This window comes from Heterodontus francisci, chromosome 12 (genome assembly GCF_036365525.1).
Source record: "Heterodontus francisci isolate sHetFra1 chromosome 12, sHetFra1.hap1, whole genome shotgun sequence".
Classification (NCBI taxonomy): domain Eukaryota; kingdom Metazoa; phylum Chordata; class Chondrichthyes; order Heterodontiformes; family Heterodontidae; genus Heterodontus; species Heterodontus francisci.
In genome coordinates, this window is record NC_090382.1 from 84,891,025 (window position 1) to 85,179,382 (window position 288,358).

Here is a 288,358-nt window from a genome sequence, read left to right on the forward strand (position 1 = left end):
CTATGCAATAGATTCTTTGTAACTTCTCTATTGTCCATGGGATTGTAATGCAGGGTAGGAAAACTACAATCCTGACTCAGTGTGAATGTTAATTCCATTGAATTATGAATTTCTGTTGTGTCCATTACCCCTGTGTGTCTGGTGTTGTATACTAGTTGTTGGGTACCACAAACAATGTGAATTGATGATGAATGAACGTCTAACTGTTCTTTTGTGAGTGAGGCAGTAAAAATGAATCTATCTGTCAGTGCTACAGGACTGACAGTGAAACAGGATCGGTTTCTCCAAGTCTTTGTTACTGTAGGATTCAAAACGTATCTCTGAAACTTCAGATGACTGTTAGGGGTGAAAGATTCTTAAGGAGACCAACACAATATGGTGTGTAACAAGTATATTTTCTTAATGGATTTTTAAAAAACACACAGTAGTCATGGAATTATCAAGCAGACTCAGAAGAAAAACATAATTGTTATACTCAAGAACAGCCCAATGCTTCAACAAGTTGAAGCGATTCATAAAACAGACACAATGCCACCCAGCTCTGCTTTGAGAAGTATTGACATCAGCAGCCTTCCTTCTCTGTCTGAAAATGTGGAATATCTTCTCCTGTTCTTGCCTGACCTTGTTGTTTGTATTCTTTTGTCTGTTTGTCTGTTGTGGCCATCCACAGAAAACCAGCCTCATAATTTCAATGCAGCAGCCTCTTTATTAAATAAAAACAGAAAATGGTGAGAATATTTCAGTGGGAGGGTGGGTACAGGATTGGGCAGTCACTTAAACCTGCCCCTCGGATCAGTGTTCCAGTTTCCCGATGCGAAATCGACATGCTCAAATTTGAAAAGACTCTGCTGAGAGCCAGAAGAGCTAACCCACCCAAAATCGCTAAATGGCCAGTTAAGCCACTTAGCGAGCTTGTTGTCAGCTTGTTCAGGGCCAGTTTTGAATTTTCTTTCAGAGGCAGAGGATCCATGCAGGGTCTGAACCATGACAGAGAGGAGGAGGCGCAAAATGGGGAGCCAGTCGGAACGCGGGCCAGCAGCAAGAGGCTCCATCAAAGAGGGGTTGTGGGGGGGTGGGGGGGAGGCTCAGAAAAGGCCCTCAATCACAGGCAACCAGAGTCAGGAGAATTATCTGTCATATCTCAAAGAACAAAGAACAAAGAACAAAGAGAACAAAGAACAAAGAACAAAGACTTGACAATAGCATTTTGGCAGGGGTGATTTTTGGGAGTAGCGGATAGGTCCCTCTGCTTATGGGCCTCATGGATTCATGAGAGCAAGGTTCAGGAAGTCATTCTAATAGAAAGAAAGTAAGGATATAACAGGAAATGGGATTAACCTACTCTGAGATAGGATCAAACAGCAATGAGGAACAGCATCTCCTGGAGCAAAGGCAGACCCCTGGGCAACAGGTTCGCAGGGGTTAGGAACAAGGGACAGGAAGGCAACGAAGGTGATCCCCTCAGCAAGGGAGAAGAGGCCTGTATATTTCAACGTGTCAGCACTGCAGATGGCTGCGCCTGTCCAGGTTGATGGTTGTTGATTCGTGTTCCCCCATTGAGGGACAGCCGAGCATTCGCAGGAACTGTCATCATGGCCTTCCCATGCCTATAAAAGTCACAGTGACCTTGCACTTTTTTACAGCCGGGTCCTTCCAAGTAGCAGCAGCAGACATTGCAGGCAGCAGCACATCATTGCATCATGGAGGTGATGGATGCTCTATTCGAGAGGGCAGGAGTTACATTGTGTTGAAGATGGATATCGGGAATCAAGCTCAAGCTAGGATTTGCTTCAGTTGCTGGATTCTCTCAGGTAGAGGAGATCATCGATTGCACACATGTGGCCATCAAGGCACTCACTGACCAGCCAGGGAGATTGCTCAACAGGAAGGGATTATACTCCCTAAACTGGCTTTGCATATGATCACAGCAAGAGCGTCATGCAGGTCTGTGCACACTATCCTGGAAGATGCCATGGCACCTGCATCCTTCGGCAAGCACAGGTGCTGCAGCTCTTCATGGAGCCATTTTAAATCCATGGATGGCTGATAATGGATAAGGCTTATCCTGTGAAGAGATGGCTAATGACTCCAGTGCATTACCCTACTAAGGAGGCTGTGAAGCTCTATAACTGATGCCATCTGAGCACAAGGGTAATTACTGAGCAGGCCATTGGCCTGCTGAAGATTCGGTTCAGGTGCTTTGACAGTCAGGTGGCACCCACCAGTACACTGCCTCAAAGGTCTTGTACATTGTGGTGTTCTGCTGCGCACTTCATAACATGGCCCTCCAGAGAGGTGTGGACCTTGAAGAGGGAGAGCACTGAAATAGCACAGCTCCTCGGAGGAGGAGGAGGAAGAGGAGGAAGAAGATGTGAACAAGGAAGGGGCTGAAGGAGAACTGGAAAACGGTCCCCATGCTTTGTAGGGATATCTCCGTGGCAGGCTTAGGAGGTGGAGCGCTTATCAGGACAGCAGGGACACCAGAGCACATTTCACCTGAGTGAGACTCTGGCTACAGGACCTGTGATTGCTGAAGGATGAAGGCATCATAGAGAGGAGGTTCTCCTTCATCTGAGTGAAAGCAAGCATCCATCAACAAGAAAAGTCAGCAACATGCACTGAAAGGCACCAGATTCTCCACATGACACACTCTTCCCAAACACACTCCTTTGCTTTTCTAACACTTGTTTCCCTTTCCCCTGCCTTTCCTTAGTGCAATGACAGGCCCAGTGCTTTATCAAATTACAGTGTGACATTATTTACAACAGGTCCACCCAAATGATCCACAAAGTGACATTACTGACTCGGTAGGCTCCGCTCACAGCCACACTTATGAGGTGTTCCCTACCTGGCTGAGGATGAGGTGGAGGCAGACTGCTTGCTAGTGCCTGTCTGGGACTGTGATGCCCGTGGCAGTTGGCCTTGGTGTGGAGGTGCAACCTCCAAAGGCTGCTATGCCGGCATCACTGTCGGAGCAGCCTCTGTCACGGGGGGTGGGGGTAGTGGGGGGGGGGGGAACTCTACAGATGCTTTGTCCATCAGAGGGGCGATGGAAGCAGATGATGATGACAGAACCCAAGAGGGGTGCCCCCTCATCATGGTCTGTTGCCACCTTAGCCCATTCATGATGCCCTTGATCGCTAGAGGGAACCACTAGCTGAGGCACAAGTGGCATCCACTTCAAGCTTCTTTGTGTCATTTGTACCAATGTGGCATGCATTCGGTGCATGCCCCAGTGTGCTATTTTTGCATTCACTCTGAGTGATGCCTCATATGGCTCTTCATGAGGTTGGTCACTGTCTGAATGGAGGAGGCCATGTGCTTCAAACACTGAGGGATTGTGAAGCACAAGAGATGAATGGACTCCTTCATTCTCATCCCATGACTCCGCAGTGCCTCAAGTAACTCTGCCATGTGGGTGCACGTCTGACACTGGTTCTCCTGGTAGAGCCGCCTGTTTCGTGACTTCCCAGGCTCTGCATCTTTCCTCTGCTGAGCAGGGCTGCATCTGTCGTCCATCCTCCGAGGAGGACTGGCCACAGCTGACTCTGCCTCCCCCATTTCCTCCTGCTGTGATGTGATGTGCACTTCGCCCTATGACACCATCTGCTCAGTTACAGATGCTGCTGCCGAAAGACACCTCTGTCCCAACACAGGCGTCCAATGGCCTTCATGTATCTGTCACCTGTTTTCAGAACCTTGACTCAGGACTTCCAGGTTGAAAGCCCTGTCCCTGTCGCTAATTCTCCATCGTCACAGGACCTGAAAAATGGACCCTGATAGAAGCCTGCGAGTGACTTTGTTCAACATGGGACCTTAGGACGTCGTCATTGTCCACACGATCTTGATGGATTGCTGGTGAGATTGCAGTGATGTGTCAAACCGCGGACCACCTTGCCTCTGCAGCCTTCTCAGCCAGTAAGACACACAAATATCCTTCACCTGTTCTGCCATTGAGGACTTTTCCAATCTGGAAAATCTTCACACATCCAACTCAATATCAGAACAGTGGAAACAAATAAAGTCGGCTGTACTAGAATCCTGTGTCCAGACCAATGAGTTCGAGCATCGGCATCACAAGGACTGGTTCAACAAAAGCGATGCTGAAATATGTGAATTCCTGCAACAGAAACAAGCAACCTTCATGGCCTGGCAAAACAACCCAAGACAGAATTCCAACAGCTCAACGCTGACACCCAAAGACAAATCAACAAGATAAAGGACAAGTGGTGGGAGGAGAAAGCCTGAGAGATCCAACAATAAGCCGAACATCATAACATGTGAAGCTTTTTTGAAGCCACCAGGGCCATCTATAGACTAAGGTCAAATGAACAAAATTCCCTTTGCTCACTGGATGATATCTCACTTCTTAAGGATGACAATGCCAACCATCAATGCTGGGAAGAACATTTTCAACAACTCCTCAATTGTGAATCCACAGTGGCAGCTGATACTCTCCTGTCTATCCTCCAGTGCCCTGTGGTAGAATCCATGGGTGAATCACTATCGATGAGAGAGCTGCAACAAGCAATCAAATGGATGAAAAACAACAAAGCCTGCAGCCTCAATGATATTCCAGCTGAGGTCTTCAAAGTTGGTGGGCTTTTGCTCCCGTCAAGACTCCTATGCATTTGGGAGGAAAAAGAACTTCCCTGGACTTGAAGAAAGCAACAATTGTAACTATCTTCAAGAAGGGAGATAAATCATGCTGTGGAAACTATCGAGATATTTCCCTCTTCTGACATGCATTCTCCTGAATTGCCTACTTCCTGTGGCTGAGAAAATCCTCCCAGAGACACAGTGTAGCTTTAGGCCTTCCAGAGGAACCTCTGACATGGTCTTTGTTGCCAGACAAATCCAAGAAAAATGTCAAGAACAGCACCAGGAATTCTTCATTGCATTCATTGATCTGACCAAAGCATTTGATTCAGTAAATCGTGAGGCTCTGTGGATTGTGCTCCAAAGATTTGGATGTCCAAGAAACGTCATCACAATCCTGCAATTGCTCCATGATGATATGACTGAAACTGTCTTGAGTGGGAGATCTGAAAGAGATGCCTTCAAAATCTGGAGCAGGATCAAGCAAGGCTGTGTGACAGCCCCCCATACTATTTACAATCTACCTGACAGTGGTTATTCATCTCATCAAAGATCAACTGTCTTCTGGTGTGAGTATTAAATACCAGCTAGATGGAAAACTCTAACTTCAGTTGTCTCCATGCCAAAACTAAACTGACCACCATAGACATGCATGATCTACAATTTGTGGATGACTGCAGTTTCATTGCCCACTCTGCATCAGATTTGCAAGCCACCCTTGATCTCTTCAATTCTGCATACAAGAGACTTGCCTGTCCTTGAATTTTGCCAAAACAAAACTCATATGTCAACCTACACCTGGTCAGCCAAATATTCCATCTGCCATATATGTTGAAGGAGAGACTCTGGAATGTGTTGAGCACTTCCCATACCTTGGCAGCCACCTCTCCCAAAAGGCCACCATTGACGAGGAGATCCAACAACACATCAGTTGCACCAGCTCAGCCTTCTATAAACTACAGCAGTGAGTGCTTGACAACAAAGACCTCCACAAGTCAACAAAAGTCCCAGTGTACAGAGCAGTTGTTGTCACCATATACCTGTACTGCAGTGAGATATTGACTGTGTATCAGTGACACCAAAGTGCACTAGAGAAATTCCATCAGGAATGCCTCCGCTGCATCCTCCGGATCCAATGACAGGACCATCGAACAAACGCTGAAGCCAGCTCCACAAGCATTCAGGCAAAACTCCTGAAAAATCAACTTCGATGGACTGGACACTGTGTCCGGATGGCTGAAAATGTTCTCCCATGACATCCTGTTTTCTCATAGAAACATAAAAAATAGGAGCAGGGGTAGGCCATTTGGCCCTTCGAGACTGCTCCACCATTCATTATGATCATGGCTGATCATCCAACTCAGTAGCCTGTTCTGGCTTTCGCCCCATACCCTTTGATCCCTTTAGACCCAAGAGCTATATCTAACTCCTTTTTGAAAACATACAATGTTTTGGCCTCAACTGCTTTCTGTGGTAGTGAATTCCACAGGCTCACCACTCTCTGGGTGAAGAAATTTCTCTTCATCTCAGTCCTGAAAGGTTTAGCCTGTATCCGTAGACTATGACCCCTGGTTCTGGACTCCCCGACCACTGGGAACATCCTTCCTGCATCTACCCTGTCAAGTCCTGTTAGAATTTTATAGGTTTCTATGAGATCCCCCCGTCACTCTTCTGAACTCCAGCGAATATAATCCTAACCGACTCAATCTCTCCTCATACGTCAGTTCCACCATCGCAGGAATCAGTCTGGTAAACCTTCGCTGCACTCCCTCTATAGCAAGAACATCCTTCCTCAGATAAGGAGACCAAAACTGCACACAATATTCCAGGTGTGGCCTCACCGAGGCCCTGTATAATTGCAGCAAGACATCCCTGCTTCTGTACTCGAATCCTCTCGCTATGAAGGCCAACTTACCATTTGCCTTTTTTACCGCCTGTTGCACCTGCATGCTTAACTTCAGCGACTGGTGTACGAGAACATCCAGGTCTCGCTGCATATTCCCCTCTCTCAGTTTATAGTCATTCAGATAATAATCTGCCTTCTTGTTTTTGCTACCAAAGTGGATAACCTCACATTTATCCACATTATACTGCATCTGCCATGCATTAGCCCACTCACTCAACTTGTCCAAATCACCCTGAAGCCTCTCTGCACCCTCCTCACAACTCACCCTCCCACCCAGTTTTGTGTCATCTGCAAATTTGGAGATATTACATTTAGTTCCCTCATCTAAATCATTAATGTATATTGTGAATAGCTGGGGTTCTGGCACCGATTCCTGCAATACCCCACTAGTCACTGCCTGCCATTTGGAAAAAGACCCATTTATCCCACTCTTTGTTTCCTGTCCGCCAACCAATTTTCTATCCATCGCAGTACACTACCCCCAATCCCATACGCTTTAATTTTACACGCTAATCTCTTGTGTGGAACTTTGTCGAAAGCTTTCTGAAAGTCCAAATAAACCACATCCACTGGCTCCCCCTCATCAACTCTACTAGTTACATCCTCAAAGAATTCTAGTAGATTTGTCAAGCATTTCCCTTTCGTAAATCCATGCTGACTCTGCCCGATTCTACTACTGTTCTCTAAGTGCTCTGCTATAAAATCTTTGATAATGGACTCTAGAATTTTCCCCACTACCGACGTCAGGCTGACTGGTCTCTAATTCTCTGCTTTCTCTCTACCTCCCCTTTTAAATAGTGGGGTTACATTAGCTACCCTCCGATCTGTAGGAACTGTTCCAGAATCTATAGAATCTTGGAAGATGACCACCAATGCATCCACTATTTCTCGGGCCACTTCCTTAAGTACTCAGGGATGCATACCATCAGGCCCTGGGGATTTATCAGCCTTCAATCCCATCAATTTCCCCAACACCATTTCTCTATTAATACTGATTTCTTTCAGTTCCTCTCTCTCACTAAGCCCTGTGTTCCCCAACATTTCTGGTATGATATTTGTGTCCTCCTTTGTGAAGACAGAACCAAAGTATGCATTTAGTTGGTCAGTCATTTCTTTATTCCCCATAATAAATTCCCCTGTTTCTGACTGTCTTAACCAATCTTTTTCTCTTCACATACCTATCGAAACTTTTACAGTCAGTTTTTATGTTCCCACAAGCTTGCTCTCGTACTCTATTTTCCCCTTCTTAATCAATCCCTTGGTCCTCCTTTGCTGAATTCTAAACTGCTCCCAATCCTGAGGTCTGTTGTTTTTCCTGGCAAATTTATATGCCACTTCCTTGGATCTAATGCTATCTCTAATTTCCCTTGTAAGTCATGGTTTGGCTACCTTTCCCGTTTTACTTTTGCGCCAGACAGGGATAAACAATTGTTGCAGTTCATCCCTGCGTTGTTTAAATGTTTGCCATTGCCTATCCACCGTCATCTCAACTCTAAAATGGCCTGTGTTCCAGGGGAGAACCAAGCAAAGGCTTCAAAGATACTCTGATGTTCTCTTTGAAGCATGGCAACATTGACATTGATGACTGGGAGCAGCTTGCTAGCAATCATTCAAAATGGCGACAATTTGTCCATCAAGCTGCATCATGCCTTGGGTCCAAACACCTGAATGATGAGGCACAGCGGCGGCAGAGAAGGAAAGGAAAGGAAGATAATCCTGCACTCAGGATCCCACTACCTCATAAGACAGACTGCCCCATGGGCCCAAAGATTTGCAGGTTGAGAATCAGGCTGTTCAGTAACATGAAGACTCATGGCAGAAACCCATAACCCTGAGTAGACATCATCCTTGAATCGAGGGTCAGCGATGATGACACCATCTCTAATAAAGTGCAAGGACCAACTGAGGTAAGAGTATCTGTGCTGGTAGACAGTGCGCAAGAGAGATGTGACAGTGCAGACTCTGAGTTGTCTTCCTCCTCTAACTCCTTGTGAACTTGCTGACGCTGTGTGGACTCCTGCCCCTCTGCAGCTTGCCCTGTGGGTGGTATAAGAAAACATGGTGAAAAGCGATTGGGATTGTTTACAGATGCTTTCACTATTTAAAGTAATGAGATGACATGGGGAGCCTTGCCATGCAATCCCTGAACCTGGAGATGTTGAAATCTTTTCACTCTGTCTACGGTAGACTCCAATTTTTCTGATCCAGTGTCCCTGTGACTTGTGACTCTGGCCTGATCCTCAAAATGTGTCAATGACGTGAGCTGGGACACCCTATCTGTCCAGACATGCCCTCTTGCCCTCCATGTTGTTCTTCGTCCATTTAGCCTGCAAGGTAAAAAAGATGCCATTAAGATTATGTGTGTCTCCCTCACCACTTGCAGCTTTCAATTCGCAAAATATATTGCAGTCTGCACTCCAGCCTCCTGTCCCATGACTAGGGTTCTGGCCTATGCTTATGGGTCATCAAGGCTGCTGAACACACATCTCTTCCACACTGTCAGGTGAACTCTACGTGCCCTCAGCATGCCCCACCCTTTTGCACTCTGGTGACTGCTGACCAAGAGGCATGCCATCTGGGTCTATCTTTGGACTCACCTTGTGAGACCTAAACAGGTCATTGAAATACTTCCTGCACTAGACCCAGTTCCTCCTCACCACTCCTCTACTGCTGACCTCATGAGTGTTCTTGGTGAACCTTGCAGGCTTTCTGTTGCCACTGACACGAAACAGGATGTTCCTCTGTTCAATCATTACCCCCAGCAACATCTCCAGTGAGGTATCAGAAAAACAGAGGGCTGCCCTGGCATGGGGCCCTCCATGTCCACTGCTCTCTTTTTTGCTCCACCTTGCATTGTGGGGATGAACCTTTGAAATCGAGCCCACTGTGGACTATGTCCTGCCTCTTTCCAGTGTCCGTTACTGCTAACTTGGTGGTGAAGGCAACTCTAGGTCAATTAACTGCTTACCATATTAAATCGGCAACACATGCACATTGGCAACACAATGTGGGGTCAGGACCTGGAAGTGAACGCAACCTCCAGATCCTGACCCCAGAATTGAAATCCCGCCTACTTATCCTATTTCTTTCCCACAACAATTTTAATTTTTTACTGAGGGCTTTTAACTTCCTTTTCTTTCTCCTAGCCCTTTTGTTGCACCTCAAGTGTCCAACTCTTTTACAACATTTGCACGCTGTGAAAGGCCTGATATTAACTCCACTGATATTTCCAGACTATGTCCAAACTGGCCAAGAGAATGTGGGAAAATGGCACACTGACAAGAAACACAAAAGTCCGAGTGTTTCAAGCCTGTGTCCTCAGTATCTTGCTCTATGGCAGCGAGGTCTGGACAATGTATGTCGGCCAAGAGCGATGTCTCAACTCATTCCATCTTCGCTGCCTCCAGAGATCAGCATCAGGTGGCAGAACCGTATCTCCAACACAGAAGTCCTCGAGGCGGCCAACATCCCCAGCATATACACCCTACTGAGCCAGCGGTGCTTGAGATGGCTTGGCCATGTGAGCCGCATGGAAGATGGCAGGATCCCCAAGGACGCATTGTACAGCGTGCTCGTCACTGGTATCAGACCCACCGGCCGTCCATGTCTCCGCTTTAAAGACGTCTGCAAACGCGACATTAAGTCCTGTGACATTGACCACAAGTCGTGGGAGTCAGTTGCCAGTGATTGCCAGAGCTGGCGGACAGCCATAAAGGTGGGGCTAAAGTTTGGCGAGTCAAAGAGACTTAGCAGTTGGCAGGATAAAAGACAGAAGCGCAAGGAGAGAGCCAACTGTGTAACAGCCCTGACAACCAATTTTATCTGCAGCGCCTGTGGAAGAGTCTGTCACTCTAGAATTGGCCTTTATAGCCACTCCAGGCACTGCTCCACAAACCACTGACCACCTCTAGGTGCTTACCCATTGTCTCTCGAGACAAGGAGGCCAAAGAAGAAGAAGATATTAACTCCACTGATATTAACTCCACTGATATTACCTCTGTGACCTCCTGCACAATCTCTTTTTAAAAATTCTCAGAGGGCAGTAGCAGTCATTGCCTTTATTTGACTAATCTCATTCCCACAGGATTTTACTCAGTTCCAGACTATTGCATTCTCCAATCTGAATTTTGTATATAACTCTACCTTGACCGCACCCTTTGCAGTTCTCTCCACACAGAAGTGAACAGTATAGCACAACATCTTCTCTCCTTTCTCTGTGAAGAACTCTTTATTCTCTGGTTGACCATTCACATGGACTTACATTATTTTAAACTGCTCTTTTCCCTCCATCAGAAGCAATTTCCTCAAATTCCCTTAATCACAGACAGAAATTTCTGTATTTCCTCTTTTCCTGCTATCCATGATTTCTTCTTTTAGAAGGCTTTTGGCGCCTCTGTGATCAGCTTATTCGCAGGAATGGAACTCTCACTCCTGTGGCCATATCACACATTTCTTCTATCCCAGGCTGAGCGATGATACTGACAGATCATCTGGAATCCTTGTTGATTGATAGCTTGTTCGATCTAATTATTGACATCCCACTCATTTTGTTATTTGCAGCCTATTCTTCTGGCTAGTGTGGAAGATTGATAGTTACTACATCTGATCATAGGTTTCTTGGCCTGTTGGAAAAGCATGCTGGGATACTTAGCCTTTTCAATACATAAAATATCTAAGTAAGCATGTATAGATGATATAGGTTATATCTTACATGGGACTTACTGCCTGTGACTGAAAAGCTGATGTCACACTGTGTGCACTCGGTGAGTGATGATATGCTTACTGCTCATGAGAAGGAGTTGGCTGCACTGATTCATGTGACCAGTATAGAGGAAAAAAAATCACATTTGTTCTTACTTCCTTGAAGTATGTCACTTATTCAATTGCTAGCAACAGGGGGAGGCGGTGGCATAGTGGTGTTGTCACTGGACTAATAACTTAGAAACTAAGGGTATTACTTTGGGGACACAGGTTTGAATCCCAACACAGCAATAGATGAAATTTGAATTCAATTAATAAATCTGGAATTAAACCCTAATAATGGCCATGAAACCATTGTCAATTGTTGTAAAAACCCATCTGGATCACGATGCCTTTTAGAAAAGGAAATCTGCTGTCCTTACCTGGTCTAGCATACATATGATTCCAGACCAACAGCAACGTGTTGGACTCTTAAATACCCTCTGAAATGGTTAGCAAGCCACTCAGTTCTACAAATTCAATAAGGAATGAAACCGGACAGATTGACCGAGGCACCGGAAACGACAACGGCAAACCCAGCCCTGTCGACCCTTCAAAGTGCTCTTTACTAACATTTGTGGCAAAGTTGGGAGAGCTGTCCTACAGACTAGTCAAGCAACAGCCTGACATAGTCATACTCAAGGAATCATAGCTTATAGACAATGTCCCAGACACCGCCATCGCAATGGGGTGGGGGAAGAGCAGAAGCGAAGTTGGAATAAAATTGTTCGGCATGTTGCAGTGAAGCGGAATCTTTAAACATTGAAATGAGAATGAAGGGCCTGAAGCCCTTTAAAAATGGCGCCAGCGCCTGTGTGGTGGTGCCAGATGGCATTGCTGGGGATGGAGCAGCCGCCCGCGATGATGTCATGGGGGGGGTGGGGGGTGGCCATCCACCTCCTCCATTTAAATGAGGCCCCGTGCGAAATATCGCAGGGGCTGAGCGGCACACAAGTCGTGCATGCACCGTGCCTTCTATAAAGCTCACTGCTAAGAATGCCGGCGAGCTTATAAAATTCAGTCCTCTGTGTGTGGTCATGTGATCGGCTCAAGATGGTTTTGCTTTCACTTTGGACCCTTTAAAAAAACAGTTGGACAAAGAGCAGTCATTTGAAATCTGGCTTTTGACCTGCCTAGAGCAGAGGGAAAGACCTGTATGTCTAAGGGTGGCAGATTCCTATTGCCTCCTGTATCTGAAGAATCCCTGCATCTAGTGTGGTTGCTGTTGCCTCCTGTGTTTTAAGAAATCCTTCAATCTGAAGAAGTCTTCGACTGTTAGACTGTTTTAAGACCTAAGCAGACCTGTTGCTTCACCCCTGCTGAGAGACCCGTGTGAAGCCTGCTGCAATTGAATTGCCTTGAACACCTACCCATCAAAGACTGTTCATCAACCTCGCCTGGAGAGACTTCGAGTGGCATCCGACTATTCAACTCTGGGATACCTCACCAAACAGACAAATTTCCTACCAGAAAGTGATAAACTGAATTTTATAATATTTCTTTTATTCTTATAAAACAGCGGTAAACCAAAATCCTTTTTCCTTGGTTAACCTGTTTTTTTTTTAATGTATGTGTGTCAGCATGAGGGCTAGGGAAATAAGGAGCATTTCGTATATAGATTTATCTCATTATTAGTTAAGACTTAGTTTATTAATAAATCGTTAATTTTGTTGTTGATTACAGAAACCTGGTTGCTGTGCTTTGTTCTAGGGGACAAATAGAGTATGGAATTGGCTGTTCTTCGGTGAGTGGGAAAATTTATTGATATGCTGTGACCCGTGGAGAAGTGGGACTGAATTGACAGTGCATTCCTCCCACCACGATCGTAACATATTAATTGGGGGCTCTTGTTGGGATCAAATCCAACACCAATAACATTAATTGTAAGACAAAGAATAAAGAACCAGGTTTCTTGTGTAATAAGGTAGTCTACACCAGTGGAATGACATTGGCAGTTGCAGCAGCTTTTCTAGGAAAGGAAGATGTGTCCGTCAGTGACTTGGAAACTTTAACCAATGCTAAACTAAAAGATTTTGCAGCACAATTGGGGTTACATTTGAAATCAGGTGCCAAAAAAGCAGAGATAATTGAAGTAATAGCCCTACATTTGAAATTAAAAGAAGAAGAAAATAGTAAGTCAGAGGGTGATGCAGTTGAATTAGCTAAAATTCAGTTGCAACTGAAAAAAGCTTGAGCAGGAACAAGAAATGGAAAAACTTAGGCTCCAATAGGAAGCAGAAAAAGAAATAGCAATAAGGAAACTTGATTTGGAAAAAGAAATTGACGAACTTATATTTGAGTTTGAAAAGAAGTGACAATGAAAAAACTTGAATTTGAGGATAAGAAGAAGGAAAGAATGCCATCTCCTGTGGCCTTTCTATTCCTATCCTCTAATCACAGACAAGGCCATCTCTGATCATTTCTTTGTAAACCTCACCACTCACATTCCCCTTTCAAATCAACTTCCTTCCGCATGTTGCTTCCTGGAAAATATTCTCCCAGAAGTTACTTATAATCGCAGTTTCAAACTTTCAATTCGACAGCCTTTCACCCTCCATTCAGTGTGATACTTCTGTAGCTACATGGACTTAGTTGTCACTATGATTGAAACTATCTGTTCAGCTGCCTCTGCCACCGAGTCAAGATTCCACAAAGGTTCTCCCCTGCCCTAGCCCTGAACTCACATCTCGGGCTGGATTTTAAGCAGCCTTTGACGCCAGGATCCGTGGCAGCGGAGGGGAGCCTGAAGATGGCTCCGGATGAGACCCGCCACGGACTTCAACGCTGGCAGGTCCCAGCCCGATATTATCGGCAGCGGCGAGGCCTTCTGGCGGCCCCCCTGCCCCTGCCGCTCGGCGACTAGACCACAAGTTAAATATATAAATAAATTAAAATAAGTGAATTACTTAACTGCGCTGTAATGTTCTAATTCTAAAAATTCTAATTCTAATTAATCTCATATCACCTCCTGATGTCCCGCCGCGATCTTTGCCCTGGCGGCCGGCACTGCTGCACCTTCGGATCCCCGTCCGGGGAAACGAGGCGGAAAACTTGTGGGGAGTGGGGGCACGTAGGTTTATCAGTGCGGTGAAGGGGGAGCGGGGTCAAATTAGAGTCATATGTGTAGGGGATGGTGAGAAGGGTTATAGTTGAAAGTTTGTGCAGTTTGGGGGGAAGGTCAGATGGCAAAGGTAAGTGTTTTGGGGGGGGGAAAGGCCAAATAATTAATTTAATTCTTATTGGTGGGTGGGAGAGGGGCAAAAGAGATGCATTTATTTATTTTAATACCATTGCCTTTTAACTATTTAAATTTCCTGGTAGGGCTGACAGCCCATTAAAAATGGCGTCAGAACCTGTGCACAGGCAGCTGACAACATTTCCAGGGACGGACAGCCTGCCCCCCCTCCAGGTGATCGGTCGGGGGAGGAGGGGCAGCCTGCGCCGGCTATTTAAATGAGCCGCCATGCTAGGAATCGCAATGGCTCTTTGGCGTGCAGCCCACCATAAAATTCAGTCCATGTGCAATCATCAGCGAATATCCCCACTTCTGATCTAATGATGGAGGGAAGGTCATTGATGAAGCAGATGAAGATGGTTGGACCTAGGACACTACCCTAAGGAAGTTCTGCAGTGATGTCTTAAGACTGAGATGGTTGACCTCCAGCAACCACAACTATCTTCCTTTGTGCTAGGTACACTCCAACCAGCAGAAATGTTCCCTCGAGGTGGTATTAGGACCACTGCTTTTCTTGATCTATATTAATGACCTAGACTTGGGTGGACAGGGCACAATTTCAAAATTTGCAAATGGCACAAAACTTGGAACTATTGTGACCTGCGAGGCAGATAGTGATAGACTTCAAAAGGACATATATAGGCTGGTGGAATGGATGGATATCTGGCAGATTAAATTTAATGCAGAGAAGTGTGTGATGATATATTTTGGTAGGAAGAATGAAGAGTGGCAATATAAAATAAAGGAGACAATTCTAAAGTGGGTGCAGGAGCAGAGGGACCTGGGGGTCCATGTGCACAAATCATTGAAGGTGTCAGGGCAGGTTGAGAAAGGGGTTCATAAGACATGCTGGACCCTGGGCTTTATAAATAGAGGCATAAAGTCCAAAAATAAGAAAGTTATTTTGATTTTTTATAAAGCACTGGTACAGCCTCAACTGGAAGTATTGATTCCACTTCTGGACAATTTGGGAAGGATATGAAGGTATTGGACAGTGTGCAGAAATGATTCACGAGAATGGTACCAGGATGAGGGACTTCAGTTATGTGGATAGACTGGAGAAGCTGAGGGTGTTCTCCTTGAAAATGAGACGGTTGAGAGGAGATTTGATAGAGAATTACAACATCCTGAGGCATCTGAATAGAGTGGATAGAGAGAAACATTTACCATTGGTGGAAGAATTGAGAACCAGAGGACACAGATTTAAGGTGAATAGCAAAAAAACCAAAGGAGACGTGAGGAAAAACCTTTTTTACACAGCGAGTGATTAGGATCTAGAATGCATTGCTTGTAAGTGTGGTGGGTGCAGATTGAATTGTGATATTCAAAAGGGAATTGGGTAATTACCTGAAGAGAAAACATTTGCAAGGCTGGGTGAAAAGGCAGGGGAGTGGGATTAGCTGAGTTGCTCTTGCAGAGAGCTGGCAGGAATACGATGGGCTGAATGGCCTCGCTCTGGACTGTAACCATTCTATGATTTTATGAATCTATGATTCAGTATGGTACCATTTATTGCGTATGTCTTTGCCTTGTTTGCCGTCCCAAATGCATTACCTCACATTTCTCTGGATTGAATTCCATTTGCCACTTTTCTGCCGATTTGACTAGTACATTGGTATCTTCCTGTAGTCTACAGCATTCTTCCTTACTATTGACCACAAGGCCAATTTTTATATCATCTTCAACTTCTTAATCATGCCCTCACCACCACCTTTTATTATTCTTTCATGGGATGTGGGCATCACTGGCAAGGACAGCATTTATTGCCCATCCCTATTTGCCCTTGAGAAGGTGGTGGTGAGCTGCCTTCCTGAGCTGCCGCAGTCCATCTGGTGCAGATACAACCATACTGCTGTTAGGGAGGGAGTTCCAGGATTTCGATCCAGTGACAATGAAGGAACGGCAATATATTTCCAAGTCAGGATGTTGTGTGACTTGGAAGGGAACATGCAGGTGGTGGTGTTCCCATGTGTCTGCTGTCATTGTCCTTCTAGGTGGAACAGGTCACGAGTTTGGAAGGTTCTGTTGAAGGAGGCTTGGTGAGTTGCTGCAATACATCTTGTAGATGGTATACACTGCTGCCACAGTGCACCAATGGTAGAACGACTGAATGTTTAAGATGGTGGATGAGGTGCCGATCAAGTGGGCTGCTTCATCCTGGATGGTGTCGAGCTTCTTGAGTGTTGCTGGAGCTGTACTCAACCAGACAAGTGGAGAGTATTCCATCACACTCCTGACTTTTGCATTTTAGATGGTGGACAGGCTTTGCAGAGTCAGGAGGTGAGTTACTTGCCACAAAATTCCCAGCCTCAGACCTGCTGTTGTAGTAGAGTATTTATATGGCTGGACCAGTTAAGTTTCTGGTCAATGGTAACCCCCAGGATGTTAACACAGCCTGTCTCAATTCGTGACTCAGCTTACCTGTTGCTGAAAACCTCACCCATGCTCTTGTTATCTCTAGACTCAACTATTCCGAGGCTTTCCTGGCCGCCTCCTGTTTCCATAAACTTAAGCTCCTCCAAAATATAGCTGCCCATGTTTTAACTCACACCAATTCCCACTCACCCATCACCCCCATGCTCGCTCATCTACATTGGCACCTGATCCACTAACAGCTCAAGTATAAAATTCTTATTCTTGTATTCAAATCTCTCCATAGTTTCACTCCTCACTATGCCTGTAACCTCTTCTGGTCCTACAACCCTCCAAGAACACTGCATTCTTCCAAGTCTAGACCCTTGTGCATCCCCAGCTCTCTTTACCACATCATCTGTGTTCATGTCTTCAGCCAACTATGCCCTAACCTCTACAATTCCCTCACTTAACTTCTTCATCTCGCCACCGCTCCTTCTACATTACTTTCACTTCTTGCTTAAAGGGGATGTCTCCTGTTCTGAATCCCAAACTGCTGATTCCTCCTGGATTACATCTCCGCCACAAAAGAAAACCATGTCACAGCCATTGTTGCAGATCTAAAGCATGTGTTTTCCGCCAATATTCCAAGATTATTGCAGTGGGGAAATTCAGTGTGACCCAATTACAACTGTAAGATCTTTTGTTGTGAAAAAATATTTTGCATTTCAGCTGCCATAAATATTCCTGGAAATGTAAATGACAATAGCAAAAAGCAAGAAAGCTGTTTTGAGAAATGGACTTAAAACCACGCAACAAATCTTCTTATAGGTGCAAGGAAAGAAAGAACTCGCATTTATGTAGCAGCTGATCACATCCCCAGGATATCCAAAATCAGCTCACAATCAATTAAATTTGAAATGTAGTAACATTTGGCAGGCAAACAACAACAACTGATTTTCACTGAGCAAGGTCCTCACAACAGCAAACAAATGAACAACCAGACAACCCTGGCTTATATGTTTAAGTTTCACATGTAGGATTTGAACACACCATCTTCTAACTCAGTAGCAAGAGCACTAACACTGAACCAAAGGCTGACACTGAACACTGTACTTATTGTAGTACTCCATCACTAACATGACTGAGAATAGAAAACTCAAGATAAACCAAGAATCAAATCTAAAATGTTCTTGAGCTGTTTGGCTCTGTATCACATGGTATATTTACCTTCTGAGCCCTTGAAATGTTTTGAACTTATTGCTGTCTTCCATCATTTACTCTAAATTTTAAGAGAGTAGCGGTTTTAAAGGGGTGAATGTTGGAAATGTATAACTCCCCCAGGTTTTGCTAGTACTGCAGATGATTCCCAAGAATGATTTGCTGCATATTGTGCAGAAATTACAGTGTTTTAAATTAGATCAAACATGCAACGAGTCTAAGTTGGTTTGATTTAAATCAGTACATCTAAAGTCTAATTAAGGTACATTTATTAATTTCAGGATTTGTGTCATTTAAATTGTATAAGTAATTTGTTTAAGGTTCATTCTTTAAACAAAGAGGCTGGAAGACGCTTTTGGTCCAACGTATAAAGGTTTCACTAAGGAGCTACAATACAAGAAATAAAGGTAGTACAATTGTGACATTCCAAACACGATGTTGAGATGCAACCTTACACTGACAAAGTTCTGAGTTGATCAGAGTCGAAAGACCTTGCTACCACTTCAACAGACAAGTATTTACTCCAGTGTCAATTTATATGTTATCAGCTGTCATAGGACCTTGGGCATGCTTTGTGTCTGTTTGGCAGTCAGTTTCACTTTTGTAGTGGATTGCTCATTTTATTGTTCATTTGAGGCCACTGGACATGCTTGGTGTAGTATATGCAGTGTGCCACTAGAGGGAGTTGATAATAAAGTTTCAGTTTACAGCAGCAATCCAAAAGGCAGTGCTGTGTGTTTCTTCCAGAGATTTACAATACCAGAACTACAATGTGAGATCTTAGAATGGAACCTGCATTTAATTTATAGCCAGCTACAATTCGCTGTCCTTTCAGTTGTGAATTCCAGGTAATGCAGATTGTCAAATAAGGGCAGTGTTAAGTTTGTGAGCTTTCTATAGTATAGTTATAAGTACCCAAATAAAACAAACCTATCTTTTGTTCATACCAATTGTCTGGTATCTTCGTGTACAGCAAACAAAGTAATACGACAAAACAACAACATTACAGCAATGAGTTCAGTAAATTCTTGAATTACCTCGGCTTCACTCACTGAAAGATGGGTAAGATGGCTCCTGGGCTGTAAGCTCCCTAGGATGCTTCCTTGCTGTTCAACTCTATCCATGGTCATCTGCTCCCATTCTTAGTGTTTTCTCCCCCAATTCTACCCTCTTAAACTGTTTGAACTCCCCTGGCTCTTTAATCAGTTCATTTTAGCCCTAACTACAAGCTAACAGCTAGTTTTTGTTACCTGGGCCCACTGCCCTCCCCCAGCCATACCTGCTCTTTGTTTTCTCAACGAAATTGAATGTAATCCAGACGAAACTGAAAAGTACAGCTGGTGATACTTTGATCTCCGATCCTGCTGTCTTCACCGTCCAGAGTGTCCGTGGCCACGGTGTGCGGTAAGTCCATTGAAGAGAAGAAGGAGCAGCAGGACTCTAGGGAAGCCTTGCGAAAAGGTGCCCCGAACACCCAAAAATCCACGAATGGCTCCTCGGCCGCAACTTCAAAGCGCCCGCGGGAGATGGCTCGGAGAGCATCTGCAGCGCACTGTCGGCAATGCTGGTACCGGCGCCCGAGGATGTCACTCACCTCCCAAAGGAAGCGGATGAGATTTCCAGGCGTCGATGGTGGGAACTGAGGAAATGACTTATTACATGCACCCCCTCTCCCCCCCTTCCTCCTTCCCCCCCTTCCCCTTCCCCCCCTTGCAACCCCCCCTTCCCCTTCCCCCTTCCCCTTCCCAGCTCCACTCTCTCAGCTCACCCCCCCCGCAGCCCCCTCCCCCCTCACAACCCCTTCCCAGCACCCCCCTCGCACCATCTTCCCTCTGCACCCCCTTCCCCTGCACCCCCCCCCTACCCCTTACAGCCTCCTTCCCAGCTCCCCCTCGCACCCCCTCCTCCCACTGGCATCATCCTACACCTGTGTAGGGGCCCTAACAATCCCACTGCCTTGTGGGTGTCTCGGGAGAGTCCAAGGCTGAGGGAGTAAACCCGAACAGATAATCCGGAGCGGAACCCCGTAGGCGGTCATGTGTCACCTTTGGCATGTTTCCGGCAGTTCCTGCAGCCATACTGGTGCCAAACGTCGTGCTCTGCACGCCTTTGGACCCCACCAGAAAGGCCGAGAGGGGGCTTTGACGATTGGGCAACTCTCAACCTCCATACATTCGCCCAGGCATGCGCCATGGAGAGGTCACTCCATAGTTGCCTCACAGCGACTGACACAACACGGAAGGCAGCAGTTACGGGTTATAAGTCCAGCTAAATTGGCGTAGAGATTGGGCGCCACAGGTTGTCTTTGTCGGTGGGAGAGGTCATCGCACCTCACTGGACAGCTACCGCCCGCCTCAAACCGGGCAGCCCCCGTTCAATAAGGTTCTGTCCCGCCACAGTCCACCTGCTTCAATGGGTGCTTGGAGCTCAGGGTCATTGCCCAAAAGGTGGACTGCAACACCGTACCAAACAACATGAAAAAAGGAAAGAAGGTACCAGCCCTTCGCTTTGCAAGCTGGAACGTCAGAACTATGTGTCCTGGCCTGTCGGAAGAACTTACACAAATCAACGATTCTCGGAAGACCGCCATCATTAACAACGAGCTCAGTAGACTCAATGTAGACATTGCAGCACTTCAGGAGACACGCCTCCCCACGAGTGGATCTCTCGCAGAGCAAGACTACACCTTCTTCTGGCAGGGCAGGGATCCTGAAGAACCAAGACAGCATGGAGTGGGCTTCGCCATCAGAAACTCCTTGCTCAGCATGATAGAGCCTCCCTCAAATGGCTCGGAACGCATACTGTCCATCCGACTGCTCACCACCTCTGGTCCAGTACACCTACTCAGCATCTATGCTCCAACACTCTGCTCCCCACCTGAAGCTAAAGACCGGTTCTATGAGGAACTCCATAACATCATTAGCAGCATCCCCAACACCGAACACCTGTTCCTGCTGGGGGACTTTAATGCCAGGGTTGGGGCCGACCATGACTCATGGCCCTCCTGCCTTGGGCGCTATGGCATTGGAAGGATGAATGAGAACGGGCAGAGACTGATTGGGTTGTGTACCTATCATAACCTCTGCATCACCAACTCGTTCTTTCACACTAAACCCTGTCACCAGGTTTCATGGAGGCACCCAAGATCGCGTTGTTGGCACCAGCTAGACCTCATCGTCACAAGGCGAGCCTCCTTAAACAGTGTTCAAATCACACGCAGCTTCCACAGTGCGGACTGCGACACCGACCACTCCCTGGTGTGCAGCAAGGTTAGACTCAGACCAAAGAAGTTGCATCATTCCAAGCAGAAGGGCCATCCGTGCATCAACACGAGCAGAATTTCTCATCCACAGCTGTTACAAAAATTTCTAAATTCACTAGTAATAGCCCTTCAAAACACTCCCACAGGGGATGCTGAGACCAAGTGGGCCCACATCAGAGACTGCACAAAGAACAGCCAGGTGCTGCGCAAATGACTACTGGCAAAACCTATGCAGTCATATTCAGCTGGCCTCAGACACCGGAAACATCAGAGGAATGTATGATGGCATTAAGAGAGCTTTTGGGCCAACCATCAAGAAGATCGCCCCCCCGCTCAAATCTAAATCAGGGGACATAATCACTGACCAACGCAAACAAATGGACCACTGGGTGGGGCACTACCTAGAACTGTACTCCAGGGAGAATGTTGTCACTGAGACTGCCCTCAATGCAGCCCAGCCTCTACCAGTCATGGATGAGCTGGACATACAGCCAACAAAATCGGAACTCAGTTATGCCATTGATTCTCTAGCCAGCGGAAAAGCCCCTGGGAAGGACAGCATTACCCCTGAAATAATCAAGAGTGCCAAGCCTGCTCTACTCTCAGCACTACATGAACTGCTATGCCTGTGCTGGGACGAGGGAGCAGTACCTCAGGACATGCGCGATGCCAATATCATCACCCTCTATAAAAACAAAGGTGACCGCGGTGACTGCAACAACTAGCGTGGAATCTCCCTGCTCAGCATAGTGGGGAAAGTCTTTGCTCGAGTCTCTCTAAACAGACTCCAGAAGCTGGCCGAGTGCATATACCCTGAGGCACAGTGTGGCCTTCGTGCAGAGAGATCGACCGTTGACATGCTGTTCTCCCTTCGTCAGATACAGGAGAAATGCCGCGAACAACAGATGCCCCTCTACATTGCTTTCATTGATCACACCAAAGCCTTTGACCTCGTCAGCAGACGTGGTCTCTTCAGAGTACTAGAAAAGATTGGATGTCCACCAAAGCTACTAAGTATCATCACCTCATTCCATGACAATATGAAAGGCACAATTCAACATGGCGGCACCTCATCAGACCCCTTTCCTATCCTGAGTGGCGTGAAACAGGGCTGTGTTCTCGCACCCACACTCTTTGGGATTTTCTCCTCCCTGCTGCTTTCACATGCGTTCAAGTCTTCTGAAGAAGGAATTTTCCTCCACACAAGATCAGGGGGCAGGTTGTTCAACCTTGCCCGTCTAAGAGCGAAGTCCAAAGTACGGAAAGTCCTCATCAGGGAACTCCTCTTTGCTGACGATGCTGCTTTAACATCTCACACTGAAGAGTGCCTGCAGAGTCTCATCGACAGGTTTGCGGCTGCCTGCAATGAATTTGGCCCAACCATCAGCCTCAAGAAAACGAACATCATGGGGCAGGATGTCAGAAATGCTCCATCCATCAATATTGGCGACCACGCTCTGGAAGTGGTTCAAGAGTTCACCTAGCTAGGCTCAACTATCACCAGTAACCTGTCTCTAGATGCAGAAATCAACAAGCGCATGGGAAAGGCTTCCACTACTATGTCCAGACTGGCCAAAAGAGTGTGGGAAAATGGCGCACTGACACGGAACACAAAAGTCCGAGTGTATCAAGCCTGTGTCCTCAGTACCTTGCTCTATGGCAGCTAGGCCTGGACAACGTATGTCAGCCAAGAGCGACGTCTCAATTCATTCCATCTTCGCTGCCTCCGGACAATACTTGGCATCAGGTGTCAGGACCGTATCTCCAACACAGAAGTACTCGAGGTGGCCAACATCCCCAGCTTGTACACACTACTGAGTCAGCGCCGCTTGAGATGCCTTGGCCATGTGAGCTGCATGGAAGATGGCAGGATCCCCAAAGACACATTGTACAGCGAGCTCGCCACTGGTATCAGACCCACCGGCCGTCCATGTCTCCGCTTCAAAGATGTCTGCAAACACGACATGAAGTCCTGTGACATTGATCACAAGTCATGGGAGTCAGTTGCCAGCATTCGCCAGAGCTGGCGGGCAGCCATAAAGGCGGGGCTAAAATGTGGCGAGTCGAAGAGACTTAGTAGTTGGCAGGAAAAAAGACAAAAGCACAAGGGGAGAGCCAACTGTGTAACAGCCCCGACAAACAAATTTTTCTGCAGCACCTGTGGAAGAGCCTGTCACTCTAGAATTGGCCTTTATAGCCACTCCATGCGCTGCTCCACACACCACTGACCACCTCCAGGCGCTTACCCATTGTCTCTCGAGATAAGGAGGCCAAAGAAGAAGACTCACTGAAAAATCACACCCTGCTAGCAAACAGCTAATGGAGATGTTGAGAGATTCATGCTTACCTGAAAAAAGTGATCCTTACAACCACTGCTGAAACCAAGTCGTGGAAGCAGGAGTTGTATCGTTTTCTTCGCAATTACAGAGCGACTCTTCACTCAAGCACTGGAAAAATTCCAGCTACACTCATCTTCACACATCCTATCTGCATATATAGATCTTCTTGAGCTACTCCGCAAAGCTAATGATCAACGAACGCATATGTGAGTGTGATTGAAAACGGAAAGATCGCATGAAAGCAAATGCAGAGCAAAACATGAATATCAGAACTACACCACAAAAGCCAGGAGACGAAGTACTTGTAAAATGTGATGGTTATGTTGGAAAGCAAACAATCCCCCGATGACATCCAGCCATATGTTGTGACCAACACAATAGAATCATTGATCACTGCTAAGCATGATTTAAAAAAATTTGTTCTTGGGATGTGGGTGTCGCTGGCAATGTCAACATTTATAGCCCATCCCTATTTGCTCTTGAGAAGGTGGTGGTGAGCTGCCTTCTTGAACCGCTGCAGTCTATGTGTGGTAGGTACACCCACAGTGCTGTTAGGAACGCAGTTCCAGGATTTTGACCCAGCAACAGTGAACAACGGCGAGTCAGTTCCAAGGCAGGATGGTGTGTGACTTGGACGGGAACTTGCAGGTGATGGTGTTCCCGTGCATCTGCTGCTCTTGTCCTTCTGGGTGGTAGAGGTTGCGGTTTTGGAAGGTGCAGTCTAAGGAGCCTTGGTGCATTGTTGCAGTGCATTTTGTAGATGTTACTGCTGCCACTGTGCGTCAGTGGTGGAGGGTGTGTATATTTATGGATGGGGTGCCAATCAAGTGGGCTGCTTTGTCCTGGATGGTGTTGAGCTGCTGAGTGTTGTTGGAGTTGCACCCATCCAGGGAAGTGGAGAGTATTCTATCACACTCCTGACTTGTGCCTTGTAGATGGTGCACAGGCTTTGGGGAGTCAAAAGGTGAGTTACTCGCCACAGCATTGCTAGCTTCTGACCTGCTCTTGTAGCCACAGTAATTATATGGCTACTCCAGTTCAGTTTCTGGTCAATGTTACACCCAGGATGTTGATAGTGGGGGATTCAGCGATTGTAACACCATTGAAGGACAAGGGGAGATGGTTAGATTCACAAATCATCACACAAAACATGGCATACTTCAAAGTGTTACAAACAGCATCTGCAAGCAATGCGTCCGATCCAGACATCAACACTTCAGATGAAGCACTTTATGGACATGTGTTAACTGAAACAACACCTGATGTCACACATCGATATCCTACTTGTGAGCGGAAACGTCCACCATACTTAAGTGATTATGTTCCAAACTGAAGTAATGTCCAAACATAACAATGTAAGCAAACAATTGAAACTATCATTTACCGAGAAGGGGAAGGTTTGTAGTGTGTTCTGTGTTGTTTGAACCTCTGGGTTAGTAGAGACTTCACACAAAGACTGACCATTCTAGATGGGATTAGGAATGCCATGTTGTGGGTTCTTTATTGAGTACTGAGAGAGCAGCTAGTACATTGAAATGTTCACTTTACAGGTGTTTCTTCAAGACTGCCTAACACTCAGAATCATGTGGTGTGTTACATCATAGCTCTTACATGACTAACATGATCTCATAGCCACACCTCTTAAAGGTGTACACACACAACATAGTGTATTCTTCATTTATTGTTTATTTCATGTGTCGTGCATTGTTCATTTGAGGCCACTGTACATTCCTGGTATAGCATGCACCGTGTGCCACTAGAGGAAATTGATAATAAAGGTTCAGCTTAACAGCAGCAATCCAGAAGGTGGCACCATGTCTTTCTTCCAGAGATTTACAATAGTAGATCTACAATGTGATATCTGACAACTGTCTCAAGCCAGGCACCCATAGGAATTCTCCTACACATTCTACAACAAGGTTAGAAACAGACAGTAACACTTCATGTGCCACCAACCTGTACAAATGAGACAGGGTCATCCGAGGCCAGAGCTGGTGTGCTGCTCTCCAAGGCCACTTGAAGCCTCGCCCATGAAGTGTCAGCAGCCTTTTGACAGCCTTGCTGCTGCCACTGGGGTAGCATTACATAGGATCTCTAGGACAGGCAGAGACACACAGAAAACAGGTACTAAGGTAATGCACAAGGGTGATAGGTTTACTTTTGCATGGAAAATGGGATGGTTTGATTTATAAAGTTAGTTTGGAATGTTTGTTTTGTGGTGCATTTCATTTCAGCATGGTAGCAAAGAGGATGCTGTGATGGTCAGTAACAGAGGGAAGGTAAAGTGTATGACTGTTGGTAGATGGGGATTTGGGGTGGTGTTCACTCAATTCTATTATCTCAATCGTCATTAGCATGTTAGTGAGATCAGATTAATAAAAGAAGTTAGATACCGAATAAAATTAAGGGGTTTCTATGTATTCTGTAACTCATGCAAGTTTAATTGTATAAAGACATAGCCCTGCATTACAGCCTTATTACTGACACTCATCAACCCATAATTGTAGATTTAATAAACATGCTCCCTTACAAGAAGGATAATTGTAATACTGAGATCAACAAGCAAAACAACCATTTCAGGAAAAGGATATTGCAGTATAACTGAACATCATCCATGACTGCACTGACAATTTACAATCGATGAATGAATGCTGACGTATTTCCAAATGTTCTAGAGTAAGATTTATATCAAAAAAGGCACTGTAAGTATTTTTTTACAACTTGTACCATGTGTAACATAATCCTCAAACTTCCACCCAAAATAATGGATAAAACAATTCCCTACCATAATTCTCACAGAAATGTGATGCAAGATTTTCTTTTCTTTATCAATTCAATCAGAATATTTTAATCCTCTATTACTCCATTTCTCCAATATTGTGCAATTTAAAGGATAACTATCTCTCTCAATTTCAGTCCTGGCTCCCCACTGATGATTTAAAATCTCTTCTCCCTTTATCTAACCTGATGATCTAATTCCCCATTTTATATCATCGGGGTGAGTTTGGACTCGGGATGGAGGATTTGAGCAAGAGTAACGGTTCACAGGAATAGCTAACAGTATCAGTTCAAAGGAAGACACTGGTTTGCTGTTGCTGTTTGTTTCATGGTATTTGGCAAAATTGCTCTCTGGGAGACAAAGCAGAGGGAGAGTATGATCCATATGGAGTCAATTTTCACTCCATTGCCTGGTGCTAACATGGTAGTGATGGCCTTAAAATGGGTTTGATAGCCTTATTGCCCCATTAACACTAATTAACAGGTTGGCGGTTTCTTGAAATGGCCTGTCTATTGAGAACCCATTCCCTTGCCTGTTTTTGGTGATAGGCTCCTTTTAATATGCAAATTGAGAATCCTAGGACCATGATTGCCATTTTAGATTGGAACTGATCGCAGCCTGTGCTGTACACAATCCCACCAGTTCCACAGTAGAAAGGAGCCGATGAATTCCAGACAAGATAAGTCTGCTATTAATTTTATTGCGTGCAAAAGAACAGGTCCCATCTGAACTACTAATGGCCTGGGAACCCACCCTCTGTGATTGTGACCCAAATCCCAGCACCTTGCTGGCAGCTGGGGCATCCCAATATTGGGAGGCCTCAACCCAGCGAGCTGCATTGGAACGTCCCTTGGTGCCTCACGAAACGGTGACTGGATGTTAATTAGGCTGGCATCTCAGAATTGCAGCCACTTCTTCGCTGTAGGTATGGGCGACCGGCTGGTCAGCATATTCTGTTGGTCTGTTGACCAAAAGTCAAAATCGATCCCATTAATACACTTTTCACACAATCTGTGACACAACGTTTTGTGTTACATTGTTGATTCCAAATGAAAGTGTGAAAATGAAGGAAACATAAAATGATGTAATGTCTTGTTGATCTGAGTATTTGACAGTGCTCCCTGAGTATATAAGTTCCATTGTTAAACATATTTCAATAAGATATAATGTTAGTCTGTGACATAAACTGGAAAGAAATGGTTGATTGTCCATTTCCCCATTGCTGAAGATCTGTGGTCAGAGCTGGGTTAAATATCCTCCTTTTTACTGACCACCATATTGTTTTCTTCAAATGTTCCAGTTTGATAAAAACAGTCATTATTTCTAGGAGTATTTCTACACTTGAACCTGCAATGGAATGACAAACAGCACTGTGATAAAGAACGAACATTTACAGAAACTTTCCTTTAATGTTTCACTGGGTAGATGCAGTTGCTTATTTCATACCAGTTTTGTTTTATTACAATAATACAAACACAAACTACAAGAAATAAACATTAAACTCCAGGCGACTGCTATGAGTAACATGGGAGAAAAGTAACAGGGACATTAAAAAGTACTTCTTTTCATTTTCTTTGCACACTTTCCTTTATTAATTCAAAAAGGAAGACTTTATATTTATATCGCACCTTTCATTACCACAGGATCTCCCAAAGTGCTGTACAACCAATGCAGTACTTTTGAAGTGTAGTCACTGTTTTTTGCTTAATGCAGAAAATGCAGCAGTCAATTTGCACACAGCAAGCTCACACAAAAAGCAATGCGATAACAACCAGATAACCCATAAGACCTCCAGGATGGGTTTTGAACCTATATCCTTCTGACTCAGAGATGACAGTGCTGCAAACTGAGCCACAGCTGATACATCTTTCTTTTTGTGATTAATTATACAAATATTTGGAGATGGGGAGAAAAGTCTGTTTGACTGGATGGGGCAGTTGGAAGCAGGAGGTCACATGATTAAACTTCCAGGAATATACGCAACCAGAATTGGCACCCTAGTGGCCCCTAGAAGGTGTGGGTCTGAGGGTATGTACGAAGCCAGGGTTCTCCAGGGATCTCTGCTGGAATGTCCAAGTGTGGAATTGAACTTAGTCCCAACAGCCAAATATTCCATCATCAATCATTGTCTTGGCCACTAAGCTGTAAAACTAGAGATGGCATGTTGTGAAATAATAGGCCGACAGGCGTAATAATGATGTGATTCTCATGGAGGTCCAGCTTTTCCATGAGAACCATCTTCTTCCCACTTCACCCTGCTCCTGACCACCAGCACTCCTGATGCCAGTGTTCATTAACATTGGAATAGCTTGCTCTGTTCACACACTGTCCTTTCAACAATATTATCACAAAAAAATCAGCCTTGACCTCTCTATCCCCTTCAAACACTACTCAATTTCTGAGCTAGAAAGCTCCTTTCAATATGTCATCCTCTTCCATTCACACAGGTTATCTTCCCCATAATTCCCTATCTGATTCCTTCCACTATGCTTTTGTGCTACCCACAACAATGAAATCACCCTGGTCAATGGCACGGCCTCTGTGACTGCAATCATGGAGCATTATCTTTCTTTGACCTCCTTGACCTCACAGCAGTAACTGACATGCTAAATCATGTCATTCCTACATTTTCATCCTTCCATGGCCCACCTGAGGTTCGTTCTCCAGCATTTGCATCCTATCTGTCCTGACACAATTAATTCATTTTCAGCAATGGCTTCTCTTGCAGCTGCCACTTTGGAAATTCCCTAAGGATGTGGACTTGGCGCTCTCTCCTCTTCCTCATCTACAACCTGCCCTTCAGTGATATCACCCAGGACATGGAATCAGCATCTATATGTATGTTGATGATGTCCAGTTTTATTTCTCAACACTATGATCGCTGCAATGTGGTCTCATCATAGGATTGTCTTATGAGAGGCTGAGTAAATTGGGCCTATATTCTCTGGAGTTTAGAAGAATGAGAGGCAATCTCATTGAAATATACACTATTCTGAAGGGTAGACACTGGGAGGTTGTTTCCCTGTCTGAAGAATCTAGAACACGGAGGCACAGTCTCAGGATAAGGGGCTGAGATGAGAAGAAATTTCTTCACTCAAAGGGTTGTAAACCTTTAGAATTCTATACCCCCGAGGATTGTGGATTCGCCATCGTTGAAAATATTTAAGACTGAGATAGACAGATTTTTGGGCGGGAATTTAATGGGCTAGGAGGCGGGGTGGAGGGAAGGCATAAATCAGGTGGGAGGCAGGGGGTACTGTACCCTTCGCCTATCCAGCCCTGTTGCCATTTTAGAATCATAGAAAGTTTACAGCACAGAAAGAGGCCACTTGGCCCATCGTGTCTGTGCCAGCCGATAAATGAGTTGAGGTTTTCTGCCTCAACTACCCTTTCAGGCAGTGAGTTCCAGACCCCCACCACCCTCTGGGTGAAAACATTTTTCCTCATATCCCCTATAATATTTCTATCAATCACTTTAAATCTATGCTCCCTCGCCACTGATCTCCCTGCTAAAGTAAATAGGCCCTACACCTCCACTCTATCCAGGCCCCTCAAAAGTTTGTACATTTCAATCAGATCTCCCCTCAGCCTTCTCTGTTTCAAGCAGAACAACCTCAGCCTATCCAATCTTTCCTCATATCTACATTTTTACAGTCCCGGCAACATACTTATAAATCTCCTCTGTACCCTCTTAAATCCTTTCTGTAATGAGCTGACCAGAACTGCACACAGTACTCAAGTTAAGGCCTAACCAATGATTTACACAGGTCCAGCATATCTTCCATGCTCTTATATTCTATACCTCGGCTAATAAAGAAAAGGATTCCATATGCCTTCTTAACCATCTTATTGACCTATCCTGCTACCTTCAGGAATCCGTGGACATTCACTCCAAGGTCCCACACTTCCTCTACATTTCTCAGTATTTTCCCATTAATCGTGTATTCCTTTGCCTTGTTTGACTTCCCCAAATGCATCACCTCACGCTTCTCCAGGTTGAATTCCATTTGCCATGTTTCTGCCCATCTGACCAGACCATCAACATCTTCCTGCAGCCGACAGCTATCCTCCTCGCTATCTACCACACAGCCAATCTTTGTAATCTCAATTTACTAGCAGAGGGGGAGGTGGCAGGAGCCTGCCCTTAGGCCAATTAAGGCCCTTAAGTGGCCAATTAATTGCCACTTAAGGGGCTCTTCCCGCCACTGCTTTTATGTTACCAGTGGCGGATGGGCACCTTGGCACAGACCACCCTTGCTAAAACAACCACTCCACCCTACACTCCGACCACCCCCTTCACCTCACTGTGGTCTAGCCAATTGGCCCTGGTGAGGCCCACCCCACTTACCTTTTTGTCCTCTCCTTGCTGGGTGCAGTCCCAGCAATGGCCACTGCGCCCAGTGACGCTGCTGGGACTGAGAAGTTGCTGGCCCACTGATTGGCCAGCAGTTCTTGGACGTGGGACTTACTGCCTCAGAGGGCCGAAGCCCCAAATCCAGCCTATTAAGGGCCTAACCACACAAAATATCAGCGTGGCTTCCAGGCCTGGTGGAAATGGTTCACCACCGGCTTTCCAGCTGATGCATGGAGTCACCACCTCATCCTTAAATTCCAGCCATGGTCTCTCAGGGAATCAAGGGATATGGGGAGTGGGGGAAGAAAATGGAGTTCAGACTGAGGATTAGCCATAATCATATTGAATGTGGAGCAGTCTTGACCGGCCTTATGGTCTACTGCTGCTCATATTTTTCTGTGTTTATGTTCTGTTTAACTGCCTGTCCGATATTATGTCATGGATGAATCAGCATTTTGTCCATATAAATATTAGGAAGAGTGGAAGTCATTGTTTCCATCTAAAACTAAAAATGTTGTACCCTTGTCATTGAATTCATCCTTCCCTGGCTGCTTGCTCAGGTTAAACCAGAATACACACAACCATGGCATTTTGTTAGCAGAACCAAGTTTCAATTATTATATTTGACCATTACAAATTCAGTCTTTACCTACAGAGTGGTAAGAATGCGGAACTCACTATCAAATGGAATAGCTGAGATGAGCAGTATAGATGCATTTTAGAGGAAGTTAGATAAGTACATGAAGGAGTCAGAAACAGATGGAAATGGAAATGAAGAGGTGTTAGAGGAGGATCATGTGGGGCATCAACACCAGCAGAGAGCAGTTGGGCTGAATGGCTATTTGTGTGCTATAAACCCTATGTAATGTTTTGTATCTTTATCTCCAGTTCTTCAGCATTGTCTGCTTTCACCCATATTTTACCAATATAATTTATTTTTCTCTACACTTGACTTTTTCAATGCCCTCCTTGCCAGCCTCCCATCCTCCATAAATTCCAAATCATTTACAGCTCTGCCATTCACATCTTGTTCTACACTAAGTTCAGCTCACCCAGTGCCTCCCATCCTTGCCGAGCTCCTGGTCCCCCAAAGAATTGAATGTAAAATTCTGCTTTACAAATCTCTCCATAGCCTCATTTCACCTTACCTCCACAGCCTTTTCTATCTAATATTCTTTCCCCATTCTTTGATCTTCTGAACCTGCCACCTCTCCATTCCCCACACTCCCTGCTCCATCTTCCATGGCACAGCCTTCAGCTACCACAGCAGTGTTCTTTGGAATTCCATCTCCAAATTTCTACTTCTCTTGTTCTATTTGAAAGACGCATCTTCAACCAGACTTTTGATCATCTTTTTTAACTCTCTCATGCTCCTTTTCTCCTATTTGAATCATCTTGGGACATTTTCTACCTTAAAAGCGTTAAGCAGAAAATTGAGAACAAAGACTGAATCATAGGGCTGTATGTTGCTGGGTTCATTGGCACCCCAAAGTCAGGCTCAATCCTGGATCAGGAAATCAGAAGAGATATGGCAGGACGTTGCCCGCGATTTTCCGGAGGAGTCCAATTAAGAAGTCTCTTCCGGGTGCCCTGTCCAATTGAGGACGCAGATGGACCATTGAAGTGAGAGGCCCAGGGGCATGCTTTGATGATCAGGCAGCAGCTCCACCAGAAGAAGTGGTTGCTGCTGAGACAGGTCGGGAACCGTGAGGGCACCACAACATGGAGGTGCCCTGGATGGCCAACACAGAAGATCTGCAATGAAGACTCCCAAAGTTAGTAGGGACATCAGGGTGGAGGGGAAACCCTTCTGCAAGATCAAATGTGTAAGCCAACGTGGTTTTGCCTTTTAATGTACAATCACCTTTTAATGATGTAACTGTTCCTTTATTTTCTTTTGCATTAATGAATGTAGGCTGGATGTGGTGGAATTCTGTGTGTGTGGACTCTGTCTCATTGTAGCAACATGAAGCATCGAAGTACCCAAAACAAAGACATCTAATGACTTGTATTGTGAGCCTGAAGGCACAAGGCTGGATGGTCACTTTGGTCATGACAGAGCCTTGCCAGAATTAACAAGGTCTGCAAAACCAATTAAACTGCAAGCATCCAGGAAGAGATATGGGCCGTGCTCAATAAGAGCTAAAAACTAGGTCTGTCTGTAACAGCCTGGAGCTGGATAGTGATGCGAGAGATAACAAAGTGGAGCTCAACTGTCTTTGTTATTTGAAGCAATGGACCTTGAAATTCCTGCATGAAACTCAAGTTGGAAACCACCTGGAGAAGTAATTGTCTTGTTTTGAAAAGGACAGTGAGGTAATTGCAGACCAATTGAAGGAGTTAGACAGGTACCTACCTTATTTGGAACAGGGCCATCGCAAAACAAGGTACAAAGAAAGAGCCCACAGGAATAGCTTTGCTGCAGTGGTTAGGGTGGCATGGTCAGCCATCCAAAAGTCGTGCACTAGAGGACTCGCAGGCGGATTGACCACCAAGACAGACTCCGGTTCACAGGGCTGCTGAGCAACTGGTAGTATCATGAGTTTATGCCATTGCTTAGTGATATAATAAATGTGTACCACATTTAGTGAAACAATTTTCAAGTTGTTGTGTGCCATTTATATCCAGAGTAAAGGCTAGAAGCTTTAGACCAGAGAGAAGGTCTTACAGATGTGGCCACAATTGCAGCCTTTCATTTCCACAGCCCTGTCATTGAGGCAAGAAGCCTTCGGCTCTGATCGCCGCTCAGCCTACCACAGAGACCACCTCTAATGAGCTGGCAATCTCCGCACATGGCGGATGGCCAATTTGAGGGTGGGAAATTTCTGGCAAAGCCGCAAAATCACCCCTAATTGGGGCCTTAACCACCATAATTGGCTGCCTGCCTCCATGGAGCGGGCAGCTGATCCTGTTATCAGCCCAACCTGAGAAAGTTCTCCAGAGGCAGCAATGTCTTGGGGAACTGTCCCATGCAGCTCCCTCCTATTTTCCCAGTCCACCCGCCTCCAATAAGAACTCCATGGGCCCTAAATTCCAGCCCATAAAGACTATATATACTTACCACTTTATTTTCTGCATCTGACCAAGGGTGTCTGGAAGAGGAGCATTGAGTGTTTCAGGCAGAAACAAGACCAGAATTGCTGACAATATTGTGAAAATCCCCATCAAATTATAAGGCAGAAACTCATGATGGACACCTGTGAAAATAAAGAGCATGTCCTGTCTGCAAGGTGAAACCAGCGTATCAACATAAAGCCATAACATGTTGTGGTATACCTTTCGGGGACGTGTCAAAAACTGCTATCTATCACTAGTCAGAATATGATGTACATACTCATGTAATCATCGAGCAGAGGTTAGGAGCGGTTAGAGTGACCAGATATGTTAGTGGACCTCCCAGTTATTGTTGTACATAGTTTCATGTCTTCAAATAAAGAGTCCACTTATTTTAGTTACTAATCCTCCTTGTGTGGTTGGCATGTTTATATTAAAGAAAGAGAAACATTAACAATAGGCAGTATTTGTATCACATTTCCTGTTGCATTTCTACTGAACAGGTATTTAGGGCACAGACATCAGTGAAATGAAGCGACGAACCATAGCTTTGGTTTTGACTTGTAGTCTCCTCAAATTGAGCATTGAGATATCTAATGTGACTGACACTTTTGCAACCACAAGATGCTTCAGAAAGCATGGCACACAACATCATGCTGAACAGGATAGGAGCCAACACAGGCCTGCTTCATTCCAGTTATGACTGGGAAGGCATCAGAAGACGACATCATGCAGGACATGAGCAAGCATGCTGTTGTGGAATTATCATATCATAATGAATAATTTTCCTAGACAGCCAAATTTTGCCACAATCTTCCATAGGTGCTCATAATGTGTCAAAGGCTTTCATCATATCAACAAATATTGAGTACAAGTTGCAGTTCTGCTATTGGCATTTCCCTGGAACTGACATACAGCAAACCCCATGTCAACTGTACCAAAACCTTTTTCTGAAGCCACATTGACTCTCTGGTGGATGGTCCTCTTCGAGATGCAGTGTCAAGTGGTTTGGCAGAACTCTTGCAAGTATTTTCCCAGCAATGTACAGTAGGGAGATTCCTCGATGGTTGTCGCAAGCTTGACAATTTCCCTTCCTTATGCAAAGGCGGATAATTGATGCACCTTTGAATTACCGAGGAATGACATCCTGGTTTAACATTATCTGGAATAGTTTGGTGAGTTTTTCAGTGGGGATTGTGCCTCCTGTCTTGTAATTTTCACCTGCTGTTGCATCTGGCCCTGATGCCTTGCTGCTCAACAGGAGACAGGTTGCTTTCATGACCGTAGCTTTGTTAGGAGTGTCAGCAAGTGACATATTGACTTCAATTTGGGACAAGCAGCCAATTGCTTCATCATTGTTTGCTGACAGCTGATTCAGAACATTGTTAAAATATCCTGCCTGCAGGATTTTGGTCTCATCTGTATTCAGTGTGGTTCCATCAGTGCCGAGGACAGGAGAATTTCCAGAAGCCTGAAGACTGTAGACTTCCTTCAGAGCTTCATAGAAGCATTTAGTATTGTTTCGATCTGCGTATGATTATATTCCTTCTCCCTTTTTGCTTATCCAGTGAACCTGCATCTCTCTAAGCTTTGACTAGATGATTTTACAGATGTTGTTGAAGGCAGATTCACAATCATTTTGGTAGGATCTAGGGAAATCATGTTCCTCATCCAACAGAGGCTGAATCTCTTCAATGCTTGAGGAACAATGAAGGTAGGTAGATAAAGTGGTTAAGAAGGTATACAGGATACTCGATTAGCCAAGGTATAGAATACAAGAGTCGGGAGAATATCCTAGAATTGTATAAACCCCTAGTAAGGCCTCAGCTAGAGTACTGTGTACAATTCTGGTCACTGCATTACAGGAAAGAGAGGAACCTAGGAGCAGGAGTAGGCCATTCAGCCCATTGAGCCTGCTCCACCATTCAATTAGACCATAGCTGATCATCTACCTCAATGTCACTTTCCCCCACTATCCACATATCCCTTGATGTCATTAGTATCTAGATATCTATCAATTTCTGTCTTAACATGCTCAATGATTGAGCTCCCACAGCCTTCTGGGGTAGAGAATTCCAAAGATTCACCGACAGGACATTTAGAAAGTCAAAATGCAATCTATCAGAGTCAGCATGGTTTTATGAAGGGTAAATCGTGTTTGACTGATTTGTTAGAGTTCTTCTTGTAACAAGCAAAGTGAATAATGGGGATCCTGTAGATGTAGTATATCTGGACTTCCAGAAGGCGCCACACAAAAGGTTAATACACCAGATAAGATCACGTGGGGTTAGGGGCAATTTATTAGCTAACCAACAGAAAACAGAGAGTCGGAATAAATAGGTCTTTTTCTGGTTGGCAAGATGTAACTAGTGGGATGCCACAGGGTTCGGTCCTCGGGCCCCAACTATTTACAATCTATATTAATGACTTGGATGCGGGGATAGTAGGTACTATAGCCAAATTTGCAGATGACACTAAAATAGGTGGAATAGTAAGTTACAATAAAGAAATAAGAAATTTACAAATGGATATGGATAGGTTAGGTGAATGGGCCAAAATTTGGCAGATGGAGTTTAACGTTGATAAGTGTAAGGATATCCATTTTGGTCAGAAGAATAGAAAGGCAAATTATTATCTAAATGGAGAGAAACTTCAGAGTACTTCGGTGCAGAGGGATCTGGGTGTCTTCGTGCATGAATTGCCAAAAAACAGTATGTAGGTACAGCAGGTAATAAGGAAGGCAAATGGAATTTTGACATTTATTGCTAAAGCAACAGAGTATAAAAGTAGGGAAGTGTTGCTGCAACTGTACAAGGCATTGGTGAGACCGCACCTGGAGTATTGCGTACAGTTTTGGTCCCCTTACTTGAGGAGGGATGTAGTTGCATTGGAGGCAGTTCAGAGGAGGTTCACCAGATTGATTCCAGAGATGAGGGGTTTGTCTTATGAAGAGAGATTGAGCAGTTTCGGCCTTTACTGTCTAGAGTTTAGAAGAATGAGAGGAGATCTAATTGAAGAAGATAAGATGATTAAGGGGATTGACAAAGTAGATGTAGAGAGGATATTTTCTCTTGTGGGACAATCTAGAATGAGAGGTCATAGTTTTAGGATAAGGGGTAGCAGATTTAAAACAGAGATGAGGAGAAATTACTTCTCTCAAAGGGTCGTGAGTCTGTGGAATTCACTACCTCATAGTGCGGTGAATGCTGGGACATTGAGTAAATTTAAGGAGGAGATGGACAGATTTTTAATTAGTAATGGGTTGAAAGGTTATGGAGAATGAGCAGGAAGGTGAGTTGAAGCTGAGATGAGATCAGCCATGATCGTATTGAATGGCAGAGCAGGCTCGAGGGGCTGAATTGCCTACTCCTGCTCCTAGTTCTTATGTTCTTATGTTCTGAGTGAAGAAATACTTCCTCATCTCAATCTTAAATGGCTAACCCATTAGTCTGAGATTATGTCCCCTGGTTCTGGACTCACCAGCCAGGGGAAACATCCTGTCACGCCCTGTGAGAATTTTGCAAGTTTCAATGAGATCACCTCTCATTCTTCGAAACTCTAGAGAATACAGCCCCCAGTTTCCTCAATCTCTCTTCATAAGACAATCCTGCCATTCCAGGGATTAATCTGGTGAATTTCTGTTGCACTCCTTCTACGGCAAGTTTATCCTTCCTTAGATGAGACCAAACTGTACACAATACTCCAGGTGCGGTCTCACCAAGGCTCTATACAATTGCAGCAAGACTTTTTTACTCCTGTACACAAAACACCTTATGATGAAGGCCAACATACCATTTGCCTTCCTATTTGCTTGCTGCACCTGCATGCTTGCTTTTAATGACTCATGAATATGGACACCCAGGTAAGTCCCTTTGGACACCAACACTTCCCAATCTCTCACCATTTAAGAAATACTAACTTGCTGTTTTTTCTATCAAAGTGGATAACTTCACACTTATTCACACTATATTCCATTCTGCCATGTTGTTGCCTATTCACTTAGCCTTTCCAAGTCCCCTTAAAACCTTCTTGCATCCTCCCCACAACTTAGATTCCTACCTAGTTTTGTGTCATCAGTAAATCTGGAAATATTACATTTGGTCCCCACATTCAAATCATTTATATCGATTGTGAACAGCTGTGGCTCTAGCACTGACCCTTGCGATATCCCACTAGTAACAGTCTGCCATTCTGAGCAAGACCCATTTATTCCTACTCTCTGCTTTCTGTCTGTTAACCAATTCTCAATCCATAACTATGTGCTCTAATTTTGTTTTCTAACCTCCTCTGTGCGACCTTATCAAAAGCTTTCTGAAAATCCAAATACACCATATTCATTGGTTCTCCTTTATCTGTGCTACAAGCAACATCCTTAAAAAACTCCAACAGGTTTGTCAAACATGATTTGCCTTTCATAAATCCATGTTGACCCTGCCCACTTACATCATTATTTTCTAAGTGTCTAGTTATCACATCCTTTGTAATACATTCTAACATTTTCCCTACTAATGAAGTCTAACTAACAGGTCTATAGTTCCCTGTTTTCTCTTTCCCTCCTTTCTTAAAATTACATTTGCTACATTTGCTACTTTCCAGTCTGCAGGAACCTTTCCAGAACCTACAGAATTTTGAAAGATAACACCAATGCATCCATTATCTCCACAGCCACCTGCTTCAACACTCTAGGAAGTAGCTCATCTGGTCCAGGGAATTTATCAACCTTCAATCTAGTTAACTTTTTGAGTATTACCTCTTTATTAATATTAATTTCTTTTAGTTCCTCATTTTCACATGTCCCTTGGTTCCCTAGTGTTTCTGGGAGATTTTCTGTATCTTCATCCGTGGAGACAGGCACAAAGTAATTGTTTAGTTTCTCTGCCATTTCCGTATTCTCCATTATAAATTCTCCTGTTTCCACCTGTAATGAACCCACATTTGTTCTTGCTAATCTTTTCCTTTTCACATACTTAAAGAAGCTTTTACAGTTCATGCTTATGCTTTTCACTCGCATTCATATCGTCTTTTCCCTTTATCAGTTTCTTGGTCATCCTTTGCTGGATTCTAAATTGCTCCCAATCCTCAGGCTTAGCACTTTTTCTGACAACCTTATAAACCACTTCCTTTGATCTAATGCAATTTTAACTTCTTTTGTTAGTCACAGTTGATTCATCTTTCCTGACCGGTTTATGTGTCTTCGAGGAATGTATATTTTTTGTACACCATGTAATACTTCTTTAAATACTAGCCATTGCCTGTCTACTGTCAAATCTTTTTGTGTATTTTCCCAAACCACCATTGCTAACTTGCCCCTCATACCTTCATAGCTTCCTTTGTTCAGATTTAAGACCTTACTTTCAGAATGAACTATATCACTTTAAACTTCACATAAAATTCTATCATATTATGGTTGCTATTTCCCAAGCTCCTTTCCAGCAAGTTTATTAATTAGCCCCATCTCATTACATAATACTAAGTCTAAAATAACCTGATTCCTAATTAGTTTTTCAGCGTACTGCTCCAGAAACCCATCTCGCACACACCCCAGGAATTCATCCTCCACAGCATTACTGCTGATTAAATTTACCCAGTCTCTATGTAAATGGAAGTTACCCATTATTACTGTATTACCCATGTTACATGCATCTCTAATTTCCTGATTTACACCATGCTGAACATTACCACTACTGTTTGGTAGCCTGTAAACAAATCCCACCAATATTTTTTGCCCTTGCTTTTTCTTAACGACACCCAAATTGATTCTACACCTTGATCCTTTGAACTAAGATCCTCTCTCACTAATGTACTGATCTCATCCCTTATTAAGAGCCCTGACCTACCTCTTTTTCCTTTTTGCTTATCCTTCCTAAAAGACGAATATCCTTGAATATTCAGTTCCCAGTTTTGGTCACCTGCGACCATATCTCTGTAATGGCAATGAAATCATATCCATTTACCTCTATTTGTGCCTTCAGATAGAGTGCCCTTAACTTTGCCTTTTTAACATGATTCTGTCTTCTAATCCTATTTAATGCATGCCTTTCACTTTGTCTGTCTTCTAATTTCGCTTACTACTTTTCTACTTCTGTTACCAGTTTTGCTTTCCTCCTATCATCCCTTCCTACCACACTCAGATTATTTATTCCCTGATTGCTACCTTTTCTCTTGCCTTTTTCCCTCTCCCTAAATTATCAGATCTTCCCTCACTTAATACCTTGCTCCCATTATTTATCTTAAAGTCCTCTCTACTGCCCTAGTTATATGACTCACCAGAATACTGGTCCCAGCACGGTTCAGGTGAAAACAATCCCAACAGTACAGCTCACACTTTCCCCAGTACAGGTGCCAGTGCCCCATGAATCAAAACCCATTTCTCCCACACCAGTCTTTGAGCCACACAGTTAACTGTCTAATTTTATTTATCCTAATCCAGTTTGCTTGTGGCTCAGGTAATAATCCAGAGATTATTACCTTTGAGGTTCAACTTTTTAATTTAGTCCCTAGCTGCTCATACTGTTTGTGCAGAGCCTCTTTCCCAGTCCTAGCTACGTTGCTGTACCCACATAGAGCACAGCAACTGGATCCTCCCCCTCCTACTGCAAGTTAGATTAGAGATACAGCACTGAAACAGGCCCTTCGGCCCACCGAGTCTGTGCCGAACATCAACCACCCATTTATACTAATCCTACACTAATCCCATATTCCTACCAAACATCCCCACCTGTCCCTATATTTCCCTACCACCTACCTATACTAGTGACAATTTATAATGGCCAATTTACCTATCAACCTGCAAGTCTTTTGGCTTGTGGGAGGAAACCGGAGCACCCGGAGAAAACCCACGCAGACACAGGGAGAACTTGCAAACTCCACACAGGCAGTACCCGGAATCGAACCCGGGTCCCTGGAGCTGTGAGGCTGCGGTGCTAACCACTGCGCCACTGTGCCGCCCTAACCCTGTGCAGATGTCCCGAACCCTGGCACCACAGGCAGGCAACACAGCCTTCTGAACTCTCGCTCTTGGCTGCAGAGAACAGTGTCTATCCCCCAAACTATACATAGACAAAGAAAATAGGAGCACGAGTAGGCCATCCGGAACTTCGAGCCTGCTCCACCATTCATTATGATCATGGCTGATCATCCAACTCAGTGACCTGTTCCTGCTTTCGCCCCATACCCTTTGATCCCTTTAGACCCAAGAACTATATCTAACTCCCTCATGAAAACATACAATTTTTTGACCTCAACTTCTTTCTGTGGTTGCAAGTTCCACAGGCTCACCACTCTCTGGGTGAAGAAATTTCTCCTCATCTCAGTCCTGAAAGGTTTACCCCGTATCCTTAGACTAAGACCCCTGGTTCTGGACTCCCCCACCATCGGGAATATCCTTCCTGCATCTACCCTGTCAAGTCCTGTTAGAATTTTATAGGTTTCTATGAGATCCCCCCTCACTCTTCTGAACTCCAGCGAATATAATCCTAACCGACTCAATCTCTCCTCATATGTCAGTCCCGCCATCCCAGGAATCAGTCCGGTAAACCATCGCTGCACTCCCTCTTCAGCAAGAACATCCTGCACACAATATTCCAGGTGTGGCCTCACCTTGGCCCTGTATAATTGCAGCAAGACATCCCTGCTCCAGTACTCGAATCCTCTCACTATGAAGGCCAACATTCCATTTGCCTTTTTTGCCGCTTGTTGGATTTACATGCTTACATTCAGTGACTGGTGTATGAGAACGCCCAGGTCTCACTGCATATTCCCCTCTCTCAGTTTTTAGCTATTCAGATAATTATCTGCCTTCCTGTTTTTACTACCAAAGTGGATAACCTCACATTTATCCACATTATATTGCATCTGCCATGCGTTTGCCCACTCACTCAACTTGTCCAAATTACCCTGAAGCCTCTCTGCACCCTCCTCACAACTCACCCTCCCACCCAGTTTTGTGTCATCTGCAAATTTGGAGATATTACATTTAGTTCCCACATCTAAATCATTAATATATATTGTGAATAGCTGGGGTCCTAGCACCGATCCCTGTGGTACCCCACTTGTCACTGCCTACCATTCGGAAAAAGACACATTTATCCCTACTCTTTGTTTCCTGTCTGCCAACCAATTTTCTATCCATCGCAATACACTACCCCCAATCCCATGCGCTTTAATTTTACATGCTAATCTCTTATGTGGGACTTTGTCGAAAGCCTTCTGAAAGTCCAAATAAACCACATCCACTGGCTCCCCCTCATCAACTCTACTAGTTACATCCTCAAAGAATTCTGGTAGATTTGTCAAGCATGATTTCCCTTTCGTAAATCCAATTTGACTCTGCCCAATTCTACCACTGTTCTCTAAGTGCTCTGCTATGAAATCTTTGATAATGGACTCTAGAATTTTCCCCACTAGCGACATCAAGCTGACTGGTCTCTAATTCTCTGCTTTCTTTCTTTCCCTTTTTAAATAGTGGGGTTACATTAGCTACCCTCCAATCTGTAGAAACTGTTCCAGAGTCTATAGAATCTTGGAAGATGACCACCAATGCATCCACTATTTCTAGGGCCACTTCCTTAAGTACTCTGGGATGCATACCATCGGGCCCTGGGGATTTATTGGTCTTCAATCCCATCAATTTCCCCAACACCATTTCTCTACCAATACTGATTTCCTTCTGTTCCTCTCTCTCACTAAGCCCCGTGTTCCCCAACATTTCTGGTATGATATTTTTGTCCTCCTTTGTGAAGACAGAACCAAAGTATGCATTTAGTTGGTCAGCCATTTCTTTGTTCCCCATAATAAATTCCCCTGTTTCTGACTGTGAGGGACCCACATTTGTCTTAACCAATCTTTTTCTCTTCACATACCTAGAGAAACATTTACAGTCAGTTTTTATGTTCTCCGCAAGCTTGCTCTCGTACTCTATTTTCCCCTTCTTAATCAATCCCTTGGTCCTCCTTTGCTGAATTCTAAACTGCTCCCAATCCTCAGGTCTGTTGTTTTTTTCTGGAGAATTTATATGCCTCTTCCTTGGATCTAATGCTATCTCTAATTTCCCTTGTAAGCCATGGTTTGGCTACCTTTCCCGTGTTACTTTTGCGCCAGACGGGGATATACAGTCCCTTACTACTACTACATTCTGATTTACTCCCCCCGCTTGAATGGCTTCCTGTACCATGGTGCCATGGTCAGTTTGCTCATCCACCCTGCAGCCCTTGCTCACATCCAGACAAGGTGGAAGAATCTCAAAGCTATTGGACAATTGCAAGGGATGAGGCTCCTCTGCTTCTTTCTTTTGGATCCCCTTACCTGCCTCACACGCAGTCACACCATCCTGTCCCTGACCATTGACCAAATCAGAAGACCCTATGCTTAGGGATGAGACTGCCTTTTTTTTCATTCTTGGATATGCACTGGAAATGCCATAACTTACAGGGCTACATACCAAGAGGTGGAAAGTGGGATTTGGCCAAAAAGATCATTTTCGGCCAGCAGAAACATAATGGGCCAAATGAACACCTTCTGTGCCATAAATTTTAATATTTAAGTCTCAACAGCAGATGTATAAACCAAATTTTTCATTGTGTAGCAGCAGTCATGGTATGCATGGCCACTTCTCCATCGTCCACTCATCGCTACACATGGCCTCTGTGATGACTTTGCTGGGTGTCTTCTGGCTGCCTGAGGCCTGGAGGGCTGCGGCTGCCTGAAGGTGTGCTGCATTGGTGCAGGACTCTCCTCAGGCATTGCAACTGCTTGAGCTGGGATCACTGGTGGAGGGTCTGAGAAGCCCGTACTCATACTTGGAATGCCTTGAGGGGAGCCCAAGATGTGGAGCGCAGTCTCTTCATCTCCCTTTCAAGGCTCGATTGAACCTTCCTGCTCACCAGAGAAGGACGAGAGAAGAAGTCTCCAGCCTCCTGTTCCTTCTCTTGTCTTGCCACTGCTGCATTGAGCTCATGGTCAAGGCAATGGTGTGCACATCTGCACACATCTGAGGGAGCTGGCTCTCCATGAAGGTCACCAACCTCTCGATGGAAGAAGCCATGTACTCATATGCCTGAGACATGGCAACTGTCTTAGCATGGACCGACTCCTCCGTCGTCCACTCATGGTTGTGCATGACCTCTGGCAGCTTCACCAGATGTTGCTTTACCTCTCTCTGCAACTCCAGCATGCCCTGTGCTGTCGACTGCAGAGGTTTGTCATCAGCTTGGGGCTCAGCATGGGCCTGGCCATTAACAGTCCTCCAATTGTTAGAGGCTTCGGCTATCTCTGCCTCAGCCAGCTGCTCGAGCTTGTGTGTTGTGCCCTTATCAGCTTGTGACCCTGATTCTACAGCCGTGGAAACTGACCGAGGTGAAAGTATCTGCACTGGTGGAAGGTGCAGGAGAGTCATGGGATGGTGCATCCTCTGAGCAGTCCTCCTCCTCAGAAGTTGTTGGCTGTCCCACTGTGGCTGCAGTCTTCTGCATACGCCGACTTGCATGACAGAACACAAACATGTGTGGTTTAGCCTGTGCAGATTTTATCATGCCAACCATGCGTGATGTGAGTTTCCAACAGTAATGAATACGTCAATGGAAGCCAATATTCACTCTCTTGCGCTGGGACTCTAGTTTCCCCATCTAAAATTGTGTGGCCGCCATGGGTCCCCGCCAGTTCCAATGCCTCTTCCTCAGTGGTGGTGAGAGGATGCAGATCAGGGACTCTTCCTCCTGTTGTGGGTACTCTTGTCCCACAAGAGGAAGGATGGAGTTAGGAGAAATTGGCAACCGGGTGCTCTGGTTTCCTCCCACAAGCCAAAGACTTGCAGGTTGATAGGTAAATTGGCCATTAGCAATTGCCCCTAGTATAGGTAGGTGGTAGGGAAATATAGGGACAGGTGGGGATGTGGTAGGAACATGGAATTAGTGTAGGATTAGTATAAAATGGGTGGTTGACGGTCGGCACAGACCCGGTGGGCCGAAGGGCCTGTTTCAGTGCTGTATCTCTAAACTAAACTAAACTAATATGCCAGTTCTGCTACTGTCAGTCCCTCATTCCTTATTGGGGGATCTGATATCTCTCAAGCTGACACACTCTGTTAGGGGAGTTCATGGGGCACGTGCAGAAGGAAGGTGGCATGTGGCTGAGATGCTGCCGTACATCTGTCAGGATGAGATAATATCTTCGTCCCTCTGCCATCGCCCTGGTACTGCCACCTGCACACCCTCTCACATGGTCAGATGCAATCCCCTAAAAGGACAGTGGTATGGAACATTCACCATGGCCAAGTGCAGAAGGTCATTGACCCTCTTCCTGCTCTACACCCTGTTCTGGTGAGTAACCCTACAGCTGCTGACCTCCTCTGCAATCTCTGCTTGGCTTGCTTGGTGAGGTGGGGGGACCTCTTCCTGCCATTGCTAGGGAAGAGATCCTCCCACCTTTTCCTTGAAGCCTGCAGGAAAATTTAGCAGGAAGACATCACTGAGCTGTGGGGCCACCCTTTGTCTTGCCTCGGCCATCCTGTGCTGCACTCCTCGGGGGTTGGGGGAGTCCAGGAACCAGCCACGCAAAGTTTAAAGCTGCACAAAGCTGTAAATGACGATAAGGCAGGAGTTAATACAGGGCTGACAGGCTTTTAAATATGGTAACCAGCACCTGCTCCGGAGTCCTCTGATGCCATAATTGCTGACTTGCATCCCTCCCTGCCTCATCATTGTGGGCGACCCATGTCTCCACTATGCAAACTGTATGCCCGCCGCGTGTTCGCAGTAGGGAGGCTACCCACGTGATGGACGGGAACAGCACCCATTTTCAAGCCCGCTGCTGTAATTTTCTAATAGCTATGAAAGCTTGGTACAGAATATCTAAAAGTCTGACAGTTAAAGTAACAGGAGTTTATTTACACACGTCTTCTATCTGTGGCTTCCACTTACACTCTCATGAGGTTTTGCACAGGTGCTTTTACATCACTTCCTGTGATGATGCTTATAGTCTATTTATATTTTGCCCAGTAACAACTCTATATTACATTCTACTACATCTCAAGACTCTTACTTCTCTTTTCAGATTGTTAACTGTTTTTACAAGTCTGCCATCATGAGTTCTTCTTTCTTTCGAAGGGGTTTGAGGTTTTGAGTCTTCTCGTTCCGTCTTCTGACTCTGCTGTGCTTGAATAGAACGATTGGATGACTCAAGTTCTTCATTCGGGTTGTCCTCTGGGTTGATGGCAAATTGCAGCATCACTGGCTGATCAAACCTTTGAGTTGATTGGTCCTTTTGTATTTGCTGTTTATTTGGGATCATCACCAAGGAGACTGCTCTTACTTTCCAGGAGAGGAGCACTTTCAGCGCGCCAGAGTTTTGAAAAAAAAACAGTGACATCAGAGGAGAGCTGCAAGCTGATTGGTTGGTGAGCCACTGCTGTTATTGCATTTAAATATCTTTAAAAAAACAAGGGAAAAGTTTTTTTTTGTTTGAAAAAAAGCCTCTGGTGATAAGGCGAGTACTACTAAAGTGTTTTTTTAAAATTCAGTGTAGCTTATTAAGGACTTTAGATTGGAGTGGGTAGAACGGGGCGGCACAGTGGCGCAGTGGTTAGCACCGCAGCCTCATAGCTCCAGGGACCCGGGTTCGATTCTGGGTACTGCCTGTGTGGAGTTTGCAAGTTCTCCCTGTGTCTGCGTGGGTTTTCTCCGGGTGCTCCGGTTTCCTCCCACAAGCCAAAAGACTTGCAGGTTGACAGGTAAATTGGCCATTATAAATTGTCATCAGTATAGGTAGGTGGTAGGGAAATATAGGGACAGGTGGGGATGTTTGTTGGGAATATGGGATTAGTGTAGGATTAGTATAAATGGGTGTTCGGCACAGACTCGGTGGGCCGAAGGGCCTGTTTCAGTGCTGTATCTCTAATCTAATCTAACAAGGCCCCTAGTGTAATTAGTATTTTTTAATTAAGGGAGTGACGAATTAATCTAAGGGTAAGTCATGGCAGGAGAGCTCCTCCTGCGCTATGTGGGAAATCAGGGATGCTTCAAGTGTCCCTGACAACCATGTGTGTAGGAAGTGTATCCATCTGCAGCTACTGGCTACCTGCATTACGGAGCTGGAACTGTGGGTGGATTCACTGTGGAGCATCCGCGATGCTGAGGATGTCATGGATAGCACGTATAGTGAGGTGGTCACACCGCAGGTAATGGCTGCACAGGCAGAAAAGGGATGGGCGACCACCAGACGGAGTAGTAGGCGCAGGCAGGTAGTGCAGGAGTCCCCTGTGGCCATCCCCCTCTCAAACAGATATACTGCTTTGGATACTGTTGTGGGGGGAATGACCTCCCAGGGGAAAGCAGCAACAGCCAAGTTCGTGGCACAACTTACACTGCATGAGAACAGAGTGCTGATTGGTTGGCAAGTGAACTCTGATTGGTAGAGGCGTTGCCATGGTGAATGCACCAGTTTACGGTGACTGACAGTTAACTGCCAAGCTTTGTTTAAAATTTAAACCAGGCAGCTTGACTCTGATTGGTCAAGGCACAGGTCCCTGTTCTTTGCAGACAGAAAGAATATGTACAAACATAGCACCTGTTTCAGCTGAACAAAATAGGTGACAGCCATTTGCTGGTTCATTCCTCAGGGCGATGCCTTGACTAATCAGAGTGAAGCTGCCTGGTTTAAATTTTTAACAAATCAGCACTCTCTTCTCATGCAGTGTAAGTTGTTGTTTTCCCTTACATTGGTTATTCTTGCGATTGTCCTGATGAGTGCAAGATGAAAAACTTCGACAACATGTCTCTATTTTCAGCAATGCTCAAGTTCTGTACTACTAAACAACTAGAATGTATATTGAGAATTATTATTCAAATGTTTGCCATTGCTGGTCTACCTTTATATCGTTTAATCTAATTTCCCAACTTACCTCAGCCAACTCACCCTTCATACCTCTGTATTTGTTTAAATTTAAGATCCTAGTTTCTGATTTAACCACATCATTTTCAAACTTAATATGATATGCTATCATATTATAATCAATCTTCCCTAGAGGATGCTTTACTATATGGTTGTCAATTACTCTGTCTTATTACAGAATACTAGATCTAAACTAGCCTGTTCCCTACTTGGTTCTTCAAAATATTGTTCTCGAAAAATCTGTCTCAAATATGTTCCCTGAATATGTTCTCCAAGCCAGTTTTGCCAATTTGGATTGTCCAATCCATATGAAAGTTAATGCCCCCTAGGATTAGTGCTTTACCCTTCCTCCTCTAATTTCCTGATCTATACTCTGTCTAAAACTATGATTACTGTCTTTGGGCCCATAAACTACTCCTACCAATGTTTTCTTATTTCTTTCCTCCACCCATACTGATTCTAAGGGTGAGAAATTTGATCGCGTAGCTTGATTCTTCAGGGCAGGAAGCACCGTGGACAGCTACCTATGCAGCCCACGTGACATCCATCATTGATATTCTATCAAACATGTGGAAATGGTGCGATCCTGACATCACACAGCTCAATCAGCTGATGTGACACTGAGATATCAAAATTGGACACCACAGGTCCTGGCAATGCTTGCATTGTCCACTCTTTTAAAAAAAGAAGCATCAAGCAGCATGGTGGGCCCTTCAGTATTATTACTTAAAGGGAAATGTACCCAGATTGCAGCAAAGTCAAAGTTATATAACGTTTATGATTGGAAAGTGTCTGAAAGTACTCAGGAGTATTTGTGGAGGTGATTTGGTGTATTTGCCAGTAAGGGCTCCCACATCCTCACAGGAATGAAAGAGGAGTAGATGATCTGTCCATACAAAGGTTGCAACAGCTATGGGCAGCAATAACAGGAAGATGGAACAAAATCGATCGCATTCCCTTCATCAACCTTCTCTGTTAATTTATCAAAAAATTCAATTAGATTAGTCAAGCATGATCTGCCTTTTACAAATCCATGCTGGCTCTCCTTAATTATCTTAAACCTCTCCAGATGCCTGTTAGCTTTTTCCATGGTTATTGTTTCGAAAAGCTTTCCCACCACTGATGTTAAACTGACCAGTCTGCAGTTACTAGGATGTCCTTACACACTTACTTGAATTAGGAAGTCACATTTACCACTCTCCAATGTTTTGGCACCTCCCCGGTGTCTGCAGAAGATTGGAAGATTATGGCAAGCCCTTCCGCAATCTCCACTCCTACGTCTTTCACAACCTAGGATGCAAGCCATCCAGACCAGGCGACTTATCCACTCTAAGCATAGTGAGCCTTTCTAGTACATCCTGCCTATTAACTTTCACCTCCTCCAATAGCTCTACCATCTTCGCTTCTACTTATTATTTTGTCAGCATTCTCTTCCTTAGCAAACACAGATACAAAGTACTTCTTAAGTATTCTAGCCTTGCCCTTTGTCTCTACATCACCCTCATGTTTCTAATAGGCTCCATCCCGCCTCTTACTACCCACTTACTATTTGCATGCCCGTTGAAGATTTTTGGATTCCCTAATATGTTAACTGCCATTCTATTCTCATAGTCTCTCTTTGCCAGTCTTATTTTCCTCTTCACTTACCCTCTTAACTTATTGCTTTTGGCCTGGTTCTCACTTGAAGAATTCACCTGACCTACATCATACATCCTCTTTTTTGTTTGTTCCATCATATTCTCGATCTCCCTCATCATATCAGGAGCCCTGTCATGGTTCCTCTATCATTCACCCTTGTTGGAATGTACCCTGTGTCCTGGCCATTTTTTATCCCTCATTCAACATCACAAAAAACAGACTATCTGGTCATTATCACATTGTGAACAACAAACCCTCACAAAGAACATTTTTGCTGCTGTGGTTCCTGCATTACAACAATGACTATAAACCGCTTTGAGATGTTCTGTGGTCATGAAAGGCACTATATAAATGCAAGTCTTTCTTTAGCTAGCCTGAACCTGAAATGTCTCCTCCTTAAAGACCACCCATTGTTTCGTTCCCATTTTTGCTGTCAGTCTTTGGTTCCATTTCACCCTGGTTAGAACCCCTTCATCCCACTGAAGTTAACCCTCTTCCAATTTAGAAGTTCTACTTTTGATTGTTCCTTGATCTTTGCCGTTACTAATCTAAAACTTATGATACAATGATCACTATTACCCAAGTGTTTCCCCACAGACACTTGGTTCATTTGGTCCACCTCATTCTCCAGCATCAGATCCAGAAATGCCTCCTTCCTAGTTGGACTGAGTACATACTCGTCAAGGAAGTTCTCCTGAACACATTTCAGAAATTTCTCCTCATCCTTACCCTTTACTCTAACATTATCCCAATTGATATTTGGGGAATTAAAGTCCCCCAGTATCACCACTCTATAGTTCTTGCATATCTCTATGACTTATCTGCAGATTTTCTCCTCTATCTCTCTCCCTCAAAATATTTGGAGGCCTATAGAATACCCCAACAGCGTGATCATACCCTTTTTGCTTCTCAACTCCAACCAAATGGATTCTGTTCTCGCCCCACTCAAGGACATCCTCTCTTTCCAGCACTATAATGTCTTCTCTAATCAGTACTTCCACCCCACCTCCCTTTTTCCTTCCCTATTTTTTCTGAATAATTTGTACCCTTGAATATTAAGCACCAATTCCTCACCGTTTCTAAGCCATATTGTTGAGCTTCCTCTAACACAGGGTTGTCCAACATAAGGCCTATAGGCCTGTAACCGGCCCCTCCGCGGACGTATTTCAGAGATGAGAAATTTACATTGTCTTCTTTTTCCATACCAGCTTTTAAAGAAAATCAGAAGACAGTTTCACAGCTGACAGGTGCTGCATAAGAGCGGAAACAGTAGGTTCTGAACTTTGGGCAGATTTGGGGTTTTCCGGCAGGCTTTTAAAAACAAAAGTTCAGAAGCTGTTGCTCCCGCTCTCATGGAGCACCAATCAGCTGTGAAACTGACTTGCAATTTTTTTTTTAGAAACTGACCAACCACAAAGCTCCATGCAACTGTCAGAGGGAGAGAGAGTGGAACAGAGAGAGATGGAAACAAAGAGAGAGAGGTGGGAACAGAGATTGAGGGGGGAACAGAGAAAGGGGGGAACAGAGAGATGGTCGGAACACAGAAAGAGAAGGGGGGAACAGAGAAAGGGGGAACAGAATGAGAAAGAGGGTAACAGAGGGAGGGGGAACAGAAGAGAGAGAGAAGGGGGAAACAGAAAAAGTGAAGGCGGAGCCGAGGGGGGGGGGGCAGAGAGTGTGATGGGCAACAGAGAGAGATAGAGGAGGAGAGAAAGGGAGGGGAGAGAAAGGGAGGGGAAGGGAGAGGGGGAAAAGAGAGAGGGGGAGAGAGCAGTAAAGAGAGAGAGGGGGAGAGAGTGGGGAGAGAGTGAGAGGCAGGAGAGAGAGAAAGAGAGGGAGAGAGAGGGGGAGAAAGCGAGGGGGGAGGGAAAGAGAGAGCAGTAAAGAGAGAGAGGGGGAGAGAGTGGGAAGAGAGAGAGGTGGGAGAGAGAGAAAGAGAGGGAGAGAGAGGGGGAGCAGAGAGAAGGTGGGACCACAGAAAGAGATGGGGCAACAGAGCAAGGGGGAACAGAGAAAGGGGGAACAGAGTGAGAAAGAGGGTAACAGAGGGGGAACAGAGAGAGAGAGAAGGAGGAAACAGAGAGAGTGAAGGAGGAGCCGAGAAGGGTGGGGGGGAACAGAGAGAGAGATGGGAAACAGAGAGAGAGAGAGAGAGGGAGGAGGAGAGAAAATGAGGGGAAGGGAGAGGGGGGGAAAGAGAGAGGGGGAGATAGAGGGGGAGAGAGCAGTAAAGAGAGAGAGGGGGAGAGAGTGGGGAGAGAGAGAGAGGCGGAAGAGAGAGAAAGAGAGGGGGAGAAAGAGAGGGGGGAGAGAGAAAGAGAAGGAGAGAGAGGGGGGGTAGAGAGAGAGAGAGCAGTAAAGAGAGAGAGGCGGAGAGAGTGGGGCGAGAGAGAAGCGGGAGAGAGAGAAAGAGAGGGGGAGAGAGAGAGGGGGTAGAGAGAGAGAGGGTAGAGAGAGAGAGGGGGTAGAGAGAGAGAGAGGGGGGTAGAGAGAGTGAGGTGGTAGAGAGAGAGAGGGGGGTAGAGACAGAGAGAGAGATGGGATAGAGAGAGTTAGAGAGATGGGGTTAAGAGAGGGGGAGAGGGTGTAGAGAGGGAGAGGGGGTAGAGAGAGGGGGTAGAGAGAGAGAGGGGGTAGTGAGAGAGAAAGGGGTAGAAAGTAAGAGAGAGAGGGGGTAGAGAGAGAGGGTAAAGAGAGAGGGGGTAGAGAGAGAGCGAGAAAGGGGGGTAGAGAGAGAGATAGAGGGGGTAGAGAGAGAGGGGGGTACAGAGAGGGGGCAGAGAGAGAGAGGAGGTAGAGAGAGAAGGTAGAGACAGAGAAAGAGAGGGAGAGGGCGTAGAGACAGCGAGAGGGGGTAGAGAGAGAGAGGGTATAGAGAGCAAGAGAGAGGGTAGAGAGAAACGAGAGGGGCAGTAGAGAGTGAAGGGGTCGGCAGAGAGAGAGGGTAGAGGGGGGGTGTAGAGAGAGAGGCATAGAGAGAACGGGGTATTGACGGGGGGGGGGGTAGAGACAGAGAGAGGGGTTAGACAGAGGGGGTAGAGAGAGGGGGTTAGAGATAGAGAGAGGGGGTAGAGAGAGAGCGTGGGATAGAGAGAGAGGGGGTATAGAGAGAGAGGGATAGAAAGAGAGAGAAGGTAGAGAGGGAGAGAGAGGGACAGTAGAGAGAGGGGGGTTGCAGAGACAGAGAGAGGGGATAGAGAGAGAGCATGGGGTAGAGAGAGAGGGGGGTGTAGAGAGAGAGAGGGTAGAGAGAGAGGTAGAGAGAAAGGTGTAGAGAGAGAGAGAGAGGGTAGAGAGAGAGAGAGAGGGGGTAGCGAGAGAGGGTAGAGCGAGAAAGAGAGAGTGGGTAGAGAGTGTGGTGGTAGAGAGAGAGGGAGAGAGAGGGGTTAGAGACAGAGAGGGGAGAGAGAGGGGGGTAGTGCAAGAGAGAGATAGGGGTTTGAGAGAGAGAGGGGTAAAGAGAGACAGAAAGAGAGAGAGGGAGGGCTGAGAGGGAGAGAGAGAGAGGGTAGAGTGAGAGAGAGGGATGGGGTAGAAAGAGAGAGGGGGTAGAGAGATAGAGGGTAGAGAGAGAGAGGGGTTTTGTGAGAGAGGGTAGAGAGAGAGGGGGGGGTAGAGTGAGAGAGAGAGAAGGTAGAGAGAGAGAGGGCTAGAGAGAGAGAGAGATGCGGTAAATAGATAGTGAGAGAGGGTAAAGAGTGAGAGAGGGAGGTGGTAGAGAGAGACAGGGGGCTAGTGACAGAGAGAGGGGGTAAAGAGAGAGGGGGTAGAGAGAGAGAGAAGGGGTTAGAGAGAGATAGAGGGTGGAGAGTGAGAGTGAGAGAGACAGGGTTTAGAGAGAGAGAGAAGAGAGGGGCATGAGAGAGAGAGGGTAGAGAGGGACAAAGAGTGGGTAGAGAGAGAGGGGGTAGAGAGAGGGGCTAGAAAGTGAGAGACAGAGAGGAGGTAGAGAGAGAGAGAGTAGAAAGAGAGAGGGGGGTAGAGAGCGAGAATGAAAGAGGGGGTGGAGACAGAGAGAGAGTGGTGGTAGAGAGAGGGGATTAGAGGGAGAGAGGGGGATGGTGAGAGAGAGAGAAGGGGGTAGAGAGAGAGAGAGGGGGGGTAGAGAGAGAGAGGTGGTCGAGAGAGAGGGGTAGAGAGAGAGAGAGGGGGTACAGAGAGAGAGAGGGGTTAGTGAGTGAGGGGTAGAGAGTGAGGGGGCGTAGAGAGAGAGAGAGAGAGGGGGGTAGAGAGACAGAGAGAGAGATGGGGTAGAGAGAGTTAGAGAGATGGGGTTGAGAGAGTGGGAGAGGGGGTAGAGAGGGAGAGGGGGTAGAGAGAGGGGGGCAGAGAGAGAGAGAGAGGGTAAAGAGAGAGATGGGGTAGAGACAGCGTGAGAAAGGGGGGGCAGACAGAGAGAGGAGGTAGAGAGCTAGTGGGGGGATAGAGAGAGAGAGATAGCCGGGGTAGAGAGAGAAGGGATAGAGAGAGGAGGTAGAGAGAGATGGTAGAGACAGAGAGAGAGAGGGAGAGGGGGTAGAGACAGCGAGAGGGGGTAGAGAGAGAGAGAGGGTTGAGAGAGATGGAGAGGTTAGAGAGAGAGAGAGGGAAGAGAGAAAAGAGAGGGGCAGTAGAGAGTGAGGGGGTCAGCAGAGAGAGAGAGAGAGGGTAGAAAGAAGGGGGTAGAGAGAGAGAGTGGCATAGAGAGCGGGGTAGAGACGGGGGGTGGTGGTAGGGACAGAGAGGGGTTAGAGAGAGGGGGTAGAGAGAGGGGGGTAGAGACAGAGAGAGGGGTAGAGAGAGAGCGTGGGGTAGAGAGAGAGAGGGGTTGTAGAGAGAGAGAGGGGGTAGAGAGAGAAAGGGTAGAGAGTGAGAGAGAGGGACAGTAGAGAGTGAGGGAGGTGGCAGAGAGAGAGGGGGTAGAGACAGAGAGAGGGGTTAGAGAGAGAGACAGAGAGAGGGAGAGAAAGAGAGAGGGGGAGCGAGAGAGAGAGAGGTGGTAGAGAGAGAGGGTAGAGAGGAGGGGTGGTGAGAGAGAGAGAGGGGGCAGTTTGAGAGAAAGAGAGGTTAGAGAGAGAGCGACAGACAAAGAGTGGGAGGAGTGAGAGAGGGGGTAGAGAGAGAGAGAAGAGAGAGAGAGAGAGGAGTAGAGAGAGAGAGGGGGTAGAGAGAGAGAGAGAGTAGACAGAGAGAGGGGGTAGAGAGAGAGAGAGATGGTAGAGAGAAAGAGAGTAGAGAGAGAGAGATGGGGTTGAGAGAGAGGGTAGAGAGCGAGGGGGTAGAGTGAGAGAGAGAGAGGGTAGAGAGAGAGAGGGGGCTAGCGACAGAGAGAGGGGGTAAAGAGAAAGAGGGGATAAAGAGAGAGAGAAGGGGTAGAGGTAGAGAGAGGGGTTAGAGAGAGAGGGGTGAGAGAGAGATAGAGGGTGTAGAGTGAGAGTGAGAGAGACGGGGTTTAGAGAGAGAAGAGAGGGGCATGAGAGAGAGATGGTAGAGAGAGGGACAAAGAGTGGGTAGAGTGAGTGAGGGGGTAGAGAGAGGGGCTAGAAAGTGAGAGACAGAGAGGAGGTAGAGAGAGAGGGAGGGGGGTAGAAAGCGAGAAAGAGAGAGGGGGTGGAGACAGAGAGAGAGAGTGGTGGTAGAGAGAGGGGGGGTAGAGAGAGGGGTTAGAGAGAGAGGGGTAGAGAGAGAAGGGGGTAGAGAGAGAAGAGAGAGAGGAGGGTAGAAAGTGAGAGAGAGAGAGGGGTTAGATTGAGATAGAGAGAGAGGGTAGACAAAGAGAAGGGTTAGAGAGAGTCAGAGGGAGAGAAAGAGAGATGGGGGAGCAAGAGAGAGAGGTGGTAAAGAGAGAGGGTAGAGAGAGGGGGGGTGGTGAGAGACAGAGAGAGGGCTGAGAGAGTGAGGGGGTAGTTTGAGAGAAAGAGGGGTTAGAGAGAGAGTGGTTAGAGAGAGAGCGAGAGACAAAGAGTGGGTGGAGTGAGAGAGGGGGTAGAAAGTGAGAGACAGAGAGGGGGTATAGAGAGAGAGAGAGGGTAGACAGAGAGAGGAGGTAGATAGAGAGAGGGGGTAGAGAGAGAGAGAAAGAGAGAGGGGGAAAGAGAGAGAGAGAGAGAGAGATGGTAGAGAGAAAGAGAGTAGAGAGAGAGAGGGGGGGGGTTGCGAGAGAGGGTAGAGAGAGAGAGAGGGCTAGAGAGAGAGAGAGATGCAGTAAATAGATAGTGAGAGAGGGTAAAGAGTGAGAGAGGGAGGTGGTAGGGAGAGACGGGGGCTAGTGACAGAGAGAGGGGGTAAAGAGAGAGGGGGTAAAGAGAGAGAGAAGGGGTTACAGAGAGATAGAGGGTGTAGAGTGAGAGTGAGAGAGACAGGGTTTAGAGAGAGAGAGAGAAGAGAGGAGCATGAGAGAGAGAGGGTAGAGAGGGACAAAGAGTGGGTAGAGAGAGAGGGGGTAGAGAGAGGGGCTAGAAAGTGAGAGACAGAGAGGAGGTAGAGAGAGAGAGAGTAGAAAGAGAGAGGAGGGGTAGAGAGCGAGAATGAGAGAGGGGGTGGAGACAGAGAGAGAGTGGTGGTAGAGAGAGGGGGGTAGAGGGAGAGAGAAGGGGGTAGAGAGAGAGAGGGGATAGAGAGGGAGAGAGAGGTGGTACAGAGAGAGGGGGTAGAGAGGGAGAGATGGGGTAGAGAGAGTTAGAGAGATGGGGTTCAGAGAGTGGGAGAGAGGGTAGAGAGGGAGAGGGGGTAGAGAGAGGGGGGTAGAGAGAGAGAGAGGGTAATGAGAGAGAAAGGGGTAGAAAGAAAGAGGGAGAGGGGGGTAGAGAGAGAGAGAGAGGGTAAAGAGAGAGTTGGGGTAGAGAGAGCGTGAGAAAGGGGGGGGCAGACAGAGAGAGGAGGCTGAGAGCTAGAGGGGGGATAGAGAGAGAGAGATAGCGGGGGTAGAGAGAGAGGGGGGTAGAGAGAGAGGGGATAGAGAGAGGAGGTAGAGAGAGATGGTAGAGACAGAGAGAGAGAGGGAGAGGGGGTAGAGACAGCGAGAGGGGGTAGAGAGAGAGAGAGGGTTGAGAGAGATGGAGAGGTTAGAGAGAGAGAGAGAGAGGGAAGAGAGAAAAGAGAGGGGCAGTAGAGAGTGAGGGGGTCAGCAGAGAGAGAGAGGGTAGAGAGAGGGGGGTAGAGAGAGAGAGCGGCATAGAGAGCGGGGTAGAGACGGGGGGGGTGGTGGTCGAGACAGAGAGGGGTTAGAGAGAGGGGGTACAGAGAGGGGGGTAGAGACAGAGAGAGGGGGTAGAGAGAGAGTGTGGGGTAGAGAGAGAAAGGGTAGAGAGGGAGAGAGAGGGACAGTAGAGAGTGAGGGAGGTGGCAGAGAGAGAGGGGGTAGAGACAGAGAGAGGGGTTAGAGAGAAAGCATGGGGTAGAGAGAGGGAGGGTGTAGAGAGAGAGAGGGTAGAAGAGAGATAGAGAGAAAGGTGTAGAGAGAGAGAGGGTAGAGAGAGAGAGAGGGGGTAGCGAGAGAGATTGAGAGTGAGGGGTGGAGAGAGACAGAAGAGGGGGTAGAGAGGGAAGGAGAGAGCGTAGAGAGAGAGGGGGTAGAGAGAGAGAGAGGGTAGAGCGAGAAAGCGGGTAGAGACAGAGAGAGTGGGTAGAGAGAGTAGTGGTAGAGAGAGAGGGAGAGAGAGAGGTGTTAGAGACAGAGAGGGGAGAGAGGGGTGTAGAGAGAGAAGAGAGATAGGGGTTTGAGAGAGAGAGGTGTCGAGAGAGAGGGGGTAGAGAGAGAAGAGAGAGAGAGAGGGGTAGAGAGTGAGATACAGAGAGGGGTTAGATTGAGATAGAGAGAGAGAGAGGGTAGACAGAGAGAGGAGTTAGAGAGAGAGACAGAGAGAGGGAGAGAAAGAGAGTGCGGGGAGTGAGAGAGAGAGGTGGTAGAGAGAGGGGAATGATGAGAGAGAGAGACGGGGCTGAGAGAGAGGGGGTAGTTTGAGAGAAAGAGGGGTTAGAGAGAGAGCGAGAGACAAAGAGTGGGTGGAGTGAGAGGGGGGTAGAGAGAGAGAGGAGAGAGAGAGAGGGGCAGAGAGAGAGGGGGTAGAAAGTGAGAGAGAGGGGGTGTAGAGAGAAAGAGAGAGAGAGAGAGAAGGTAGACAGAGAGAGGGGGTATAGAGAGAGAGAGGGGGTAGAGAGAGAGAGCGAAAGAGAGAGGGGGTGAAGAGAGAGAGAGAGATGGTAAAGAGAAAGAGAGTAGAGAGAGAGGGGTTGAGAGAGGGTAGAGAGAGAGAGGGGGTTAGAGTGAGAGAGAGAGAGGGTAGAGGGAGAGATAGAGGGGGTAGAGAGAGAGAGAGATGGGGGTAAATAGATAGTGAGAGAGGGTAAAGATTGAGAGAGGGAGGTGGTAGAGAGGGAGAGGGGGCTAGACAGAGAGAGGGGGTATAGAGAAAGAGGGGGTAGAGAGAGAGAGAAGGGGTAGAGGTAGAGAGAGAGGAGTTAGAGAGAGAGAGTTAGAGAGAAATAGAGGGTGTAGAGTGAGAGTGAGAGAGACGGGGTTTAGAGAGAGAGAGAGAAGAGAGGGCAATGAGAGAGAGGGAGAGGGTAGAGAGAGGGACAAAGAGTGGGTAGAGTGAGTGAGGGGGTAGAGAGAGAGAGGGGGGTTAGAAAGTGAGAGACATAGAGGAGGTAGAGAGATAAAGAGAGGGTAGAGTCAGAGAGGGGATAGACAGCGAGAAAGAGAGAGGGCGTGGAGACAGTGTGAGGTGGTGGTAGAGAGAGGGGGGGGTAGAGGGAGAGAGGGGGATGGTGAGAGAGAGGTAGAGGGGTTGAGAGAGGGAGAGAGTGTAGAGAGTGAGAGAGAGAGAGTTGTAGAGAGAGCGAGAGAGGGGGGTAGAGTGAGAGAGAGAGGGGAGAGTGAGCGAGAGAGGGGGGTGGAGTGAGAGAGAGAGGATAGAGAGAGAGAGGTTAGACAGAGAGGGTAGAGAGAGAGGGGGGTCTATAGAAGGAGAGAGAGAGAGGGGGGATAGAGAGAGAGGGGTAGCGAGAGAGGGGGCGTAGAGCAAGAGAGAGAGAGGGGGTGGAGAGAGAGAGAGGGGTAGAGATAGAGGAGTTAGAGAGAAGGGTAGGGAGAGGGAGAGGGGGTAGAGAGAGAGAGAAGGTAGGGAGAGCGAGAGAGAGGGTGGAGAGGGTGAGAGAGAGGGGAGAGCGAGAGTGGTGGTTGAGATGAAAAAGGGGTGAGAGAGAGGGGGAAGGGATAGAGAGGAGGGGGAGGAGAGAGAGGGGTCAGTGACATAGGGGAGATAAAGAGAGGCTGTGAGAGAGAAACAGAGAGGGCGAGACAGAGAGAGTGAGGAGAGCGAGAGTGCAGGGGTGAGGGAGAGAGAGAGGGGGGAGAGAGTGAGTGGGGAGAGGGAGAGTGAGGGGAGAGCGAGAGAGTGTGGGGGGAGAGAGAGTGTTGGGGAGAGAGAGAGTGGGGGGAGGGTGGCGAGAGAGTGGGTAGAGAGGGTGAATGGGGAGACGGAGAGAGGGGGGAGGGATAGAGAGGGGAGAAAGAGAAAGGGAGGGGAGAGTGTGTTGTGAGAGCGAGAGAGAGATTCGAGAGATAGAGAGGAGGAGAATGAGAGGGGCACAGAGAGAGGGGGCAAAAAGAGAGAGAAAGCGGGGGACAGAGAGAGAGGGGATCGAGAGAGATAGAGAATGGATGGGGGATAGAGAGGAAGATTGAGGGCGGACAGAGAGAGTGAGAGAGGGGACCGGGGGAGAGAGAGATTAGGGGAGAGAGAGAGAGTGTGAGGAAGAGAGAGAGAGGGTGAAGAGAGGGGGAGAGACGGGGCAGAGAGAGTGGGGAACAAGGGGGAGTGAGAAGGGAGACAGAGGAGTGTGAGAGAGAGAGGGCAGAGACAGAGCAGGGGAGAAAGTGAGGGGGTAAGAGAGAGAGGAGGGGAGAGAGTGAGGAGGGGAAAGAGAGAGGGCGAGAAGGTCGGGGGGACTGAGGGGGGACAGAGATGGCGAATAGAGAGAGGGGGGAGAGAGAGAGAGAGAGAGAGAGTGGGTGGAGAGAGAGAGGAGGAGAGAGAGTGGGCAGCAAGAGAGAGGGGGAGAAAGAGAAAGGTGAGAGAGGGGGCGAGAGAGAGGGGCAAGAGAGAGATGGGGAAAGAGAGATGGGGTGTAGAGAGAGAGGGGGGGTGAGAGAGAGAGAGAGAGGGGGGCGAGAGAGACAGAGGGGTGAGAGAGACAGGGTGGGAAGAAAGAGAGAAATTGGGGAAGAGAGAGAGAATGGGGGTGAGAGAAAGGTCGGAGAGATAGAGTGGGTGAGAGAGAGAGAAGGGAGTATGAGTGGGGAGTGAGAGAGAGTGAGAATGGGGAGAATCAGAGATGGGAGAAAGAGAGAGCAAGGGGTGAGAGAGCGAAGCGGCAAGAGAGAGGGGGAGAATGGGGGAGAGAGATTGGGGGAGAGAGAGAGAGGGATGGGGAGTGAGAGAGGGGGAAGAGTGAGTTGGGAAAGAGATAAAGAGGTGGGAGAGAGGGGGTGAGAGAGAGGGGGAGACAGAGGAGGGGTGAGATAGAGAGAGAGGGGGAAAGGAGGGGAGAGCGAGTAGGGGAGAGCGAGGGGAGACAGAGGGGTGTGAGAGAGGGCTGCAACAGAGCAGGGAAGAGCAGCGGGAGAGAGAGAGAGGGGGAGAGTAAGAGAGGGTGAGAGAGAGCTGGGATGGAGAGACAATGGGGCAGGGAGAGACAGGGGAGTGAGAGAGGGGGAGAGAGAGGGGGAAAGACAAAAAGGGAGCGAGAGGAGAGATAGGGGAGAGAGATGTTGTTGAGGGAGAGGGGGGAGAGAGAGAGATAGTGGGGTGTGAAAGAGAGACGGGTGAGAGAGAGGACAGTGAGAGTGAGTGAAAGAAGAGAGAGTGGGGGGAGAAGGAGAGAGAGGAGAGGGAAAGGGGGGGGAGAGAGAGAGGGGGAGAGACAGTGAGGGCAGGAGAGAGGTGGGAGAAAGAGATGGTTAAGGGGGAAGAGAGAGAGGATGGAGAGAGAGGGGTGAGTGAGGGACTGGTGGAGAGAGTGACGGAGGTGTGGAGAGGGTGAGGAAGGGATGGAGAGAGTGAGGGGAGAGAGGGGGAAGAGAGAGAGGGGTGGAGAGAGAGCCAGAGGGGGTGGGGAGGGAGTGAGGGGCGAGAGAGAGGGGCGAGAGAGTGAGAGAGATGGAGGAATGTGAGGGGGGGGAGAGAGAGAGAAAGAGGAAAGAAGGTGAGAAAGGGGAGAAAGAAGTGGGAGAGAGAGAGGGTAGAGCAAAGGAGGGGTGGAGAGAGTAATGGAGGGGTGGTGAGCGAGGGAGGGTTGGTGGGAGGGAGAGAAAGGGGGCGAGAGGAGCGAGAGAGGGGCGAGAGAGATACAGTGGTGGAGAGAGAAAGCAAGAGGGGGACAGGGAGAGGAAGGAGAGGGTGGGAGATGGAGAAAGAGGCAGGAGAGGGAGATGTGAGAGAGGGGAATGAGGGGGGAGCGAGTGAGAGAGGGGGGAGAGAGTGAGAGAGGAGGAGAAGGAGAGCGAGCGGGAGCGGACTGAGAGAGAGAGGTGGGAGAGAGTGGGGGAGGGGTGGATGTGAGAGAGAGAGGGGTAGGGGGAGAGAGAGGGGGCAGAGAGAGGGGAGAGAGAGTGGGAGTGGGAGACAGAGAGGGAGGGGAAGACAGAGAGGGAGGGGAAGAGAGGTGGGCGAGAGAGAGGTAGGAGAGAGAGGGGCAGAGAGAGAGGGGTATAGAGAGAGAGAGGGAGAGAGAGGGGGGACCTTGAGAGAACAGAGAGAGAGAGATGGGGGGGACAGAGAGAGGAACAGAGAGAAGGAGGAGGAGGGGAACAGAGAGGGGGGGGGAACAGAGAGAGGGGTGGCATATAGCGAAAGGTGGACATATAGACAAAGGAGGAAGGACAGAGAGTGAGGAGGGGGAACACAGGGAGGGGACAGAGAGAGAGGAGGGGGGACACAGAGAGCAAGGACAACACAGAGAAAGAGGACAGCACAGAGAGGAGGAACAACACACAGAGGGGGGAGCAGAGAGAGCGACACAGAAAGAGACACCAAGATCACTCCTGACAGATGACCATCGCTACAGAATACTTCAGATCAACACAAGAATTTCGTGGGCAAACATTAACTACTTGTGTAAGCAAAGAAATGCCAGGTATCTCACCATATCTGTGTCCGACATAATGGTGAGAAAGTCAATAAATTAATCTTCCCATTTAAAGCTTCTTCACAATAATGTACATTTGCTGTCATTTTGATTAATTGAAAGATAAATTTTAATGCCTTTATCTTTCCAAAATTGTGTTACTGCCTCCCACCACCCCCCCCCCCCCCCCCCACCCCATGTAAGACAATAATTGTAATGTGGCACTCCATGCGAAAAGATTGGACAACCCTGCTCTAACATTTCTCGCATGCTGCTTTCTGGAAGCAGTTGAGTCACTCCTTGAACTGGGGGAAGATTTCTCTGTGTGCTTTGGGTTGTAAATTCATTTATAAAGAATGTGTTTATGACTTTGCTACAGATTATTATTTTAACAGAATAAAATCAGTCAATGTTTGATTAATGCCAAAAGATAAATATTATACATTAATGCACACTTAGTACCTGTGTTGGGTCAACCGCATCCAGGAAGTACCAAGAATATCCTACTGGTTAGATTTAGAAGCGACACCCTGTACTGCATCAGTGTGACATTTCTATGGAGTGAGGTAGTGTAGGCAGTCGATGCCACATCACCACAAGATACCTCATCACATCATCCCCACCCCCACAACAGCCAGACATTCCTCTCCCACTATTTTACTCTTTCTAACCCAGCTGCTGAGATCTAGGCTTGCGGTATTTGGTTAAAATGTGAAGGGATTGCTGCATTGCTTCACGTGATGAGATTTTCACAATGGAATGCTTGCAGACACCTGGGTGAAATTAAATTCTGAATTTATTGTTAATCTTTCTATATCTTTGCAAAGGAAAACGTCAACCATAATCAGTGCACCAAAGTGACAGGTATGGATGAATCGCAACCAACAAGCCCTTCAAGAGATCTGAGGAGGAAGCTCTACAACTGGACAAACACACCAGGTGGTAGGAAATGGAGAAGCTGAAAAAAGCTGTCAGGTTTGTGTTGGTAATGAGATGGCTGACCTGCGGTACAGTGTGTGGCTACGGTCTTCAAACATCCTGATTAATTGAAATGACTCCTATTATTACTTAGTTGAGCCAACTGTGTAACAGCCCCGACAACCAATTTTATCTGCAGCACCTGTGGAAGAGTCTGTCACTCTAGAATTGGCTTTTATAGCCGCTCCAGGCGCTGCTTCACAAATCACTGACCACCTCCAGGCCCTTACCCATTGTCTCTCAAGACAAGGAGGCCCAAGAAGACTTCATAATCACAACATGAAGAAATCACTTTAAAAATTTCACTCAGGTTTCTCAGACATTCATTGTGATAATGCTTTCACTCAAACACCACCACCTTTGGTCTCAGACAGTGGGATAAGGAACGTTGGTTGGTGGGTGTGAGATATATGGCTCTGAGGAGGGAGGGTCTGGTTAGGTATCTTATGCATATTTATTGCATCATTCATCTGTTCATTTACACCATGTGCACATGGATGGTGTGGATGTGGGAAAAGCAGGTGGATGTGAAGATAATGCAAAAAGTTTCCTTATATTCTACCTGCATACAGAAGTCAAAGTGTTCCTTACCAAGATAAAAAATGTAAGGCGAGGTGATGCTTCCCAACCTCGAGGCCATTGAGCTCACTCCGACACCCATGTTTCTTATTGGAGTTGCGTACAATTCAGCAGTGTAAACATAAACTATGGAGAAGGCACATGTGGTTCCAAATTTTCCAATCATCACCAGCACTGTGCCAAGTACTGAAAGATCTAGAATAAACACAGAACCGTAAACTTATTGGAAGATGCACTGACCTACAGGCCCCTGTCTGTATAATCATGTAACATACTCGACTTATGGGCTAATCTTTCCAAATATGTGCTTCTGACAAACATAGCGGCAACTAGGGGTACATATTGAAAATTCATGATGGTGCTCCTCATCCAGTATAATTGATGGATGCAAAAGCAATTTCCCAAAATGTGTTCCTAATGGACGTGATTCAGCACTAAAAGTACGCATTCATTGAATGGGCTCCAAAATATTGGTGTTATAAATATTTGGCTGGTGGGAGTGAGGTGCGTTGAATAAAGGCACCTCACCCATTCTGGGCAGAATCCAGCAGCCACTATAACTACAACAACATAAATTTATATAGCACCTTAAGAGGAAAACAAAGTCTCAAGCTGCTTCAAAGAGAAATAAGAAAAAAAGTAGGCACTGAGCTGCAGAAGAGTTTCAGAAGGGTGACCAAAGAATTGGATCAAGGACATGGGTTTTAAAGAGGGTTAGAGGGGTTCATAGAGAAAATTCTACAATATGAAGCCCAGGTGGCGAAATGCATAGCTGCATAAGTGAAGAAGTTGGGGTTGCACACGAGGTTGTGGCAAAGTGAATGGAGAGTTTGTGCAGTTCTAGAGCTGGAAAAGGTTACAGAGTTAGGGAAGGATGAGACAGGGAAAGATTTTATGTCAGTATGAGAGTTTTAAATTTGAGGCCTTAGGGACTGGAAGGCAATGTAGGTCAGTGATGACAGCGGTGACAAACAAATGAGCATTGGTGTGAGATAGGATATGAGCAGCAAAGTTTTAGATGAGCTGAAGTTTACAGGGGGTAGAGGATTGGAGGTTGGCTCGGGTAACTGTGGAGTAATCGCACCTGGATGAGGGTTTCAATGATAAGAGGACTTCAATAGGGCAGAGGCGGATGAAGATAAAGAGGTGAAAAGAACTATATCTTTGTGATAGAGAGAATATGTGTTAAAAATTCAGTTCATAGTCAAATAAGATACCAAGAGTATGAACTGTCTGGTTCAACTTGAGGCAGTGACTGAGGAGGACAATAGAGTTGGTGGCGCGAGCATGGAGTTTGCAGCAGAGTTTGAAACTGGGGCTCATCCAAGACTGTTGGTAGTTGCATAAACAGGCCAATGATTAAGAGAGACAGGAGAGGTTGAGAATGGTTGAGCTAGGTGTTACCAGTCTACATCTGGAAGTTGACCCCTCCATGTCGGTGGATGATGTCGACAAGGGGCAGCATGTAAATGAAGAGGATGTGGGGCCAAGGATATGTCCTTGGGATTCTCAAAATAATGGTTTGGCGGGGGGACTGGAAACCATTGCAGAGTTTCTCTGGCTATGATCAGGTAGGTAAGATTGAAACATGTGTTACATAACAAATTGGTGAATGTAAAAATCAAGAAAGGAAAGGGTTAATTAGGCTAACAGAACCATCTGATGGAGTTTTCTTTGTGCCTTAGATTGTTATTAAGCTGTAGCTGTGTGAAAGTTAAACATTGGTCCAAACACTGCTGTCAAAATGACAGTGAGGATGTTTTCCAGTGCAAATGCCACAGCACCTTCCAGCGACGGCAGATATATGATTAAGCATGGAAATGAGAAGTTGCTGTTGGAGATTTGCCACTCTGCTATTAACTTCACAAAATGGTATCTGTCTGGCTCCATGTTCAAATGCGTTGAGTGTCATCAAGCTTTTTCCTTTTACTTTGTCTTTTTAAAAACAATTTCTTTCAATATTTCTCTTTATGTGCCTAATTTGAAGTTAAAATTAAGAAGACTAGAAAGCTAGGTAAAGGTAGAACTGTTAATCAAGGATGGCATTGATGCAATAGTTAAAGATGACCTTGGTTCAGGGGATCAGGATGTAGTATCAGTTGAGGTGGAGATGAGGAATACCAGGGGAAAGAAATCACTAATGGGAGTGGTCCACAGCCCCCCTAACAGTAATCACAATGTAGGACAAAGTATACAAGAATAAATATTGGGTGCTTGTAATAAAGGTACAGCAATAATCATGGATGATTTTAATCCACATTTAAACTGGAAATATCAGATTGACAATAGTAGCTTGGATGATGAGTTCATAGAATGCTTTCAAGATAGTTTCTTAGAGGAACATATTCTGGAACCAACCAGGTTGGTTACATTAGACTTGGTATTGTATAATGTGACAGGATTAATTAATGACCTCAGAGTAAAGGCACCTCTAGGTAGCAGTGACCACAATATAATTGAATTTTACATCCAATTTGAAAGAGAAAAGAGTGGGTTTAAGGCTAGTATTTTAAAGTTAAATAAGGGTAACTATGTGGGCATGAAAGCTGAGCTAGTTGAAGTGAACTGGGTCACTAGGTTAGCAGATAGGTCAATAGAGAAGCAGTGGCAGACATTTAAGGGGATATTTCAAAATACTCAGAATAAGTATTATCCTACTGTAAGGAAAAATTCTAAGGGGAAGACTCACCATCCATGGTTAACTAAAGAAGTTAAAGAAAGCATCAAACGTAAGGAAAAAGCATATAATTGTGCAAAGATGAATGGCAGGTCAGGTGATTAGTCAGAATATAAAGAACAGCAGAGAACGACTAAAAGGCTAATCAGGAGAAATAAATTAGAGTATGAGAGGAAGCTAGCTAGAAATGTAAAAACAGATAGCAAGACTTTCTACAGGCATTTAAAAAGGAAAAGACTAAATAAAGTGAGTGTTTGTCCTCTAGCGAGTGAGAATGGGGAGTTAGTAGTAGATAATAAGGAAATGGTGGATGAAATTAACAAATATTTTGCTTCTGTCTTCACTACAGAGAATGCAAAAAACATTCCAGTAATAGATCTAAATCAGGAGGTGGAAGGAAGAGAGGAACTTGCTGAAATTACAATTACCAGGGAAACGGCATTGAGCAAACTGATGAAGCTGCGAGCTGACAACTCCCTGGTTTTTGTTGGACTTCATCCTAGGGTCTTAAAAGAGATGGCTAATGAGGTAGTAGATGCATTGGTGTTAATTTTGCAAAATTCGCTAGATTCTGGAAAGGTTCCATCAGACTGGAAAGTAGCAAATATAACCCCTCTATTCAAGAAGGGGCGGGGGAAGGCAGAAAACAGGTAACTATAGGCCAGATAGCTTGATGTCTGTTGTGGGGAAGGTATTGGAATAAATCATTAACGGGGCTATAGCTGGGCACTTAGAAAAACTCAAGGTAATCAGGAATCATCAGCATAGTTTTGTGAAAGGAAAATCATGTTTCACCAATACGTACTGTACTTGGATTTCCAGAAGGCATTTGACAAGGTGCCACATAATAGGTTATTGCACAAAGTAGAAGCTCATGGTGTAGGGGGTAACATATTAGCATGGATAGAAGATTGGCTGGCTGGCAGAAAACAGAGTATGCATAAATGGGTCCTTTTCTGATTGGCAGGATGTGATGATGAGTGGTGTCCCGCAGGAGTCTTTGCTGGGGCCTCAACTTTTTACCATTTATATCAATGACTTAGATGAGGGGAGTGATGGCTTGGTAGCTAAATTTGCAAATAACACAAAGTTAGGTAGGAAAGTTTGTTGTGAAGAGGACTAAGGAGGTTGCAGACCGACAGATAGGTTGAGTGAATGGGCAAAAATCTGGCTGATGGAGTATAATGTTGGAAAATGTGAAGTTGTTCACTTTAGCAGGAAGAATAAAAAAGCAGAGTGTTACTTAAATGGAGAATTACTGCAGAATTCCGAGGTGCAGAGGGATCTAGGTGTTCTAGTGCATGAGTCACAAAAAGTTAGTATGCAGGTCCAACAAGTAATAAAGAAGGCTAATGAAATGCTATCCTTTATTACAGGAGGAATTGTAAATAAAAGTAAGGATGTTATGCTTCAGTTATACAGAGCATTGGTGAGACCACATCTCAAATTCTATGTGCCGTTTTGGTCTCCTTATTTAAGGAAGGATGTAAAGCATTGGAGGTGGTTCAGAGGAGGTTTAGTAGATTGATGCCTGGAATGAGCGTGCTGTCTTATGAGGAAAGGTTGGACAGACTGAGCTTGTTTTCATTGGAGTTTAGAAGAGTGAGGGGAGACTTGATTGAAGTTTTTAAGAACCTGACGGTCTTGACAGGGTGGATGTGGAAAGGATGTTTCCTCTTGTGGGAGAGTCCGGAACTAAGGGGCACTATTTTAAAATTAGGGGTCGCCCTTTAGGACAGAGACGAGGAAAACATTTTTCTCTCCAAGGGTTGTGCGACTTTGCAACTCTCTGCCTCAGAAGGTGGTGGAGGCGGGGTCATTGAATAATTTTAGGGCGGGGATAGATAGATTCTTGTTAGGCAAGGGAATCAAAGGTTATCAGGAGTAGATGACAGTGGAATTCAGATCAGCCATGATCTTATTGAATGGCGGAGCAGGCTCAAGTGGCTGATTGGCCTACTTCTGCTCCTAATTGGTATGTTCGTACGTAAATTCATCATTCTAACTTGCACGTCCTTGTTCAGACCTTGCACTGTTCATTTCACAATCCTTCAATCTGATTGGTTAAAGAGATACACAGATTTTCACTCAGGTTCCAGATACCCGATAGAGGTAGCTGCACCAGTTCAATCTCCCATTTACAGCAACTTGTACACAAAATATCATGGAGATTAAACGGACAATGGCAAGTTTTAAAAAATCTATTCTTTCATGGAATGTGGACATTGCTGGCAAGGCCAGCTTTTATTATTGCTTTTGAGAAGGTGGTAGTGAGCCGCCTTCTTGAACCGCTGCAGTCCATGTGGTATAGGTACACCCACAGTGCTGTTGGGAAGGGAGTTCCAGGATTTTGACCCAGCGACTGTGAAGGAACAAGGAACAAAGAACAAAGAACAGTACAGCACAGGAACAGGCCATTCGGCCCTCCAAGCCTGCGCCGATCTTGATGCCTGTCGAAACTAACACCTTCTGCACTTCCGGGGTCCGTATCTCTCTATTCCCATCCTATTCATGTATTTGTCAAGATGCCTCTTAAACATCCCTATGGTACCTGCTTCCACCACCTCCCCCAACAACAAGTTCCAGGCACCCACCACCCTCTGTGTAAAGAACTTGCCTCGCACATCCCCTCTAAACTTTGCCCCTCTCACCTTAAACCTGTGTCCCCTAGAAACTGACTCTTCCACCCTGGGAAAAAGCTTCTGACTATCCACTCTGTCCATGCGACTCATAACTTTGTAAACCTCTATCATGTCGCCCCTCCACCTCCGTCGGTCGAGTGAAAACAATCCGAGTTTATCCAACCTCTCCTCATAGCTAATGCCCTGCAGACCAGGCAACATCCTGGTAAACCTCTTCTGTACCCTCTCCAAAGCCTCCATGTCCTTCTGGTAGTGTGGCGACCAGAATTGCACGTAATATTCCAAGTGTGGCCTAACTAAAGTTCTGTACAACTGCAGCATAACTTGCCTATTTTTATACTCTGTGCCCTGACCGATGAAGGCAAGCATGCCGTATGCCTTCTTGACTACCTTATCCACCTGCGTTGCCACTTTCAGTGACCTGTGGACCTGTACGCCCAGATCTGTCTGCCGGTCAATACTCCTAAGGGTTCTGCCATTTACTGTATACTTCCCACCTGCATTAGATCTTCCAAAATGCATTACCTCACATTTGTCCAGATTAAACTCCATCTGCCCAAGTCTCCAACCGATCTATATCCTGCTGTATCCTCTGACAATCCTCATCACTATCCGCAACTCCACCAACCTTTGTGTCGTCCGCAAACTTACGAATCAGACCAGCTACATTTTCCTCCAAATCATTTATATAGTACAAGCAGCAAAGGTCCCAGCACTGATCCCTGCGGAACACCACTAGTCACATCCCTCCATTAAGAAAAGCACCCTTCCTCTGCTACACTCTGTCCTCTATGACCGAGCCAGTTCTGTATCTATCCTGCCAGCCCCCCTCTGATCCCATGTGACTTCACCTTTTGTATCAGTCAAACTGGTGATATAGTTCCAAGTCAGGATGGTGTGTGACTTGGAGCAGAACTTCAGGTAGTGGTGCTCCCATGCCTATGCTACCCTTGTCCTTCTGGGTGCTGGAGTTCACAGGTTTGGAAGGTGCTGTCGAAGGAGCTTTGATGAGATGCTGCAGTGCATCTTATAGATGATACACACTGCTGCCACTGTTGACAAGTTACAGCAATTTTTGGGCCAATAATGTAGCTTTAAGTCATAATATTTTGAAATTGCTGATGAATGTATTTGAATATCTAAACAGATGTTTTGCTTATAAAGCAGCCTGTCAAAATTCACAAGGTAGTGCAGAAATATCTTGCAAAATGCTGTGGTATTTTTTTTCATTCGTTCATGGGATATGGACATCATTGGTAAGGCCAGCATTTATTAACCATCCTTAATTTCCCTTGAGAAGGTAATGGTGAGCTACCATTTCAACTGTTTCAGTCTATGTGGTGTATGTACACCGTTAGTGCTATTTGCTAGTGAGTTCCAAGATTTTGAGAAGCAGCAGTGAAGGAATGCTAATAATCTTGTCCTGGCCAATCGACATCGCAAAAACTGACTGCTGTTTGTAGGAGCTTGTTGTGTGCAAATTAGCTGTTGTTTTTCCTACATTACAACAGTGACTACACTTCAAAAGTACTTTGGCTGTAAAGCTTTTTGAGATGTTTGGTAGCCATGAAAGGTATATAAATGCAAGTGTTTCTTTTTTTATAATGTATTTCCAAGCCAGGATGGTGTGTGACTTTGAGAGGAACTCGCTGGTTGTGATGTTCCCATGCGTCTGCTACCCTTGTTCTTCTAGGTGGCAGAAGTCGTGGGTTTGGAAGGTGCTGTCAAAGGAGCCTAGGTGAGTTTCAGCAGTGCATCTTGTCTATGGTACATCCTGCTGCCACTGTGCACTGGTGGTGAAGGGAGTGAATGCTGAAGGTGGTGGATGGGGTTGTTGATCAAGTGGATTGCTTTGTCCTGCATGGTATCAAGCTTCATGTGTGTTGTTGGAGCTGCACCCATTCAGGCAAGTGGGCAGTATTCCATTACACTCCTGACTTGTGCCTTGCAGATGGTGGACAGGCTTTGTGGAGTCAGGAGTTGAGAATTCCTAGCCTCTGACCTGCTCATGTAGCTATAGTATTTATGTGACTGGTCCAGTTGGGTTTCTGGTCTTTGGAAATCTGTTTGCAAATGTTACGGTATGGAAGTGGGATGGCTCCTAGAGTTCAACAGGGAAAGAATATGCTGTGACAAATGTACCTGATGTATTTCAGTGCTGTTGGGAAGGACAGCAACAGCTATTTGTTCAGACAAATGTAATAAAGCTCATGGGAAAGCTGAGAAATAAACCAAAGTTACAGCAGAGTTGTCACAGAACAGTGATTAAAAAAAGTGTAAAGGGAACCAGTCTACAGCTTGATGGTAGCTTAAGCAAATCCTTCACAGAAAAAGATGACCATGGCTGGCATAGCTCTTGGAATAAAGATAATCCCTATCAGGGTGGCACAGTGGCGCAGTGGTTAGCACCGCAGCCTCACAGCTCCAGCGACCCGGGTTCGATTCTGGGTACTGCCTGTGTGGAGTTTGCAAGTTCTCCCTGTGTCTGCGTGGGTTTCTTCCTGGTGCTCCGGTTTCCTCCCACATGCCAAAAGACTTGCAGGTTGATAGGTAAATTGGCCATTATAAATTGCCTCTAGTATAGGTAGGTGGTAGGGAAATATAGGGACAGGTGGGGATGTGGTAGGAATTTGGAATTAGTGTAGGATTAGTATAAATGGGTGGTTGATGGTTGGCACAGACTCGGTGGGCCGAAGGGCCTGTTTCAGTGCTGTATCTCTAACTAACTATATTCTGTTGGTAAATTTTTCCCAAAGCACAAAATGTAGCATACTGTTCTCTGACTACTATGATCATGACTTTGCTGACACCTGATGTGGGTTATAACCAATGAAGAAATTAATTTAAAAAAAAACATTTTTGGCTATTCCTTAATGCAACAGGACAAATCAGTTTTAGAACCATGGGATGGTGAAAACCTGATTGAAGGGATTTAAACACAGAATTGCAGGAGAGATGGGCCTAGATGAGGGAGTCCACAACAGATTCAAGGAATTGGAGGAGAAAAGAGTTAATAACTGGGTGGAAATTTGATTGTGGCAACTTTTGAGGAACTGGATAATGATGGTGGCTTTGAAGGGAAGAGGAACAGTACTTAGTGAATAGGATCTGCTTACAGTGACAATTATCATGGGGGCCTGGAAGAAAAGCTGGTTGGTCAGGATCTTACTTGCTGCGGGTGTCTTTCTAATAGGTTAGGTTTCCAACCAGTAGAAATATGTCTGATGCACAACACATGTAATGTCAGTGCCTTAACTTATGAACCGTCATTCTGAAACTCAATGGAAACAAGAGCATATTGTTTATGGCGCTTCATTCTCCCAAGATAACAAATGATGTGTCTACTTACCAGCAAGGGTGGGTGCCAGAAGGGTAGGGTTGTGGATGCACCTCTAAATATATACTGGACAGATTTAATGCACAATATATTGTATGTCATATTCTAAGAGTGAAATAAAAACAAGAAATACTGGAAATACTCAGCAGGTCTGACAGCATCTGTGGAGCGAGAAGCAGAGTTAAGGTTTCAGGTCAGTGATTCTTCATCAGAACTGGCAATATTAGAAATGTAATAGGTTGTAAGCAATCAAAGTGGGGGTGGAGCAAGAGATAACAAGAGATAAAATAGCAGGTTTTGTATAGTTTGGGATAACTAGTATTGAAAAGGTGGTTAGATAATTCAGTTCTTCTGCCAATGCTGATTTTGAGTAAAGTATGAGGTGTACAGGAGTGGCCTGGAGTGAGTCACCCACTAATTTTTCCTTCCTTGCTGATCCTCCCAACACCTCATCCTTACAACACAGCTAAGATCGGTGAAATTGTGATGGGTCTTCATAGTTTGTGGAACAGTGTGACAGAATGCTAAAATCTGTTAACAATTACACCACATGCGTATTCCAATTTACCATGAAATCCTGCTTAAAAATGTTTAACAAAAGACAGGTTATGATAATTTTAGCTGTACTGTAAAAATTTACTTGAAGGTATGAGCTGGATGAAGAAAAGGGCAAGTCCACCGAGAAACAGTGAGCCTGAAAGGCTTAATCTGCGGGGAAACTTCCAGAGAAAAAGCCAAGCTGCGACATAGGCCGGAACTTCAACGGCACCAGCGAAGAAACAGTTCAAATAATCATCACCATGGAGATTGGCCGTGTTCAAAGACAAGCCAAAGTATTCAGTTGTTAGAATCATCCTGCAACAAAATAGTAAAATCTTCTCATAAAATTATTTTTTATTCTTTCTTCTCCTACACCTCTTTTTCTATTTTGGTTTGATTAGGATTTCCTTTCTCTCTCATTCCACCAATCATTTTCTACCAAGGGGACAGGCAGCAGATTTGCTCCTGATACGCTGTTTTAATGCCAAATATTAGAAAGTGAATTCCCTGTAGACAACTAACTTCTAAATTTGCCCTTCTCTCCACTGAGAAACAGTAGTATCTCTATCGGAACGGCACAGTGGCGCAGTGGTTAGCACCGCAGCCTCACAGCTCCAGCGACCTGGGTTCAATTCTGGGTACTGCCTGTGTGGAGTTTGCAAGTTCTCCCTGTGTCTGCGTGGGTTTCCTCCGGGTGCTCCGGTTTCCTCCCACATGCCAAAGACTTGCAGGTTGATAGGTTAATTGGCCATTATAAATTGCCCCTAGTATAGGTAGGTGGTAGGGAAATATAGGGACAGGTGGGGATGTGGTAGGAATATGGGATTAGTGTGGGATTAGTATAAATGGGTGGTTGATGGTCGGCACAGACTCGGTGGGCCGAAGGGCCTGTTTCAGTGCTGTATCTCTAAACTAAAAAACTAAACAAATGCTGTACACAATATCGGTACGTATGATTCTATTCCAGTTTTGATCCTTCCACTGGCTCAAGGAGGAGCATGGCATACTGGCTGCCAATTCAGCTGATTAGCGACTCGGCAAGCAAGTTCCTTCTCTCCTTCGGTGCTACAGATATCTCATTTTTTACTTTTAATTGAGTTTGTTGAAGTATTTCCATTGGTTCACACTCCCATAAATTGGATTTTGATGTTATACTTTCATTTAGATTTGGTTTCATTATGGTTTGATATACTGAATCATTTTCTTCACTCTTCAGTTTTAATATCCTTATGTATTCCTATTTCTGTAGCATTGTTTTACATTAGACCGCCTCTCTTTCTGTTACTTTGCATATATCTTGTATTTAATATAAACTTCTAAATATTTATAAAATGAAATAAGAATTTAAAAATGGCACCTGATGTTTTTTGTAAAGGGGACACAGGGCGAAAACCCATTGGGAAAACCTCTGGCACTGACCCCTGCAGTTTTTGTAGGATCAGTGGGAAGTTCCTTCCTTTGTATGAAAATCCCACCAGGGGCACATCTAAGGTACCATCTATGTAGGAGGTTGAAAACTATGGGGCTGATTGCTGGACTTTGAGAGTCACCCACTTTCAATCGGAGATTTTCTGAATGGCAAGAGTCGAGGAGCTATGGAGGAGCAAAGGGATTTGTATGTTCATGTACACAAACAAGTAAAATCTAGTGCAGAGGCACAAAAAAATCCCAAAATAATGTGGAATGTTAGCCTTTAGCTCAAAAGGTTTGCAATACAGAAGTGCAGAAGCAATACTTTAGTTGGGCAGAGCATTGTTTTTTTTTATTCATTCATGGGATGTAGGCGTCACTGGCCAGGCCAGCATTTATTGCCCATCCCTAATTGCCCTTGAGAAGGTGGTGGTGAGCTGCCTTCTTGAACCGCTGCAGTCCATTTGGGATAGATATACCCACAGTGCTGTTAGGAAGGGAGTTCCAGGATTTTGACCCAGCGACAGTAAAGGAACAGAGATATAGTTCCAAGTCAGGATGGTGTGTGACTTGGAGGGGAACTTGCAGGTGATGTTGTTCCCATGTATCTGTTGCCCTAGTCCTTCTTGGTGGTACAGGTTGCATGTTTGGAAGGTGCTGCCTAAGGAACCTTTGTGTGTTGCTGCAGTGCATCTTGTAGATGGTACACACTGCTGCCACTGTGCGTCGGTGGTGGAGGGAGTGAATGTTTGTAGATAGGGTGCCAATCAAGCGGGCTGTTTTGTCCTGGATGGTGTCGAGCTTCTTGAGTGTTGTTGGAGCTACACCCATCCAGGCAAGTGGAGAGTATTCCATCACACTCCTGACTTGTGCCTTGTAGATGGTGGACAAGCTTTGGGGAGTCAGGAGGTGAGTTACTCGCCTCAGGATTCCTAGCTTCTGACCTGCTCCTGTAGCCACGGTATTTATATGGCTACTCCAGTTCAGTTTCTGGTCAATGGTAGCCCCTAGGATGTTGATAGAGGGGGATTCAGCGATGGTAATGCTGTTGAATGTCAAGGGGAGATGGTTAGATTCGCTCTTGTTGGAGATGGTCATTACCTGGCACTTGTGTGGTGCGAATGTTACTTGCCACTTATCAGCCCAAGCCTGGATATTGTCCAGGTCTTGCTGCATTTCTACATGGACTGCTTCAGTATCTGAGGAGTCACGAATGGTGCTGAACATTGTGCAATCATCAGCGAACATCCCCACTTCTGACCTTATGATTGAAGGAAGGTCATTGATGAAACAGCTGAAGATGGTTGGGCCTAGGACACTACCCTGTAGAACTCTTGCAGTGATGTCCTGGAGTTCAGATGATGGAGCTCAGATGATTGACCTCCAACAACCACAATCATCTTCCCTTGCGCTAGGTGTCACTCCAGCCAGCAGAGGGTTTTCCCCCTGATTCCCATTGACTCCAGTTTTCCGAGGGCTCCTTGATGCCATATTCGGTCAAATGCTGCCTTGATGTCAAGGACAGTCACGCTCACCTGACCTCTTGAGTTCAGCTCTGTTCAGACCCGTTCTGATGATAGGTCACAGACCTGAAACATTAACTCTGTTTCTCTCTCCACAGATGCTGCTTGTTCTGCTGAGTATGTCCAGCATTTTCTGCTTTTATTTCCGATTTCCAGCATCTTCAGTATTTTGCTTTTATTGTTCAGATCTCATCTGGAGTACTGTGTTTAGTTTTGGGCATTGTCCGAGGTAAGGCACAGATTCACAAGAATGATACCAGGGCTCAAGGACTAAAATTATGAGGAGGGTTGCATAAATCTGTTATGTATTCCCTAAGTTTAGCAGAGTGAAATGTGATCTAACTGAGCTCTTTAAAATGATAGCAGAATACAATAGGGTAGACACAGAGGGCAGAATTCTATTGGCTCCCGGGGGGTAGACTGGGAAACATGGGGAGTGGGGGGGGGGGGGGGGGGTGGTAAAATAGTGGGCAGCCAGGTCAGGCTATCTCTCCAATGCAATCTCCCCCAATGCAATCCCACCACCAATGCATTTTCCCAGCGACAGGACTAGGTGCGGAGTGACTGCCTGCTCCAAGGAGACAGGCAGCCGGTTAAAACATACTTAGGGACCATGTTACAGAGCATCTGGCATTTTGCCGACAGCGAGGCAACCCCCGAACACCCCACTGCAAGGGGAGGCCGCCAGCTTAATGGAGGGGCCATTGGAGTGAAGGCAGACTCCGCAGCCCCAACAATCTGTCCAGAGGAGTTTACCTTCTGACCCTTGGACCCCTGAATTTTTAATATGTTTTATTTACCTGTTGGAGACAACAGGTCTCTTGGCTGCCTGAGCAGTAACCACCTCTCCTGATGACACTGTTGAGGCTTCAGAGCTGCTGGCCCTCTGCATTGGGCCAGCAGCATCAGAGGCCTGCCTGCCATCTTTAATTGGTTGGTGGGCCCACAGACAGCTAATTAGGAAGCTGCCTGTCGTAAAATTCCCGAGCCAGTCCTGCTGCTGGCTAGTGTGGGCTCAGGATCTGCTTTTCGCCCCAATGTCGGGATCCCGAAACCCATGGTAAAATTCAGTCCAGAGGAACGATTTCCTGTGGTAGGGGAATCACACAAAATGTTGTGAAAATCTGAAACTTTCTCCCCCAAAAGGGTCAGTTTAAATTTTTAAGAATGAGATTTGTTAGACAGGGTATCAAGAGATATGGGTATGGTAAGTAGATTTGAGGTACAGATCAGCCATATCGAATTGTGAATGGCAGAACAGGTTTGAGGTGCTGAATGGACTACTTTTCGTTCCTATGGAACAGGTGACAGAGATGGAGAGAGGCAAATCCATGAAGGAATTTGAACACAGGGATGAGAATTTTAAATTGTGGCCATTGCCTATCCTCTGTCATCAGCAATTTTGGATATGTGGCTTTCTATTGCTTCATCAATGTCATTAATAAATACTGTGAATGGTTGCGGCCCCAACAGAGATCCTTGCAGGACACCATTAGTCACATCCTACCAATTACAGTGCCTGCCCATTATCCCTACTCTTGGTCTCCTGCCTCTCAGCCAATTTCCTAGCCAGGTTAATAATTTGTCTTCAATTCTATGAGCTTCAACTTTAGCTAGTAGTCACTTATAATGGATTTTATCATATGCCTTCTGGAAGTGCATATAAATAACATCCACTACTTTAGTCACCTCTTCAAAAAATTAAAACAGGTTCATTAGACATGACCTAGCCTTTGCAAATCCCTGCTGGCTATCACTGACCAGTTAAAAATTTTCAAGGTAAAAATGTCAGGAGAGGGGCTTCATTATTTCTTCTCCAACCAGAGAGAAGCAGGATGAGAGGGCACGTGACTTTGCCAGGACAGCAGGATTCCTAATGGTGCAGGGAGCTATCGACTGCATGTACATGGCTCTGTAGGTCCCATATGTAAAACTGGGAGAGGAATAGGAACTGTAAAGGATTCTACACCATTAATATACTGTTCGTGTGTGACCATACTCAGACTATCGTGTCAGTGAATGCCTGCTATCTTGGCAGCAGCCTTCAACTGAAGAAGTCAGCTGTTGCCACCTCTTTGGATCACCAAGAAGAATGAGAGGCTTGCTGCTTGGAGACAAGGACCATCCCCTGTACACATGGCTCATGACTCCCCTCTGTCATCTGACCACACAAGGACAATGGGTCTACAATGTTGTAACCAGGAACACTGTGGAACTGACCATCCTCATTATAACAAACAATGGTTCTGCTGCCTGGAATACTCGGGGGAAACCCAACAATACTTGCTGCAGGCTGTGTCCAAATTCGTGGTTGTCTGCTGTGTCCTCCGCAACCTTGTCATTATGAGGGCCATCCCTTGCCACCAGGCATACAGAGGCCACCTTGGAAGGGGTAGGAGGAGGAGGAGAAAAAGGAGAAGCAGGAAGAGGATGAGGAGGAATAGGAGGAGGAATGAGGGGAGGCAGGGAGGAGGCATTCGGGACCTCTTCGCTCTGAGTGCTTGCTGAGACTCTGATTCCCTTAGGATGTCATCCCAGTATCACCATTGCTCCACAATTCCTAACCTTCCCATCCATCTGCTACAACCTTCACAGCCACAATCTTGCAATGAAAGCTACCACCAAAAAACCCTCCATAACAACTTTATCCAACAACACATCCAATACTACAAGCAGAAATGAGCTATTCATCCTTGTACATCACATTTGTGCTTATCTTATAGGTGCCTTTTCTTAACTGAGTGCTCCTACAGAGTGTTATCCCAGTGACTGCAGCATGTCTGGTGAAAGGCTGCTCGGTTTCACCAGAAGAGACTGCAGATTGCCTGACAGGATGTCTTCGAGCAGCTCCGGGCTTTGAGGACCCAGCTTTGGATTGCACCACCTCGGCATGTGCAGCAGAAATCTGGGCTGGCTGAGAGGCAACAGCAAGGGAAATGGCAGAGCAGCAGTGGTGGGAGCATGTCTGCTGTCATCCTGAGAGATGACAAGTTCATGCATCACAGAGCCACTGCCACTCCCCTGGAACGGCACCTCAGAAATCCTAGTAATCTGTTGGAGGACAGATTGCTGGACTGCTGTGAAAGCCTGCAAGTACCTTTGAGCACTGAGATTCGTAACCATCATGGCAGCAGTCTGAGCTTGCATGGCAGCAAACATGGATCTCATGACTTCCGACTGAGCTTCCACTGCAGCACTGAGACACTGTGTGACTTCTGCCTGCGCTGCAGTGGAGGCTGAGACAGCAGCCACCAGATGCTGCCTCATAGGTGGATCTACAAGTGCTGTCATTGAGTTGTCACCAGTTTCCCACTGGAAAGAATGGACTCCAAGCTCTCCAAGATACCCAGTGCCACATTGCACTCAGACTGCTCCATGCTCCTTGACAGGGACAAAAGGCTGTCTGGCAGGCCTGTCAATGCACCAAGCCTCTTGGTGTGCATGCTCATCCATGGTCACCTCTAGGCCACCCCATTAAAGTCCTCATTTGACTCCCCTGGAACAGAACTCGCCTATGACCTTGTCATCTGGGTAGCTCGTGCACAAACTGTCCTTTCCACTGGCCTGGCTGCAGTCCACTCATGCCTGGTGACTCTACACTACCCTCTAAGGTACACACTGTGCCGGTATCAGAGCTGCTGGCTGTAAGTGTCAGATCAAGTGACATTGCTTCTTCCTCAGAGGTCTGTAGCAGCTCTTGCCCTTCCTCATATGCTGCATTGGTTGTCCAGGTGACGATTCTTGGATCGTGAGATGTGGCGTGGTGCTAATTAGGTACAAAGAGGGTAATGTATGCATAGAGAGACAGGGCAAGGCTAGAATTCTTAATGAGTACTTTGTAACAGTATTTACTAAGGAAGAGGAATCTGACAAAATAGCATAGAAGTGGAGAGAGTAGAGGCAATGGAATGGGTAAAAATTGCGAGGGAGGAGATACTGGAAAGGGTAGCTATGCTTAGGGTAGATAAGTCACATGGTCCGGATGGCTTGCATCCCAGGTTGCTATAGGAAATAGGGGGTGGAGACAGCAGAAGGACTTGCCATAATCTTCCAATCTTCCCTAGATACAGGGGAGGTGCCAGAGGATTGGAGAGTGGCAAACGTGACACCCTTATTCAAGAAAAGGTGTAAGGACAGTCCTAGCAACTACAGGCCAGTTAGTTAAACATCAGTGGTAGGTAGGGTTTCAAAAACAATAATCAGGGAAAAAGTCAACAGGCACTTGTAGAGGTTTGAGTTAATTAAGGTTGGCCATCACAGATTTGTAAAAGACAGATCTTGCTTGATAAATCTAATTGAATTTATTGATGAAGTAACAGAGAAGGTTGATAAAGGGAATGTGGTGGATGTTGTCTGTATGGATTGTAAGAAAGTGTTTTCTAAAGTATCACATAAATGGTTGATTAACAAAACTGAGGCTCATGGAATAGGATGGTCAGTGTCCAATTGGATCAAAAAATGGCTTAGACAGAAAACAGCAACTTGTGGTAAATAGTTGTTTTTCAGACTGGAGGATGGTAGACAGTGGTGTTTCCCCAGGATCAGTGCTAGGACCACTGTTTTATCGACTATATATAAATGACTTGGATCTTGGAATACAAAGTGGAATTTCAAAATTTGCTGATGATACCAAACTTGGAGGAGTGGCAAACAGTGAGGATGACATGAACTGACTGCAACAGGACATAGATACGCTAGCAGAATGGGCAGAAAAGTGGTGGATGGAATTTAATATGGACAAGTGTGAGGTGATGCATTTTGGCAGAAGGGACAGGGTGAGGCAATCTAGACTTAATGGCACAGTTCTGAAGAGTGTGCACGAACAGTGGGACCTGGGGGTGCATGTGCATAGATCTTTGAAGGTGGCACAACATATACAGAGAGTGGTTAATAAAGAATATGGGATCTGGGGCTCATTAATAGAGACATAGTGTACAAAAGTAGGGAAGTTATGCTGAGCCTTTATAAAGCTCTGGTTCGGCCCCAACCTGAATATTGCATCCACTTCTGGTCGCCACATTTCAGGAAGGATGTGAGGGTCTTTGAGAGGGTGCAGAGGAGATTTATCAGAATGGTTCCAGGGATGGGGGATTTTAGTGACAAGGTTAGTTTGGAAAAGCTGGGATTGTTCTCCCTGGAGCAAAGGAGATTGAGAGGCGATTTGAAAGAGGTGTACAAGATTATGCCAGGCTTAGATAAGTAAAACAAGGAAAAACTGTTTCCATTAACTGATGGTACATGGTCTAGGGGACACACATTAAAGATTTTGGGCAAGAGATGCAGGGGAATGTGAGGATGAACTTTTTTATGCAGCAAGTGCTAATGACCCGGGGACCCATGAGGGTGGTGAAAGTGAAGACAATCAATGATTTCAAAAGGAGGATGGATGGGACTTGAAGGAAATAAACTTGCAGGGCTACGGGGAGTGGGACTGACTGGATTGCTCTGCAGAGAGCCGGTATGAACTTGATCAGCCGAATAACCTCCATCTATGCTGTAAAGGACTCTATGACTCCATGATTCTATGATCTGGAAGAAGAAAATTGGAAGGAAAGTGCTGGGTGAGTAAAGGAGGTTGGTTTGGAAAGCAAGAGGCGCATGGTCACACAATCTGCAGCTTGCACTTCAAGCCAGATAAAAGGATGAAAGTGAGGTGGGATTTGAGAAGGGCCTTAAGGCATAAACATTTCTCAGCAGCACCTGATGCAATGGTCTCGATGACACCCGGCCTCATGATGTGGAACACAGTCTCCTCCAGCGGGCTTATGTGATGCAGGTGTGCCTATCCCCCTTTGGTTCTGCTACCTGCTGTTATGAGCAACCTTATCCCACAAAAGAGAGGAAAAAGTGTCAGTGACTGTGTTGCAATGTGCTTGGGTGATGTCCTTGCCATAGCTGAATAGCTGGAAGTATGTGAAATCAGTGGGAAATGGGTGTGAGGGCGAGGCAGATCATCTGAATGTTAGACCTGAGTCCTGACTGTTAGGAACTGCTGAGGGATGAGTGATGGGGGTTTGATGCATTGACTAGTGTGAAAGGTTGGTGGTGCAGTGGGTAGGAGATGTCTCTTGAAAATGCATTCACTAACCTTGATCACCTGCCTGAGGTCATTGAACTACGTGTGGGACTGCTGCCAGGTCCTTGTAGCGAAATACCAGGAGTTGGCCTTCCTGGCCACATGCTCCCATTTCCTTTTGAGGGTGGCCCTTGAGGGCCTCCTGGCACCCCCATGGAAATATGGGCCGGAATTTTGCGCTCCCTAAAAGAGTGGGCTGGTGGCGGGGGTGGAGGGAGGGGGTGGCTGGCGTAAAATGGAATCAGAGGCTGCGAGGGCCCTTCCCGACCTGCTCCCGCCTCCGCTGCCAATTTAAGCGGGGTGGCGGCAGCAAGAAATGGCTCACCCACCCCAGGCCAATCAAGGCCCTCAAGTGGCCAGTGTACTGCCACTTAAGGGCCTCCGCCCGCCGCCACAGGGATTTTACGTTTGGCTGGTGGGTGGCTGAGGCCTCAGAAAACCTGCCTGATAAAACTAGACGGCCTTCTGATGGGCTGGGGGGGCTTTCCTAATCAGGTACAAAGAGCTGCCCGCGAAGCCCCAACTGCCCCCAATGCACAACACGAACCTGCCCCCCTCTAACTGACCCCCCCTTGTGTCTCCAGGGCCGACCAATTGTCCCCGGCGAGGCCATAAAAACTTATTTTAATTCCGGGGCCATCCGTCAGATTCATCCTGCAGCTGGGTGTAGTCCCAGCAGTGGCCACCTTTTCCGGTCCTCTGATTGGCCGGCAGCTCCATTAGGCAGGACTTCTGGCCTCAATGAGGTGCAAGTCTTGCCCGAGACCAACTAAGGGCCTGGTGACCGGAAAATCCGGTCTTGATCCTCAGGCCCGATGGAGGCAGGATCACCACCGACTGTTCGGCCAGTGGACAGGTCCCCCTCTGCCCACCGTAAAATCCAGCCCATGGACTCACTCCTCCTGTCAACCTCCTGAACTAAGGCATTAAACACTGCATCCGTGAATCTGGGGGCCCTCGACTTGGCCATTCCTCCATTTGATGTCCTTGTCCTTACAGCCTCTTGCATTCCAGGCAGTCAACAGCAGCTTCCTTACAATGAGTGCAGCTCCCCTTTAAGTGGGGCAAGCCGCCTTTAAGAAGTGCAGACTAGCTGGAACATGTCCTCGCACGCTGCCAGGCTGCCAGTTGAGTGTTCAGCTAGCCAGCAGTGCATGTCACGCTTGGCTGAACACAACAACCATTCAAATGAGGAGGCAGCACAAAGTTTATGTGCTTCCTGCCTCAACAGGACCGGTTTGGGCTGCTCGCAAATTGTGACCTCTGTGCCCTAAAATGGGAGCAAACTATACAATACAAAAGCCAGGAAGTTAAGCTTAACACATATTAAACAGTAGTTCAGCCCCAGGTAGAGTATACAACTCTGGGAACCACACTTTTGGAAGGATGTGAAGGCTTTGGAGAGGATACAGAAGAGATTTACTGGAACGTTTCCAGCGATGAGGGATTACCGTTGTGGGGGTAAACTGAAGAAGTTGGAGTTTTTCTCCGTAGACCACGAAGGCTAACAGGAGATTTAAAAGATGTTTTCATGAAGGCTATAGATAGATTAAGGAAAGAGAAACTGTTTCCAATGCCTGAAGACTTAATAACCAAAGGGCACAGATATAAAATGATTTGCAAAAGAACCAGAGGCAACAGGGGAAAAACGTTTTTACGCAACAAGTGGCTCGGATTTGGAATGCACTGCCTGATATAGACTCGATAGTAGCCTTCAAAATGGAATTGCAGTAGTGCTGAAGTAGAAAAAGTTGCAGGGATGGGGGAAAGAGCAGGGAAGTGGGACTAACTGAATTCTTCTTTGGAAGACCCGGTGCAAACTCAATAGTCCAAATAACCTCCTTATCTGCTCTGAAATACTCACCAAACTAGAAAGCTTATAATAGTGATGGCTCGCATATTATGGGTTTTAAACAAGTGAATAATTGAATAAGATTGTTTACGTTTAGCCTTCATATCTTCGAGCTGGAAGGAAAACAGAGAAGATTCAGAATTATTGTTGATTATGAGAAAATATCTATTACTATTAGTTCATATCGGGTATGGGTGATCCAAAAAACATATTTGAAAATAGTGCAGTATAAACTTTCACATTTGCTTCTTTCTTTCCCTTTCCCTATTATGTCACCTATTATGTTGACCCTGCACCACCCGCAGATAAGGAAAATGGGGCTCAGTATAAATCTAAGAAATACCCCATTTTATTGATGCAGTTCCTCTTAACAGTTCATGATATTGCCTCAATCCTCAGAGAAATATTGTTCACATCAGACCCTCTCAGTCTGTGCTTGGGTAGGTAAAAATGCTTTTGTGGATTAGGGAATTAAGCATTGCATAGTATAAATATTTTTTAAAAGACGCTGTACTATTTACACTCTATATTAAGAAAGTAATGTATCTAAGTTTGCTGATGATACAAAGCTCAGTGGAAATGTAAGCTGCGGGGAGGATGTAGAGAGGCTGCAAAGAGATATAGACAGGTTAAGTGAATGGGCAACAAGATGGCAAATGGAGTATAATATAGGGAAGTGTGAAGTTGTTCACCTTGGTCATAAAAATAGAGAAGCAGAATATTTTTAAAAGGTGTGAAACTGGTAAGTGTTAACGTTCAGAGAGACTTGGGGGTACTCGTACAAGGAACGCCCAAAGTTAACATGCAAGTGCAGCAGGCTATTAGGAAGGCAAATGGCATGTTGACCTTTATTGCATGGCGATTGGTGTACAGGAATAAAGAAATCTTACTAAAATTGTACAGGGCTTTGGTGAGACCACATCTGGAATACTGTGTACAGTTTTGGTTTCCACATTTGAGAAAGGATATACTTGCAGTGGAGGCAGTGCAGTGAAGATTTACTAGATTGGTAAAACTAGATTGGTTCCTGGGATGAGGGGGTTGTCCTATGATGGGAGGCTGAGTAAATTGGGCCTATATTCTCTGGAGTTTGGAAGAATGAGAGGCGATCTAATTGATACATTCAAGATTCTGAAAGGGCTTGATAGGGTAGAAGTTGACAGATTGTTCCCACTGGTCAGGGAATCTAGAACATAGGGACACAGTCTCAGGATAAAGGGTCAAACATTCAGGACTGAGATGAGGAGAAATTACTTCACTCAAAGTGTTGTGAATCTTTGGAGTGCTCTACCCCAGAGGGTTGTGGATGCTCCATCACTGAATACATTTAAGGCTGGGATAGATAGATTTTTGGTCTCGCAGGGAATCAAGGGATATGGGGAGTGGGCTGGAAAGTGGAACTGAAGCCCGAGATCAGCCATGATCGTATTGAATGGTGGAGTAGGCTCGATGTGCCATATGATCTACCTCTGCTGCTATTTCTTGTGTTCTTGTATATATTGTAGCTCTTCCTGCAATCTGCTTCAGAGCTGGGTGTGTGGAAATAAGTGGGCAGGACTTAACGTTTTATGTATTTTAAGCACAGTAATGTCTTCCTCACTGGCATAAGAATAGGAACATTTCAAAAACTATTTACATTTTGTTAAAGTGCACTGTCATTATGATAATCTCTTTTCTAAGATGCTTACCCAGAATTGTTAGAGATAAGAGTACAATGGCATGATCAGTTAAACAAAGAAAAACAACAGGCAACACTATAAATTTTTCATATAATAGTTTTTATAAACATGGGGGAGGGGGACACATTGAAAATGTATGTGGCAAGAAAGATATTGAAGTTGCTGATTTGCAGTTGCAGCTTTGTGTTCATTGTGGACTGTTCCAGGCATCAAACAGACAGAAAAATTCCACCAGACATTTCACTTTTTCATCATTATCTAAATGAACTGAAGAAGTTGTGATAAATATTACATTACATTTACTTGTCTTTTGTGTTTTAAAATCTGTAAAGAGTATCCAGATGCAGCAAGAGCTGGACAACATCCAGGCTTGGGCTGATAAGTGGCAAATAATATTCATGCCACACAAGTGCCAGGCAATGACCATCTCAAACAAGAAAGAATCTAACCATCTCCCTTTGACTTTCAATGGCATTACCATTGCTGAATTCCCCACGATCAATATCCTGGGGGTTACCATTGACCAGGAAACTGAACTGGACGAGCCACATAAATACTGTGGCTACCAGAGAAGGCCAGAGGCTGGGAATTCTGCAGCGAGTAACTCACCTCCTGACTGCCCAATTCCTGTCCACCATCTACAAGGCACAAGTCAGGAGTGTGATGAAATACTCTCCACTTGCCTGGATGGGTGCAGCTTCAACGACACTCAAGAAGCTAGACACCATCCAGGACAAAGCAGCCCACTTGATTGGCACCCCATCCACCACCTTCAACATTCATTCCCATCACCACTGATGCACAATGGCAGCAGTGTGTACCATCTACAAGATGCACTGCAGCAACTCACCAAGGCTCCTTTGACAGCACCTTCCAAACGTGCGACCTCTACCACCTATGAAGGACAAGGGCAGCAGATTCATGGGAACACCACCACGTACAAGTTCCCCTCCAAGTCACACACCATCCTGACTTGGAACTATATCGCTGTTCCTTCACTGTCATTGTGTCAAAATCCTGGAACTCCCTTCCTAACAGCACTGTTGGTGTACCTACACCACATGGACTGCAGTGGTTCATGAAGGCAGCTCACCACCACCTTCTCAAGGGCAATTAGGGATGGGCAATAAATGCTGGCCTAGCCAGCAATGTCCACATCCTATGAACAAATAAAAAAAAGAATGCAATGTTTCCTTCAGTGGAAGGCGAATTACTTGTGACCGCTACCCAAAATACCTGGGAATCACCCTGCACTGACTCTCAACTATCAGCCTCATCTCATCAACAGCAGCTAAAAGTAAAATCAGGGGGAACCTGAATTGTAAACTGGCTGGAAAGCTATGGGGGAGCATGGCCAGAAAACTTCATACGACAACATGTGACCCTAGACGACTCTGCTGTAGAATATTGCTCAGCTTCTTGGCCCTGCAGCCATCATACAAAGATTGTGGACATGCAGCTAAATGCTGCCGTGAGGACAGAGTCCAGGATGTTGAACTCCACTCCAACTGAGTAGCTCCTGTTACTTTCCCATATTGCCCCATCTGCCAGTTGCTGCAGCTCCATTGTGCTACGTGACATGGAAAAATTCATGAACAACACCGCTCTTCCCATTTATGAAGACTTGAAAAACCCACCAAGAAAACTATTAAAATTACACTGGACATTCGGGGAAACAGCAGCTAATATTCACACAGGTTGCATCAACCCACGATCCAAATGGATAGCAGAGTGGCATGCATGCAGCGTACAGACCAATGCTTCTTCACTGACCCAACAGCAGAGGTCTCAGGCTTCGACCTCCCTTAAAGACAATGGACAGCGCTCAAGCGAATTTGCACTGGATATGCATGATTCGGCCATTTTCTCCTTAAGTGGAAGATGAGGAATGATCCAAAGAGTGATTATGGCCAAACAACCCAGACCAAAGAATACATCCCAACAATCTGCCCTCCAAGATCTGTTGAGGGAGGCATCTCCTTTTTCCACATGGCATCTCAGAGCACATTGAATGGGTAGCCAAACAAGTTATCCTATAATAAGATTTTCCCATCATGCAAAACTAGTAGTTGTATGGAATACCATCCACTAAATCTTTCCAATATCTTTTACCCCTCCACTTTTCTTTCTATCTTTCATGCATTTCTTTATCCACATGGTCAAACTCCCTTTAATGCCGCATATCAACTCTGAAATGTTATGCAACCAAAAGGACTTCCATGTCTTCACTGTCCAGCTGATATGCAACCATACACACATATCATGCAGGTCAATGCCTGGTATTCTGTCAGTAGCATATGTACGTAGAAAGGAGGAATAAGGTGCATAAAGGAGTGAGAGTGTTGGATAGTACTAGAGAAAGAAGCAGTACATTATTAGATAGGAGCAGAAGGGCTTTTGGCATTGTCAAGGTGTCAGATGTGATGTTCTTGGGACCTGAGTGAGGTTTAGTTGAGTTTGGTATAAATGTGGAGTTCACAGGCTTGAAGTGAATCCAGAGTGCCTAAGCGAAGAGGAGCTAAGGTCTGTATAGGACTTATGCCACCAGCATTCACTCAAATGACAGAGACTTTTGTACAAAGGTGTTGGTAAATCAACAGTCCATCAACATACACATTGATACAGCTGCAGATTGCTCCATTATGAGTAGAGATACGTACGAAAGCCAACTCAGTGATGTACCTCTAACTGAGAGCACAGTTCAGTTGAAAACCTACTCTAGTGAGATGTTAGAAATGTGCAGACAAATAAAGTGCAATGTCCAACAGAAGGGTAAGTCCCTCAAGTTGCCTGTTGCTGTAGTGAGCTACGTCAACAAACCTACATTAATGTGCAAAGACTGGCTTCGCAAACTGATGTTAGATTGTTTAATTAAATGCTCCCTCTTTACACATTGTGAGAGCAGTACATAATTTGCAGTCTATTATTTCAAACTCTCTCATTAAAAGCTTCTAATAATCAAAGAGTTGAGATAGAAATAAGTGTAGACTGGAAGTATGTTTTATAAATTGAGATGACAAAGAAGCTTGATCAGCTATTGAGTAGTTACAGCAACATTTTTGAGGATAGCCGTGAGGCTATCATTGAGGAAGCGCACATCTGAATTAGGTCTGATGCAAAACCAGTATATTGCAAGGCCAGGCTGATTACTTATGCTCTCAAAACCCAGGTTGAAGAGGAGCTAAAGAAGCTAGAGAGAAATGGTGCACTAGTGAAAAATGACTGCAGTGATTGGACAACCCCAATTGTAGCAGTGCCCAAGTCAGACAAAACCATAAGGCTATGTGGGAACTAGAACGTCACAATCAACCAGGCAGTGGATGATGAGCAATATCCTCTACCAACCTTCCAAAATATGTTTGTGGAGTGAGTGAGATCCAAGCTATTCATGAAGTTGGACTTGTCCCACACTTGTGCACAGGTCAACGTGAATCAAGAAAGTCAGCAGTTTCTCACAATAAACACATATGGGGTCAATTGTATAGAATCTTGGCTAGACTGCACCTGGAATACTCTGTGCAGTTTTGGTCCCTTATCTTAGGAAGGATATTATTGCCATAGAGGGAGCGCAACAAAGCTTCACCAGTCTTGTTCCCAGGATGGCGGGACTGCCCTATGAAGAGAGATTGGGGAAATTGGACCTGTATTCTCTAGAGTTTTGAAGAATGAGAGGTAATTTCATTGAAATCTGCAAAACACTTAAAGGGACAGATAGGGTAGATGCAGGTAAGATATTTTCCCTGGCTGGGGAGTCTAGAACCAGGGCACACAACTTCAAAATAAGGCGGAAGCCACTTAGGACTGAGATGAGGAGAAATTTCTTTACTTAGAGGGTTGTGAATCTTTGGAATTCTCTAATCAGGGGGCTGTGGAAGCTCAGTCATTGAGTATGTTTAAAGCAGAGATTGACAGATTTCTAAATACCAATGACATAAAGGGATATGAGGATAGTGTGGGAAAGAGGCATTGAAGTGGATAATCAGCCATTATCGTATTGAATGGCAGAGCAGGCTCAATGGGCTGAATGGCCTACTCCTGCTCCTATGTTCCTATACTCCTACACAACCTGCCCTATAGTGTGAAGTCTTCTCCAAAAATCATCCAAGCTACAATGGATAAGATTTTGCAAGAAATGCCACATTGCTTGAGCAATCAGGATGATGCAACAGCAACAGAGGAAGAGAATCTTCAAATGTTGGATGAAGTGTTAAAAGGCTTAATGATCATAATGTGAAGTTGGAAAAGAGCAAGTGCAATCGAAGGTACTTACCATGGTCTGAAAATCTATGAAAAGGGACTACAACCAGAGAAAAAAAGGTAGAGGCTATAGTCAATGCCCCAGAGCCAAAAGATGTGTCTGAGTTTAGATCTTTTCTCGGCATGGTACAATACTGCTCGTGATTTCTGCCTGAGCTTTCAATGTTGTTAGGTCAGTTGCATGAGTTGTTGAAGAAATATGTGAAATGGGAATGGTCAAAAGCACAAGAAGATGTTTATGACGCATTATGACGTAAGAGAACCTTGGCCAGTGATGCATCATCCATTCATTACAAAACAAATTGCAACCTGAAGCTAGCATGCAATGCTTCAAACTATGGTGTTGGAGCAGTGATGAGTCATGTCATGGATGATGGTCAAAAGAAGTCCATAGCATGTACGTCACATACTCTCGCCAACAGTGAATGCAACTAAGTGCAGACAGAAAAGGAAGCACTTGGAAGCATATTTGGAATCAAAATGTTTCACCAATTGGGTAGAAACTTCACAGTAGTAACAAATCATAAACCCCGATTACCTATTCTAGGACCAAAGTCTGCAATACTGATGATGGCAGTGGTGGGCTTTACTTCCCTCATGGTACAACTGCAACATCAAATATCGTATTTCGAAAGAGAATGCTATCGCTGACTCACTGTCACATTTACTGCATGAGGGCTCAGAAGTAGTCACAGATGATGACTTTTCAATCTTTGCAACTGAAATTGCAGCTGAAACCCAGAAAGACTCGGTGTTAAAACAAACATTGAATGGATGGACAGAATTTGACTAGTGTACAGATGAGGAACTGTTCCACAATTATCGCAATGAGTTTTCACATGAGCAGGACTGCAACAAGTGGGGTCACAGGGTGGTGGTACCTAGTTCTTTGTGAGACAGGATTCTGGCACAACTCCATACTAAGCACACAGTAATAGTCAGTATGAATCCATAGCAAGAGGTTTTGTTTATTGGCCTGGTCTAGGCAATGACCTAGAATCACTGGTAAGCAAATGTACTACCTGCCAAAACTGTTGAATCAAGCTGCCAAAAGCACCTTTTCAGCCTGGTCATAGCCAACCTGACCATTTGATAGAGTTAACGCAATCTTTTGTGAAAAAGAAAATGATAATTTCTTGGTACTCATCGACAGCCACTCGAAGTAAAGTACCAAGTAAAGTAAAACACCAATACTGAACAAGCACTCGACAAGTTATGGTCTATTTTTGCTTGTCATAGATTACCAGAGGAGTTTGCCTCAGATAACGGCTCTCAATTTCATTGTGCACCGTTCTGGAATTTCATGAAGCAAAATGGTATCAAAAGACCCTCACTCTTCTTTACTATTCAGCATCAAATGGAGAAGCTGAAAGATCTGTTAGGATAGTTAAAGAAGTACTGAAGAAACAAGCGCTGTATGGGTGTTCAAATTTCAGCGATTGGTTAACTTCCTGCTGAAGTATAGGATAACCCCACACATCACTGTAGGGGATGCACCTGCTTAGTTTTTGATAAGGAAACGTTTAAGGACACGTTTGGGACTGGTTCTACCAAACTTGACTGTTAAAGCTGAACACGAACAGTTCAGTCAAAAACATCAGTATGACACAAACAAAAGGGAATGCTGCTTCAACCAAATTGAGCATGTTTGCATTCTGAGCCTCCCTCACAAGTCACACAAGGGTTGTTTTCCTTACAGCAGAGAAGGCTGAAGGGAGACCTGATAGAGGTATACAAAATTATGAGGGACATAGATAGGGTAGACAGGAAGAAACTTTTTCCCTTAGCAGAGGTGTCAATAACCATGGGGCATAGATTTAAGGTAAGGGGCAGGAGGTTTAGAGGGAATTTGAGGAAAACAAATTTCACCCAGAGGTTGGTTGGAAACTGGAACACACTGCCTGAAGGGGTGGTAGAGGCAGGAACCATCACAACAGTTAAGAAGTATCTAGATGAGCACTTGAAAAACCCAAGGCTACGGGCCAAGTGCTGGAAAATGAGATTAGAATAGATAGGCTTGATAGCCGGTGCGGACACGATGGGCTGAAGGGCCTGTTTCTGTGCTGTATAACTCTATGACTCTATGACTCTAAGTGGAATGTGGGAAATGTAGTAAAAGTGTGTGGAACCAAAAGATACTTGGTTGAAATTAAAGGAAAGGTGAGAAATGTTCATGCAGATAACATGATCCAGCAAGGCATTAACCAAAACATGAGTATGATCCACTTGATTACAAGCTCAGGCCAGCATTTGAACTAGTTTAGACTTCATTGTCTAAAGTATCAATTTTTGAGACAGAAACAAGATCTTCTTTAGGTACTGAACCAAAACCAAGCAGTCAAAAACCAAAAGACCAATACATTAAGGAAATCAGAAAGGTTTCGTAAACCAGTTATTAAACTTGATTTGTACATGTAGTTCAAAAAAACAAGAAAAGCCAGTTGTAATTATGCCAAGGATGCATATCCATAAAGTTTTGGTTATTTGCATATTACTGTTGAAATTGCATAATTAGTGAAACTGAATATCAGCATACGGAAAGAAAGTATGGTTTGGGTTCTTGAAAAAAAAACAAAAATGCTTTTCTTTTTGAAGGGGAAAGCAATGTAATGTATTCACACATTCTATAAAATCGCTGATGTCAGAGCATGCACAGTGCGCAATGATGCAATAAACTCACATGAACTGGCTATCTTTTGTGTCTGTCTTCTTTTTTGGTGCAACTCAATATCTAACAGAGTTGAGAAGCAAAAAGGGGATGATCACAATACTGGGGGTATTCTAAAGGTCTCCAAATAGTGAGAGAGAGAGAAATAGAGGAGCAAATCTGCAAGGAAAGCACAGAGGTGTGTGCAAGATCAAAAGTGCCGATATTGTGGGACTTAAATTACCCAAATATTGATTGAGATAATGTTAGAGTAAAGGAGGTGGAGAAATTTCTGAAATGTGTTCAAGAGAACTTCCTTGACTGGTATTTTCTCAGTCAAACTGGGAAGGAGGCATTGCTGGATCTGGTGCTGAGGTGGGCCGAGTGGACCAAGTGTCCGTGGGGGAACGCTTGTAAGAGTGATCATCACATCATAAAATTTAGGCGAGTAATGGAGAAGAGCAAGGAACAAAGTAAAGTAGAACTTCTAACTTTGAAGAGGGCTAACTTGAATGGGATGAGAAGAGATCTTCAGAGCAAAATGAAATCAAAGACATACAGGAAAAATGGTAATGGAACAATGCTTGTTCTTTTTGGAGGAAATGTTTCAGGTGCAGGCTAGGTGGTAGAGGTGTGGATGGTTCTCACTGTTCACCTCCCAACTGACTGCAATCGTGTTTTGTTTAAAAGTGATGAGTTCGTCCCTGAGTGGTTTTTTTATGGTCAAATAAACAGATAAATGACAGGTTTTCTCATAGGTTAAAAAACTACTTATTTTTACGCAATTCCTGAAATGGTTGCAACCTCACCCATGTACACATTCACTCACACATGCTTGCACAAGAATAGATAGAGAGTAAAGGGGTAAGTGGTTTAAAGTTCAAAGTGAGGTAGGTATTCTTGGTTCACAGTAAACATGTTGAATCTTCTAAAGATTCTATTAAAGGTGCAGGCTTGAGTGTTTGTAGTCTTGAGCTTGTGAAGATGTTATAGATTTTCTGGTGGTTAAAACTTCAGACTGGAGTTGGTGGTCACTTTCAGTTCTCTGCTGCAGCAAATTGAAGTGTAGAATTAGCAGCAGGGCTTCTTGCTTGGCTGGATCTCTTTCCACAACCTCTGGCTGGACTGCTTTCTGAAGGTATTGGCTTGATCTCTCTCCTCTCGCCAGAAGAATACCTATTTGAGGTAAAAATCCATCACATTAGACAGTCTGTTAGGAGACACATGGCCTTCTCCCCTGGTGTGAACACATAATGGACCAGGATGTCGAATCCATGGCTATCATTGATGTTTGGATGGATAAAATTCTGTTATGATGTGGCTACTTGGCACCTTTTCATTCTGGTTTTGGCAATGAGTCCATCTGTCTCCAGAACGATTTGTTAGTTAATTCATGCAGCTAGAAGTCATCAAGATGTAATAGTACTCTTTCAATTTCAAAAGGGTTCTCCCCATAGCTACTTCAGAGGAGGTTAATGAGCTTCATCTTGGCAGACACTTTTGGTTAGTTCCAGTACAGGAGGGTTCATGTGACCACTTCTCCATTTTGACTGTTGTATAAGTGTCCATGTTCCTGTGTTTTTTTTTTAAGTTGGCTTTTTAAATTCATAATTCTTGCATTTCATCATTTATTTCATCACAGTTCCTTCTGTGCATGACAATTCCAACAAGGATGAAAGGTAGGGGAACGAAAGCCAGGGCAGCTTGGATGATAAGGGAGATAGAGAATATGATGAAACAAACAAAAAGAGGATATGTGATGCATGTCAGGAGAATTCTTCAAGCAAGTACCAGGTCAAATACAATAAGTTGAGAGGGGATGTGAAGAGGGAAATAAGACTGGCAAGGAAAGAATATGAGAATAGAATGGCAGTTAATATTAATTGGAACCCAAAAATCTTCTACAGACATGTAAATAGTAAGAGGCAGAATGGGTCCCATTAGGGACAGTGAGGATAATATATGCTTCTTCCTATCTAACCTATCTATACCCCTCATAATTTTGTATACCTCTATCAGGTCTCCCCTCAGCCTTCTCTGCTCTAAGGAAAACAACCCTAGCCTATCCAGTCTCTCTTCATAGCTGTAATGCTCCAGCCTAGGCAACATCCTGGTGAATCTCCTCTATACCCTCTCCAGTGCAATCACATCCTTCCTATAGTGTGGCAACCAGAACTGTACACAGTACTCCAGCTGTCGCCTAACTAGCGTTTTGCACAATAAAAACAAGAAATGCTGGAACCACTCAGCAGGTCTGGCAGCATCTGTGGAAAGAGAAGCAGAGTTGACGTTTCGGGTCAGTGACCCTTCATCGGAACTGACAAATATTAGAAAAGTCACAGGTTATAAGCAAGTGAGGTGGGGGTGGGGCAAGAGATAACAAAGGAGGTCTAGATTGGACTAGGCCACATAGCTGACCAAAAGGTCACGGAGCAAAGGCAAACAATATGCTAATGGCGTGTTGAAAGACAAAGCATTAGTACAGATTAGGTTTTAATACACTGAATATTGAACAGCAGCAAGTGCAAACCTGAAAAAAACAGTGGGTAAGAAAACTGAACAAACTAAGATGACATGAAATAAATGCAAAAAAAATAAAGATTGTAAAAAATGTAAATAAGAATGTAAAAAAAAAAGGAAGAAAAAATAACTAAAAATGAAAGTAAAATGGGGAGCTGTCATGCTCTGAAATTATTGAACTCAATGTTCGGTCCGGCAGGCTGTAGTATGCCTAATCGGTAGATGAGATGCTGTTCCTCGAGCTTGCATTGATGTTCACTGGAACACTGCAGCAAACCCAGGACAGAGATGTGAGCATGAGAGCAGGGGGGAGTGTTGAAATGGCAAGCAACTGGAAGCCCAGGGTCCTGCTTGCGGACTGAGCGGAGATGTTCCGCAAAGCGGTCACCCAGTCTGCGCTTGGTCTCCCCAATGTAGAGGAGACCACACTGTGAGCAGCGAATACAGTATACTACATTGAAAGAAGTACAAGTAAATCGCTGCTTCACCTGAAAGGAGTGTTTGGGGCCTGGGATAGTGAGGAGAGAGGAGGTAAATGGGCAGGTATTATACCTCCTGCAATTGCAGGGGAAGGTGCCACGGGACGGGGACGAGATGGTGGGGGTAATGGAGGAGTGAACCAGGGTGTTGCGGAGGGAACGATCCCTTCGGAATGCTGACAGGGGAAGGGAGGGGAAGATGCGATTGGTAGTGGCATCACACTGGAGGTGGCAGAAATGGCGGAGGATGATCCTTTGGATATGGAGGCTGGTGGGGTGAAAAGTGAGGACAAGGGGAACCCTGTCAAGGTTCTGGGAGGGAGGGGAAGGGTTGAGGGTAGGGGTGCGGGGAATGGGCCGGACACGGTTGAGGGCCCTGTCAACCACAGTGGGGGGAAATCCTCGGTTTGCACAGCCTGGTCCAGATGCCTTGCATCCCAGGTTGACAAAGCAGCTGGGGGTGGAGATAGTGAAAAGGCTTGCCATAATCTTCCAATCTTTGCTAGACATGGAGGAGGTGCCAGAGCATTGTAGAGTATCAAATCTGACACCCTTATTCAAGAAAGTGTGTAAAGATACTCCAAGTAACTATGGGTTGGTCAGTTTAACATCAGTGGTGTGTAGACTTTTAGAAACAATAATCAGGAAAAAAAAATCATCAGCACTTGGAGAGATTTGATTGAATGAAGGAGAGCCAGCATGGATTTGTAGAATGTAGATCATGCTTGACTAATCTAATGACATTTTTTGATGAAGTAACAGAGAAGGTTGATGAAGGGAATGCAATGGATGTTGTCTGTATGGATTTTAAGAAAACATTTGACGAAGTATCTCATAAAAGGTTGGTTAACAAAATTGAGACTCATGGGATGGGAGGATCAGTGTCAGCTTGAATACAAAAAGGCTTAAAGACAGAAAAAGCAAGTCACAGGAAATGGTTGTTTTTCAGACTGAAGGATGGTAAACAGTGGTTGAGTGCTAGGACCACTTTTTTTAATATATATATAAACGACTTGGACATTGGAACACAGAGTAAAATTTCAAAATTTGCCAATGATCTTAACTTGTAGGTGTGACAAACAGTGAGGATAACACAAATTGTCTGCAAAAGGACATAGATAGCCTAGCAGAATTGGCAGACAAAAGGCAAATGGAATTTGATACAGAGAAGCGTGAGGCAATGTATTTGGCAAAAAGGAATAAGGAGAGGCAATATAGACTTAATGGCACAGTTCTAAAGGGTGTGCAGGGTCAGGGGGTTCTTCAGGTCCATGTGCACAGATCCTTTAAGGTGGCAGGGCATATTGAGAGAGTAGTTAGCAAAGCATATGGGATCTTTGGCTTCAGAAATAGAGGTATTAAGTGCAAAAGCAGGGTGTTATGCTGATTTTAGTGAACTCTGCTTTTCTGCCATTTAGATTTGAATATCCAGCTGTAAAAAAACAGGCAAAATGTTTAATTAGTATCGTTGCCATTCCCTTGTTCTCATCAGGAATCTGCCTTCGCCGGGCTGAATTGTTATCAGCCCTTTAGGGACGTGGGGCCCATAAAATAGCGAGCGAAGGCAGGGTGTGGAGTGCCCATTGTCTTCCCATGCCATACAATTTTGTCAGTGCCGAGTATGGCCTTCCTGCCCAGAGGTCAATTAATGGCCACTTAAGGGCCTCTTCCCACTGCCACTGGTATTTTTGTTGGATGCCCTTCTGCTTGGGCCGGCCCTGTACAACACCCACCCACCCAAACCCTCAACAACCCGCCCCTTGCCGGGGCCAGCCTTACTGGCCCTAGCGAGCCCACCCCCACATACCTGCATTCACAAATTGAATGAAGGTACATGTGGTAGTGAGAGTGAGAATGATGGTACAGATGAATATACCTATACTATGTTGAAGTTGTATGATGTTGTAAATTTTAACAACAAGACAATAGTAGTTTCAATAAAGATAGAGGGTAGGGTTGTTATCATGGAAGTTGATACAGGGTCCAGAGTAACAATGGTACCTTTGACCTTCTATGAAGCCAACTTAGCTCTTTTACCTTTGTTGGAGGCAGATAAGTCATTTATCAGCTTCATGAGGGAAAGTATCAAGCTCACTGGAAAGGTGGAGGTGAAGGTTAGATATGTGAATTTCAAAGGTGACCTGAGTTTGTATGTTGTAGAGTGTATAAAGTGCATATTAATAGTCATTTGGTTGTACAGAACTTGAGTATTGCTGAAAATAGAGACATTTTGTCAAGCTTTTCATCTTGCACTCATCAGGACAAACCACAAGAATACCAATGTAAGGGAAACAACAAATTTATACTGTATGGAAAGAGAGTGCTGATTGATTGGCAAGTGGACTCTGAATGGTAGAAGTGTTGTCATGGAGAATGCACCAATTTATAGTTACTGACAGTTAACTGCCAAGCTTTGTTTGAAATTTAAACCAGGCAGCTTGACTCTGATTGGCCAAGACATTGCCCTGAGGAATAAACCAGTGAATGGCTGTCACTTATTTTGTTCTTTCTGTCTGCAAAGAACAGGGCCCTGTGTATTAATATATGTAGCTTCCAGTACACGCAAATGTGCCACACTGCGAGCCCGACTGACAATCTTACATTGATTGTCAGCATAATTCTTAGCATACTGAGGATTATTTAGCAAATGTTCAATTGCGGAATCACATCTAATGTTGGACACTGTGTTTTGAGTTTTGCAAGCACGGGCTGGTTGGGTATGGCCTGTATCTTGTCTGCTACGGACAGCGGAAGGGACATGTTGTTTGATACGATCCGCCAGTCTTTGAGGTGTGCAGCCTATATACCTAGAATTACATGGCTTTGAAATTCATATATCACATTACTCATTCGTGTGATAGACAGAACGTCTTTTTGGCTTGACGGCAGCATCCTGTTAGTGGTGAACACCACATGTGTTACTAGTGCATTGTAGCTGTATGAAACAGCTATCTTCATCTGTTGCTCAAAAAGTGCATATTACTGGGTAGAGATTGGTTGGAAGTAATTCCTTTATAGTGGGAGTCTATAGTCAAGTCAGTAGATCAGAAGTCTCAGATTAAAGGAGAAGTACATAGGCTTAGTGAGTATGTGTTGGGGAAATGCTTAAAGTTGTTCGACAGGAAGTTAGGTAAGCTCTTGCATATCAAGGAAAAGATAACTGTGAAAAAGTATGCTCTTCCAGTCAGAACTAAGCCATACAAAGTTCCTAATGCAATGAAAGGGCAAATGGAACAGGGGTTGGATCTTCTCCAAAATTGTGGTGTCTTGACATTAGTCCCTCACAGTAAGTGGAGTTCAGGCATTGTTTAGGTCCCAAAAAAGGATGGTACAATTTGACTATGTGGCAATTACAAGAATACCATTCTCACAGTATTGAGCCCGTGGCAGCCCCGAACATAAATGTTGTAGACATACTATCAAGTTTGAGTGGAGGAGTAGCATTTTCCAAGTTAGACCTAGCGCATGCCTACAATCAGTTAGAGATAGATGAAGAGTCAATGAAGTGCTTGGTCCTTTCCACCCATAAAGGTCTCTTCCAAGAGAATAGATTGGTATTTGGCATCGCTACCACACCAACTGTTTGGCACAATGTAATAGAACAGGTTCTTCAAGGCCTACCTGTGGTACAAGTATAGTGCGATAATATTTTGTCACAGGTCACTCACAAGAGGAGTACATGACAAATCTAGACGAAGTGCTAACACACTTAGAGGAGTGAACCTGAAGTTCAAGAAAGAGCACCGCGAATTTATGTGTGACTCGGTAGAGTTCTTAGGGCACAGGATAACATGCACAAGGGTACACAAGTGAGAAGAGAAGGTACAACAAATTGAAAACATGCTGAGAACTACAGATGTGTCGCAGTTGAGGTCCTACCTGGGCATGCTTAATTATTATCGAAAGTATGCACTGAATCCAGCACCAAAATTGCACCATTGACCACACTGCTGGAAAAAACTCAGAAATATGAGTGGTCACAAGAAGCAGAGAATGCATTTATGCAGTTGAAGCAGTTACTTAGCAAGTTGGAATTTTTTGACACATTTTGACCCAGGACTTTTCGAAGTGGCCAGAAGTGTTCATAATCCAGAGCTTGACATCAGAACGTAGTCTGTTCAGTAAATATGGATTACCTCAGATTTTAGTATCTGACGATGCTAGTCAATTCATGTCGGAAGAATTTGAACAGTTCATGCGCAAGTTCGGTGCACCTTACCATCCAAGTACAAGAGGACAAGCAGAACGTTTTTTTTTAAACATTGAAGCAGGCGATGTGAGCAGCTAGTCAGGACATAGGTCCAATCCAGACTAGGCGAGACAAGTTCTTGTTAGCATACAGAAACGCTACTTATTCTGTCACAGGAGAATCTTCATTCACCTTGTTCATGGGCAGATCCCCACACATAGACCTAGACAACATCCACTCAAGCACTGATGCTTAATATAAAGAGCAATTGTCCACAGATATGTATTCGAGAAAAGCATAGCAGGGTTGGCAAACTGAGAGAGTGCTCAGAAGGAGAGTTGATTCTTGTTAGAAATTACATAGGCAAGCAGAAGTGGATCCCAAGAATCATAGTCAGCACAGAAGGTCTACTCAATTATAAGGTTCAAGTGCAAACATGAATCTGGAAACGCCACGTACAGCAACTCTTACCTAGGATATCTGAAATGTCAGATAAGTCAGAAATATCAGAAAAGTTAGAGCTCATACCAACAAGTGAACCTGAAGTTTCACTTTCCCAGACTAATGATCCACCCATCGATAGTGACAGGTTTGACAGCCCAGGAGATATCCTGATTATTCCTACACACACTTCCATTCCTCATAACAGTCTATACACTGATACTAGCTATTCAACTCAAGAGCCAGCTGAGGTACAGTTGTTTGGAAATCCAGAGGGAGAGGATAGGTCAGAGATGGGACAGGGTTCACCCATCACTGGGTCTCCAAGGAGGATGAGAAGATCACACAGGAAAAGAAAACCTCTTGATTGACTTTCTTTGTAAACTAGGTGTGAGATGCATAAACAGTGGGCTGAATTTTATTAGTGCGGTGCGCTGTGCGGTGGCGCGCTGTGAGAGCGGTGGCCTTCTGACATGGAAGTGCCACCGCACAGCCCCTGCGATATTACGTGCGGGGGCTGATTTAAATAGAGGGGGAGGAGTGGCGGTCCCCGATGATGTAGAGAGGGCGGCTGCCGCATCCCTGGCAGCGCATCCGGCGCCACCGCACAGGTGCCATTTTTAAAGGGCTTTAAGCCCTTAGCAAAGATTTAATTTTTTGAAGGTACTGTGGACGTGATTTTTAAAAAATAAATATGTAGGACATGGAGGCCCTTCCCCAACCCCCCACAATGATCGTTTCATTGCTCGATATTAACAAAACATACTTTATTCCTTACCCGAACTTTGTCCCCCAACCCTTCTAACATTTGCCCTTCAACCCCTTCCCACCATCCCCACAGCCAATAAAAAGTGTTTTTCCCTCTTCCCCACCTCTCCCACCCTGAAAATTTTATTCCTCCTCCCTCCACACTAATATGGAGTTCCGAGGGCACGTGAGTTGTGATCAGCAGCCATAAAATCAGTGTGGGATGGCCGCCGCCAGCAGATAAGCTCAGTTGCATCTGATTTACGTTATTTTACATATTAGGTGAGGGCCCCGCTGCACCGAGGTCCCCCCGCCACCGGTAATATGCGATGGGCCCTTCTCGACACAGGGGTCGAGGCGGACCTCTCCCACCGCAACCCACGGCATCGAAGAGCTGGTAAAATTCAGCCCAGTCTCTTTATATAATTATGTGCACCACTTCAACCCTGTTGATGGAGATTGCTAGAATTATTTCTTTTTTTTAAAGTTTTTGGTATTATTGGTTTCAAGGCAACCTATGTAATAAAGCAGAAAGATATTTTAGTTAACTATGGTGTTATTATAACATATAGTGTTATTTGAAAACTATGCATCCTGTACTTTAAGTTAATATGAAGTTAAAGGTTTTAAAGTAAACATGCATTATACAGCCAGATTTGATCTGAAGATAACTTTAGATTTGATAGGGAGAGTTGTTGTGTATGTAGATATCACTTTATGAATCTATGTCACATGGTTAACAGCTCCCCACATTGTGTTATGAAAGTGCCTCCGTGATTTGTTAAATATATTTTTTGAGAATTCATTTTTGAAATATTGAAGAAATGTTAAAACTTTGCGGTTTCAAAGGGGGTTACGTAAAGGCCATTTGACTTTGAAAAACAGTCTCTGGAAATGTTTTTTAAAAGGGGCACTGAGAGATCTTGTGAGGAAAACAAGCCTTTCTGGGAAACAACATGACTTCCATCTCAAAGAACAACAGAGAACTTTGGACACCTGGAGAAGTTGTTTACAAAGAAGTCATAGGTCAAGATTGATGGAGGTGAAAAGGTTGACCTCCTATTGTCAGTTTCTCTTTTGAATTGTGTTGAGTTAGGGTTGAATTGTACAAAAAAGGAGAACTTTGAAGGACAGACAAGAATTCCCAAGGAAGCAGTGAAGACCTCAACCCAGTTCAGCTTTCCAGCACCTCTCTAACAGACCCTGAGAAGTCCACTGTGTCAACTCATCTTGGCTCCTGTCTTTGAAGAAAAGCTTGCTAATTTAATTCTCAGTGCTACCTGAAAAGAACAGTCTACTCGGATGCCAGACTGTATGCCAGTTTTGGAACACAACATATCTCATCTGAAATAAAAGCAAAATACTGCGGATGCTGGAAATCTGAAATAAAAACAAGAAATGCTGGAATCACTCAGCAGGTCTGGCAGTTCCGAAGAAGGGTCACTGATCCGAAACGTTAACTCTGCTTCTCTTTCCACCAGTTCCGAAGAAGGGTCACTGACCCGAAACGTTAACTCTGCTTCTCTTTCCACAGATGCTGCCAGACCTGCTGAGTGATTCCAGCATTTCTTGTTTTTATATCTCATCTGATGTTACTTCAGGAATGAACGTCTATTCAGCCCAAATTTTTTTTTCTGTAATAGAACTCTAAAAACAAAAATACCTTTATTTTTCTAGTTAACCAGTGTACATGTGTGTGTGTGTGTGTGTGTGTGAGATAGAGTATGAAGGGCTAAGGTAAAAAGGGAACTTTAATATTTCAATCTGTGTGTTTATGCTTTACTTCAATCCTGCTTAAGACTTGTTTATAATAAACTGATAATTTTGTTGTTTATTAAAGAAACCTGCTTGGTGTGTTTTATTCTGAGATAAAAATGAAGTCTAAGATTGGTATTGGTGAGTGAGAAAAAAAATTTAAATATCTGCTGTGGCACATGGAGAAATGGAACTAGAATAAACAATGCACTCCTCCCACCTTGGTCATAACAATTGTAACAGTGTATGTTACAGTGGAGCACCATTCTTGATCTGGGGGATCTTTGTTCATATGTCCAGTTGGAGCCAGTTATGGGCTGGGATTTTATGGGGCCCCCTGAGGTGGGGAATGAGGCCTTAGTATTCCGACGGGTAGCTGGGGGTGGGGTAGGGGGTGGGTGGCAGGATGGAGGGCCTGTCGCCAAGTGATCCTCCCGGGGTTGGGATAGGCCGATAACGGCCTTTCCGCTCAGAGGCCAATTGAGACCCTTAAGTGGCCTATTAATGGTCAATTAAGGGCCTGGTCCCGCCGCTGCTGGCATCTTACCAGCACTTTGCAACACAAGGTGCCCTCCCTGTGGGCTTGGGGTGGGGCCCTCCTTCGGGCAATCTGTGGTCCACAGAGGACCCCCACCAGGAATAACTTACCTCTCAGGACTCCAGTCCTCCTGGGCTTCACGATCACCAACCCCCCGCCACCCCCCCCCCCCCCCCCACCCACCCCTCTTGTCATGGAGTTCCAGACTGGAACGGCATCTGAGGCCTCTGCAGTACCGACAGTAGCCAGCGCATCTGGTGGCACTGCCGATACTTTTTAAAAATTCATTCATGGGATGTGGGTGTCGCTGGCTCGGCCAGCATTTATTGCCCATTCCTAATTGCCCTTGGTGGTGGTGAGCTGCCTTCTTGAACCGCTGCAGTCCATGTGGGGTAGGTAGACTCACAGTGCTGTTAGGAAGGGAGTTCCAGGATTTTGACCCAGCGACAGTGAAGGAACGGCGATATAGTTCCAAGTCAGGATGGTGTGTGACTTGGTGGGGAACTTGCAAGTAGTGGTGTTTCCATGCATTTGCTGCCCTTGTCCTTCTAGTTGGTAAAGGTCACGAGTTTGGAAGGTGCTGTCTAAGGAGCCTTGGTGCAATGCTGCAGTGCATCTTGTAGATGGTACACACTGCTGCCACTGTGCGTCGGTGTTGGAGGGAGTGAATGTTTGTAGATGGGGTGCCAATCAAGCAGGTTGCTTTGTCCTGAATGGTGTCGAGCTTCTTGAGGGTTGTTGGAGATGCACCCATCCAGGCAAGCGGGGAGTATTCCATCACACACCTGACTTATGCCTTGTAGATGGCGGATAGGCTTTGGGGAGTCAGGAGATGAGTTACTCACTGCAGGATTCCTAGCCTCTGACCTGCTCTTGTAGCCACGGTATTTATATGGCTACTCCAGTGCAGTTTCTGGTCAATGGTAGCCCCTAGGATGTTGATAATGGGGGATTCCGCGATGGTAAAGCTAATGAATAACAAGGGGAGATGGTTAGATTCTCTCTCGTTGGAGATGGTCATTGCCTGGCACTTGTGTGGCGCGAATGTTACTTGCCACTTATCAGCCCAAGCCTGGATATTGTCCAGGTCTTGCTGCATTTCTACATGGACTGCTTCAGTATCTGAGGGGTCGCGAATGGTGCTGAACATTGTGCAATCATCAGCGAACATGCCCACTTCTGACCTTATGATTGAAGGAAGGTCATTGATGAAGCAGCTGAAGATGGTTGGGCCTAGGACACGACCCTCAGGAGCTCCTGCAGTGATGTCCTGGAGCTCAGATGATTGACCTCCAACAACCACAAACATCTTCCTTTGCGTTAGATACTGCTGAGCTGTCAGCCCTCTGATTGGCCGGCAGCTCATGGAGGTAGGATCAACCATCTTTCACTGAAAAACACCGGAGGATCATTCTGGGGGCTATGAAAATGCAGAGGCAGTGTTCTCCCCGCCTTTTTGGCCCGACACAAGGAGCCCTGCCTCCTTCAGAAAATCCAGCCCATGTTGTTAGTTTTGTGATTCTCACACTAAATTGTCCTGGAAGCCCCCAACAACCAGTGTCCCGTATTATTCTTGGTAAGATATGATACCAACACGTGCCGAATTGCTAAGCAGTGGATCCTGCTGAAAAGAGCATTGCATTTCCTTTTGGGTGAAGAATTGGGCTTGCCTGTGAGTTCCTTGATGGCCAAATAACCTGATAGCACTCACTATCTGGGTTCATATTTATAAAGAATAGTTGCTTGCATAAGGAAGGTGACTGACACCCAAAGAATCATGTCATAGCGAAGAGTCAACACCTTCCAAAGAGAAGGGGATGAGAAAATAGACAACAAAAGTGCAGGCCTGTATTGAAGGACAGAACGACCACACAGGAAACAAATGCAATATTGTGTTCCAATACCTCAAGATCATTGAAGAGCACCTCTGGTGGAGTGACACCATTTCTCTTTGCAATGTGTCGGAATATTGCTTCAGCCTCCTGTGCCCTTCCCTTTGTCAGCAGCCAGCGTGGAGACTCAGGAATAAACCTGGGAGTAAAAGTATTTTATTTTAAATGAGGAGTACTAAAATCACACAACATCATTGAGCAGTTGCTATTAGTATTAAAATACACTTTAATGGTGGATATTAATATATAACTATTCAAATCAAGGAGTGGATGCTGAAATTGTAATGTTTTGAGAATTGCGTTGTATGCATTGTTCACTTGAGGATCCCATGCACATATGATCCAGCAGAAGGAGCTAAAAGAGAAAGTGAAAGTAAAACAGAATAAAGAAGACTTCATTATATTCAACATGATGCTGTCACAAAATTGCCTCATATTTCTTCCTAAACTCAGCTAAACCTCGCTCCTGTCCAGAGAACATCATAATGGCGATGAAGGAAACAGAAAACAAGTGGTGAAAAACAGGAAACGTGGCTTTCAGGCATGACATTTTTGGAAAGTTTTTGTCTACTTTTATAGACAGCATTTTAAGTTGAAGACTGTTAGAGTGACACACAGGAAGCTTGTATAGTGCATACTCACACACTGATCTCTCCAAAATAACCATCCAATCAAAAAAAAATCTTGGATCATTGCAGAAAAGTTTCCCCTGAAAGAAAAGTGATCCTAGATCGCTGATCATGTACTATCAATGTGTTGCTAATCAATATGGCGTTGTCTACGCCCAACCTACCACCTTTTGATGTGCATTCAGAGCCATCATCTGTATCCCCAGCAAAAGTGGCTGCAACATTTCGAAGGCGCGATGCCAGGTTTTGCAATCATGGATGACACAAGGAAAAGGCCTTACTCCTACACTGTGGAGGTGAAGAATTAGAAGATATCTTTGAGACACTTACAACGGAGCAAAATGACTACAGCTTAGCAGAAAATGCACTAACGACTGACTTCACACCCAAGAAATCCCAGCTCGTAAGTCTTTCATTGAAAAACACAGGAGGATCGCTCTGGGGGTGGTGGGAGGGTAGGGAGGGGGCGATGTGTGAAAATGCAGAGGCACTTGGCTCCCCGCCTTTTCGGCCCAGCATTGAGAGCCCCGCCTCCAACAAAGAAATCCAGCCCGTGGTTTTCATTTCATGGTTCTCACAGTAAACTGTGAGAAACCATTGTCTTCTGATACACTAAGCAAGAAACAAACAAGATAATTGACCAATGTTGCCTGTGATTGAGGCAACTAGCGACCAGATATGACGTTGGTGATGTTGAAAATGTTGAACGTGAAATATAAACACAAATAATCAAAGGCTGTCTCTCTAGTCAACTACGCTGAAAAGTACTCGAGAAAGACAAAAGCTGTTGGATCTGCTGAAGTTAGCAATCACAATTGCTCTCAGAGTTCAGAGCTGCTGAAGTTGAAGCTGCTCACAGTAACTACTACATTCCAAGTTCAACACCTGTGAATACTATTCATTGCTCATGTGCCAGGAAACCACCTGCAAAGCAACAACAGCCATTTCCCAAACAGAGTTGTGACTTATCCAAAGAATGTTTCTACTGTGGTGGTGTTTACCCACACCGGACAGAGTGTCCTGCTACTGTTAAACATTTTTAAAGCCTGTGGAAAACCCAACCACTTTGCTCATGCTTATCAACAAAATCAACTATGACGACCATTACCAACTGTAAGTCAATGCATTATTTACCTTAGTTGTATTCATCAGTCTTAATCATGTAAACCGTGCTTTTATTCCTTTCATATTAATGAATGTAAACTGGTTGTGGTGGAGCCCTGTGGGCAGAGATTGTCTCATGGTGGTAAGAAGATGGAGGCAAAGGACATTGGGACGAAGGAAGAAGAATTCTGACCAAAGACATCATTCGCTGGGGTTCACATTGGACTTTTTAGAAATAAAAGACAATGTAAGTGAACTCAGACCTCCACATATACAGACAAATCAGGAAATACCACTGATGTGATAGCCTGGGCTGTTAGAACATCAAACATTTATTTCAGATTTCCAGCATCCGCAGTATTTTGCTTTTATTTTAGAACATCAAACAGCCTGTCTACAACCACACTCAGCGACAATGGCCTTTTGAAATACGTGTAAATAGTTTCCTTCTTGCCTTATCAAGATGCAGATATCACATCCATGAGTGGTTTGCACCTAAGACCCCCCCCCACCCCTGCTGAGAGCAGGATATGACCACATGCAGGTGGTTTTACATAGCCAGGGATAAGGCACAGAAACCAAATCAGATGACCAATTCAAAACATTGCCATATATACAGGAAGGTGTATAGAGCTACAGCCCTCAAGGACATTGTTACTGCAGTCGGTAAAGTGGCCTGGTCAGTCATTCCAAAGGTGCGCCTGGAGATCTGTTAAAGGACTGATCACCTGAGATGGGCCCCAGCTCACGGGATTCCGAAGCAATCAGTGTCATTGTGAGTATGTACTATTACTTAGAGATTTAATAAAGGTGTATCACATTTAGTGAAGCAGTATCCAAGTTGTTGTGTGCCATTGACATCAAGAGTAAAGACAAGAACCTTTAGACCAGAGAGGGGGTCGTACACAACAGAAGGGTGCCATGTATGCGTACCACAGCAAACAGGTGAGAGAACGCAGCCAACGTAGCGGAGGATGACACTGAACATACTTTTAAGCTGCCTCTCAGACACAGCAAACAGCCACGTGTGACAGTGGCCATTGGCTGCTTGGACGTAGATGCTCTCATATACAGAGGAGTCAATATCATGGGAAACAAAACATTCAACAAACTTTAGGATTGCCCCATTCTCTGCAAACCAGGGAATACAAAAATTTTCCCTTACAACAGTGACAAACCACTGAAAATCCTATGAACTTTTAAAATGCCAGTCTTATTCAAAGTCACTAGAATGAATGCTCTATTCTATGTCATATTTGGAGAATGTGACACACTTATCAGTTTCCACACAGTAACAGATCTGCACATGATTGCAGTTACATGTGCAATTCCTATACATCATAACAAAAACATTCTCAAACAGTATGCTGATCACTTCACTGTTATCAATAAACTGAAAGGTGTTTCATGCAAGCTGCATGTAGAACGTAATGTGCCCCCAGTCGCGCATCAACAGCGACAAATACCATTTCATGTCAGGAAACAGATAGAGAAAGAACATGAATGCCTACTTGACTTTGACATTATTGAGAAAGTTGAGGATGAGCCTACCCCTTGGGTCTCACCTGTACAAGTCATCAAGAAACCCAGGAGCAAGAACCAGATTAGAATCTGTGTTGATCTGTGATCACCAAACCAAGCCATACAATGAAAAAGATACTTGACACTGACAATTGATATGATAGAGAAAGTGGATGTCGCTAAACACTTCGCAAAACTTGACCTCAATGCAGGCTACCATCATATTGAGCTTGCAGAGGAATCGAGATATCTTACTGTATTCTCTATTTACATTGGACTCTTCCGATACAAGAGGCTCAACTTTGGAGTCAATTCAGCAGCTGAGGTATTTCAGCACACGATTCAATCTCAACTTCAAGGGCTTGAAGGCACACTGAACATCAGTGATGACATTCTCATCTATGGCCATGCTGAAAGGGAATTTGAGACATGCCATATGCATGACCACAACATCTCAGAGAATGTAACCTCACCTTGAACAAAGACAAATGCTTGTTTAATGAAAGCAAAATTGAACTCTTCAGTCATTTTCAGTGGTGAAGGAGTATTACAGGACCACGGTAAGTTGAAGATGCTGTGGTCTCACAAACATGCAGGAAGTCTGCAGTCTGCTAGGACCCATCACGTACTGTAGTCGTTTCATTCCTGATCTTGTTACGCTGTCTGTCCCCCTGTGCAATCTGACAAAAGAGACCACAAAGTGGGAATGGACTAAATCACACCAACGGGTGGTACACCAGTTCAAACTACATTTGTCAGCAAGCTGCACTAATACCTACTTCAACGCTGAGAAAATCACCCAGCTAGTTGTGGATGCAAGCCTGGTTTGCTCCGGTGAAGTTCTCATACAGAAAGACAAGACAGGCATCAATTGTTGGGATGGCAAGCAGATTGCTAATGCCCGTAGAAAGAGAAGAGCTCTCAATCAAATGAGGTATTTTACACTTTCATCTCTATCTATATGGAAGCAAGCTTAAAGTACTAACTAATCATAGACCACTATTGAGCTCAACCCAGTAGATTATCTTTCACGACATCCGTTGTTGACAGTCAGTCCTACTAATTGTGAGGAAAAGGTTGCTGAACAGCATCTTAACTATGTTAGCATAAATGCAGTGCCAAAGTTGCCAAAACTAGCTGACATTAAAGCAGTAACAAAACAAAATGAGGCTTTGCAATGAATGAAGGCTATGGAATCACGAAACTGGAAAGACGTGATCGAGAAAGTGTTTGCAAACAAAATTGCTCACACACTACAAGGTATTTGCAATATTCGAAATGAGCTAATCATTACAACCACATCCGATCTTGTACTATGCAACAACAATATTGGCATTCCGCACTCATTGAGGGAATGTGTTGCCCATATAGCACATGAAGCACACCAGGGAATTGTTAAAACCAAGCAACTCCTTAGGGAGTAAAGGCATGGTTCCCAGGAATTGACCATATGGAAGAGCACAAAATCAGTCTGATATCAATTTGATTTACACAGTGTCCTTTACTATCTGGACAGTGCATTGGCCAGCACATTGAGTTTTCCTGCTATGTATGACATTTTTAGTTTGAATGGTTAGAGGAGTAAACTCTATCATAAAAGCCTGGAGTTTCTTAATTTGAATTTTTCCAGAAAGGTGACTGGATTGTGGTCCGTATGAATTTTAATCTCTTTATGCCCATTATTGGTATGGACTTTGAAATGTTGAAGAGCTAAGAGGAGCCCTAATGCTTCCTTTTCCAGAATGGAGTATTTCTTCTGGTGTCAGTTCAGTTTTTTGAGAAATAGCCAATTGGTCTTTCCAAACCTGAATCATCGTCCTGGAGTAGGACGGCACCTACTCCAACATCACTGACGTCAATGGCCATTTTAAAATGTATGTTGAAATTCGGGGCTGCCAATACCGTTTGTTAGAATTGTCTTCAATTTTTTGAATGCTAGCTAGCATGGCTCTGAACATACCACTTTTGCACTTTTCTTTAGCAGGTCTGTCAGGGGAGCAGCTAAGGTTCTGAAATTGGGAACAAATTTGCAGCAGAACCCGCACATTCCTAGGAAGTGCATGATTTCCTTCTCGGTTTTCGGAATGGAGAAATCCACCAGGGCCTGCAATTTTGCTGTTCAAAACTCAACCTTGGCCCACAATGTGGCCTAAACAGGTGACTTTGGCGAATTCACTTTTTACCAAGTGGCCATTAGGTGAGCGTTCTGTAGGCTTTTGAAGAGTGCCTATAAATGATTTAAATAATCTTCCCAGGTGTTGCTGGAAACTAGCAGGTCATCGAGGTAAACAACACAGTTATTTAGACCAGCTATCACTTGATTCATTAACCTTTGAAATGTGGCTGGGGAATTTTTCAGACTGCAGGGCATTACATTGCACTGAAGTAAGCCATCAAGGGGTGATAAAGGCGGAGATTTGCTTTGCCTGCTGGGTCAGTGGTATTTGCCAGTATCTTTTCAATAAGTCTATTTTGCTGATGTAGATGGAACTTCCTACCTGGTCTATCCAATCTTCAATACAGGGGATTGGGTATCAATCTGGTTTTGTAACTGCATTGACGTTGCAGTAATCAATACAAAGCCTGGTTGAACCATCTGATTTGGGAACTAATACTATTGGAGAGCTCCAGCTACTCTGACTGGGTTTGATTAAATCATTTTCCAGCATGTACTGGATTTCCTGGCAGACATGAGCTAGCTTATTTGGGTTTATTTGGTCATGATCTTGTCTTTTTTTTCTCTCCAGGAAATCTGTGGTGTGTCTTTAAGTCAGCAAAGGATCAGTACTGCTTTAAGAACAAGCCATTTGGAGATTGTGATTCAAAGGGTGCATTCTCATTGCCTTGGATACAGTCTCTTGGACTGAGCTTCGACAGATAGATTTGTTACAATTCAATTTTGAACTGGCTTATAGTGCAAACAGTCTCTTCTAACAGGAGACACAAAGAGACAGCTCCGTGTTAGCACCTGAAAGGAGAAACAGACCATTTAAACTGATGGAAGAGAATTTAGTCTGTTTATTTATTATTATCTCTCAAAATTCTAAGAAAGTCAAGCCAAATCAGAGATTTCTGATCATTTAAACTGAAGGAAGGGAAGTAAGACTGTGACAATCTTTTATCCCTCGAAAATTCTAAAGCCAAACTGATTCATTTAAAAAGTGTTTGCAAGTCGTTAATTGTGGAACTTCATCGCTGGAGAAGGAAAGCATCACTTACTGCTGGAAATAGACTATGGACTGTTTTTTCTCCCCCATCATATGGCTGTGAGGACTTCACGCAACCTTGGACTTTTTTCACCTCCGGCAGGAGCGTAATAATGCAAGGACTCTAATTTTTTTGCATTTTAAATGTTGTTTATGTCTTAGTAGTGTTTAAGGATTTAGTTTTTCTAATTATATAGTTAATTTGTTGATTTAAAGACACCTGGTTTGGTTAGCCTCATTCAGGGGTTAATAAATGGTACCATATGGCTGGGTCTTTCTTTAATTTGGAAAGTTTTAAATGATATGTTAGGCGATCTGTGGAGGGATGGGATTGAATTAACAATGCATTTTTCCCACCACAATCAGAATCGTATATTTTGATTGAGGGCTTTGACTGGAGCGGTCGGTCGTAACATATTAATTGGGGGCTCGATCAAGATTGGAAGCATACTTAATTTGGTGGCTTGCATCTGTGATCAGAATCAGACAAATTTGGAGGACTCGCATTTCTCAGGATTTGAATCATATCTTCATTGGATGCTCACTTGCAGTTTAATCATAATTAATTCGGTGGCTCGTGTCTGGGATCAGAATCAGACTAATTTGGAGGGCTCGCATTTGGAATCATAGTAATTACCCGTCTCTGGGGTAACATATTTAAATTTGGGGTCTTGTGTTTGGCATCATGTTTAATTGCTCTCGAGTCTGGGATTATATCAATTGGAAACTCGATTGTTGGGATCTAAATCTGACACCAATTACAAAGAAATTAAAAGAACAAAGAACAAAGAATAGTGCAGCACAGGAACAGGCCATTCGGACCTCCAAGCCTGCGCCGATCTTGATGCCTGCCGAAACTAAAACCTTCTGCACTTCCGGGGACCGTATCCCTCTATTCCCATCCTATTCTTGTATTTGTCAAGATGCCTCTTAAACGTCGCTATCGTACCTGCTTCCACCACCTCACCCGCAGCAAGTTCCTAGCACTCACCACCCTCTGTGTAAAGAACATGCCTTGCACATCCCCTCTAAACTTTGCCCCTCGCACCTTAAACCTATGTCTCCTAGTAACTGACTCTTCCACCCTGGGAAAAAGCTTCTGACTATCCACTCTGTCCATGCCGCTCATAACTGAGTAAACCTCTATCATGTCGCTCCTCCACCTCCGTCGTTCCAGTGAAAACAATCTGAGTTTATCCAACCTCTCCTCATAGCTAATGCCCTCCAGACCAGGCAACATCCTGGTAAACCTCTTCTGTATCCTCTCCAAAGCCTCCACGTCCTTCTGGTAGTATGGCAACCAGAATTGCATGCAATATTCTAAGTGTTGCCTAACTAAACTTCTGTACAGCTGCAGCATGACTTGCCAATTTTTATACTCTATGCCCCGACCAATGAAGGCAAGCATGCCGTATGCCTTCTTGACTACCTTATCCACCTGCGTTGCCACTTTCAGTGACCTGTGGACCTGTACGCCCAGATCTGTCTGCCTGTCAATACTCCTAAGGGTTCTGCCATTTACTGTATACTTCCCACCTGCATTAGACCTCCCAAAATGCATTACCTCACATTTGTCCGGATTAAACTCCATCTGCCATTTCTCCGCCCAAACCTCCAACCGATCTATATCCTGCTGTATCCTCTGACAATCCTCATCACTATCCGCAACTCCACCAACCTTTGTGTCATCCGCAAACTTACTAATCAGACCAGCTATATTTTCCTCCAAATCATTTATATATACTACAAAGATCAAAGGTCCCAGCACTGATCCCTGCGGAACACCACTAATCACATCCCTCCATTCAGAAAAGCACCCTTCCACTGCTACCCTCTGTCTTCTATGACTGAGCCAGTTCTGTATCCATCTTGCCAGCTCACCTCTGATCCCGTGTGACTTCACCTTTTGTATCAGTCAAACTGGTGATATAGTTCCAAGTCAGGATGGTGTGTGACTTGGAGCAGAACTTCAGGTAGTGGTGCTCCCATGCCTACTGAAGTCCACATAGATAACATCCACTGCCCTTCCTTCATCAATCATCTTCGTCACTTCCTCAAAAAACTCAATCAAATTAGTGAGACATGACCTCCCCTTCACAAAACCATGCTGCCTCTCGCTAATAAGTTTGTTTGTTTCCAAATGGGAATAAATCCTGTCCCGAAGAATCCTCTCTAATAATTTCCCTACCGTAAGGCTCACCGGCCTATAATTTCCTGGATTATCCTTGCCACCCTTCTTAAACAAAGGAACAACATTGGCTATTCTCCAGTCCTCTGGGACCTCACCTGTAGCCAATGAGGATGCAAAGATTTCTGTCAAGGCCCCAGCAATTTCTTCCCTTGCCTCCCTCAGTATTCTGGGGTAGATCCCATCAGGCCCTGGGGACTTATCTACTTTAATGCTTTGCAAGACACCCAACACCTCCTTCTTTTTGATAATGAGATGACTGAGACTATCTACACTCCCTTCCCTAGGCTCATCATCTACCAAGTCCTTCTCTTTGGTGAATACTGATGCAAAGTACTCATTTAGTACCTCACCCATTTCCTCTGGCTCCACACATAGATTCCATTCTCTGTCCTTGAGTGGGCCAACCCTTTCCGTAGTTACCCTCTTGCTCTTTATATACGTATAAAAAGCCTTGGGATTTTCCTTAATCCTGTTTGCCAATGACTTTTCATGATCCCTTTTAGCCCTCCTGACTCCTTGCTTAAGTTCCTTCCTACTGTCTTTTATGCCTCAAGGGATTTGTCTGTTCCCAGCCTTCCAGCCCTTACGAATGCTTCCTTTTTCTTTTTGACTGGGCTCACAATATCCCGCGTTATCCAAGGTTCCCGAAACTTGCCAAACTTATCCTTCTTCCTCACAGGAACATGCTGGTTCTGGATTCTAATCAACTGACGTTTGAAAGACTCCCACATGTCAGATGTTGATTTCCCCTCAAACAGCCGCCCACAATCTAAATTCTTCACTTCCTGCCTAATATTGTTCGAATTACCCTTCCCCCAATTTAGCACCTTTACTCGACAACTACTCTTATCCTTATCCACAAGTACCTTAAAACTTATGGAATTATGGTCACTGTTCCCGAAATGCGCCCCTACTGAAACTTCGACCACCTGGCCGGGCTCATTCCCCAATACCAGGTCCAGTACGGCCCATCCCCAGTTGGACTATCTACCAATTGTTTCAAGAAGCCCTCCTGGATGCTCCTTACAAATTCTGCCCCATCCAAGCCCCTTGCACCAAGTGAGTCCCAGTCAATATAGGGGAAGTTAAAATCACCCACCACTACAACCCTGTTACCTTGACATCTTTCCAAAATCTGTCTACATATCTGCTCCTCTACCTCCCGCTGGCTGTTGGGAGGCCTGTAGAAAACTCCCAACATCGTGACTGCACCCTTCCTCTTCCTGAGCTCCACCCATATTGCCTCGCTGCACGACCCCTCCGAGGTGTCCTCCCGCAGTACAGCTGTGATATTCTCCTTAACAAGTAATGCAACTCCCCCATACCTTTTGCATCCCCCTCTATCCCACCTGAAGCTTCTAAATCCTGGAACATTTAGCTGCCAATCCTGTCCATCCCTCAACCAAGTCTCTTTAATAGAAACAACATCATAGTGCCAAGTACGAATCCAAGCTCTAAGTTCATCTGCCTTACCTGTTATACTTCTCGCATTGAAACAAATGCACTTCAGACCACCAGTCCCGCTGTGCTCAGCAACATCTCCCTGCCTGCTCTTCCTCTTAGTCTTACTGGCCTTATTTACTAGTTCCCCCTCATTTATTTCACTTGCTGTCCTACTGCTCTGGTTCCCACCCCCCAGCCACACCCACCCTCCCGAGTGATGCTAGCAAACCTCGCAGCCAGGATATTTGTGCCCCTCCAGTTTAGATGCAACCCGTCCTTCTTGTACAGGTCCCATCTGTCCCTGAAGAGATCCCAATGGTCCAGATATCTGAAACCCTCCCTTCTACACCAGCTGTTCAGCCACGTGTTTAGCTGCACTATCTTCCTATTTCTAGCCTCACTGGCACGTGGCATAGGGAGTAATCCCGAAATTACAACCCTAGAGGTCCTGTCTTCTAACTTTCTACCTAACTCCCTAAACTCCTCCTGCAGGACCTCATCACTCTTCCTGCCTATGTCATTGGTACCAATGTGTACCACAACCTCTGGCTGTTCACCCTCCCCCTTCAGAATACCCCCTGTCCGTTCAGAGACATCCTTGACCCTGGCACCAGGGAGGCAACATACCATCCTGAAGTCTCTTTCACGTCCACAGAAGCGCCCATCTGTGCCCCTGCCTATAGAGTCCCCTATAACTATTGATCTTCTGCGCCTTGTCCCTCCCTGCTGAACAACAGTGCCAGCCGTGGTGCCACTGCTCTGGCTGCTGCTGTTTTCCCCTGATAGGCCATTCCACCAACAGTATCCAAAACGGTATACTTGTTAGAGAGGGGGATAGCACTGCCTGCCTGCCCCTTCTAGCGGTCACCCATCTATCTGCCTGCACCTTGGGTGTAACCACTTCTCTTAAACTCCTGTCTATGACGCTTTCTGCCACCTGAATGCTCCTAAGTGCATCCAGTTGCCGCTCCAACCAATCCATGCGGTCTGTGAGGAGCTGCAACTGGGTAAACTTCCTGCAGATGTAGTCGCCCGGAACGCTGGAAGCGTCATGGACCTCCCACATCTCACAGGTGAAGCACTTCACCCCTCTAACTGACAGGTCTCTTGTCTAATAAGGTACAGTCGATACCATTGTTAGGGCATTAGTGATTGTAACTAAGTTTTTGGGAAAGCAGAATGTTTCCCTGAGTGACTTGATAACTTTAACTAAGAAAAATGTAAAAAAATGGCAGCAAAACTGGGGTTGGAATTGAAATCAGGTGCCAAAAAAGCAGAAATAATTGACATAATAGCCGAACATCTGGAATTAGTTGAAGATGATGATAATGATACAGATGAAAGGCAATACGAGGAACAAGAAAGGGAATACGAGAAATGCGAGGGTAGTAGGTCCGAGAGTGATGCAGTGGAATTGGCTAGGATTCAGCTAGAAATGAAAAAACTGGAGCTTCAACAGGAAAAAGAAAAAGTGATAGCAATAAGAAAACTTGAACTTCAAAGAGAAAGTGAAAGAGAAGAGAGGGGATTTAGGCTGAAAAAGATGGAACTAAAACAAAAGGGTCAGGATGAATCTGAATTTTGATCAGGACACAGCGAGAAGTTGTTTAAATTTATACAGGCTCTTCCTAAGATCGAGGAAAGAGATGTAGAGGCACTTTTCATCTTTTGAAAAAAATAGCCAAATAGATGAAATGGCTGAAAGAAAGCTGGACATTGCTCATGCAGGGCAGGGGCAGGCTGGTAGGCAGAGCTCATGAAGCTTATGCCATGCTTTCTGAAGAGGCTCCTGCAGATTATGAAATAGCAAAAAAAATTATTCTCCCTTCGTATAAGTTAGTCCCTGAAGCTTACCATCAGAAGTTTCGGAATTTATGGAGATTAGCTGGGCAGACATATTTAGAATTTGAGAGGGTGAAGCAAATTACTTTTGACCGTTGGATACGGACATTAAAGATAGAAACCACATATGAGAACCTGCGAGAATTGATTCTCTTAGAAGAGTTTAAAAACTCCATTCCTTCAGTCGTGAGAACTCATAAAGATAACCTAAAAGTTTTGAAAGATAGGCATGCGGCAGATATTGCTGATGATTTTGAGCTTGTGAATACGACAACATATTTTTTCCGTCACCCCACAAACCCGAGAAGGATAGAAAGTGGGAGAGTGAAAGGAAGGCAAGTAGCCGGGGAAAAGAAGGAACAGCTGGGCATGCCCCAGGATCACCTCCTCAGGTCAGAAAGGAAGGTGCTGAGGGTAGAAGTGAGGTTCGCAACCAAAGTGTTATCATTGCAACAAAACAGGCATCTTTGTTCAGAGTGCTGGAAATTGCGAGATAAACCCATAGGACTTGTTCAGGTACACAAAGTTAGTGCAGAGGAAAAGACTCTGGCTGAGAGTGTAGCAGACCAGGTTTTCGCTTTAACGACAGCTGTGAATGTGAAATCAGATACTAAAACTAAGAGGAATATGGAGGTTAAGAATAAAATACCTGAGTGCTATAATTTTGTCAAAGGGGACCTGAAAGGAGAAACAGACCATTTAAACTGAAGGAAGAGAATTTAGTCTGTTGATTTGTTATTATTTCTCAAAATTCTAAAAACGTCAAGCCAAAATAGAGATCTCTGATAATTTAAACTGAAGGAAGGGAAGTTAGACAGTGACAATCTTTTATCCTTCAAAAATTCTAAAGCCAAATTGATTCATTTAAAAAGTGTTTGCAAGTCGTTAATTATGGAAATTCATCACTGGAGAAGGAAAGCATCACTTACTGCTGGAATTAGACTACGGACTGTTCTACTGTTGAAGAACCTTTTTTATCCCCATCAGATGGTCTGAGGACTTCAAGCAGCCTTGGACTTTTTTCACCTCTGGCAGGAGCATAAATTTGGAAGGATTCAATTTTTTTCTGTTTTAAATGTTGCTTATATCTTCATAGTGTTTAAGAATTAAATTTTTCTAATTAAATAGTTAATTTGTTGATTTAAAGACACCTGGTTTGGTTAGCCTCATTCAGGGATTAATAAATGGTACAATTTGGCTGGGTCTTTCTTTAATTTGGAAAGTTTAAATAAGGTTAGGTGATGTGTGGAGGGACAAGATTAAATTATCAGTGCGTTTCTCCCACCACAATCAGAATCGTATATTTTGGTTGTGGGCTTTGACTGGAGTGGTCGGTCGTAACATAGTCTGTAGGAGTTCTTTTTTATTGGTGGGGTCTCTGCTACCTCCACATGGTTCACTGTTAAAGGTGTGCAACCCAGTTTGTCCCTGCAGACTTCATTGAACTCCTTTACTGATGTGATTAGGTCCTGTCTGTGTTGTTCAGAGAGATAGTCCAGCATTGTGTCTGATCCCTTTAAAATTTCAGTATTTTTCAATTCAGCGGTAGGGGGTTTAATTTTAGAGTTTTCAGAGCTCTCGTCTTAGTCCAGATCATCCCCATTGCTGCTCTCTTCCTCTATCACTTTTACTATGGTACACACTTACTGATCTGTCCATTTCCTGGCTGTAGTATCTTTTCAGCATATTAATATGATATAGTCTTTGTTTTTCTTTCTGTCAGGCGTGTTAATTAGGTAGTTGACCTCATTCACCTTTTTCCCTTCACTATATGGGCCACTAAACCTGGCCTTTAAACGTTTGCCCTGCAGGTGTAGCAGCACCAAAACTTGGTCCCCTGGTTTAAACTCATGAACTGCAGCTTTCTTACCTGCCTGCCATTTCATATTTTTTCTGAGAGGTTTTGAGGTGCTCATTTGCTACCGCACAGCCCTGGGAAAGTTTCTCCCAGAATGTGGTTGCATAGTTTAGTATTGAGGATTCCTCTCTTTGATCTCGAAATGTTTGCCTGATCCATTTTAGGGGGCCTCTCACCCTATGTCCGAAAATCAATTTGAAGGGAGTAAAGCCTGTGGATTCATTGGGAGAATCCTTGGTAGCAAATAGCAAGGAAATTACTCCTTTATCCCAGTCGTAAGGGTAATTACTGCAATATGCTCAGAGCATAATTTTTAGGGTCTGATGGTACTGCTCAAGAGCCCCTTGTGATGGGGATGATACGCTGAGGATTTCAGCTGGTCAATACCGAGGCTTTGTATGACCTCCTAGAACATTTGGGACATGAAATTAGTTCCCTGATCAGACTGTATTTTACGGGGAGTCCAAATTTGGTCAAGAATTGGGTTAACACCCTGACTACGGCTTTGGTAGTAATATTCCTTAAGGATATGGCTTATGAGTATTAGGTAGCCATATCCATCGTAGTTAGTAGGTACTGATGACCTGTCATGATTTTGGGTCGGGGTCCCACGCAATCAATTACAACTCTATGAAATGTTCTTCAAAAGCAGGAATGGAGATCAGTGGCATAGGTTTAATGGCAGACTGGGGTTTCCCAATAATCTGGCAGGTCTGGCAGAATTTAACCACATTCTTGTGGAGCTGTGGCCTTAAAAATGGCGGCTAATTCGGGCTTGGGTCTTTCAGATACCCACATGCCCAACCATTGTGATTTCATGGGCAATTCACCGAATCTTTCTGCAATATTTATGGGGGAACCACAATTTGACGAACAACTGTCCACTCCTCCTCTGCAGGTCAGTGTGGGGGTCTCCAATTCCTCATTAAAATTTTTAATGCTTCTCTGCATCTCCCTCGGAATAAGCTTTTTGTGCTATCTGTTCTCAATCAGGATCTGCTTTCTGGGCTTCAATTATGGAGGGTCTGTCATATACTTCTCCTAAATCCCTGAAATAAGTTTCAGTCAGCCAATCCTCTGAGTCATTGAGCTGATTTTCTGGTTTAGCTTTCCCTAGGGGAGCTTGCTTGGCCATGGCCCCTGTTACTGCACAGGCAGGAATGATTCCAGGGACTTCTTCCTGTATTTGCTCTGTCTCCTTGGCCTCATTTGGCTGGTCTGATATCACTGGGTCTGTGACCACTTACTTGCAGCCAAATCAATGCTCAGTAGCAAGTCTATGCCAGCCACAGGTAGACTAGGGACAATTCCTACAGTAACTGGCCCAGAAACCAGGTTGCACTCCAAGTGAACCCGATACAGGGGTACAAACATGTATACTCCTTCAATTCCTTTTAGCGAGCTCTCCGATGGGAAGGTCATCCCTTGACCCAGCATAAAGGATTGAATGGCCCCGGTGTCTCGAAGCAGGGCAATGGGTTTATTTGCCTCACTAGAGGGGTATGGAGACTTCATTCATTTTAAAATAAAATCCTGAAAGCCTTCAGGAATTATCTCTATTTCTCCTGTATCTATGGCAGTATTCTTGGTGGAGTTCTTTCCCAAGGCTAGGGCCACAGTCAGATCTGCCAGGGCACCCATTTCTTTGTTAACCTTGTGCACGCTTTCAAGATTAATGGGCTTCTCCTTTAACATCTAGCAGTCAGTTTTGATATGCCCTGTTTTGCTGCAATGTGAACACACAGGTCTGTGGTATACATCCCTTCCCTCTGCATTTTCTTTTCTTACTGGTGCAGGGCTTCTTGTGTGCTTACCTTTTGTTTCTCTGTCGCTATAATCTCAGCTTTTATCACTTTCCCACTTTCTGCCTTTTCCGAACCTCTGGTAATTATCATGATAGGCTTTTCCCTGAGTAAGGTGTTTGTATGTGAATTCAAGGACATCTACCATGGTGGTGGCTTCTCTTACCCTGTGAATTCTTTGTTCTTCTATTTTTAAACTCTTCCAGCAATATCACTTCTCTCATATTTTCATATGAGGGTTCTAGCTTGAGAGAACATATCCAGCAATCAAAAGCTATATGTTTGACTCTTTCAAATTCAATGTAAGTCTGTGTGGTTCCTTTCCAGGTGTGTCGGAATTTCTGTCTATATGCTTCCAGTACCAGCTCATAAACATTTAGAATTGCATTTTTAGCTTGTTCATAATCACAGAAACTTATTTCTAATTACAGGGAAAGCTTCACGAGCCCTAACCACAAACTCGCCTTCTAAGAGGAGAGTCCAGAATTCTTTCGGCCATTTTAGCCTGGTAGCTATTTTCTCAAATGAGATAAAATATGACTCTACCTCCTCCTCATTAAATTGTGCCGCTATTATGGAGTGTTTCAGCACATCAAAGTTTTGCTCTGAAATGGGGATAAGGCTTGAATGACTCGCAGCATTTTCATTTTGGGTTTGTAGTCTCTGTAACTCAAACCTTCTTGCCGCTTCCTCTCTTTGCATCTCTCTTTCCAGTTTTTCCCTCTGAAACTCTCTTTTGTCTTTTTCCTTCTGAGGCTGATACTGTATTTCTTCACTTTTCATATGCAACTGCATCTCTTTCCTTTTCAACTGAATTCTAGCTAGAGCTATAATTCAGACTTTGATTCCATGCTATTGTCTTCTAGTTCAGGGATAATTTTAAAATGGTTGACTAGATTTTTCACTAGTTCATGTTTCTTTACTTTTTGTCTGAAAGTGATTCCCACCTCTGTTTAACTTATCATGGGATATCTCTCCCTACTCTACAAACTCCTTAGCATGAAATGGGGCCATCTCCTTTGTTTCTAGCATCATAGAGAAAAAAAGAATTCACGAAAAACCTGTTTGTTTATTTTTCCACAATTTTAGAGGTCAATTTTCTTCCCGTTTTCCAAATCTCTTGTTTGCTTAGCTGTTCAGACCCTGGCTTCGAGCCCCCAATTTGTTATGGTCATGTGGTGTGAGGGGGTGATTCCCACTGATCAACTCCCCACCTGACCGCAGCAAATACATACGAATATACGAATTAGAAGCAGAAGTACCTCATTCGGCCCCTCGAGCCTGCTCCGCCATTCAATAAGTTCATGGCTGATCTGTTTGTGTTTCGAATTCCACACTCCCATGTACCCCCAATAACCCTTGATTGCCTTACTAACAAGAATCTATCCACCTCTACCTGAAACATTTTCAATGACCCCACCTCCACCACTTTCTGAGGCATTGAGTTCCAAAGTTACACAACCCACTGAGAGAAACATTTCTCCTCGTCTCTGTCCTAAAACGGCAACCCCTAATTTTAAAACAATGCCTTCTAGTTCTAGACTCACCCATAAGAGGAAACATCCTTTCCACATCCACCTTGTCTTGACTCTTCAGGATTTTATAAACTTCAACCAAGTCTCCCCTCACTCTTCTAAATTCCAGTGAAAACAAGCCCAGTCTGTCCAACCTTTTCTCATAAGACAACCCACTTATCCCCCCACCCGCCAAGACTAAGGCACACATTATTTCGCCACATGAACATTAAAACTTAAAATGGTGGCTGGGAAGAAAAGAGGGCCGATCACAAGGAATTGCCAAGCCCCTGACTGGAAAGACATTTGCATGCTATCAGACAGTATTGGAACAAGGCACCCAGTCCTTGCTTCCCCAATACACAGAAAAGTGGTCAGATCAGTTTAGTCACATGACTGGCTGGCTGTTGGTTTTCTGAATTTGAACTGGCAACAAAATTTTGAAGTCAGAAAGTTGTTTGCTCTTAGAATGGAAAAGATCTCTTTCCTGGCTGCCCTCATTTTGCTCTCACCAGCTCGGAAACCATTGAAGACGTATGAACCCCAGGAGAGAAAAGTCTCCTCCAGTGAACAAGGTTTAAGGAGAATACTGGGCCCCAAAGAAAAGCAAGACTACCTACAATCAAGGACCCTACAGTGAGCTTGAAGCACAGTTAAAAAAAAAACCTTCAGAGATTGCCTCAAACCTCTCCATTTTACTTTTTCTTCTCTTTTCTGTCTCTATTTGCATGTGCATATCGCATATGCATGCTAGCATGGGACGTGGTGTATATCTGTAGGCGTTAACCAAATTAGAGTTTAAATAAGTTTAATAAATTTCACTTTTCTTCTTTAAACCGAAGAAAGCCTGGTGACCTCATTTCTTTGTCTTATAATTGGAAAGCGGTGAACAAGGATTCACCATGGGGGAGCTCAAAACGCAGTGTGTTTAAAATTAAACCCTGCTACAATAAGACCAGATGAAGACAGTAAAATACCCCTAGACACCTTTCTCACCTGGTCGTATCACAGGTATCAATTTAGTAAACCTCCTCTGAACTGCCTCCAGCACATTTACATCGTTCCTTAAATAAGGAGACCAAATCTGCACAGAGTATCCAAGATGTTCTCTCACCAATGCCCTGTATAACTGAAGCATAACATCTTTACTCTTATTTTCAATTCCTCTCATGGTAAAGGATAGCATTCCATTTGCCCATTCTGGCATTCTCACTTGTTTGCTAATACTTGAGACTGTGTCTCTTAAAACTGCACTGGAAGCCCTCCCTCATCTGCCAACCTTGTATTAGTCACTAAAATATGCAAAATTTGCAACATGCCCATCAATCAGTGAGGTGATCCTTGTGTCAATGAATAAAACACATGATGTTTGCAACATACTCAGCAATCAGTGAGATGATCCTGTGTCAATCACTAAAACACATGAAGTTTGCCAGCTGCCCAGCAATCAGTGAGGTGAGCCTTGTGTCAATGAAGAAAAAAGGCAGTTTGCAAAATGGCCGATTTCATGGTCCATGACTCATTATTCACAGACATCAGTTTGGTAGGCCCTAATTATGGGCCACTTGTACTTAGTGTCTTGTAGGAATCAGGAGCTAATGTCTTGCTTGTTGAAGTTCTGAACTGTTGTTATCACAGCCAAGGTCTGTTTTGGCAGCTTAACTTCCATGTGCCTCAAAATCATGTTGCTAGAATTTATTGCCACCTGGATAGTATCCTGAGAGAACAGATCACCTGCCCACAGTAGAACCCATTAATTGTCAATGCATTGATTTCAGTCTGGTAAAATTGGGCAGGTAATATAATGGGCTAGCGATTGATTCCACTCAATTACCTCCTAAGAAGTGAAGGTAAAGATCACCTCCACTGAACTGCTCATTACAGTTGTTGTCACATGACTACAACTCTCTAATACACTGCCAAAGCTAATCCTCACCCTTACCCTCATCCAAAAGGGACTCGCATTTTCTTTATCATGGTTGGAATCAGTGGCAGAAATTTAAGGCAATAAATGTCCTTAACGATTGATGACATCGGTTCATGTTCTAATTCCTACTTACCACCACAAAGGAACATACAGCAGGCCAGCGAGAGACAGGGCGAAAAGCAACATCTTCCAGCTTCGTAGGAAGTATGCAAGCAGAGGCAGCATCATGTAGCCGAGTGCATAAGGAATACAAATTCCTAGTGAACCGTACAAAACCCGAACAGATTTCCCAAGAAGTTCTGATCCTGTAACAAGAGAATACCCAGTTCAAAAATCGTGATTGTGAGTTACTTCCTAATTTTATTTCACTGCCTATTATCGCCATTCTGAAATAAACTTTTCTTTTGTGTTCATTTAAAAACAAGCTTCTATTGACTAAACACAATCTACAAGTCAAGCTATGTGAAGGATCTGAATGCAGATATGTCACTTCAGTCTACCTTGTGCATCTCCCAGAGGCCAGTGATTGAGTCCCAGAAGGAGAAAGAAGAAAGCAATGAAGTATGCTACCTGATCGAGAGGAGAGAAAAATAATTACTTCTCAAATGTGCATCACTTAAGAACAGAAATCTCTAACAGACATTGGGACTGGAGATTATTACTGTCTCTGGATTCAAAAATACAGGAACAGTCAGCAACGGCAATAGATCAGCCAGCCCATGAAAGCTTATCCCTCTAGTACTGACTCACATCCAATCATTTTTTAAACAAATCCAACGGTTTGCCTTTTCTGCCTCAATTGCAGACATGTCAAACGTGGGTTATTTCTTCAGTAAAGAAACTTTCCTGATTTTTTAAAAAATGTACTTTTCACAAATTATCTAATTATGTTCTCTGGCTCAACTTTTCTGACTTTTCTGAAGTAATAATCTGGGTGTAAATTATCTGTAATCATTAAACATTTCAAATACTGCAGGAGATCTCTTCATAAATATGTTCCTTTCAGGCTCCAATATCTCCAATTCACTCACAGCGGCACTTTCAAAATCCCATTTGTCTCGCTTTTGGCCCTCCTCTTGCCAAGATACAGCTGCAGCTATTGATTTGCTCAACCACACCCTCACTTCCACCTTTGATGCCCTAATCCCCAGTAAAACCATTACTCTCTCTCACCCTGGCTGTTCGCCTTATATGGTCCTTTGCTCTGTTCCCTTAATTCTAAGGTACACAGACTTCAACTGATATGGCAGAAAACTAGTTTAGCCATTCACTGCCAGATCTGGCTGGATCATATAAAGCACTATCCAATCCTGCTCCTGTCTGCCAAATCTGCTCACGATTCCAGAATCATCCTGGAAAGCAACGATAACTCTCAACTTCTTTTCTCAGTCTCCACTGTCCACTACACCCTCACCTCCAGCAACAGAAAGAAAAATAATAAGTGCGAGGAGCTCATGGACTTCTTTGTCACTAAGATTGAGACCATCTAATCAGCTATCTCTGTCACTTCCCTCCTTTCCACCAGTCCACTGGGCCAAACTTCCTCTGAAGTCCCCCCATGCCCTAGCCCTGAATTCACATCTTTCTCTTGTTTCTTGCCTATCTCCTCTCATGCCCTCTCCAAGCTCATCTTGTCCATGAGACCCACCTCCTGCTCCCTCAACCCTATTCTCACTAAACTGACTACACAGCTTCCCTTCTTAGTCCTCCTGTTAGTTGATACTGATTCTTCAGGTATTGTCCCTCTCTCCTTTAAATCTGCCATCATCATCCGTCTCTTCAAAAAACTTCACCCACTGTCCTTGCAAACTACCATCCCATCTCTAAGCTCCCTTACCTGTCCAATGTTCTTGAACGTGTTGTCACGTCCCAAAGCTGTACACATCTTTTTTTCAATTTCCATGAATTGGATGTGGGGACCAAATGTAAGTTCGCGGATGACACAAAACTGGGTGGGAATGTGTGTTGTGAAGAAGATGTAAAGCAGCTTCAAGGAGATTTGGCGTGACGTTGTGAGTTGGCAATAATGTAGCAGATGGAATATAATGCGGAAAAATGTGAGGATATCCACATTGATAGGTGGAATAGATGTGCAGAGTATTTCTTAAATGGTAAGAGATTAGAAAGTGTAGATGTACAAAGGAACATGAGTGCCCTCGTCAATAGGTCACTGAAAGCTAACATACAGGTGCAGCAAGCAATTAGGAAGGCTCATGGCATGTTAGCCTTTATCACAAGAGGATTTGACCACAGAAGTACTGAAGTCTTGTTTCAATTGTATAGAACCTTAGTTAGACCACACCTGGAGTACTGTGTGCAGTTTTGGTCCCGTTACCTTAGGAAGGATATTATTGCTATAGAGGGACCCTTCTTTATTTCTGTAATTTCCTCCAGCCTCACAATCCTCTGAGATATCTGTGCTCATCTAATTCTTGAGCATCCCTGATGTTAATTGCTTCACTTTTGGTGGCTGTGCTTTCAGCTGCCTGGGCCATAAGCTCTGGACCTCGCTCCCTAAACTTCTCTGCATCTCCTCCTCTCTTTTCTCCTTTAAGACGCTCCTTGAAACCTATCTCTTTGACCAAGGATTTATAGTTATTAAACTATACAAGTTTAATATAACTTCCTTGCTTTTGTACTCTATGCCCCTATTAATGAAGCCTAGGATGCTGTATGCTCTATTTACCACTCTCGCAACCTGACCTTCCACTTTCAATGATTTATGCACATATGCACCCAATTCCCTCTGCTCCTGCAACCCCATTAAATTTGCACACTTTATTTTCTATTGTTTTTCTGTGTTCTTCCTACTAAAATGAATCACCTCACGCATCTCTGCATTAAACTTCTGTCACTTGTCCACCCATTCCACTAACCCGTCTATGTCCTTTTGAAGTTCTGCATCATTCTCCTCAGTTCACGATATTTCCAAGTTTCATATCATCCGCAAATTTTGAAATTGTTCCGTGTACGCCAAGATCTAGGTCATTAATATATCAGGAAAAGCAAGGGTCCTTATACTTGGAGAACTCCATTATAAACTTTCTTCCAGTCCAAAAACATCCATTAACCAGTCCTCTTTGTTGCCTGTCACACAGCCAATTTCATATCCATGTTGCTACTGTCTCTTTCCTTCATGAGCTATAACTTTGCTCACAAGTCTGTTGTGTGGCACATTACCAAATGCTTTTTGGAAGTCTATAAACGCCACATCAACAGCATTACCCTGATCAACCTTCTCTGTTACCTCATCAAAAACCTCTAGCAAGTTAGTTAAACAAAATTTGCCTTTCACAAATCTATGCTGGCTTTCCCTAATTAACCCACATTTGCCCAAGTGACTATTAATATTGTGCCAAATTATCATTTCTAGAAGCTTCCCCACCACTGAAGTTAAACTCACTGGGCTGCAGTTGCAGGGCTTATCTTGATACTTTTATTTGAACAAGGGTGTAATATTTGCAATTCTCCAGTCCCCTGGCACCCCTACCAAAATCTAAGGAAGATTGAAAAATTATGACCAGTGCCTTTGCAATTTCCACTCAAACTTCCCTCAGTATCCTTGGATACATCTCATCTAATCCTGGTGCCTTATCAACTCTGAGCATATCCAATACCTCCTCATCAATGTTAAACCCTTCAAGTGTCTGAATTACCTTCATTTTCACCATGACCTGCACAGCATCTTCCTCCTTGGTAAAGACAGATGCAAAGTGTTCATTTAACACCTCAACCATGTCCTCTGTCTCCATACATAAATCCCCTTCTTGGTCCCGAATCAGCCCCACCCCTCCTTTTTACCACCCTTTTACTATTAATTTGCCTGGAGAAAACTTTTGGATTCCCATTTATATTAGCTGCCAGTCTCTTTTCATCCTCTTTCTTTGCTTCTCTTATTTGCTTTTTCACTTCCCCTCTGAACCTTCTATATTCCACCTGGTTCTTGGTTGTACTATCGACCTGATATCTGTCATAAGCACACTTTTTCTTTTTCATCTTAATCTATATCTCTTTTGTCACCCAGGGAGCTCTGGTTTCATTTGCCCTACCTTTCCCCTTCATGGAAATATACCTTGACTGTGCCTGAACTCTCTCTTCTTTAAAGGCAGCCCATTGTTCAGTTACTATTTTGCCTGCCAAGCTTTGATTCTAATTTATCTGCGTCAGATCCATTCTTACCCCCATTGAAGTTGGCTTTTCCCCATTAATTATTCCTACTCTGGATTGCTCCTTGTCCTTTTCCATAGTCAAACTAAACCTTATGACACGATGATCACTGTCCCCTAAATGTTCCCCTACTGACACTTGATTGGTCCTTCCCAATAACCAAGTCTAGCAATGTCTCCTCTCTCATTGGACTGGAAACATACTGCTGTAGAAAATTCTCCTGAACACACTTTAGGAACTCTTGCCCCTCTCTGCCCTTTAAATTACAACTATCCCAGTCTATATTGAGATAATTAAAGTCCCACATTTTATAACCACTCTAATTCTTGCACCGCTCTGTAATTTGCTTGCAAATTTGTTCCTCTACATTTATCCTGCTAGTTGGTGGACTATAGATTGCAACAAGCAATGCAATTGCACCTTTTTTGTTTCTTAGCTCTAACCAAATAGATTCTCTCCCTGACCCCTCTGGGAGATCCTCTCTCTCTCCAGCACTACAATGCTGTTCTTAATCAAAACTGCCACCCCTCACCCTTGCCTTCCTTTCCTATCTTTCCTGAACACCTTATATCCAGGAATATTTAGGACTCAGTCCTGCCCTTCTTTGAGCCAGGTCTCCATTATCGCCACAACATCATACTTCCACATGGCTATCCGTGTCTGCAGCTCACCAACCTTATTTACCACACTCTACACATTCACATACATGCACAGCAACCCTACTTTAGACTTTATTACTATCCCTCTTACTCTGACGCCACCTAATACCACACTATTTCCTGCTATAGTACAATCTGTCTCTCCCAATTCTCTGTGTACCTTGGTGTTCCTCTCTTGTATTATCTCCTGGTTCCCATGCCCTTGCCAAGTTAATTTAAAACCTCCTCAAAAGCACAAGCAAATTGTCCTTCAAGGAAATTTGTTCCAGCTCTGTTCAAGTGCAACCCGTCCAGCCTGTACAGGTCCCATCTCCTCGGGAATTGGTTCCAGTGTCCCAGGAATCTAAAGCCCTCCCTCCTGCATCATCTTTCCGGTCAAGCTGTTTAGAACCATCGAAAAATTACAGTACCAAAGGAGGCCATTTGGTTCATCGTGTCTGCACTGGCTAAAAAATCTAGCCACCCAATCTAATTCCACCTTCTAGCACCTGGTCCATAACCTTGCAGGTTACAACACTTTAGGTGCATGTCCAGGTACCTTTTAAAAGAGTTGAGGTGTTTCTGCCTCCACCACCAATCCAGGCAGTGAATTCCAGACACTCTCCACCCTCTGGGTGAAAATGTTTTTCCTCAGGTCCCCTCTAATCCTCTCACTTCTTCTACCCCTCTCAATATCTTCCCATTTATTGCGTATTCCCTTGCTTTGTTTGACCTCACTCTTCTCTGGATTGAATTCCATTTGTCACTTTTCCGCCCACTCAACCAAACCACTGATATTGTTCTGGATTCTACAGCTATCCTCTTCACTATCAACTACACAGCCAATTTTTGTGTCATCAGCAAATTTCCCAATCATGCCTCCCACATTTAAATCCAAATCATTAATATATACCACAAACAGCGAGGGACCCAACACTGAGCCCTGCGGAATGTCACTGGAAACTGCTTTCTATTCACAAAAATATTCATCGACTACCACCCTTTGTTTCCTGACACTGAGCCAATTTTGGATCCAACCTGTCACATTCCCCTGGGCTTTCATTTTTCTGGCTAGTCTGCCATGCGGGATCTTGTCAAATGCCTTACTAAAATCCATGTAGACCACAACCACTGCACTACGCTCATCAATCCTCCGTGTTACCTCTTGAAAAAACTCAATCAAGTTAGTAAGACATAACTATAATAAAAGCAAAATACTGCAGTTCTGAAAAAGGGTCACTGACCTGAAATGTTAACTCTGCTTCTCTCTCCACAGATGCTGCCAGACCTGCTGAGTATTTCCAGCGTTTCTTGTTTTCATTTTCGTAAGATCTGACCTTCCCTTAACAAATCCATGCTGACTATCCCTCATTAATCCATGCCTTTCTAAGTGGCAGTTTATCCTGTCTCTCAGAATTGATTCTAAGAATTTACCCACCACTGGGGTCAGACTGACCAGCCTACAATTATTTGGCCTATCTCTCGCACCCTTTTTAAACAATGGTATAACATTTGGAGATCTCCAATCCTCTAGCACCTCACCTGTATCCAGTGAGGGTTTGAAGATGATACTCGGTGCTATTTCCTCCGCTATTTCCTTGCTGGCTTCCTTTAACAACCTGTGATGCAGTCCTGCTGATTTATCCACTTTCAAGGATGTCAGACCCTCTAGTATTCCCTCTCTCATTATGCTTATTGTACCTAATATTTCACACTCCTCCTTTACTACAATGTCTGCATCATCCCTCTCCTTTGTGAAGACAGAGAAAAAAAACTCATTAAGCACCCTGCCCACATCTTCTGCATCCATGCGTAAGTCTCCTTGTACATTTTTGATAGGCCCTCCCCTATTTATATACTCACTTACGTTTGGTACCAGGAGAAAGCTGAAGATTATTACTTTTGAGGGCCTGCTCGCTAATTTCTTAACTAGCTCCCTAAATTCTGACCACAGGACCACATCCCTCTTTCTGTCTATGTCATTGGTACCAATGTGGACCACGACTGTTCGCTGTTCACCCTCCTATCTCATGGTGCTCTGCAGCTGCTCAGTGACATCCTTGACTATGGCCCCAGGGAGAAAACACACCATCCTGGATTCACGTCTGTGGCTGCAGAAACGCCTGTCTATTCCCCTAACTATCGACTCTCCTATCATTATTGCTCTTCCAGTCTTCTTTGTGCCCCTCTGTGCAGCTGAGCCAGACATGGCGCCATGACCTTGGCTACATTCCCCAGATAAACCATCACTTTCCTCAGTATTTTCCTCAGTTTCCTCACTTTCCCTACATTCCCACCTTGCTTTGTATCACCAGCAAACTTGTATAAATTACTCACAGTTTCTTCATCTAAGTGTCAGCTGTGGCTCAGTTGGTAGTACTCTTGCATTTGAGTCTCCAGGTTCAAGACCCACTCAAAGACTTGACCCTAAAAATTAAGGCTGATGCTCCAGTGCAGCACTGAGGGACCGCTGCACTGTCAGAGATGTTGTCTTTTAATGAGAGGTTAAACTGAGGCCCCATCTGCTTGCTCATGCAGATGTAAAAGATCCCACGGCACTATCGTGAAGAAGAGCAGGGGAGTTATCCCCAGTTTCCTGGCCAATATTTATCCCTCAATCAACATCACAAAAAAAAGATTCCATCATTATCACATTGCTGCCTGGGGAGTTTGCTGTGTGCATACTGTTTGTTGAGTTTCCAGCATTACAACAGTAACTACACTTCAAAAAAGTACATCTGGTGGTTGTGAAAGGTGCAATATAAATGCAAGTCTTTCTAAGTCATTAACATAGAAGGTGTAACAATAAAATAAGTACTTGGGTTTGAAACAGAGGATGCCTGATTTGTAATGTTTAGAATTCTTCTTGCACTTTTGCTAATCATAGCTCATACTTTTTTTTTCTGCAATTCAACAGTGCTCTGGTTCTCAATCACAGCACGAACATTCCTGCTGTCACATTTCAGAATTTTTTTTACCTTTTTCCCACAGAAAGAAATCCAAAAAAACTTGAGGCCTCAAAATTTACATGGGTCCTCTACCAGTCTTCTGGGTCAGGATGTAATGACCAGAACTTAGTGTCACATTGAGAGTTACAGAATAATCAAATGTAGAGAAGGGCTAATAAAATTACTGAATGGTATTGATACCTACCAAGAACAAAGGCAGCCACCATGTTTGAAATCTGTCCAAGACCCACAAGGAAATTGAGAATGCAGAATATTTCCCAGTTTGGAGAGAAGACTTGAAGCACGCTGAATACAGTCTGTACGGCCATAGTTCCAAACATAATTGCCTTCCTCCCAAACCTGGAAAGCCGAAGCAAATAAATTTCCAGCTATATACAGAATTGATATTTACTGACATACTCATAATCTCATGCATGTAGTCTTTCGCATGCAAAGTCATGCACACGTTTATACATACACATGTACACTGGTGTACATGCCATATCTATATTCTCCTGGTAGCATAGCAGTCATGCACATAAACAGAGAATTCTCCACAAACGCTTAGATTTACATAAAAGCACAAGGAGATTATGCTGGCACATAACTTTTGTGATTTCCTTTCTCTCCAGCATTTGTTTCAATCCAGCAAGGTCAATTGTAACCTTTTCTTGCTTATGCATGTTGTCGAATGTATGTTGTCACAAGGAATGATTATCTGCATAATGTTCATTGGGTATCCTGTCTTCAGTACAGAATCTCTTCTATAATATTTGACATATAGAGCCCCATATCCACTACCTCCACAAGTGCCAGTGTTTCTGCAGCTAAAATACTTTCAACAACCATTTTTTTTATTTTCTTACCTTCCCAAGATATAGGATAGCATTTCCCATTTTCACCCATCAAACATATTATGAAACCAGCTGCGCCTGCATACGTACCCATCAGCAAGATTAGCATGTGAAGCAACTCTAAAAATGATTAGTTTCAGATTCATTGGATCGGCTAAGGATGGGAACTTCAGTATGCCATCTCGCCAGATTAAATTTTTTAATGTTTTATTTGCCCTTAAAACATTCTCAAATTCAGGTTTTTTCATCATAGTGCTTAAGTCCAGCAGGTCAAAACTAGCATCAGTTCTAGTCTGAGTGCCCAACTAGTTTAATTAACCAATCAAGCTTCACAATTGATCTGCCTCTTCTTTAGGGATATCATCTGTCTGTGATGACCTAGCATGATTAACTGAGATGGAGTAACACTCACTAAATAAGATTGTTAATGTAATGTTATTCCAGATTTATATATATATATATATATATTTATATATATTAATATATAAACCAATATATTTAAAAGCCCCACAAGCCTGACTTCTAATCTTAAATTCTACTTTAACATTATTAATAACACATTTCTCAATTCTGAAGTTCCACCCCATAAGAAATCATGGTGCATCGAGGATGCCTGAAAGTTTTCCAATATGTTACCATTAAAACATTGCGGGATCCTGCCACTGTGCACTGGTGGTGGAGGGAGTGAATATTTAAGGTCGTGGATGTGGTGCCAATCAAGTGGGCTGCTTTGTCCTGGATTATGTAGAGCATCTTGATTGTGCTGGAATTGCACTCAACCAGGCAAGTGGAGAGTATTCCATCACACTCCTCATCTGTGCCTTGCAGATGGTGGACAGGCTTTGGGGAGTTAGAAGGTGAGTTACTCACCAAAGAATTCCCAACCCCTTGTAGCCACAGTATTTATTTGGCTGTTCCAGTTCCTTTCCTGGTCAATGGTAACCACCAGGATGTTGATAGTGGAGGATTCAGTGATGGTAATGCTGTTGAATGTCAAAGGGAGATGGTTAGATTCTCTCTTGTTGGAGATGCTCACTGCCTGGTACTTGAATGGTGCGAATGTTAATTGCCACTTATCAACCCAAGTCTGAATGTTGTCCAAGTCTTGCTGCATGTGGACACAGACTGCTTCAGCATCTGAGGAGTTGTGAATGGTATTGAACATTGTACAAACATCAGCGAACATCCCCACTTCTAACCTTATGATGGAGGGAAGGTCATTGATGAAGCAGCTGAAGATGGTTGGGCCGAGAATACTACCCTGAGGAACTCCTGCAGCAATGTCTTGCAGCTGAGATGATTGTCCTCCAATAACCACAACCATTTTCCTTTGTGCTCAGTATGACTCTTACCAGTAGAAAGTTTTCCCCCTATTTTTATTGACTTCAATTTGGCTAGGGCCCATTGATGCCATACTCAAGTGCTGCTTGATAGCACTGTCAACAACACCTTCCAGCACTTATCTGCTGATTGAGAGTAGACTGATAGGCAGGTAATAGGCTGGATTGGATTTGTCCTGCTTTTTGTGGGCAGAACAAACCTGGGCAATTTTCCACATTTCTGGTAGATACCAGTGTTGTAACTGTACTGAAACAGCTTGGTTAGGGGCACGACAAGTTCTGTAGCACAAGTCTTCAGTACTGCAGCTGGGATGTTGTCAGGATCCATAGCCTTTTCAGTATACAGTGCCTACAGCCATTTCTGGATATCACATGGAGTGAATATAATTGGCTGAAGACTGGCATCTGTGATGCTGGGGACTTCAGGATGAGGCCGAGCTGGATGATCCGCTCGGCACTTCTGGATGACGATTGATGCAAATGCTTCAACCTTTCCTTTTGCACTGATGTGCTCGGCTCCCCCATCATTGAGGATGGGGATATTTGTGCAGCCTTCTCCTCTGGTTAGTTGCTTTATTGTTCACCACCATTCACAACTGGATGTGGCAGGACTGCAGAGCTTAGACCTGATCTATTGATTGTGGGATTGCTTAGCTCTGTCTATTGCATGCTGCTTCTGCTGTTTGGCACGCAAATAGTCCTGTGTTGCTGCTTCAATAGGTTGACACCTCATTTTCAGGTATGCCTGGTGCAGTTCCTGTCATACTCTCCTGCACTCTTTATTGAACCAGGGTTGATCCCTTGGCTTGATGGTAATGGTAGAGTGAAGGATGTTCCAGGTCATGAGGTTACAAATTGTGGTTAAATACAAATTTGCTGCTGATGATGGTCCACAGGACTTCATAGAAGCCTGGTTTTGAGCTGCCAGATCTGTTCTGGACCTATCCCATTTAGCACAGTGGCGTTGCCATACAACATGATTAAGGATATCCTCAGTATGAATATGGGGTTTTTGTTTTCAGAAGGATTGTGCGGTGGTCACTCCTACCAATGTTGTCATAGACAGATGCATCTGCATCTGGGAGATTGGTGAGGACAAGGTCTGGTAGGTTTTTTTCCCTCCCATTGGTTCCCTTTACTCCTGCCGCAGGCCCAGTCTGATACGTCCTTCAGGACTAGGCCAGCTTGGTCAGTAGAGGTGCTACCGAGCTACTCTTGGTGATGGACATTGAAATCCCCCACCCAGAGTATATTTTTTGCCCTTGCCACCCTCAGTGCTTCTTCCAAGCAGTGTTCAACATGGAAGAGTACTGATTCATCAGTTGAGGAGGAAGGGCGGGTAGATGGTAATCAGCAAGAGGTTTCCTTGCTCAAGTTTGACCTAATGTCATGAGAGCTCACGGGGTCCGGAGTCAATGTTGAGGACTCTCAGGGCAACTCCCTCCCGATTGTATACTACTGTGCTGCCACTACTGGAGGGTCTGTCCTGCACCTGGGTCAGGACATACCCAGGAATGATGATGGTGTATCTGGGACATTGGATACAAAGTATGTTTCCATGAGTATGACTGTGTCAGGCTGTTGCTTGACTAGACTCTGGGACATTAGTCCCAATTTTGGCATAAGCCCCCAAACATTATCAAGGAGGACTTTACAGGGTCAACAGGGTTGGGTTTCCCGTTGTCATTTCTGGTGCCTAAGTTGATGCCGGGTGTTCTGTCCGGTTCTATTCCGTTTAATCTTTTTTGTAGCAGTTTTGTACAACTGAAAGGCTTGCTCGACCATTTCAGAGGGCAATTAAGAGTTAACCACATTGCTGTGGTTCTGGAGTCACATGTCGGCCAGACCAGGTAAGGACGGCAGATTTCCTTCCTTAAAGGACATTAGTGAAAAAGATGTGTTTATATGAAAATCAATGAGTTTCATGGTACTATTACTGAGACAAGCTTTAAATTCCAGAGTTTTATTAGTTAATTGAATTAAAATTTCACCAGCTGCCATGGTATGATTTGAATCCATGTTCCCAGAGTATTCACCTGAGTCTCTGGATTACTCGTCCAATGACATTGCCACCATCTCCATCTAATGCTGTATTCATGACCATAAGGTTCATGTTTTCATATATGTCTCTGAACTCATCATTGGCAAATTCCCCTCTATTAACGGTCAGAAACTTAACTGGTGCCCTAAGTCTGGTCCCTATCCATTTCTCCATGATTTTATATATATAATCACCCTTTTGCCCTTGCGATGTATTATTGTAGAAAGACTAAATCTGGTTGCCAGGTATATAAAAAATGTAAAATGAAGATATTTTTGTCTTTGTCCCATACCTTTAAATCCACGGCAATTACCTCATTAAAGTCACATGCCAATGGAAGGTTGACAATAGGATGTGATCGCATCCTCCGATACTTTTTATAGATTTCACACTTTTCACCTGATCTCTTCTATTATCCTCCTAGACTCTTCGTCAATCACAGCTGCAACCTTTAGCTGGGTTTTTATTCTCTGACAAGAAGGGTGAGAAAATTGTCTGTGTAACTTTAAGACCATTTCCTTTTTCCTATGATTTTTATCACCTGATGCAATTAATATTTCTCTAACCTTCTGAATAGAAACATCAGGTTTCGTTAAGTGGATACAATAATGCCCTGGCTGGGTAAACTGCAAATCCACTGACTTTCCAAAAACGATTGCCTTATCATGCTCCATATCAAGTTTCATTTGTGCCTTCTTCATATTCAGCAATAAAGGTATCTCACTAGAGACTACATCAGTGCTGATAAAGTGGCTTACTCCAGCTATTTTACATGGAATTACGACTCGCGTTAGTGACTTCAATGTATTGCCATCACCAAGCCTAAAGCAAGTAGTACTTTTATACCCCTTAACCTTGCACTGATCCTCACTACTGAATAAATCCAGATAACATTTTAACCAATCTGCTCCACATACTGTTGATATGCACTATCTAACACCCACACCTGAATGAGTCCACAATTAGTACATTTATCACAGGACTAAAACTCCTTCTGACCAGTACAAATCATTCAGATTCAACATTATTGTACTCTCTGCCTCAGCATTCTCTGTTGTGTCATTTCGAGGACCCTGCCTCTCGGCTTTGGGCAGTTGATTGCATCAAGTCACACCTGAAGAACGTATTAACTGGTCCATGGGCATTCCTGGGATTCATCTTCCTATTCTGTCCAATTCTGTCTTCTGCTGTAATGGCCAGATTTGCTAAAGGTGCTTTCATCCTTGTTCCTCCTATCTTTCACTTTTCCATTGTACCGGTGCCTACATCCACTGTCAGGACCATTTTGAAATCCAGCGATCAAGTACTCCATTCTTTGTGTCACAACAGAATGTCCCATCTGTTCGACCGAGGCTGCAGGAAATGACTTTCCCCAGAGATTTTCTAAAGGCAGCAGACATCTGATCCAACAGGTAGTCTTTTTCTGAGAACCAAACCCCAGTTAGAACCAGGAGCCTGTCCATATGCAACACCCTAGCCAATCTAACAATTTAAAAGCTAGCACCGAACCAGGGATCTCCAAATTGAATTTCCTCAATCTTCTATACAGTCTGTTAAAGTCTATGATATATTCTTCCACTGAATAACCATCTGTCTTCCAAAATCTTTCAGTCTGACCATGCCTCTAGGTATTTAATAGGTTGTCTTTCCTGTAAATTTCATCCAAGAATTCTAACAGAAGATTCAAATCTTCATCAGTATCCAACTGATGAGCATCCAGTTCACAAAACACTTTACTTCTGATTTTACTTCTGGTAAGAAGTGGCAACGCCAAGGCAATACCTTGTTTCCTCTTTGGTTGGGACGTAACCCACGACCACATATCCACTTCATTCTTCCACTGGTCATATGGTTCAGACTCAGAACATCGGAGGGTAATCATACCCTGATAATTGGCATTTGTTTTCTACCATTTTCCACAAAGCCACGAGGACTTTCGTTTTCGATGTAAAAAAAATGTTTTCTCAGATTTCAACCTTCTCCCTTTGGCAATCATCCTCTGCTACCATATTATAGTTCTGAAAGTTTGCTGTTGAAGGATTATTCTGGAGCCAATCTTTACTCAGTCTTGCATCTATTTTACAAAGTAAAAAGATTACTCACATGCAACACCATAATCAAACCTTCACCCAGGTTCAATAAGACCCTAATTAACACCTTCTAGCCTGCATGTGATTCAACACAATTAACAAATGATACTACTTTTTTTTATTCCCAGATTTTTTAAAACTGATTTCAAATTCACATGGTGGGATTTGAGCTCATGTTCTCTATTTTTAGTTAATCTGTATTATTAGTTCAATCATTTTTCTTTAATGTAACCAATACAGCACAATTTCTCTGCTATTGATAGGGTGTTCACCATTCCTTTGATAATGAATGAACCTCACTTTTGCCATGTGAACTCTGGCAGAGTCATCGACAGAGGCCCTGGGACAGATGCAATTCAACACTCACAGAGCAATCCACCTCTTTCTAGCTTTTCATTCTTAACTGAGATTCTTCAATCAAAATTGCCAGGTGGATAATCTTATTTGACCTCTTCCCGTAGTCCCCTCCGTCAAAGATTCCAGCATCCTGCCAATTCAGTTCACTCTGCCTGATATTAAGAATTATCTGACTGCACTGGTCAAAGCTAAGGTTATGGACAACACTCTGGCTGAAACACTAAAGATCTGAAAAAAAAACAGTAAAGATCTGTGTAATTGTGCTATCAGATCCCTGAGCTAAACTGTTCCAGCACAACTGTGGCACTGGAATTTAACCAACATTGTGGAAAATTGTCCAGGTATGACCTGTAAATGACAAGATAAATCTTTCCCAAACTAATTACTATCCTATTTGTCTCCCTTTAATCATCAGTAGAACAATGGATTGAATCATTAATAATGCTATCAAGTAACAAATGCACACAAATAGCCTGCTCCCCAATGCTCTGTTTATACTTCACCAGAACTAGTTGGCTCCAGACAGTGATAGCACTTATCTAGATATGGGTGCAAGAGACGAATATCAGAAAAGAGGTGAGAGTAACTGTCCTCAGCCTCAAGGTAGCATTTAACTATGGTACAAAGGAGCCTTTGCATTGCAGAGGTCAATGAGCGTCAAAAGGAAAAGCCTCTGTGGGAATGTGAGTACACAGCAACTCTGTACCTCAATGTCTTGGGTGTGGGATCAATCTGTGATGAATTAAAACAGCTTTCACTTCTGAACACCAGGGATGAGTTGTGAAGCAGGCCTAGTTGAAGGAAGGATAACTCATCCATGTCTTAAGGGTGTGGGACATTTGGTTTGGGCATTATTTATAGCAATAAATTGATTGAAGAGCTTAAGTGAACCATATAACCAAGATAACAGAATCATTGGCAGACTTCCAATGTAATAAGTGTATCTTCTTGGCTTCATGGTATATATCTAATGTCTGCATCGTGTGTCATTTCATATATTGTGGTTTAGTGTTGGTCTGCATGGAATGTGAAGATCAAAGGGTAGAATTGGTGTAAGTGTTTTGAGTAAACCACTGTGTGTTGTAGTCAAGTTGAAATTGTAAAGCATGATGCATGAATTCCTATAGTGAATTGTGAATTCAATAATAATCATATAATCATACTGGAATCATGCTGCATGATTTGACTCAGTTCTCATATTAGATAGTGCAATATGAACTTGTGAAAGACTAAGATCTGACTCTGTGGTTGTTACAATTAACATCTTTGTTTAAAGTAACACAACAAAATAAAACAGGAAAGCAGTCCAATATATTGGTGACCCTGACATGAAGTTTTCAGAGTTTGTTAAGTCTGACTTGATATTCCATGATATTTTCAGATATTTTTGAATTTTGCCTAATCATAGTTGGTTCATGGAAGTGTTTCCCAGGTATCAGTTCGAGCGGTAGCAACTTAAAGGGGATCTCCAATTAACTAGGAGGATCAGGGACTATTCCAGATGAAATCCAGAATAAATGGATTAAATCTAAAGGATGGACTTCTGAGGCACTTGAAGGAAGTAAGCTTGCAGGGGGTGGGGATGGGGTTAGACCAGTGGAATGGGACTGAGTGGATTGCTCTACAGAGAGCCGGCATAGACACAATGGGCCGAATAGCCTCCTTCGGTGCTGTAACCATTCTATGATTCTAGTGCTTAAAAGCGAAAAGAAGATGGCGTTAGTGTTACAAGGCTGAATTTAATGAGCCTGTCGCAGGTCCCGACAGTAGACCCGAAAGTGATAAACAGCGACAGCATCCACATGTGCGGCTGGCCGACCACGATCATGTGGCGACGGACCCACTTGACTGCAGGAGATGCGGAGCCTTCCCATTGGAGGATGGAGAAGGCAGCGAGACGCCGATGGCGCCATCAGCAAAGAGGAATGCAGGTGCTGGCACCATATTTAAAGCGCTGCCAGCCCTGTTTAAACTGCTACTTTGCCTTTGATGCCTCTTTGCCTTTGCTGTTGCTCTGCCTATGTGCTGCTGACCTCCCCTGACTGGAGTCCCTCTTCTGCTGTAATTCTGTGCTGCTGACCAAGGCCTCAAAAGGCCAGGAGCTCTCTCGCAGTCAAGAAGGATGTCAGGTGCAAGACATTGGGTGGCCCCCATGGTTCAAGGATGGCAACAAGAGGTCCTCCTGCCTGACCAGGCAAGCCTGGATGGAGATTACAGAGGAGGTCGTCAGCCGTGGGGTCAACCAACACAACTGGGTCCAGTGCAGGAAGCGAGTCAATTACCTATTCCATTCTGGCAAGGTGAGTGCTCCATACAGCACTCCTCTTTGGGGCTTGCATGTGGCTATGCAGAAGTCAGAGCGGCATGGGGAGGGAGTCACCTTAAAGATGATGACAAGTGGTGTTAGGCCTCACTGCATCCTGGCAGATGCATGGATGCATCTCAGTGAATGGCCACCTTCCTTCACAGCTCAGTTCAATGACGTCCCCTCAGAGCAGATGGGGGAGGAGCTATGTAGGAAGCCCCAACAGAGGATAAGAGGCTGCAACCAGCATAACTGCTCTCTTGCTCTTCCTACGAAGTCTTGACAGGTCCCTCTTTCCACAAATGGGTGTATAGCACCAGGGAGACCTCAAGAGCTGGGGGAGGAATTGCCTACATCTGGCCTCTTTCCACAGCTGAGGAGGAGTGACTGAGTGGGGGCCCAGGGCAGCAGCTCAATAACAGATTGTCTCCCACAAGACAGTAAGGATTGTCTTCATTCGATATCCATCAAACTTCTGGAGATCCACATAACACATGGTTAGCATGACAAGATTGGCACTGCCGAACCCACAGATGTTTGTAATAAAAACAAGAAATGTTGGAAATACTCAGCAGGTCTGACAGCATCTGTGGAGAGAGAAGCAGAGTTAACCTTTCAGGTCAGAGAACCTTCAACAGAACCAAAGATGCTTGTGTTCTCTCATGCAGGTCATCATCAGCAGGAGGCTCCAGCAGATGCGGGGAAGCCATCAACCTGTGAGGAGGAGCAGCAGTCAGATGATGCACCATCACATGAATCTCCTGCATCTTCCACCAATGCAGATACTTTCATTTTGGTGAGTTTGCATACAGCCATAGAATCAAGGTCACAAGCTGGTGACAGCACTGCACACACACCTGAGCAGCAGCCGAGGCCTCTGACAGTCGGAGGACTGTGGGTGGCCAGGCCCATTCTAAGCCCCAGGATGATAACAAGCCTCCAGTGCTGACAGCACAGGGCATGCTGGAGTTGCAGAGAGAGGTAAAGCAATATCCGGCGGAGCTGCCAGAGGCAATGTGCAGCCACAGTCAGACAATGGAGGAGTCCCTCCATGACATAAATGCAGTCATGTCTCATGACTGCGAGCGTATAGCTTCATCCATTGACAGGTTGGTGATGCTCACGGAGAGCCAGATCCCACAGATATGCACATTCCTGCACACCATCACGTTGGCCATGAGCTCAATGCAGCAAGGCGAGAGAAGGACAATGCATCTGGAGTCTTCTCCAGCTTCTTATCCTTCCATAGTTCAAGTGAGCCTCATTACAGCATTGGTTCAAACATGGACAAAACAGCTGAACTCAAGAGGTGAGGTGAGAGTGAATGCCTGTGACATCAAGGCAACATTTGACTGAGTATGACATCAAGGAGTCCCAGCAAAACTGGAGTCAATGGGAATCAGGGGGAAAACTTTCCGCTGGTTGGAATCATACCTAGCGCAAAGGAAGATGGTTGTGGTTGTTGGAGGTCAATCAGTTCAGCTCCAGGACATCACTGCAGGAGTTCCTCAGGGTAGTAGCCTAGGCCCAATCATCTTCAGTTGCTTCATTAATGACCTTCCTTCAATTATTAGCTCAGAAGTGGTGATGAAGTTGCTGATGATTGCACAATGAGGCCTAGGGCCTCAATTATTTACCATCTATATTCATGACTTGGAGGAGGGGGCAGAGTGTAATATATCCAAATTTGCTGATGATACAAAAATAGGTGGGAGGGCATGTTGTGATGAGGACATAAGGAATCTGCAAGGGGATATAGATAGGTTGAGTGAGTGGGCAAAAACTTGGCAAATGGAGTTTAATGTAGGAAAATGTGAGGTCATGCACTTTGGTAGGAAGAATCAAAAGGCAGACTATTATTTAAATGGAGAGAGACTCCAAAAAAGTGTAGCACAGAGGGATATGGGTGTTGTGCAGGAAACACAAAAACTTAGAATGCAGGTGCAGCAAGTAATTAAGAAGGTAAATGGAATTTTGGCCTTTATTGCTCGTGGGTTGGAGTGTAAAAATAGGGAACTCCTGTTACAACTGTACAGGGTTTTGGTGAGACCTTACCTGGAGTACTGTGTACAGTTTTGGTCCCCATGTTTAAGAAAGGATATATACAGGCATTGGAGGCAATTCAGAAGAGATTCACTAGGCTAATTCCTGGGATGAAGGGGTTGACTTATCAAGAACGGCTAAACAGGTTAGGCCTTTATTCATTAGAGTTTAGAAGAATGAGGGGTGATCTTATTGAAACGCACAAGATTCTGATGGGTCTTAACAGGGTAGTTGTTGAGAAGATGTTTCCACTAGTGGGCGAATCTCGAACTAGGGAACATAGTTACAGAATAAGGGGACACTCATTTAAAACTGAGATGCAAAGGAATTTCTACTTTCAGAGGGTAGTAAATGTCTGGAATTCTCTACCCCAGAGAGTTGTGGAGGCTAGATCACTGAAAGTTTTTAAAGAGGAGGTAGATAGCTTTTTGAAAGATGGAGGAATTGAGGTCTGGTGCAGATCAGCCATGATCTTATTGAATGGTGGGGCAGGCTTGAGGGGCCGAATGGCCTACTCCTGCTCCTGTTTCTTATGTTCTTATGTTCAGCACCATTTGCGATTCCTCAGATACTGAAGCAGTCTGTGTAGAAATGCAGCAAGACCGGGACAATATCCAGGCTTGGGCTGATAAGTGGCAAGTAACATTTGCACCGCACAAGTACCAGGTAAAGACCATCTCCAACAAGGGAGAATCTAATCATTCAATGGCATTACGATTGCTGAATCCCCCACTATCAACATCCTGGGGGTTACCATTGAGCAGAAGCTGAACTAGAGTAGCCATATAAATACCGTGGCTATCAGAGCAGGTCAGAGGCTAGAAATCCTGCGGCGAGCAACTCATCTCCTGACTCCTCAAAGCCTGTCCAGCATCTACAAGGAACAAGTCAGGAGTGTGATGGAATATTCTCCACTTGCCTGGATGGTGCAACTCCAACCACCCTCAAGAAGCTCGACACCATCCAGAACAAAGCAGCCCGCTTGATTGGCACACCGTGCACAAACATTCACTCCCTCCACTACCGTGGCAACAGTGTGTACCATCTACAAGATGCATTCAGCAATGCACCAAGGCGACTCAAACAGCAGCTTCCAAACCCATGACCTCTACTACCTCGAAGGACAAGGACAGCAGATACATGGGAATACCACCACTTGCAAGCTCTCCTCCAAGCCACACACCATCCTGACTTGGAACTATATTGCCATTCCTTCACTGTTGCTGGGTCAAAATCCTGGAACTTCCTTCCTAATAGCACTGTGCGTATACCTACCCAACATGGACTGCAGCAGTTCAGGAAGGCAGCTCACCACCACCTTCTGTAGGGCAATTAGGGATGGGCAATAAATGCTGGCTTGGCCGGCGATGCCCACATCCCATGAAACGCAACAAAAAAGACAGGCTGACCTCCACAGCTGCAGGTTCCCCTCAGGACACTCTGAGTGTGGACAGTGGCTCCTCAGCCCCACCGCCAGTGAGCCCAGCTCCAGTAGCCGCGATGCTTGAGGAGAGTCTTGACCGGTGCAGGATACTCTCTGGCAGCCGGAGTCCTCCAGGGCTCAGGCAGCCAGGGGACAGCCACCAAAGTTATCCCAGGCCAAGGGGCAGCCTGATCAGCAGCCAACCTCCAGGCCAATTGCTTCTCAGGGGTCAGATCTCTGTCATGCGCACAGAAAGCGCGATGATACAAATTATGGACTAACTCTGAAGAGGTATAAATAAACTGACTTTGTCTTTTAAAAATAAACCTTTATTTTAAAAAGTGAGCAATGGTCCAAAATGGCTGCCGAAGTAAATGGGATTGGCCTTTGTGGATTCAAGCTGTCTGACAGGAACAAAGGAAAAATCTTCAAAGCTAAGAGGCATCAATTACACCCATCCTAAACCATTCCAGAATTCAATGTTTCCTTCTGAAACAAAGAAGGTGTGAAGTCACCACATCCTGGGCCATTGTGCGATCACCATGGGGAAGAGACCAGAGCATCTCCGACCAGGAGGTGAGATGTAACACAGTTTTACCTTAAAAAAGACAGCCTAGAGAGAGAGAGAGAGAGGGACTCCAGCGAGAGAGAAGAGAAGCAACATCCAGCAGCTTGTTTTTCCAGCAAACCAGAAGCAGTGCCCTGGTGTGGAATCCTATATCTACACTATACAGCAGTAAACTAGAAGTGATCCACCGTCTTCAACTAAACTTTCAATTAAAAGAGAAATGAACGATCATCTCAAGCTTGCACCAAACGAAAACTCAATTTCCAAAAGAATTCAAAAGGTTTACTGTAACTTCCCTCTGCCCCCACTAAAAGTCACTTCCCCCTTTTCCCTCTCTATCTGTCTCTTCTTGTGCACATGAGCGAATGAGTGAGTGGATGTGCTCACAACAATTTCGGGATAAAGCATTTTGATCAATAAACAATTGATTTTCTGTTTCCAAACCTACAAGAAAATGTGTCGCTGTCTGTTTATTTGACAAATAAAACACCAAAGGGATGAAAACCTAATAACAAAAACACTTGCTGCGGTCAGGTGGGAGTGGAACTATGGAAACCACCCACATCTTATCTTGTGGCATAACAAATTGGGGGCTCGAAGCTAGGATCTGAACCACCAGTTTGAAGATTTAAAAAGCTTAGCAACCAAGACAGGAATCACTTTCAAACTAAAGTAAAGAAACCTGAACTACTCAAAAGTCTAGCTAACCATTTTAAACTTCCCCCTGAACTACACGAAGACAACACGGAATCAGAGTCTGAACAAATAACACTAGCTAGAATTCAGCTGCAGATGAAAAGGGAGGAATTGCAGTTTCAGAAGGAAAGAGAGGAGAGAGAGATGCATACAGAAGAAGCAGCAAGAAAGTTTGAGTTAGCAAGGCTGCAAACCCAAAATGAAAATGCTGCCAGCCACTCAAACGTTGTCCCCAATTCAGAGCAAAACTTTGATGTACTGAGACACTCACAGTTAGTACCAAAATTTAATGAGGAGGAGGTTGAGTCATATTTAATCTCATTTGAGAAAATAGATACAAAGCTAAAATGGCCGAAATAATTTTGGACTCTCCTCTTACAAGGCACGTTTGTGGATCGGGCTTGTGAAAGTTTTTCTCTGTTATCAGAAGAAAGTTCCTCTGATTATGAACAAACTAAAACTACAATTCTAAATGCATATGAACTGGTATCGAAAATATATAGACAGAAATTCTGACACATCTGAAAAAGACCCACACAGATCTACACTGAATTTGAAAGAATTAAAGATATGGCTTTTGATCGCTGCATACGATCTTTCAAGCTAGAACCCTCATATGAAAATTTAAGAGAAGTGATGTTGCTGGAAGAATTTAAAAATAGCTTGCCAAGTGGTATAAGAAACCACATTGAAGAACAAGAGTCACAAGAGAAAGGGAAGCAGCAAAAATGGCCGATGATTATGAATAAATACACAATTCCCTAATTCAGAATAAAGTTGTGTCTAGTAACACTTACTAGCTAGGGAGGGATAGTAGGGATGCAGATGAAACAGAAATGGGCTCAAGAGAAAAGGAGAGTAGGGGGAAGGAAAACCAGACCAGTCTCCAACTTTTAAATGAAGGAACCCGGGTGATAAGCCAGTAGGGGTCCGCTTGACATGTTTCCAGTGTGGCAAATCTGGGCATGGCCAGGCAAATTGTTGGTGTGCCAAAAAACCAACAGGAGGCACTGCAGTCAAGCCCACACCTGTGGCTACGGAAGTGGTAAGCCCATAACTCAAGAACACAACACGTACCAGAATTTTCTACACAAAGGAAAAATTACTCCTTTTGTGTCTCTGTCGGTGTCTGTTTATTTGACAAATACAACACCAAAAAGGGTTAAACCCTAAGAACCAAAAACATTTGCTACAGTCAGGTACGGAGTTGAACAGTGGGAACTATCCATGTTTCACCAAATGGTTGTAACATCTCCTAGAAACACTCATAAATGTATTGAGAAAAGCACCTAGGCACATTTAGGGGCATTTGCCATCTGTATTGTGTGATAAAGTTCTAACATTATTACAGTTCACATTCATTGTTGAAAAATACTTATTCTTTCATGCCTTAATTGTGAGATGCTGCCTTCACCCTTGCACCCTCATTGGGCAGTCAGCGCAGGTACAGCCCTCCTTTGATAAGTGTCTCAGACTGTGCCCCATCGCTTGGTTAAGCTGGACACTAACCACAACATCCAGATAGAAAGGTGGCGACAGACTGAATACTTTGAGGTGAGTCATTATTGAGTTCACTTTGAAAGGCCGTCATGATGTCTGGAAGCAGGTAAGTATGAGGTTGTCTCTTTGCCTCCCTTGCCCATCTCTCAATGTGCCTCCAGTACAAGGGGTTAAAGATCCAGTGCTGCCTGCTCATTAGTCTCCTCGACATCCTCCTCGATGGTTGAGGACTGGCAATCAATCATGTCCTCTTCATGCATGGCTTTCCACTTCTGCAGTGCTCGATTGTGCGGAGCACTGCAGACCATCATGACGTGCGAGACCCTCTCTGGGGCATCCTGCAGGGCTCCACTAGATGGATCGAGGCACCAGAGTCCCATCTTCAGACCAGCCCATGGTCACTCGAGTGGAGCTGTGGCAGCTTTTGTACCTCTCTTCTGTTGCAGTGTGAGGATTCTTCACAGGTATGAGTAGCCATGTCCTTGTCCCCGAGAATCCATCCCTGAAGGCAAGCTGGGTGCCTGAAAAGCTGTAGCACCTGGGACTGTCGAAGTATGTAGGCATCGTGGCTGCTTCCCAGGAAGCAGGCACACACCTGCAGGAAATGCTTTTGATGGCTGCAGACCAGTTGAATGTTGATGGAATGAAAGCGTTTCCTGCTGATGAAGGCCGTTGGCAGGTCTGTTGGAGTCATGATGACCACATGTGCAATCTATCACCCGGGGCAGTCCAGCGATGGCGCCAAAGTTGATGGCCCTCTCAGTCTGACTCTTATGGTTGGTCCGGTAATGCACATAGTTGCTGGCCCTCTTCAACACCTTGATCACCTCCTTGATGCAGCGGTGGGCTGCAGCCTGGGAGATCCACATATGTCCCCAGTGGATCCCTTGAAAGAGCGAGATGTGCAAAGTTGAGTGCCACTGTGATCTTCAGGGCATAGGGTGACCATCAAAGACTGTAGGTCACAACTCGTCCTGCAGAATAGCGCATAAGTCAGTGACACCCTCCCTGGAGAGCTGCAGTCTTCATTGATCTGGCCACTTAGATATTTGGGGATAGTTGAGTCGTGTCCGGTACACTCTTTGGTGCAGGCGGGCTTTTCTTGGCATGGTCAGCTGCTTTCGCTCCTGTTGTGGAACCTCCTGGCCCTCCCTCTGTCGGAGGCACTGCATCACGCCACAGGGGTCCACAACGTCAGGGTGTATGAGACCCATACCAGCTGATCAGTAAGCCTCCAGAGCACTGTCTACGCAGAGAAAACTTGCTTTGCCTTTGCTACTCTCCTCAGCTTGCATGCTAAGGGCACTCAGTGTCTGCACTTGCTGACAGCCAGCCCAGCACCCATTGTTATGGCCACTTGAACCTGTCACCCAGTAATATGGCCACCCATTAATGGCACCCGAGACCAAGGCCACCTGAGACCAAGCCCACCCGTGCAGACTGCACAGTACTGCAGGCTGACAATGGCCTCCGCTCCCCCTCTTCCCCTATCCAGTGCTGGTCATAACAACCTTCTCGTTGTGGCAATGAAGACTTACCTCAGTGCCACCATCTTTCAACGGCCAGGATCCGAAGGCAAGCGCGACCTGCCTGCCCTTAACTTAATTCCAAGCCCGCCATTGAATTGTGATCAATTGCATGCTAATGTATTCCAATGATCTGTTCAGCAATTCAAACGGCAGTCCTGTCTCATTGGGGCAGCAACGCCACCTTGGAATTTTCTGCCACTGACAAAATACTGAACCGACAGCACCATGTCAGATTTCTGGGCACATCCAAAGCAATTCTCCGGCCCCATTACGCCTCCTGCTCCAAACAGCCTCACAAAATTCCATCCACAGTGTCTAATGCTGAGAATTCAGAAGTTCGTAGAAGAGGCGGAGGCCAGAAATAAAGAAGTTGCAAAACTTACAGTGCGGCTAGTGGCAGCTGGGAGGGAATAGAAAACTGGAGGTTTCAGGCAGTTGGAGCATCCAGGACTCTTCTGATGCTGGATCAGCATCTTGCAGATGACAGAGTAGGAATCATGATTGATAGAAAGTGATATCTAAATTGCAGCAGATGAAGCAGATGGAGACCTGGACAGGTTTAGTAGTTAGAGGGGCTCCTATTATCCCACGCCCTGTGAAGGAGATGAAAGGGCAGCAAGTGGTGGTATTAGCTTGCCCAGCAGAGATAGAAATTGATGAAGCCTGGTGGTATTCAGAGGATCCCCCAGCTCCAAAATACAGAGCATTGTTGAGACTACATCTCGAATACTGTGTAAACTTTTAGTCTCCTTATTTAAGGAAGGATGTAAATGCATTGAAGGTGGTTCAGAGGAGGTTTACTCGATTGATTCCTGGAATGAGTGTGTTGTCTTATGAGGAAAGGGTGGACAGACTGGGCTCATTTTCATTGGAGTTTAGAAGAGTGAGGGGAGACTTGATTGAAGTACATAAGATCTTGAATGGTCTTGACAAGATGGATGTGGAGAAGATGTTTCCTCTTGTGGGTGAGTTCAGAACTAGGGGGCACTGTTTTAAAATTAGGGGTCACCCTTTTAGGACAAAAATGAAGAGAAATTTTTTCTTTCAGAAGGTTGTGCGACTTTGAAACTCTGCCTCAGAAGGTGGTGGTGGCTGGGATCACAGAATCACAGAATAATACAGTGCAGAAGAGGCCCTTTGGCCCATCGTGTCTGTACCGATGCATTAAAGGCACCTGATCTGTTGACCTATCATTGAATAATTTTAAGGCGTAGGTAGTTAGATTCTTGTTAAGCAAGGGAATCAGGTTATCGGGGATAGATGAGAGTGTGGAATTCGAGACACAAACAGATCAGTCATGATCTTATTGAATCGTGGAACAGGCTCGAGGGGCCGGATGGCCTACTTTTGCTCCTAATTCATATGGTTCGTGTGTTTGTAAAAGTTGAAAAGGAGACTTCGGAAAGGGTGTATGGCCACCATTCCCATCTGTACCTGTTTTAACTTCTCTGATTTCGGAGCTCCGAATCAGCATGGTTCGAGTGGCAATGTTAGGCATGGAGGAAGAGCAATCAGCTCCTTGGATCATTATTACCCCACATCAGAAGGCTCAACTTTTCACTAGCACAGAGAGTGGAAGAAACTCAATAGGGGGATAGGGCAAGAGCATGACTGTGAATCTTCTACTCCTTATAGAGCTCATGAAGGTAACACTACCTTTAGTAGTTTTGGGGATTCCTGGTATGCGCGAGGAGGGGCAAAGTTACAGGACATGAGGGCTATTCTTGGTGAAGTGGGACTTAGGTTTTCCCAATGGTGGTGTAATATTCTGTGATGGTGGCAGTCAGGGGACATCATATGATTCTATGGCTTTAGGGGATCACTGAGAAAAGATGGTAAGTTTTGAGAAGAACTCCAAGTTTCTGCTCTATCAAATAATAATTGTGATTTTTGGTATTCAGTCAGAGCCATAGTTGACAAAGTGCCTTGTATTATTACCAGGGGAAGGACCCAGGGAAGTGGGGAGAACAGATATTTCAGTTGTGCAAAAGCTTAGGATCAAAGTAGACTAACATTTGTCATGACAGGGATGATGCTCAGACAGAGATTATTTTGAGTTTTTTACTACCCCTTGGTAATCCTGGAAAGAGATGCCTGGGGTGGGATGAAGGTTTTGATGAATGCATGGTGAGAGTGGAAAGCCTGTATCAGAGAGCTGTAGCTATTCCAGCTATGGAAGTGAGACAGGGGTTACAGCGATGGAAGACAGAAGGGCCTGAGAGGGTAAATCTGAGAAGGGTTGGACAAAGAGAGAGCAGGTCCCAACTTATCAATTGATTGTAGAGAGAGATAGACTGGCTAAAGAAGTAGAAAAGTTGAAAGAAAAATTAAGGAAACAGGGTAGGAAAGCAAGAGCCACAGACAGGAATGAGACCTCAATCCAACAGGAGAGGGCAGGGAGTGATTCAGCAGGCAAGGCAGAATCACAATAGGAAGGTTGTGCCTTAACTACACGTCACTTTTTCACTTCAGGATAAGGGTGGCCATTCCCTTATCGAGGAATGTTGGAAGGGCAGCTGGAAATATTTCTATATGACACAGAGTGCAAATTTGCATTTCATATAGAGAATCGTAGATTTGCGGATACTTCTGTTCCATCATCTATGGTTATGACTATTCAGGGTGCCAATGGTTTCCCGTCGTTCCTGTCATGCAATGTTGCTAATCAAATAGGGTTGATGTGGGTGAGTGCGAATGATTACCTCTGTAAAATCCCATGTAGGTTTTTTGGGGACGACAACCCTTACACATATAGGGGCAATTGCTGACCAACTGAATATTCAGCTGTAGGGTCTGAGCCGGTTATGGTGTCAATAGCTAATGCGGTTGGCCCTGTTAAGCCAGTAAGTCCGAAACAACCATCCCAATGCCCTCAGATTGGGGACCAGATTGAGGCCACTCCACTCCTTGACTGCTGGAAAAATGGAGGCTGAGGTGGTCTTGAAGGGAGGGAATCCTCCTCCAGAGACGGTACCTCAATCTCCCAGATGTGCAAGGTGCAATTGCTGAGACCCTACAGGAATTGTTAGATGAACGGCTCATTTGACCTTGTTGCTCTCCATGTTCATCACCCTTACGGCCTTTTCAAAAGTCCAATGGAAAATTATGTTTCACAGACTACTGAATTAATGGCTCTGGTACTTTGTAGCGAGATCTTCATACGAACGTTCATACAAACATATGATTTAGGAGCAGGAGTAGGCCGTTTGACCTCTCAAGCTTGCTCCGCCATTCAAGAGATCATGACTGATCTGATTGTAACCTCAACTCCACATTCCCCCCTACCTCCAATAGCCTTCCACCCCCTTGCTTATCAAGAATCTATTTATCTCTGCCTTAAAAATATTCAAAGACTCTGCTTCCACTGCCTTTTGAGGAAGAGAATTCCAAAGTCTCACGACCCACTGAGAGAAAAAATTACTCCTCATCTCTGTCTTAAATGGGTGACCCCTTATTTTTAAACAGTGACTTCCAGTTCTAGATTCTACCATAAGAGGAAACATCCTTTCCACATTCACCCTGTCAAGACCCTCAGGATCTTTCATGTTTTAATCAAGTCGCTTCTTACTCTTCTAAACTCCAGCAGATACAAGCCTAGCCTATTCAATCTTTCTCATAAGACAACTCGCCCATTCAGGTATTAGTCTAGTAAATGAGAACAGAAAGTGCCAGAAATACTCAACAGGTCTGGCAGCATCTGTGCAGTGAGAAACAGAGTTAATGTTTCAGGTCTGCGACCCTTCATCAGACTTAGTCTAGTAAACCTTCTCTGAACTGCTTCCAACGCATTTACATCCTTCGTTAAATAAGGAGACAAATACTTGTATACAGTACTCCAGATGTTACATTGGCTATTTTCCAATCCAATGGAAGCTTCCCCAAATATTTATATTTATTTATATTTAGAGATACAGTACTGAAACAGGCCCTTCGGCCCACCAAGTCTGTGCCGACCAACAACCACCCATTTATACTAACCCTGCAGTAATCCCATAATCCCTACCATCTACCTACACTCGGGGCAATTTACAATGGCCAATTTACCTATCAACCTGCAAGTCTTTGGCTGTGGGAGGAAACCGGAGCACCCAGCAAAAACCCACACGGTCACAGGGAGAACTTGCAAACCCCGCACAGGCAGTACTCAGAATCGAAGCCAGGTCCCTGGAGCTGTGAGGCTAACCACTGCGCCACTGTGCCACCCCTGTGATTACCCCACTGAAGTTGGCACTGAAGTGATGACATTATCCCGCGCATGCCACTTCGTCCTGGCAAGATGTAGTTGCGCATGTGCGCAGATTGCCGCACTCTGGTGACGTCAGCGAGCCGCTGCGTTGTCAGGAATCACTTTGGAAATTTAATAGGTTGGGTTGCATGTTTGTCATTACTGTAATCACATCTAAAACATATACAACCAGTATTTCCAGAGCAAATTACATGTTTAAAAAATCTTTTTCCTTAACACCAGTATTTCTTTAACAAAAATATCATTATTTGACATAAAGTAATGAAAAGAACAACTTATTTCTTCTCCCTTCCTACATACTTTCAATTAACTTATCTAGCTTCTTTCCCTTTCTGTCTGGGTATCTTCCTACATTTCCATTAGCTTGACTCTCAACATCTGAGACTGGCAGACCTGAACTTTGACTTTGACTACCAACTCCAATTTAATGGTTGGGTCTGTGAAATTGATTGATTCGTCTTAATCAAAGACCCTAACTCACTTTGCTCCACTGGTGAATTCAGTGATATAGGCAAACTTTCAGTTTCTTTGAGACTTTCTTTCTGACTTTCACTTGGGACTATAGGAATTTGGACCAAAGGAGGTTTCTCATGCTCTCCCTTTGTGAGATTTTCTCTTTAAAGTAAATGATCTACATGACACTGACACTGTCTCTCCCCAATCGGCACTAGATATGTGAATGCACCTTGTCTTTTTTACAACAACTCCAAACACATACTTCTCTTTATCACCTCAGTGGTTTTTCACCATGACCTCCTGACCAGCACCGAACTCTCTAAGTTTCATGTCTCGAGTATCATGACTCATCTTCACTCTGCCTTGCTTTTCTCTTATCTTGCTATTGACATCAGGCTTAAGAAAACTAAACCTTGTCCTAGGAGCATGTTTAAACACTCATAAGGTGAGCAACCTGTTATAGACTGTAAGGTTATTCTGTAAGAGAACAGAAAATTGTTTAGCCTGCATTGAAGAGAAACATGGAAATTACTGCCCAGCTTGTCAACTAGCAAATAAGTTCTGCAAAGACTTCTTCACAATTTGTTAATTTCTTTCTGCAGCACAATTTAATGCTGGGTAATATCATGGTATTAGAGTGTGTTTGACTCCAATCTTACTCAAAAAACATTTCAACCTCTTCTAACGTAAACTGTGTACCTTTATCTGACACCAACACTTCTGGCAACCCATAAATTGCAAGCCAATTTCTCAAAACCTCAATAATTTTGACACTTATGGTATTCAGCACAGACTCAACATTTATCCACTTGCTATAGCTAGTGACAAAAACAAAATACTCTGATAATCTACATCCCAGAGAACTTAAGGAAGTGGCCCCAGAAATAGTAGATGCATTGCTGGTCATTTTTCAAAATTCTATAGACTCTGGAACAGTTCCAACGGATTGGAGGCTAGCAAATGTAACCCCACTATTTAAAAAAGGAGGTAGAGAGAAAACAGGGAATTATAGACCGGTTAGCCTGACATCAGTAGTGGGGAAAATGCTAGAGTCCATTATAAAAGATGTAATAGCAGAGCACTTGGAAAACAGAGACAGGATTGGACAAAGTCAACATGGATTTAAGAAAAGGAAATCATGCTTGCCAAATCTACTGGAATTTTTTGAGGATGTAACTAGTAAAATAGATAAGGGAGAACCAGTGGATGTGGTGTATTTGGACTTCCAGAAGGATTTCGATAAGGTCCCATACAAGAGATTAGCATGCACAATTAAAGCACGTGGGATTGGGTGTAAGGTACTGAAATGGATAAAGAACTGGTTAGCAGACAGCAAACAAAGAGCAGGAATAATCGGGTCTTTTTCTGAGAGGCAGGCAGTGACTAGTGGGGTACCACAGGGATCAGTGCTAGGACCCCAGCTATTCATAATATACATTAATGATATGGATGATGGAATGAAATGTAATATATCCAAGTTTGCAGATGACACAAAGCTGGGTGGGACTGGGAGCTGTGAGGAGGATGTAGAGAAGCTCCAGTGTGATTTGGACAGGTTGAGTGAGTGGGCAAATACATGGCAGATGCAGTAAAATGTGGATAAATGTGAGGTTATCCACTTTGGTGGCAAAAACAGGAAGGCAGATTATTATCTGAACGGCGATAGATTGGGAAAGGGGGAGGTGCAGTGAGACCTGGGTGTCCTTGTGCACCAGTTACAGAAAGTAAACATGCAGGTGCAGCAAGCAGTTAAGAAGGCAAATGGTATGTTGGCCTTCATAGCGAGAAGATTCAAGTACAGTAGCAAGGATGTCTTGCTGCAATTATACAAGGCCTCGGTGAGACCACACCTTGAGTATTGTATGTAGTTTTGGACTCCTTATCTGAGGAAGGATGTTCTTGCTGTGGAGGGAGTGCAGCAAAGGTTCACCAGACTGATTCCTGGGATGGCAGGACTGACGTACGAAGAGAGATTGGATTGATTAGGCTTGTATTTGCTAGAGTTTAGAAGAATGAGAGGGGATCTCATAGAAACCGACAAAATTCTAACGGTACTGGACAGACTAGATGCAGGAAAGATGTTGCCGATGGCAGGGGAGTCCAGGACCGGGGGTCACAGTCTAAGCATAAGGGGTAAGCTATTTAGGAGATGAGGAGAGATTTCTTCACCCAGAGAACGGTGAACCTGTGGAAATCTCTACCACAGAAAGCAGTTGAGGCTAAATCATTAAATATATTCAAGAAAGAGTTAGATATAGTTCTTAGGGCTAAAGGGATCAAGGGATACGGGGAGAAAGCGGGAACAGGGTACTGAGTTTGGATGATTAGCCATGATCGTATTGAATGGAGCAGCAAGTTCGAAGGACAGAATGGCCTACTCCTGCTCCTATTTTTCTATGTTTCCACTTCAAAGAAATTGACATGTACTCATTCCCATTGTTTTCTTGTGTTCGACCATGGAATGAAAAGACCATGGTTGGATCATTTCTCGTTCTAAGACACAGTTCACAACTTTTCACCACTCTTCAACATCTCTGTCTATCTTTGGATACCAAAACTAGCTTTTTGCTACTTCTTTCATATGGACTATCCCTTTGTGCTCTTGATGGAGTTCCTCTAAGAATCTCTCTTTAAACCTTGGTGGAATAATAACTCTTAAACCCCGTAGCAGACAGCCTTGATCTACACTCAGTTCATTTCTACATGTAAAATACTCCTGCAGTTTCTCATCATCATACTCTTTAGGCCAATCATTCATAACTGCCTGAGCACTGTCACGAAGACCCCCATCTGCCAAGAATGAGGCATATTAATTTTGTCATATGAACATTCATTTTAAACTGCAGCTGGAGAGAAGAAATTACTTGTTTAAAAGGAGATCACCAGACACTTGGCTGGAGGACATTTGCATACAAAAGAATTGCTTACTGATTCAATTAACAGAGTTTGGGCTGGGCAATGGTGATCCACATCTAGTCGGGGTAAGAAACAGCATTACACTTTGCCCCCTTCCTCCCCCCAACCGAGAGCTTTGAAATCCACAAATGCAGGAGTGGTTCAGCCAGCTGGTCACATGACTAACCAGCTGTTTCAGGCTTTTTGAATTAGACACAGGACAGTTTGAAGACAGACTGTAGATTGTAACTGAACCTAGAACAAGACAGTCTCTCTCCTAGCTGGCTCTCTCTCACTTTCTCACAAGCCTCCAGACCCACTGAAGTCGCTTAAACCTCAAGAGAGAAAAGACTCCTATATCAAAACAAGTTAAAGCGTGCACTGGGCCCCAATGAACAGCAAGACCTACTGGCAACCAAAGACTCCACATTGAACTTAAAGGACCATAAATAATTACCAGATATTGCCTCAAATCTTTCCCCTTTATTTCTTTCTACTTTTTCTGAGTCTATCTGCTTGTGTGTTTATTGTGTATGCATGCTAGAGTGGTCGCATCACATATTCATAGTCGTTAACCAAATTAGAGTTTAAGATTAATAAACTTTAACCTTTCTTGTTTAAATCTAAGAAGACCTGTCTGCTTTCTTTGCCTTTCAATTGGAAAGCAGTGAACAAGGATTCACTGAGGGGGAGCTAAAAACAGTGTTTTAAAAATTAAATCCTGTTACGGTTAGACCAAGCAAAGGCTGAGAGGGAACCCCTAGACACCCTATCTTGCCTGGTCATAACAAGCACTTTACTGAGAACCACATCCATGCAAGTTTCTTCACTAATTTATCTGGTAGACACTGGCATTTGTGTATGTAAAGTAATTCACAGGTAACTCACTGGCTAAAAATAAAAGTGTCTTCACTTCCTCAATGTCAGACGTACTCTTACTGATCCCTAATGTAAATAACTCGGCCCAGTTTAATTGTATTTTCTTAAGCTAATTCTTTCCACAGAGAGATTTTGTTCCATCTTACTATTACCAATGGCAGGTAATAGGATGCATCATCAACTTCCACCCGAACACTAACTTCACCTAACACTGGAATACTGCTATTGGAATAATTTGTCATTTTTACTCCAGTTTTTTGTAAGGGAATGTGACTTAGGGACTTCTTATACTCTCCTTCCAAGATAACAGACACTGCGGCAGATGTATCAATGGTAAAAGTAAGTTATGAATCTCCCATTTTCATTTTTATTGTGGGTACTGGAATTATAGCTTCAGACCTTTTACTCTCATTGTCCATGTGTTGTATTTCTTGCCCTCTGACTGAGTGCAATTCTTGATCTTCCGGCTCGATAACATCAACTGCTGTTTCCATATCTATCATATGTGCATTCGAGGACTTCCAGGCTGCTGAACTAGCTTTAGGTCTACCACAACCTTGACCTGGGGCATTGCCGTGACCTGGAGCTTTACCGTATCCCCTATTTTTATATCTTGTAGCCAAATGTGTAACGTGCATTCATAACTCTTTATTAGGGTTGAATTTCCCCATTGTCCCAAAATATGTCATCAGTGACAGTTTTTCAATTTCATGCCGTGCTAACTCTCAGAGTTGTCCTTGAACACGATACGCAAACACATGCAAAGCAATCTAAATTGTCCAAACCTCCTCAAAATCGACTTTGAGAGTTCCAAAAAGTGTGTCATAATGTTCTTCAGACCATAATCTCTCAAATGAAAAGTAAAAAAGATTTCTATCCCGTCATCATCTTTCTGTTGTGTACTCACTGACTTAGTCGAACATGAGATCTCACAGTGTAAGCAGCCATTGCCCAACTTCATTTACAGCTCCAACAGAGAGGGCAGTATACAAAATGCTCAATGTACAAACTGCTCAGCTATTACATATATCACATGGTTATTGTTGCTCACATCCCAAGAATTTTTTTTATATAAAGGCACCCACTGATGTATCTGCGCCAACATGATATGCACTGATGTTTGAGCACACGTAAATTCACACACACTCACAAATCTATATCCAAAATTTCTGATGGCCGGAGATATGGAAATAAAATGACATTTACAAATATTCACTGTCCTTTTACTCTTATCAACAAATAATTTTGTAATATGGCAAAGTGAAGCACAAAGGAGAAGGATTAAGAAGGTGAAAACACACATTGCAGCAGTAACAAGAGGGTTGACATGCTTGGTAAAATACAAGAAACGTGTATGATTGCATTACTACAATCCAAGTGATCACACTTGACAGAAGGTTATATCTGTTAGCCATGAACTTGTTCATCAGGTTTTATAAACTGATATCAGTCACCCATTTGAATACATTTGTTCTGGAATGTAATCACCTTTTCACCTCTGTTTCAAGTTATTTTATCTGCCATTTATATGTCCCCAGCACAGGGGACATATAGAAAGGCAATGGTTAAACAATCTACAATAAGTAATAGCCCCAAATTAATTTGGAACATGTGTATGATGTGGAACTGGGGTGAGAGGAGGGCAAAGTTAGGGTGAGCAACAAGCTTGCATGGACATAGCATGAGTCATGGGCCATTTTAACCTGATGGCCTTGTCACCATATTCCAGGACTAACTCTCGCCTGAACCCAATGGAAGGATGAGGAAACAAAATTTTGGCCAGAGGGACATCACCATCAGGAACCCTAGAGAAAGTCCTCAGCACTAAAGTAGGTCATGGGAGGAAGTACAGGACAGCAAAGGTCCAAAGTTTCCTTGTGATAAAGAAAGTAAGACTTGCATTTATATAGCACCTTTCATGACCACCAGATGTCTCAAAGTACTTTACAGCTAATGAAGTAATTTTGAACCATAGTCACTGTTGTAATGCAGGAAACATGGCAGCCAATTTGTGCACCAGCAGGCTCCTACAAACAATCGTGTGATAATGACAAGATAATCTGTTTTTGTGATGTCAATTGAGGGATAAATGTTGTGAAGGATGCCAGGGATAACGCTGATCATTCTCCCTTTGGCAGGCTGTGACTAGTGGGATACTGCAAGGATCAGTACTTGGGCCCCAGCTGTTTACAATATATATCAATGGATGTGGGGACCAAATGTAATATTTCCAAGTTTGCAGATGACACAAAACTAGGTGGCAATGTGTGTTGTGAGGAAGATGCAAAGCGGCTTCAAGGAGAGTTGGACAGACTTAGTGAGTGAGCTAGAACATGGCAAATGGAATATAATGTGGAAAAATGTGAGGTTATCCACTTTGGTAGGAGGAACAGATGTGCAACGTATTTCTTTTATGGTAAGAGATTAGAAAGTGTAGATGTACAAAGAGACCTGGGTGTCCTCGTCAATAAGTCACTGAAAGCTAGCAGACGGGTGCAGCAAGCAATTAAGAAAGCAAATGGTATGTTAGCCTTTATCGCAAGAGGATTTGAGTACAGGAGTAATGAAGTCTTGCTCCAATTGTATAGAACCCTGATTAGACTTCGCCTGCAGTACTGTGTGCAGTTTTGGTCCCGTTACATTAGGAAGGATATTCTTGTCATAGAGGGAGTGCAACGAAGGTTCACCAGACTAGTTCACGGGATGGCGGAACTGTCCTATGAAGAGATTGGGGAACCTGAGCCTGTATTCTCTAGAGTTTCGAAGAATGAGAGGTGATCTCATTGAAACCTACAAAATACTTAATGGGATAGACAGGGTAGATGCAGCTAAGATGTTTCCCCTGGTTGGGGAGTGTAGAACCAGGGGACACAATTTCAAAATAAGGGGGACACCACTTAGGACCAAGATGAGGAGAAATTCCTTTACTCAGAGGGTTATGAATCTTTGGAATTCTCTACTCAGGGGGCTGTGGAAGCTCAGTCATTGAGTATGTTTAAAGCAGAGATTGACAAATTTCTAAATACCAATGACATAAAGAGATTATGGGGATAGTGTGAGAAAAAATGCATTGAAGTGGATGGTCAGCCATGATCGTATTGAATGGTGGAGCAGGCTTGATGGGCTGAATGGCCTACTTCTGTTCCTATGTTCCCCTGTTTTTTCTTTGAAATACTACCATGGGATCATTTACACTCGCCAGTGACGGCACACAGGGCCTCAGTTTAACATCTCATCTGAAAGAGGGCAACTCAGATAGTGCAGCACTCCCTCAGTTCTGCACTGGAGTGGCAGCCTAGATTGTTGTGCTCAAGTCCTGGAGTGGTACTTGACATGATGGGCTGAATGGCCTTCTTCTGTGCTGTAAATTTTCTATGTTTCTATGGTTTGAACCCATAACTTTCTGACTCAGAGGCAAGAGTACTACCAGTTGAGCCATGGCTGAGACTCCTCGTTGTCCTGGCCTACAAGGAATGCATTAGAATTCTAAGTAAAATTATCTTGCTTTTCTCTTCTGGTCCTGGATCCAGCTGACAACATCCTTCTCTAGTGTGATTAGTTTTATGCACAATTCCAATAACCAAATTGTGAAATCACTTTGAGGTTCAAATAATGTCATCCAGCACAGACTTTTGAATATTTGAGGACCCCACCTACCTGCAGCAAGTGGCTTACAAACCTCCTGAAACTCAAGAGTTAAATTAGCAGTTGGTGAGAATGCAGCAGAAAGAGTCAGGTGATTACTCAGCCCCTATTTTAACAATGCCCCCTCCCCCACATGCCCTGTTTTTTTCGGGTGCCCAGGTGCTAAAAATTGGGCTAAAGACTCTTCCTGGAAAAGTTGAATAAAGGAAATAACTCACCTGTCTGATAACTGTCCAGAAATGAAGGAACCGACCAGCACTCCCACGAAGAATACTGATGCTACAAAGGGCCCTTTCCAGTCATTGTTACACACTAAGTCCCACTGAAATGCAAAGAGAAATGAAAATTTCCATATATGTGGTTTGGGAAAAATTACAGACAAGCTATTTTATTGTACTGGATCTAAAAATGGACAGAAACAGGATACAAGAAAAGCCCATTTGGCTCATCGAACCTACTACGATGCCAGCCTCGGCTCATGGCAGTGATTACAACTCTAAGCAAGAAGGCTGTGACTTCAACAACAACCACAACAACTTGCCTCTACATAGTGCTTTTAACATCATAAAATGTTCCAAGGTGCTTCACAGGGGCGTTATGAAACAAAATATGGCACTGAACCACATAAGGAAATGTTAGGGTACATGACCAAAAAGTGGTCAAAGAGGTAGGCTTTAAAGAGCATCTTAAAGGAGGAAGGTGAAATAGAGAGGTGCAGAGATTTAGGGAGGGGATTTCAGAGCCTGGGGCTAGGCAGCCGATGGCACAGCCACCAATTGTGGAGCGATTAATATCGTGGTGCTCAAGAGGCCACAATTAGAGGAGCGCCAATATCTCTGATTTTGAGCCTGAAGGAGATTACAGTGATAATGAGGGGTGAGGTCATGGAGAGATTTGAAAGCAAGCATAAGAATTTTAAAATCGAGGCATTGCTTAACCAGAAAGCCAACACAGGTCGATGTGCATGGGGTGATGAGTGAAGGGGACTTACTGTGAGTGAAGATACGGGCAACAGAGTTTTAGCTGACGTCAAGTTTATAGAAGGTAGAACGTGTGAGGCCGACCAGGAGTGTGTTAAAATAGTCAAGACTAGATCTTACAATATCAAGGATGAGGAGTTCAGTAGCAGATGACCTGAGGCAGCGGTAGAATTGGCTGACGTTACAGAGGAGGGAATGGGCAGTCTTAGTGATGGTACATCTCACTCCCGAAGCTTGAGCACATAATCTAGGCTGACATTTCATGTCAGTACTGAGTGGTGATGCATTTTGTATGAGATATTAAACTGTGATCTCATATGATCTTTCAGATAGATGTAAAACATTCCATAGTACTACTTGAAGAAGAGCAGGATGGTTTTCTGGCAAACATTTTTTCCATCATTACTGAATCAGATTATCTGGTTGTTCATCTCATTATTGTTTGTGGGATGCTGCTGTCACATTTGTCAATGTTACATCATAAGTACTTCATTTGAAACATACTATGTACATGAAAGGAGGTGTAAAAATAATTCTAACAGACAACATACAATTTGTATTTTCATTGTATCTCCCAAATATATGTTCTCTGTTGAGAGAAATGAATAAAATCCTTGAATTTCCAAGGCAGAACTGTGAATTTTTTTCACATTGTCTGAAAATAATTGAACAAAACTCTAGATTAATTAATTTTCACAGACAGAACTATTATTGATCCATCAAGACAGAATCATAGATTCATAGAAAGGTTACAGCACTGAAGGAGGCCATTCGGCTCATCGTGCCTGTGTCAGCTCCTTGTAAAAGCTACTTAGCCCATCCCACTCACCTGCCTTTTCCACATAGCTCTGCAACTTTTATCCTGAGACTGGTTCTGGACTTCCCAGCCATCGGGAACATCCCCCTGCATCTAGCCTGTCTAGTCCTTTTAGAATGGGGTACATGAACTGTCAACAAAATGGAGGACAAGACACATGAACCTCAGCATCTCTTGCCCTCAAATCCACATCCATATCTATGAACACTGAAAACCAAGTAAGCATCTGCATGGAAATGCAACAAATAATCATACCTCAATGTGAGCTATACAAACACAATAAAACAAGACCCTTTGTAGCAGTAAACAAGAACTCTCCAGAAGTCTTTTTATTAAAGCTTGTTGAATCTTTGTTAAAGTTAAATCTGTGACTTCAAGTGAGATTCTTTAGCCTGAGATGTGACATTGGCAAAGAGATTATAAAAACAAATAATACAGAGGTATATTCGGAGATATTTAGGATTGTATCATGGCATTTGCTGAAGCTGATATGTCTGCAGTCTGGGGAATTGAGCCATTTGTGACTCATTTGAGGCAGGCGTCAGATGGATGCAATTATGTTGTGACGGATCTGAATAACCAGATAATGGATCAGATGGTCCAACATTGCAAGTACAACATTGCAAGCTTTTGATAAGGTCCCGCATGGGAGATTGGTTAAAAAGGTAAGAGCCCATGGGATCCAGGGCAATTTGACAAACTGAATCCAAAATTGGCTTGGTGGCAGGAAGCAGAGGGTGATGGTCGAGGGTTGTTTTTGCAAGTGGAAGCCTGTGACCAGTGGTGTACTGCAGGGATCGGTGCTGGGACCCTTGCTGTTTGCCGTGTACATTCATGATTCAGATGTAAATATAGGAGGTATGATCAGTAAGTTCGCAGATGACACGAAAATTGGTGGTGTCGTAAATAGTGAGGAGGAAAGTCATAGATTACAGGATGATATAGATGGGCTGGTGAGGTGGGCGGAGCAGTGGCAAATGGAATTTAATCCTGAGAAGTGTGAGGTGATGCATTTTGGGAGGCCTAACAAGGCAAGGGAATATACAATGAATGGTAGGACCCTAGAAAGTTCAGAGGGTCAGAGGGACCTTGGTGTACTTGTACATAGATCGCTGAAGGCAGCAGCACAGGTAGATATGGTGGTTAGGAAGGCATATGGGATACTTGCCTTTATTAGCCGAGGCATAGAATATAAGAGCAGGGAGATAATGATGGAGCTTTAAAAAACGCTGGTTAGACCACAGCTGGAGTACTGTATACAGTTCTGGGCACCACACTATAGGAAGGATGTGATTACACTGGAGAGGGTGCAGAGGAGATTTACCAGGATGTTGCCTGGGCTGGAGCATTTCAGCTATGAAGAGAGACTGAAAAGGCTCGGGTTGTTTACCTTAGAGCAGAGAAGGCTGAAGGGGGACTGATTGAGGGATAAAAAATTTATGAGTGGCATTGACAGGTAGATAGGAAGAAACCTTTTCCCGTAGTGGAGGGGTCAATAAGCACGAGGCATAGATTTAAGGTAAGGAGCAGGAGGTTTCGAGGGGATTTGAGGAAACATTTTTTCACACAGAGGGTGATTGGAATCTGGAACGAACTGCCTGAAGGGATGGTACAGGCAGGAACCCTCACAACATTTAAGAAGTATTTGGATGAGCACTTGAAATGTCATAGCATACAAGGCTACGGGCCAAGTGCTGGAAAATGGGATTAGAATAGTTAGGTGCTTGATCGCCAGCACAGACACAATGGGCCAAAGGGCCTGTTTCTGTGCTGTATAACACTATGACTCTAAGTAGGATAGGTTAAGGCATAGGCTGCTGGAAAGAGGAGGTGACTTAACATTGGATGACACTTTGAAAATAACGGATGTATTAGAAGCAGTGGATGGGCAAGTTCACAGCGAGAAACTTGTACCCATTTCTGTTTTCAGCATGACAAAATCTGAAGTTATTCAAGTGACACATTGGAATCCAGGTCCGTGTAAATGTAAACAGCAAAAGTCTGAGACAGAGTGTTTCAGATGTGGCAACTTGGGGCATTATAGAAGAGATGATTGCTGCTGTGCCAAGGGAAAGATATGCCAAGAAATGCAGAAGCAAAACTGAACAGAGCTGAAGCCTGGAAAACTATGTGAAAGAAAGAGAATTGGAAGTAGTACAACTGTGAGACGAGTTGAAGAAGTTGCAGCTGGTGACGACTTGAATAGCAATTGTGGATCCATGTTTTCTGTCAATGGAAACAACAATGATAAAGTTCTAGTGATTGTTGGGGCTGTTGAAGTGAGCATTATTGTAGACTCGGTCAGTGACAGTAATGTTATCAGCACAGCTCTGTGGGAGAAACTGCAGACAAAGAGAACAAAGAACAAACAACAATACAGCACAGGAACAGGCCATTCGGCCCTCCAAGCCTGTGCCAATCTTGATGCCTGTCTAAACTTAAACCTTCTGCACTTCCGGGGACCGTATCCCTCTATTCCCATCCTATTCATGTATTTGTCAAGATGCCTCTTAAACATCGCTATCGTACCTGCTTCCACCACCTCCCCTGGCAGCAAGTTCCAGGCACTCACCACCCTCTGTGTAAAGAACTTGCCTCGCACATCCCCTCTAAACTGTGCCCCTCGCACCTTAAACCTATGTCCCCTAGTAACTGACTCTTCCACCCTGGGAAAAAGCTCCTGACTATCCACTCTGTCCATGCCACTCATAACTTTGTAAACCTCTATCAAGTCACCCCTCCACCTCCGTCATTCCAGTGAAAACAATCTGAGTTTATCCAACCGCTCCTCATAGCTAATACCCTCCAGACCAGGCAACATCCTGGTAAACATCTTCTGTACCCTCTCCAAAGCCTCCACGTCCTTCTGGTAGTGTGGCGACCAGAATTGCATGCAATATTCTAAGTGTGGCCTAACTAAAGTTCTGTACAGCTGCGGCATGACTTGCCAATTTTTATACTCTATGCCCCGACCGATGAACGCAAGCATGCCGTATGCCTTCTTGACTATCTTATCAACCTGCATTGCCACTTTCAGTGACCTGTGGACCTGTACGCCCAGATTTCTCTGCCTGTCAATACTCCAAAAGTTTCTGCCATTTACTGTATACTTCCCACCTGTATTAGATCTTCCAAAATGCCTTGCCTCACATTTGTCCGGATTAAACTCCATCTGCCATTTCTCCGCCCAAGTCTCCAACCGATCTATATCCTGCTGTATCCTCTGACAATCCTCATCACTATCCGTAACTCCAACCAACAAACAGAGAGAAACCCAGAGAGAGACTGAGAGAGACAGAGGGAAACCCAAAGAGAGAGACTGAGAGAGACAGACAGAAACCCAGGGAGAGACTGAGAGAGACAGAGAGAAACCCTGAGAGAGACAGAGAGAAACTCAGAGAGAGACTGAGAGAGACTGAGAGAAACCCAGAGAGAGGGACTGAGAGAGACGGAGAGACTGAGATAGACTGAGAGAAACCCAGAGAGACATAGAGACACAGAGAGAATGAGAGAGACAGAGAGATACCCAGACAGAGACTGAGAGTGACAGAGAGATTGACAGAGACAGATAGAAACCCAGTGAGAGACTGAGAGAGACAGACAGAAACCCAGAGAGAGACTGACACAGACAGAGAGAAACCCAGACAGAGAGACTGAGAGACTGAGAGAGACCGAGAGAAACCCAGAGAGAGACTGAGAGTGACAGAGAGACTGAGATAGACTGAGAGAAACCCAGAGAGACATAGAGAAACAGAGAGAATGAGAGAGACAGAGAGAAACCCAGACAAAGACTGAGAATGACAGAGATTGAGAGAGACAGAGAGAAACCCAGTGAGAGACTGAGAGAGACAGAGAGACTGAGAGAGACCGAGAGAAACCCAGAGAGAGACTGAGAGAGACCGACAGAAACCCAGAGAGAGACCGAGAGAGACTGAGAGAAACCCAGAGAGAGACTGAGACAGACTGAGAGAGACCGAGAGAAACCCAGGGAGAGACTGAGAGAGACAAAGAGACTGAGAGAGACCGAGACACCCAGAGAGAGAATGAGAGAGACAGAGAGACTGAGAGAGACAGAGAGAAACCTAGGGAGAGACTGACACAGACAGAGAGAAACCCAGACTGAGAGACTGAGAGTGACAGAGAGACTGAGAGAGACAGAGAGAAACCCAGAGAGAGACCGAGAGAGACTGAGAGAAACCCAGAGAGAGACTGAGACAGACTGAGAGAGACCGAGAGAAACCCAGAGAGAGACTGAGAGAGACAGAGAGACTGAGAGAGACAGAGACACCCAGAGAGAGAATGAGAGAGAGAGAGACTGAGACAGAAGGAAACCCAGAGAGAGACTGAGAGACAGACAGAAACCCACAGAGAGACTGAGAGAGACAGAGAGAAACCCAGAGAGAGACTGAACGAGACAGAGAGAAACCCTGAGAGAGACAGAGAGACTGAGAGAGACAGAGAGAAACCCAGAGAGAGACTGACACAGACAGAGAGAAACCCAGACAGAGAGACTGAGAGAGACCGACAGAAACCCAGAGAGAGACTGAGAGTGACAGAGAGAAACCCAGAGAGAGACCGAGACAGACTGAGAGAAACCCAGAGAGAGACTGAGAGAGACAGAGAGACTGAGAGAGACCGAGACACCCAGAGAGAGAATGAGAGAGACAGAGAGACTGAGAGAGACAGAGACACCCAGAGAGAGACTGAGAGACAGACAGAGCTTCGAGAGGAGTGTGGACCAGTGTTTCAATGAATTGGGAAGTTGCACAAATGTCAAGTTAGATTAACAATTGACGAGAACATGAAGCCTGTAGCTCAGCCTATATGCAGAACACCTGTTGGTCGGAGAGGGAAAGTAGAGGCAAAGATCATGGAACTGGTTGACTGAGACATCATAGAGCCAGTTCAAAGTCAAACACACAGATCTTCACTAACGAAGGAAGCTGAACCATTTGTACGGTTTATGGCAGTTCATGCAACACCCAGAGCAATGACAATTAGAGAGATTGAAAGAGACTCAGACAAAGAGCCAGAATTGAACGACATCAGACAGAGAATCCAAGCTGGAAATTGTGTAGATTGCCCATTCATGCCATACATTGTTATACGAGATGAACTGTGTACAATTGGGAAGTGTATTCTCAGAGGTAACAGACTTATAGTGCCACAAAAACGTAGGCCTAGACTGGTGATGCTAGCTCATGAGGGTCACTTAGGAGTGGTTGGTACTAAGCAAAACTTACGAACCAAAGTATGGTGGCCAGGGATGGAGAAAGATGTGGAACAGTTTGTCAAAACATGTCATGGATATAAACTTATCAGCAGACCCAAACCACCAGAACCAGTACACAGCACACTGTTACCAGCTGGACCATGGGAGGATGGAGCAGTGTACTTCTTATGTCCATTTCCATCAGAAGAGCCCATACTAGTGGTGATTGACTATTACAGCCATTATTATCAGTATGTGGTAATGAAGTATACAACAGCAGAGAAAACCAGTGTTTGCATTGACTGAAATATTTGCCAGGCATGGTCTACCAGTCACTTTGTATTCAGACAATGGGCTATAATTCATTTCACAGACCTTTGCAGATTACGTGCAAGTCACAGATATTCACCATCACAGAATAACAACTAAATGGCCATAGGCAAATGGCAAAGTGGAAAGACAAAACCAATCCTTAGAGAAATGGCTGAGGATTGCTCAGGCTGAGGGTAAAGACTGGAAGGAGATGTAGTTCTCATATGTGGCCTTGGAAAAAGCAACTACACATACTACGACAGGAAAGAGCCCGGCTGAGTTGTTGTTTAGACACAAAATATGCACCAAGATACCAGAGCTAAGGGGACATTCGAGTTGATCAGGAGGTTCGAGATCATGGTGCTGAGAAAACAGGTGCTGCAAAGTTTTATGCAGACCATAGAAGGAGAGCTAGACAGTCTGATGTGATGCCAGGTGATGAAGTATTGCTGAGATGGGAGAGTTTGAGTAAGATGGATACACAATTATCATAAGCCATACACATTTATTGCCAAGAAGGGAAACAATGTGACTGTGCAGTTGCCAGAAGGAGCACTGTATGACAGAAATTCTTTATGCGTTGAAAAGTATCATGGTGATAAAATCACAACAGCAGATGAACCAGATGTAGGAGCTGAGGAGGTGACATTCAGCAATTCAGAAGTCCAAGCCAGTGATGCTGTTGGCATGCAGACAGCTTGCTATTGAGAGGGAGAAATGTCGGTTCAAGAGGGGCTGACAACATTTCCTAATTCTGACCTGGTGACCAGAGTTCCTGAGACAACAGGAAGACCACGGTGTGAGAGGAGGCCACCAAAACAATATGAAGATTATGTGTTGTGGTTATGTTCAAAAACCATGGACATGTTTTCGTCTGATAAGGGAGGAATGTCATGATTATATGTGTGGCCTTGAATATTAGAGACTATATGGTACTTGGAAGTGGAATTGAAAGGAACTCAGTGTTGTGGGGAAAACACCTGACCTGGGAGCTGTTGTAAGGTCAGATAAGTTTTGTAGCCACAGTGAGCAGCAGTAAGCAAGAATTCTACAGAAGTCTTTTTATTAAAGCTTGTTGAATCGTTGTTAAAGTTACATCTGTGACTTCAAGTGAGATTCTTTAGGTTGAAATGTGACAATCACTTAAAACATTTTTGTCTTGATAATTCTTGTCTTTAATCTCCCACAGGGCCTATAAGCATCCCGCAGGAGGTTGTCCGGGAGAATGGTGATGATTCCTCAGAGGAAGTCACTCCTTCTTAGGGAGCACCCTCACAGCACTCAGGCAGACCATGTAGCAGTTCAGATACTCACATATAAGTGGAAGCTACATAAGCATCTTTCTGTGGGTTCACACCAGCTGCACATTGATGGAGTGGAAGCCCTTGTAGTTGATGAACACTCCTGGCTGACCTAAGGGTGCCTTAATTGCTACATGTGTGCAGTTGATGATGCCTTGCCACAAAGCCGAGCACCCAGACACTCTGACTGGCATCATCAGTGCCAAAGTCTGCATAATTGCTTGGCCTAGCAAATAGACATCAATCGCCTGCCTTATGTATTTGTGGGCCGCCGACTGCGACATCCTGCAACTGTCTCTTGCAGAGGCCTGAAAAGAGTCAGAGGCAAAGACATTCAGGGTGCTGGTAACTTTGACAGTCACTGGTAAAACATGGCTATCAGGTCTTGTTCCAGAAGGCTGTAAATGTCTGCCATCACCTGTTGTGAGTTCCTGAACCTCTTGAGACGCTGGTGTTTTTGACATGTTCGGGAAGCAAATCTGCCTGTATGCCCTGTGTAGTCTCCTGCAAGCTGCACTCTCTGATCATCCTCACCCTCCTGTAGAGTCATGAGTCTATGAAGAATAGGCTGTTGGTGCTCCTGATGCTGGAGACCTTCCGGTTGCTCCTACTGCCAGTCATTTTGATCCATCTGAGGTCCAAAATAAAACAGCTAATGTGGTACTCATGCTGATCACCGATCCAAATGGAGATCAGATGTACAAACCTCCAAAGCTGGAAAAGTAAACTGAATTGTGAAAGTAACCTCTCAAGTACTCTGAACAAAGCCTTTCACACAGCCAGCTGTGAGCTTTTAGTCCTTATCAGCATATTTCCATTTTGATTCTTCAGCCCTCTCAATTGTTACTATCTTCTCACCTTGCTTTCACTGAGTTTCAGGAAGCCTTGGAAGTTCATGTACCCTCAGTTAAATGTTAATGTGCAATTAACACATTGAAATTGACAACCAGCTTTTCCTCAGCGGGGGTGGGGGGGGTGGTGGGGGTGCGCAGTGGGTGTTGCTCGCATACAGTCAAACACAATAGAATTAAATGGGGAAGTTGGAGTGTTGGAGCCAGCTTCCTGTCACACGGTCAATTTCAGCACTGTTAACCCCTCACCTGCTCCTAAATCCAGACAATCCTTCAAGTAAATATTCATAGAAACTGCCCTGAATAGAGACTTAAGAATAAGACTGTGGTGAAAGAATCAGAGTTAATATTTCAGGTCTATGACCTTTCATCAGAACTGGCAAAGGTAATAGGCTTTGAGCAAGTGAAAGGGGGGAGAGGGAAGAAGAACAAATGAGAAAGAGTGTGATCAGGCAGAGAGCAGGAGAGATTAATGACGGAGATGTCACAGAACAAAAGGCAAAGAAAGTGTTCATCGTTGTGGTAAAAGACAAACCAGGTGTCCAACAAGAGTGTGAATGGCAGAATAATGAACAGCTCAATTCAAAAGCAAAAACATGAAAAACAGGTTAAAGACATGCACATGGTTAATAATAAATAAAAAAAAGGCAGTGATGCTCTGAAATTGTTGAACTCAATGTTGAGTCCAGAAGGATGTCGAGTGCCTAATCGGAAGATGAGGTGCTGTTCCTCGAGCTTGCAGTGAGCTTCACTGGGACACTGCAGCAGGCCAAGGACAGAAATATGGACATGGGCACAGGGTGGTGAATTAAAATGACCGCAAGCTCGGGGTCATGCTTGCAGACTGATGGCGATGTTATGCATAGCGATCACCCAATCTGCATTTGGTCTCCCCAATGCAGAGGATACCGCATTGTGAGCAGCGAATACAGAATACTAAATTGAAAGAAGTACGAGTAAATGGTGCTTTACCTGGAAGGAGTGTTTGGGGCCTTGGATGGTGAGGAGAGAGGAGGTAAAAGGTCAGGTATTACACCTCCTGCGATTGGGAAGGTGCCATAGGAAGGGGATGAGGTATTGGGGGTGATGAAGGAATGGACCAGGGGGACACGGAGAGAACAGCCCCTTCGAAATGCTAACAGGGGAGGGGAGAGGAAAATGTATTTGGTGGCATCACACTGGAGGTGGCAGAAATGGCAGAGGATGATCCTTTGGATGTGTGGGCTGGACAAGGGGAACACTGTTGCTGTTCTGGGAGGGAGAGGGAGAAGTAAGGGCAGACGTGCAGGAAAGGGAACTTCTTTCAATTTAGTACACTGTATTAGCACTCCCCTTGTCTTTTGTTCTGTGATATCTTTGTCATTAATCGCTCCTGCCCTCTGCCCTATCACACGCCTTCCATTTTGTTCTTCTTCCCTTCCCCCCTTTCACTTGCTCAAAACCTATTTACATTTCTAACATTTGCCAGTTCATCGACATGAAACATTATCTCTGCTTCTCCCTCCACGGATGCTGCCAGACCTGCTGAGTATTTCCAGCACTTTCTGTTTTTCTTCCAGATTTCCAGCATCACAATATTTTGTTTTTATTTTAGGAATAAGGCTATTGCTTCATGGGGACTAAAACATAGAAATGCAGAAAGGTTATGGCACAGAAGGAAGACATATGACTCTTCCTGTCTGTGCCAGCCACAAAAGAACTATTGTTATGACAGTGCTTCTATATTTTTTTTTGAAGACTCATGTATTTTAGAATTATGGTCATTGTTTTATTTGGGAAAACTGAAAAGGATTTGATGGATTTTTGTTTTCACTGAGGTCACTGCAAGGACACTGAGAGGTTTTGTTGAAAACCACATTTACTGGAAATCACCTGTCTTCAAATAAATACCCAGCAAGGGTTTTTTGACTTGGGAGATGTTTACAGAGAAGTGAAAGGTCAAGATTTAGAGGGGTCAGGAGGCTTGAAACTTGAGATATTGTTTTTGGTTTTGCTTTGGACAGTATGTTGGGGTGTGAACTGCTCTGAAGGCAGTTGGCGAAAACCAGTCAAGACAGCAGTCACCATCAGCATCCTCTTCCATATCTTTTGAGAACTTTCTGAGAATCAAGTATAAGAAATAGAGAAATTGGTGCTGCATTTCTCCCAAAAAGCCTGCCAGAATCCCCTGTGGCCACATTTTTCATGGAAAGCCTGCCAAACTGACCTTCACTGTCACCTGAAAAGACTTTTTCCAGAAAGATCCCAGTGACAGTCGTCTACGCGTATTCGGGCGCCAAACCAAAAAGGGCCATCTCTTTTTTCTTCACAAATTAGCAAGTATTTGACCAAAGTATTTTTTTGTCTTTTTTTTTGTAACAGAGCTCTAAACAGAATATCTCTATTTTTTTCGGCTAACGTGTGTGTGTGTGTGTGTGTGTATGTGTGTGTTATGGGCTAAGGTAAGAGGGAACTTTCATATTTCAATCTGTGTTAATGCTTTGCTTCATTACTGGTTAAGTCTTGATTAAAATTAAATTGATAATTTTGTTGTTTATTGAAGAAACCTGAGTGGTGTATGTTATTCTGGGATAAAGAGTATATGATTGACCACATCGGTAACTGGGTAAACATGTTGCGACCTGTGGAGACAAGGAACTAGAGAAAGACAGTGCACTCCTCCCACCTCAGTCGTAACACTATCCAGCCTAATCCCACTTTCCAGCTCTTGGTACATAGCCCTGTAGGTTACGACACCTCAAGTGCATATCCAAATATTTTTTTATATGTTGAGGATTTCTGTCTCTACCATCCTTTTTCAGGTTGTGTGTTACAGCTCTCTTGGCTGGTTTTCTCCAACTGCCCTCAAAGCAGTTCACCCCCAACACCCTCTGGGTGAAAATTTTTCTCACCTCCCCTCTAATCCATCTACCAATTTCTTTAAACCTATCCCCCCCTCCCCAGTCATTGACCTCCCTGCTAATGGAAATACTTCATAGGAATATACAGCATAGGACTTAGGATCAGGAGTAGTAGGCCACTCAGCCCTTCGAGGCTGCACCGCCATTCGATAAGATCATGGCTGATCTGGTTGTGGTCTGAACTCTACTTTCCTATTTGCCAGCACCACCCCCCACCCCCCCAATAACCCTTGACTCCTTTGCCTATCAAAAATATATCTAACTCAGCATGGAATAAATTCAATGATCCAGCCTCCACTGATTTCTGGGGAACAGTATTCCACAGAATAATGACCCTTTGAGAAAAAAAGATTTCTCCCATCTCTGTCTGAAAAGAGATACCACTTATTCTTAAACTCATCCTCCCGGTATCCACTCCATCAAGTCCTTTCAGGATCTTGTATTTTTCAATACGATTACCTCTCATTCTTCTAAACACCAAAGGTATAGGCCCAACCTTTCTTCATAAGGTAAGCCCTTCATCCCCGGAATTAGTTGAGTGAACCTTCTGTGAACTTCTCTTCTATTGCAATGGTATTCTTTTTCAAAGAAGCAAGCCAAAACTGTACATAGTTCTCCAGATGTGATCTCACCAAGGTCCTATAGAGCTGCAGTAAAACTTCCCTACTTTTATACGCGATTCCCCTTGCAATAAACGCTAACATTCCATTTGCTGTGCCTGCATACTAACCTTTTGTGATTCATGTACCAGGACACCCAGATCCCTCTGTACCACAGAGTTCTGCAATCTCTTCCATTTAAATAGTATACAGCTTTTCTATTCTTCCTGCCAAAGTGGACAAGTTCACATTTTCTCACATTATACTCCCACTGCCATATTTTTGCCCACTCACTTAACCCTTTTTATGATTTTATTGGACGGAATTTTTTGCATGGCAAATGGGAACCGTCCACCGACCGAAAAGTCGGTGGTGATCCTGCCTCCGCCGGGCCTGGTGATCCAGTCCAGATTTTACAGTCCCCAAGCCCTTAAGTGGTCTTGGGTGGGACTTCCACCTCATTGAGGCAAGAAGTCCTGCCTAATGGAGCTGCTGGCCAATCAGCAGGCTGGCAGCTCTGAGTTCCAGCGGTGGGCACTGCTGGGACTGCAGCCCATCTTCCACATGAAGAGGAAGGACGGTCCTGGAAAAAGGTAGATTTTTGGGGCCTCACCGGGGGTGAACTGTCGGGCCGTGGCGAAGCAAGGGGGGTCGATTGGGGGGACAGGGAGTGTGTTGGGGGTCATTGGGGCATCAGGGTGACCGTCCGTCCAGTACAAGGTGCCTGATCAGGAGGTCTCCCCCAAGGCCATCAGAAAACTTTTTTCAGGCAGCTTTTCTCAGTTCTGGGCCGCCCGCCGACCAATGGTAAAATCCCTGTGGCGGCAGGCAGAGGCCCTTAAGTGACCGTTAATTGGCCACTTAAGGGCCTTGATTGTCCTGGGGTGGGTGGGTCATTTCCTGCCAACGCCGCTCCATGTATAATAATGGTAGAGGCGGGAATGGGTCTGGAAGGGCCCCTGAGCCTCCCAGTCCATTTTATGCAACCCCTCCCCACCACCTGCCTATGCTAGCATGGGTGCTGTGTGTATCTGTAAGCGTAACCAAATTAGAGTTTTTAGCTTAAGTTTAATAAATTTCACTTTTCTTCTTTAAACCTAGGTTTGTGTTTATGCTCATTTCCTTGCCTTATAATTGGAAAGCAGTGAACAAGGATTCACCAAAGGGGAGCTCAAAACATAGTGTATTTAAATTAAAACTCTGTTACAATAAGACCAGGTGAAGGCTGAGAAAAGACCCCTTTACACCTCTCCCACCTGGTCGTAACAGAAATTTGGATGCTAGCATCCAGAATTATACCCACAGACAAATGAGAGAAATTGGAAGTAGGAAGCCAAATTGTTCCCAATCAAAAAAGAGCAGGATAAATACAGGTTTTCTTGTGGTTGGGTGTGATTGAATACTAGCATGACTGCAAATGAAGCGAGTAGCTCTCCAAGCCAGGGTGAAGTAACTTGGGATAAGTTAAAAGCACTGTCTATGGAGGAGTTGAGAGAAATGGCTGAGCAGTGTGACATCACTGTATGTGGCAAGGCTAGGAAGTCTGAACTCGTAAAGCCAGTGACCAACCATTTTTCCTTTGAATCTGAAGAGGCAGAAGCAGTGTTAGAAGTAAACCCTGACAGGGTACTGTTAGCGAAGATACAATTGGAATAGAGGAAACTTGAATTAGAGGAAGAAGAAAGAGAAAGGAAGGAGAGGGAGAAAGAAAGAGCCTTCCAAAGGAATGTGAAGAAACAGAAAGACAGGAGAAAGAAAGAGAGAGGCAGGAGAGAGAGAGAGAAAAATAATATTCCGGAAAAAATATGACGAGAGAGAATTGAAGCAGCTTGAGTTAACTAGGGGGCGACAGAGTAACCCCAGTGAAAGCATAACCAATATGGAGGAGCAGAATTCAGGGCTGGGTACAAGATTGCTAAAACTTCCTCAGTTAATTCCAAAATTCAATGAGGAAGATGTGGAAGTCTTTTTTGTGTCTTTTGGGAAACTGGCAAAGCAGCTAAAAGGGCCAGCTGAGACCTGGTCTCTCTTATTGTAAAGCAAGCTAACTGGAAAAACCCGTGAGGTTTATTCCTTGTTGCCAGATGAGAGTTCATCAAATTATGAACTGACCAAAAGTGCTATCCTCGGGGCATATGAATTTGTACCCGAAGCCTACCGCCAAAACTTTAGAACCCTTAAAAAGCAAGCTAATCAAACTTATCTGGAGTTTGAAAGAAGCTGGCTTTCGACCAGTGGCTGAAGACTTTAAAAATACAGTTCAGCTATGAGGCTCTCAGGGAAGTAATTCTGTTAGAAGAATTCTCTTCCACTCTCAATAAAGACCCATATAGAGGAACAGCGATCTGGTGGAGGTGAAGGTGGTAGCCCCCCCAGTGGAGAAAGAAAGACCGCAGGAGGTGAGAGAATCAGGGCAGTGGCAGGAGATGGCCCCCTGCAGTTTTCCTGATGTATAGTGGGTCAGGCCATGATCAAACCAGCTCCCCCAGAGTAGACTGCATTGGCACTGCAGGCAAATGATCATGAGGTCTGCCTATCCAAGACTTTCTTTGGAAAGTCAGGAGACCCAGGGAATAAATTAAATGGATTTTCCCTAGCTGAGGCTCAGCGAGCCGACCCAGTGTTGCAAGAGTTAGCACAGGCTGCCAGCCTGAAAGTGAAGCAGAGGGAGTCCCTGATTGCTAATATTTAAAGAATGAGGCACTGATGAGGAAATGGAGTTCTCCTCACAGACCTGAGAGCAAGGAGTGGACAGTAGTTCACCAGTTTATTTATTTAGAGATACAGCATTGAAACAGGCCCTTCGGCCCACCGAGTCTGTGCCGACCATCAACCACCCATTTATACTAATCCTACACTAATCCCATATTCCTACCACATCCCCACCTGTCCCTATATTTCCCTACCACCTACCTATACTAGGGGCAATTGCTAATGGCCAATTTACCTATCAACCTGCAAGTCTTTGGCATGTGGGAGGAAACCGGAGCACCCGGAGGAAACCCACGCAGACACAGGGAGAACTTGCAAACTCCACACAGGCAGTAAGAACTTGCAAACTCCACACAGGCAGTACCCAGAATTGAACCCGGGTCGCTGGAGCTGTGAGGCTGCAGTGCTAACCACTGCGCCACTGTGCCACCCATTAGTTAGTGGATCTGCAGGGGTACCGGGGAGAAATATTAAGATGGGCTCACGAGACTACAGTGGCTGTACATGCCGGTTTATGAAAGACCAAAGCATGCATAAGAAAGCGGTTTGACTGGCCTAAACTCCACAAAGATGTGGTGGAGTACTGCAACAGTTGCCACATGTATCAAGTTGAGGGGAAACTCAAACCTACAGTGAAACCTGCATCCCTAAGTCCTGATAGGAGGATCCTCCAGCAGAGGGCTGGTGAACTGTCAGGGACCCCTGCCGAGAACAAAAGGGGACAGGCAGTCACACGGCTGTCAAATGTTTAGGAAGAGAAGAGGAAAAAGTGACCAAGAGGGCAAATTAAAGGAAGTCCAGGAGGAATCCCGGATGAAAACCCCTACTGTCTGGTCAGCCAACCCCGAAAAATATGAAAAGTTAGACTCCATATCCTCCTATGTAAATGGAGATTCTCGAAGCAACCCACCAGCGGTGCTAACAGCATTTACAGGAACCTTCAGAGACAAAGAGAGACCTCGAGGGGGCACAGAAACCATGAGGGTGACTCCTCACCTAGTCAAAGTGCCATAGGAGAGTGCAGTCAAGTCTGCACACATACCTGCATCCCAGAGAACAAAGCAGAGGTTAACAAAGATTCCTCCCCCAGAGTCAGAGGAAAAGGGAACCACCTATCCCCTGAAGGCAAAAGCCTTTGCATGACTCAGCAAAATACTGTCAGGGAGTTCAGGATAGACCCGCCTACTACTAACTCTCCTGAAAAAAAAAGCAGGAACCAAAACCCTAGGCAGTCATGGCAATGGGCAAACTGAAGAAAACCTTCCCCAATTAACCACATGAATACTGGGATGCCATAAAGGGCAAATTAAAGTAGCCCTGGCATCCACAATTTTAATCAGCTTTAAGATCTATGAATGAGTGAAAATTAATGAGTGAAATGTATGGTTTTTCTTTCTGTATCTTATATTTCTCTCAAACCTATGAATGAAATGCGCTGTTTTTCTTCAAATCGCATTTCATTCTGGTGTGGAGGTGTCATGCAGGCCCCGACTTGCCAAGTATGAGGCATATATTTTGCCCCATGGACATTAAACTTTAAATTGTTGCTGGGAAGAAAAGAGGGCCTATCACAAGGAATTGCCAGGCCATTTGCCAGAAAGACATTTTTGCAGATAGTGTTGGTATAAAGGAACCAGTCCCTGTTTCCCCAATACACAGAAGACCTGGTCAGACCAGGTTAGTCACATGACTGACCGGCTATTTGAATTTGAGCTTGCCACTGAGTGTTGGAGGGGGAGAAACCTGTTTGCTCCTAGACTGAGAACACCTCTCTCCTGTCTGCTCTCATCGCCTTCTCATGGAACTAGAAAACCATTGAAGACACATGAACCCCAAGAGAGAAGAGTCTCCTACAGTGAACAAGGTTGAAAAAGACGAAGGTTGAAAAGACGAAGAGCAAGAATTACCTACAAAAGGACTATACAGTGATCTCAAAGCACTGTAACAAGATATTGCCTCAAAGTAAAAGCAAAATACTGCAGATGCTGGAAATCTGAAATAAAAACAAGAAATGCTGGAAATACTCAGCAGGTCTGGCAGCATCTGTGGAGAGACTCTGCAGCTCTTCTTCAGACCTGACAAATATTAGAAATGTAAAAGAATTTAAGCAAGTAAAGCAGGGATGGGGCAAGAGATAACAAAAGAGGTGTTGATAGGACAAGGTCACAGAGAATAACTGACCAGAAGGTCATGGAACAAAGGAAAACAGTATGTTAATGGTGTGTTGAAATACAAGGCGTTAGTACAGAGAGGATGTGAATTGACTGTAAAACACAAAGCACTCCAAGCACGAACATTAAAAAAAAATGTTTTAAAACAGAAACAGTGGATAGGCACAGTAGAAACAAACTAACCAAACTTAAAAAAAAATAACCAAATAAAAAAGAAAAAAGAAAAAAATAACTAAACATAAAAAGGAGGGGCCCATCATGCTCTGAAATTATTGAATTCAATGTTCAGTCCGGCAAGCTGTAGTGTGCCTAATCAGTAAATGAGATGCTGTTCCTCGAGATTATGTTGATGTTTGCTGGAACACTGCAGCAATCCCAGAACAGAGATGTGAGCATGAGAGCGGGGGTGGGGTGTGGGGTGTTGAAATGGCCAGCAACCAGAAGCTCGGGGTCATACTTTTGGACTGAACGGAGGTGTTCCGCAAAGCGGTCACCCAATCTGCATTTGTTCTCCCCAGTGTAGAGGAGCACATTGTGAGCAGCAAATACAGTATACTAAATTGAAAGAAGTACAAGTAAATCGCTGCTTCACCTGAAAGGACTGTTTGGTGCCTTGGATAGTGAGGAGAGAGGAGGTAAATGGGCAGGTATTACACCTCCTGCGATTGCAGGGGAAGGTGCCGTGGGAAGGGGACGAGGTGGTGGGGGTAATGGAGGAGTGGGCGAGGGTGGCACAGAGGGAATGATCCCTTCGGAATGCTGACAGGGGAAGGGGGGGGAAGATGCGTTTGGTAGTGGCATCACGCTGGACGTGGTGTAAGTTGCGGTGGATGGTCCTTTGCATCTGGAGGCTGGTGGGGTGGACAAGGGGAAGTCTGTCACGGTTCTGGGAGGGATGTGAAGGGGTGAGGGTAGAGGTGCGGGAAATGGGCCGGACACGGTTGAGGGCCCTGTCAATCACAGTGAGAGGAAATCCTTGGTTGAGGAAAAAGGAAGACATATCAGAAGCACTGTCATGGAAGGGTGCATCATCAGAGCAGATGCGTCAGAGATAGAGAAACTGGGAGAATGGAATGGAGTCCTTACAGGAGGCAGGGTGTGAAGAAATGTAGTCAAGGTAGCTGTGGACAGTAGTATGATGTTTGGTGGTGGGGTCATGGTGCAGGGGAAGTAGGAAGATGTGTCTGAGAGTTGGTGCTGAGCCTCTGCAAGGTAGCGGTTGGTACGCCAGACAACAACAGCACCGCCCTCATCTGGAGGTTTGATGACAATGTCGGGGTTAGACCTGACAGAACGGAGTGAAAGAACAGAGTGCAGCAAGTTCAGAGGGGGCAGGTGAATTCAATGATTTCAGAGCATGATGGGCCCCCCCTTTTTATGTTTCGTTATTTTTTAATTTTTTTACTTTTGCTTCTTTATTTGGTTATTTTATTTTAGTTTTTTTAGTTTGGTTAGTTTGTTTCTACTGTGCCTACCCACTGTTTCTGTTTTTTAAAAATATTTTAATGTTTATGCTTGGAGGGCTTTGTGCTTTACAGTCAATTCACACCCTCTCTGTACGAACGCTTTGTCTTTCAGCACATCATTAACATACCATTTGCCTTTGTTCCATGACCTTCTAATGAGCTGCCTTCTTGAACCACTGCAGTCTATGTGGGATCGGTATGCCCACAGTGCTGTTAGGAAGGGAGTTCCAGGATTTTGACCCAGCGACAGCAAAGGAACAGTAATAAAGTTTCAAGTCAGGATGGTGTGTGGCTTGGAGGGGAACGTGCAGATGGTGGCACTCCCCTGCATTTGCTGCCCTTGTCATTCTAGGTGGTAGAGGTCGTGGGTTTGGAAGGTGCTGTCTAAGGAGCCTTGGTGCGTTGCTGCAGTGCATCTTGTAGATGGTACACACTGCTGCCACTGTGTGTCGGGTGGTGCAGGCAGTGAATGTTTGTGGGCGGGGTGCTAATCAAGCAGGCTGCTTTGTTCTGGATGGTGTCGAGCTTCTTGAGTGTTGTTGGAGCTGCACCCACCTAGGCAAGGGGAGAGCATTCCATCAAACTCCTGACTTTTGCCTTGTAGATGGTGGACAGGCTTTGGGGAGTCAGCAGGTGAGTTACTCACTGCAGGATTCCTAGCCTCTGACCTGCTCTTGTAGCCACGATATTTATATGGCTACTTCAGTTCAGTTTCTGGTCAATGATAATGCCCAGAATGTTGATAGTGGGAGATTCAGCAATCGTAATGCCATTGAATGTCAAGGTGAGATGGTTATATTCTCTCTTGTTGGAGATGGTCGTTACCTGACACTTGTGTGGTGTGCATGTTACTTGCCACATATCAGCTCAAGCCTGGATATATCCAGGTCTTGCTGCATTTCTACACAGACGGCTTCAGTATCTGAGGAGTCGTGAATGGTGCTGAACATTGTGCAATCATCAGCGAACATTGCCACTTCTGACCTTGTGATTGAAGGAAAGTCATTGATGAAGCATCTGAAGATGGTTCGGCCTAGGACACTACCCTGAGGAACTCCTGTAGTGATGTCCTGGAGCTGAGATGATTGACCTCGAACTACCACAATCATCTTCCTTTGCGCTAGGTATGACTCTAACCAGAGGAGAGTTGTCCCCCTGATTCCCATTGATTCCAGTTTTGCTAGGGCTCCTTGATGCCATACTCAGTCAAATGCTGCCTTGATGTCAAGGCCACTCACTCTCACCTCACCTCTGGAGTTCAGCTCTTTTGTCCATGTTTGAACCAAGGCTGCAATGAGATCTGCTTCTGCCCACGCTGAGGTGGCACAGTCAGGTGCCATGCCTTAAAGGCCCAGAGCTGTTCGAGGTTGTCCTGCAAGGCCATCTGCAGTCTCCATCCCTGAAAGTCAGCATCCTTCCACCAGCCATGCTGCAACCACTGGGGTAGCACTGTGTATGAGCACTAGGACAAGCAAAGGTACCCCTAAGACAGGAACGAAGAGAATGCACAAGGATGAATGGTTTATTTCTATTTGTATAAATGGATATGTTTTTGGATTATGATCTTTTAGTAAGGTTACTGTTGATGGCTTTTATTGCAGGATCTTGACCAAGGGGACACTGTGATGGGGCATCTCAGATGGATGGTGGGGAATGGTGGAGCCATGGTGGTGAAGAGAAGCTTCCATGGGAAGTGAAGTCTGAGCAGCAGCTCTTGGACAGCCCATCTGGAGTGAAGGGACTCCAAATGCATCTTCTCTGCTTCCTTCTACTCCTCCTTCTCCCAAGATGTCTTCGGGGTGCCAGGTAGCAGTGGCAGCGCCCTCATGGTTGCGATGTTGTAGAGGATGCAGCAGACCACCAGAAACTTGATGTACTGTAGGACTCCTGCTAAGTGGTTCAGGCAGCAAAAGCGATTCTTTAGCATGCTGATAGTCTTCTCCATGATGTTCCTGGTTGTTCAATGGCTTTCATTATATGCCTGTTGTCCGTGAGTAATCAGGGAGCAGATGAGGAGTCATCAGCTCAGATGTAGAGGGGCAGGCACCTCTGGTTCTTTATGGAGGCCCAAAGATGGTGGGAACGGCAGACTGACTAAGAATGAATGCACTGTGCCTGCTGCCAGCATTATGGACATTTGTCAACATTATGCTTTGTGCATGGTCACAGAGAAACTGAACATTGATGGAATGCTAGCCCTTGTGGCTCCTGTACCTCTCCCTGTTGAAAAGTAAGGCCCGCAGAGCCATGTGCATGCAGTCGATGGCTCCTTGCATCATTGGGAATTCCGCTATTCTGGCAAAGCCACGTGCCCTTTCATTTTGCTTCTCCTCACAAGTGGAAAGCATGATGTAATCACCTCACTTTGCATATATAGCCTCTATCACCTCCCAGATGCAGTGATGGCTGGGGTGCTGGGAGATATTGGAGATTTCACCTGCTCCTGCCTGGAATGACCCAGTCCCACAGAAGCTTAATGCAACTGTGACCTTTATTGCCACTGGCAGCACCATGCTCCCCTCTTGTGTGGCTTCAGGTCCTGTTGAAGGAGGTAGCAGAGTTCAGTGACCACATCCTTGTTGAATCTGAGTTGCTTCAGGCATTGCTCCTGAGTGAGGTGGAGGTATGAGATAAGACAGCGAGGCTAATACAGAGGATAAAAGAGCGGCCCCCAAGAGCGAGATCACAGAGAGACTGGTGTGGAGGATAAAAGATCGGCCCCTGAAAGTGAGAACACACTGAGACTGTCATGGAGGATAAAAGATCGGCCCCTGAGAGTGAGAACACACTGATACTCTCGTGGAGGATAAAATATCAGCCCTTGAGATTGAGAGCACACTGAGATTGGCGTGGAGGATAAAACAGCTCTGGTCAGAATTCAGAGTGGACCCTTGTGTTCAAAAAAAAAATGAAAGTGCAATGTCACAGGAAGGAAGGTAAGTGAGTGGTTGTTAAGCATTTCTCTTTTTTCTCTCTATAAACTATTCATTTAAACCAGAAGTTGGGAAATTAAAAACCTCATTTAGGGTGTGTATAACAGTGAGTGAATTAATAAGAGCATTAACACAGAACAGGTCCAGAGGTATTAATTCAAATTAACAAATTAAGCAAGGTACCAACTAGATCCTAAAAGAAGGAATAGAGTCTTTTTCAGGTCATGGATGGGCAGCTGAGACCTGCTTCTTGCAATTCCTGCGCCATGAGAGAACTCTCGGAAACACTTCATGTGTCTTGGGGGAGCTATATGTGCAGAAAGTGTCTCCAGCTGCTTCATTTCAAGCTAAGAATTTCTGAGCTTGAGGGGCAGCTGACTCACTGCAAAGCATCAGGGAGCAGGAGAGTTTTCTGGATTCTGCATTACAGGTGGTGGTCACCCCACAGGCAGTGAGAGCTCAGGATAGTAGATGGGTGGCCATCCAGAAGAGTAGGAAGAGGCAGGAGGTATCAGAGTCTTCATGATATATGCCACTCTCAAGCTTGTACTCAGCTTTGGAGACTGCTGGGAGTCACAACATCCTGAAGGAGTGCAGTTCAAAATATGGCACCAATGGACAAGGGACTGCGTAGGAGGGAACAGTAAGAAGTAGAAATGCAGTTGTTATAGGAGATTCCAGAGTAAGAGGTAAAACAGGCATTTCTGTAACTCCCTGGTGTCAGGGTAAAGGACATCACTAAGAGGTTGCAGAATATTCTGCAGGGGGAAGGGAGTGAGCCAGAAGTTCTGGTACACGTCATACCAATGGCATAGAGAGAGCAGGTATTGAGGTTCTACGGTCAGATTTTCAGAAGATGGAGAGGAAGTTGAAGAATAAAACCTTGAAGGTAATAACCTCTGGATTACTCCCAGTGCCATGCACCAGCGAGAGTAGAAATGAGAAGATAAGGAGGATCAATGCGTGGCTTGAGGCATGGTGCAGGAAGGAGGACTTCAGATTCTTGGGGCATTGGGATCTGTTCTGGGCAGGGCACACTCATTCCAAAGGGACAGGTTGCACCTCAACAAGACTGGAACAATGTCCTCTTGGGGAAGTTCATTAATGTAGTTGGAGAGTGTTTAAACTAAATTGGCAGGGGATTGTCTAAATTGGAAGAGGGCTAACTTCAATGGAACGAGAAGGGATTTATCAGGGTAAAATGGAACCAAAGACTGACAGGAAAAACTGTACCGCAACAATGGGTGCTCTTAAGGAAGATATGCTTCAGGTACAGGCGAGATACATTCCAAGGTAAAGGAGCCAAAAAGAGGGCTTCTTGGATGCCAAGGGAGATAGAGAATATGTCAAAACCAAAAAACGTGTGTATATGTTACATGTCAGGTGAATTCAAGTGAGAGAGGAAGTGAAGAGGAAAATAAGACTGGCAAAGAGAGAATAGAATAGCAGTAAAAAAACATAAAAGGGAACCCAAAAATCCTCTACCAGCAAGTAAATAATAAGCGGATGATAAGAGGCACGGTGGACCCCATTAGGGACAAATAGGGTGATATATGCTTAGAGGCACAAGGCAAGGCTAGAATACCTAATGAGTACTTTGTATCAGTGTTTACTAAGGAAGAAAATGTCTGCAAAATATCGGTAAAAGTGGAGAGAGTAGAGGTAATGGATGGGGTGAAAATTGAGAGACAGGAGATACTGGGAAGGCTGGCTATGTTTAAAGTGGATAAGTCTCCTGGTCCAGATGGCTTGCATCCAAGGAAATGGGGGTGGAAATAGCTGAAGGGCTTACCATAATCTTCCAGTCTTCCCTTGATATAGGGGAGGTGCCAAAGGATTGGAAAGTGCAAATATGACACCCTTATTCAAGAAGGGGTATGAAGACAGTCCTAGTAACAGGCCATCAGTTGTGGATAAGATTTTAGAAACAATAACCAGTGGAAAAATCATCAGGCACTTGGAGAGGTATGAACTAATTAATGATAGCCAGCACAATTTGTGAAAGGTAGATTATGCTTGACTAACCTAATTGAATTTTTTGATGCAATAGCAGAGACTTTTGATGAAGGAAATGCAATGCGTGTTGACTGTTTGGACTTTAAGAAAGTATTTGACAAAGTACCACATAAAAGACTCGTTAACAAAATTGAGGCTCATGGAATAGGAGGGTCAGTGTCATCTTGTATAAATAAAAATGGTTTAAGGACAATAAACAGCGAGTTGTGATAAATAGCTATTATTCAGATTGGAGGATGGATTGTATTTTTCCTCAAGTGTTAGTGCTAGGACCACTGCTTTTTTGATATATATAAAACTTCGATACTGGCATAGAGAATAACATTTCAAAATTGCCAATGATACCAAACTTGGAGGAGTAGCAAACAGTGAGGATGATGCAAATCGACTGCAACAGGACATAGATAAACTAGCAGAGTGGGCAGACAAGTGGCATATGAAATTTAGTATAGAGAAGAGTGAGGTGATGTGTTTTGGCAGAAGGGATAGGAAAGTGTTATATAGACTTAATGGCACAGTTCTAAGGAGTGTGCAGGGACAGAGGGAATTGGGGGTGCATGATCTTTGAAGGTGGCAGGAAATATTGAGAGAGTGATTAGCACAGCGCATGGGATCTTGGGCTTCATAAATAGAGTTATTGAGCACAAAAGCTGGGAAGTTCTGCTGAACCTTTATAAAAAAAAAACCCTCTGGTTAGGCCACAACTAGAGTATTGAATCCAGTTCTGGTCACCATACTTTAGGAAGGATGTTAGGGTCCTTGAGAGGGTGCAGAGGAGGGTTACCAAAATGTTTCCAGGGATGTGGGATTTTTTAGCTACAAGGTTAGGTTGGAGAAGCTGGGGTTGTTCTCCCTGGAGCAAAGAAGATTTTGAGGAGATTTAATCGAGGTGTACAAGATTATGACAGGTTTAGGTAAGGTAGACAAAGAAAAACTGTTCCCATTTTCTGATGGTGCAAGGACAAGGGGACACAGATTTACGGTTTTGTGCAAGCGATGCAGAGGGGATATCAGGAATAACTTTTTGTCAACAGGGAGTGATAATAACCTAGAACCCACTGCTGGAGGTGGAGGGAGGGACAATCAATAATTTCAAAACAAAATTGAATGGACATTTGAATGAAACAAACTTGCAGGGCAATGGGGTAGAGCAAGAGAACGGGACTGACTGGACAGCTCTATGGAGAGCTGGCATGGACTCAATGGACTAAACAGCCACCTTCTGTGCTGTAAATGACTCTACGTTCTCCCTGAAAACTTGTAGTGGGTTGGGCCATCTGTGGAGATCCCTCCTCCTCCTGCCTCTTAGCAGAGCCTCCTCCCTCTGCAGCCTTCTTAAAGTGCAGTGCCCATAGTTGGACATAATACGACAGTTAAGGCTGAACCAGTGTTTTATATAAGTTCCTCATAACTTCCTTGCTTTTTTACTTTATGTCTCTATTTATAAAGCCCAGGATCCTGTATGCCTTTTTCACTACATTCTCAATCTGATCTGCCACTTTCAATGATTTGTGCACATGTACACCCAGATCCCTCTGTTATTGCAGCTGACTTTAAAGAAAGCCAGCCTTAAAGATTTAGTGATCTGTATTGTGTGGATTTCACCTCCTTGATGTGAGTTTAAATCCAGCACCAGGTCAACAACAACAACAACTTGTATTTATATAGCACCTTTAATGTAATAAAATGCCCCGAGGAAATTTGTAAGGCAGTCTGAAGCCGCAGCTGAGGCCATTTTTCTCCATTGCCCGCTGAGGGGCAGCATGCAGAGGAGAAATAGGAGGAGACCACAATAAGATTCTTAGGGAACACCAGAAGTAACGGTGTAGGACTGGGAAGAGAAGCCATTGCAGGTCATCCTCAACTACCATTAGGCAGATAAGAATGGAACCAGAACAGTGCAGTTTAACCCAGCTGGAAGCAGGTGGTTTTAGTGATTTAATATGGATATGTGGTTGGAAGCTCATCACAAGGTCAAATATGATTCCAAGTTTGCAAACAATCTGCTTCAGCCTCAGATAGGCTGACAGTAAATGGGATGGAGTTGGTGACAAGGAAATTGAGTTTTTCTCGGGGACCAATGGTTTTGGTCTTCCCGATATTTAATTGTACGAAGTTTTTGCGCGTCCAGAAATGGATGGTGGACAAGCAGTCTGGCAACTTAGTGATAGTGGAGAGATTGAGAAATGTCGTGGTGAGATAGAGTTGGGTGTTGTCAGTTTACATGTGGAAACTGACGCTGTGTTTTCAGATGATTGTCGCCGAGGGGCAGCATGCAGAGATGAAATAGGAGGAGACCACGGTAAGATTCTTAGGGAACACCAGAAGTAACGGTGTAGGACTGGGAAGAGAAGCCATTGCAGGTCATCCTCAACTACCATTAGGCAGATAAGAATGGAACCAGAAGAATGCAGTTTAACCCAGCTGGACGATGGTGGAGAGGCCTTGGAGGAGGAAGGTGTGGTCAACCATATCAAAGGCTACAGACAGGGTGAGAAGGGCAAGAAGGGATAGTTAACCTTTGTCACAGTTAAATAGGATGTTATTTGTTACTTTGGTAAGAGCTGTTTTGCTATTGTGACAGGGGTGGAAACTTGAGCGGAGAGATTCAAACACCGAGTTCCCTGAAAGGTGGGGATGGATTCTGGGGGGGGGGGGGCCGACAACATGTTCAAGGACTTTGAAGAGGAAAGGGTGTTTGGAGATGGGGCGGTCGTTTGCAAGGAGGGGTGAAGAATGGATTTTTTTGAGGAGAGAAATGATGAAAGCAGTTCATGAAGAAAGATAACTGTTAACAATATCAGTTAACATGGGAGCCAGGAATTGAAGGAAGAGAAGTTGGGTTTAATGGCAATAGGATCGAGGGAGCTAGAGATGGGTCACATTGAGAAAATGAGCTTGGAAAGTGCGTGAAAGGAGATAGGAGAGAAACTAGAGAATAATGCAACTTCAGGGCTAGGGCAGGGGGTAGCTTTAGATTAAGTTTAGCCTGGTGAGTTAGGGGAAAGGAGGGAAGTGGCAGAGGCAGCTGATCAGATGGTCTCAATCTTAGTGACAAAGAAATCCATGAGCTCCTTGCACTTCTTGTTGGAGGTGAGGGTGGAGGAGACAGGGGAAAGGGTTTAAGAAGATGATTATCTTTGCATTTCTGAATTATCCTGGAATAGTGAGAATTTTGGCAGAGGGGATTACGATTTGACAGCTCTTTATGTAGTCCAGCCAGATATGGCAGTAAGTAGCTAAACCAATATATGTTCAAGTTTGTATCCCCAGCACATAAGGGAATAGAGACAAAAGCCATATCAGGGGGAATGGCCAGGTTGAGAACTGTGATATCAATTGTGAAGATGAGGGGTATGGTTAAGCAAATCAGTAGCTGCAGAACAGAGGGCCACAGGCTAGATATTTGGGATTTTGAAAATGCAATTGTCACTGGGAGAGAGTTTTTTCCAGGGTAGTCACAGAAGGGTGTAGGATTGGGAGGGGAAGCAGGAAGTGGGTGGACAGCAATAAAAGGAAGTGGCTAGTGATGGCCTTCTCTGTGATTGATATGCGAGGAGTAGTGAGGCCACATCAGATGGCAAGGTCTAGGGGTGGCCATGAATATGGGTTGGGGAGTTTACATGGAGGAGAGATTTAGACAGGATAACAGGTCAGTGAACTCAGAGGAAAGAGAACATGATGAATTGAGACAGAGGTTGAAATCACCAAGAATGAGAATGTGCTTGGTGCAGAGGCTGAGGGAGGAAAATAGTGAGAACATTTTTATGGTACTTGGATGGGTGATGGTGAAAGAGGATTTTAAATGAAATGTGAGAGGGGTGGAACAAGGTGAGCTCTTCAAAGGAGGAGGAAGTGCCTGAGGAGTAAGGGGCAGACCAAGGCGTGATTTGGTAATAAGAGGTACATTGCAACTGTGATGGGCTTGGCAGGTCACATCACCCTCAACCAGGTTTCCATCGATGTCGATGCAATCATCCACAATAAGCTCATGGGTTGCAAAGGCCTTGTTCACAAGTTAGGACATTCTAATGGAGATACGGAGAAGAGTGATGAGAACTGAAACTGATCAGCTGGCAGAGTCCACAGCGCCAGCATTCGGCGGTAACTTGGATAGTGAGGAGATCATCAAGATTAGCATCCCCCCAGTGGGCACGCTGGATGGGAAAGTCAGCAAACGAGTAGAATGGGGCAATTGGGATTTCTGCTCATGAGGAAGCAGTGGTGAGTGCATTGATGGGTCCTTCGGAGGATGGCAAGAGGGACACAGAGAGAAGCTATATGTTTATCTAAGGAATCAAACCTGGGATGGTGCAGGGGAGTAGGAAGGTTGAGAAGTACTGAAGGGCTGGAGTAGGAATTTGGGAGGGCAGGGTCCCTGAGAGGCAAGAAATGAAAGGATGCATTATGACAGAAGAAAGGGGTGACAAGGGTAAAATGAAAAGTTAAAAAGAGAAAATTGAAAATAGAAGTGATGGACTCAGGCCCAGAGTGGCAGCAAAATATGCACATCAGTGGATACAGAGAAAACCCAAGTTACATTGGACTGATTGAGTAGCAATTATTAGGATTCATAATTCCTGGTAGTAAATGGGGGATAGAAGACAATAGGAGGGAATCCTATTGTCAGAGTCAGAGAGCCCATGGTGGGAAAAATTTAGATGTAAAAAGGGTGGAATTCACATAAAGCATCAATGAATTGTTGTTCTAATTCGCAGACAGGTATGGCGGGCAAGTGAAGTCCAGAAGATATTTGAAGAGTAGACTATTGAAGGACACAGTGATGGAGGTTATCTCTGTGAGAATAAGTATCCAGGACATGTGCAGAATTGCTTGTGGGGCAGAAAGATGATGGTGAAGTTGAATAAGATCCAGAAATGGCAGAGAAGTATACTTTAGCCCAGGTGAGTGAATCTCAGGATGGTAACAGACTGTGGCAGAAGTTCAAAAATGAGTAGAACCAGTAGTCCAATCATAGGCTCAACAGGGAACAGTAGCAATCGGGGAAGTGCTGTATGCTTCTCAAAGTTACTTTAAAATATAAGCACCAGATCAGCAGCTCAGAGACTGCAGCTGAGCCTTAAGGTGTAGTCCAGTATAGTTCAGTAGAAGTGTAGTCTTGATGTCCAAAGAAGTCCAGGAATTTGCAAACCAATTTGGAGAAAATATCCAGAGCAAACAAACAAATAACAAGCAATGGTTAAAGGATGGGGCTTAAACTAGCAGTCAGTGGATGTTTAAACATGTAATTAGGGCTAAAATACACCCACTTCTGGAGTGAGGGGAAACTAAACAGAGGACACTGGGGTGCTAAAAACAAAGTATGGCTAAGAATAGAGAAGAATAGTGAGGAGCTCCCTAGGGAGCTGACTGCCCAAGATCCATCTTGAAAAACCATTTTGTAAAAGTCAAGGGGATCTCCACGCATCCAGCAACAGGAATGTTATCAAGCAGGGTGAGCAGCCAATCATATTGAAGTAGTCTCACAGGCAGCAAACAGTAGAAAAATGCAGTGATTTTTTTTTTACTTTTCATTAAAAAGCAACATAAATGATTGGGACATACACATTGGATTAAGGTAGAAGCTGAAATGTCAAAAACATTTTTAAAAAATTATAAATGTGAATCTTTTTATCTTATGGAGAAATTTGACATTCCACAAATATAACATGAGTGTTTCAGGCACCATAAGGCTGTTTCAGGCACCAGAAGACTCCTTCACGTGCTGGAAGTGTGTCCAGCTGCAGCTCTTGTTAGACTGCATGACGGCTCTGGAGCTGCGGATGGACTCACTTTGGAGCATCCGCGATGCTGAGGAGGTCGTGGATAGCACCTTTAGTGAATTGGTCACACCGCAGATTAGGATTGCTGAGGGAGAAAGGGAATGGGTGACCAAAAGGCAGAGAAAGAGCAGGAAGGCAGCGCAGGTGTCCCCTGTGGTCATCTCCCTCCAAAACAGGTATACCGTTTTGGATACTGTTGTGGGAGATGGCTCACCAGGGGAAGGCAGCAGTAGCCAGGTTCATGGCACCGTGGCTGGCTCTGCTGTTCAGAAGGGCGGGAAAAAGAGTGGAAGGGCTATAGTCATAGGGGATTCGATTGTAAGGGGAGTAGATAGGCGGTTCTGTGGTCGAAAACGAGACTCCCGAATGGTATGTTGCCTCCCAAGTGCACGGGTCAGGGATGTCTCAGATCGGCTGCAGAACATTCTGAAGGGGGAGGGTGAACAGCCAGTTGTCGTTGTGCACATAGGCACCAATGATATAGGTAAAGAACGGGATGAGGTCCTCCAAGCAGAATTTAGGGAGTTAGGAGCCAAGTTAAAAAGTAGGACCTCAGAGGTAGTAATCTCAGCATTGCTACCAGTGCCACGTGCTAGTCAGAGTAGAAATGAAAGAATAGTCAGGATGAATGCGTGGCTTGAGAGATGGTGCAGGAGGGAGGGGTTCAGATTTTTGGGACACTGGGACCAGTTCTGGGGGAGGTGGGACTATTACAAATTGGATGGTCTACACCTGGGCCGGACTGGAACCAATGTCCTTGGGGGTGCTTTTGCTAATGCTGTTGGGGAGGGTTTAAACTAATGTGGCAGGAGGATGGGAACCAAATGAGGAGGTCAGTGGACAGTAAGGAGGTAGTAACTAAAGCCTGTAAGGAACTAGATAATGAAGTCAGCGTGACTAAGGGAAAGAGTAGGCAGCGAGCAGATCATGAACGCAAAGGGACTGGTGGTCTGAGGTGCATTTGTTTTAATGCAAGAAGTGTAGTAGGTAAGGCAGATGAACTTAGGGCTTGGATTAGTACATGGGAGTATGATGTTATTGCTACTACTGAGACTTGGTTGAGGGAAGGGCATGATTGGTAACTAAATATCCCAGGATATCGATGTTTCAGGTGGGATAGAGAGGGAGGTAAAAGAGGTGGAGGAGTTGCATTACTGGTCAAAGAGGATATCACAGCTGTGCTGAAGGAGGGCACTATGGAGGACTCGAGCAGTGAGGTAATATGGGCAGAACTCAGAAATAGGAAGGGTGCGGTAACAATGTTGGGGCTGTACTACAGGCCTCCCAACAGCGAGCGTGAGATAGAGGTACAAATGTGTAAACAGATTATGGAGGTTTAGATTTAGGATCTGGATCGGCGCAGGCTTGGAGGGCCAAAGGGCCTGTTGCTGTGCTGTAATTTTCTTTGTTCTTTGTTCTTTGTAAAGGTGTTACATAAATACAAGGTGTTGGTGAAAAAATGAGGTGGGTTACAAGAGAATTCACAGAAGGGTTCTGATCATTAGTGGAAATAAGTTTCATAGGAGTATAGGAATGTACAGAACTGAAAGAAATATTGCTGTCTATTTGACTGGTCCCAATATCTCCAAAATAACTTATCACACAATTCCTATACTCTAGCAATTTTTTTCTAGGTACTTTTACAACTCTCTCAAATCTGCTGATACAGTGAACGCCCATTGCTTCCCTTGGCAGCTCATTCCATATATCCACCACTTGCTCCATCAAGTAGTGAAATCTAAACTGTTCTTTCAAGCTCACTTTTCTAAATTTGAGGTAAATTTGGGGCTGACTCAGTTAAACCAAATGAGGTTAGAGTAGGAAAACCTTCTTTGGCCTCCTTATCTCGAGAGACAATGGGTAAGCGCCTAGAGGTGGTCAGTGGCTTGTGGAGCAGCAGCTGGAGTGGTTATAAAAGCCAATTCTAGAATGACAGACTCTTCCACAGGCACTGCAGGTAAAGTTGGTTGTCAGGGCTGTTACACAGTTGCCTCTCTCCTTACACTTCTGTCTCTTTTCCTGCCAACTGCTGAGTCTCTTCAACTCGCCTCTCTTTAGCCCCGCCTTTATAGCTGTCCACCAGCTCTGGCGATCACTGGCAACTAACTCCCATGACTTGTGGTCAATGTCGCAGGACTTCATGTCACGTTTACAAATGTCTTTAAAGCGGAGACATGGACGGCCGGTGGGTCTGATACCAGTGACGAGCTCGCTGTACAATAGGTCCTTCGGAATCCTACCATCTTCCATGCGGCTCACATGACCAAGCCATCTCAAGCGCCTTTGGCTCAGTAGGGCGTATATGCTGGGGATGTTGGCTGCCTCGAGAACTTCTGCGTTGGAGATACAGTCCTGCCACCTGATGCCAAGGATTCTCTGCAGACAGCGAAGATGGAAGGCGTTGAGACGGCGCTCTTGGCTGACATACGTTGTCCAGGCCTCGCTACCGTAGAGCAAGGTACTGAGGACATAGGCTTGAAACACTTGGACTTTTGTGTTCTGTGTTAGTGTGCCATTTTCCCACACCCTCTTGGCCAGTCTGGACATAGCAGCAGATGCCTTTCCCATGCGCTTGTTGATTTCTGCATCGAGAGACAGGCTACTGGTGATAGTTGAGCCTAGGTAGGTGAACTCTTGAACCACGTCCAGAGATGGAGCATTTCTGACATCCTGTTCCATGATGTTCGTTTTCTTGAGGCTGATGGTTAGGCCAAATTTGTTGCAGGCAGCCGCAGTCCTGTCAATGAGACTCTGCAGTCACTCTTCAGTGTGAGATGTTAATGCAGCATCGTCAGCAAAGAGGATTCCCCTGATGAGGACTTTCCATACTTTGGTCTTCATTCTAAGACGGGCAAGGTTGAACAACCTGCCATCTGATCTTGTGTGGAGGAAAATTCCTTCTTTAATTAACTTTAATTAAGGTAAATTAGACAAATCTTGAAGACTGGAGAAGGAGCAAAGTTGAGTTCAGAGGGGAACAAAGTAAGAGACAGGAGATAAAATTCAAATCTAATGTTGCGAAAACAAAAGGCAGTAATGTTATTTTTCTTATTCTTTCATTGGATGTGGGCATCGCTGGCTAGGCCAGCATTTATTTCCCATCCCTAATTGCCTGTGAGAAGGTGGTGGTGAGTTGCTTTCTTGAACCGCCGCAGTCCATGTTGGATAGGTACAGCCACAGTGCTGTTAAGAAGGGAATTCTAGGATTTTGACCCAGTGACAGTGAAGGAATGCTGATATTGTTCCAAGTCAGGATGGTGTGTGGCTTGGAGGAGGGGAACTTGCAGGTGGTGGTGTTCCCATGCATCTGTTGCCCTTGTCCTTCTAGGTGCTAGAGGTTGCAGGTTTGGAAGGTGCTGTCAAAGCAGCCTTGATGCGTGGATGCAATACATCTTGTAGATGGTACACATTGCTGCCACTGTGCGTGCGTGGTGGAGGGCGTGAATGTTTGTGAATGGAGGGCTAATCAAGCAGGCTGCTTTGTCCTGGATGGTGTCAAGCTTCTGGACTGTTGTTGGAGCTGCACCCATCCAGGCAAGTGGAGAGTATTCAATCACACTCCTGGCTTGTGCCTTGTAGATGGTGGACAGGCTTTGGGGAGTCAGGGGGTGAGTTACTCAACGCAGGATTCCTAGCCTCTGACCTGCTCTTGTAGCCACAGTATTTATATGGCTACTCCTGTTCAGTTTCTGGTCAATGGTAAACCCAGGATGTTGATAGTGGGGGATTCGGCAATGGTAATGCCATTGCATGTCAAGGGAAGATGGTTAGATTCTCTCTTGTTGGAGATGGTCATTGCCTGGCACTTGTGTGGCACGAATGTTACTTACCACTTATCAGCCCAAGCCAGGATATTGTCCAGGTCTTGCTGCATTTCTTCACAGACTGCTTCAGTATCTGAGGAGTCGCGAATCGTGCTGAACATTGTGCAATCATCAGTGAACATCCCCACTTCTGACCTTATGACTGAATGAAGGTCATTGATGAAGCAGCTGAAGATGGTTGGGCCTAGGACACTACCCTGAGGAATACCTGCAGTGATGGCCTGGGGCTGAGATGATAGACCTCTAACAACCACAACAATCTTCCTTTGCCCTAGGTATGACTCCAACAATCACTCTCACCTCAGCTCTTGAGTTCAGCTCTTATTTCCATGTTTGAAACAAGGCTGTAATGAGGTCAGGAGTTGAGTGGCCCTCCTGGCAGAACCCAAACTGAGCATCAGTAAGCAGGTTATTGCTAAGCAAGTGCCGCTTGATCGCACTGTCGACGACACCTTCCTTCACTTTACTGATGATCGAGAGTGTACTGATAGAGCAGTAATTGGCCGAGTTGGACTTGTCCTGCTTTTTGTGTACAGGACATACCTGGGCAATTCTTCACATTGCCGAGTAGATGCCAGTGTTGTAGCTGTACTGGAACAGCTTGGCTAGGGGCATGGCAAGCTCTGGAGCACAGGTCTTCAGTACTATTGCAGGAATGTTGTTCGGGCATATAGCCTTTGCAGTATCCAGTGCCTTCAGTCATTTCTTGATTTCATGCAGAGTGAATCAAATTGACTGAAGTCTTGCATCTGTGATGCTAGGGACTTCAGAAGGAGGCCGAGATGGATCATCCACTCGGCATTTCTTGCTGAAGATTGTTGCAAATGCTTCAGCCTTGTCTTTCACAATGATGTGCTGGGCTCCCCCATCATTGAGGATGGGGATATTTGTGGAGCCACCTCCTCCAAAATATGTTTAATTGTCCACCACCATTCACAACTGGATGTGACAGGTCTGTAGAGCTTAGTTCTGATCCATTGGTTTTGGGATCGCTGAGCTCTGTCTATTGCATGCTGCTTACGCTGTTTGGCACACAAGTAGTCCTTTGCTGTAGCTTCACCAGGTTGACACCACATTTTGAGGTATGCCTGGCGCTGCACCTGGCATGCCTTCCTGCACTCTTCATTAAACCAGGGTTGATCCCCTGGCTTGATGGTAATGGTAGAGTCGGATATATGCTGGGCGATGAGGTTACCAATTGCAGAGGAATACAATTTTATTGCTGCTGATGGTCCACAGCACCTCATGGATGGCCAGTTTTGCATTGCTAGATCTGTTTGAAATCTATCCCATTTAGCACGGTGGTAGTGCCACACAACATGATGGAGGGTATCCTCAAGTGAAGATGGGACTTCATCTCCTCAAGGCCTGTGTGGTGGTCACTCCTACCAATACTGTCATGGACAGATGCATCTCTCTCCCCTTGTTTAGTTTAAAGTCCTCGATGTTGAGGACTCCCAGGGCAACTCCCTTCCAACACTATACAACTGTGCTGCCACCTCTGCTGGGTCTGTCCTGCCAGTGGGACAGAACATACCCAGGAATGAAGATGGCAGTGTCTGGGATATTGTCTGTAAGATATGATTCGGTGAATATGACTATGTCAGGCTGTTCCTTGACTCCTCTGTGGGACAGCTCTCCAAACTTTGGCAGAAGCCCCCACATGTTAGTAAGGAGGACTTTGCAGGGTCGTCAGGGCTGAGTTTGCCGTTGTTGTTTCCGGTGCCTAGGTCGATGCTGGGTGGTCCGTCCGGTTTCATTCCTTATTGACTTTGTGGTAGTTTGATACAACTGAGTGGCTTGCTAGGCCATTTCAGAGGGCATTTAAGAGTCAACCACATTGCTGTGGGCCTGGAGTCGCATGTAGACCTGACCAGGTAAGGACAGTAGATTTCCTTCCCTAAAAGACATTAGTGAACCAGATGGGTTTTTCAATAATTGACAATAGTTTCCTTGCATCTTTCGACTTGCTTTTTAATTCCATATTTATTGATTGAATTCAAATTGCACCTTCTGCCGTGGTGGGATTTGAACCCATATCCCCAGCGCAATACCCTGGGTCTCCGGGTTACCAGTCCAGTGAAAATACCACTACCTCACCACCTCCCCTTAAATACTAAATAAATTAAATATGTTAAATATTAAAATCTATCTGTCCTGGGGCCATGCAAAATAAAAACAGTTGCCTGGTCATGTTTGGATTCAAATGCATCTGTTCCTTTCAGTTTAGAAAAATCTAAACATATCACAGTTCTCTCCACAAAACTATTGCCAGTGTGCCCGCTGTATTCCTTCAGCCACATACCTCGGTGACGATGGTGGAGATGTACTGATCCTTACTGTACTCCCATCCATCCAAACAGGGCTCCTGTTCGACCTCAGACATATTGAAGGAATCTGGGTCGGGAAATGTCTCCGAAAGATTCATTATCACGTCCACCCGGTACCGTCTACATTTGCTGTACTGGAGTTTGTCTCCTTCTTGCACCAGAGGGATCGTCCGATTCCTCCACGCTTCACTCAGATTGAGATTCCCGGGAACTAAGCAGCGATGCTCTGGAATATCCCCGACAAAAACTATAGACAGTCCACAGAAACCGTTGGGAAGGACGCTGAGGCTCAAAAGACAGAAGACAATCTTCTGGAAGGGTCCCCATTCTCCGAGAAAAGCGATAATTTCATCATAATCCCGCATGTTAGCTACAGTGATTTTCAACAGTAAAACTCCAGCAATTGGCCGATAGAGGGCAAACAGTTATTACAGCCAGGAGTGACTTAAAACTCTGGTTCAATCTCAATTCTTTCCACCTATAAATACTAATCCAGTCTCCATCCAACCCTGATAGCTCCTCCCAATCCGACTGAGCCGTTGAAGAGAGTTTTTTAACTTGTTTGCCAGCGCTGAAATGTTCTTATCCTTTCGGCCGAGCGAAATATTTTTTCTTAACTTCAAACATGTTATTTCAAAGATTGCAAATTCTGTTTACACACTGACTACGGACACAGCGATGAAAAACGTTTTTTTTTAAATGTTTTGGAGTTAGGTTGTGTGGAATATGGAGGCAGCCCAGTCATTGCAACAATCCAGGTGCTATAAAATTTTCTTGGAATTTGGGTTATCTCGGAGGAAGGGTTTGGGGCAGCATTTGGTAGATAAGAAACTGCTCAAACACAGCGAGTCTCAGATGCCCATTGTGAACGGCATCCCAAATGACTGTTGACAGAATGATTAATTTTGTGTTGTGGTTAAGCCGAAGACTTTCCTACCTGGTATTTGATATTTCTGATTGTTTTCCATTTGAGACATCACTGAGTGAGCAGGAGCAGCTGGTGGTCCAAGAGGAGGAAACCTTGTTTGTATCCCAACACAGCTGATGATCATGGGGACTTGAACCTTAAAGAGCATGCTTCTGAGGCTTAAGCATTGTTGCAGCCATTGGAGACCATGGTCAGTATGTGTTGGAGATGATTTTCATTTTATTAGTTATAAAAGTATTGGTGGTGGGGAGGGAAAAAAAGGTTATGTGACTGGGCAGGGCATTGGAGATGAAATGTTTTGAAACTGCCAGGAATACATCCAACAAGAGTTGCCAGCTCAATGATAGAATTGGATAAATGCATTTCCCACATGGTCGTCTTCTAGGACGATTTTGCAATATTGCTAATAAATGACATTTAACAATATGGCAGAAAAGTAGGTGTTACATTCCACTCACAACAGTTCCTTCAGAATGGTCCACTCCTCACCATGCAGATTGTGGTAACTCCAGACACATCTGCAGCACAACTCTTCATGTCAGAGGCTGTAAAAGTGGAACAAGCTATCTCTATGTCTTTCATAGGCTTGAGAATTGGTTAGAGAGAACCGTGAGGCAGGAATTCATTGACCCAAATGGTATGAGTAGCACTGCTGTCAGAATTAGTTGGCAGCCAGGATGTGGCAGCACTCAGCAACAGGGACATTGCTGCAATGGCCATGAAGAATATTGTTATTTCCTGGGATGTCAAAATGTTCATATCCTCCTGCCAGTATCCTTAGATTTCTGTGCCTCCAGTAGAATGCACACAGGGTCAGACTACCATGCAGTGGTGAAAGTGCACAGCCTGAAACAGGTTCATCTCAGGTCTCAGCCAACAGCAGACAAGGACCATTTAATTTCCAAGAGGCTCCTCTGCACACAAAGCAGCCAGAAATCTCACATACTGCTGCCACTAAAATATTATGTAGTCAAAACTGAAGATTTAAATTGAGAGCATTTCTGCTACACACTATCATAAACTATAAAAAGCATATGGGTACTGTTGCAGTCGAACAAGGAAAGGGAAAAGAGAGCAGCCCTTTGGCCTCTCCTTACTTGTTTCAGTCAAGTGAGGAGGGTTCAAAGGGCTTCCTTCTTTTCTCTCTTCTTGTTTAACCACAATATCTTTAATTCTTTCTTAAAGTGGATGTACTGGCATTTCAGTAGGTACTTGCTATGATCATGACAAAAACCAATTGGACAGGTTTAACAAAGAAAGAAGTGAACTTTATTATACTTAAACCAAACAATTTAAACTAATAAACAATGCACCAACTTTCACTCTTAAACACATACTAGAGGTTTACACACACACAAATATGTTACAGAGTGGGGAAAGGTAGATTGGTCGAGTTAGAGTCCATAGAAAAAAAAATACAGTCTGTGGGGTTGATGACTCAGCTGGCTTCTAGCTGAAATCAGTGGTTCTGAGGCTTTTAGTTTAAAGAGATAGATGATAGATTCGGTGGGCGTCTTGGAGACAGTGATGCAGATGATTTCCTCCAACGGGGTTTCTGATTGTAGCCAGAGTATGCAAAAGTGGTCAGTCAACAAGCAGGATTTGAAGCTTACAAGCTGGAATGGAGAGAGAGAGAGAGAGAGAGAAAGGGACCCCCCACCCTCCCACTTGGGTCTGCACATGTCACGATCCAGATGCTTCTCTTTGCTGCTCCAGAGAAACACAAGCTTAAAACTACAGATGGGGAGGGGCTTGTCACATGAAAGTCATTCAGTGATTCAAGCATAGTAGTTAGCAGTATTTCTCTTTGCTAAAAGAAAAAGAACAAGTAGTTCCTTAAACTTCCTGGGTCTTGGTTCTTGCTGGGCTCCCTCCTCACAGGCCTTGCAATGTAGGGTACAGTGTTGCAAATTAGGTGGCCATCTTAAGCTGCTAGCAAAGTCATCTTGTATCTATTCTTTTTAAAACTTTCTTTAAAAAATATAAATTCATATCTCCAGTCAGTGGATAAAAGCAATTTGGCATGACAGTACCTAAGTGTTATAGATGGGGACATTGAGGATAAAAGAAGAGAGGTAATGCAGGCTTGAGAAGTTGGCAAACAAACCTGAGGTGGCTACAAATCAAAGATTGGCCCATGTTTGTTCAGTAAGGTCATAATTGTGAAGATCCGAAACAATGGTAAACTTTCTGAACATATTGATGGAGACAGTGGGTTGTATTTTACAATGCTGCTGCCGATGTAAACAATGATGATCCGCCCGCACAGATGGCACGTGCGATGGCTCATTTAAATGTCCAGGGTGGACCGCCCACCCTGATGACCTGGAGGAGTGGGCGGTCTGTCCCCAGTAATGGCGTCAACAGTCCTTGCGCAGGCACTGATGCCATTTTAAAGGGCTTCAAGCCCTTCCATTTAATTTCAATATTTAAAGAAATAGGTTTCCAAAATTTTTTAAAACATTTAAATTGCCCCTCTCTCACCCCCCCCCAATAACCATGCAATGCATTACATGCCCTCTCCCCCCAAAACACTTACCCTGCCCACCTGACCTTCCCCCCCACCAAGGACATAAACTTTAAACTCTAACCCTTCCCACCATCCCCTAAACCAATGAGATTAGTTTGACCCCGCTAGCCCCCCCGCCACACTGAAAAACTTACCTGCTCCCCCCTCCCCACCAGTGTTACCCCTCAGTTCTCTGGATGGGGATCCGAAGGCAAGGGATTGCCGGCAACAGGCATCAATATTGCAGGGGGATTGAAGGTAGAGGCGAGGAGGTAATTAGTTCCTTGATTTAAATTTATTTAGATATGTAAATTTTGATTCCGTGCCAAGCAGAGTGGGGGCTGCCATGAGATCTCGCCGCTGCTGGCAATATTGGGCCAGGCTTTCTCAGCGTTGGGGCTCATGGTGGGCCTCTGTCAGAGGCATTTTCAGCAACCACTCCCCCCTCCACCTCTCCACGAATAAGAAGAGGAAGGGGAAGAGAATTCCACAGACTAATGACCTTTTGAGAAATAAAAATTGCCCTCATCTCCATCTTAAAAGGGAGACCTCTTATTCTTAAACTGTGTCGCGTACTTCTCATCTCCTCTACAATAGGAAACCTCTTCCCTGTATCCATTTAATCAAGTCCCCTCAGGATCTTATTTGTTTCAATAAGATCACCTCTCATTCTCCTAAACTCCAATGGATTATGAGCTCAACCTGTTCAACCTTTCTTCATAAGATACGCCCTTCATCCGAGAAATAAGTCAAATGAACCTTCTCTGAACTGCTTCTCACGCAATTATATCCTTTTTCAAATAAGGAGACCAAAATGGTACACAGTACTCCTGTTGACTACTAAGGCCCTGTACAGCTGTAGTAACACTTCCCTACTTTAAGACTTGATTCCCCTTGCAATAAATGCCAACATTCTATTTGCCTTCCTAATCACTTGCTGTACCTGCATACTAACCTTTTGTGATTTATGTAGCAGGACACCCATATTCCTCTGCACTGTAGAGTTCTGCAGTCTCTCTCTATTCCAAAAATATACTGCTTTTCTATTCTTCCAGCCAAGTGGAATTGCTCATTTTTTTCACATTATACTCCACCTGCCAAAATTTTGCCTACTCACTTAACCTATGTAAATCCCTTTGTAGACTCTTTATGTCCTCTTGACAGCTTACTTTCCTGCCTATCTTTGAGTCATCAGCAAATTTAGAAACCATACATTCGGTCCCTTCATCTAAGTCATTGATATTTATTGTAAATAGTTGAGGCCCCAGCACTGATCCCTGTGGCACCCCACTTGTAATGTTTTGCCAACCTGAAAATGACCCATTTATCCCAATTCTGGGCTTCCTGTTAGCTAACCAATCCTTTATCCATGCTAATAGGATACCCGCTACACCATGAGCTCTTACCCTGTGGAGTAACCTTTGATTTGGCACCTTATCGACGCCTTTGGAAATCCAAGTACACCACATCTACAGGTTCCCCTTTGTCCACCTTGCCTGTTACTTCCTCAAAAAACTCTAATAAATTAGTCAAGCACGATTTTCCTTTCACCAAACCATGTTGGCTCTGCCTGATTGTATTATGATTTTTTAAATGTCCTGCTATTACCTCCTTAATAATGGATTCTAGCATTTTCCCTATGACAGGCATTAGGCTAACTGGCCTAAAGTTTCCTGCTTTCTGTCTCTCTCCTTTCTTGAATAGAGGTGTCGCATTTGTTATTTTCCAATCCGCTGGGATCTTTCCAGAATCCAGGCAATTTTGGAAGATGACAACCAATGCATCTACTATCTCGATAGCCACATCGTTTTAGACCCTGGGATGCAAGCCATCATGTCCACGGGACTTATCAGCCTTTAGTTCTAATAGTTTTCCCAGTATCTTTTCCCTGGTGATTGTTTTAAATTCCTCCATCCCTTTTACCGCTTGATTTTCAAGTATTCTCAGGATGTTTTTCATGTCTTCTATAGTGAAGACAGACATAAAATACCTGTTCAATGCTTCCACGATTCCCTTGTTTCACATTATTAATTCTCCAACCTCATCCGCTAATTTTAGCTATTTTAGTTTTTAGTTATTTTTGTCCTTTTTAAATACTTGTAGGAACTCTTACGATCTGCTTTTATATTTCTAGCTAGCTTCCTCTCATACTCTAATTTCTCCCTCTTTTTTTAGCCATTCTTTGCTGGATTCTAAAATCTGTCCAATCATGTGGCCTCCCAGTAATCTTTACAGTATTGTATGCTTTTGCTTTCAATTTGATACTATCTTTAACTTCCTTATTTAGCCATGGATGGTACATCATTCTCAGAGTCTTTCTTTCTCAATAGAATATATCTTTGCTGAGAGTTATGAAATATGCAGGACTTGAGGTATCACTTATTCATTAATTTTAATTCATTTAAATATTCAAATGGGAGTCTCCCCTCCGAGCGGCAGGGGGGCCGTCACATTGGGCCGGGCCCTCCCAGTGTCGGGGTATGTGGCGGCCCTCTCCCTGAGGCATCTTTAGGCCTCCCCCACCACCCGCCACGGACCCCGATGCCTGGGGGAGAACAAAATCCAACCCTGGATGTAAAATTCTAACATGTTATGATCACTGTTGCCTGGAGGCTCATTTACTATAAGGTCATTAACTAATCCTGTCTCGTTTCACATTACCAGGTCTAAAATAGCCTCCTCCCTGGTTGGCACTAGAAGATACTGCTCAAGGAAATTGTCCCAAATACATTCTATGAACTTATCTTCCAGGTTATCTTTGCCAATCTGTTTTGTGCAATGTATATGAAGATTAAAATCACCCACAATTATTGCAGCACCTTTTCTACAAGCCCCTATTATGTCTTCCTGTATACTCTGTCCTACAGTGTAGTTACTGTTCTGGGACCTGTAAGCTATTCAGACAAGTGACTTCTTACCTTTGTTATTTCTTATCTCCATCCAAACTGATTCTACATCCTGATCTTCTGAATTATGGTCTTCTCTCTCTACTATATTAATGTCACCCTTAATTAACATATAGGGAGTGAGTATGGTCCTGCTGGTTCCCATCATGCTCTGAATGCTGTTGATTGAAATGGGTTTCACTGCTATCTGCTTCTTTACTGTTGGCGCAGATTCTGCTTTGTTACACTCTTTGCTGATCTGGGTTGGACTGGCTCCTCAAACTCTTGCTACTGATCCTGATCCTGTGTACTCATTGCCTTCCTGGAGCTGCTAATTGGACCAGCTCCCTCATTTGTCCCAAACATAACTTTACACAGGCCGAAAGGGGCGGGAATAAGCATGTTTTTGAGCCTAACTTCAGAACTGCCTCCAGGTAGGAGTTCCATGCCCAGGTATGCAAAATCTGAGTGGTGTAGTTTTGCAGTGTAGTCAAATGTGTACAGTTTGCATTGCTCTCTCTCTCCTCTTCCAATATTTAAAATTATTTGCTAACAATTAAATAAATGACATACTTCAAGGAAATAAGAACAAATGTGATATTTTTTTCCTCAGCACTGGTTACATGGATCCGTGCAGCCAATTCCCTCTGACGAGCAGTAAGCATATCATCACCCATTGTGTACACAAACACAGTGTGATTGCAGCTTTTCAGTCACAGGCAGTAAGTCCCATGCAAGATATAACCTACATCACCTATATAGAAACATAGAAAATAGGAGCAGGAGTAGGCCATTCGGCCCTTCGAGCCTGCTCCGCCATTCATTATGATCATGTCTGATCATCCAACTCAGTAACCTGTTCCCGCTTTCGCCCCATACCCTTTGATCCCTTTAGACCCAAGAGCTATATCTAACTCCTTCTTGAAAACATATAATGTTTTGGCCTCAACTGCTTTCTGTGGTAGCGAATTCCACTGGCTCACCAATCTCTGGGTGACGAAATTTCTCCTCATCTCAGTCCTGAAAGCTTTACCCCGTATCCGTAGACTATGACCCCTGGTTCTCCCCCACCATCGGGAACATCCTTCCTGCATCTACCCTGTCAATTCCTGTTAGAATTTTTTCGGTTTCTATGAGATTCCCCCCTCACTCTTCTGAACTCCAGCGAATATAATCCTAACCGACTCAATCTCTCCTTATACGTCAGTTCCGCCATCCCAGGAATCAGTCTGGTAAACCTTCGCTGCACTCCCTCTATAGCAAGAACATCCTTCCTCAGATAAGGAGACCAGAACTGCGCACGATATTCCAGGTATGGCCTCACCAAGGCCCTGTATAATTGCAGCAAGACATCCCTGCTCCTGTACTCAAATCTTCTCGCTATGAAGGCCAACATACCATTTGCCTTTTTTACTGCCTGTTGCACCTGCATGCTTACCTTCAGCGACTGGTGTACGAGAACACCCAGGTCTCGCTGCATATTCCCCTCTCTCACTTTGTAGCCATTCAGATAATAATCTGCCTTCCTGTTTTTACTACCAAAGTGGATAACCTCACATTTATACACATTATACTGCATCTGCCATGCACTAGCCCACTCACTGAACTTGTCCAAATCACCCTGAAGCCTCTCTGCATCCTCCTCACAACTCACCCTCCCACCCAGTTTTGTGTAATCTGCAAATTTGGAGATATTACATTTAGTTCCCGCATCTAAATCATGAATGTATATTGTGAAAAGCTGGTTCCAGATGATCTGTCAGTATCATTGCTCAGCCTGGGATAGAAGAATTGTGTGATACGGCCACAGGAGTGAGAGTTCCATTCCTGCGAATAAGTTGATCACGGAGGTGCCAAAAGCCTTCTAAAAGAAGAAATCATGGATGGCAGGAAAAATTTTCTTAATAAAGCTGGAATTTCATATCTATTTCATAAAACTTCTAAGCCAACAGACTAGAATGAGCAAAATCTCCAGTAACACAATGTGAGCGACTATTAAACATTCAGATTACAATCAGGACTTCAAATGCTGGCCTGCATTATACACTGTCTCTAACACAGAGCATTTTCTTACTTAAATAAAAGCAAAATACTGCGGATGCTGGAAATCTGAAATAAAAACAAGAAATGCTGGAATCACTCAGCAGGTCTGGCAGCATCTGTGGAAAGAGAAGCAGAGTTAACGTTTCAGGTCAGTGACCCTTCATCGGACCCTTCATTTTCTTACTTGTTGGATCTGTCTCTCAGCTGTATCATTGCCCTGAATCATGTCATGCCAGGATATAACTTACAGACCACACCTTGAGGAGGTGGAAAAATACATAACTACACTGAACTCTGATGACAGGCTCATGTAAGATCAATTGGTAAGCATTGAACCTAGGTACAAGAAATGAAAAGTGAATGTCTTTTGTGCACTAAATAAAATTTCAAAGTACATGGTGTTATGCACGTGAATATTGGATCAATAGTGTCCGATGATATTCTATAGTATTGTGGGATTTATCTTGTTACTATATATGAAAGTAAGATGTATGGTACCTGTAAAATTCTGCAATTAGGCTGATGGTTTCTGCTGTCTGTTACTGTGGATGAATGTAGAATGACTGGTGTCTGTGATACTGTGTGTACTGATCTAGAATTGATCCTCTTACAGTTGACGAATAAAGGATCAATTGTGTCTTTAATACTTAATAGCAATCTGAAACTGGTCTTATGACTATACATGAATTCATGATACATAAAAAACAAATAACACTCTAAAATATTTTGTGAATGGTGGAACATGAATGTTGAATAGATTGAATGTTGCCTTGATGCCCAAGACAGCTCATCTATGAAATTCAGCTCTTTTGTTCATGTTTAGACCAAGGTTGTAATGTGGTCTGGAGCCAAAAGGTTCTGGCAGAATCCAAACTGAGTATCTGTGAGCAGCACATTCATGAATAAGTGTTACTTCATAACACATTTGACAGGTCCTTCCATCATTTCGTTGATGATTGAGATTATACTGATACACACCTCGTTGTACCTATGCTGATAGGGTTAGGTGCAAAGGGGTAGGAAGCCATTGTGAAGTATAAATGCTGGCATAGGCCAGTTGGGTCCTATTGCCTATTTCTATGCAATAGATTCTTTGTAACTTCTCTATTGTCCATGGTATTGTAATGCAGGGTAGGAAAACTACAATCCTGACTCAGTGTTAATGTTGAATTCCATTGAGTTATGAATTTCTGTTGTGTCCATTACCCCTGTGTGTCTGGTGTTGTATACTAGTTGTTGTGTACCACAAGCAGTGTGAATTGATGATGAATGAACGTCTAACTTCTTTCGTGAGTGAGGTAGTAAAAATGAATCTAGCTGTCAGTGCTACAGGGTTGACTGTGAAACAGGATCGGTTTCTCCAAGTCCTTGTTAATGTAGGATTCAGAATGTATCTCTGAAACTTTGGATAATTGTTAGGTGTGAAAGATTTTTAAGGAGACCAACACAATATGGTGTGTAACAAGTATATTTTCTTAATGGATTTAAAAAAAACACACAGTAGTCATGGAATTACTTTTGATCCTATTTCTTATTTTCTTAAAGTAGCGATATAGGAAAAAGGAAAAATCTGTTTTAAAATTGACTCATACATTTTAAGTTAAAGACACATAGTGTGGATTTCTTTCAACTGTAAAAGAGTAATTTGTCTCTATCACTGACCTCTTTCTGAGTGATCCTCCCAGGTCAAGTGGGTGTAACTGGCTTTTTGTCAAGTTCAACAAGATTTTTTTGGAATGAGTCTCTTTTTTAAAAATATGGTGAAGAATAGCTTCGTTAAGAGAATTTGAAAACTGCTATTATGTAATGTACTCCATTCCTACCCTCTTAGGTTTTCACAAACTCTTACTTCTAATTGAGCAATTGCTTGACTGGATTTAATAACTTGCTTGTACCTGTTCTTTTAAGGAGTTGCTCTCACACTGTTTGAGCTTCCAGCACTTCAATCTGCTTATGAGTGGAAAGGGCAGTCACGGCACAAATAGTTCCATTGTCCTTTAATAAAAGTAATAACATTCATAATGACCCGATCATTTTTGTAGTTCCTACAGTCCTGTGCCACAAACTAATTCAGACAATATTATTACACAATGGCAAGTCAGGCACTAATAAATACCCCTTCGTGATTGACAGAATTTAAAGGTACTCTTGACTAAATTCATCAGGGATTCCTCGAACCATGAATGGTACTGTTCTGTTGTCACAGATATGAAAATGTTAAACAGAATGGGTGCAGCCTGGAGCCAGAACTGACAGGCATATTTGCATAGTAAAAATGAGAAGGTGTGGAGCAGTGTTTATAATGTAACTCGTGGAGACCAGCTGGTTCTTGGCTGTGTTATCTCTGGTCAAAACCTACAGGCAAATCTGGATGTGCCATTGTTCAAGAAAGGCTGTGAAAAGGAACAAAAATAAAAATTGCTGGATATACTCAGCCAGTTGGACAGCATCTGTGGAGAGAGAAACAGAGTTAACTTCTCACGTCAATGATCTTTCATCAGAGGTCCTGCTGAGTATTTCTAGCATTTTCTGTTTTTGTCTCAGATTTCCACAGTATTTAGCTTATGTATTGTATGAGCTGTGGAAAGGAGAACATACTATGGACACTGTCATGCTTACGGAAAGTGCAGTGATGGAAATACAAAAATAAACCAAAGGGTTTTAAAAAAAAGAACAATTCAAAAAGACTGGTGCACTTGGCTTCAACATGGAGGACAAAGTCACATGACACATACCTTGTTCTGCACTGAAATGTACGTCCATGTCTTCTAGAACTGAAACTCACTGAAATTAAACAGGTCATCACGCATAAATGTGATCTATCCATGAGTGAGCTAAAACAAAAGCATTGTCGATGCTCCATCTCCAACTACAGGCACTACAATATGAACATCCCTTATCTTATCAAAATTGGCTCAGTTTAGAAGCCATTGTATAGCCCCTCAGGCTCCAAAAGCCTAAAGTCACATGGGTTAAACTAACACTTTATGAATTTACCTTTGAAAGTAACCTTTTTGGAGAAGAAAGGGGGGATCATCAATCATCAGTCATCAAGTCATCAGAACATCAAGATCATCAGTCTGGAATCATTAGCCACAGAGAGAAGATCGAAAGCCATCTTTAATTCCATGACAAGGCTGACAGAGAGAGAGAGACAGAGAGAGAATCAATTCCAGCTAAGATATTTGAACACCACTGAGACAAGTTGGCAACCAACTGCAGCCGAGAAGTAAGAACATGCTTTTTGAACAACTCCTTCACCTGTGAAAATTGAACTAAGAGATACCAGCACAATCTTCAAACCAAAATGTTTTCTGCCAGGAACAACAACCCAGCAAGGGCAAGATGAACAGCAAACAGGCCTGCAACTTTAAAACTTACCTTCTAAGAGATTCCCACAGGTTTTTCCTGAAAAAGCAAACTTTTACACCTTGCACGCTTAACGCCTCTTACCCTTTACCTTATATCCATCTTTTTTTGAGTGTGTATGAGAGATTGAATGCATGCATGGATGGTGTTGTGAACATTTCGGGTGATTATTGTTTAATAAATATGTAATCTTCTGTTTTAAACTCATGAGAAAACCTTTCACTGTCTGTTTATTTGATCAATAAAACACAAGGGCCGAAATAATAATTTAAACAAAACATTGCCTGTGGTCAGGTGGGAGGTAACCAGTGGAAACGTCATTTCCCAACTGCCCATAACAACACCTTGGATGTCAAAATATTGGGAAAGTGGGGATTCTGTATAAGGATAAACTTAAAGATTAATGGAGTTACAGAACTTTTAAACGTTCAATTTTTTTGCACAGATGGAGGGAATGATGGATGCTTCCCTGCACATAGGCCCAATGCAGGTGGTGAAGACTTTATTTAAAAACTGACATTAATGCAATTTAAAGCTTGAAATATGAGGCACAGGAAAAGGTGAAAAATGTTTTCATGAAGGACCCATTGAATGAACCTCGTTATGCAAGCACATGAAGTTTTTAGAACAATTTATGCTTAGAAATTATTCCTTAGCTATTAAATTTTTCCTTCCGTATCTTTTGTCACCTGAATTATGTAATTGAATGCCAGTAGAGTCTTATCATACAGTGCTTAGAGAAATTGTGCATTGTTACTAAGTATGATTGGGGAAGATATTTAGGTGAACTCACGCAGAGGCAATGGGAACATGATAAAACAATGTACCAGTAATTAGAGGGATTCCTTAAAGGAATAAATAGGCAGCCAGAGAATGTTATCAAGGAGAGTTCTGGGTTTTAATAAAATAAAATGCAGAAAGATTAAACAGGTTCAGGCTTGTGAAAATCCTAGGGCGTAGGAATAGAGTACATTACGTAATAGCAATCATTCATACCAACTGATCTCAAAGCGATTATGGATGGAGGGTTTCTGCTGAAATCAGATTGAAAAAGGAGTTAAAAGGTACTATCTAGAATTGGATCCAGAATTTCATATTTGACACACAATTGACAATCTGAAATCAGATGGGGAAATTATTTGGTTTAAGATACAAAGATTTGAGCTGGTGTGATGTGCCAGGAACTCTTGCAAGCAAATTGAAATGTTTGGCACTGATTCTTAAGACAGCGGTAATATTATTGATACCTGCTAATAATAAACTGACAAAGTATTTAAACTGGAATCAATATGTTTGGTAGAGGATGATGTATACAAGGAATATATCTGGATTATCTGAAGATATTAGTGAGAGAAAAGAATTGTTCTGGATTGCACCAGAACACTTCATGCAGATTTCCAGGAAAAATGTTGCCTGCCGATGCATCTGTGATGTGTTGCAAAGCCCATCATTAGTTTATGGTTTTGCCTCACATGAGGAATTCCTAATTGTACTTTTCAATTTGAAAATGGACCTGTTTATTTGAAGAGAGGAATGTATTGCATTACAACAGATAAGAAACGCTACCTACCCTGCATCCGATTTAGCGTTTATCATTTTGGCTCATACAAGACGTACCATGCTGCACAGCTGTCCACAAGCTCAAGCTTGATTCTGTTCATCGTTGCTTGAATTCTGCATGTGATTGATTCTGCTAATGTTACAATAAAGCCTTGTTACACCCAATTGAAATTGCTAAGTCAGATCATTGCCGGGGTAACCTAGCACTGAGTGGCACCGACATGAGGCCATGTTTTCATTGAGTAATGAAGGCACTATAGATCTTTTACTCATCCACTGTAACAGGATCAATCCTAGATCACTACACAGTATCATAGACACTATTCACTTGTCTTGTATGCACAGTAACAAAGAGCAGAAGCCATGAGCATAATTGTAGAATATTATGGGTACTATGTATATGAACATAGGAACAGAAGTCAGACATGTTTCACCATTCAATGAGGTCATGACTGACCTGTGACATAATTATATATATTGGCCTTTTCCCATATCCCTTCATACCTGTGGTTGACCAAAAACCAATCAATCTCCAATTTAAAATTAACAATTGACCGAGCATCAACTGCTGTTTTCAGAAGAGAGTTATAACATTTTTACTAACCTTTATGTGTAAAAGTGTTTCCTAACTTCAATCCCGAAAGGCCTAGTTCTAATTTTTAGGTGATGACCCCTAGTTTAGACTCCTCAATCAGCAGACATAGAGTTTCTCTTTTATCTGCCCTATCTGTTCCTCCTAACAACCTTCTGAATACCAGGGAATACAACTCCAGTTTGTGTAATCTCTCATTGTAACTTAACCCTTGGAATCCAGGTATCATTCTGGTAAATTATGCTGTAATCCCTCGAAGGCTTATATATTCTTCCTATGGTGTGGTGTCCAGAACTGCTCACAGTACTCCATGTGTGGTCTGACCAGGGTTTTGCATAGCTGTATGTAGCATGACGTCTACCTCCTTGTATTCTTCTTTGTCCTCCTTGCCTCGAGAGAGGTTTGCTAGAGCTCTTCGGGAGGGTTTAAACTAGTTTGGCAGGGGGATGGGAACCGGAGCTACAGATCAGTGGATGGGGAGCTGTTGAACAGGCAGATACCGAGTGCAGAAAGTCTGTGAGGAAGGTTAGACAATTGACACGACAAAGTTGCAGCCAGTATGATGCATTGAAGTGTGTCTATTTTAACGCAAGATGTGTCAGAAATAAGGGTGATGAACTTAGAGCATGGATCAGTACTTGGAGCTACGATGTTGTGGCCATTATGGAGACGTGGATATCACAGGGGCAGGAATGGATGTTGGATGTTCCAGGGTTTAGATGTTTCAAAAGGAATAGGGAGGGAGGTAAAAGAGGTGGGGGAGTGACATTGCTAATCAGGGATAGTATCACAGATGCAGAAAGGGAGGTCATCGAGGAGGGTTTGTCGACTGAGTCATTATGGGTGGAAGTCAGAAACAGGAAAGGAGCAGTCACTTTGTTGGGAGTTTTCTATAGACCCCCCAATAGCAACAGAGACACGGAGGAACAGATTGGGAGGCAGATTTTGGAAAGGTGCAGAAGTAACAGGGTTGTTGTCATGGGTGACTTCAAATTCCCTAATATTGATTGGAACCTCCTTAGTGCAAATAGTTTGGATGGAGCAGTTTTTGTCAGGTGTGTCCAGGAAGGTTTCCTGACTCAATATGTAGATAGGCCGACTAGAGGGGAGACTATGGTGGACTTGTGCTTGGCAACGAACCAGGCCAGGTGGCAGATCTCTCGGCGGGAGAGCATTTTGGTGATAGTGATCACAACTCCCTGACCTTTATTATCGTCATGGAGAGGGACAGGAGCAGACGGGATGGGAAAATATTTAATTGGGAGAGGGGGAATTACAATGCTATTAGGCAGGAACTGGGGAGGATAAATTGGGAACAGATGTTCTCAGGGAAATGCACGACAGAAACGTGGAGGTTGTTTAGGGAGCACTTGCTGCGACTGCTGGATAGGTTTGTCCCGATGAGGCAAGGAAGGGGTGGTAGGGTGAAGGAACCTTGGATGACAAGAGATGTGGAACAGCTAGTCCAGAGGAAGAAGGAAGCTTACTTAAAGTTGAGGAAGCAAGGATCAGACAGGGCTCTAGAGGGTTACAAGGTAGCCAGGAAGGAACTGAAGAATGGACTTAGGAGAGCTAGAAGGGGACATGAAAAAGTCTTGGCGGGTAGGATTAAGGAAAATCCCAAGGCATTCTACACTTATGTGAGGAACAAGAGGATGGCCAGAGTGAGGGTAGGGCCGATCAGGGATAGTGGAGGGAACTTGTGCCTGGAGTCGGAGGAGGTAGGGGAGGTCCTAAATGAATACTTTGCTTCAGTATTCACTAGTGAGAGGGACCTGGTTGTTTGTGAGGACAGCGTGGAACAGACTGATGTGCTCAAACAGGTTGAGGTTAAGAGGGAGGATGTGCTGGAAATTTTGAATGATATGAGGACAGAGAAGTCCCCGGGGCCACACGGGATATCCCCAAGGATATTACGGGAAGCGAGGAAAGAGATTGCTGCGCCTTTGGCGATGATCTTTGCATCCTCACTGTCCACTGGAGTAGTACCAGATGACTGGAGGGTGGCAAATGTTGTTCCCTTGTTCAAGAAAGGGAATAGGGATAACCCTGGAAATTATAGACCTGTCAGTCTTACGTCGGTAGTGGGCAAATTATTGGAGAGGATTCTGAGAGACAGGATTTATGATTATTTGGAAAAAAATGTTTTGATTAGAGACAGTCAGCATGGCTTTGTGAGGGGCAGGTCATGCCTCACAAGCCTTATTAAATTCTTTGAAGATGTGACAAAACACATTGATGAAGGAAGAGCGGTGGATGTGGTGTATGTGGATTTTAGCAAGGCGTTTGATAAGGTTCCCCATGGTAGGCTCATTTAGAACGTGAGGAGGCATGGGATACAGGGGAAGTTGGCTGTCTGGATACAAAATTGGCTGGCCCATAGAAGACAGAGGGTGGTAGTAGATGGAAAGTATTCAGCCTGGAGCTCGGTGACCAGTGGTGTTCCGCAGGGATCTGTTCTGGGACCTCTGCTCTTTGTGATTTTTATAAGTGACTTGGATGAGCAAGTGGAAGGCTGGGTTAGCAAGTTTGCTGATGACACGAAGATTGCTGGAGTTGTGGATAGTGTTGTAGGTTGCAACGGGACATTGACAGGATGCAGAGCTGGGCTGAGAAGTGGCAGATGGAGTTCAACCTGGAAAAGTGTGAAGTGATTCATTTTGGAAGGTCGAATTTGAATGCGGAATACAGGCTTAAAGACAGGATTCTTGGTAGTGTGGAGGAACAGAGGTATCTTGGGGTCCATGTCCATAGATCGCTCAAAGTTGCCACCCAAGTTGATAGGGTTGTTAAGAAGGCATATGGTATGTTGGCTTTCATTAACAGGGGGATTGAGCTTAAGAGCCGCGAGGTTATGCTGCAGCTCTCTAAGGCCCTGGTTCGACCACACTTGGAATATTGTGTTCAGTTCTGGTCGCCTCATTATAGGAAGGATGTGGAAGCTTTAGAGAGGGTGCAGAGGAGATTTACCAGGATGCTGCCTGGACTGGAGGGCATGTCTTACAAAGAAAGATTGAGGGAGCTAGGGCTTTTCTCATTGGAGCGTAGAAGGATGAGAGGTGACTTGATAGAGGGATACAAGATGATGAGAGGCATAGATAAAGTGGATAGCCAGAGACTTTTTCCCAGGGTGGAAAGGGCTATCACCAGGGGGCAGAATTTTAAGGTGATTGGAGGAAGGTTTCGGGGAAATGTCAGAGGTAGGTTCTTTACACAGAGAGTGGTGGGTGCATGGAATGCGCTGCCAGAGGTGGTGGTAGAATCAGATACATTAGCGACATTTAAGCAACTCTTGGATAGGTGCATGGATGATAGTAGAATGAAGGGTAGGTAGTTAGTTTGATCTTAGAGTAGGTTAAAGGTTCGGCACAACATCGTGGGCCGAAGGGCCTGTACTGTGCTGTACTGTTCTATGTTCTATGCCCTATGTAAGCACCTGTAAGTGGTCAGTGGTTTGTGGAGCAGCGCCTAGAGTGGCTATAAAAGCCAATTCTGGAGTGACAGACTCTTCCACAGGTGCTGCAGATAAAATTGGTTGTCAGGGCTGTTACACAGTTGGTTCTCTCCTTGCACTTCTGTCTTTTTTCCTGCCAACTTCTAAGTCTCTTCGACTCGCCACGCCTTGTATTCTAGTCCTCTAGATATAAAAAACTGTATTCCATTAGCTTTTTGATTATTTTTTCTAAACCTTTTCATCCCATTTTAATAATCTATGTAGCTGGGCCCCCTAATTCTTTTTGGGCCTCCACTATTTCTCGCTCTCCATCAGTTAGCAAGTACGCTGATCTATTCTTTTCAGGTCCAAAGTGGATAGCCTCACAATTGTTTACATTCATATCTATTTGTCTCCGTTTTGCCCATTCACTTAATCTATTAATATCTCCTTGCATTGTTATGCTTTCATCTACACTGCTTACAATGCTGCCTATATTTGTGCCATCAGCAAACTTGGATATGTGGCTCCCTGTTCCATCATCGAAGTTGGGAATAAATGCAGTGAATAGTTGAAGTCCCAACACAGATCTTTGTGTAACGTCACGAGTCACATTCTGACAATTAGATTACTTGCCCATTATCCCTACTCTCTGTCTCCTGCGCTCAGCCAATTTCCGAACCAGGTCAATAACTTTCCTTCATTTCCATGAGTTTCAGCTTTAGGTATAATCTCTTATGAGGGATTGTATTGAATGCCTTCTGGAAGTCCATATAAATAAAATACATAGACATTTCGCTGTTCACTACATTAGTCACCTCTTCAAAAAATTCAATCATGTTTTTCAGGCATGATCTACCCTTTAAAAATCCATGCAGGCTCTCTCTGATCAGCTGAAATTTTCAAGGTGTTCAGTCACCCTAACATTAATTATGGATTCTCGTAATTCACCAACAGCAGTTGTTGGACTAACTGGTCTATAATTCCCTGCTATTCCTCTTTCACCTTCCTTCGACAGCAGAGTGACATATGTCATTTCCCAATCAAAACGAACAATTGCTGAATTGAGAGAACTTTGGAATGTTATAGTTGGGGCATCAGCAATGTCCTCACCTGCTTCCCTTAAATGCCCTGGGATGGAAACCATCTGGTCTTGGGGATTTGCCTCTCATTAATGCCATTATTTTCTTCATTACTATTATTTTGCTTATATTAATTTTGATAAGCCCCATCCATGATTCAATATTAATTTCCTTAACATGTTATCCTGTTCTCCTACTGTAAATACCAATGCAAGTGATTATTCAACATGTCTGCATTTCCTTATTTTTTATTTACAATATCATCACTATCGGTTTTCAAGGGCCCCACATTGCTCCTGACCAACCTCTTTTTCATAATATTATTGTAAAAATGGGTTGATTTTGATATCTGTTGTAAGATTGTTTTCATATTCCCTCTTTCTAATTCTTACTGTCCATTTTGTCACCCTTTGTTGTTATTTGTGTCTTTCCTATTCTCCAGAATCGGTGCTAGTTTTTGAAATTTTGCATGGTTCCATGTATCTTTTGTCATCCATGGCTGTTTGTTTTGGCTCTTATAACTCCTGACCATTAAGGGTACAAACTGGTTCTGTATCATGTTAAATTACTTTTTGAACACCTGGCACTGATCTTATATTAGTTTACCTACTAACAGATTTACCCAGTTTACAGTGGAATATCTCTGTCTTATTCCATTGAAGTCAACCTTAACTAGTACATTTGAAGTTGTTTCATGCTTCTCCTTTTCAAGTATATTATGATCAATATTAGATAAATGTTCATGAACTGTTAGGCTGTTAACTTAATCTGATGCATATTTCATTATTAAATATAATATGGCCAGTGTTCCATGAAATGGAACCTCTCTTTCCAACACCACTTCTTCAATCATGTGTTAACCTCTCTAATCTGCAGACCCCATGCTAAGATGCCTATGGCTCAAATAATAATCTGGAAGTTATAACCCTTGAGGCCTTATTTAAATTCAACTCCTAATTCCTGTTACCCTCTTAACAGGACCTCTTACCTACTCTTTCCCATATTATGGGTCCCAATATAGACCACAATATTTGGACCCTCGCCCTCCCTCTCCAATATTCTTTCAAGCTAGTTTGAGTTGTTGCTCACCCTGGCACCAGATAGACGACAGCATGTGGGGCTCTCGATCCTGCTTGCAAAGGATGCTGTTGGTCCCCCGCATTCTTGAATCCCCTAAAACTACCACATTACACTTACCCTCCTGCTCCCTTTGGACAGCCTTCTTAATCCTAATTTCCATGATTCTGGCTGTCCTTCTGACAGTTTTGAACCTTATCCTCACAGGTAAAAACTCATTGTGCCAGTTGGATAACATCAGTTTTTCCGAATTATCATTCTCTATCTCACTTGGGTTCTCCTTACCCTGTACACAATCGCTCACACCAACCCAGTTCTGACCCTGCACATCTTTACAAGGTGGAACTGAGGTCTGGAACAAATGGTCCAGATGCTCCTCCCCCACCCTTAGATATCGGAGTGTCATCAACTCTCACTGTAGCTCAAGGAGTCCGAACCGGAAAGATTTGAAGCGGAGACACCTACTGCAGCCATGTTTGCTCAGGACAGTCTCGCTGTCGACAAACTTCCACATACTGACATTTAGACACATAACCTGTTCTGCCATGTCTTACCCCACTGTCAACAAATTCTCAGTTTCCCACCCTGTTCATGATACACTTGGTTCACGCTGTGATCTGTGATTGCGCTCAATGCTTCAGCTCTTGCATTCTTATATAGTAACAGAATGAATCTCACACTGCTGCAATGTATCGTCGGCACTCACAAACTCAGCAAAAATATGCAGCAACAGAATGTAAGTTTAAAGACTTTGAAATTTCATTTAAACCATAATGGACATTGGAATTGAAGCCAAGATCATATTGAATGGCAGAGCAGGCTCGATGGGCCTACTTCTGCTCCTATTTCTTGTGTGTTCTTGTGACATTCTTTAATTTTTCTGCTTAGTTCCATCGGCTATCAATAGTCCTTCCATGGACCTGTCATCAGAATTCAGCTAAGTTAGGCATTTCTTTACATTTTAAATGCACATGATTTATTCCTATATAGTATAAACTATAACAGGGATTGCACTTTGCATTAAAACACCTTTTGTAGTTGTGCCACTTACAATACAAAGGATTAATATTTCAGTGCATAGTCCATCCTCATTAAAGACAGGTTGCCTGATCATTCATTTGTTGTTGTGAGGACCTTGCTCTGTGAAAATTGGCTGTTGGTGTTTGCCTGCTGGACGTTACCACATATAAAAATTAATTGATTGATTGTAATCTGATTTTGGATATTCTGAGAATGCGATAAGGTGTTATATGAATGTGAGTTTTTTTCTTTCTTTGAGCCCTGTAAGAAGATTTGTTACATGGTTTGCAGACCATTTCTCAAAACTTTCTTGTTGATTTTGGTCTTGCTTTTGCTGTGTGACGCAGTGGCGCAGTGGTTAGCACCACAGACTCACAGCTTTAGCGACCTGGGTTCAATTCTGGGTATTGCCTGTGTGGAGCTTGCAAGTTCTCCCTGTGCCTGTGTGGATTTTTGCCAGGTGCTCTGGTTTCCTCCCACAGCCAAAGACTTGCAGGTTAATAAGTAAATTGGCTATTATAAATTGCCCCTAGTATAGGTAGGTGGTAAAGGAATTGAGGGAAGGTGGGGATGTGGTAGGAATATGGGATTAATGTAGGATTAGAAAAATGGGTGGTTGATGGTTGGCACAGACTTGGTGGGCCGAAGGGCCTGTTTCAGTGCTGTATCTCTAAAAAAATAAATAATTTAGCTTTACAGGAATATATGTGGCAAATGTGATCCAATTTTATTTTTCCAACAAAAGATCTCACAGTTGTAATCAGATCATAATGGATTTCCCCACTGCAATACTAGAGGATGACACACATGTTGGATAAGAAGCAATGCCAGAAGGGCCAAAAAGAAGAGCTTGTAATTTCAGACAGTGACATAATTTTTTTCTGCTGCAGAGACACAAGTCAGGAGGGACCAGCAGTTTGGGGTTCAGAACAGGACACTGACCTCTTCAGCAGGAAGTGAAAGCAACGTAGAAGAAGGTCGCAGTGGCAGTCATCCCGACTCCTCTGCAGCAATGCAAAAAATGATGAGCTTATCGGAACAGCAAAGGCAAGACTCCTTCCTGCACTCAATATACTCACGTTTACATAGAATTACATAGAACGTACAGCGCAGAAACAGGCCTAATTGGTTTATTCTGGTATTTAAGCTCCATACAAAACTCCTCTCACCCTACTTCATTTAACAATATCAGCATATTCTCTGGTATTAGCATAACATTTAAACATTAGAGACAGCCTCAGTAATGACCAGAAACATGACTTAAGGAACCAAATGCTACATTTCTATCATTATCAGCACCCAGCGGAAATTGCAACATTAAGATGAACCCTCTTGAAGTGACACACATTCACATCCTTCTCCAAATATCAACATTTGAGCTGTGCAGATCTGTTGTTATCAGAAGCTGATGGGTGGGGCGTTTAGAAGGCACAATGGGCTGAATTTTACAGACCCCCCAACATCAGGGGTCATGGATGGGGGAGCATACCTCTGGCAGAGGCCGCCATGGGCTTTGACACCTGGAAGGCCCAACCCGATATTGCCAGAGTTGGCGAAGCCTCGTGGCGGCACCCCACCGCTCGGCAATATGAGACAAATTTAAATGTGTAAATTCATTTAAAATAAAGGAATAAATTACCTTCGCGCTCTCGCCGTCCATTCCAGTGTGATGTTGGTGCTGGTGACTGGCACGCCCATGCCTTTGGATCCACTTTGGCTGGGGATCCAAGGCGGACACTGGTAGGAAGCGGGGAGCAGGTAGGTTTTTCTGTGCACGAGTGGGGAGAGCAGGGTCAAAGTCATTTCATTGGTGTAGGGGGTGATGAGAAGGGGTAAAGTGTAAAGTTTATGAAATTTGCGGGGGGAATTGTTTGAGACAATGCTATCGTAATTGTGACATGCGCAACCTCAAGACTGACAGTGTGCTCTTCCCATTGTATCATCCAGGTCAACACTCTGGATCGGTCCCGGTGGCCCACAACACCTCTCCCACCTCGGAGGAAGAGAGCACACATACCACAAGTGCAGATACTGTCACCTCAGTGGGTATCCGGTCAGCCATAGAGTCTGAGTCACAAGCTGGTGAGAGCTTGTCTGAGGCTGAGACAGCTGAGGCCCCTTACAGACAGAGGGCTGTGGGTGGCCATGCCCATGCTGAGTCCCAGGCTACTGATGTCCCTCTGTTGTGGACAGCACAGGACATGCTGGAGCTGCAGCAGCAGTCCTGACAACATCTGGTGGAGATGTCACAGGCCATGCGCAACCTTGAGCAGGCGATGAGGGTGTCCATCCAGGCCATGACAGCTGCCATGTCCCAGGCATTCGAGCACATGGCTTCATCCATAGAGACAATGACGGCCCTCCTGGTGAGCCTGATTCCATTAATACGCGCTGACCTGCAATCCCTCACTGAGGCCATCACATCCTCAAATCAATGGCAAGGCGAGAGAGAGACCAGGGGCATGGAGACTGTCCCTGCCCCTGGTGCTTCCTGGGAGAGCAGAAGGATTCAAATGAGCCTTCTGATGGAGGAGGCAAGGTTGAGCGCCATATCTGGGGTCCCCCCACTGCGGGTGATTTCAATGAGGACGTCGGCCCCTCTGCCTCTCCGCCGGTTACTCAAGCTCCAGCAGCCACGACATCTGAGGAGAGTTCTGCGCTGACGCAGGATTTCCCCAGCGAGTCGGGACCCTCCAGACCTCATGCGTGCAGAGGACGAACGCCAAAGTCATCCACAGCCAAAGGGTACTCAGATCAGCAGCCTTCCTCCAGTCAGGCTGCTAGCGCAGAGGCTGCACCACGAAGGAGCACTTGCAACCATTTCAAAACAATACTGTGACACAAATGGGTATGCACAGGTGCAATTACACTGTAAAAAGTTAAATCACGAAATGTTATTTACTAACATGTGTGTTGTTTTTACTACGTGAATGACAAGTGCCAGTATGTACTGCTCGTGTCTGTTCTCGTTACAAAATTAGCTTTTCAGAATTGCCAATATATGGAGTAACATCATTGGCATGCCACTCATGTGCATCTCCACGGATGCATTAACATGGACAATGGCTCAGTCTGCTGCTACCTCTAATGATTGAGACAAAGATGTTGCAGTTGTGGACTGCTGCACAACTGGTGAATGAGGGTGCAGTGTGGCTTGCAGAGCACATGGTGGTTCCTATGGCGTGGAGAACCTTTGATCAATAAGGATTTGCCATTCATCTCTTGCTCACTGCTCTCCCTGCATGTGGCGCCTGGCTGCTCTCAGTCCTCCCATGCGCCTTTCCTGCTGTAAGTCCTCAGCGTCCGAGGATGAGTCCTGCTCATATCTCTCCTCATCCTGCAAGGCCTCCCCCCTTTTGTTTGCATAGTTGTGCAGAGCACAGCAAACGGCAAAGATGAGAGCTATCCTATCCGGCTCGTAGTGCAGGGCAGCACCCGATCTATTCACGCAGCAGAAGCACATTTTCAGCATGCCGATCGCCTGTTCAATGGTGGCTCTTGTAGCTCCATGGCTGACATTGTATCCCTCCTCTGCAGCAATGGTGGGTTGTCTCACTGGTATCAGAAGCCATGTCTGCAAGGGGTAGCCCTTGTCTCCAAGAAGCCACCCTTCCATCTGAGCTAGTTCAGTGAACAACAACGGCAGCTGGGACTGGCACAGGACGAAGGCATCATGGCAGCTGCCTGGAAAGTGGCTGCAGATTTGCATGAAACATTTCCATTGATCGCATACTAGCTGTACATTAATTGAGTAGAAGCCCTTACGGTTTACATATTCAGCTGGTTGCCCAGCGAGAGCTTTGATGGTCACATGGGTGCAGTCTATGACCCCTTGAACCTGTGGGAATCCTGCGATGGAGCTGAAACCGATGGCCCTCCAGGCCTGGCTCTCAGGGTCAGTCGTGAGGTGAACGTAGTCACCAGCCCTTCAGTACAGGGTATTGGTGACCTCCCTGATGCAGCAGTGCACTACTGATGGTGTGACCCCACAAAGGTCTCCGGTAGGCCCCTGAAATGATGCAGACACATAAAAGTTAAGAGCCGCTGTCACTTTGAGGGTCACAGGCACAGGATATCCCCCGAAGCCCATGGGCTGCTGGTCATCATTGAGCAGGACACAGAGGTGTCACCATCTCTCTCAACATCTGCAGTTGCCTCTGACACTGGCACTCTGACATCTGCAGGTATGTCATATGGGACCAGTAGATGAGTGGCGATCTGTAGTGGCGAGCTCTCCTTGGGGGCTGCTGCTGCTCACACCCGGGGCCTCTACGTGGGCTGCACCTGCCTGCTGGTTTTGCCTGCGGTGCATATGGATCCTCACGGCAAGCGGATCAATGAATATAGGGTGAACCGCCCCATCTCCAAGTTGCAATTAAACCCGGTTCCTTCACTTCTTTGAAGGTACCTAACAGGGCAGTGATTGATGTTGACTGGTACATCAGGTGCTTTCATGCATCAAATATGTAGCATTGTATGGCATTGTCCGTTTTAGCTCCCGCTAAGAGTGGCACAGCATGACCATATTCAGATTGTAATGGATGCATCAATTGGCAGACCAGCCAGATAAAGTTTACATGCCTACTGTTTCTGGCACTCTCCACACACGCAGGCTAACTGGAGTGCCATTGCTCCCTCACTCACACAAACAATCAATGGCGCAGAGCGGGCACTCTTTACGGATGGAGGGTATGCAGTACCTCGCTACACGTCAGCTGAGTTGTGCCCCCGGTAATATCATCCCACCTCCCTGCATGCCTGCTGTGTTGTGCCCCCAGTAATACTGTCTCCCTTCCCACCTCCCTTCATGCCTGCAGAGCTGTGCCCCCAATAATACCATTCCCCCCCACCTCAACCTCCGTACAAACGCTTGCAGTTGAGACCTGTCTCGCAAGACTTACCTGCAAAGGCTCTGATGACTGCAACTGCTGTCCCGCCGGCTTTTATAAGTCGTGAACGGCATGGCACGTGAGAGACGCCTGTTTACAAGAAGATGCCAAACTGAGAAGTAAGAGGCCGCGGGCTGCATAATGAGGCAAGATAAGTAGCGCCGTCGGGGTGTGCGGGGTGGGGTGGGGGGCGCCCCAAGGCCCTGTGGCCCTGCTACTGTCTGCAATATGGGGCACAGCCTTTCCGGCGTCATGGAGCATGGCGGGCCTCCCCGGAAGTATTTTCCGGGCCCCCCTGCCACGACCCTGACATCGGGGAGGGGGGGCTGGTAAAATTCAGCCCGTGATGTCATTACCTCACTACCCACAGTCAAAAGGCAAAACTGAGAATGCTGTCAAGACTATGAAACAATTCTTCATCAAATGCAACGTTTCCGGTCAATCAGAACTTATAGTTCTGATGAAAATTCACGGACCTGAAATATTGGGCTGAATTTTACCAGCCCCTGATGTCAGGTGTCGTGGTGGAGGTGCTGGAAAGTATTTCTGGGAGAGGCCCACCACACTCCCCGATGCCGAGAAGGCACCAGCCCATATTGTTGGCGGTGGTGGGTTTCGGAGCGGCCCTCCGCCACTCAGCGGCAGCACCACAATTTAAATATTCAAAGCGCCACTTACCTTGCCTCATTGTGCACCCCGCTGCCTCTCAGATCACATTTCCGAATTTTTCTGTGAACGGGAGTCTCTCACGTGCCGTCCCATTCACGACTAAGAAAAGCCGGCGGCACAGCAGAAGTAGCAGTCATCAGAGTTGGTGCAGGTACGCCTTGCGAGACAGCTGTCAACTCTGCATGCATGTTGTTACGACTGAGGCAGGAAGAATGCACTATTAATTCAGTCCCACTGCTCAATAGGTCACAGCATATCAATAAATGGAATAGTGTAGGTCAGATGGTTTCACAGGTCGGCGCAACATCGAGGGCCGAAGGGCCTGTACTGCGCTGTAATGTTCTAATTCTAATTCTAATACATTTTCCCACTTACCGAAATAGCCAATTAAATACTCTGTTTGTCCCCAGAATAAAGTACACCAACCAGGTTTCTGTAATAAACAACAAAATTATCCATTTATTATAAAACCAAGTTTTAACTAAAAATTAAGTAAATATACATTTATACCAATTGAGATATTAAGGCTCCTTTTTTCCCCCCTGGCCCTCTTACACACACACATGCATGCAAAAACTGGTTAACTGGGAAAAAAAGGATTTTTGTTTACAGCTGTTTCAAGTGAATAAAAGGAATTTAAAAAAAATTTGATTGCAATGATCTGGAAGGAAGTTCTTTGGAGGTTTGGTGAGGTGTCCCAAAGTCAAATAGTTGAATGCCACTCATAGTCTTTCCAGGCGAGGAATGTGAAAAGGGGAACCCTGTCGTGGTTCTGGGAGGGAGGGCAAGGTGTGAGGGCAGAAGTGCCGGAAATGAATCGCACATGGTTGAAGGCCCTGTCAACCATGATGGTGGTGGGGGGGGGGGGGGGGGGTGGTGGTGGGAGGGGAGGTGGGGGGGAAGTGAAATCCTGTGTTGATAAAAAGGGAAGACCTATCAGAAGTGCTGTTGTGGAGCTTCCATTCAACCCCACCAGCCTTCACATCCAAAGGATCATCCTCCACCATTTCCGTCACCTCCAGCGTGATGCCACTACCAAACATATCTTCCCTTCTCTGCCCGTGTCATCATTCCAAAGGGATTGTTCCCTCTGTGACACCCTGGTCCACTCCTCCATCACCCCTGACACCTCGTCCCCTGCCCATAGCAGCTTCCCATGCAATCGCAGCAGGTGTAATACCTGCCTTTTTACCTCCTCTCTCCTCACCATCCAAGGCCCCAAACACTCCTTCCAAATGAAGCAGTAATTTACTTGTACTTCTTTCAATTTAGTATACTGTATTTGCTGCTCACAATGCGGTAGCCTTTACATTGGCGAGACCAAACGCAATTGGGAGACCGCTTTGTGAAACACCTCCACTCAATCTACAAGCATGAGCGTAAGCTTCCGGTTCCTTGCCATTTTAATTCACCACCTTGCTCCCATGCCAACATTTCAGTCCTGGACCGACTGCAGTGTTTCAGTGAACCTCAACGCAAGCTTGGTGGACAGCACCTCATCTTCCAATTAGGCACTCTACAGCCTTTTGGACTCAACATTGATTTCAAAAATATCAGAGCATCACTGCCCTTTTTATTTTGTTTTATTTTATTTAAATATGCTTTAAACATGTTTTTCAGGTTTTTGATTTTGGGCAGAGCTTTTCATTATTCTGCCATTAACACTCTCTCTGGACTAATGCTTTGTCTTTTAACACAACTATTAGAACTCTTAGTTTAGACAGGCATCAAGATCGGCGCAGGCTTGGAGGGCCGAATGGCCTGTTCCTGTGCTGTACTGTTCTTTGTTCTCTTTGCTTTTGTTCTGTGACATCTTTGTCATTTAATCTCATCTGTCCTCTGCCCTATATTACAAAATGGCTTCCAATTTTATAAAATGATTTAATGACTTGGGTTTCAAAACTGAAAAGGATTCCATTTAAAAAAAAAAGGTCACCAGAAGTTCTTTTAGACTTGGTTTGTAAACGGACCTTACTGGAATTCACCTGTCTTCAGGTAATTATGCATAAGGGGCTTTTTACCTGGCGGAGATGTTGACGGAGAAGTGGCAGGTCAAGATTCAAGGGATCGAGAGGCTGTACAATTGAGATATTGTTTTTTGGTTTTCTTTGGGCAATCTGTTGGGGTATGGACAGTGTTTTGAAAGGAGTTTTAAAAATCCATCTGCCAAGGACAAAACCCCAGCTTAGTCTTTTCCATCTCTATGGAAAGGATGCCAGCTTTCCCAGCTCTTTGAGAAACATTTAGATAAATAAATAAAGAAATTGATGTTGCATTCCACCTGAAAGGCCTGCTAGAAACTCCTGTTGCTGCATTTCTCCTGGAAAGCCTGACAATCTGATCTTCAATGTCCCCTGAAAAGTACAGTTCTAGAAAGATGCCAATGACAGCCATCCATGCATATTTGGCATTTTTGAGATGCCAAACCATAAAGGGACAACTGACATCTTTCCATATCTTCTCCTTCTTCTTCAGGTATTAGCAAGTATATGGCCAAAGTATTCTTTTTTGTCTTTTTTTTTGTAACAGAGCTCTAAAGAGAAAAGCTCTATTTTTTCAGTTAACCTGTGTGTGTATGTCTGAGGGACTGAGGTGAAAAGGAACTTTCATATTTCACTCAGTGTGTTAATGCTTTGCTTCATTACTGGTTATGTCTTGTTTTATAATAAACTGATAAGTTTGTTGTTTATTGAAGAAACCTGGCTGATCTATATTATTCTGGAATAAAGAGTAGAGTCTCTGATTGACCATATCAGTAACTGGGTAATCAATTAAATATATGTTGTGACCTGTGGAGAAGTGGAACTCGACAAGACCGTGCACTCCTGTCACCTCAGTTGTCACACCTATCATAAAACCTTCCATTTGTTCTTTTGCCCTCCTCCCGCTTTTCACTTGCTCAAAGCCTTCGCCAGTTCTGATTAAAGTCACAGACCTGAAATGTTAACTCCGTTTCTCTCTCCACAGATGCTGCCAGACCTGCTGAGTATTTCCAGCACTTTCTCTTTTATTAACCTGAATATTAAACTGGTGGAGACGAACCATTCAAACCTTGCAACCTTCGAACTCTGTCTGCACCAAGGCATATTCCCTGTTGTAGACTGTAGTGATCAGTGGTTTAATTGATCTGTATTTGATTCTTTTAGTCTGTGGACCAATTGATGCTCACTGTGCATAATAACTTAAGCCTAACAGGGAAGCTATTGTGGGTACAGAACTTTCAAGAAAGAACAGACAGAAATCTCCTCCAGCGACAGAGTAGAGAACTTTCTGGAAAGAGCAGAGATATCTCCTGAAGGAATTCAGTCACATTGCTGTCTCCCAGAGAACCACTGAATCAGCATCCACCTCTTCAAACCAGAAGCCTCAGGACTACTGAATTCATCCAACCTCCACAGATTATATACCTGTTTTATTTCTCTGGACTCTAATTCAACTAGTTTTTCCTTCCCCACTCTGTAACCTCTTTGTTTGGGCTGAATTTTACCAGCCCCCCGATGTCAGGGGTTGTGACGGGGTGGCCTGGAAAATACCTCCACGAGAGGCCCGCCATGGGCCTCGATGCCGGGAAGGGCCCGCCCCATATTACCGGTGGTGGCGGGGCCTTGTGGTGGCCCCTTCACTGCTTGGCAACGGCGCAGAATGTAAAATATTCTAAAAGCTGCTAATGAAGGAATAAATACTTAGCTTGTCATGCCAGCCATCCTGCTCCCATATTACAGTCAGTTGTCAGTACTCCCACGCTGTCTGATCCCCGACCAGTGAAGCATGGCAGAGCACTGGTGGGGAGGGGGTGAAGAAGGTCAGTTTTCATGGTAGGAGAGGGGGAGTGGGGAAAACTATTGCAATTGGTGGAGGGGATGGTGGGAAAGGGTTGAAGGTGAAAGTTAATAACGTTCGGGGGAGGAAGAGGTTGGGATCACATGGTAAGTTTTCTTGGGGGGGGACAGGGCAATTAATACATTGTTTAGTCATTGGGGAGGTTGGAGAGGGGCTTGATTCTTTCAGTAAATTTATAACTTTAATTGGATCATGTTTATATCTTTAAAAATTCGAGTGCAATGGAAGGGCTTGAAGCTCTTTAAAAATGGCACAAGTGCTAGCGCAGTGGTGCCAGACACCATTACTGAGAATGGAGCTCCTACTCCCTCCACATCATTGGTGGGGGGGTGCTGCGCCCCATCCAAGTAAATGAGCCGCCGCGCTAAATATCACGACAGCTCCACAGAATAAATCTCGCGTGTGTGTCCGGCCATTTTTGAAGCTCGTCGCTGAGATCGGCGGCGAGCTGGTAAATTGCAGCTGTGTGTATGTGTGTGTGTGCGTGTGTGTGTGTGAAAGATGGAACGTATTTTATTATTTTACTTAGATCAGTTTAAGCACAATAAAGTTAAAATCTTTCTTTGTTAAACTCGAGAAAACCTGTCCAATTGTCTCTTTCTATGATCACAGTACATAAACAGCTAAATGCTCACTGAATTGGCGAGTATATCCACTTAAAAAGAAATAAATCTGTTGTGGTCAAAAAAGGAGAGGGAACAGAGAGGAGCCCTTTGACCGCTCCTCACCTGATCATAACAACACCTAAATAAAATGCTTGTGCTCTTTACCACAAATCATGGCTACGCTTACTATCTTAAAGAGATAAGGAGACAGAGACATGTTTGGATGGATAGGAGTACAGTAAGGATTAGTATGTGGCTGAAGGAATACAGTGGTTACGCTGGCAAAAGTTAGCCGAAGAATAATTTGTAAAGATAACAGTAATATATTTAAATTTTTAAAAATAAAAGAAGTCAATACATACAAACATGCAAACATATGAACATACAAATTAGGAACAGAAGTAGGTCATTCGGCCCCTCGAGCCTACTCCATGATTCAAGAAGATCATGGATCTGTTTGTGTTTCAAATTCCACACTCCCATCTACCGCTGATAACCTTTGATTCCCTTGCCTCACAAGAATCTATCTACTTCTGCCTTAAAAATATTCAATGACCCCGCCTCCACCACCTTCTGAGGCAGAGAGTTCCAAAGTCGTACAACCATTTGAGAAAAAAGATTTCTCCTCATCCTTGTCCTAAAAGGGCAACCCCTAATTTTAAAACAGTGCCCCCTAGTTCTGGACTCACCCACAAAATGAAACATCCTTTCCAGAACAACCTTGTCAAGACCATTCAAGATCTTATAAACTTCAATTAAGTCTCCCCTCACTCTTCTAAACTCCAGTGTAAACAAGCCCAGTCTGCCCAAACTTTCCTTATAAGACAACCCCTTTCATTCCAGGTATCAATCTAGTAAACCTTCTCTGAACCACTTCCAATGCATTTCCATCCTTCCTTAAACAAGGAGATCAAAACTGCGCACAGTATTCAAGATGTGGTCTCACCAATGCCCTGTATAACTGAAGCATAACATCCTTACTTTTATTTTCAATTCCTCTCGTAATAAAGGATAGCATTCTAGCAACCTTCTTTATAACCTGCTGTTACCTGCATACTAACTTTTTGTGACTCATGCACTAGAACACCTAGCTCCCTTTGCACCTCGAAATTCTGCACGTCGTTCTCTGTTTAAGTCATACTCTGCTTTTTTATTCTGCCTGCCAAAGTGAACAACTTTGCATTTTCCCACATTATCCTCCATCTGCCAGATTTTTGCCCACTCACTCAACCTATCTATATTGGTCTGCAACCTCCTTATGTCCTCTTCACAACATACTTTCCTACCTATCTTTGTGTCATCTGCAAATTGACCTACCATGCTATTGCTCGCCTCATCCAAGTCATTGATATAAATTGCAAAATGTTGAGGCCCCAGCACAGACCCCTGTGAGACTCCACTCATTGCATGCCGCCAATTATGCATACAATCTGTTTTCTGCCAGCCAGCCAATCTTCTATACATGCTAATATATTATCCCCTACACCATGAGCTCCTACTTTGTGCAATAACCTTTTATGTGGCACCTTGTCAAATGCCTTCTGGAAATCCAAGTCCAGTCCGTCAACAGGCTCCCCTTTATCCACAACACATGTTACATCTTCAAAGAACTCTAATAAATCGGTTAAACATGATTTCCCTTTCGCAAAACCATGCTGACTCTTACCGATTACCTTGAGTTTTTCGAAGTGCCCAGCTACAACCTCCTTAATGATCGATTTTAATGATCGATTGAATCGACACATGACCAGGCAACTACAGTTCTTTATCATGCATGCCTCAGGCCAGATATATTCTCATGTTTAACTTTGGTGTTTTTGAGTCTATAAAGTTTATAAATTTGAACCTTAACACATGTTTTTAACTGTGGCCTCAACTTTGTTCCAGTTCCAAAAGATTTGTCCGAATTTATCTAATTTTCCAATGCCAACCTCAATTTATTTAACAGTCAGAGATTCTACACGGAGAGGACATAACCTGCAATTTAGAAAACGGAGTGTGAAAAGACAGTTTCAATCTCAATATTTGATGTAAAGAGTGGTGAGTGTGTGAAATGAGCTGCCAAGAGAAACAACAGTGTTGACTGTAGGAGCAGATTTAAGAGAGAGTTGGATATGTTTCTGAACAAAAACTTGATAGAAGGGTATAGATGTTTTGTGCGGGGAAATATTTGATAGATATTGGGACCGAACAGATTAGTCTGCAATACATTTTAAGCTTCTGTACATTCCTATATAACTGAGGCTGCATTTTACATGTTCGGCGCTGCAATCGGTGGTAGACGTAAACTGTAGCAGTAAGCTCGCGAAGACCACACTTTGAGATCCGCCGCGATATTAAACATGGCAGCTCATTTAAAAGGCTTGGGCGGACCACACCACCCCCTCCTCCACCACCACCACCCCCCCCACCCCTGATGACATGGAGGGGGCGGGCGGTCCATCCCAGGTCGTGATGACAGGCACCATTGCGCATGGGCGAGACACCATTTTTAAAGGGCTTCGAGTCCTTCCATTTAATTTAAACATTAAAAGAAAAGTGATTTTAAAAAATTTAATAAATTGATCCTGACCCGCTCCTACCCACACCCTGATGACTATAAAATTCATTACTTGCCCTATCCCCCAGCAAAACACTTACCTTGTGCTCCCAATCTTTCCCCCCCAAATTTCATTAACTTTAATCTTTAGCCCTCCTACCCGATGTCGAAACCCGTAGCAAGCCTCTCCTGGAGACATTTTCCGGCGCCCCCACCACATCCTCTGACGTCGGTGGTTTGTAAAATTCGTCCCCTTATTTCCTCTCACGACCAGCACCTTTAGTGAATTTACTTTTCTCACCTGCATAATTTTTACTCCTGCTTTCCTGTGGTAGTGACTACACCAACAACAACTTGCATTTTAATAGTGCCTTTAACATAGTGAAATGTCCCAAAGCATTCCACTGGAGCATTATCAAACAAAATGTGACACTGAGCCACATAAGGAGATATTAGAGCAGATGGAAGAAGCTTGGTCAAAGAGCTAGGCTGTAAGGGATTTCTTAAGGAAGAAAAAGGGGAAGAGAGGTGAAGAGATTTCAGGAGGGAATTCCAGAGCTTAGAGTCTTGGCAGTTGAAGGCACGGCCAACAAGGGTGGAGCGATTAAATTCAGGGATGCTTAAGTGGCCAGAATTAGAGGAGCACAGATATTTTGCAGGATTGTACGGCTGGCAGAGGTTGCAAAGATAGAAAGGGAGAAGATAATGAAGAGCTTTGAAAATATGTATGAGATTTAAAGTTGAGGTATTGCTTAACCAGGAGCCAATGTGAGTTTACCAGCACAAGGGTGATGGGTGAACACTAGACTTGGGGTGAGTTAGGCAATGGGCAACAGAGATTTATACAAGCTTAGGTTTATGAAGGATGGAAGAGGGGAGGCCAGCCAGAGTGTATTCGAATAGTCAAGTCCAGAGGTAACAAAGGCATGGATGAAGGTTTAAGCAGCTGATGAGCTGAAACAGAGATGGAGTCGAGTGATGTTACAGGATTCATGCACGAGATTTAGGTTTCACTGGCAAGGCCAACATTTATTGCTCATTCTGAATTGCCCTTGAGAAGGTGGTGATGAGCCACCTTCTTGTCCAGCTGCAGTTCATGTAGCATAGGTGCACCCACTGTGCTATTTAGGAGGGAGTTCCAGGATTTTGATCCAGCCACGATAAAGGAATGGCAATATATTTCCAAGTCAGGATGATGTTTGATTTGGAGGGGATTTTGCAGTTGTTGGTGTTCCCATGTGTCTACTGCCCTTCTTCTAGATGGTAGAGGTTGTGGTTTAGAAAGTGCTGTGGAAGGAACCTTGGTGAGTTGTTGCAGTCCATCTTGTAGATGTTACACACTACTGCCACTGGGTGCTGGTGGTAAAAGGAGTGAATGTTTAAGGTGGTAAATGGGGTACCAATCAAGTGAGCTGCTTTCTCCTGGTTGGTGCCGAAGTTCTTGAGTGTTGTTGAAGCTGCACTCATCCAGCCAAGTGGAGAGTATTCCGTCACACTCCTGACTTGTAGATGATGAACAGACTTGGGGAGTTTTAAGGTGAGTTACTAACCACAGAATTCCCAGCCTCTGACCCGCTCTTGTAGCCACAGTATTAATATGACTGGTCCCCAATTAAGTTTCTGGTCAATGGAACCCACGCACCATCCCCCACCCCCCCGCCCCCACCAGGATGTTAATGGTGGGAGAATTCAGCAATGGTAATGCTGTTCAGCCTTAAGGGGAGATGATTTGATTCTTTTTTGTTGTAGAACATCTCAAGGGCAATTAGGGACGGGCAATAAATGATGGCCAAACCAGCGACGCCCACATCCCAGGAATAAATGAAAAAAAAATATTGTCATTGCCTGGTACTAGTGTGGCTTGACTGGTACTTGCCACTTATCAGCCCAAGCACGAATGTGGTTCAGATCTTGCTGCATGCAGGTATGGACTGCTTCAGTATCTGAGGAGTTGTAAATGGTGGTGAACACAGTAACATCGTCAGAGAATATTTCCATTTCTGACCTTATGTTGGAAGGAAGATCATTCATGAAGCAGCTGAAGATGTTTGGGCCTAGGACACCCTGAGGAACTCCTGTAGCGATGTCCAGGGACTGAGACCATTGACCTCCAAGAACCACAACCATCTTCCTTTCAGAATCACAGAATTGTTACAGTGCAGAAGGAGGCCATCTGGCCTATCGTGTCTGCACCAGCTCTCCGAAAGAGCAATTCACTCAGTTCTATTCACCCGCCTTCTCCCTGTATGACTCCAGCAAATGGAGAGATTTCCCCAATTTCCATTGACGTCAATTTTACTAAGGATCTTTGATGCCGCACTCAGACAAATTCTGTCTTGATGTCATGGGCAGTCATTCGCAATTCACCTCTGGCATTTAGCTGTTTTGTCCATGTTTGGACCAAGGTTGTAATGAGGTCTGAAGCTGAATGGTCCTGGCAGAACCTAAACAGAGCATTGGCAAGCATGTTATTGCTGAGTATATCGTTTGATAGTATAGTCAACAACTCCTTCTATAAATTTTCTGAAGATTGATAATGGGCTAATGGGGAAGCAATTGGCTGAATCGGATTTGTCCTGCTTTTTCTGGACAGGACGTACCTGGGCAATTTTCCAATTATCGGGCAGGTGCCAGTGTTGTAGCTGTATTGAAGCAGTTTGATTTGGGGAGCAGCCAATTCTGGAGCATGTTTTCAGTACTGCAGCTGGGATGCTGTCAGGGCCCATAGCCTTTGCTGCATCTAGTGCCTTCAGTCATTTTGTGATATTAGGTGGAGTGAATCGAATTGGTTGAAGACTGGAATCTGTGATGCTGGGGACCTCAGAGGTAGACCGAGATGGATCATCAACTTGGCACATCTGGCTGAAGATGGTTGCAGATGCTTCAGCCTTCTCTTTTGCACTGACGTGCCTGGATTCCACTATCATTGAGGATGGAGATATTTGCGGAGCCTCCTTCTCTGGTCAGGTGGGCCAGCTGCAAAGTGCACTTCTACCAGCCAGAGACATCAGAACCACAAGTTCACCCGGATGACAACTGAATTACCAGACCCCACAGACTTATTTTTACTTGTTCTGGACTCTAATCCAATCCAAACTATTCTTCATCATTCTGAAGCTTATTTGCATGTGTATGTGTGTGTATGTGTGATTCTCCTGTGTGTGAGTGTGACGTTGGTGCATAGTTTTATTATTTTACTTAGATCGTGTTTAGATTTTAAGTACAGCAAAATAATCTCTTTCTTGTTTGAACTCAAGAAAAACTGTCTTGATTCGTTCTTTTATGATCACAGCAAAGGTAAAAGATTATGCATTCACTGAATTGGTAAGCACGCCCACTGTTTTAAAGATATAATCCCTGTTGTGGTCAACCCAGGAGAGGGACAAGAGGAGACCCTTGCGACCCCTCCTCACCTGATCATAATACAGTGGTGGGACCGAGAGAGATGATGGTGAGTTCGAGCTGGATATTGTTCGTGTTCATGTGGAACTTGATTTTTTTTTTGGATGATGTTGCTAAGGAGCAGCACAAAGATGAAGAATAGGAGGGGGCTTATGATAAATCCATGTGGGATTTATTCGGAAGCAGAGAGTGCGAGCGAGTGATCAGCTGGGAAGGTCAGTTTCAACTTATACTTAATTTCCTTTTGTTTTCGGCGGACCAGGGGGCTTCTGGGTAAGTAAAAAGCCTATATATTTGGGCCGTTTAAAATAACTTACCTGTCATTGTAGCAGCTTATTCGGAAGCAGAGAGTGCAAGCAAGTGATCAGCTGGGAAGATCAGTTTCAACTTAAACTTAATTTCCTTTTGTTTTCGGTGGACCAGGGGCTTCTGGGTAAGTAAAAAGCCTATATATTTGGGCCATTTAAAATAACTTACCTGTCATTGCAGCAGCTTATTCGGAAGCAGAGAGTGCGAGCGAATGATCAGCTGGGAAGGTCAGTTTCAACTTAAACTTAATTTCCTTTTTTTTTTGGCGGACCAGGGGGCTTCTGGGTAAGTAAAAAGCCTATATATTTGGGCCATTTAAAATAACTTGCCTGTCGTTGCAGCAGCTTATTCGGAAGCAGAGAGTGCGAGCAAGTGATCAGCTGGGAAGGTCAGTTTCAACTTAAACTTAATTTCCTTTTGTTTTCGGCGGACCCGCGGGGTTCTGGGTAAGTAAAAAGCCTATATATTTGGGCTGTTTCTGAATCCGAGACACTACACGTGTAGTGTCTCCTACACGTGTAGTGTCTCCCACCCGCCCTCCTCCCCTAACCAAATAAAAAGGACTCGGTGGTGTGTAGATAAGGTAAGGCTTTTTCTATTTCTCTTTTTTTTTTACCGTGTAATAGGCAAAAAATTTTCGTTCCTTTTTCATTTATCGAAGTGAAGACAAAGTTAAGCTTAAGATTAAAAATGGCAGGAGATCTCAGAACCATGTTATGCTCCCCTTGCTCAATGTGGGAGCTCAGGGACACGGCTGATGTCCCTGACTCCTTCACGTGCAGGAAGTGTGTCCACCTGCAGCTCTTGTTAGACCGCATGACGGCTCTGGAGCTGCGGGTGGACTAACTTTGGAGCATCCGCGATGCTGAGGAGGTCGTGGTTAGCACGTTTAGCGAATTGGTCACACCGCAGATTAGGATTGCTGAGGGAGAAAGGGAATGGGTAACCAAAAGGCAGAGAAAGAACAGGAAGGCAGCGCAGGTGTCCCCTGCGGTCATCTCCCTCCAAAACAGGTATACAGTTTTGGATACTGTTGAGGGAGATGGCTCACCAGGGGAAGGCAGCAGTAGCCAGGTTCATGGCACCGTGACTGGCTCTGCTGTTCGGAAGGGCGGGAAAAAGAGTGGAAGGGCTATAGTCATAGGGGATTCGATTGTAAGGGGAGTAGATAGGCGGTTCTGTGGTCGAAAACGAGACTCCCGAATGGCATGTTGCCTCCCAGGTGCACGGGTCAGGGATGTCTCAGATCGGCTGCAGAACATTCTGAAGGGGGAGGGTGAACAGCCAGTTGTTGTTGTGCACATAGGCACCAATGATATAGGTAAAAAACGGGATGAGGTCCGACAAGCAGAATTTAGGGAGTTAGGAGCCAAGTTAAAAAGTAGGACCTCAGAGGTAGTAATCTCAGGATTGCTACCAGTGCCACGTGATAGTCAGAGTAGAAATGAAAGAATAGTCAGGATGAATGTGTGGCTTGAGAGATGGTGCAGGAGGGAGGGGTTCAGAATTTTGGGACATTGGGACCGGTTCTGGGGGAGGTGGGACTATTACAAACTGGACGGTCTACACCTGGGCCGGACTGGAACCAATGTCCTCGGGGGTGCATTTGCTCACGCTGTTGGGGAGGGTTTAAACTAATGTGACAGGGGGATGGGAACCAAATGAGGTCAGTGGACAGTAAGGAGGTAGTAACTAAAGCCTGCAAGGAACTAAATAATGAAGTTAGCGTGACTATGGGAAAGAGTAGGCAGGGAGCAGATGATGAACGCAAAGGGACTGGTGGTCTGAGGTGCATTTGTTTTAATGCAAGAAGTGTAGTAGGTAAGGCAGATGAACTTAGGGCTTGGATTAGTACATGGGAGTATGATGTTATTGCTATTACTGAGACTTGGTTGAGGGAAGGGCATGATTGTCAACTAAATATCCCAGGATATTGATGCTTCAGGTGGGATAGAGAGGGAGGTAACAGGGGTGGAGAAGTTGCATTACTGGTCAAAGAGGATATCACAGCTGTGCTGAAGGAGGGCACTATGGGGGACTCGAGCAGTGAGGCAATATGGGCAGAACTCAGAAATAGGAAGGGTGCGGTAACAATGTTGGGGCTGTACTACAGGCCTCCCAACAGCGAGCGTGAGATAGAGGTGCTAATATGTAAACAGATTATGGAAAAATGTAGGAGCAACAGGGTGGTGGTGATAGGAGATTTTAATTTTCCCAACATTGACTGGGATTCACTTAGTGTTAGAGGTCCAGATGGAGCAGAATTTGTAAGGAGCATCCAGGAGGGTTTTCTGGAGCAGTATGTAAATAGTCCAACTCGGGAAGGGGCCATACTGGACCTGGTGTTGGGGAATCAGCCCGGCCAGGTGGTTAAAGCTTCAGTAGGGGACTACTTTGGGAATAGTGATCACAATTCCGTAAGTTTTAGAATACTCATGGACAAAGACGAGAGTGGTCCTAAAGGAAGAGTGCTAAATTGGGGGAAGGCCAACTATACCAAAATTCGGCAGGAGCTGGGGAATGTAGATTGGGAGCAGCTGTTTGAAGGTAAATCCACATTTGATATGTGGGAGGCTTTTAAAGAGAGGTTGATTAGCGTGCAGGAGAGACATGTTCCTGTGAAAATGTGGGACAGAAATGGCAAGATTAGGGAACCATGGATGACAGGTGAAATTGTGAGACTAGCTAAGAGGAAAAAGGAACCATACATAAGGTCTAGGAGGCTGAAGAAAGACGAAGCTTTGAAAGAATATCGGGAATGTAGGACCAATCTGAAACGAGGAATTAAGAGGGCTAAAAGGGGTCATGAAATATCTTTAGCAAACATGGTTAAGGAAAATCCCAAAGCCTTTTATTCATATATAAGGAGCAAGAGGGTAACTAGAGAAAGGATTGGCCCACTCAAGGACAAAGGAGGAAAGTTATGCATGGAGTCAGAGAAAATGGGTGAGAGTCAAAACGAGTACTTTGCATCGGTATTCACAAGGAGAGGGACATGACGGATGTTGAGGTTAGGGACAGATGTTTGATTACTCAAGGTCAAGTCGGCATAAGGAGGGAGGAAGTGTTGGGTATTCTAAAAGGCATTAAGGTGGACAAGTCCCCAGGTCCGGATGGGATCTATCCCAGGTTACTGAGGGAAGCGAGAGAGGAAATAGCTGGGGCCTTAAGAGATATCTTTGCAGCATCCTTAAACACGGGTGAGGTCCTGGAGGACTGGAGAATTGCTAATGTTGTCCCTTTGTTTAAGAAGGGTAGCAGGGATAATCCAGGTAGTGAGCCTGAGGTCAGTGGTAGGGAAGCTGCTGGAGAAGATACTGAGGGATAGGATCTATTCCCATTTGGAAGAAAATGGGCTTATCAGTGATCGGCAACATGGTTTTGTGCAGGGAAGGTCATGTCTTACCAACTTAATAGAACTCTTTGAGGAAGTGACAAAGTTGATTGATGAGGGAAGGGCTGTAGATGTCGTATACATGGACTTCAATAAGGCGTTTGATAAGGTTCCCCATGGCAGGCTGATGGAGAAAGTGAAGGCGCATGGGGTCCAAGGTGTACTAGCTAGATGGATAAAGAACTGGCTGGGCAACAGGAGACAGAGTAGCAGTGGAAGGGAGTTTCTCAAAATGGAGACGTGTGACCAGTGGTGTTCCACAGGGATCCGTGCTGGGACCACTGTTGTTTGTGATATACATAAATGATTTGGAGGAAAGTATAGGTGGTCTGATTAGCAAGTTTGCAGATGACACTAAGATTGGTGGAGTAGCAGATAGTGAAGGGGACTGTCAGAGAATACAGCAGAATATAGATAGATTGGAGAGTTGGGCAGAGAAATGACAGATGGAGTTCAATCAGGGCAAATGCGAGGTGATGCATTTTGGAAGATCCAATTCAAGAGTGAACTATACAGTAAATGGAAAAGTCCTGGGGAAAATTAATGTACAGAGAGATTTGGGTGTTCAGGTCCATTGTTCCCTGAAGGTGGCAATGCAGGTCAATAGAGTGGTCAAGAAGGCATACGGCATGCTTTCCTTCATCGGATGGGGTATTGAGTACAAGGGTTGGCAGGTCATGTTACTGTTGTATAAGACTTTGGTTCGGCCACATTTGGAATACTGCGTGCAGTTCTGGTGGCCACATTACCAAAAGGATGTGGATGCTTTGGAGAGGGTGCAGAGGAGGTTCACCAGGATGTTGCCTGGTATGGAGGGCGCTAGCTATGAAGAGAGGTTGAGTAGATTAGGATTATTTTCATTAGAAAGACGGAGGTTGAGGGAGGACCTGATTGAGGTGTTCAAAATCATGAGAGGTATAGACAGGGTGGATAGCAAGAAGCTTTTTCCCAGAGTGGGGGATTCAATTACTAGGGGTCACGAGTTCAAAGTGAGAGGGGAAAAGTTTAGGGGGGATATGCGTGGAAAGTTCTTTACGCAGAGGGTGGTGGGTGCCTGGAACGCGTTGCCAGCGGAGGTGGTAGACGCGGGCACGATAGCGTCTTTTAAGATGTATCTAGACAGATACATGAATGGGCAGAAAGCAAAGAGATACAGACCCTTAGAAAATAGGCGACACGTTTAGATAGAGGATCTGGATCGGCACAGGCTTGGAGGGCCGAAGGGTCTGTTCCTGTGCTGTAATTTTCTTTGTTCTTTGTTCTTTGATACCAGAAATAACAGTTTGGGAATGGAAAGTGAAGCTATTGCAGTGATTCTCTAGCTATGACTGGATGGATAAGAATAGGACCAGGCGAGTGCTGTCTCTCCAAGCTAGACAATGGAGGAAGATTGGAGGAGGAGGATTTCCTCATCTGTGTCAAAGGCTAAAAGAAAGGTCAAAAAGGATGAGGAGGGGTAGTTTATCAGGATCACAGTTGCATTGGATGTCATGCATGAATACAACAACTAACAACTACATGCAATTTTGCAGCAACTTTAATATTAAAAAAAACACCTCAAGGAGCTTCATGGGAGCATGATGAGATAAAAATTGACACCAAGCCAAAGAAGGAGATATTAGGGCAAGTACCTAAATGCTTGATCACAAAGTGTGGTGAATAAGTTTCGTGAGCTTTGGTAATTTAAGCCAAAGGAAGGGAAGTTAGACTGTGACAATCTTTTGTCCCTCAAAAACTCTAAATTCAGATTGATTCTATTGAAAGTGTTTGCAAATTGTTAATTTTTGAAATCCATCGCTGAAGGAAGGAAGCATCACTTCCTGCTGGAATTAGACCACCGACTATTCTACTGTGGAAGAACCTTTTTTCCCCATCGAACGGCTGTGAGGACTTCAAGCAAAATTGGACTGTAAATCTGCAAGGACTCTAATTTTTTCTATTTTAAATGTTGTTTCTATCTTCATAGTGTTTAAGAATTTAGTTTTTTCTAATTAAACAGTTAATTTGTTGATTTAAAGACACCTGGTTTGCTTAGCCTTATTTGGGGTTTAGTAGAGGGTACAATTTGGATGGGCCTTTCTTTAACTTGGAAAGTTTAAAATGATATGTTAGGCGATCTGTGGAGGGACGGGATTAAGTTAACTGTGCATTTCTCCCACCACAATCAGAATCGTATATTTTGATTGGGGGCTTTAACTGGAATGGTCAGTCGTAACAGTGTCTCAGTCTTGGCAGGTAGGGGGCTTGCCTGACAAGGGTCATTTATGCTCAGAGGCACAGGGAAAGGCTAGAATGTGTAATGAGTACTGCTTTTTTACTAAGGAACAGTTATCTGATAAAATATTAGTAGAAGCGGTGAGAGTAGGGGCAATAGATAGGGTAAATATTGAGAAGGGGAAAGTATTAAAAAGGCTGGCTAAGCTTAGGGTAGATAAGTCACCTGGTCCAGCTGGCTTGCATCCGAGGTTGCTAAAGGAAGTGGGGATGGAAATAGTGGAAGGACTTTCCAAAATCTTCCAATTTCCCTGGATATGGGAGAGATGCCAGAGGATTGGAGAGTGGCAAATGTGAAATCTTATTCAAGGAAGGGTGTAAGGACAGTCCTAGCAACTGCACACCAGTTAGTTTAACATCAGTGGTGGATAAGGTTTTGAAAACAATAGTTAGGGGGGAAAATAAACACAAAATTGGAAAGGTTTGAGTTATTTAAGGATAGCCAGCACAGATTGTGAAAGGCAAATCATGCTTGAGTAATTGAATTTTTGATGAAGTAACAGAGAAGATTGATAAAGGGAATGCGTAGATGTTGTTAATATGGATTTTAGCGAAGTGTTTGATAAAGTACCACATAAAAGGCTGGTTAACAAAATTGAGGCTCATGAAACAGGTGGGTTAATGTCCAATTGGATAAAAAAATTCGCTTAAGGATGGAAAACAGCAAGTTGTCGTAAATGGCTGTTTTTCAGACAGGAGAATGGTAGACAGTGGTGTTCACCAAAGGTCAGCGCTGGGACCACTGCTTTTTTTGGTGTATATATAAATGAATTGGATCTTGAAATACAGAATAGAATCTCAAAATGGGCCAATGACATCAAACTTGGAAGTGTGTGGCAAACAGTGAGGATGATACGAATCGTCTGCCACAGGACACAGATAGGCTAGCAGAATGGGCAGACAGGTGGCAGATGGAATTTAGTATTGACAAGTGTGAGGTGATGCATTTTGGCAGACGGAATAGGAAAAGGCAATATATGCTTAATGGCATAGTTCTAAAGAGTGACAGAGGGACCTGTGTGTGCATGTGCCTTGATCCTTGAGTTGGTATGACATATTGAGAGAGTAGTTAGTAAAGCATATTGAATTTTGGGCTTCATAAACAGAGGCATTGAGTACAAAAGCAGGGAAATTTTGCTGAACTTTTATAAAGCTCTGATTAGGCACCAACTGGGGTATTGCATCCAGTTCTGGTCACCACTCTTTAGGAGGGATGTGAGGGTCCTTGAGAGGGTGCAGAGAAGATTTGCTAGAATGGTTCCAGGGATGGGGGATTTTAGTTACAAGGCTGGCTTGGAAAACTGGGGTTATTCCCCATGGAACAAAGGAGATTAAGGGGAGATTTAGTAGAAATGTCAAGATTATTACAGGCTTAGATAAGTTAAACAAGGAAAAACTGTTCCCATTAACTAATGGTACAAGGACTAGGAGACACAGATTGAAGGATTTGGTCAAGAGATGCAGAGGAAATATGAGGAAGAACTTTTTTACGCTATGGCTGATAATGTCCAGGAACTCACTGGCGAAAGCAGAGACAATCAATGACCTCAAAAGGAAGCTGGATTGCCATTAGACTTGTAGGGCTATGGGGATTGGGCAGGGGAGTGGGACTGACTGAATAGCTCCATGGAGAGCTGGCATGGGCTTGATGGGCCGAATGGCATCCTTTGTGTCGTAAATGACTCGATGACTCTAAGGATTAAGAAGGATATTGAAGGAAGTGTGCAAGTTGGAAAAGTTAAGGGAGGGAATAGCAGAGCTTGGGGCGTAAATGGCTGGAGGCACAGACATCAATGGTGTATTGAAGATGTCATGCATGGAAGGAGCCATGATGAAATAAACAATGAAATGGAAGAATTATAAATCTTTTTTTAAAAATCAACTGTTAAACAAAACCATAATGAACATGCAGTAGCATGACCCATCCTGTTCTGGAAAGCAATAAACCTGTCTGTAAGACTGGAACTTGTTAACCTTGTCTGAAATTGCTCTGGGGAGAACACCTTTGAAATTGAAAAGAGCACTATTGCATTAATAATGTTTATCAACATGAATGAACTAACAAAGGATTCTGGAGAGCAACAAACTCACAGCACAAACCAAATTGAATAGGTGTGAAATAGGTGTGAAATGGTATTATGTTTACAGAAGGATCCCCATTCAGACATCAATCAATAGCCGTGGTCTACACATCCCGGTCCGTTGTCTGGTCACACCAGGGGAGTGAGCCATATGTCTCCGAACAGAAACTCTAATGTGATAATATTTTACCTTAAAAAAGTAACCCTCTGAAGACCGAGGGGGAGATGAAGCCAAAACCTTCAGAAAGCAGTCCAGCCAAGGACTGTGAAAAAGATCCAGCCAAGCAAGGAAGAAGCCTTGCTGCTAATTCTATGCTTCAACTTGCTGCAGCAGGGAACTTAAAGTGACCATCACCTCCAGTCTGATGTTTTAATCACCAGAATATCTATAACACCTCAACAGGTTTAAGACTACAAACATCCAGGCCTGCATCTTTAAAAGAGACTGTCCTCCTGAGAAAATTTAATAGGTTTACCGTAAACCATGAACTCCTACCTCACTTTAAACTGCTTACCCTTTTTTCTCTTTATCTATCTATTCTTGTGTCTGAGTGAATGTGTGTGTGGGTGAAGTTGGGACCATTTTGGGAATTGTGTAAAAATAGTTATTTTTTTTAACCTCTGAGAAAAACTGTCATTTGTCTCTTTATTTGACCTAAAAGACACACAAAGGCTATCGCAGCATTTAAAAAAAATACGATTATGGTCATTTCAGAGGTGAACAGTGGGAACCAACCACATCCCTTTCCACCTGTCCACAACAAAGTGAGTGGGTGATGCACAAGGGGCTATAGATGGAAGAATGCAAAGTTATCAGAGGATTGTAGAACTAGAGGACATTATAGACATAGTGAGGAGTGAGGTCATGGACGGAATTCAACAAGAGGATGAGACTTTTAAATTTGAGGTGCTGGTGGATCGAGAACTAATGTAGGTCAGTGAGCATAGGGGTGACCAGAGTTGATGTGAATTAGAATACAGGCAGCAAGATTTTTGGAGGATCTTACATTTATGGAGGATGGAAGACAGGAAGTGGCCAGGAAAGCCTCTGAACTGTTGACTCTGGAGGTAGCAAAAGCATGAATGAGGATTTCATCAGCAAGCAAGTTGAAGTAGGAGTAGAAACAGGCAATGTTATGGAGGTGGAAACAAGGGATCTTTGTGATGGAGAGGATATGTTTTGGACGATCAAATTGGAAGACTTAAAATAAAAGCTTTTGTCTTTCAAATGTTTAATTGAAGGAAATTGCAGCTCATCAGGAGTAAATGTTGGATACAAGAAAAAGAAAGGTTGAGAGATCTGGTGATAACACCCAGCTTTATCTTAATAGAACACATGTGGAACCTAATGTCATATCTTCAGATGATGTTCACTTTGGAAGGAAGAATAGAAAACAGTATATTATTTAAATGGAGAGAGATTGCAGAACTCTGCGGTACAGAGGAGTTTGGGTGTCCTGATATATTTTTCAAAAAAAGTTAGTATGCAGATACAGCAAATGATTGGAAAGGCAAATGGAATGTTGTCGTTTATTGAAGGGGAATAGAATATAAAAGTAAGGAAGTTTTGCTACAGTTGTAAAGGGCCTTGGTGAGACCACATCTGGAGTACTGCATACAGTTTCTGTTTCCTACTTAAGAAAGAATACCATCGCATTAGAAGCAGTTCAGAGAAGGTTAACTCAGCTGATTCCCGGGATGAAGGGATTATTTTATGAGGAAAGGTTGGACAGGTTGCGCTGTATCCATTGGAGTTTAGAAGAATGAGAGGTGATCTTATTGAAACATAAGATCCTGCAGGGACTTGACAGGGTGGTGCTAAAGGATGTTTCCCCTTATGGGAGAGACTAGAACTAGAGGATACTGTTTAACAATAAGGGGTCTCCCATTTAACATGGAGATGAGGAGAAATGTTTTCTCTTAGAGGAATGTTAGTCTATGGAATTCTCTTCCCCAGAGAACAGTGGGGCAATGTTACTGAATATTTTTAAGGCTGAGCTACATAGATTCTTGCTTGGCAACGGAGTTATAGTGGGTAGACAGGAGAGTAGAGTTGAGGCCACAATCAGAACAACCATGGTCTTATCAAATGGCGGAGCAGTCTCGAGGGGTCAAATGGGCTATTCCTTTGTATGTTTGCATGTTCATACATATGTTGCTAAGGAACTGCATGTAGATGGGAAAATGGAGGTAACCAAGGATTAATCCTTGAAAAACTTCAGAGATAATGGTCAGCCAAGGACAGAAGTCATTGCACAATATTATCTAGCTTAGACTGAATAACTGACAGTGAAACAGGGTGACGCCAGTTCCACTCAGCTGGAGGATGGAGGAGAGACATTGCGGAAGGATGCTGTCGTCAACTGTGTCAAACTATAGAGAGGTTGAGAAGGGTGAGGAGGGATGGTACATCATGGTCATAGTCATAGAAGATGTCATTTGTGACTTCGATTAGGGCAATTTCAGTGCTGTGGCAGGGAAGGAAACTTGTTTGGAGAGGTTCAAACATGTAGTTCAGGAAAGGATGGGCATGAATTTGGAAGTTGAGAACACATTTGAGGACTTTGGAGAGCAAGCAGATGTTGGACTTGGAGCAGTAGTTTGCCAAGACAAAGGGTTAAAAGGTATTTTTTGCGGAAGAAGGTGATGACTGAAGATTTTATTGGGATGAGGAAAGTTCCTGAGGAGTGGGAAACATTTACAATATCAATTAACATGGGGCCAGGAAGAGAAGTTGGGTATTCAGCAGTTTAGTGGAAATAAGATCAAGAGAGCAGGAGGCAGTTCTCATGGATATGATGAACTTGGAGAAGGCATGAGGAAAGATAGGTGTGAAATTGGAGGATACGAGTTCAGGTCTAGGGCATGGGAGAACCAAGGGGGAATCTTGACTGTGGCAGAGACAATATAGTCTCAATCTTAGTAACAAAGAGGTCCATGCACAGTTCGCATTTGTTGTTGGGAGTGAGGGTGGAAGAGTGCAAGGTGTCATGGAGAGGAGAGGCCCCAATAGAACTAGAGGCGAGACAGCCAGAAATGGCAGTGAATGACTAAAATAATTTTGTGCCAAATACATTCATGCCTGTACCTCTTGGACCTAATGGTTTGAAGGTGTGCTCTGACTATGGTGGGAGGGAATAAGGGTCTTGCAGGGGACAAAGGCATCAAAAACATAGGTGTGAGTGAGATTGAACAGATTGCTAGCTGCAGAAGTACCACAGTGAATGGAGGGTTAAAGGCTCAACAGATGGGAATTTGAACATGCCATTGTAAGTAACTTCTTGGAGAATTTTTTTCTCAGGACGGATACAGGAGGAAGTGGGCTTGGCAGGGAGATGTGAGTGCTGAGGGATACAGAGATGTGATCAGAGATGGCCTTGCCTGTCATTAAGATGATGGTAATAGAGAGCCCACTGGAGATGGTAAGGTCAAGGGGCATGGCCATGAGTATGGGTAGGACAGTTTAAAGAGAGAGAAGTTAAGGAAGGACAGGAGGGCAGTGAGCTCATAGGAGTGAGGGCATGGTGAGTGAGATGAAGGTTGAAACCACCGAGGATGAGAAATTGAATCAGGAAAGGAGTAAGAATAAATTGGTGAGAAATTTGAGGGGGGGAGGGAAGGGTTTATGCTCTCCCCGCCAGCTTCCTGCCTTCACCCAAATTAAGTCCTGGACGGGAAAGCATGTGAATGGCCTTCCCACCCTGCCACCAATTGAGGCCCTTAAATGAGCAATTAGTGCCCAATTAAGGGCCTCATCTCACCACCACTGGAATTAGACCAAATGGGGGTGGGTCTGTCACCATACGGGGAAAACACCAAGGAAACCCATGCACTGGGAGGGGGGGGGGGGGATGTCCCTCTTTAAAAGGCACTTACTGCCTGAACGAAGGGCCTGGCATCAAGAAGGGGTGGGGTGCCCGCTGAGAGCCACTCCCCTGCCCCAACTGCCGACCCCACTACATCCCCTTCCTCCCCAACCCCCATCCCGCGAATCCCCTTGCCTCCTGTCTTAAGAACAAAGGAAATAGGAGCAGGAGTGGCTATTTGGTCCCTCGAGCTTGATTATGGCTGATCTCCTACCTCAATGCCATTTTCCCACACTATTCCCTCATCCCTTGATATCTTTAGGACAATCCCAGCATCCAGGGATCATTCTGGTGAACCTTCGTTGCACTCCCTCTATGGCAAGTATGTCCTTCCTTAGGAAAGGAGACTGAAACTGTACACAATACTCCAGGTGAAGTCTCACCAAGGCTCTATACAATTGCAGCAAGACTTATTGAGTCCTTTACTCAACTTCTCTTGCCATAAAGGCCAACAGATCATTTGCCTTCCTAATTGCTTTCTGTACCTGCATGTTAGCTTTTAGTGACTTATGAACAAGGACATCCAGGTCCCTTCGACATCAACACTTCCCAACCTCTCGCCATTTAAGAAATACTCTGCATTTCTGTTTTTCTAACCAAAGTGGATAGCTTCACATACTTCCACATTATATTCCATCTGCTATTTTCTTGCCCATTCAATTAGCATGGCTAAATCCCCTTGAAACCTCTTTGCATCATCCTCACAACTCAGGAAATAAAAGGTGCAAAGAGAGTGTATGATATAGATTAGTGAGTAAGATAAAAGGGACAGCAAAAATCTTTTATAAACATATAAACAGGAAAAGGAAGGTTGGGCTGATTAGGGATCAAAATGGAGATGTTTTTATTCATTCATGGGATGAGGTCATGAGCTGCCTTCTTGAACTGCTGCAGTCCTTGGGGTGTAGGTACATCCACAGTGCTATTTGGAAGGGAGTTCCAGGATTTTGACCCAGCGACAGTGAAGGAATGGCGATATAGTTCCAAGTCAGGATGTTGTGTAACTTGGAGGGGAACTTGCAGGTGATGGTGTTCCCATGCATCTGTTGCCCTTCTAGGTGATAGAGGTCACGGGTTTGGAAGGTGCTGCTGAAGGGGTCTTGGTGAGTTGCTGCAGTGCATCTTGTCGATGGTGCACACTGCTGCCACTGTGCGTCGGTAGTGAAGGGAGTGATTGTTGAAGGTTGTAGATGGTTCGCTAATCAAGCAGGCCGCTTTGTCCTGGATGGTGTCCAGCTTCTTGAGTGTTGTTGGAGCTGCACCTATCCAGGCAACTGGAGAGTATTCCATCACACTCCTGACTTGCGTTTGTAGATGGTGGACAGGCTTTGTGGAGTCAGGAGGTGAGTTACTCACCACAGAATTCCCAGCCTCTGACTTGCTCTTGCAGCCACAGTATTTATGTAGCTGGTCCAGTTCAGTTTCTGGTGAATGGTATCGCCCAGGATGTTGATAGTGGGGGATTCAGCGATCGTAATGCCATTGAACAATGGTTAGATTCTCTCTTGCTTGAGATGGTCATTGCCTGGCATTTTTGTGGCATGAATGTTACTTCCCACTTATCAGCCCAATCTTGGATATTGTCCAGGTCTTACTCCATCTGGACACGGACTGCTTCAGTATCTGAGGAGTCACGAATGTTGCTGAACATTGTGCAATCATCGGCGAACATCCCCACTTCTGACCTTATGATGGAGGGAAGGTCATTAATGAAGCAACTGAAGATGATTCGGCCAAGGACACAACCCTGAGGAACTCCTGCAGTGATGTCCTGGGACTGAGATGATTGACCTCCAACAATCACAACAATCTTCCTTTTTGCTCGGTATGACTCCAACCAGCGGAGAGTTTTCCCCCTGATTCCCATTGACTCTAGTTTTGCTAGGGGTTTTTGATGCCATAGCCAGTCAAACGTTGCCTTGAGGTCAAGGGCAGTCATTCTCACTTCACCTCTGGAGTTCAGCTCTTTTGTCCATGTTTGGACAAAGGCTGTAATAAGGTCAGAAGCTGAAAGGGCCTGGTGGAACCCAAACTGAGCATCAGTGAGCAGGTTATTGCTGAGTAAGTGCTGCTTGACAGCATTGTCCACCACCACTTGAATTACAGTGTTTCAAGTTTGGTTTCGAGTGGAGGCAGAGGACATGGCTGAGCTTTGAAATGAGTACTTTGCATCTGTCTTCACTGAAGAAGATGATGCTGCTAATGTCACAATAAAGGAGGAGAAAGTAGATTAATTGGATAGAATGAAAATATATAAAGAGGAGGTACTTAAAAGGTTGACAGCACTCAAAGTAGTAAAGTTACCCAGTCCAGCTGGGATGCATCCTAGGTTGCTGAGGAATGTAAGAGTGGAAATTGTGGAGGGTTGGGCCTCAACCATCGAATCCTCCTTAGATATGGGGGTGGTTTCAGAGAACTGGAGTATTGCAAATGTTACATCACTATCCAAAAAAGGGGAGAAGGGTAAATCCAGCAACTCCAGGCTGTTCAGCCTGATGGCAATGGTTGGAAAGTTTTAGAGCCATTAATCCGGGGCAAAGTTAATTGGCTCTTGGAAGAATGTGGGTTACTAAATGAAAGCTGGGACAGATTTGTTGATCTAGATTATACTGGGTCCCCGAAGTCGGGTTCTGTGGTGGGGGTGGGGGTGGGGGAGGCAGAATATGGTTCCGACAAAGGTCTGCCACAGAGACCAACGCCAGGAGGGTCCGGCCCCTGCCTCTGGGTGACAGGACTATAATTTGAATATTTAAATCAATTTAAATAATTAGTTTACAAAAACTTACTTTGCCTCCTGATGTCCTGCTGCGATCTTCAGCCCGGCAGCCGGCACTCCCATGCCTTCGGATCCACGTCCGGGGAAACAAGGCACAACACTGGTGAGGAGGAGGAAGGATGTAAGTTTCTCAGTGCAGGTGGTAGGGGAGGAACGGGGTCAAATTAATGCCTTGGATGTAGGGGATGGTGGGAAGGGTTATAATTTAAATTATGTGCAGTTTCAAGGGGAAGGTCATATGGTAACTGTAAGTGTTTTGGAAGAAGGGCAAATAGTTAATTTAATTCTTATTGGGAGGGTGGGAGGGGGGTCAAAAGAAATGTATTTATTTAATTTAATTAAATGTTTCTTTAAATATTTAAATATGCCGATAAGGTGAACAGCCCTTTAAAAATGGCATCAGCACCTGCGCACAGGTAGATGGCATCATTGTTGGGGACCGACAGCCCACCACCTCCACATAAATGGAAAGTGTCACCAGATGCAGAGGCCTCCAAAATGTGACAGTTTTCAAAGGGAGGTTGGGAGACAGGGAGCTGGAAAACCGCACGCCACCAGTTAAGTGGTTGTTGAGCTCATTGTTAACATAGTCATACTCACAGCATCATACTTTGCAGACAATGTCCCAGACACCACCATCACCATGCCTGACATACCCATCAGAGGTGGTGGCACAGGTACTCAGGAGGGAGTTACCCTGTGAGGCCCCAAAATTGACTCTGGCCCACCCGAAATCTCATGGCATAAGGTCAAACATGGGCAAGGAAATCTCCTACTGATCACAACTTACCTCCGTCCCCCTCGGCTGATGAATCAGTTCTTCTCCATGTTGAACACCAAATGGAAGAAGCACTGAGACCAGCAAGGGCACAAAATGTACTCTGGGTGGGGGACTTCAATGCCCATCACCAAGAGTAGCTCAGTAGCACCACTACTGACCGAGCTGTCTGAGTCCTAAAGGACATAGCTACTAGACTGTATCTGTGGCAGGTGGTGAGGGAAAAACCTACTTGGTCTCGTCCACACCAATCTACCTGTCACAGGTGCATTTGTCCATGATAGTATAGTTCGGAGTGACCACCACACTATCCTTGTAGAGACAAAGCCCCATCTTCACACCGAGAGTACCCGCTATCGTGTTGTGTGACACTACCACCGTGCTAAATGGGATTATTAGAACAATTAAAAACATAAGATCCTAAGGGGTCTTGGCAGGGTGGATGTGGAAAGGATGTTTCCTCTTGTGGGAGAATCTAGAACTAGAGGTCACTGTTTAAAAATAAGGGGTCACCCATTTAAGACAGAGATGAGGAGAAATTATTTCTCTCAGAGGGTCATGAGTCTTTGAAATTCTCTTCCTCAAAAGGTGGTGGAAGCAGAATCTTTGAATATTTTTAAGGCATAGATGCTTGATAAGCACAGGGGTGGTAGATTATCAGGGGTAGGTGGAAATGTGGAGTAATCAATTCAGCCATAAACTTATTGAATGGCGAAACAGGCTCGAAGGGCCGCATGGCCCACTCCTGCTCTTAATTCATATGTTCGTATTAAACAACCAACAGGAGGAGGAGGCTTCACAAATATCCCCATCCTCAAGAATAGGAGAACTGAGCACATCAGAGCAAAAGTCAAGGCTGAAGTATTTGCATCCATCTTCAGCCAGAAGTGCCGAGTTGATGGCCCACCTCGGCCTCCTGCTGAGGTCCCCAGCATCACAGATGCGAGACTTCAGCCAATCTGATTCACTCCATGTGATATCAAGAAATGGCTGAGTACTGGATACTGTAAAGTTTATGGGCTCTGACAACATTCCAACAATAGTACTGAAGACCTGGGCTCCAGAAATGGCCGCACACTTAGCCAAGCTGTTCCAGAAAGCTACAACACTGGCATCTACCCGGCAATGTATGTCCTGTGCACAAAAAGCAGGACAAATCCAACCCGACCAATTACCGACCCAGCAGTCTACATTCGATCATCAGCAAACTGATGGAAGGGGTTGTTGGCGGTGCTATCAAGTGGCATTAGCTCAGCAATAACCTGCTCAGTGACACTCAGTTTGGGTTCCATCAGGGCTACTCAGGTCCTAACCAGCCTTGATCCAAACATGGACAAAAGAGCTGAACTCCAGAGGTGAGGTGAGAGTGACTGCCCTTGACATCAAGGCAGCATTTGACTGAGTATGGCATCAAAGAGCCCGACCCAAACTGGAGTTAATGGGAATGAGGGGGAAAACTCTCTGCTGGTTGGAATCATACCTAGCACAAAGGAAGATGGTTGTAGTTGTTGGAGGTCAATCATCTCAGCCCCAGGACCTCACTGCAGGATTTCCTCAGAATAGTGTCCTAGGCCCAACCATCTTCAGCTGCTTCATCAATGACCTTCCTTCAATCAAAAGGTCAGAAGTCGGGATATTCGCTGATGATTACACAATGTTCATCAGCATTCACGACTCCTCAGATACTAAAGCAGTCCGTGTAGAACTGTAGAAAGACCTGGACAATATCCAGGCTTGAGCTGATAAGTGGCAAGTAACATTCATGCCACACAAGTGCCAGGCAACGACCATCTCCAACAACAGAAAATCCAACCATCGTCCCCTTGACGTTCAATGACATTACGATTGCTGAATCCCCCACTATCAACATCTTAGGGCTACCATTGACCAGAAACTGAACTGAAGTAGCCATATAAATACCGTGACTGCAAAAGTAGATCAGAGGCTGGGAATCCTGAGGTGAATAACTCGCCTCCTGACGCCCCAAAGCCTGTCCACCATCTACAAGGCACAAGTAAGGAGTCGCATGGAATATTCTCCACTTGCCTGGATGAGTGCAGCTCCAACAACATTCAAGAAGCTCGACACCATCCAGGAAAAAAATGGCCCGCTTGATTGGCACCCCATCCACAAACATTCACTCCCTCCAACACCAACACACAGTGGCAACAGTGTGTACCATCTATAAGATGCACTGCAACAACTCACCAAGGCTCCTTCGACAGCACCTTCCAAACCAGCGACCTCTAACACATAGAAAGACAAGGGCAACAGATGCATGGGAACGCCACTACCTGCACGTTACCCTCCAAGCAACACACCACCCTGACTTGGAACTATATCACTGTTGCTTTACTGTTGCTGGGTCAAAATCTGGAACTCGCTTCCTTACAGCACTCTGGGTGTGCCTACCCCACATGGACTGCAGCAGTTCAAGAAGGCGGCTCAGCACACTTTGTCAAGGGCAATGGGAAATATATGCTGGCCTTCCCAGTGATGCCCACATCCCATGAATGAACAACAACAAATAAAGCAGGAAAGAATAGTATAAGTACTGGGATCTCAGGTTAGGTTTCTAGATTTGCTTGTGCAATTTGCTTGTGCAAGAGGTGGCGCAGTGGTTAGCACTGCAGATTCACAGCTCCAGTGACCTGGGTTCAGTTCTGGGTACTGCCTGTGTGGAGTTTGCAAGTTCTCCCTGTGACTGTGTGGGTTTCTGCCAGGTGATCTGGTTTTTCCCCACAGCCAAAGACTTGCAGGCTGATAGGTAAATTGCCCCTAGTGTAGGTCGGAGAATTGTGGGGATGTGGTAGGGAATATGGGATTAATGTAGGATTAGCATAAATGGGTGGTTGTTAGTTGGCACAGACTCGGTGGGCCAAAGGCCCTGTTTCAGTGCTGTATCTCTCTATGATTCTCAGCTATCAGAACAAGGTGAGCTTGATCCACCCCATAAATGGTGTAGAGACCTCTTTCTCGCTGTATAGTCTCCTACTGCTTTCAGATTTTGTAACACTAACTTGTGAACCACACCTCCATACATTCTTTGGTGAAGAGATACATTACTGAGGAGAGACCTTGTAACCTTGCAATATCTGGGACATGATAATCTGGCTGGAACTTGCAAAATAAAAAGCAACTTGGAGAGTGCTAATATTCTTGGTTGGTCCCTTTCCTTTGGTTAAACAAGACCTTCAGACCCATTAAGTGTCTTTAAGATTTAGCTACCTTCATCTTAATTAGAGTGAGCATCTGAGAAGTATGCCTGATCTAGGAAAGTCTCAAAGGGTTTAGGATGATCATTCACCATAGGTGCAACTAACGATGTGGCACCTTACATTCCTGTCCACTTCTACATGGTGCCCCTCCATGCCTGAGGATGAGGTGGAGGCAGCCTGCTCCCTTGTCTCTACATTCAGCTGAGATGCCTGTGGCTTCTGTCCTCATCTTGTAAATGCCCGTGGGGGCTGCTCCACAGGCTACTGCACCTTCATTCTTGCAGGGGCAGTTTCTGTCACAGGGCCTTGTGGCATGGATAGTTCCTGGGTCAGAGGGGCTGAGGAGGTGAGGGATGATGCTGGTGCCCTCTGAGGGCTGGTCCCCTCGTCAGCCCCTTGGGCTTCCTCAACACATTCATGATGTCCTTGCATGCTGGATGAGGCCACCAGCTGGGATGCAGCTGGCATCCACTCCAAGCATCTCTGCACCATCAGTGACACTGAGCAGTCTGTGCTTTAGAGAGCCTCACTCTTTCTGTTCATATCAGTGCGCTGATCTTGCATCCACTCAGAGTGGTGCTGCATATGACCCTCCTAGAGATTGGCCACTCACTCAATGGAGGAGCTTGTGCACTCAAAATCCTGAGTCATAATGGTACACATACTCTGCATGGGCCCCTCCATTGTCTTCTCATGGCCCTGCAATATTGCAGGGATAAATGACATTCTGGAACTCATCTGCCTCTGATGCTCCAGAAAAAAAAACTCCTTTCTTTGTGACACCAGAGGCCCAGTACCTTCGCCCAGAGTACCATCACTGTGTCTGTCCTCCATCCTCCAAGAGGGACTTCCCGCAACTGACTCTGCCTCACTCTCCTCCTGCTCACTCATGATGTGCTGCTCACCCAGTGCTCCCTGTTCTAATATTGATTGAGGCCCAACTGAGTTGAGTGTGTCTACACTGGTGAATAGTATGGAGGAATGATGTGATGGTACATCTTTGTAAAGTCTCCCCCCCTTCAAGGACAGTGGTGACAACTGGGCGGGGGCACTCTGCTACTGCTCCACTACTGGCCCTATGAGAAAAACAAGAATGTGGTGATGAGAACTGGGGCTACTCAGCACAACCAACCTCATAGATGACAGTGATTGTGTAGCCACAGCGTGCATTGGGCAGGAGTTCCCTCCATGCCCTTCACCTGAAGATAGAGCTATCAAATGACACTGCTCTTCACAGCCTCCCATCTCACCATCACCCATAGTCTGATGCAATGGCACCCTCACAATTTACAGTGCTGCCTCCTCCATTGGGACACCACCACCCATCCGAAACATTTCCCAGGAGTTATGCGCTCTCTTTTCCTGCAGGTTGAGGAGAGAATGATTTCCAGCATGACATCAACGTGAGCTCTTGCGTTCCTTAGTGATGCGCCCTTCTAAATTGTGCCCTATATATGAGGGCTGCTCACATCTCAGTGATGCAACTGGGCACTTGATCTGACACTGTTCAGGAGAACTATGGGCACTCAGTCTGCTCAGCTTCTCTGCATGCTGGAGTATACAGAGGTGGAGACCTGTCACCTGGATGTCACTTGTCACTCACTTTTCCAGACCTTATCAGCTCATTGAATATTTTTCTACATTGGACCCACAACCTTCTGGTCACTCTTCAGCTGCTGACCTCTGTCACTACTTCCATCCATACCCTTCATCTCCGGGCACATTTCTTCTTCCAGATGCCAGGAACAAGATTTCTCTCCTGTCTGCCACTGCAATGGTTAAAGCCTCAAGGGAAGAATTGGAGAATGTTGGTACCGCCCATGGATGCCTGCCAATGCCAGCTTTGTACCTCTGAGCACTCTGCTGTTCCATCTCATCAGTGAACGGCAAACCCAGTCATGCCTGCCATTCATCTTTTCAAAGGGCCCTCAGGTATTGGGTCCCACCTCCAGGCCACTCCTGGAACTGCTAATTGGACGTCAAACCCATCCCTGCCCCAATTAGGCTCTTTGCATGTGAAAATGACATTGTGTCACTGACGCTGATGCGGGGTCGGGACCCGGAAATGATCCAGGCTTTGGGTTCCCGACCCCAGATTGAAAATCCAGCCCCCTGTCTTTTCAGAGAAACAGTGTATGTACAAGTTGAGATCCACCAACAAGCCAGTAATAAAGCTATTACACACGCCATCAGCAGATCTTTATCCAGCTTCCAAGATAAGTGCAAACTCGCAGGTGACTGTCATGTTAATTGCAATTCTAAACTTTTCTGCTTCAAGCTCATTTCAGGATGCCACAGGAAACATCTGAAACATTAGTTTGTCTATTGTACACAAATGTATTAAACAGATAGCTGATTCAGTGGGGATGAAACTGGACTTGGTAACACCTATTTTTTGGGGGCTACAGGGACCCTCAGTTCCAAAATGATGGCTACAGCGCAGTTACGCACCTCTGAAGCAAAATCTTTGTCATGCAGAATAACAAGGACAGCATGTGCATCCATCACCATCATCACCAAGTTCCCCTTTAAGTGACACACCATCCTGACTTGGAAATACATTGCTGTTGCTTCACTGTCGCTGGCTCAAAATCCTGGAACTCCCTTCAACACATGATGTGTAGCTGTTCAGTAAGAACGCTCACCAGCACCTTCCACCTTCTGAAGGACAACAAAGGATTGGCAACAATTGCCTACCTTGTTAATGAGGCCCATATCACCCCAGGATGAATTTAAAAAAGACCAAAATCATAATGAGAAACTTCCTGCCATCTTTACAACAACTGTAAGTTTGGAATAATCCACAAAATAGGCAGCCAGGACTCGCACTGAAAGAAGAAGGACCCTAATTAGTTAAATAATAAAGGTGCCTAATCTTTCATTGCCTCTTTCCTTGCTTTAGCCTGGCCGTACTGTTAAAGGATCTCTGCTGACTAAACCCTATTGATTTCCCACTTCCAATTTGCAAGTTGCTTTTCAGTGCTGGAAATATGCAGGCCAGTTCTGTGTAAATGACCATCGTAATAGTTCAGGTCTTTATCTACCGATATGATGCAGATATTCTGTTTTCTCTCCCACCATCAAACCGATGTACGTGAGAATGAAAATCATATACTTTGTTAGTAGTAACCAAAAGAATTAGGCAATACTAACAGACTAGTGATAATTATCATCAAGCAGCCAATGATTCACTTCAGGATAAATGGTAACAGGTTTATTCCTGCAGTTATAGAATGTGAAATTATAGTAGCAAAGAGCTGCATTCCAGTTGAGAAAATTGTGATTTATCTCCAGGCCCATCGTTGCAGTCCTGATTTACTCCACAAGAATGCTTTGAAGTACAAGTCGTTTCTAATGGTTGACAATAGTGGCAATATAGAATATAGAATGGTTACTGCACAGAAGGAGGCCATTTTGCCCATCACGCCTATATTGGCTCTCTGCAAGAGCAACTCATCTAGTCTCACTCCCCTGCCTTTTCCCCGTAGTCCTTCAATTTTTTTTTTCTGTTCAGATAATTAGCCAGTTCTCTTTTGAAACTACAATTGAATCTGCCTCCATCACACCCTCAAGGCAGTGCATTCCAAATCCTAACCACTCGCTGCGTTAAAAAAAATCCTCACTTCTTTAGCCAATCATCTTAACTCTTTGTCCTCTGGTTCTTGATCATTCCACCAATGGGAATAGTATCTCCCTATCTTCCCTATCCAGACCAATCATGATTTTGAACATCTCTATCAAATCTCCTCTTAATCTTCTCTTTTCCAAGGAGAACAGCCACAGCTTCTCCAATCTATCCACATAACTGAAATTCCTCATCCCTGGAACCATTCTTGTGAATCTTTTCTGCACCCTCTCTATTGCCTCCACATCCTTCCAAAAGTGTTGTGCCCAGAGTGGGACTCAATTCTCCACTTGAGACTGAACCACTGTTTTATACAAATTTATCATAATTTACTTGCTTTTGTACTCTATGCCTCTATTTATAAAGCCCAGGATCCCATATGCTTTATTAATTGCCTTCTCAACCTGCCCTGCCACCTTCAATAATTTGTGCATATATACACCTAGGTCCCTCTGCTCCTGCACCCACTTTAGCATTGTACCCTTTAATTTACATTGCCTCTCCTCATTCTTCCTACCAAAATGAATCACTTCAAACTTTTCTGGATTAAATTTCATCAGCCACTTGTCTACTCATTCCATCAGCCTGTCAACGTCCTCTTGAAGTCTATCACTATCCTCCTCACATTTCACAATACGTCCAAGTATTGCGTCATCCACAAATTTTGAAATTGTGCCCTGTACACCCAAATCTAGGTCATTAATATATATCAAGAAAAGCAGGGGTCCTAACACCAACCCCTGGAGAATCCTACTATATACCTTCCTCCAGTCCGAAAAATAACCGTTCACTGCTGCTCTGTTTCCTGCCATTCAGCCAATTTTGTATCCATGCTGCTACTGTCCTTTTATTCCAGGGGTTATATGGCAAGCCTGTTATGTGACACTTTATCAAATGCTTCTTGGTAGTCCATGCAGACCACATCAACCACATTGCCCTCATTAACCCTCCTTCGAACCTCATAAAAAAACTCAAGCAAATTAGTTAAATGTGATTTGCCCTTAACAAATCCAAGGTGCCACTTCTCCCCTGACTGCATATTCTCTGACCTTATTCATTAGTCTCTTCTGGGGTACCTTACTGAGGGCGTTTTGAAAATCCAGGTAAATTACATTTACTGCATTACCATTGCTACTCTCTCAGTTATCTCCACAAAAAATTCAAAAGGTTAGTCAAGCAAGTTTCTCCCTTTTGTAATCTATTCATTATTACATTTTCTTTTCTAGATGTTCTTCTATTCTCTCCTTTAGTAGGGATTCCATTATTTTTCCTACCACTGATGTTAAGCTGACTGGTCCATAATTCCCTGGGCATGTTCTGTCCTGTTCTTAAACATAGGAATTAAGATAGCTATTCACCAGTCCTTTGGCACAGGACCATTTTGTAAAAACAAATTATTAAACATGTGTAGTAATGTCTCTGTTATCTCTTCTCTAGATTATTTTAAAATGTCTGGATGTAATCCATACAGACGAGGGGCTTAGTTTATTCAATACATCCTTTTTATTTTAAACACACTTATTACTTATCCCATCATTCAATGTCATGTCTACCTGTCTCCCTTGTAAATACCGAAGCAAAATAATGATTTAATATTTCTGCCATCTCTCTATTGTCAACCGTGGTATTCTGTCCAGTCTTTAATGGTCCTATTCCCATCAAAACCTTTCTTTTCCTATTGATATGCCTGTAAAATATTTCCTATTTTGTTTTATGTTCCTTGATAATTTCATTTCATAGCTCCTCTTTGCCTTCCTAATTGTTATTTGACTTCTTTCGTAATCTCTTTGTATTATCTTCTGTCATGCACTCCTCTGTTATTTAATGGATGCCTCTTTCTGAGCCCTCAGTTGTTTCTTTATTCATCCATGGAGTCTCACTAGTGTTTAGTTTTTCTTCTTTCCTTTTAGCTGAATATATTTTTCCTGCACTCTGTTGACCATCATTTTAAATATTTCCCATTTTGTTGCTCTGCATTGTCGTTTGCTAATATTGTTGCCCATTTTATTTTCCCAAGTTCTATTCTCAGCCCCTCAAAATCATTTTTTTTTGCATTCTACTAACCTGCTTTTTGTCATGTTCTTCTCCATTGTCATCTTAAAGAATATTATATTATGGTCACAATTGCCGAGATGGTCCCCTACTTTTACTTCTCATCTGCTCTGGTACATTCCTTATTATTAGATCCAATAGCAAATCTTCCCTTGTTGGGCTTTTCTTTACACATTGGGTTAGAAAGGAGTCCTGTAAACATTACAGGAACTCCATTCCCTTACCCCCTTTACCTACCTGTCCTGTCCAATTAATAATCAGGGTAGTTGAAATCCCATATGATTATAATTCTATGTTTTTACTCAATTTCCTAATTTGTTTGCATATTTCTTCCTCCACCTCCCTTCCACTATGAAGTGGTCTGTAGACTACACCTCAGTGTGATTGATCCTTTATTATCTTTTATCTCTATCCATATGGATTCTATTTTTGTCTTGCTGATAGCTGCATCCATTTTTTTCTACTGCCATTAAGTTATCCCGAATAAGTACAGCTACTTCATCTCTCCTTTTTACCCACTCTATCTTTTCTAAATTTGTTATATCCTGCAATGTTTAATTCCCAGTCCTGATTTTCTGTAGCCATGTCTCAGATATCCCGACTCTCTCTGGTTCCTCCCAACCCATGATTGCCTCCAGCTCCCCTGCTTGATTAGAGACACAGTGTGCATTGCTGTACAAGCATTTTAATTCATTTTCAATAGGATTTTCTTTCACTTTAAGTTTAACCGTCCCTTTAGACGCCTAATCTATAACTCTATTTATTCCCTTACCATCAATGTCCTCCTTTACTTTATTCTTTTCTGTGTTCTCCTTTCTCGTTTTGTTTACATTTAAGCTGCTTAGGTTTCTCACTAGTTAAAAGCCTTTGCCACCTCCCTATTTACTCTTTCTACTACCTGGCAGATAAGATAAAGGAGAATCCTAAAAGATTCTATAAGTATATTAAGAGTAAAAGGGTAGCTAGGGAGAGAGTAGGTCCCCTTAAGGATCAGTGTGGCAATCTATGTGTGGAGCCACGGGAAATGGGCAAGGTCTTAAATGAATATTTCTTGTCCATATTTACCGTGGAGAAGGTCATGGAAGCTAGTGAGTTCAGGGGAGGGAACACCGATATCCTGCAGCATACCAACATTACAAAGGAGGAGGTGTTGGAGGTTTGAAGCGCATTAAGGTGGATACATCCCCAGGGCCTGACCAGGTGTATCCTAGGATGCTATGGGAAGAAAGGGAGGAGATTGCTGGGGCCCTGGCAGAGATTTTTGTATCATCGTTAGCCACGGGTGAGGTACCGGAAGACTGGAGGATAGCTAATATTGTGCCTGTATTTAAGAAGGGCAGCAGGGATAAGCCAGGGAACTACAGGCTGGTGAGCCTTACCTCAGTGGTGGGAAAGTTATTGGAAGGGATTCTGAGAGACAGGATTTATATGCATCTGGAAAAGCATGTTCTGATTAGGGATAGTCAGCATGGCTTTGTGTGTGGGAAATCATGTCTCACGAATTTGATTGAGTTTTTTGAGGAGGTGACCAAGAGGATTGACGAGGGCAGGGCGATGGACATTGTCTACATGGACTTCAGCAAGGCCTTTGATAAGGTCCTGCATGGTAGGTTGGTCCAGAAGGTTGGAACACATGGGATCCAGGGTGAGCTAGCAAATTGGATACAAAATTGGCTTGGTGATAGGAGGCAGAGGGTGGTAGTGGAGGGTTGCTTTTCAGATTGGAGGCCGGTGACCAGTGGTGTGCCGCAGGGATCAGTGCTGAGCCCTCTGTTGTTTGTCATATATATTATTGACTTGGATGTGAATGTAAGGGGCATGATTAGTAAGTTTGCAGATGACACCAAAATTGGTGGTACAGTGGACAGTGAAGAAGGTTGTCTAAGGTTACAACAGGATATAGATCAACTGGGAAAGTGGGCAAGGGATTGGCAAATGGAATTTAATGCAGACAAGTGTGAGGTGATGCATTTTGGGAAGTTAAACCAGGGCAGGAGATATACAGTGAATGGCAAGGCCCTGGGAGTGTTGTTGAGCAGAGAGACCTTGGGGTGCAAGTAAATAGTTCCCTGAAAGTGGCAACACAGGTAGACAGGGTAGTGAAGAAGGCGTATGGCATGCTTGCCTTCATTAGCCGAGGCATTGAGTACAAGAGTTGGGACGTCATGTTACAGTTGTACATGACGTTGGTTAGGCCGCATTTGGAGTACTGTGTGCAGTTCTGGTCGCTGCACTACAGGAAAGATGTGATTAAGCTACAGAGGGTGCAGAAAAAATTCACAAGGATGTTGCCTGGTTTGGAGGGCTTGAGTTATAAAGAGAGATTGGATAGGCTGAGCGAAGGAGGCTGAGAGTGGACATGATAGAGGTGTATAAAATTATGAGAGGCATAGATAGGGTAGCTAGCCAGAGTCTGTTTCCCATAGTAGGGGTGACTAAAACTAAAGGGCATAGATTTAAGGCAAGAGGGTGGCGGTTTAAAGGGGATCAAAGGGGTAAATATTTCACACAAAGAATAGTTGGTATCTGGATTGAGCTGCCTGAGGAGGTGGTGGAGGCAGGAACAGTCGCAACATTTAAAAGGCATCTGGACAGGTACTTGAATGAGCAAGACATAGAGGGATATGGAATTAATGCAGGCTGATGGGATTATTATAGATAGGCATTATGGTTGGCATGGACACGGTGGGCCGAAGGGCCTGTTTCTATGCTGTACGACTCTATGACTCTCTGACACTACTATGACACAGGTCCCATCCCCAGTCAGGTGGATCCTGCTCCATCAACTACATCCTGTCCCAGAACTGGTGCCACTATTCCAAAAAAAAGGAACCCCACTTTCCCACACCAGCCCGAAAGTCACGTGTTAATTCTTCTGATCTGTCTACTCCTGTGCCAATATACATGTGGCTCAGGAAAAAGTGCAGAGATTATTACCCTAGAATTCCTGCTTTTTAATTTAGAACTGAACTGCTGATACTCTTTCAGCAGGACCTCCTCCTGATTCCTTTCTATGTAATTTGTTCCAACATGGACCACATTTACTGGATTTAACCCCTCCCTTTCCAAGTTCCTCTCCAGCCGCCGTGAGATGTCCCTTACCCTGGCACTGGTAAGCAACATACCCTTTGAGATTCTTCTTCTTGGCTGCAGTGGAAGCTATCTATTTGCCTAATTATAGAGTGCCCTATTACTATCACATTTCCATTTTGCTCTTTCCCCCCTTGGACAGCCTTCTGAGCCACAGTTTCTTGATCTGCATTGTAGCTGTCCTCCCTGCTGTCTTTCTCCTTGCCTTCACAGGTAGCAAGTAACTGTTAGACAGGACCAGTGTCTGCAGGACATCCTTCTCAACCTTTCCTAAATTCCTGCTACCTGACTCCCTAACAGTCACACCCTCTGGGGAAGGCCAGTGGATGAGCAGTGGCAGACATTTAAGAAGATATTTCATAACACTCTGCGAAAATTTATCCCAGTCAAAAAGCAGGACTCAATGAGGACACCCGTGGTTAACAAAGGCGGTCAAGGAGAGTATCCAATCAAAAACCAAGGCATACAAAATGGCGAAAACTAGTGGTAGGCCAGAGGATTGGGAATTTTTTAGGAACCAGCAGCGGATGCCTAAAAAGCTGATATAGAGGGAGAAATTGATTATGAAAGTAAATTGGCAAGAAATATAAAAGCTTCTATGGGTATATAAAACAGAAGAGAGGAGCTAAAGTGAGCGTGGGACACTTGGAGGATGTGACTGGAGAATTGATAACAGGGAACAGGGAAATAGCAGATAATTTAAATCAATATTTTGCATCGGTCTTCACGGTGGAAGACACTATAAACATCCCACAAATATCAGATAAGCAAGAAGTTAATGGAAGGAAATATCTTGCAACAATCTCTATCACAAGGAACAAAGTATTGGACAAACTAATTGGACTAAAGACAAACAAGTCGCCAGGACCTGATGGCCTGCATCCAAGGTTTCTAAAGGAAGTGGCTGCAGAGATAGTGGAGACATTGGTCGAAATATTCCAGAACTCACTGGATTCCGGGAGAGTCCAGTGGATTGGAAAACCGCTAATGTGACACCCCTGTTCAAGAAGGGAGGGAGACAAAAAGCAGGAAAATATAGGCCACTAGGCCTAACAACGGTTGTTGGGAAAATGCTCGAGTCCATTATTAAGGAAGAAATAGCAGGACATTTAGAAAAGCTTAACGCAATCAAACAAAGTCAACATAGCTTTGTGAAAGGGAAATCATGTTTGACAAATTTGCTAGAGTTCTTTGAGGATATAACAAGCAGAGTTGATAAAGGGGAACCGTTAGGTGTAGTGTATTTGGATTTCCAGAAGGCATTCGATAACTCGCCACATAAAAGATTATTGCACAAGTTAGGAGCTCACAGTATTGGGAGTAATGTATTAGCATGGATTGAGGATTGGTTAACTCACACAAGACAGAGAGTCGGGATTAGTGGGTCTTTTTCAGGTTTGAAAGATGTAACTAGTGGAGTGCCACAAGGATCAGTCTCAATTATTTACTATCTATATTAATGACTTGGAGGAGGGGGCAGAGTGTAATATATCCAAATTTGCTGACGATACAAAAATAGGTGGGAAGCCATGTTGTGATGAGGGTGTAAGGAATCTGCAAGGGGATATAGACAGGTTGAGTGAATGGGCAAAAACTTGGCAAATGGAGTTTAATGTAGGAAAGTGTGAGATCATGCACCTTGGTAGGAAGAATAAAAAGGCAGAATATTATTTAAATGGAGAGAGACTACAAAAAAGTGCAGCACATAAGGATCTGGGTGTTCTTGTGCTTGAAACACAAAAAGTTAGCATGCAGGTGCAGCAAATAATTAAGAAGGAAAATGGAATTTTGGCCTTTATTGCTAGGGGGTTGGAATTTAAAAATAGGGAAGTCTTGTCACAACTGTACAGGGTGTTGGTGAAGCCACACCTGGAGTACTGTGTACAGTTTTGGTCCCTGCATTTAAAAAAGGATATACTGGCATTGGAAGCAGTTCAAAATAGATTCACTAGGCTAATTCCTGGGATGAAAGGGTTGATTTATCAAGAACGGCTAAACGGGTTAGGCCTTTATTCATTAGAGTTTAGAAGAATGAGGGGTGATCTTATTGAAACGCACAAGATTCTGAGGGGGCTTGACAGGGTAGATGTTGAGAAGATGTTTCCACTAGTGGGAGAATCTCGAACTAGGGGACATAGTTACAGAATAAGGGGGCACTCATTTAAAACTGAGATGCAAAGGAATTTCTACTTTCAGAGGGTAGTGAATGTCTGGAATTCTCTACCCCAGAGGGTTGTGGAGGCTAGATCACTGAAAGTATGTAAAGAGGAGGTAGATAGATTTTTGAAATCTTGAGGAGTTGAGGGCTATAAGGAGCTGCCACGAAAGAAGAGTTGAGGAGTGGGAAGATCAGCCATGATCTTATTGAATGGCGGGGCAGGCTTGAGGGACCGAATGGCCTACTCCTGCTCCTATTTCTTATGTTCTTATATTCTTATGTTTCCTGAATCTTTTGTTACAGTCAAGTGAGGAGGGATTGAAGGGCTTCCCTCTTTTCGCTCTCCTTGTTTGACCACAACAGGTTTAATTCTTTCTTAAAGTGGATGTACTGGCCAATTCAGTTGGTGTTTGATTACTTACTTGCTATGATCATAACAAGAATCAATTGGACATGTATTGTCCAGTGACAGTGCAGTTCCTCAAGTCCAAGATGGGAAAAAACACCGTAGAGAAGAAGGTACACCCGGTGGGGTAGGTGCAAGATACCATGAAACTCTGTCAGCGCTATGGAACCAGAGAGACCCACAGATGTGAGCAGTCTCCTGCTAGTAAAGCAGAATGCTTTAAGTGCAAGAAGACAGGCCATTATTGCAAAATGTGCCAGTGAGACCTCTTTTCATGAAAATGCCAAACAAAGAGCACATCACATAGAGTTGTGAATGAACTGCTCCAATTTCCATCGGAAGAAACACGAGGAGACTTCCTAGGAAAATTAATGACCCTAATCAGGCAATCTTGAGGGCAGACATTTATGTCAATGGACATATTACCAATTTTAAATTGAACACAGGTGGAAGTGCCACAGTGTTGTCAGACCAAGAGCCATGTGTCAACACATTCCTTGCAACCAGCAAGGTCCTGGAGGGATACAACTGAAGGTCAAGGGGAAGCTACAAGAAATACTCCAATATCAGGGAAGGAAGATTAAGGAAACCTTGTATGTTTTAAAAAATCAAGCATTCTCATTGTTAAACAGAAAAGCATGCTTAGACCTACATCTACTTAAAGCAGAGAGAGGAGTACAAACTATCAAAATCATTGTTGAAGAAGAACAATAATCTTTGAAATGCACTACTGAGTTATTGATCTACTCCGTTGTTTTGTGGGCATTCACCTTCAGAGCTGTTGATGGGCAGGAAGTTAAAAACGCAACTTCCCATTCGACCCAGAAATCTACTTCCGGGGATAGACGTCCAAGACTACAAAAAAGTTCAAAACAAAGAGAAGTCTTACAGGAACCAACAAGCTCGCAATTATAATAAGCCAAGGTTAAAGATGGTGAGAAGGTATGAATATGAGATCTAGGACTTGAGTGTGGAGTTATCCAGCTAGATGGCACTCATCCGAGATCTTGCGTAGTACACACTTCCGATGGTACCATCCGCTGAAAAAGGAGAAACCTTATCCTATTAACTCAAAAACAGCAAGCAGTCAAATATCTGGAGGAACCATATGATAATAAAGAAATCCAGAGCAAACAGGATTCTACAAACATTGCCATCCAAGTCGTCAAGCAAGACTTTCAAGAAAGACTACTGATCTTCCAAGTCCGACAAGAACATGATCAGGGAGAGTCGGGAAGCCTCCTGAACATTTTAATCTGTGATAGCAGAGACTTGACAGGAGATGAGGCAGTATGTCAAGTCAAAATTAATGTTTATATATAAAATATACAATGACAAAGACTTGGGGGGAGATGTAGTATAAGGTTCTGAAAGGGTTAATGGTTGTGACATTGAGAGTAACCCCTTCCACCATAATGATGACATGTAATAGTCACATAAGCAGTAGGCTTGGAAGGAGCTAGAAGCACCATGAGAAGTGTTAGCTAGAGATCCTAATGGATAGTGGAAACAAAATGTAAATATAACTAAAGAATTAACGTTCAACCATCCAGAGACTCTAAAACCTTTATGAAGAATACTATAATACACTACCAACAACATATAATATTGTGACAGCGATATACAACAGTGGCCATGCCTTCAGTTGCCGAGACCCCAAACTCTGGAATACACTACCTACACTTTTCCTCCTCTCCACCTTACTTTCCTGCTTTAAGACATTCCTTGAAACCTTCCTCTTTGACCAAGCTTTTGATCAGCTGGCCTACTATCTCCTTTTGCGGCTCAGTGTCATATTTTGTTTTATAATGCTCCTGTGAAGCACCTTGGGACATCTTATTACATTAAAGGCACTATATAAATATAAGTTGTTGTTGTTGTTTACACAATGCAAGAGATTCATTCCTCACTCTGATACTGGATAGCACATGCAGGTCTCCTGCACAGGAAGTAGTGCTGCCTTCACTAGTTTCCTATACACATGTCATACACGAGCAATATAGCACCAGATAGGAGTGAAGAATGAATCTCTTGCTCTCACTCCGAGTTGTTTGAATAACTAAACACTGTAAATGTCACATTATTCTGTGAGTGTTTTCATGGTCACTGGACTAAATTTTATGAGTGTTAAATTGTGTTTAATTTTCCATCAGCAGCTAAGGATGCCACACTCCCAGCACTGTCACAATAAAACCACCTCAAATAAATCATGTCTGTCCTTCTGATCAACACATTCCTGAAAGTCATTGATGACTCAGTTATACTCCAAGTATTTGGATATTTGGTCTTTCAGACTCTTGTAAGGTGGTCATTCTTAGTTAATGGTTATTTATGATGCTTAGAATTAATCAAAATTCTGTAAATATTTTGCTTGTTCCATGAACCCAAATTAACCCTCTCCAAAAGTAAGGTCGTTTGGTATAGAATTTTCTTTAAAAGGGCTCTGTTACTTTAGGTATTTATTTTTCACAACACAGATTATGATCAGTATACTAAGCAAATAGAATAGGTTTTTACACAATGGTCTTTGTTTTACATGCCCTGGGATCTGACTTCAATGAGTGAAGTTTGGAACAGTGCCATGCAGATAATTTCATTAAATTTACATTGCAGAAACAGGCCATTCAGCCCAACTGGCCTATGTGATGTTTCTGCTCCGCACAAGCCTGCTCCCAACTTTCCTTATTAAACCAATTCAACATATTCACTTCTCCCTCATGTACTAAACTAGCTTCCCCTACATGAACGATATAGTCCCCAACCAGTCGCAGCATCAAAGACCACAAAAAAATCAAGGATGGCACGTTTACCAGCAGAGGAAAACTCCAAATATGCCCGTATGTCAAGCTCCCTCTAAACTGCTGCACTGACTTTCCTTAAGCCCACGTCATAAAAGCACCATCTACTATTAGAGTCATAGAGTTATACAGCACAGAAACAGACCCTTCAGCCCATTGTGTCTGTGCTGTCCATCAAGCACCTAACTATTCGAATCCCATTTTCCAGCATTTGGCCCATTGCTATGATGTTTCAAGTGCTCATCTAAATACTTCTTAAATGTTGTAAGAGTTTCTGCCTCCACCACCTCGTCAGGCAGCGCGTTCCAGATTCCAACCACCCGCTGGGTGAAAAAGATTTTCCTCAAATCCCCTCTAAACTTCCGACCCCTTACCCTAAATCTATGCCCCCTGGTTCTTGACACCTCCGCTAAGGGAAAAAAGTTTATTCCTATCTAACCTCATAATCTTGCCATCTAACAATGCCCCTCATAATCTTGTACACCTCAATCATGTCCCCATTCAGCCTTCTCTGCTCCAAGGAAAACAACCCTATCCTTTTCAGTCTCTCTTCATAGCTGAAATTACTATTGCAGTGTAACATTTATTATTCCTACAGCAGTCACCATTATGGTACTTCAGACTGAGATTTTCATTTTTGTTGTCAATTTGTATCAAGATGTAACATTTTTGTGTTATGGGATCATGCCCATTAGCAAGTGAATTTCAACAACTCTCAAGTCTTCTCACTCAGTACCCTTTGAACAAAGAAATACTTCCATTTCTCGATGCTGGGACAAACTCTAACAGCATGATTCTGAGGCAGAAGGCTGTTAATCACAGTTTAGAACTTAAAAGAGCAGGAGATTACAAGACACTAAGTATAAGTGGCCTATAATATAAATCTGTCTATTAGAAGACTGCAAGTTCAAGCACAAAAGTTTTCATAATGAGTTTTACTGAGTCAAAATTGGTCATCAGTGTCGCAAAGGTAAGTCGGAAGTGGCGAGTGATCCACATATCAGGAAACAAATTTAGAGTCTTGATACGAAGTTGAACACCATTGACATTTCTGAAAATTTGGTAGGTAGTGCAAAAAGGGTTGAACAATGGAAAGATGATTCACAAAGAAATTGCGGGGATTTGAACAGCAGAACATTGTAGCTTAACCCAGCAACTGGCCTCAAGAGAATCTTGACCACGCAACATGGTATACAGACCCAGGGCTGGATTTTAACAGCCCTCCAGGAACAGGCTGGGAGGCGGTGGGTGGGTGGGGGAGGGGTGGGGGGTGGTGGGGGAGAGGTGGTGGTATAGGGGTAGGGGGAAGAAGTGTATAAAATAGAGAGGGAACGCAGGTGCAGGGTGGGGTGCCGATCATCTTCTCAACCCCATGCAATTTCACCGGGCCAATTGAGGCCCTTAACTGGCCAATTAACGGCCACCAAGGGCTTCTTGCCACTGCTGCTGGTATTTTAGCAGCAATGGAAGGGGGGAATCTCAGCCATGTGGGGAGGCTGCCCAGTAAAAGCTGGTAGCCTCTATGTGGGCTCTGGGGAGGTCCTCCTGATTGGGCACCTTGTGGCCGCCGAGGTGCGCCCTCAGTGGCATGGGCTGCCCCATTGCAAAGATCTCCCCTTGCCCTCACGACCAATCCCACCCCCAGCTACCACGGCCTGTCTGATTGGCCTCAGCAAGCCCTGCTAACTTACTATCATTCCGGGCCTCCTCCATGCTGGTCTGGGCCTGCTGTATATTCCAGCAGTGGTCACCTCTCAGCTGAAGAGCTGTGGCCCTCTGATTGGCCGGCAGTTCTTAAGATGGAGTCCCATCTATTAAAGGGATGGAAGTCCCGGTGCCAGGCAGTTAATTGCCTGAGCAGCAAATGATGTGGTGTGGTGTGCCCCTAATGGCAGTGGCAAGGTTTCCCCCAGCTTTCTGAATAGACACAGGGCATTCTGAAGGGGGAGGGTGAACAGCCAGAGGTTGTGATACACATCGGTACCAAGGACAAAGGCAGGAAGAGTGACGAGGTCCTGCAGGGGGAGTTTAGGGAGTTAGGTAGAAAGTTAAAAGACAGGACCTCGAGGGTTGTAATCTTGGGATTACTCCCTGTGTCACGTGCCAGTGAGGCTAGAAATAGGAAGGTAGTGCAGCTAAAGATGTGGCTGAACAGCTGGTGTAGAAGGGAGGATTTCAGATATCTGGACCATTGGGATCTCGTCAGGGACAGATGGGTCCTGTACAAAAAGGATGGGTTGCATCTAAACTGGTGGGGCACAAATATCCTGGCTGCGAGGTTTGCTAGCGTCACTCGGGAGGGTTTAAACTAGTGTGGCAGGGCGGTGGGAACCAGAGCAGTAGGACAGCAAGTGAAATAAATGATGGAGAACTAGAAAATAAGGCCAGTCAGACTCAGAGGAAGAGCTGGCAGGGAGATGTTGCGGAGCACAGCGGGACTGCTGGTCTGACGTGCATTTGTTTCAATGCAAGAAGTATAACAGGTAAGGCAGATGAACTTAGAGCTTGGATTTGTACTTGGAACTATGATGTTGTTGCTATTACAGAGACTTGGTTGAGGGAAGGACATGATTGGCAGCTAAATGTTCCAGGATTTAGAAGCTTCAGGCAGGATAGAGGGGGATGTAAAAGGGGTGGGGGAGTTGCATTACTGGTTAAGGAGAATATCACAGCTGTACTGCGGGAGGACACCTCGGAGGGGTCATGCAGCAAGGCAATATGGGTGGAGCTCAGTAATAGGAAAGGTGCAGTCACGATGTTGGTGGGTTTACTACAGGCCTCCCAACAGCCAGCGGGAGGTAGACCAGGATGTTGCCTGGTCTGGAGGGCATTAGCTATGAGGAGAGGTTGGATAAACTCGGATTGTTTTCACTGGAACGACGGAGGTGGAGGGGCGACTTGATAGAGGTTTACAAAGTTATAAGAGGCATGGACAGAGTGGATAGTCAGAAGCTTTTTCCCAGGGTGGAAGAGTCAGTTACTAGGGGACATAGGTTTAAGGTGAGAGGAGCAAAGTTTAGAGAAGATGTGCGAGGCAAGTTCTTTACACAGAGGGTGGTGAGTGCCTGGAAGTTGTTGCCGGGGGAGGTGGTGGAAGCAGGTACCATAGAGACGTTTAAGAGGCATCTTGACAAATACATGAATATGATGGGAATAGAGGAATATGGACGTCTACCCTGAGGCACAGTGTAGCTTTCGTGCAGAGAGATCGACCATTGACATGCTGTTCTCCCTTCGTCAGATACAGGAGAAATGCCGTGAACAACAGATGCCCCTCTACATTGCTTTCATTGATCTCACCAAAGCCTTTGACCTCGTCAGCAGACGTGGTCTCTTCAGACTACTAGAAAAGATCGGATGTCCATCAAAGCTACTAAGTATCATCACCTCATTCCATGACAATATGAAAGGCACAATTCAACATGGTGGCTCCTCATCAGAGCCCTTTCCTATCCTGAGTGGTGTGAAACAGGGCTGTGTTCTCGCACCCACACTTTTTGGGATTTTCTTCTCCCTGCTGCTTTCACATGCATTCAAATCCTCTGAAGAAGGAATTTTCCTCCACACAAGATCAGGGGGCAGGTTGTTCAACCTTGCCCGTCTAAGAGCGAAGTCCAAAGTACGGAAAGTCCTCATCAGAGAACTCCTCTTTGCTGACGATGCTGCTTTAACATCTCACACTGAAGAGTGCCTGCAGAGTCTCATCGACAGGTTTGCGTCTGCCTGCAATGAATTTGGCCTAACCATCAGCCTCAAGAAAACGAACATCATGGGGCAGGACGTCAGAAATGCTCCATCCATCAATATTGGCGACCACGCTCTGGAAGTGGTTCAAGAGTTCACCTACCTAGGCTCAACTATCACCAGTAACCTGTCTCTAGATGCAGAAATCAACAAGCGCATGGGTAAGGCTTCCACTGCTATGTCCAGACTGGCCAAGAGAGTGTGGGAAAATGGCGCACTGACACGGAACACAAAAGTCCGAGTGTATCAGGCCTGTGTCCTCAGTACCTTGCTCTATGGCAGCGAGGCCTGGACAACGTATGCCAGCCAAGAGCGACGTCTCAATTCATTCCATCTTCGCTGCCTTCGGAGAATACTTGGCATCAGGTGGCAGGACTATATCCCCAACACAGAAGTCCTTGAAGCGGCCAACACCCCCAGCTTATACACACTACTGAGTCAGCGGCGCTTGAGATGGCTTGGCCATGTGAGCCGCATGGAAGATGGCAGGATCCCCAAAGACACATTGTACAGTGAGCTCGCCACTGGTATCAGACCCACCGGCCGTCCATGTCTCCGCTATAAAGACGTCTGCAAACGCGACATGAAATCGTGTGACATTGATCACAAGTCGTGGGAGTCAGTTGCCAGCATTCGCCAGAGCTGGCGGGCAGCCATAAAGACAGGGCTAAATTGTGGCGAGTCAAAGAGACTTAGTAGTTGGCAGGAAAAAAGACAGAGGCGCAAGGGGAGAGCCAACTGTGCAACAGCCCCGACAAACAAATTTCTCTGCAGCACCTGTGGAAGAGCCTGTCACTCCAGAATTGGCCTTTATAGCCACTCCAGGCGCTGCTTCACAAACCACTGACCACCTCCAGGCGCGTATCCATTGTCTCTCGAGATAAGGAGGCCCAAAAGAAAAAAAGAAAGAGAGGAATATGGACCCTGTAAGTGGAGAAGGTTTAATTTAGGCAGGCATCAAGATCGGCGCAGGCTTGGAGGGCCGAATGGCCTGTTCCTGTGCTGTACTGTTCTTTGTTCTTTTCTGGCCCTTCTATGTGAGAAGAGGTAAAAGATTTGGTGGGAGAAGACCACAAGGTATATATCGCACAGAGTAAGAGGGACAAAATGTGAGCCTTATAGGCTTTTGAAAGTTCTCTATCCGTGATAGGGGTACAACCAGGTTCTAGGATTCTATGAATCCAACTTGAAAATGTTAAAAAGAAAGTTAGAATAACCAAGGCAGATGGTATAGCTTTAAGAAAGAGTTGATCTTAATTGCCTTTAATCAGAAACAACTCCCAGCCTGGAAAATAGTTCAGTTGGAAAAAAATACTTCAGTTGGAGAGCGGAATTTGGGGAGAAAGGAACTGAGAGTGAGAAGGTGTAGGTTGGGAAGTCATCCCTGTTACAGTCTTGTTCATTGCTGCATTTAAAGACAGCATTGCCGTGGATGAATAATCTGCCTTATTCTAAGCTCCATTCCACATATTGGATAAACACTGGGTCCTGTGCCTGCTTGAACTTGTTACATTTGGCACATTTATTACTGTGATGGTAATAAATTGTGTGAAAACACTATCTTTTCCTTTGTTCACACAGACAAGTTATTGGTAATAGATGCTTGTGTGGCAATAACACATTTTATCCCTACATATGCAAGTGAGCGGTGTACATGAACTCTGTAAAAGTAATCTGATGGAGTTTCCCACCTTGGAATAGGAGATTGGAACTGAAATCACATTGTATCTAACCTCCTGTGCCAATGTAACTTCATCTGCTTTAGTGGGTTGTTGCAATGCTTCATGCTCCTTGACTATGATTTTGACTTGAAAACCATTTTAAAATGTCAAGATTGTGCAGCACATATTCATGAAAACAACCAATGCTGAAGAACCAATCAAAAGAACCAGATCCTGGGATTCCCCAATCAGTGCTATCTGACTGAGGGATCATTCCCCAATGTTGCTAGCTTGCCCAATCCGATAACATAAAAGCAAAATGCTACAGATACTAGATTTCTGAAATAAAAACAAGAAATGCTGGAAATACTCAGCAGGTCTGGCAGCAACTGTGGAGAGAGAAGCAGCGTTAACCTTTCAGGTCAGTGACCCTTCATCAGAACTAGCAGATATTCGAAATGTGAAAGGTTTTAAGCAAGTAAAGCGGGGCTGGGGCAAGAGATAACAAAGGAGAAGGTGTAGATAGGACAAGGTCACAGAGAATAACCGACCAGAAGGTCATGGAGCAAATGTAAACAATATGTTAATGGTGTGTTGAAAGACAAAGCATTAGTACAGATAGGGTGTTAACGGACTGAAAACTGAACAGCCACAAGTACACACATTAAAAAAAAATCCAATAACACCTGGCCCAGGCCTCACTCCCCAATGCTACCATTACCCATGACACCAGAATCCAGCCCCATCTCCAATTGTGACACACATTATTTTGAAAAACGGCCAGTCAATACCCAGGCTTTTAAAACAGGTCAAGACCTTGAAATAAGCCTTTTAATAAAAATATGAAAAGATATAAGCATAATTCTATGGCTCAATTTAATCAAGTTATTGCAAAACATTTATTTATAGGATTGTAAGGGCCTAAATAAAAACAAATTCCCAGTTCTCAGTGGTGGAAGAAAGACAAAGATCAGTCACAGATCAGAAATGAAAACAGAGCCACAGGGACAATGGAATCATGACAAAGAGGGGATGTGATGGAGAAGCCAAAGTGATGGAATATAGGAGAGCGAAGGCAAGTGTTTGGAACACAAGTAGATGATGGGGTGAGAAGGAAGATAGAAACATTGAGAGAACATGATAGATACAATTAATAGAGAAACCAAATTCTCTGTGTGAGCAGTGCTATAGAAGGTCCACAAGTAGCACAATAAAGGCCTTTCATATAATGTGTACTTCCTACCCACATTAATCTTACTTGTGTGCTGCAATTTTTGAATCAGGCTTTTGATGTCAAGACTTACCATGGGAAGGCCCTATGTCAACAATGCCAATGGGGTGATTTTAACCCAACCTGTCTCGTGGAAAACAGAGTGGCGGGGAGAGGGGTTGTGAGGGGGTGGCGAAAGGGGATGGTTAGGCAGTGACAATGCCCTGTGGTTACTACCCATTAGAAAGCCACCCTGCACATCCTTCGTCACCCATCCAGAAGCCTGTGGCTAAGCTGTCCACCCAAAGCCAGTGGAGTATTTTTTAAAAATGCAGATGAAATCATTGGGCCCTGACTATGATTTTACTTCAGACCTGAATGGGGACGTCGTTGTGGCATTCTTTCAGACCGAACATAATGAGGACCTGCTGGAAAGTTGAAGATGTCTAGATAGCTAAGTTTTCCACTTTTCTTTATGGGGCCAAGGGTACTACCTTCCCTGCTCCAGACCCCCTCCCCACCCCCCCTTCCTTCCCTTCTCTCTGTGAGATGCTCACAGAACCCACTTCCCTGCCCCCACCTTAACACTAAAAAGCAACCCTTGTTTTCCCCATTTTCCAGAAGTCAGCATTCACCTCTTACACTTTTTCTTGCAGACAGACCTGTGCTTGTTTGTCCCCTTCTCGGCTGTGATACGATTTAACATATTGATGTGGCCTAGCTTTTACTTTTTCCTACCATCTGGGGTGTTAATTATATAATTCACCTGATCAATTCTCTTCACTACACTGTACAGGCCACTGAACCAGGCTTTCAATGGTTCACCCTTTATTGGTCATAGCACTATACATGGTCTTTGGGCTAAAATGTTCTGGCCTTAGCATGTTTATCGGTCTGCCGTCTGGGAGGTTTATAGGTGTTCCTGAGCCATCGCACAGGCTCACGTGAGCCGTTCTCAGAACATTGAGATGTTGTCTAATGGGGAAGATTTGTCCCTGTGTCCACAAAACCTCTCCTTGATTAGTTTTAGAGGACCTCTCACCTCATGTCCATAAACAAATTCAAAGGGACTAAAGTCAGTGGATTCCTGTTCCAGTACTGGTGCCAGTGTCATATGAAATGGAACCCTTCTTTCCCACACCACTCTTTCAACCATGTGTTCATACCCCTAATCTGCCCTCACCCCTATGCCAATTTGCATGTGGCTTTGGTAATAATCCAGAGATAATAATCCTTGTGGTCCTGTCCTTTAATTTACCTCCTGGTTCCTGGTACTGTCCAAACAGGATCCCTTGCTTACTCAAGAAGAAGAACAACAACTAACAACTTATATTTATATAGCGCCCTTAACATGATAAAATTTCCCAAGGCACGTTACAGGAGCATGATAAAACAAAGTGTGACACTGAGCCACAAAAGGAGATATTAGGTCAGATGACCAAAAACCTGGTCAAAGAGGCAGGTTTTAAGGAGTGTCTTAAAGGAGGAAAGTGAGGTGGAGAGGCAGAGAGGTTTAGGGAGGTTATTCCAGAGCTTGGAGCCCAGGCAACTGAAGGTACGGTTACCAATGGTCGAGCAATTAAAATCAGGGATGCACGAGAGGTCAGAATTAGAGGAGAGCAAATATTTTGGGGTGTTGTGGGCCTGGAGGAGATTACAGAGATAGGAGAGGCGAGCCCATGGAGGGATTTGAAAACAAGGATGAAAATTTTAAAATCAAAATGTTGCTTTACCAGGAGCCAATGTCGGTCAGCGAGCACATGGGTGTTAGGGGAATGGGACTTGGTGTGAGTTAGACACAGGCAGCAGAGTTTTGGATGACTTCAAGTTTATGACGAGTAGAGTGTGGGAGACCAGCCAGGAGTACATTGGAATAGTCAAGTCTAGAGATAACGGAGGCATTAATGAGGTTGTGAGCATCAGATGAGCTGAGACAGAGGCAAAGTTAGGCTATTAGATTGCAACGGGAAAGAACTTATGAGGGCCATATAAAAATAGAAATTAACAGGACAACATAAGCATGATAATTTTTTTTTATTTTAGAGATGCAGCATTGAAACAGGCTCTTCAGCCCACCGAGTCTGTGCCGACCATCAACCACCCATTTATACTAATCCTACATTAATCCCATATTCCTTACCACATCCCCTCAATTCCCCTACCACCTACCTATACTAGGGGCAATTTATAATGGCCAATTTACCTACCAACCTGCAAGTCTTTGGCTGTGGGAGGAAACCGGAGCACCCGGCAAAAACCCACACGGTCACAGGGAGAACTTGCAAACTCCGCACAGGCAGCACCCAGAATCGAACCCAGGTCGCCGGAGCTGTGAGGATGCGGTGCTAACCACTGCGCCACTGATTAGAAGAGCTTGAGCAGGACTACATGAATTTCGGAGGTGGAAATAGGCAGTCTTAGTGATGGCACTAATACGAGGTTGGAAGCTCATCTTGAGGTCAAATGTGACACCAAGGTGGCGAACAGATTGGCTTAATCTCAGACTATTGCCAGGAAGAGGAATGGAGTCAGTCGCTAGGGAACAGAGTTTGGAGCGGTGATCTAAAACAATGGCTTCAGTCTTCCCAATATTTAATTGGAGGAAATTACTGTTCCTCCAGTACTGGATGCCAGATAAGCAGTCTGATAATTGAGCAACAGTGGTGGAGTCGAGGGAAGTGGTGATGAAGTAGAGCTGTGTGTCATCAGCGTACAAGTGAAAACTAATGCCGTGCTCTTGGATGATGTTGCTGTGAGGCAGCATGTAGACGAGAAATAGGAGGGGGCCAAGGATCGATCCTTGGGGGACACCTCAGGTAACAGTGTGGGAGCAGGAAGAGAAGCCATTGCAGGTGATTCTCTAGCTGCAATTATATAGATATTGAGACACCACACTTCACAATCTGGTATGAGAGCAGCATGTAAACTCTCACTCACACTTCTTATACTAATTCTACCTTTGATCTCTACATTCCATGCATATACTGATAAATCATAGTACATCAAAGATACACAAATGTGGTATGAGAATAAAAATATGAAGCTAAGAAAATTCATGTAGCCCTGCTCAATCTCTTCTAATCAGTTTGTTATCATGGTTATATTGTCCTGTTAAGTTCTATTTTTATATTGCCCTCATAAGTTCTTTCCATCATTTTATTAATCATTTTATTACTATAAACACAAATGACCAGATCACCAACATGATAGGCTTGCAGGTCCACCTTCAGATCTACAGAGATATATTTGCCTTTTATTTATGATCAGCAGAAAGGAGTTTAAATTATATGGAGTGTTATCTCTCATCCCAACTGCTCTATCAGTGATGATGCTCCACTAATAACAATATCCAGTGGCTGAGACGATGAAGGAGACCAGACAGTCTCTTCCGTAAGTAGTTGGCTCTGGGTGTGGGATGAATACAATATCAAGGTCAGTAACCATATTATGATTGTAAAATGCTTCACTGGCCAAAAGGTTGCCCGCCTCCTCCTGGAATGTGTCTTTGCAAAGCAGGTGTGCAAAGAGATGCAGTGATTTTTGTCGAGGTTTATCCCAAGCAGCTCTGTAACACAGGAGTCTGTGCTCTACGGGCTGTTCCCAGGGACGCACACCGAGACAAACATCAACTGCTGCTGGAGGGCTATCAATTCGGTGATAGACGCCCTTTGTTCTGCCCGAAACCTGCTGGTCTTCCAGCGTAAAGAGTTGTCCACCACCGAATGTTGCAGACTGGCACATTCCAAGGTCCAGGACTACGTGCTGAGGGACGTACTAAAGCTTGGTGCAGCTGCAGCAAAGGCTCAATGGGGAAAGACCACAGTGTAAGGTCCCCCCACCAAGCTGAACTGAGGGGCTGGATCCATGGGAAACCCCTCGAACTGTATCAGGAAAATTTTGTTTTGCTGTAAAATGTAAAATATTAATGGCATGACAAATGAAATGGAAGGGTTGTGAGCCAACTCATGATTGTATCGAAGGAAATTGATCATCTTTGCACTGTTTGTATTTTTTGACTTGATGCTGTTTTAAACTGTTTGGGAAAGTAATTTTTACAGATTTTTATGAATAAAGTATATTTTGGAAATATTAAAAAAAAATTCTTTGCAGTCCCAACCTTAAGGGGGAGGGGCCATCTCTGACCCACTTACTCAATGTTATATCTTTCTCCCTGTAAAAGATCTGCAAATTCCAGATTTCAATTGCCCAATATGTCCGCGAACATATTTTGTATGCAACACATCATGATTTGTAAAACACATTTAATTATGGCATAGCCTGTCACAAGACACTTACACATGCAATATCATGGGTGTTGTCTCATATTATATACTGCTTCCTACCATTCCTGTTTTGCCAGTTGAGCAATCACTTTGGCAGTCTGCAAATTTTCTGCTGCGTGTACACAGGGTGTTCTGGGGACTTGACACTGTGACCCACCTCCACTTCAGGCAGTGTGTTCCAGATTCCAACCACCCGCTGGGTGAAAAAGATTTTCCTCAAATCCTCTCTAAACTTCCTACCCCTTATCCTAAATCTATGCCCCCTGGTTCTTCACCCCTCTGTTAAGGGAAAAAGGTTTATTCCTATCTAACCTATCAATGCCCCTCATAATCTTGTACACCTCAATCATGTCCCCATTCAGCCTTCTCTGCTCCAAGGAAAACAACCCTATCCGTTTCAGTCTCTCTTCATAGCTGAAATTACTATTGCAGTGTAACATTTATTATTCCTACAGCAGTCACCATTATGGTACTTCAGACTGAGATTTTCATTTTTGTTGTCAATTTGTATCAATTTTAGTGTTATGGGATCATGCGCATTAGCAAGTGAATTTCAACAACTCTCAAGTCTTCTCACTCAGTACCCTTTGAACAAGGAAATACTTCCATTCCTCAATGCTGGGTCAAACTCTAACAGCATGATTCTGAGGTAGAAGGCTGTTAATTGCAGTTTAGAACTTAAAAGAGCAGGAGATTACAAGACACTAAGTATAAGTGGCCTATAATATAAATCTGTCTATTAGAAAACTGCAACTTCAAGTACAGAAAGTCTTCAAAATGAGTTTTACTGAGTCAAAATTGGTCATCAGTGTCGCAAAGGTAAGGTGGAAGTGGCTAGTGATCCACATATCAGGAAACAAATTTAGAGTCTTGATACAAAGTTGACACAACATTTCTGATAATTTGGTACTAGTGCAAAAAGGGTTGAACAATGTAAAGATGATTCACAAAGAAGTTGCGGGGGGTTTTAGCAGCAGAACATTGTAGCTTAACCTAGCAACTGGCCTTAAGAGAATCTTAACCATACAACATGGTATACAGACCCAGGGCTGGATTTTACCAGCCCTCCAGGGACAGGCTGGGAGGCGGGAGGCGGTGGGTGGGTGGGGGAAGGGGGGGGGGGGGGGTGGTGTGGGAGAGGTGGTGGGATAGGGGTGGGGGGAAGAAGTATGTAAAATAGAGAGGGAACGCGGGGTGGAGGGTGGGGTGCCAATCATCTTCCCGACCCCATGCTATTTCACCGGGCCAATTGATGCCCGTCAGAGGCCAATTAACGGCCACCAAGGGCTTCTTGCCACCGCTGCTGGTATTTTACCAGCAATGGAAGGGGGCGATCTCAGCCATGTGGGGAGGCTGCCCAGTAAAAGCTGGTAGCCTCTATGTGGGCTCTGTGAAGGTCCTCCTGATTGGGCACCTTGTGGCCCACGAAGTGCGCCCTTGGTGGCATGGGCTGCCCCATTGCAAAGATCTCACCTTGCCCTCACGACCAACCCCACCTCCAGCTACCACGGCCTGTCTGATTGGCCTCAGCAAGCCCTGCTAACTTACTATCATTCCGGGCCTCCTCCATGCTGGTCTGGGCCTACTGTATATTCCAGCAGTGGCCACCTCTTAGCTGAAGAGCTGTGGCCCTCTGATTGGCCGGCAGTTCTTAAGATGAAGTCCCATTTTTTAAAGGGATGGAAGTCCCGGTGCCAGGCAGTTAATTACCTGAGCAGCAAATGATGTGGTGTGGTGTGCCCCTAATGGCAGTGGCAAGGTTTCCCCCAGCTTTCTGAACAGACAGGGGGCATTCTGAAGGGGGAGGGTGAACAGCCAGAGGTTGTGGTACACATTGGTACCAACGACATAGGCAGGAAGAGTGACGAGGTCCTGCAGGGGGAGTTTAGGGAGTTAGGTAGAAAGTTAAAAGACAGGACCTCTAGGGTTGTAATCTCGGGATTACTCCCTGTGCCAGGTGCCAGTGAGGCTAGAAATAGGAAGATAGTGCAGCTAAACACGTGGCTGAACAGCTGGTGTAGAAGGGAGGGTTTCAGATATCTGGACCATTGGGATCTCGTCAGGGACAGATGGGTCCTGTACAAGAAGGATGGGTTGCATCTAAACTGGTGGGGCACAAATATCCTGGCTGCGAGGTTTGCTAGCGTCACTCGGGAGGGTTTAAACTAGTGTGGCAGGGCGGTGGGAACCAGAGCAGTAGGACAGCAAGTGAAATAAATGATGGAGAACTAGAAAATAAGGCCAGTCAGACTCAGAGGAAGAGCTGGCAGGGAGATGTTGCGGAGCACAGCGGGACTGGTGGTTTGAAGTGCATTTGTTTCAATGCGAGAAGTATAACAGGTAAGGCAGATGAACTTAGAGCTTGGATTTGTACTTGGAATGATGATGTTGTTGCTATGACAGAGACTTGGTTAAGGGAAGGACAGGATTGGCAGCTAAATGTTCCAGGATTTAGAAGCTTCAGGCAGGATAGAGGGGGATGTAAAAGGGGTGGGGGAGTTGCATTACTGGTTAAGGAGAATATCACAGCTGTACTGCGGGAGGACACATCGGAGGGGTCGTGCAGCGAGGCAATATGGGTGGAGCTCAGGAATAGGAAAGGTGCAGTCACGATGTTGGTGGGTTTACTACAGGCCTCCCAACAGCCAGCGGGAGGTAGAGGAGCAGATATGTAGACAGATTTTGGAAAGATGTAAAGGTAACAGGGTTGTAGTGGTGGGTGATTTTAACTTCCCCGATGTTGACTGGGACTCACTTAGTGCCAGGGGCTCCGATGGGGCAGAATTTGTAAGGAATATCCAGGAGGGCTTCTTGAAACAATACGTAGATAGTCCAACTAGGGATGGGGCCATACTGGACCTGGTATTGGGGAATGAGCCCGGCCAGGTGGTCCAAGTTTCAGTCGGGGAGCATTTTGGGAACAGTGATCATAATTCCATAAGTTTTAAGGTACTTGTGGATAATGATAAGAGTAGTCCTCGGGTGAAGGTGCTAAATTGGGGGAAGGCTAATTATAACAATATTAGGCAGGAACTGAAGAATTTAGATTGGGAGTGGCTATTTGAGGGTAAATCAACATCTGACATGTGGGAGTCTTTCAAACGTCAGTTGATTCGAATCCAGGACCAGCATGTTTCTGTACGGAAGAAGGATAAGTTTGGCAAGTTTCGGGAACCTTGGATAACGCGGGATATTGTGAGCCTCATCAAAAAGAAAAAGGAAGTATTCGTAAGGGCTGGAAGGCTAGGAACAGACGAATCCCTTGAGGAATATCAAGGCAACAGGAAGGAATTTATGCAAGGAGTCAGGAAGGCTATAGGGGTTTTGAGAAGTCGTTGGCAAACAGAATTAAGGAAAATCCCAAGGCTTTTTATATGTATATAAAGAGCAAGAGGGTAACCAGGGAAAGGGTTGGCCCACTCAAGGACAGAGAATGGAATCTATGTGTGGAGCCAGAGGAAATGGGCGAGGTACTAAATGAGTACTTTGCATCAGTATTCACCAAGGAGAAGGACTTGGTGGATGATGAGCCTAGGGAAGGGAGTGTAGATAGACTCAGTCATCTCAGTATCAAAAAGGAGGAGGTGTTGGGTGTCTTGCAAAGCATTAAGGTAGATAAGTCCCCAGGGCCTGACGGGATCTACCCCAGAATACTGAGGGAGGCAAGGGAAGAAATTGCTGGGGCCTTGACAGAAATCTTTGCATCCTCATTGGCTACAGGTGAGGTCCCAGAGGACTGGAGAATAGCCAATGTTGTTCCTTTGTTTAAGAAGGGTGGCAAGGATAATCCAGGAAATTATAGGAAGGTGAGCATACGTTAGTGGTAGGGAAATTATTAGAGAGGATTCTTTTCTGAACGGAAGGTTGTGACTAGTGGTGTTCCGTAGGGATCAGTGCTGGGACCTTTGCTGTTTGTAGTATATATAAATGATTTGGAGGAAAATGTAGCTGGTCTGATTAGTAAGTTTGCGGACGACACAAAGGTTGCTGGAGTTGCGGACAGTGATGAGGATTGTCAGAGGATACAGCAGGATATAGATCTGTTGGAGACTTGGGCGGAGAAATGGCAGATGGAGTGTAATCCGGACAAATGTGAGGTAATGCATTTTGGAAGGTCAAATGCAGGTGGGAAGTAGACAGTAAATGGCAGAACCCTTAGGAGGATTGACAGGCAGAGAGATCTGGGCGTACAGGTCTACAGGTCACTGAAAGTGGCAACGCAGGTGGATAAGGTCGTCAAGAAGACATACGGCATGCTTGCCTTCATCAGTCGGGGCACAGAGTATAAAAATTGGCAAGTCATGCTGCAGCTGTACAGAACTTTAGTTAGGCCACACTTAGAATATTGTGTGCAATTCTGGTTGCCACACTACCACAAGGACGTGGAGGCTTTGGAGAGGGTACAGAAGAGGTTTACCAGGATGTTTCCTGGTCTGGAGGGCATTAGCTATGAGGAGAGGTTGGATAAACTCGGATTGCTTTCACTGGAACGACGGAGGTGGAGGGGCGACATGATAGAGGTTTCCAAAGTTATAAGCGGCATGGACAGAGTGGATAGTCAGAAGCTTTTTCCCAGGGTGGAAGAGTCAGTTACTAGGGGACATAGGTTTAAGGTGAGAGGGACAAAGTTTAGAGGGGATGTGCGAGGCAAGTTCTTTTCACAGAGGGTGGTGAGTGCCTGGAACATGTTGCCGGGGGAGGTGGTGGAAGCAGGTACCATAGAGACGTTTAAGAGGCATCTTGACAAATACATGAATAGGATGGGAATAGAGGGATACAGACCCCGGAAGTGGAGAAGCTTTTAGTTTAGGCAGGCATCAAGATCGGCGCAGGCTTGGAGGGCCGAATGGCCTGTTCCTGTGCTGTACTGTTCTTTGTTCTTTGTTCTTTTCTGGCCTTCTATGTGAGAAGAGGTAAAAGATTTGATGGGAGAAGACCACAAGGTATATATCACACAGAGTAAGAGGGACAAAATGTGAGCATTTTGACTTTTGGAAGTTCTCTATCCGTGATAGGGGTACAACCAGGTTCTAGGATTCTATGCATCCAACTTGAAAATGTTAAAAAGAAAGTTAAAATAACCAAGGCAGATGGTATAGCTTTAAGAAAGAGTTGATCTTAATTGCCTTTAATCAGAAACACCTCCCAGCCTGGAAAATAGTTCAGTTGGAAAAAAATACTTCAGTTGGAGAGCGGAATTTGGGGAGAAAGGAATTGAGAGTGAGAAGGTGTAGGTTGGGAAGTCATCCCTGTTACAGTCTTGTTCATTGCTGCATTTAAAGACAGCATTGCTGTGGATGAATAATCTGCCTTATTCTAAGCTCCATTCCACATATTGGATAAACACTGGGTCCTGTGCCTGCTTGAACTTGTTACATTTGGCACATTTATCACTGTGATGGTAATAAATTGTGTGAAAACACTATCTTTTCCTTTGTTCACACAGACAAGTTATTGGTAATAGATGCTTGTGTGGCAATAACACATTTTATCCCTACATATGCAAGTGAGCGGTGTACATGAACTCTGTAAAAGTAATCTGATGGAGTTTCCCACCTTGGAATAGGAGATTGGAACTGAAATCACATTGTATCTAACCTCCTGTGCCAATGTAACTTCATCTGCTTTAGTGGGTTGTTGCAATGCTTCATGCTCCTTGACTATGATTTTGACTTGAAAACCATTTTAAAATGTCAAGATTGTGCAGCACATATTCATGAAAACAACCAATGCTGAAGAACCAATCAAAAGAACCAGATCCTGGGATTCCCCAATCAGTGCTATCTGACTGAGGGATCATTCCCCAATGTTGCTAGCTTGTCCAATCCGATAACATAAAAGCAAAATGCTACGGATACTGGATTTTTGAAATAAAAACAAGAAATGCTGGAAATACTCAGCAGGTCTGGCAGCAACTGTGGAGAGAGAAGCAGCGTTAACGTTTGAGGTCAGTGACCCTTCATCAGAACTGGCAGTTATTAGAAATGTGAAAGGTTTTAAGCAAGTAAAGCGGGGCTGGGGCAAGAGATAACAAAGGAGAAGGTGTAGATAGGACAAGGTCACAGAGAATAACCGACCAGAAGGTCATGGAGCAAATGTAAACAATATGTTAATGGTGCGTTGAAAGACATACAGATAGGGTGTTAACGGACTGAAAACTGAACAGCCACAAGTACACACATTAATAAAAAATCCAATAACACCTGGCCCAGGCCTCACTCCCCAATGCTACCATTACCCATGACACCAGAATCCAGCCCCATCTCCAATTGTGACACACATTATTTTGAAAAAAGGCCAGTCAATACCCAGCTTTTAAAACTGGTCAAGACCTTGAAATTAGCTTTTTAATAAAAATATAAAAAGATAAAAGCATAATTCTATGGCTCAATTTAGTCAAGTTATTGCAAAACATTTATTTATAGGATTGTAAGGGCCTAAATAAAAACAAATTGCTAGTTCTCAGTGGTGGAAGTTCGACAAAGATCAGTCACAGATCAGAAATGAAAACAGAGACACAGGGACAATGGAATCATGACAAAGAGGGGATGTGATGGAGAAGCCAAAGTGATGGAATATAGGAGAGCGAAGGCAAGTGTTTGGAACACAAGTAGATGATGGGGTGAGAAGGAAGATAGAAACATTGAGAGAACATGATAGATACAATTAATAGAGAAACCAAATTCTCTGTGTGAGCAGTGCTATAGAAGGTCCACAAGTAGCACAATAAAGGCCTTTCATATAATGTGTACTTCCTATCCACGTTAATCTTACTTGTGTGCTGCAATTTCTGAATCAGGCTTTTGATGTCAAGACTTACCATGGGAAGGCCCTATGTCAACAATGCCAATGGGGTGAATTTAACCCTACCTGTCTCGTGGAAAACAGAGTGGGGGGGGGGGGTGTAGGCGGGATTGTGAGGGGGTGGGGAAAGGGTATGGTTAGGCAGTGACAATGCCCTGTGGTTACTACCCATTAGAAAGCCACCCTGCACATCCTTAGTCACCCATCCAGAAGCCTGTGGCGAAGCTGTCCACCCAAAGCCAGTGGAGTATTTTTTAAAAATGCAGATGAAATCATTGGGCCCTGTCTATGATTTTACTTCAGACCTGAATGGGGACATCGCTGTGGCATTCTTTCAGACCGAACATAATGAGGACCTGCTGGAAAGTTGAAGATGTCTAGATAGCTAAGTTTTCCACTTTTCTTTATGGGGCCAAGGGTACTACCTTCCCTGCTCCAGACCCCCTCCCCACCCCCCCTTCCTTCCCTTCTCTCTGTGAGATGCTCACAGAACCCACTTCCCTGCCCCCACCTTAACACTAAAAAGCAGCCCTTGGTCTCCCCATTTTCCAGAAGTCAGCATTCACCTCTCACACTTTTTCTGGCGGCATGTTAATTTCACAGGAGTTAAAAATAACCTTGTCTCAAGTATTCTCTCGCAAGTGTCATTCTGATCTAAGGCTGTAGCTTGTACATTTCCACATTTCCCATCCATCCTGTTTCCTTTCCTCATTAGTAATGGGCTGGAATTTCAGTCCTGACCTATCGCTTTGTACCTTGCACTCCCTATCATGACTATTGAGCACATGATCTGCCAACACTCTTAAGTATGACCTGTTAAGTCTCCTCCCCGCACCTCCCACCCTCCACAACCATCAGCCTTTTAACTTCTGAAACCTCACACACCTCCTTACCCCTCGGAGCTATCTTCTGAACAACCGTAACTACATACTGGCTGAACCAGCGTCGACCATATGTGATGCTATTTCCTGACCCCTTTCTGCCCAGCACTGGACAGGAGCAGCACAAATGGAGTGCACTGCTCATGCCCAGATCCAGAATCACTAGTATTATCTTTCTTGAATCATCAACATGTCCAGATATAAGTGAGTCCTTGGGCTGGAATGTGCAGCTGAAAAGCTGGGAGGAAATGGAGTCCTTGGTTTAAACTCTGGATGGGTTCTGAGCATGTGGGCATTGAGGGGAGTTGGAAACACAATTACTGCTACAGAAATTAGACACAGGCTAATTTACCTCCCAGACAACATTAACATGCCAACATTTTACTTCCCACCCATTTCAATTGGTTGAAATAGCAGAAAATCTCCTGCCCAACAGACAACACAAGGTAGGTAATGAATGTCATTGTTATGGTGTAGAAATTACAGGTTGAGGGATTTATGACTTTACATATGCCACACCATAAAGTTCTGGGAATTTTGTGCTGTTCTACAAAGACCCTCGCTGAAAAGGTTGAGCAGCTAATTCTCATACCTCTTCTTTCTTTGGCCTCCTTGTCTCGAGAGACAATGGGTAAGCGCCTAGAGATGGTCAATGGTTTTTGGAGCAGCACCTGGAGTGCAGACTCTTCCACAGGCACTGCAGATAAAATTGGTTGTCAGGGCTGTTACACAGTTGGCTCTCTCCTTGCACTTCTGTCTTTTTTCCTGCCAACTGCTAAGTCTCTTCGACACGCCACTCTTTAGCCCCACATTTATGGCTGTCTGCCAGCTCTGGCGATCACTGGCAACTGACTCCCACAACTTGTGGTCAATGTCACAGAACTTCATGTCGCGTTTGCAGACGTCTTTAAAGCGGAGACATGGACGGTCGGTGGGTCTGATAACAGTGACGAGCTCGCTGTACAATGTGTCCTTGGGGATCCTGCCATCTTCCATGCAGCTCACATGGCCAAGCCATCTCAAGTGCCGCTGGCTCAGTAGGGTGTATATGCTGGGGATGTTGGCCACCTTGAGGACTTCTGCATTGGAGATACGGTCCTGCCATCTGATGCCAAGGATTCTTCGGAGGCAGCGAAGATGGAATGAGTTGAGACGTCGCTCTTGGCTGACATACGTTGTCCAGGCCTCACTGCCATAGAGCAAGGTACTGAGAACACATGCTTGAAACACTCGGACTTTTGTGTTCCATGTCAGTGTGCCATTTTCCCACTCCCTCTCCCCTTACCTCTCCCTCCATGAAATTGCACAGTTTACTTGTTGCGGCCCCTGCTCAGGAATAGGAGCTAACAACCCCACTGCCTTGTGGGCATCTCGGGAGAGACCAAGGCTAAGGGGGTAAACCCTAACAGAAAATCTGGAACGGAACCCCAAAGGTGGTCATGTGTCACCTTTGGTATGTTTCCGGCAGTTCCTGCAGCCATACCGATGCCAAATGTCGTGCTCGGCCCTCCTTTGGACTCCACTAGGAAGGCTGAGAGGGGGGTGGGCGCGGGGGGGTGGTTGTTCGATGCTTGGGCAACTCACAACCTCCATACATTCTGCCCAGGCATGCGCCATGGAGAGGTCACTCCATAGTCGCCTCACAACGACCCAAACAACATGGAAGGCAGCAATTACGGGTTGTAAGTCCAGCTTAATTGGCGTAGAGATTGGGCGCCACGGGTTTGCTTTGTTGGTGGGAGAGGTCATCGCATATCACTGGACAGCTACCGCCCACCTCAAATCGGGCAGCTTCCAGTCAGAAAGGTTCTGTCCCGCCACAGTCCACCTGTTTCAATGGGTGCTTGGAGCTCAGGGTCATTGCCTGACTAGTGGACTGTAACACCGCACCAAGCAGCACGATAAATAAAGGAAAGAAGGTACCAGCCCTTCGTTTTGCAAGCTGGAACGTCAGAACTATGTGTCCTGGCCTGTCGGAAGACATAACACAAATCAATGACTCTCGGAAGACCGCCATCATTAACAACGAGCTCAGTAGACTCAATGTGGACATTGCAGTACTTCAGGAGACACGCCTCCCTGCGAGCGGATCTCTAAGAGAGCAAGACTACACCTTCTTCTGGCAGGGTAGTGATCCTGAAGAACCAGGACAGCATGGAGTGGGCTTCGCCATCAGAAACTCTTTGCTCAGCATGATAGAGCCACCCTCAAATGGCTCAGAACGCAAACTGTCCATCCGACTGCTCACTGCCTCTGGCCCAGTACACCTACTCAGCATCTCTGCTCCAACACTCTGCTCCCCAACTGAAGTTAAAGACCGGTTCTACGAGGAACTCCATAATATCATTAGTAGCATTCCTAATACAGAACATTTGTTCCTGCTGGGGGACTTTAACGCCAGGGTTGGGGCCGACCATGACTCATGGCCCTCCTGCCTTGGGCTCTATGGCATGGGAAGGATGAATGAGAATGAACAGTGACTGGTGGAGTTGTGTACCTATCATAACCTCTGCATCACCAACTCGTTCTTTTATACTAAACCCTGTCACCAGGTTTCATGGAAACACCCAAGATCATGTCGTTGGCATCAGCTGGACCTCATCGTCACAAGGCGAGCCTCTATAAACTGTGTCCAAAACACATGCAGCTTCCACAGTGTGACTGCGACACCGACCACTCCCTGATGTGCAGCAAAGTTAGACTCAAACCAAAGAAGCTACATCACTCCAAGCAGAAGGGCCGCCCGCGCATCAACACTAGCAGAATTTTTTATCCACATGTGTTATATAAGTTTCTAAATTTACTTGAAAAAGCCCTTCAAAACACTCCTGCAGGGGATGCAGAGACAAAGTGGGCCCACATCAGAGCCGCCATCTATGACTCAGCAATGACCACCTTTGGCAAACGTGAGAAGCAGAATGCAGACTGGTTTCAATCTCACTTTGAAGAGCTGGAACCTGTCATAGCCGCTAAGTGCACTGCACTGTTGAACTACAAGAAAGCCCCCAGCGAGTTAACATCGCACTTTGCATGAGTTAGCACTTAAAGTAGCCAGAAGCACTGCACAAATAACAGCCAGGCGCTGTGCAAATGACTACTGTCAACACCCATGCAGTCGTATTCAGCTGGCATCCAACACTGGAAACATCAGAGGAACGTATGATGGCATTTAGAGAGCTTTTGGGCCAACCATCAAGAAAATCGCCCCCCTCAAGTCTAAATCAGGGGAAACGATCACGGACTAACGCAAGCAAATAGACCGCTGGGTGGAGCACTACTTCGAACTGTACTCCAGGGAAAATGGTGTCATACCTCTAGACCGATTAAAATCAATGGTGAGATCAGGTTTGCTAGATTAACAACACTGTGATCACCACAACCTCTTAAACCATTCCAGAACTGGCCCAGAATTAGTATTCAATAACTCAGCAGGTTGCCTGAGGGTAACATATTTATTCCTATATTATCAAATCAGAGCCATTGGTCTTAAAGGCATACCTGTGAACCAACACATTGATCCATTCTGTTGGGCTCGCAAAACTTGGACATGTGTCAGATATTAGCTGTGCCAATCTCAATCCACTGAAGTGCATGCTCGCCATGAGGTATTCTAGTTATTTTTCCGGTAAATTTGTCATGATTCACCATTGAAGGATTGAGAAGCACAACAATGTAACTTTTGGTATTCACTGCCAATATTATAATTGCAGCAACCTCCAGGATGTCGATTTGCATAGAATCTTCAGCACAGAAACAGATTAGCTCAACTGATGTTTCTTGGTGTTTCTCGTCCCAACAAATCTCCACCCATTCTATATCCTCCTATACTGCTACTCCACCCAGTTTAATTTCTTCCTTCCAATGATATAATGGCCTTTTTATTGTTCCTATCAAAATGAGCCACTTCACACTTAACTATATTATATTTTATGTCTTTCCCTATTTTGTTGCAGACCTCCACATTACTCGTTATATCCACAATCTACAAATTTTGACAATATTTTCTGTTTTGTCGCCATTCTGCAATTCATTTCAACCCATTCTTAACTGATTCCTGACTTCAAGCACCCTGCCCTTTGACATGACCTTCTCTTGTGACACCTTATCAAAGACTTTCTGAAACTACTGTTACAGTCAAATGAGGAGGGGTTGAAGGACTTCCCTCTTTTCCCTCTCCTTGTTAGACAACAACAGGTTTAATTCTTTCTTAAAGTGGACGGCCCGCCCAATTCAGTAGGTGTTTGATTACTTACTTGCTATGATCATAACAAGAAACAATCGGACAGGTGTTCTTAAGTCAACAAAGAAAGAGGTAAACTTTATTGTACCTAAACCGGACTAATAAAATAATAAACAATGCACCAACTTTCACTTTCACATACACTAGACATTTACACACACACAAATAGGTTACC

General features: G+C 44.5%; 3 protein-coding genes across 8 annotated transcripts; all 3 read right to left on the minus strand.

The window, feature by feature from the left end:
- Positions 1-25,124: 25,124 nt before the first annotated feature.
- LOC137375967 (organic cation/carnitine transporter 2-like) lies at positions 25,125-196,559 on the minus strand. 6 transcript variants are annotated; one of them, XM_068043774.1, is made up of 10 exons: positions 196,069-196,559; positions 160,105-160,208; positions 131,225-131,379; positions 123,400-123,571; positions 104,242-104,368; positions 83,098-83,198; positions 72,325-72,539; positions 63,041-63,223; positions 33,849-33,984; positions 27,596-27,780 (listed from the first exon to the last, which is right to left on the minus strand). In XM_068043774.1, the coding sequence occupies exons 1-10, from the start codon at positions 196,456-196,458 to the stop codon at positions 27,681-27,683; spliced, it is 1,683 nt and encodes a 560-aa protein (XP_067899875.1). In that variant the 5' UTR covers positions 196,459-196,559; the 3' UTR covers positions 27,596-27,680. The 6 variants fall into 6 exon arrangements, with proteins under 6 accessions (XP_067899876.1, XP_067899878.1, XP_067899875.1 ...); XM_068043775.1 differs by lacking the exon at positions 33,849-33,984 and having other exon boundaries at positions 25,125-27,780; XM_068043776.1 differs by lacking the exon at positions 63,041-63,223.
- On the minus strand, positions 37,825-46,258 carry LOC137375968 (uncharacterized). The gene is made up of 2 exons (XM_068043780.1): positions 45,878-46,258; positions 37,825-38,759 (listed from the first exon to the last, which is right to left on the minus strand). Exons 1-2 carry the CDS (start codon positions 46,202-46,204, stop codon positions 38,460-38,462), a joined length of 627 nt encoding a protein of 208 aa, XP_067899881.1. The 5' UTR covers positions 46,205-46,258; the 3' UTR covers positions 37,825-38,459.
- Positions 196,560-219,817: 23,258 nt separating the features above from the next.
- On the minus strand, positions 219,818-222,337 carry LOC137375714 (putative nuclease HARBI1). Its single transcript, XM_068043097.1, has 3 exons — positions 222,231-222,337; positions 221,493-221,570; positions 219,818-220,517 (listed from the first exon to the last, which is right to left on the minus strand). The coding sequence occupies exons 1-3, from the start codon at positions 222,335-222,337 to the stop codon at positions 219,818-219,820; spliced, it is 885 nt and encodes a 294-aa protein (XP_067899198.1).
- Between the last annotated feature and the right edge of the window lie 66,021 nt (positions 222,338-288,358).

Bases quoted from the DNA above. Each gene is read 5' to 3' on its own strand.
- LOC137375968 (XM_068043780.1), bottom strand. From the start codon at position 46,204: ATGTCACTGTTTTTTTTTCAAAACTCTGGCGCGCTGAAAGTGCTCCTC. The intron at 38,760-45,877 runs GTAAGAGTCTTG...GGTTCATTACAG, and splicing joins TTAACAATCTGAAAAGAGAA to GTGGAAACAGGAGAATTTAT.
- LOC137375967 (XM_068043774.1), bottom strand. From the start codon at position 196,458: ATGCGGGATTATGATGAAATTATCGCTTTTCTCGGAGAATGGGGACCC. The intron at 83,199-104,241 runs GTATTGGAACAC...TTTTCCTTCCAG, and splicing joins TGCTCTTCAATGATCTTGAG to CTCGAAGATATGAAGGCTAA. The intron at 63,224-72,324 runs GTAAATTTTTAC...TGTTTATTCTAG, and splicing joins CATCCAGCTCATACCTTCAA to ATCTTTCAGTACTTGGCACA.
- LOC137375714 (XM_068043097.1), bottom strand. From the start codon at position 222,337: ATGCATGCAGAGTTGACAGCTGTCTCGCAAGGCGTACCTGCACCAACT. The intron at 221,571-222,230 runs GTGAGAGACTCC...TCTTGTAAACAG, and splicing joins AGTCGTGAATGGGACGGCAC to GCGTCTCTCACGTGCCATGC. The intron at 220,518-221,492 runs GTAAGTCTTGCG...CCTGTACTGAAG, and splicing joins AGTCATCAGAGCCTTTGCAG to GGCTGGTGACTACGTTCACC.